At 35.5% G+C, this 204,234-nt stretch overlaps 4 protein-coding genes, 1 non-coding gene and 4 pseudogenes across 6 annotated transcripts; 1 reads left to right on the plus strand and 8 right to left on the minus strand.

Annotated features, from left to right (window-relative positions):
• The first annotated feature begins 1,760 nt into the window (after positions 1-1,760).
• On the plus strand, positions 1,761-19,886 carry LOC132181365 (Galactose oxidase/kelch repeat superfamily protein). The gene is made up of 16 exons (XM_059594559.2): positions 1,761-2,132; positions 2,216-2,313; positions 7,449-7,587; positions 7,694-7,722; positions 7,856-7,952; positions 8,092-8,147; positions 8,275-8,382; positions 8,903-8,959; positions 10,978-11,069; positions 11,195-11,279; positions 14,599-14,751; positions 15,848-15,948; positions 16,258-16,422; positions 16,504-16,616; positions 18,012-18,102; positions 19,617-19,886. The coding sequence occupies exons 1-16, from the start codon at positions 2,071-2,073 to the stop codon at positions 19,674-19,676; spliced, it is 1,506 nt and encodes a 501-aa protein (XP_059450542.1). The 5' UTR covers positions 1,761-2,070; the 3' UTR covers positions 19,677-19,886.
• A 420-nt stretch (positions 19,887-20,306) lies between these two features.
• LOC132167388 (uncharacterized) lies at positions 20,307-22,014 on the minus strand. The gene is made up of 4 exons (XM_059578348.2): positions 21,655-22,014; positions 21,091-21,201; positions 20,721-20,801; positions 20,307-20,548 (listed from the first exon to the last, which is right to left on the minus strand). The coding sequence occupies exons 1-4, from the start codon at positions 21,856-21,858 to the stop codon at positions 20,474-20,476; spliced, it is 471 nt and encodes a 156-aa protein (XP_059434331.1). The 5' UTR covers positions 21,859-22,014; the 3' UTR covers positions 20,307-20,473.
• Positions 22,015-26,403: 4,389 nt separating this feature from the next.
• Positions 26,404-132,579, minus strand: LOC132168108 (uncharacterized). The gene is made up of 8 exons (XM_088513201.1): positions 132,150-132,579; positions 33,747-34,106; positions 30,481-30,974; positions 30,207-30,356; positions 28,677-28,775; positions 28,375-28,422; positions 27,805-28,217; positions 26,404-27,154 (listed from the first exon to the last, which is right to left on the minus strand). Exons 2-8 carry the CDS (start codon positions 34,097-34,099, stop codon positions 26,546-26,548), a joined length of 2,166 nt encoding a protein of 721 aa, XP_088369327.1. The 5' UTR covers positions 34,100-34,106; positions 132,150-132,579; the 3' UTR covers positions 26,404-26,545.
• On the minus strand, positions 65,703-77,237 carry LOC132168195 (uncharacterized). Its single transcript, XR_015911418.1, has 5 exons — positions 76,753-77,237; positions 76,498-76,647; positions 69,001-69,084; positions 67,100-67,515; positions 65,703-66,492 (listed from the first exon to the last, which is right to left on the minus strand). It is a non-coding gene; the product is annotated as an uncharacterized LOC132168195 (transcript).
• Positions 118,888-126,932, minus strand: LOC148587372 (uncharacterized). Its single transcript, XM_088512570.1, has 5 exons — positions 126,591-126,932; positions 125,791-126,298; positions 125,536-125,685; positions 120,154-120,581; positions 118,888-119,481 (listed from the first exon to the last, which is right to left on the minus strand). Exons 1-5 carry the CDS (start codon positions 126,930-126,932, stop codon positions 118,888-118,890), a joined length of 2,022 nt encoding a protein of 673 aa, XP_088368696.1.
• Positions 132,580-142,504: 9,925 nt separating the features above from the next.
• On the minus strand, positions 142,505-146,317 carry LOC148587373 (uncharacterized; annotated as a pseudogene).
• A 6,991-nt stretch (positions 146,318-153,308) lies between these two features.
• On the minus strand, positions 153,309-166,669 carry LOC132171646 (uncharacterized; annotated as a pseudogene). The gene is made up of 6 exons (XR_015911305.1): positions 166,291-166,669; positions 165,528-165,532; positions 159,022-159,532; positions 158,767-158,916; positions 154,575-155,002; positions 153,309-153,902 (listed from the first exon to the last, which is right to left on the minus strand). The product of XR_015911305.1 is annotated as an uncharacterized LOC132171646 (transcript).
• A 16,157-nt stretch (positions 166,670-182,826) lies between these two features.
• LOC148587374 (uncharacterized) lies at positions 182,827-184,346 on the minus strand (annotated as a pseudogene).
• Positions 184,347-184,474: 128 nt separating this feature from the next.
• LOC148587375 (uncharacterized) lies at positions 184,475-188,142 on the minus strand (annotated as a pseudogene).
• Between the last annotated feature and the right edge of the window lie 16,092 nt (positions 188,143-204,234).

Here is a 204,234-nt window from a genome sequence, read left to right on the forward strand (position 1 = left end):
CAAGTATAGTATGGTACGTACCATATCACTTAAATTACTGTTTGTGTTCCGTATGGTTAAAAGTACTATTTGTTAGAAGTACGATAAATGGTGTCATATATGCAGAGGAAGAAGACGTAGCTGGAGTATTGCCAACAAGGAAATGAAATTGTATCAAGAAAGTCTTGTCCAGATTCCAACTCAATGCATGTAAGTAAAATAATGGAAAGTATATATAACTCACAAGATTCGGTGCAGACAACATGGGAAAGAGACGATACATGGAAGATGCGTCGTAGGACTATGACACATGGGGATTTCATTCTCGTTCTAACGAACACGACATGTTCGAACGAGATTTTTCAAGATTTAATTTCAGCCGTCAGTTTTCTCCCGCGCACATATAACACTTAACACATTCAGATTCGTTCTTGTTCAAATGAATTCTAATCACGTTCGAACAAGATGTTGTAGATTTAAAACTTTGAAGAATTAAAACCTAAAATCATAACGTTCTTTAGATCAATTCCTTACGAGCGTCACCATGCTCTATCTACTCACAGCATAAGTTATTCTTAATCTTATTTTTTATTTATTTTCTTCCTTCATATTTTTCTTACTTGGGGTGCTACAAGTGGTGGGGTGTTTCATATTGATTGAGTTTTATTTTTTTCTTTATTTCTTTTAAATAGTTTTTGACAGAAAACGTATATTAACTAATAAGGTTTCTACACCAGTGTTGATAACCATACTTGTTAATAGAATTACTTTTTCTGTTCCAACTTGTTTCATTTCCAGTAATAACTATTTATTTTCCGTGCCAAACTTGGTCTTAGTGACCAAGTTATAGTGACATAGAGATAATTTCATATCCATATCATTGGCATTTGATCTAAGAGGTTTAATGAATAAAGAGTGTGTTTGAATGTGCAATTTTGGAGGATAAAATTGCAATTTTAAACAAAATCTTAAAAATTGTATTATTTGAAAGTGTGTTTATAAAAAATTGGGGTTTGAAAAGTAGAAAAGCTAGTGGTTGCACTACTTTAAAAGCTAAATTGCAATTTTAAAGGTTAAACCAAAATTTTACCAAACACTTAATTTCAAAACTCACTTTTTAAAAATTGTTATTTTTTAATCAAATTTTAAAATGGCAAACCCAAAGTCGGCAAGAAAGAGGGGCAAATAAAATTGAGAAGGGTTAGCGAGTCAAAGAAAAGTGTCCAAAATTCATTCCAAATTGACATTGGAAGAATTTTGGAAAGAATTTTCATTTTAAAATTTAAGAATTTTCATGGAGAAAATACATTTTATCCCCGAACTATCCACCCATTTCCACTTTGACTTCTAATGTTTAAAAAGAGACACTTGACCTCCCTAAACTTTCAAATTGTTGCAATTCGACCATTTGACTTTTTTTTTTTTCCCCAAAATGTCCCCATCCCAAGTTTTTTTTTTTTTTTTTAAAATAAATAAGGGGTGGCTGGCCACCCCAGTTGGGCCAAAGCCACCTCAGACCGAACACTCTTTAATTTTTTAATTTATTTTTTTAACTTGGGATGATAGTATTTTGAGAAAAAAAAAGTTAAAATAGTCGAATTGTAACAATTTAAAAGTTTAGAAGGGGGTCAAGTGTCATTTTTGAAACATTAGCTATCAAAGTGCAAACGTATTGCATTTTTCCCAATTTTCATTTTAAAATTATTACCGCATTACTTTGGAAAGAATTTTGGAGACTTCACTTTTGTCACTCTAGCACTTCTCGATAAAATTATAGAGGAGAAATGAGAGAATTCTCGTGATTACGCAGAAAAGCTCCACAAGTGGACTCTCTCGAATGGGTCCCTGCTCCAACAGGGCTTTTACAGGGTAAGCAGAGGGATGCCCAATTACAAGGATCCTGGTCCAGGTTTATCTGGGTCTGCAGAATTGTGTTTTACAGAGAGATCATCGTTTCATTCACATAATTCGTGCAACGAAACAATTGACAAAACAAAAAGCTCAACTGGGTATCCTATCAAACTCGTAGAGCTTCCTGGTTCTTCGACCTTGAACGACCAGTGAGACATCAAAGCCAGCGAAACACACAAAATGCATTACTGGGTTCGAGCCTCTTCCTCTGATTTCGGTGGCACTCTTCCCCAACCCCGCAGGTATTCTCTGTCTGTCTGTTTGTCTGCGTTTACATGTTTTTCAAGCTTCTTTCTTTATTGGTTGTTGTTCTTGGGATTCTCAGTGGTCACTCAGCGGTCAGCATCGGCAAATCGAAGGTGGTCGTGTTCGGTGGTCTTGTGGACAAGAAGTTTCTCAGCGATCTCGTGGTCTATGATATTGGTACTCTTTCTTTCTCGATGTCTGTGGGCTTGGCTTCCTGTATGATTTTTCTCGGATTGAATTTTGTTCTTATTCCTGATATTAACTTCGTTCTTAGTCTGTTTCCTTCTAATCTGGTTTAAATTCTTTGAATTTAGCTCTCTGGGACTTTGGGTATTTCTAATATTACTGTTTTTTAACATTTTTTTTTTACTGGCCGTTTGGTTCAATGTGGTATGAAATGTACAAATGTTTACTAAAGATGAAATTCATTTTCGGGTTTAAGCCTTACTATACTATCTGGATTTGAAATACTGAGTGTGACGTTATTTCAAGGTCATAAAACAAGTGCTTTGTTGGAGTAAAATTCTCAAAGCTCAATTCATCATGTCTTGTTAAAATTCTTGTAAGGAATTTATAGTAGCAATTGCTTCTTAAATCCTCAGAGCCCAATGCATCCTTATAGAATTGTATTTTACACTTTTATACGCAAGCACTTACCATAAATTTGATATCATTTGTGAGCGACTTGTATATAGTACTTGTGAGTATAATTGCTCGAGAAATTGGTCAAGAAAAGAAAGAAAAATGTTGCTCATGTCTTTTTGCGAAGTTAATTTGTTTTAGCAAATAAGTGCAGTATTTCATTACATCTCACAGAAATGGAAATTATTTGCTTAAGCAATCTTTGGCTGTGCTGAGGAAACTGACAAAACAAGAAGGGAAAAATTTCGCTTATCAAAGAAAGGTGAAAGAACAAAATGGTTTAAGTTATATAATTCATAATATGGCTTGGCTAATTTTTTATATTCTCTTGTTAACTAATTGAACGTACAAAATTGACTTTCAAATTCCCGTTAGATTTTGTTGATCATGAACAATTCCACTTAAGATGGCATCATATGAGTGTATTTCAATTGTAGTTCATGTACGTTATTGTAGTGTTATGGAACTTCTGAAGAGAACTCAATTTCAGTTGTTTAGTCATTTGTTTTCATTCATATAAGGAAGTAAGCACATCATTCTCGGATTTTTTTTTTTTTTTTTTGAAACCAAATGAAAAAAATGAAAATCCTGGACATTTGTTTTGTACTGTAAGCTTGTTCTTGTTACAAGTATGAATAATAAACTTTATCATGTGGTTAGGAACCTCAAGATGTAGTTTAGGCTGTTGTAGATGTACTTTATTTCACATGGACCACTTGCTGCCTTATGTATGTAACAAAGAATGGTGCCCGGAAAATCCCAGTGTACTTTTTCTTTCTTGCTTGTGTTTTTGTGATATTGTTTTTGATAAGTAATCAAAATATCATTAAAATGCGATAAGCGGAACTCAGGTACACATGAAGTATACAAGAGAAACACCTAAGTAGAAGGATAAATAAAAAAAGAAAATCATGAAAACTAAGCAAATTAAGAAAGACAAATGCAACTGTCAAAAGGTAAAGAGTATTGAAGAACAAAATCTTCAGATCCACCACCATCCTCTTGTGGTCCTCGAAGCTTCTATATTTCTTTCACTTCAAAGACACCACAAAAGGCATAAAGACATCATCTTCCACACAATTGCACTTTAAGGGTTGCCAAATAACCCCTTCCAACAAGCAAACAAATCTACTACCTGTCTAGGAATGACCCAAGACAACCCAATATGAATGAATATAGCATTATATAATGCACAAGCAACCTAAAAATGGAGAAGAAGATGAACCACTGACTTCCCGTTTCTCTTACACATATAACACCAATGGACCACAATGACATGTCGCTTCCTAAGGATATTTGTGGTAAGGATCTCCCCTAGGAAAACCGACCAAGCAAAGAAAGCCGCTCTCAAATGAACCTTAATCTGCCAAAATACTCTTCTAAGGAAAGGGAGTGCCATCATTACAAATAAGGACACCGTAGAAAGATCTAGCATCAAACAAACCTCTTTTGAAAGGGGCCCAACAAAGCTTGTCTTCACCTCCTTGTCTCATCCTAAAAGTGTACAAAAATTGAAAAACGAAACAAAGACATCCACCTCCCAATTATGAGCCGCTCTAATAAAGCTTACATTCCACTGATGGGAGCCACTAGAAAGCTCCAAATGAACTGATACGGAAGCATTCTTAATGCAAACAATACTATATATAAAGTCTTTTAAGCACTGTGGTTGGCATTTTCAGGGCTCCCCTAGCTTTATTCTAGCGTGCAAGCTGAGAGCCTTGAAAACGGATCTAAAAAAATGGGATGAAGAGGTTTCCAGTAATGTTGGGAAGTAGAAAAACGATCTATTGGATGGAATCTGTGACCTTGATATTATTGCAGAGAGAAGATCGCTTTTTGATGATGAAAGATAGAGAAAGGAATTAATTTCTAGGGACTTGGAGAAGTTAATTTTTCTAGAAGAACTGGGCTAGATGTAGGAATCAAGGGCACTTTGGTTGAGAGAGGGAACAAGAGCACTAAGTTTTTCCACCGAATGGAAAATTCGAACTGAAGAACCAACATTTTAGATTCTTTAGTTGTTAAGGAGTCCATGTCCTCAAATTCTACAGGAAAAAGGGAGCATATAGTGCAATTTTATAATCAGTTTTATATAGAAAAATTCAGTTTGCAGCCAAAATTGGATGGTCTTTCTTTCAATTCCATTGGCATTGATGAGGTTTTTTGGTTGGTAAGAGCTTTTGAGGAAAGTGAGGTTTTTGAGGTGGTAAGAGCTCTGAATGGAGATAAGGCCCCTAATCCTGATGGTTTCTCCATGGTGTTTTCTCAAACTTGTTGGGAGATCATGAAAGAAGATATCATAGAGGTTTACTAGGATTTTTATTTTTGAGAGAACTTTGAAAAGAGCCTCAATGAAATTTTATTTCCCTTATGCCCAAGAAAACTGGTGCTGTGGAGATTAAGCACTTTCGTCCTATTAGTCTTGTGGGTGGGGTTTATAAAATCATTTCTAAAGTCCTAACTTATAGGCTGAAACGATGTTGGAGAATATTATTTCCAAATCTCAGATTGCATTTATTAGGGTGAGACAAATTTTAGATTCAATTCTGATAGCTAATGAATGTCTTGATAGTCGAATTAGATGAGAGAAATCTGGTGGCTATGTAAATTGGAGTTAGAGAAGGCCTATGAGCATGTTAACTTGGAGTTCCTACTGTATTTGTATTTGTTCATGAGATGTGGCTTTGGGGTGAAATGGAGAGCTTGGATAACTCATTGTCTTTATACGGTGCGTTTCTTCATTCTTATTAATGGATCTCCATCTGGTTTCTTTAGTAGTTCTCGGGGATTGAGAGAGGGAATCCTCTGTTTCCTTTATTGATTGCGGTTTTCATGGATGCTTTGAATAGAATGATGCCTGCTACAGTGGGTAGGGGGCTCTTATAAGGTTTTTTGGTGGGGTTGAAGAATAATGTTGAGCTTCTAGTGTCTCCTCTTATGTTTGTGGATGCTACCTTGATCTTTTGTGAGGCAAATTACGAACATCTTCGTCATCTGCGTTGTATATTTTTATGTTTTGAAGCGGTTTCGGGGTTGAAGATTAACTTATCTAAATCATAGTTAGTTCCCGTTGGTGATGTGGATGATGTAGGAGGTTTGGTTGGTGTCCTTGGTTGTAAGGTGGTCTCTTTGCCGATGAAGTCTTTGGGTATTCCTATGGAAGCTTCTATAAGGCTAAATCTATATGAGATGGTATCACTGAAAAAATAGAACATCGGTAGCCTAGTTGGAAGAGGCTTTATTTGTCTAATGGTGGTAGATTGATTTTGATTAAAATCACTCTCTCCAATTTGCCTACTTATTTTTTGTCCTTATTCCCCATTTGCAAACGTGTGGCTAACTAGATTGAGAAACTTCATAGGGTAATTGGATGGAGTTGGTGAGAATTTTAAGTTCCATTTAGTCAGTTGGTCAAAGATTTGTTCTCTGATGTGTTCTGGTGGTTTGGGGGTTAGAAATCAGATTCAGTTTTATTGCGCTCTTCTGAGGAAATGGTTATAGTGTTACGCTATGAAACTAAAGTCTTTGTGAAGATTGGTGGTGGAAACCCAATATTATAGCATGAAGGGATTTTGGTGTTCCAAGGAGGGGCCCTTTGGAGTAGGAGTGGGTGAGAAGTTTTTTCTAGGTTTGTTAGAAATGAGGTGGGAGATGGGTCTAAGATCAGGTTTTGGCATGATGTGTGGTGTGGGGACCAACCCTTGAAAGCAACTTTTTTGGAATTGTTTAGTATTACAAGTTGTAAGGAGGCGTGGTTGGCAGATCACGTGCAGTTGTCTAATAGAAATCTTCAATGAGATATATAATTTACTAGATAAGTGCATGATTGGGGAGGGGAGCTTGGTCACTTCATTCTTTGATCTTTTGTATTCTATCAGGTTAAGACAATGTGGTGAGGATAAGATCTGCTTGATCCCTTCCAAAAGACGGACGTTTAAAGTAAGATCCTTTTATCATGTGCTGTCCAATCCTGCTGTCTCCTCATTTCCTTGGAAGTACATAAGGAGAGTTAAGGCTCCTTCGAGAGTAGCATTCTTTGTGTGATGGAGGCATTAGGGAAGATCTTAAGCTTGGATAACCTTAGGAAGAGGAACACTTTTGTAGTGGATTGGTGTTGTATGTGCAAGAGGAATGGGGAGACCATAGATCATCTTCTTCTTCATTATGGAGTGACAAGAGAATTATGGGTTTTGACCTTCTTTCTTTTGGGTGTAGAGTGGGTAATGCCTAGAAGAGTGATAGAGTTGTTGGTTAGTTGGAGAGGTCAATTGGGAAGTTGTAACATTGAAGAATCTTGGAGGATGATGCCTTGTGTTTAAGTTGGTGCATTTAGAGAGAGTGGAACACAAGGAGATTTGAAGATTACGAGATTTCGGTGGTATAGCTAAAGACCGTTATGTTCAAAGCTAAATGCTTGGATGGCGGCAGACAATAGTCCTCACTTTTCTAGTTTTATTTAAGTTTTGGACTTATGTTCTTCTTTTTCTCCTTTTAGGGGGTCTCTTTTGTTAGTTCATGTATATTTGGGTTGCGTCTCTTTGCCATTTTCAATGAGATTGAATTACTTATATATAAAAAAAAAAAAATTGTTTTGCCCAATGTGGATGGTGGGGGGGGTGTTTGAACATTGTTCCAGATTCTCAATTGGTGGTTTTTGTTTTATTCAGAGAACAAACTTTGGTTTCAGCCAGAGTGCACCGGAAGTGGGTCTGAGGACCAGGTAGGTCCCAGCTCACGGGCATTCCACGTTGCTGTTGCAATTGATTGTCACATGTTCATCTTTGGGGGCCGATCTGGTAGCAAAAGGTTTGTGCACATATGCAATACTTATGTGTTTTGCTACCCACAAGTTGGGTGTTTTTAGCTCTAAAATCACATAGACATGCTATTGATGTTGGTGTTGGATTTTCAGGTTGGGTGACTTTTGGGTCCTAGATACAGGTGAGCATCTTATATGAATGCTTCAAGTAAGCATAGTGATGACGGATGCGCAGTAAAATTGATATAGTAGGATTAGTGCTTGTTTGACCCCTCTTGACTTGTTGGGGTTTTATGGAACTTATGTTTGTTCCAGATATATGGCAATGGTCTGAGCTCACCAGTTTTGGTGACTTACCTTCCCCACGGGATTTTGCTGCAGCCTCAGCCATTGGAAACCAGAAAATTGTTATGTGAGTATCAAAAGTTCTCTGTGTCATGCTTCATCAAATAGCTAGTGTAGGTTGTAGGTATTTGACTTATCAAAAATCGAAAAAGTGAATGTAGGATTTGTCCACTATCATATATGAAGCAAGATATATTTGAGTGCAGGTATGGTGGCTGGGATGGTAAAAGGTGGTTATCAGATGTGTATGTCATGGACACAAGTAACTTCTGTACTCTCTGGCTTTTCAGTTTTTTTTTTTTTTTTTTTTAACTGTTATAGTTACTGAGAAAATGCTTTATCTTATTGGTGTGAGATTAGATTGTAAAGTGCTTTGCTTTGTGAAACAGTATCACTTGAGTGGATGGAGCTGTCAGTGTCTGGATCATTGCCGCCGCCTAGATGTGGCCATACAGCTACTATGGTGGAGAAAAGATTGCTCGTCTATGGTGGCAGAGGTGACATACGATACTTTGACATCACATATGGATTAGGTTTTATAACTACATCATTATGAAACAGTAAATTTATGATAAAACCAAAATGAAGCAGTTGTTTTCATTTTGTGCAAGATTTGTGTTCAAAACTTACCATATTTTATTTCTAATTAGTTCCATTTATCAACTTTGCCATGACGGATACTTTTCATAAATGTGTTATTAAGGGTGTCGATATATGGTGAATTCATGAATATTGTAAAGAATGGTCAAATTAGTTAAATTTTGATTTTGGGTGTCACTGTCAGCTCTCTCTCTCTCTCTCTTTCTCTCTCTCTCTCTCTCTCTCTCTCTCTCTATATATATATATATATATATATAATTTGTTTTTTGATAAATACTACTGTCAGCTCTATATTCTTATAGCTGATAATTGTGATTTATTCACTTGCTTACTTATCAGAAAAAAAGGTGATTTATTTACTTGTGTTCATTTAAGATGGTTTTTGCTGACATGATTGCTTTTTCTTGCCTTCAACAGGAGGTGGTGGGCCGATTATGGGTGATTTTTGGGCCTTGAAGGGTCTTATTGCAGAAGGTTGATAGTTCCTTCCCATTTTCTCTTCTCCTTTTCCTTTCCTTTCTTAACTTTTCATCATGTGAATGGATGCGAGTGGTGTTGTGGCATGTGTGATGCAGCACAAGACCTGAGAAAAAAAAACTGATCATGTGGTACTGTGGCGGTGCACTCACTCAGTACTGTATCAGCCTAGTTTATTTTAGGTTATTTAGGGGTATCTGAATCTCTTTTTGTTTAGTTTTATTATTGACGATTAGAATTAGTCTAAATCGACGGTCATAATTAGTTGATCCTAGGTTTTGTCTTTATGTAATAGAAGATTACGAAATTATTGTGATGGGTTGACTTTTATGATCAATAATATTGCCTTTGGCTTTTCTAGCTGATTGAAGAACTCTAGGGTTTTGCGTATAAGCACCCTAAAGTGGTATTTTCTTTGTTTCCCTCTTAAGGAACTTAGTCTTTGATGGGAAATGTAAGTGTATCCTTGTCTTCTTGTGCTCTCCACTGCATCAATGTGTCATATCGCTCTTGTTTGCATTGTACTTGGCAAATATCTTTTTTCTTTAGATTAATTGTTTCGCTATGGTTGCATATGTCATTGTTCTTAATAAATTATTCAGCAAGTTCCAGGTTCAAGTGTATAATATCATATAGTTTTTCTTTTAAAAAACATGTGGACATGTTCATTGCTTGTGCAGACACATGCTAAAAGTTTGTGTTGCCCTAATTTCCAGAATCTCTTTCTACCCATTTATAATAGAAGCAGTATAAAGAATCTCAAAACAATCCGGTTGTGTTTAGATGTCCCTTTGAAGTTTGAACTTAAATTGAATGACTTGCCATGAGAAGGTTCTAGAAATCAGGATCTATGGTGAATGACCTATAGATATACGTCCTGTTAGAAATATATATGTAATAGAAGGAAGTAACTTATTTAATTAGATGATGTATCTATTCCTAATTATGAAATGTTTAGCAGTGGAGTTAGCGTTTGATATACCGGGAATTTTTTACCCTATTCTTTATTTTGATTCTATTTTCCATCATAGATAAGTATTTTTTGGTTACTTGAATTTGTCTCAAGTTGATTTAAGATTTATCACGAGTAACTCAAGAATTTTGTAAAAAGAAATTCTGAGTCTCAGAAGCTTGCATATAAATTCACCTCCGGAGTGGGAGGGGATGACCTATCATGAAAAGTGCTGCAACTAAGGTACAAATCCATTATTTTAAATGCAATGATCATCAAGGATTGCAGCTATCATGACATAATGATATGGCAACAGATCATGAGTTCCTCAAAGCAATGTCATATAGAGCTCTGTTGTTAGACTTCCATTTAATGGTAGATGTAGATCCGAATCTACATGATGGACTTGTGCCTTCTAATGCTATTTAGGATGCAATAGCCCTTACACGATATAGCCAAATGCGGCCTTAATTTGGAAGAAATCATGTAGAAGGCAGTGCTTGCAATCTCGGTGCAAAAGGATGCGTTAACTTAATAATTCTCCACTTTAGATGAATGGATGCATTGTTTAGAATTTTTTTTCTGTCTCCTAATAAGTAGTTTTAGGGAGCTGTTCTCTAAATTTACTTTGTTTAGAAGTCCATGTTTATTGGATAATGAGATGTGTGTATTTCTGTCTCTGGAGGAGTTAGAAAGGTGAAAAGGTATACTCAGGTGTTGTCTTGTTCTATTTTATTTTATTTTTTTTCTTTTGAAAAAAAAAGAGAACAAGATGACACCTGAATATATCTCTCCTTTTTGTTCTCATATCTTTCTTTTTTTGCAGTCTGAAATATATTAAAGAACCTTTCCCTGCATTTGCTTTGTTTGAAGTGCGCATGTGCATGTTTGGGGCAATTCTCTTTTGCTTGACTGTTTTTCTTGTTGCTATTTTTTTTATATTTCTCAATCAGCTCAAGAGTGTTGGTTGTCTTTTTCATCCAGAAAACAAATGAGAATGTTTCTATTAGAAGTTCTTTGATTGACTAAGTTGCATTTGTCTTGTCTTTGTTGTGGAAGGAAGAGAATGAAACACCTGGATGGACCCAATTGAAACTTCCAGGTCAAGCTCCTTCTCCCCGCTGTGGTCATACTGTTACCTCTAGCGGACACCATGTAAGGACATCTTCCTCTATTCTCCTTGTTCATTTCTCTTAATGTGTTTTGGTTATTACTATTGTCGGTCTTATTATTATTATGTCAATGCTGAAGCTAACTGCTAAAGCTGTTTGTCTTTGCAGTTGTTATTGTTTGGAGGGCATGGAACCGGTGGTTGGTTGAGTCGTTATGACATTTATTACACTGACTGCGTTGTTTTAGATAGGGGTGAGTGCTTTTCAACTTTGCTTGATGGATTTATAGCAGATGGGTCATTATGATGATAGTGAACCTTTTATATTGTTTATGCTACATACACTCTGACTATTCTATATATTAAGCTCTTAATTGATAGTCATTTGTTGACGTTCGCATGAAAATATAACGTGTACATGTGAGACAACTCCACATAGGGGCTTGGCTCATATTTGTCTCTATTGCCTTGACACAAAAACATAAAAAACATTTGCAAGAATTAAATGATGGTTTCGACATTTGGGGAAGATTTGATGGAGCAGTTTTCTATCTCGTTCTTGTCTTTTGATCTCCTTAGATTCCTCATTTATAGAACAACCTCAAAGTCGACACATTAGATGAATAATGTGGTGGTTAAACCTTAAGACAGAAGAATGCAAAAAAGAATGATGTTTATTGTGTTGGTAGGGACATGTAGAATCTCCCTTTCCACCTCCCCTTGGAGCCAATTACTTATAAAAAAAAAGGTAGGGACATTTATAGAGAGGGAGAGAGAGAGAGAGAGAGAGAGAGAGAGAGAGAGATGTGGATTGGAGTTATGTTGAAGGTGAACCCAGGATGTGAGAGGAAGAGGAGGCCAGAGAAAGGGTGGGCTGTTCCATCTTTCATCAGATTACAAAATATATCCTCACTTTAGCTAAGAAATGAGATAAATTCTTTGACCAAAGAAAAAAAATGGGGAAGGTGCTATGGGAGAGAGGTTGAACTCAAGAAATACAGAAAAAAGATTAACTTTCAAGCCATTGCCAACTCAACTTTGTTTCAGCTATTCTTCTCGAAATTGAGAATTTATCCTTTATTTTTGGTGACTGATGGTCAATAAAATTTCTCTTTGAATGTCTTACTTCAATAAATTAAGAGAAAAATGCAAAATAAATTCTTGTGTTTTACTGAGTTGCAAATAGTTCCTTGGAGTTTAAGAAGGGGCTGAAAACTCATAGGGTAAGCAAAAAACACAAATAGGTCCCTGGATGCATTTTCTGTCAGCAAATTGGACATAATTTGTTAATGTGTCATGTCAACAACAATAATATTGCGACCTGTGTCCTTTAGAATAAAAGGTAAAAAATATAAAAACAAATATAAAAGAAATAGAAAAAGATAAATTTAAAAAATAAAAACAAAAAACAAAAAGAAAAAAATTTAACGGGTGGGTAGGCTGGCGAGAGGGTCTCCATGGAGGAGACATGGAGATCCATAGCTGTGGGTATCCAGAGCCAGGGGTGGGTCAACATACATGGTGACCCATGGCCATGGGTCTCCACAGACCCATCAATGGGTCTCTGGAGATTTTGGTCTTCCGTATTTAGCTTTCCTTTGTAATTGAACAACTTATTTAGCTTCCTTTTGCAAGACCAGTTATTCTATGATTCCACTGAAATAGAGGAGCCCAAGACATGTTATAAACTTGATCATTGTAGTTCCATGTAGTGAGAGGTAATGCCTTTTCAATTTGTAAGAACCAACTCTACTGTAAAAGAATGCCCGAGTTCACAGATGTTAAATCACTAAAAGAAAGGATAGAAATTGGAAATCTCATCATCAGGATGATACTAAACTTGACTTCACAAAAGGAAGTTAAATACGGAGGACCAAAATCTCCACTGACCCACCGGTGGGTGTGGAGACCCACGGCCGTGGGTCACTACGGCTGGGTCTCCTCCATGGAGATCCTCTGGCTGGCTGAATGATCCCTTGAATTTTTTTTTTAATATTTAATATTTTTATATTTCTTTTCTAAAAGGACATGTCACACATTAACGGACTCCGTTCAATTTTTTTTTTCTTTTTTATAAGTAATTTCATATCATTAATAAAGCGTGGATGGGCGCCACCCTAGTACACAAAGAGTATACAAGGAGAACCTCTAATAGGAAGAAGAAGAAAATAAATTTATAAAATCTACAAAAGTAGGAACATCCAAGCTATGATGAGCCGCTATCCATATATCTAACGTGTTAAGCATAAACTTCTGCAACCAGCCTCCATATTTCCTTAGCTAGACCGCACCCAATCAAACCACCCCAACTTGTCAACAAATCTATTACCCATCTTAGCATAAGGATCTAACTCTAGAGTTCGCTTGCGACTTCACAATGAAGCAAAAGGTGATCAACGGACTCCTCACTCTTCTCACACATACAACACCACTCAACCACCGCAACATTCCTATTTTGCAAATTATTATGCGTCAATATTTTCCCTAAGGCTGCTGTCCACACAAAAAACGCCACCCTTGTGCTCGCCAAATACTCTTGCATGGAAACGCAAAACTATCTTGGCCAATTAACACTTTATAGAACGACTTCACCTCAAACTTACCCATCTTAGACGGGCTCCATCCTAACCAATCCCCCGCTCTATGACGTAACTCGAAGAATACAACTGCTCGAAGAAAGATAGTACCAACTCAATATCCCAATCCTGGATTGGTCGCATAAAAAGGATATTCCTCTGAATAACTCCATCTTGACATTGAAAATTATCCGCCACCCATGTGTCTTTGTGCCTAGCAATAGCGCACGAAGTTGGAAAAACTTGCTTTAATGGTCTATCCCCACACCAAATCTCATGCCAAAAAGTTACTTTAGACCCAACCCCCACCCAAAGAGAACTAAGTTGGAAAAACTGTCCCACCCCCTTCTAATATGTTTCCACATGCCCACTCCAAATGCTCCCATAACCTCCTTCGAACACCAATCGTTCAATTTGCTAATGGAAAACACGTCCAGGGGCTTATTTGTGCTTTTTGTTTACCCCAGGGAGATTTTAGTCACTTTTTAAACTCTAGGGAGCTATTTGCAACTTAGTAAAACAACAGAGACTGATTATTTTTTTTCCCCTAAATTAATGGTGGGTGTTGCAAGAGGAAGTCATTAAGGAATATAGCATAAAGGGCATCAAAGCTAGCATCTCTTTTGTCTGGTTAGAGTCTCTATAGCTCTGCAAGTCCACAGGTACAAGGGCTGTTCAAACATATTGTAGCCAAATGTGAAACTTACAGTCGTCTTTGAGGAAGAAACGTATTTTTTACAGTGCTATTGTTAGCATCGGAACTCAAAAACATGAATATGTTAAGAATAGTATTAGATCCATGTTATGCTTGTGAATTTCAAGTATTGATTTTTGCTTTTGTTTTTCTTAAAGAAATAATATAAAGAACATCTGTGGAGCCCAGTTTCAGCATTCCATCAGTGCAATATGGATAGCAGGGGCTGATCCATGCAGTACAAATTACAGCTTTTATATTTGGTTGATCTCTTAGAATTTATATCTTCTTTTTGGCAATTAGTGTCTGCACAGTGGAAGCGGTTACCTACTGGCAATGAACCTCCTCCTGCTCGGGCGTACCACTCTATGACAACAATAGGTTCACGTTATCTGTTATTTGGTGGTTTTGATGGCAAATCGACCTTTGGTGATTTATGGTGGTTGGTTTCAGAAGGTACTGATTTCGCTTCAAAGTAGTTTATTATTCAGTCTTGTGGTTATTGTTTGGTAACCCCTTTGCTTTTCAGAGTTTCACTGGGATATATTCTGAACCCTTAATTTGAATCTTATATGACCTCTATTGACAAGATCTCCTCGATGAAGCATCAGTTTGTCTCCAACATATTTTTTCTTTGAAGCATTTACAGAATGTTGCATTCAATATCATTTCCTCTATAGGTCAAACTTAATGAGGTGGTTATGTGCATTTTCCGTTATAATGATTGACGAGAAGGGATTTTGTTGAATTAATTTCAAAATATGTTATATAAGTGTTTGATTTTTATGAATCTTGATTTATTTCTAACTTTTTAGTTTTTCTTTAAGATTATGAATAGGATTTAGGGTTTTTCAATAATGATATTTCAACTACTTATAAAAAAAAAAAAAGGAATTTAGGGATTTCAGTAATGATGGGCAGGCAGTGTAATCTTCTGCCCTTTTCTGTAACTACCACATGATTGTTGCATGTATTTGTCATTTTCCCTTCTATTTTTAATAGATCAAGCTTTATGATGTGGTTAGGTGTATATTTCCATGGTAAAAACTTAACTAGAAGGGATTTTGGTGAATAATCTCTTGCTCAAATGGTTCCCAATCCCTCTATAAGAATGTTGGAAGGGTGAAAAGTTGTGCGTTTGAGATCCACCAGATGCTTGTAACTTAAAAGAAGGGATTTCGATGAACTAGCTGTGGAAGATGTTGCTCAAGTGTGTGATTTTTGTATGAACGTTGATTATTCCCCAGATTTATGTTCTTATATCATATTTTAGGGTGAAATTAGGTTGTCCATTAATGATGATCAGGCTGCAAATCATCTCGACCTTGTTGCTGGATATCTAAAAGAAGGAAACTTTATAAGCTGATTTGTTGAATTAAGAGAAAGGTTTTAGCAACATGTTTCTGTATGGTGAAAGATAATTCCACCTGACTTTTATGATTTATATCCAAGCACAATGTATTGACTTCTACTTCTGCAGATTCTGTGGAGGCAGAACTGAGACATAAGTTTGAACATTTCCTAAACTGTTGCCAATTCTCTTGTTTTGTAGAGGACCCTATTGCAAAGCGGTTCACTGAATCTCCACCAAACGATCTTCCTGAAAATAAGGATGTCAGAATAGCAAATAATAATGCCCAATCTGCACTCCAGGTATAACTGCTGTTGGTTTTAAGGACACCTAGCTTGTTACATTGAGCTTGTTGACTAGGGAGCTTAAAGCTTCTCCTTACCTGGTATTTGTTTCAATCAGACTAAATCTTTTTGCCAAGATCATAGCGAACATTTAAACCATGTATGTCCAGCAAAGCAGAGGCATGCATCAGATACCAATGTCTGTGATTGACCTGTTTCCTATGTTAGATGCCGAGAGCTCACCCGTAATTATGTTATGACCATTTTTATAGTCTACCTAATTAACTTTCAGACAATCCTCCGATTGATCCTCCATATCTTGGACAGGGAAGCCAAAGGGTACAATCTGCCGTCTCAGAATTACAAAGAAGATTGGAAATTTCAGTTTCGTTCTCTAGTTCTGGGCTTCCAATTGTAGATGAGTTGGAGGACAAAGAATTCCTTGAACTAGCATCAAGTTTGACTGGACAAAGAGTTTCCAGTAATTTACAGGTTTAACACATTGAGGCGAATTTGGTTTACTTTATTACTCATCTCTTAGGCATTTTTAACTGACTTTTCTGTGGAAAAAAGGCAATTGAGACAATTCGTGATCACTGGAAGAAGGCTATACCAAGTTCTATACCACTTAAGGAGCTAGGGCCATTGCTTCGTGACTACCAACGTTTGGTTGCCCATAATCAATTGTAAGAATGAATTCTTGCACCATCACTTGTTTATGTTCATTAAAACCATGGCAGCTTGCAGCAGTTGTTCCTAAAAGTGGACCCAGCTTAACTTCTGGTTTTACCTCTCAGTCCTAGATGATCTTTTAGCTATGCATGCAGAAAGTTTATTTTTTGAAACATTGCATCTGTGTTGTGGCTTTTCTTTTTCACTTTTTTCTTATGCTGTATTTTTATGTTTGGTAGCACTACTAATATCGGAATTATACTATTATCTAATTTCCAAGTCTTTAACCAACTAATCATAGGGTGACTTGACCCAACCTCTCATGGTGGAACTCACTTGCAAGCAACCTGTCTGACAGACCTTTAGAACATTGCTCATAGAAAATCTAAGTGCTAGATATGTTTCTAGTTGAATTTTTGCATTTTCTCAGCTTATCTGAGGGATTATGACTAGAAGAAGGTGGTGAAGCTGTGGAAATAATGGAGTAAAAGCCGAGAATCTGGGACTGTGTTTAATGGAATTTGATCATTGTCCAGTTGATTTCAATCTATTATGTATTTGAACAAAGTGGGGCTGGCTTGTGATATTTTAATTGAATTTTAGTTGGTTTCAGTAGTTTGAATGGGAGCCAAGCCATTTCATAGCATCCCCATTGAAACTAATTAAGTGTCTGGGTGCTCAGTCTATCATATCATTAATAAAACCAGGATAATCTGTATTTTGAAACTAAAACCTTGGTGATTGGGTCGTGCATTTAAGCTAACAGGGTAGCACATCTCTTCATCTTCCCATGTTTTTCTCAGGATGACAAGACTATTTCAGAATTCCTAACATAATATCATCAAGTCACCTTCTTGCGATCCTTAAGGTCCTCTGAAGTTTGACGAGCTAGAGTAATGTTAAAAATTACATTTTTATCTTAAAGTACTCTCCCCATAATCCTAACATGGTAGTCCCAACTAACTCTTGGATCCATCCTTGTTAAAAAAAAAAATTGAAAGGTTAGTTTGAATTGCCACATCAGTAGTGTGAGATAGTTGTGAGATAAAATTGTGATTTTTAACATTATTCTAAGGAAATATAGATATGAGAGCATTCTCTTCTAGACATCCATACTCCGTTGTATTTGGACAAGGATTTGGAACTTGGTTCATGTTTGCACCGTTTTGTCTTGCTCTCAAGTGACTTTTAAGGATTTCAAGTCAATGACCCTCGCCAGATGTATGCTTGTAGTTTTCAAATGCATTTGAATTACTCTTCTTGACTTCTGTACAATCTTTCCAGATGTATGCTTGTAGTTTTCAAATGCAATTTGAGTGCTTCATACCTTTGTTTAGTTGATCTTTGTACTTCCAAAGTTGATCAATTAGTTGTTTTTAAGTTTCTCATTATGATTCTAACAATGACAGGGCTAATGCTGGATCTGATCTGCATTCTGTTGAGTCTGGTTTTCTTGGAAAGGATGCTTATCGGTTTTACCATATAAGAAATCCTTCTCAGGTATGTACCACGCAAGGCCATTAATGCATGTAGGCATTAGAATCTTCTTTCAGTAACGCTTCTGTTGGATGAATAAAAAAGCATTGAATGCCTATTGAGACATTCCCTAATTACATCAAGTGCCCATAGACAGACAAGATACGATTCTAACATTAAGATCTCAGATTTATTAGTTTTCATTTGGTCTTCCGGTAAACCTGGGTCACAGCCTATAAATTATACGAATCAGTATTTGGTATAATTATGGTTGTTTGGCTTTTTAGTGCTTCATTTTATTCTTTACTCAGGATAATTAAGGAAACCCCTGTTGTGGGTTTGGTTTGTTGAATTGAATAATCTTCCTGGCACTGAAATGCCCGGGCCCTTTACATTCATATAGACTTGTGGAGGACTTTTTAGACACATTTCGAATTCAGTATTTGGTAGGAACACAGAGAGCTAGGTGATTGCAAACAGTTTGCACTTGGCTAAGCAAGTTTAGAGCCATGGAAGGGGAGAGATTATAGACAGGTGTTGCCAAATTAGAAAATAATGTGCATATATATATATATATATATATATATATAGAGAGAGAGAGAGAGAGAGAGAGAGAGAGTTCTGCAATAGTTTTGTTGCAGTTGGTTGCTTTTTTGGTGTATGCGTTTTTAGTTGGTGTTGTGAAGTTTTTTTTTTCTGCAGTTGGTTCAGTTTTCTGGACTGTTTCTTGTTTAGGGGTTGTCTTTAGCTTTTGCTGAAGTGTAATTCTTTTTCGAATTCTGCTTGGTTGATATATACAAATTTGCTTATTCATCAAAAGAGAGAGAAACGAGTGGGTGGGGCAGGGAGGGATCAAGTAGTCAACTCATTTCCCTTGAACGGATTCTCATTGTGATGTGTACAAACTACCAAATGGAGATCTTTGGGGACATTGTAATATACATGCTCCCATCTACTCTTACTCTGCAACAAGAAAAGAATTTGGGTGCCTTTGGACACCTGTACAAACTTTTGTAGGGTGTAGGTGAGTTCGGTTCATTTATACATACATATGTAAGTCATTCTATTCTTACATATAACAATTTGATATTTGTTCTCCAAGCATTTTTCTCTAAATGACCCTTTGTAGATTCTACTCATTTGTGACTGGAAACCCATTGTAGACGCTACTCATTTGTGACTGGAAATCTGCATTTATATATGGTGACCTTGCTTCCTGAGTCATGTTTCACAAATCAGAAAAAACATCTCTTAATTTTTGATACATGGTTTGCGTGCTTCATTTGAATTACACCAAACCACTTGAACTTGAATCTACTTATTTGGATCTCAGTAGCTATTCATTTTGGGTGATCCCATCTGCCTATGGTTAAGTTGCATCGAATAATTTACCCCATCAGTGATTGAGACATAACTATCATCTATATCATCCTTCATACTTTGCATTTATTTACTCATGCTTTTAATGCAATGTCACTTCATACTCTTTTCTTCTATTTGCTACTCTTCCCACTGATCACATCTTTGATGATTTTCAGTTGCGTATGGATGATGTCCCAAAGCTACTGGCAGAGTACAAACAACTCCTATCTGATTAAAATAGTATGTGGGGAATCTTCATTTAGAAGGGAAAAGAAAAATGCCTAATGGTTTTCCAGGTTTTCTTTATCTCATGTAAGATGTTACTACCTCAAACCATCAGTCCTTGAACTTGACACATTGGTAAACTAGTACATTGTATACCCGTTTATAATTATGAAATCCTATAAATCTTGCCTTTCCCAGCATGCCATGAAAACGTGCTTTGTGATTTGCTACTGTCTTGGATTGCTTTTAATTACATAATAGCATATTGCCATATCATGACATGAGTCATCCTGGTGCAGATTTATTGGTAGAGGGCTTGTTACTTTTAGTTTGTTGACTGTGAGAGTCATAAAGTCTTTGCATGAATTGTAAATGAGCTTAGCATTTAGCCCTAGCTTCATATACATTTCAGAGCAGAAAGGTTAGTGAAGAGTTATATGTTTTCTCTCGAGTCTGGATTAGCACTCATAATTCATCAGCCATGCATTTAAATCTTCCTTAGCACTCAAAAGAGGTGTAAAATTGATGAATCCATTCTATCCAGCAGCTTGAAAAATAATTACCAACAGAATATGAATTATGGACAACAACCATTTAGCTTTGATAACTGCCTTGATTGGCATAGGCCAATATTTAGAGTGTAAGGCTAATGTGTATCTTCATAAGAAGGTTTTATTATTGAATTGCATGAATGTTTCAGTGGTTATGAGACCCTAGTAGGAGTCTGGTAGGGTAGAGGAGTAGTTGCTTCTTAAATAAGATTAAGTACAAGCTCACAAGCCAAAGCACTTAATTACTATTGAATATCTTATTCTATGGATTCTACATTCTTGCTCAGCTCTTCAAGTTTCTTCATCCTGTGTCTCTCACTCTGAGTCAGCAACTGGAAACAAGATCACAAAGAAGAAAAAAGAAAAAAAGAAAAAAAGAAAGTGAGATGAGTAAAAAAGGGGAGAAAAAGGAAAATTGAGAATTCCTGCTAAGAAGAAAGGCCAAGAGGATCACTATTAAGAATTTCTGTTGTATTTTTGGGAAAAGATAAGTTTGGATCTGACCTCCATTAATGTAGCTATTAGCTGAGTTTTTTCTTTGTTCTTTTCGTTAAAAGCCTCCAGGGCTTCTTTGTATTCCTTCTCCTGTAGCCAGCCAATTCATGGTGATAATTGAATTATATGTTTGAACTTAGGGAAAACAAAAGAAAAGGAAAACAAAGTAAATTAGTCTTGTCTAAGTTATAGAAAAGAAAAAATGAGTGCGAAGTTCAAGTCTGGATGCAAGTATCAAGTATAAGTAATATAATTTAGTAAATTATTAGTGAAAATTAGCTTTTGAATTAGTAAGGGCTAAAAAGAAAAATTAAAGGCTGATTTTGATTGCCAAGTCATTCCAATTGTAGAGTATTGCTCAAAAGCAAAAAGAAAGTACCTTCTTCTGGCAGCTCTGTCCCATTGGCTTTAAATCTCGGTTAGTCAAGTCAATCTTCTTACGTATCGCAGCAACTTCCTTTCTCATAGGATCTCCAAGTACTTCTAGCTCCTAGTAGATTGTATTACTTAAAAAATAAATGAGCAACTTATTTTGGTGAAGAATTAAGAATTTGTTTTGATAGTCTAAAATTCGATTAGCACCCATTAATTGGTTTTTGTATTTGATACTATATAGAATGAGTAATGGTATTTAGTAAACTGTCATATAACTGCTTTAATGATGTGACAGTGAAAATTAGTCTTTAGATCAGTACCTTTTTTTTTTTTAAAAAAAAAAAAAATCAACAGCTGATTTTCACTGCAACGTCGTCTCAATTGTATGGTAGTTATATAGTAGTCTACTAATAACATTATTCATATAAAATTATTTTCTTGAAAGCACAGGCTATAAAATTTGTTTTGCAGATTCAACAAAAGACTAATCAAATTAGGAGGGGGAAAAGAATAAATATGGAAAGTCCATAATTTGCTTTTGGAGTTATCAATAGTGGCAATAACATACTTCCCAAATCTGTGCCAAGCGCCTGGTTTCCTCTTCAGCACGGCCAAGCTGAAGCTCAACTTTCTCCTTCACCTCCATCTTCTTCCTCTCAATTTCTTCCTCTCGAGCTTCGAGTGCAGATATGGCCAACCTGGAGATCTCCCCTTCTTCATTTTCCTCAGTTGATAGCCTCCCACTACTGCCAATGCTCCCAAGGTTCTTCATTTTCTGCGTTGGTTACTGTTTCTGCTCTCTTGCTTTCTCTGCTCCCACCAAAACCCACCTCTCTACCTATATATCTTTTGTACTCCTTTCAAAGGCTCTCCTGGCTTGCTTTTGCTTTAAATCTCTCTCTCTCTCTCTCTCTAAGTCTTGGTGTCACCATTACAAAGGCCTACACAAAAGACAATCCTAGAGTTGGAATTACAAGTCTTGATCGAGGTCTCATGTTGCAAGCTTAAAGAAACTATAAGGAGAAGATTACCCTACTTTTACTTATGCATGGATGTGGAGTGTAAGGTGTTCCTCTTCCTTTGTCTCTTTACCTAAAGTAGTTAAACTGTCAAAATTTGATTTCAGAGGCTACGTGTTATCCAACAATGGTAACGGATTGTGCAAGTAATCTTCTTTGGGTGGTGGCAAGCAACGTTGCTTGAAGCAAGAGGAAGTTTGGCACGTGAAATCACATGGCTAGGGCTCTCTTTTGAACCCACATTTGGTTTAGAAAAATGCTCCAAGAACTTCTAGTATTTATTCCCATCACCAATAAATTTTGAACCCGTTAATCTATATATTTCGTATCAATAGTGATTTTTACCGCCACTTTAGAGCGTAAGCATTTGGATGTGTGTAACATTTTTCTTTCTATCTTTTTTAAAAGCACAAGTAAATTTTGGTAACGAGTTGCATTATCTTCCATAAATTTTGGGTTTGATTCAATTCAACTTGTCTTCTACTCAATGATTGAAAGAATTTATTAGGGGTGTTTAAATGGAGCGGTTATAACCGTCCTGCTAACTGTTAACTGCTAACTGCTAACCGCATAGGGCAGTTGCGGTTAGCGGTAAAGAAAAATAATTAATAACCGCTAATTGCTTACCCTTATATATATATATAACATCCAAAACGACACCGTTTTGGTGTTTAATATCAAAACAACATTGTTTTGGCTGTGTATGATTGTATGTATCATGTATGTGAAATATAATGTGGTATATTGTGATGTTTTGGGCCAAACCTTATTTAAAAATATTGCCTGGCCCAAAAAACAGAAGGTTCTTTTCATTTTTTTGGTAACACTTTGGCCCAAAACATTTAAAATAAGCCCAAAAAATAGGCCCAATGATGGCCAAAAACACTTAAAAGGCCCATATAAAAAAATCGGTTATAAAACTGTCAGTTATTGGTTTGAATAATTGCTAACTGCCGGTTATAAAATAACAGGTAACCGCCTAGGCGATTGCGGTTATTAAAAATTGATAACCGCCCAAGGCAGTTGCGGTTTGCGGTTATCATCAATAACCGCTAACCCTAACCGCCTGTGCAGCCCTAGAATTTACATAGATTAAATATGCAAAAATTTAGACCTATCAATTTTTTTTTTCTCATTAATTTGGAAATTGTAAATTGTCTTGTATTATTATTATTATTTTTTTTGTGAGTAATTGTCATCTATGTTAATCGTTGCATATTTATAATTTCAAGGGTTAATTACTTTTTTAGTACTTAGGTTTTGATGTTTTTATTTTTTTCTACTTAGGTTTTAACTCGTATCACAGATAGTACCTAACATATGGGTAAATTCCAGTTTACTACCTTCATCACCATTTCGTCAGCCAAACTAACGGACTGCAATGGAGGTGGTCTTAAAACTTGTCCTCCCTACAAATGATCATATATGTACTCAATTTGTTACAGAATATTAGATCTGCACGTAGAAGTTTTTCAATTGATTGACAAATAAAGAAAAAAGAAAGAAAAAAAATTTACAAACGATACATGATTAATCAATTACCAGAGTCGAACCAATATGCTTAATACATCACAAGTTTAAGGCTACGTCGGTCACGAAACAACCATTGGATCCAAGGCCCATATAACAACACACACATTTGACTATAAAATAAAGTCTATATAGTAAGCCCATGGCCATTATACTGTATGTACCGGTGTACCATGTCATACAATGCATCTTATCAACAGTTTATTAAGGCAGTTACCGAGTTATTATAAAAAGTAGACATGCTCATATTATGTGCGTGGTCAGTCAACTGACATATCCCACGTTTTTAAGGAAAGTGCTTGTAAGTGGTTACTTACCTCATATGCTCACTTAATCTCTCTGACATCATGAATCCCTGTTATAACGAAACATGATTTGTCGTTATTAGCTATACTAGAGAATTCTACGATGGTCCATCTAGCGAAAAAGAATGCTAAGATTCTTAAGGGGCTAGTGAGCACAAGAGCCGGCCTCTGGTCGAGCGCTCGTTCCTAGGACGAGCGTTCGTCCAGGGGCTATGGTTTAACCAATAATGCTCAAAATGCTTCTAGGCTCCCATCTAAAGCTATAAGTTGGTTCCTTATTCCTAAGCTCTTAACAGGACAAGTAAAACACAAGAATCCAAGAGGCGTTTGAAGCTTTTGAAAACACTTTTCGCGTTTAAGAACTAGATTTCTTTTAAGCACAAAAACATCTCACAAGTGTTTTTTTTTTATGGCATCTTTTGAAAACAATTTCTGAAGCAAGTATTGTTAAACAAGGAAGTGATGCAAAGGCTTGCCATAATACCAAAAGGTTTAAAGCACTAAAAATGAGTAATCATGACTTTAAGGAAATGCTTAGGCTATTGTAAAACCAGAACTTAATAACATAACAACAAGAAGGCGTCGGGATTACACCTCAACAAGTAGGTTTCTCAAGAGTGCTCCCCCCTTCTTCTAAGTCACTCACAAAGGTCACACACTCTCAATTGACAAAGAAGTAGAGTTTTCCCAAGGTTTTAGAGAGCATTTTGAGGTCTGGGTCGAATGGGGTGTGGGGGTATTTATAGGTGAGGGAAGCTAAGGGCAAAATGAGAATTCTACCAGAAAGAGAATTAGCGCCTGTGTGGTCCCCAAGAGCCAGCGCTCATGTATTGTTATAACGAGCCAAAAATGCTTTTCAGGCGTGCGCTCTGGGTATTAACTAAAGGTCTACAAATGGTCAACGAGTGCTCGTGTGTAGTTCAGAGTATGATCTTCACACGGATGGTGTGGGTTGCATATGAGCACTTGATGTGGTCCCCATGGACGAGCGCTCGTCCAGTGATGGTGGATTTGGGATTTAGCTTGCAAGAAGGCCCTAAAGGCTTGAGCCCACTGATGAAGGTTTTTAGGGTTTCTATGTTGGGCCTGTTTTTCCAGAAATCGTCAACTTAAGGTAACACTTTCATAAATATGTGATAATTTATCAGGGTATTGCATCAATGGAGAAGCATATTGAGTAGCCAGGGTGGTCCATACTTGAGGTTTTGCACCAATAGACAGTAGGCACAATTGGAGCAGTGAGGGTTGTAGTGAACCAAACTGAGAATGCATTGATCTTTCCATTCCCAAAGGATATATTCTAGGTTTAAGAAATCAGGAGAACTTTTGTCAGTGGAAGATGAAATGAGCTTGGGTGGGCATGACTCGGAGCCATCAACAATGCCCATCAAGCCATTGGATTTGAGGATGGGCTCAAACTGAAAAACCCATCCAAGGTAATTGCTATCATCAAGCTTGGATTGACAAAGATGCGTGAATTTGGCATTGTGAAGGATGAAGCAGTAGAGTTGCTGGATTGCGTCATGGATGAACTACTGAAAATGGGTGTGACCCATGAGGCTCTAATACTATGAAAGAAAGCAAAGAAAACTTGTCTTTTTGGCGAAATGCCTTCTGCTGCTTTCTCATTGATTATAAATAGGCTAAACAATGAAGAGTTACAAATGTAATCAATTACCAAGTTTAACAAGTTTAACTTGATGATAACTAAGAGAATTAATACAATTATAAAACTTAATATAATAAGAGAACTAATTTAAATGCAAATACAAGAGTTGCATTCGGATGCAAAGCTTAAATCTGTAGATATCTGATTGCAATCAATAACTGAACCCAAAACAGAGTAGCTGAAGGTGCAGCCAACTTGTATTGCTAGGTAGCTGTTACTGATAGCACTTGAGCGCTATAGAGAGTGTACTCGAGCCAACTCGTGTTGCGCAACTATTTGATGTTCCTTAACGTCTTTTTTTAAGTTGATATGAACATATATATGCTATGCAAGCATCAAAGATATAAGCTGTAATATACTCTCTACATGGATTCATTTCATAACCAAGCAGAAAATGAATAAGAGTCCTCTTTAATTTCCAAAGAAGAAAAAAAAAAAAAAAAAAGGTACCACTTTGAAATTATCATCATGTATCTTCCACGCTTAGTAAATTAAATATGCACTAATAAAAAAACATTAAATATGCAAAATTTTGGATCTATCAATTTCATTCATTTTTTTTTTTTTTTTTTTTTTTTTTCTATTACATTTGGATATTGTAAATCGTCAACTATGTTACTTGTTGCATATCCTTAATTTCAATGATAAATATGATTGCTCTTGTAACTTATCCTTCTTTCAAAGACATATATGTGCTCAATGTGTTACAGATGAGATTTGCAGATAGAAGATTCTCAATCGATTGGAAATATAAAGATAAAATAAAAATAAATCAATGAAGCTATACATGACAAGCTAAAATGATCTAAGAAAAAAATGATTAATCAATTACGAGAGCGTAAGACCAATATGCTTAATACATCACAAGTTCAATGATCCCAAATTGTTCATTCTAAACTCATTGAGTGTAGTAACCTAATTATCAAAATAAATTACTTAAAACAAACGTTTCATTTTCCTATTAAAGATACCTGGTCCATATGTTGACTTGAACATGTCAAAAAGAATCGGAAACTGCATAAAACCGAATAGGATGACTGTAACACTAGCGAGGCAAATGACAGGAATAGTCATCCATGACTTTCCAGGTAGCATAATGAAAAGACCAGCACAAAAAGCAATCATCATAGTTGCAATAGAGAAGAAAAGAGTGGAAAGTCCCGTTATCATCTTTGTAGGCAATGAGTGAAGAAAATCTTCTTCTGCATAACGTGACGTAAGGATTCCGAGAAAGACCATTACTGAAGTTGAAGAAGAAAACAGCGATAATGTGTCGGATATGATAAAGACCATAAATAATGTTTTATGTGAGAACATTGGGAATCCTGTATTTTGATCATTACCACCTGGAACAGTGAATGCTACGGTGAACATAATGGTAATAATGAGAGCTCCTACCACTGTACAAGAAGTTGCAGTGTCCTTCATCCATTTCTCTCCGTCCTTCACCATGTTCTTGTGGTTATGGGTAAAAAATTCTCTCGGTGTCATGTTTGTATCATTTTGAATATCATTAATCCAAGGAAGGCAAATTCTCTCCACCTCCTGTATTTATTGACTAAAATCTTAGAAATTAGAAATTGAAACAATATATAGACAATTGAATTCATGCGTCCTTGTATAGCATCTCTTGCTATCCATTCAATTTCTTATTTCTAAATACTAAATGAACTTAAAAAAATGAATTTCGGATTGTTACAACTATGAACTATAACACCTGGTTGAAATCATATACAATTGTAAATCTTTGTTTTAGAAATATGCAAAAAGAAAATAGCAATTTAGTTTATGGCAACAACACTCAACTTCATTCTTGTTTTATGATAAATGTGAAATAATGAGTTTTCACTCTCTAATTGAATACGGTAGTTGAACTTCATTAAGTTAATTCAAGGTCTTTTACAAGATAGCCACCAAATTCTTTATTATCTTTGTGAAACTCTAGTCTTCAAAAGAAGAACTAATATACTATAACAATTCCTAAAGGAACATATCATAATCTATCAAGAGCGTAATTGTCACCAACCCTTGGTAAGGGGATGTACTCTTATAGGTTCAATGCATTAAAAGAGAGATTTGGAATGTGAAAATAAATTTCACGGGCTAGTAATTTCATTTGATCATTTTAATACATTGAAAATCCAACATGTAAGTGTAAGCACATCATAAAATTAATATAGGCTAAGAGATATGACCTTAAACCATTGAAGTTCGCTCTGCATCTTCAAAGCTTCACCCGTAATGCGATCACGTTTCTTGGAAGTTTCTAACATCCCTGCCATGTGCAAGATAGTGCAACTTGATTTATCCACTGCATTTGTAATTGAATTTTTCGAATCAATCCCGTATATAAGGCTGAATATTTTAGGTTGACGATGTAGGATAGCGTAAAAAAATATGTTTCTTCCCATTTCATCAGTGTTATGCAGAAGTTGGTGATCTACTTTAATTATCTCTTCAATAAACTCAACAAGCCCTCCCTTGACGGCTTCGAAGATGGCTCCATTAACATAATCCTCATTCATTTGCTTTACTTGATTGCACATTTGATGTAAAAGTTGACTGCCTCGGTGATGGAGCAATTTCATTTCATATATTTGCTTGATGCCTAAAGTCATCAATAGTCAATACGTTATTAACTCAACTAGATTAAAATAAAATAATAGGTTGATCAGCAAAATGAGAAAAAAGAATTGAGAAGAATCAGAAAGTTTAACAATATTTATAACAAAGATATAAAATTAATTGGATGGATGTATTAATACCCAAGAGCGTAAGGAGATTCGAAGCTAGCTGATGTAATAGGCGTAGCACTGTAAAGTGAAAACAAAACCCACTCACAAGTTAGAAAATTATTCAAACAATTTGAAAATTGATGTATTTGTTAATTAATCAAGTATGCCATTAGAAAATTTACTACAAACTTTGACTAATTGAATGTGATATATATTGAGCTATATATAATAAGGTGTGCTAATGTCCCATGTGCACGTAGACAAAGGCATCCAAAGATTTTCAATTTTGCATATATATATATATATAAATCTTTTAGAGAGGGATAAAATACCTGATCCGCTAATCTTTACTTGATCATTTATATGTTCATTTGGGTTGTGGATCTCTATCTGAACTTCATTGGTGGAATGCGTTGATCGAATGGGTATACCTTTCAACAAAAAGGTCCAATGAATACAATATAGCATTGTCCTACTTAATTTGAACCACAAAGAAACAATACAAATATATATGCAATGCTATATATATTAACTATTTAATTACAATACAAATATGCAATGCTATAAACGGAAGATTCTTTATACATTAACTATTTAATAACAATATTATTCTTTATCTAAGTTGAAGTTTATTTAAAAGCTCTGCTCTCTCTCTGTCTCTCTGTCTCTCTCTCTCTCTCTCTATATATATATATATATATATATATATATATATATATATATATATATATTTCGTTTGAGATAACTCTTTCTTATTGCCAAAAACATTTTTTCACTTTCATTCCTTGTCATACTATTTATTTGTGAGGGACTTGCCCATTTACAATGGAGTAATGCTAGACGTCTTCTTTATGTCTTTCTTGTGCATCTCTAAAACTAATGTGACTTTTAAAAATTTACAATTAGGTCAAAATTCAATAGTGATTTATCATAAATTTAATGATGATTTTAAAAATTACATCATATTTTTAAAGACATGAAGGTACGTATAGCATTACTTTTTACCATTAATATCATTATTTGTTTCTTTACCACAAAAGTAAAAAAGTTCTAGAATTATAACAAAACGGTGTTAGAGCTAGGCCCCTCAAGTCTTTTTCTTTTCAAGCAATTAAAAAGGAAACTCAATTCTTAAAGATATGTGCGACCTATTTTCAATAGAGCAATGCTACAAACTCAAAGCTTATACGATCTTGGTATAACTGGTGCTGATCCTGGAGTGCTCATAAATCATTAGCTTTTATTAAAAAATGCTTATAAATCTAATAATTTATGGGCATTTTAAAGAGTAGTGTTGTCCAAAATTTTTAATGATGGTAGTGCATTAAGTACAATACCCTTCAAAATGCATTAAATGGAGAAAATAGAAGGATTTTGAAAAGGAGAGAATCCTTTTCCCTTGAGGCTTTGGGGGTACCATTTTAATTTATTTTTTTTTTTTACCCAAGTTCTACATGGCACTCCAAAAAAAAAAAGAAAAAAAAAAAAATTTCTTCTCTCCTACTTACGCAACTTACCACTCGGCACCCTAAAAAGAATTTTAGCGGCACCCCCAAGATGAATTGTCTGGCTCTGCCATGGGGGCACTCCATACATCAGGTTATCAACCCAGTTGTACAAGAGTCATGGATATAAAAGTTAGTTTTTAGATTCACTCCTATCAATAACTTGTTAATATTATAAATAGTATATATATGCAGCTTACTCTTTAGTCTAAAACACAAATTTGGAGGGCATGCAACTCATGGGATATTGGACTATGCAAACATGAAAGCATTTAATTTATAGGTGACCATCTGGAAAAAAAAAAAAAAAAAAAAAAAAAAAAGTAAATAAGAAACAGCAATGATATATATACTTACAGGCGTAAATCCATTTTTTCCAAAACACGAGGTTGTTTCCACTCGGGAATGCAGAAGACTTGGAAGCCAATGCGCTCAAAGAGGAGGTATCATACTTGTTTGGAACAATAGCAGAACGTGGGTAATGCTGGAGCAAGTGTAGAGCAACATCTATTGTACGTGTTGTACGGTAGGGAAAAAGTTAATTAAAAAATGGAAAATTGTTCAACATTTCAAAGGATGAGACAAATATATAAGAGAAGAAAAAATAATTAGATTTAGGGAGTAGGATTACCAAAATCAATGAGAAGTATGAGCTGGGTAAGAGCTGTGGAACTGTCCGTGTCGCTGAATGTTTGATATGGAAGAGAGACAGAATAGAGATGGCGAGCCACTTCTATATTCCCATACTCTAAAGCGGCTATTAGTGGAATACGATTTAAACTGTCTTCGATTTTAAGTAGGTTAGTGTTCTTTGTAAGCATGCAATCTACCATCCCAATATTTTCTAGAATAACAGCTTGGGCTAGAGCTGTCACACCATTATCATCTTTTATTTCTAATTCCTCTTCTGACATTAACTCCACTAACTTCTCCACAAATCTCTCACGTCCTGCGAAGACAGCCACGTGAAGAACAGTACGTCCATGGTCTGAAATTTTTGCACTCGTTGCATGTTCGTGACTCTTAAGGAAATTGCTTGCAGCATCCCAGTTACCATTATTGACAGCCGTGCGTAAGGTCTCATAATAAAGGAGGTCGTTGTTTATATTGCTTGCCCCTGTCAAGCTTCCTGTAGAGGTGCAGCAATTTGTTTGTGGGTGTAAGACACGAGCCAAAAATGACGTTAAATAACATTTGGGTTGTCTCGTCCAGTCAAACAATTTGGGAATCTAACTCACAATTTTCCACTCGTGTTAAAGAATGCTAAAAATTGATTTAGGACAAATGTCACGTTTTTAAGTATGTTGATATAAATTTCAATTATAAAGATGGACAGAATCTGAACAGAAACGATATTGATAATACAAAACAATATTTATTATTTCCATTTAATATTTATGGTATTATGAAATTTTTTATGATATCAGAGCTACCGGCTTACGTCAGTGTTCGATCCAAATGGTCCTGTTAAGTCTTTTATACATTTTATTGTATTTCCCCTTTTCACTAGAAAAAAAAATCGTATCTGCACTGCAGCGCCGTGGGAGAATCTTGAGCCCATGATAGTTCTCTTTTTACTGTGATTCCCTTTTTCATGTGTTTAGTCACTGTTTACCATTGTTGTGCATCGTAAATGCAAGATGGTTTTTTTGTTGAAAAAAAGAAAGAAAAAAAACGCTTCCCAGCCGTCTTCCATGGCTGTTTTCAGTGTTAACCAAGGTATCTCTACCGTGAATCATGCAGCAACGGTAATGACATCCAAGGCACTAAATGGTGGAGTAGATGCCGTGAATGATGATGATAATCATGAAGAAACGGCAATGACAGCCAAGGAAATAAATTGTAGAAAAGGAAAGTTTGGCTAAACTTGTCAAAGAAATATCTGGCAGCATATAAAGAAGGAAAACAAGTAGAAAAGGAAGTTAGACAGCAAAAGAAAGAAAAACGAATACAGAAAATAAAATCATGTTTCCTTTGCTGTCTAACTTCCTTTTTTACTTGTTTTCCTTCTTTATATGCTGCCAGATATTTCTTTGACAAGTTTAGCCAAACTTTCCTTTTCTACAATTTATTTCCTTGGCTGTCATTGCCGTTTCTTCATGATTATCATCATCATTCACGGCATCTACTCCACCATTTAGTGCCTTGGATGTCATTACCGTTGCTGCATGATTCACGGTAGAGATACCTTGGTTAACATTCAGGTCCTTCACCAGTTTTCCACCTGCGTCGTCTCTCTCAAAATCCGGCTTCAAACAGCATTTTTTTCCGTCATTCCACACCATTCTCTACCGCGTCCTGCTGCACCCAACCACACTGGTCTCTTCCTTATAGCTCCGCGCAGGTCCTGCCTCACCGCCAATGTGTTTTGATTTGTTTATTAATGCTTTTACTTTATTACTAAAAAGCAAAACCAAAAGGCATTGTCAAGATGTTCTATAACCTATAAGACAAAACAAAGTTTCTTACAGTATCATAATATATTCATGAGAAAATTCCTACGATGCATACTATGGAAATTTAATTTAGTTGACTTGAGTTGACCTAAACCACTTAATAATTAATCCAAAAGATCTAAACCAATAGAAATATCTCACTAATATAAAATTAAGCACACTATCTCCCAAGTCAAAAATTGAATGCAGATCTATACAAAAAAAAAATAATAATAAAAAAAAAATTGAATGCAGAATAATAGTACCATCGAAAGATCAGAAAACAAAAATGCTAAAGAAACATACAATGAAACAAATTAATAGAGAGGCTAAGGGGAAATTTAATTTGCACTCTAGTCTATGCAAATGCACGTGATATGTATCTTCTAATGTAGGTAATAATAATATATATGCGATGTGAAAACTATCACAACTAGGTTGTAAATGAATGTACAGTGCGCTGTTCCCTAACAAGTTCGGGCCTCACTTGGAAGAAGCTCGGCTCAAAATCAGTTTATTTATTAAACGAGGATCGAGATTTAATAGATTTTCATGCTGATTTATTAAACTAGCTAAAAATGTTAAAGCTTAATTAGCTCTACTCAGATTAGGCTCGCATACAAAGCTTGTATAAGTTGAACTAGGCTCCTCTATATTATTATATATATGTTAATCAAAATGTGTTACGTAAATATTGTTGACAAAGTGGCTCGCTTTGTTTCTCTCTCTCAATTTGTCTTCATTCCTCCAGAAGCTTTGACAAAACAAGTTTCTTTTGTCAAAACCTGTGAGCTAAAATGGTGGCCAAGAAGCTTTGACAAAACAAGTTTTTCCAAACTTGTGGGCTTAGAATCGGTGGCTTAGAAACGGTGGCCTTTGGCTATAAATAGCCAAGGGGCCTTATGGCTCAAAACACAACAAGAACTTCTCACAAAGAGAAGAGTAAGGCGAGTGAGGAAAGTGAGAGAACTTTCAAGAAGAGCAAGAAAAACATAGAGTAGTGTTTTTCTAAGAGTGGCAAAACATAGTGGGTGTATTTTTTGAGAGTGTGAGAGATACATTGTGTGCGTGAGATCTGCTGATCCACAATTTTTTTTTTCCTATATAAAAAATTATCAAGGCGAGATCAAGAAGGGGAGGCTCAAGCTAGCGGAACACTACAGCCCTAATTCCAAGTATTTGACATCATGCATAGAGTTTCATTTAAGGTCAATTAGTGTCATTTTCTGGAAGTGGATATCTTCGGTGTGGGTAATATACATGCATGCCATAGTTGTTAAGAAATGATTTGGTATGCTATACATTTCTTCTTTTTCCATCTCAAATAAAGAAAATTGAAATCGGGAAAACAATTATTCCGCACCGTAATCAATATGAGATATAACACTTGAATTGTTCAATTGAGTATGTAAAATAATAAAAAATCAAAAACAGAAAAATTGATTCAAAGAAAATTGAGGACTCATGGCAATTGAAAACTATAGTCTCACCTGGGATGTTTGATGAGTTGTCTGGTCCATACATTCTAGCCAATTCATCCCAGACTTTGTTGGCAGAAATGATTTCCCTAATGCCCGGTAGTATGTCCACCTCACAGGAAATTAGAATTGCATGTAAAGCTGCAGCATTATTCTTTGTCCATGCCTTAAATCCAACTTCGTCATCTTCTGGTTTAGGAGGTTCGGTGGTTGCTTGGACAATGTCCCAAAGATCTTGAGCCAACAAATAATTTTTCATCCAAGCACACCAATTGGCATAATTGTCATTTCTAAGAAGTTCAAGAACAATTGTGCTTGAGAGACTATTTGTTGCCATTCTTAATCTGTCAAATTACTACAAAACATGTTAGGTGAGGCTTGGAAGCGAAATACAGATCATATTGTGTATCTTCGGTTTTCAAAGTAATTTTTTATTTTTTTGCTTTTTATAAAAAAGAAAAAGAAAACGAAAACTGCTTTCAAAATAAAGAAGCAAAATGATACCCCTTTACAAACAGGGCAAGTGCATCACTACTCCCCTAGAAAATGCAATTTATAAATATACCAACTGTACTTACGATACCTATATTCTTAGCTGTATTATTCATATAACTCTTCGAGTAAAACATCATCGTCACTCCAACACAAATTTCTTCCAACAAATTTCCTCCAAATTGATTTGGAGAAAATTTTTTTCAACACACTCTAACAAATGACAAATTTCTCTTTACATGTTTAGATTTCTCCAAAATCAATATTTGGGTTCCTAATTGAGTTAATATTATGGTAATAAATATGAAATGGATCTTTATTTACTTTTGATCCACTGGTGATTTTAAAAGCCACCTATAAGTGTGAAAAAATTGTATAAATAAATAAGAGTAAGTATAGCATTCATCTTCTCTATATATTATATATCCTTCCAACGTCCGGCCATGGTGGAAGCAACAGCAACGCTGCAACTAAGATTTTAGTTTAGAGGGAAGACTTGACTCGTTGGAGAAGGGGGTTATAAGAGTCAAGATGTCTGTCCACTCTCGTTTTGGATTTATGTTTTGTGAAATTTATTATATTAATTCTTGAGTTTTGGATCTTTTTTCAAATTGTTTCATGGGTTTTTATTTTTATTATTATTATTTTTGAATTGTTTATTTTTATTTTTTAAGTCCTTGATTTTGTCTTCCTTCTTCTGTCTAAGGACATGCAGCTCCATGAAATTGAGGCTTAAGGCAAAAAGTTAAAATAAGACATTTTTTATTTTAAAATTATAATATAAATTTTTATATGAAAAACCATTTTTCTTGTTTCTTTTTAGAAGATAGTTGACTAATCAAATTTAAATATACTCTTGTTTTATTAGTATATTATTCTAGCTTCATAATTAATTTGACTGATCCTTTTCCCTTCTAACCTTTCCCCCCTTTCAATTAAAAAAAAAAAAAAATTGACTGATCCATTTTATCAATGCTAACAAGGATTTTATAAATCTAATTAACAACATCATTTTATTTTATTATTTCAATATTGTCTTCTAATTCTTTTTCAAAGATTGATTGTTCAATTATTCATTCTTTAACTCAATTTGATGTAATATTTTGTTTGTTTTTAGTTACAAATTTATCAAAAGTTCCTTTTTGTACGTCATTGAATTAATTTTTTTTCCCTTTTTCTTAAATGTTTCATATCCAAATTTATATTTTCTAAACATATTAAAAATTAGAAAAGTACTTAGAAACAATGAAAATATACGTACTTAATGAAAGTGGGTGTGAGACTAAAAAAGTTTTGTGCTAAAATTTCAGAAACCTCATCACTAGATTCCGCATTATTTTTCGGACAAAAACGATATCGTTTTTAATCATTAATAATTTTTTTTTTTCAACTTTCTATTTCATATATAGATTTGGACGATATTTTTATCAAAGAGGTCGATAGTACTGTGCAGTTCGATCTTGTGTCCCAAAAACTATTTCTTTGAGACATGGATGTGGGAGGATGCTAAAGATTGTTTGAACTAGACTCTAGAGTAATGATATAAGGAGAATTAGAGTCCTCTTAAAGTCATCCCAAATGTGATGTGGCATTTAAAATTACCATTCAATTTGAGATGATTATTATTAAATTTTAATCTATTAATGATTTTAAATGTCACATCACATTTTGAGATGACTCTAAGAGGATTCTAGTCCTCCTTATATCATTACTCCGAAATCCTAATACTAACAAAAGCATATCCTTATTGACTCAAAACACTATTTGATACAACAAATCCAATCTTAAAATAGTGAAAACAAAACTAATCTAAACTAATCTTAAATAAAATCTTATTCCCATTAAATGTAAGTCTACTTTAATACAATGGCTACTTTATCAAATCTATAAGTCTTCCTTAACAAGTCTCCCCTCTTTCGATCCAAGAAATTAAGACTCTCAGATTCATTCAATAGGAAGATAAAAATGTGGATTTTAATTAAACTAATTAAGAAAAAAAAAAAAAAAAAACATATAATGTCATAATTACTTGGAATGAGATGCTCAAACTCAGGACAAAATTAACCACTCATATGAGTTAAAAACAAAATTAACCTCAAAATATCAACTACTCTCTACAAGGCTCACCATACTCTCATACTCTCTACAAGATTTTTTTTTTTTTTTTTTTTTTTTTTTTTTTTAAATGTGGATTTTAATTATTTTCTTCTTACTCTCATAATAATTAAAAATAAAAAATAAACATATAACGTGATAATTATTTGGAAGAAGTACACATACTCTATTTGAATTATAAATCAATTTACAATGTTTCTCTAAACTATGAGTTCAAAAAAGGTCTTCCAAAGCACTAAAAAAATTTCTATATGCACCCCTTTTATCTTATAAAAAAAAAAAAAAAAACAAAAATACGCCTAAAAAAATCTCAAAAAAGACAAAATTAAATTACTCTTGTAATTTTGGGGCCGTGGTTGGGGCCGGCTGGTGACCCTCAGCAGTTGCCTCGAGTTTTTCTGATTTCTTTTAATTTTTTAGAAAAATATATATAAATGTATTTTTGTTATTTTTAGCATTTTGCTTCATATAAATCAGTAAAGTAAAAGTTTATTAAACTTCAGCATACCGACAGTTATGCAAACATAAAATTTGATTGAAAAACAAATAACAAATAATTACTTACAGTGTTGATCCCTCTTAGAGATCACAATTATAATCAGAGTAAGAGTTCCCATCTATCATCTCTGTCGAGGCCTCGTTTTACCTTCAAATTACGGTTGATCCGTCGGATTGAAACCCCCATTAAATTCGGTAACTAAGGACGAGATTACCATAAGCTTTTATGTCCTAAATGTTCTCTTTAATAAGGTCGCTCCCAATTGAATTCTTAGAGAAAGCTGTTCACCGTATAACCTTTACCCGTAAAACTGGAGCAGAGTCTTCCAAAACTGCCTCTTCTAAGTTCCAGCGTGCTTAAAGAAGTAAAGCGTTTTATAACCCAAAAACAATCTTGGACGTCCATTTCTTTAATTCGATCTCTTTCTCTCTCTTTATCATTCTCCACAAACGGTGAGAATAATTAGATTTCCAAACACCATCATTTCAGTTGAATTATTTTTGGTGACTCACCGTCTCCTTTTCCTTAACTAAATCTTGACCGTCCATTTCCTTTTGACCCTTTTTTTTCCTTAATTAAGAATATTTTTTGGAATACTGAAAATTAACATTAAAAAATGTTTTAGTGATATACACAATTCAGTTTTGGTGTTGTGCCAACTTTGTATAATAGTTGATTGAATATATATGGTGTCTCTCAGTAATTAATTCAGAAAGGCAAAGAGGCTGGGGAGACGATTGATGAGCTATTTTCTGAATCGTTTGGTTTTTGTGTGTGGCTTTTTTTTTTTTATTTTTTTTTTATATTTATATTTAGAGAATAAAACTACTTTTTATTCTTAAATAAATAAATAAATACTTCACAATAGATTCTCTTATTTTTTTTATATCAATTAAATACTCTTTTTTCCTCTTATCTTTATTTATTTATTTTTTCTCTTTCTTTTTATTATTACACTATTTTCATGGTGACGCATTAAAGAGAAAGAAAAGAGAATGATTTGTTTATAATTTTTTCTTTTTGGACATGTTCGAACATAAGGCGGGAGATTCGAACTAGTAATCTTCGTTTTATGATGTGTGGTTTTAGTATTTTCTAATGCATTAGGAAACACCGTAGCTACTCCTTAGTGTAGGTTAAATATGTGAATTCTAATATGGGTGTGTTTTTATGCTTTTTTAAAAAAAAGTTTTTAAACAAAAAAATAAATAAATAAAAAAATAAAAAAGCTATAGATTATTTGCTACTAGTGCTCTTGTAGTTAGCATATATTGTTCTCATTAAGGCTTTCCATTATTATATATGCACGCATTATCTCCTTCGCTCCCTTGTATTAATTTCCAAGTTGTCAGAAAGAAATGATTGCACAATATGTTAATGTGATATACAAATGACTACACAATATTCCACCCCACCAAGCATACAAATGGAACCTAACCATACCGACCTTCCAAAAACATGTTTGTTGACTCCATTCTTGACGTTAAAGAAAGAAGCATCATTATGACAGATTAAAAAATAAAGATAAAGTTGGGATTGGGATCAAGGCGTTAAAGTTTAAGCAGATCTGGTGAAAGTGCCTCTGGATTTCGGAAGAACATCTTTCTCCGGTTCATTTTTTACTAAAAAAAATATTTAGTTAATGGTTAGAATCTTTTTAAATAGATCATGGGGCAATAAATAAGACATCTGTCCTATTAATAAAAAAAATAATAAAATATTATATATTATAAAAAAATTATAAAAAATTAAGGGGTAGCTGGCCACTCCCGGACCACCCCAGTTGGGTGACCTCTCCAAGGGGTGGTTGCCAAACAAGTAGTTGCCATTTTTTTTTTTGGTTTTATATATTTATATTTTTTTTTATTAAGAGTAACATTTGTCATTGTTTCATTGGTGCTTACAGGGCATATTAACGGAATTTGTTAAGTATTTTGACCGGGGCGGAGCCACCCCTTGGCCCTTGGGAAAAAGGATCCTCTCCATTTCAAAATTTCTCAATTTCCTCAATTTAGTGTATTTTGAAGAGTAGTATTGTCCAAAATTTTTAATGATGGTAGTGCATTAAATGCAATACCCTTCAAAATGCACTAAATTGAGGAAATTGAGGGATTTTGAAATAGAGAGGATCCTATTCCGGGGGGGCATAGGCTCCCAAGCCATAGGGTGGTCCCTAAATAAAATTTAAATATACCTTTAAAAATTAACTTTTGTCCCTTCCCTCCAAGATTTTTTTTATTTTTAAATTTGGCCCCTCCATGCTAAGCATTTTAGTTCTACCCCTTATCTTTTATACTGTAAGAATTGATTTGTAATTTAGGACAATTACAAAGACTAATTTTACGTTTATCCCATATAAATATGGCAACAGTAAGTATTTATGATACCTATAGACTACTAAAGTATATATGAAAAGTGCTAGAGATACAAAGAGAAGTGTCCAAAATTCATTCCAAACTGATGTGGCAAGAATTTTAAAATGAAAATTCTTTCTAAAATTCTTGCCACTTCAGTTTGGAAAGAATTTTGGACAATTCTCTTTAGCTCTTTATCACTTCTTAAAGTATTTTCATGGGATCCAATTAATAATTGTTGGCCGAGAATTAAGTGGACTTCCTTTTATTCTTTGCTTTATTACTCATATTAAATAGAAGAAAACAAAATTAACAGTGAAATTTTCACTCTTAAAGCAGGCAGACACTTGCCAATTCTTACTCCAGTGATGAACTAACAAACCATATAATGAGACAATCATATGCATGCATCACATCTTCCTTGAGGAAGCTTCACAATTATTTCATCAAATTAAAAGTTAAAACATCATCGGATATTCATGCAAAGGAAAAGGTTGATGCATAAATGAAGCAGTTACTTACAGGTTTAGATGAACTGTCTTCTCAAACCTACGCTTGTAATCCCACAATGCAGTACTGGTTGCCAGTACAAGAAGTTAGTATTTAAAGAAAATTACTTTGTCCTCATTATGAGCAACTTGCTCATATTTATTCAATACGTTAATCTTAAGAGCAACTTGCTCATAATATATAAATATAACATCCTCGGATCCTCTGAACGTCCTGTCACACGTGCCACCGGAAACGGCTACTAAGACTTGAGCGGAACCAAGCCACGTTCTACCTAATTTTGAGTTTGTATTATTAAGAGCAACTTGCTCATAATTATTCATCAGATTAAATGGTGGAAGCAACACATGCCACCGACAAGAGCTAATAAATTTTTTACTTATATTAGAGAAGACTTGAGGGGAACCAAGAGCCACGACGTTGTACCAAACTAAAATTTGACTTTGGCATTATTAAGACCAACTTGCTCGTAATTATTCAGCAGATTAAGAGAGCTTAATTAGAAGAAAATAGAGAAAACGTCATCATCCTTCCTTTGGACGTACGTCTGGCCATGGTGGTAGCAACACTTGTCATCGACAACAGCTAATAAATTTTTGGGTAAACTCTACATACCCTCCTTCAAACTACCACCCAATTGACAATGTTCCCTCAAAACTTTTAATTGTGACAATGTTCTCTCCAAACTACCAAAGCATTGTCAATGTCTCCCCTAAGATTAGCAATAAGACAAAAATATCCCTATAAATTTATTAATAAGACAAAAATACCCTTATAAATTCAAAAAAAAAATTGATTTTTTTAAAAAACGAAAAATTTTAATTAAAAAAAAAACAATTTTTTTTTTAATTTTATTTTTTAAAAAACGGAAATTTTTATTTTTTTTTTAAAAAAAACTATTTTTTATTTAGTTTTAAAAAACAAAAAAATTCATTATATTATTAAACGAATTTTTTTTTTTTTTTAAAAAAAAAACGTAAATTTTTTATTTAAATAAAATTATAAAACAAAAATAAAAAAACGAAAAATTTTGTTAGTTTTAGTTTTAGTTCTTTTTTTTTTTTTTTTTTTTAAGGGTAATTTCATCATTGGGAGAAACATTGACAATTTTTAGTAGTTCGTGGAAATATTGTTACAATTGAAAGTTTGAGAAAAATATTATCAATTAAATGGTAGTTTGAAGAAGTTATGTGAACTTTTTCTTAAATTTTTACTTAATTTAGAGAAGACGAAGTGTTGAGCAAACCAAGCTGGCAGGTACGTTGTAGGAAAAATTAAGATTATATTCTTGAGTTTACTATGATGCGGTTTTAGTGGCAGGTACTAGACACGTATGATCACTACAAAAAAACAATTTTTTTCTGACGTGAGTTTTCTGACGTGTTGGGGTGTTTGACACGTCAGAAATTTTTTCTGACGTGGCGCTTATGACGTGCGTCGATTGTCAGAAGCATAGGTGTCAGGAAAATTTTTTTCCTGACGTGCCAGTGGGTAAAACGTCAGAATTTTCTGACGTTCCACTGTCCCACACGTCAGAAAAATTTTCTGACGTGGTAGTTTTACCACGTCAGAAAATTTCTGACGTGGTAGAACTACCACGTCAGAAAATTTCTGACGTGGTAGTTCTACCACGTCAGAAAATTTCCTGACGTGGTAAAACTGCCACGTCAGAAAATTGATAAATTAAATAAAAAATTAATTTTTCGTTTTTTTAATTTTTTCTGGAATTTCTTTTTTTTTAATTAAATTATTATTATTTTTTTTTTGGGAATTTCTCTGCACGGTAGTGCAGATCTGCCATGGCCACTGCTCCCTCTCTTCTTTTCTCTTCTTTTCTCTCTCTCTCTAGCTAGCTCTCTTCTTTTCTCCATGAGCTCTCCCTTTAATTTTCTCCATTTTCTCACTATCTCCCTCTTCTTTTCGATCTCCATGGTGCAGTTCTGCAGGTTTGAGTTTTTGAAAATATTTTCAAAAACTCAAACCGAAAAAATCTTCAAAAAATTAAAACCAACCATCAAAAAATCAATCTAACAAACCCAAAAAATCTTCTTACCGATCTTCGATCTCCTCTTCTTCTTCTTCTCTTCTCCATTTTTTTTTTTTTTTTCCTTCTTCTTCTTCTTCTCTTCTCCTTTTCTTTTTCTTCTTCTTCTGCTTCGATCTGCTGCAGAAGCATATGCTTCTCAATTTTTTCCCTAGCTTCTCACCTTCTGTTTTTCTTCTTCCTTTAGAGGTGCTGTGCAGTCGGTGCTGTGCAGTCAGACATGCAGGAGAGAGAATGCACATGTGTGGGGAAAATAAATGAAGAGAGAAAAAGTTGAGAGTGGAAATAAAAAGAGGGAAAAAAAAGTTTAAAATCCCGCCTATTTTTTGAGTTTTGTTGGGCCACTTTTGGTGATTTTCTGACGTGCCAGGTGTCGCACGTCAGGAATTTCTGACGTGCCATACATGGCACGTCAGGAATCTACTCAAAAAAATAATAAATAATTATCTATATAAATATATATATATAGCTATATATATATATATATAATTTTGCTGACGTGGCAAACTACCACGTCAGCAAAATTCTGACGTGGCACTGTAGCACGTCAGAATTTTCTGACGTGCTACAGTGCCACGTCAGAATTTTGCTGACGTGGTATATCCACACGTCAGAAAAATTCTGACGTGGCACTGTAGCACGTCAGAAAATTCTGATGTGCTACAGTGCCACGTCAGAATTTTGCTGACGTGGTACATCCACACGTCAGAAAAATTCTGACGTGGTAGGTCTCACCATGTCAGCAATTATATAAATGTTTATCTTTTGAAATCTGAAATATTTTCTTGACGTTCAAATATTTTACACGTCAGAAAAAATTTTTCTGACGTTTTAAATTTTAAATGTCAGAAAATTGCTGACGTGGCAAAAAATATGATACTGTAGCCACGTCAGAAAATGCCTGTTTTTTTGTAGTGGATGCAGTGCCAGAAAAGTTTTATTGGGCCAATCATATCCCTTATAAAATTATATGTGGTTTGATTTAGAAAAGTGTGCATTTCTTTTTCAAGAGAATTAAGGTTAGGGAGCACATATTTGATTTGGTATATGTTGGAAGGATTTTCCCACAAAACCGAAAATGAACCAACAATAGAAAAATCTGGCTTCTCACTGAAGAAGAAGAAGAAAAGTGCCTCACTCCAGCAAAGTATCTCACTCAGGCAATAGATTAGAAAAATATAACTTTCACTCGATTAATAAAAAAATAAGGTTACATCACCTTTTATATATATAAAAGGTGATGTAACCTTATTTTTTTATTAATCGAGTTATATTTTTCTAATCTATTGCCTGAGTGAGATACTTTGCTGGAGTGAGGCACTTTTCTATATATATATATATATATATATATATATAAAAGGTGATACGATGTTTATGAAATGCTGTTTTAACTTTACTCTGGTGCTTATACTTGTAATGTTTAGTTATTGTTTTTTATTTTTATAGTTTAAAGTTTTCTGTTGTATTATTTAGTTTAGAGGAGGTTAAGATTCTTAAGTCTTGCCCTCCTAGACATAGAGCTGAGAGATAAACCATAAAATGGGGTGTATAGACCAACATTTGTGAGGTACTTACATATAAAGCAATTCAAAATATAAAGCAATTTATTTCTATCGTTCCATAGAAGAAAGTACTTACAAAATGAAAAAGCAAATGACACCCTTTTTCAAACTCGGCAATTGCAATATCCCTCAGAAAAAGCAATTTATAAATATCACAATAATAAGTATTTATGATACCCATATCTTAGCTTTTTTGTTTGGAGAAAGTACTAGTTCCATGATTTAAATTTAGGGTTAAATACTAAATTAGTCCATGAGGTTTCACAACTTTATTTTTTGGGTAAAGTTTACATACCCTCTCAAACTACCACCCAATTGACAATGTCCCCTCCAAACTACCAAAATATTGTCAATGTCCCCTCCAAGACTAGCAATAAGACAAAAATGCCCCTATAAATTTCTCAATAAGACAAAAATACCCCTATAAATTCAAAAAAAAAATTGATTTAGAAAAAAAAACGAAAAATTTTAATTTAAAGATAATATTTAAAAAAAAAACAATTTTTTTTAAACAAAAATTTTTAATTTTTTTTTTTAAAACGGAAATTTTTATTTTAAAAAAAAAAAAATTTTATTTAGTTTTTTTTTTTAAAAAAAAAAATTCATTTTATTAAACGAAAATTTTATTTTTTTAAACGTAAATTTTTATTTAAATAAAATTATAAAACAAAATTTTTTTTAAAAAAAAAAAACGAAAATTTTCAATTTATATATATATAAAAAAAAATCGAATTTTTTAAATTTTTTTTCTTATAAAATTGATTTAAAAAAAAAAATTGTCCATCGTTTGGAGATTTTTTTTTTTTTTTAAAAAAAAAATTTACTAAGGGTAATTTCGTCATTGGGGGAACATTGACAATTTTTGGTAGTTTGAGGGGGACATTGTCAATTGAGTGGTAGTTTGAGGGGGTTATGTAGACTTTTCCCTTATTTTTTCCTCTTTGGGGTTTCATTTTTATCACAGGAGGTCCCTGTGCTTTTGATAATAGACCAAGTTAGTCCTCCATCAGTTGACCGTTAGTTAACTTAACAGAATTTCACATGGACCAATCAAATGCTGACACGTGGCACATACTTAATTTTTTTTTTAAAATTAAAAACAAAAATGTATTTTCTAAAAAGAAAAAAGAAAAAAACAAAAAACAAAAAAGATTGGGGGTGGCCGAAACCACCCCTAGTACCCACTAGGGGTGACCCGGCCACCCCCAATACACAAGGGGGTGGCTCGGCCACCCCCATGGCTCCATGGGGCCATTGGGGGTGGTTTCGGCCACCCCCTTGGGCTCCAAGGGGGTGGCTCCTTGGTGCCCAGGCGGTGGCTCGGCCACCCCCAATCTTTTTTTTTTTTTTTTTTTTTTTTTTTTTTTAGAAAATACATTTTTTTTAAAAAAAAAAAAATTACGTGCCACATGTTAACATTTGATTGGTCCACGTGGAATTCCATTAAGTCAACTAACGGTCAACTGACGGAGGACTAACTTGGTCTATTATCAAAACCACATAGATCTCCTGTGATAAAAATGAAACCTCAGTGAAAAAAAAATAAAGCTATGAAACCCAGAGGAATCTGAAGTATTTAACCCTTAAATTTAATTGAAGTTGTTACATCTAATAGTGTATATCAGTACATGATTTTATAATATATATATATATATATATATATATATATATATATAGTGTGTGTGTGTGAACATTAACTTCATATACACTTTTAGATCCACCAACATGTACATTGACTACATACATCACATCTTTCTTGATCAGGAAGCCTCACAATAACTATTATTTGATCAAATTAAAAGTTAAAAGTTGATGCAAATGAGTAGAGCTACCATAAAAATGCTCAGGCTCAGCTTGGGATCTATTCGTTTATTAATCAAATTGTGCTTGAACATATTTTTATACTCATTTATTCAACAAGCTGAACATGCCAAAACTCGACTCGACTCGACTCGGGTTATGTTTGTGAACAAAGCTCATGGAAGCTCGACTTGGCTCGTTGATATATATATATATAATCTTGATGGGCTGAAGACAGATTCACAGAATAAAGGATAAGATTAAATGAGCTCGAGTTTGATTATTTGATAAATGCTTATCGAGTTCAAGCTGAGTTCCAACCCCTTGGGAAAAAAAAAAACGAGCTGAGCTTGTATGCATGGTCAGAAGCTCAAATCGAGCTTGAGCTGATTTTGAACTCATATACAAATTTAATGATCTGAGTTCGAACATGCCAAGCTTGGATTGGATTGGCTCGATTACATCCATAAATGTATCCATTTCATGGTTAAAATTTAATGTTGATGCATCTAACAATATACATGACTTCATATTATTTAGTATTTTTTTTTAAATGTTAAAAGTAATATTTAATTGAAATTGAGGTAAAAGATGGAGTCAATGTTAATTCAAACTCAGGACCTTTGACTCTAATGTCGTGTTAATTCACCACTTAGTATTGTGAGTACACTTGTGAGTGTTGAGTCATACATTGAGAAAATATAAAAAGAAAAAGTAGTTAATATTCCTAAATGGACTTTAGCACATTAACTTAGGCTTTTGAGCTAAAGTGATGTTCAACTATGTATATTAATGTACTATTGGTAAAAACTTCATAACCGCTTTATATCTCAACACTTAACCACAATGCTTAAGCTTATAGAAATAAGTAAATTTAATTATTTAATCAATACTTTAACACATGCCAGCATTAACTTTTTATATTCACCTTTAGATGCACCAATATTGACTACACATGCATCACATCTTTCTAGAGGAAACTTTATGCAAATGAAAACGTTGATGCATAAGTGAAGCAGTTACATATAATAAAGAATCTCGCGTATAGCGCGGGTTATGTGCTAGTATGTATAATGTGAGCAAGTTACAAATATATTATGTATCACTAATTAACTATAGTACAAGTATAGTATATAATTATACTAGAAAAAAAGAAAGAAAAGAAGAAGAAGAAGAAGAAGCTAGTAATATATATATATTAAATGAACGGAGCTCGCGAGCCCTATCGAGTTTTCTCAAGCGAGTCGGGTATGTATCATTTACTAATCGAACGGGTTTCTACAGTAACGAGTGGGTTTGTATAGTATCGAGCTCGAGTTTAGGTCGAGCTAAGCCGTTTGAGTATTAAGCGAGTTGTCGAACGGACTGGTTTATTTACAATCTTATTTGGATGGATTTGAACTTTGAATTCTAGATGATTTTCACTTCACAATTTTGTATTTCATCTCCGATAGCGTTTGTGATCTTCTCTGCCGGTAAACGTAGCCATGTAAATATTGGTGTTATTGTGTGTCTTGGGTTATTTATGACTATTGTAACATTTTGCACTGCAAGAAGACCTATAAGTCACTCTTAACTTTTTTTTATTTTTTATTCTTAATTTTTTGTAAGTAATGAGGATATTATATATATATATATATATATATATATATATATATATATATATATGTCTTTTTTGTTACGGTAAAAGTTAGTACTTTTTCATGAAATAGGATACCAATACTACTAACCAAGCTCTACCCAAGAGAATATAGCTAAAATCGGACCAAGATTTTACGAATAATAAATAAAGGGGATCGAAGCAGAATCTTATTAATTGACACGATCGATTTCAAATATTATTCTACTTGGGCACTGCCTGTGTGTTTTTATTGAGAACAATTAAGACTTAGAATAAATTAAGTTTTTTTTTTTTGCCCTCCAATTAAAAAAAGACATAAGCTTGGAACACCAACAAAATAAATATTAAAATACTAGATTTTTCACTTTTTCATTACTCATCACAAAATCTCTATTCTATGTTCGATCCGCAGCCCTATTTTCTGCCGTACGCCACCACCCAACCGTATGCAAGCATCGCTTCGCTCAAGAATTGGCTCACCCTCCTCTTAATATTTGTTGTGATGGATTTGGTGTGATAGGTTGTTTTTAGCTTAAAGTATTTTGGTGTTATAATCTAATGTGACAGTCTATTTGTAACACCTTATCCCAAATGACACATAATATTATCCGTTTTTAGTTCTTCTAAACCCCTCTTGAGACTCAATGTCCTTGCTGGTGACCCTCATGAGCTTGTGTACGCTCCCCCAATCTTAGGCTGAATTATGGCTATAATACCATATGTAATATCCCACTGTAAATGATATGAGGCATTTTGGGGTAAATACAAGAATAAAACTGTGCGGGCTTGGTTCAAAGTGGACAATATCATATATTTATAGAAAGTGTTACACTATATTATTGGAAGGCAAAAAAAACTTGATTTATATGCCAAGTCGTTATAAAAATTATTCTCATTTAATTATCAATTCCACCACCAAAATATATATCTTACAACAATAAGCCTAAATTTAGAGAGAGAAACCTGGGAAATATGATGAGTCACGTGTTGCACGATCAAATTATTTTACAATAATAATTATGCCTAATGTTAGAGGGAGAGGTATATATCCTTTTCGGGCTTAGAAAGAGAAGGCGGGAGGGAGAGAGTCACCTGAGATAATTGATGAGTTGATTGGCCTGTACATTAAAGCCAATTTATCCCAAATAATTTTGGCAGAATTGATTTCCCTAATCTCCGGTAATATGTCCACCTCATATGAAATTAGAATTGCATGTAAAGCTGCAGCATTATTCTTTGTCCATGCCTTGGAGCCAACTACATCATTATATTGTTTAGGAGGTTCTGTGGTTGCTTGGACAATGTCCCAAAGATCTTGAGCAACAAATAATTTTTCATCCAAGCACTCCAATTCTCATAATTGTTGTTTCTAAGAAGTTTAAGAACAATTGTGCTTGAGACAGTATTTGTTGACATTCTTAATCTGTCAAATTACTACGTACAAAACGTGTTAGGAGATATACAGACCATATATATGGTGTATATATATTTGGTTTTATAAAAAGGAAAAAGAAAAGTGGTTTCAAAATAAAGAAGCAAAATGATAGCCGTTTACAAACAGGGCAACTGCATGCATTAATACTGCTCTAGAAAAAGCAATTTATAAATATCACAATCTTGATTTGATCAAATTAAAAGTTAAAACTTGAATACTTGATGCAAAATGAAAACGTTGATGAATAAATATTAATGAAGCAGTTACTTACAGGTTTAGAAGGACTGTGTTCCCAAACAGGTAGTTACTGCAATTACTACTTGTTGCCAATAGAAAAACTTCAACATTAACAGCAACTTGCTCGTAATTATTCAAATATATTAAGACTCAAGAGCAACTTGCTCATAAACTTGGAATTTGAGCGGAACCAAGCCACGTGGTGCCAAATTTTGACTTTGATCATTATTATTAATTAAGAGCAACTTGCTTATAATTATTCATCAGATCATAAGAGCCCTTAATTAGAAGAAAATAGACTAATTATCAACGTTAACTTTCTCTATGATTCTTTATATATCATATATTCTTCCAACGTCCGGCAATGGTGGAAGCAACACATGCATGTCACCGACAGCAGCAACTAAAATTTTACTTTAGAGAGAAGAGTTGACTCGATCTTTGGGGAAGGAGGTTAAGTAAGGGTCAAGATGTCTCTACTTACTACAGTTGCATGGGTGGGTGGACATCCAATAATTAAAATATTATCTTTTTGTCCGTCTAGCCTCGTTTTTGGATTTATGTTTTGTGAAAATTATTATATTAATTCTTGAGTTTTGGATCTTTTTTCAAATTGTTTCATGAGTTTTTATTTTTATTTTTTAAGTCCTTTAGTTTGTCTTCCTTCTTCTGTCTAATGACAGCTCCATGAAATTGAGGCTTAAGGCAAAAAGTTAAACTAATTAAGACATTTTTATTTTAAAATAAAAACCATTTTTCTCGGTTTTGTTTTTTTTTTTTAAAGATGAAAACTGACTAATCAAATTTAAATATACTTGTTTTGTTAGTATATTATTCTTAATATATAGTTAATTTGACTGATCCATTTCATCGATATATGGTAACATGGATTTTATATATCTAATTAACAATATCATTTTATTTCATTATTTCAATATTTCAATATTGCTCAGTTATATATTCATTTTTTAGCGCAATTGATGTAATATTTTGTTTGTTTTTAGCAACAATTTTATCAAAAGTTCCTTTTTTGTACGTGATTGAATTAATTTTTTTTTTCCCCTTTTTCTTAAATTTTTCGTATCCAAATTTATATTTTCTATCAAACACATTAGAGATTGGAAAAGTAAAACAATGAAAATATACGTAATGAAAGGGGGCGGGAGATTAAAAAAAAATTGTGCAAAAATTTCAGAAACCTCGCCACTAGATCCCTTTGAGACATGGACATGGGCTTAACCGTTTCCTCTAGTGGGAGGATGCTAAAGATTGATCAAACTAATTGTAATTAATCCAAAAATAGGTAGATAAATAACACCTATGTTAGTAGGGTTACTGGCAATCCCTCTAGTACAATTAACTGGTAATTGAATGAGGGGATTGCGCATTAATAATTTAGAGTAGATATAATGCAAAAGGTGAAAATACATGATCTATGATAATCATAACGTGTAAAAGCATTATCATTCATTATTGACTCGAAGCTTCCAATTAAAATTACCAGTCAAACCTGGTACGGTGAAATGCTTGCGTATAAAAGGCCTTTCAAATTTCATTTGCCTATAAATTAAAGGCCCACCAAAGAGCATTTCATATAGGCTGACTGCTCATCTTGTTTTCTTCTTTCTATTAAATGTTTGGCTCTAAAAAATTTGAGATCATTATTTGGTGAGGAATGATGGAAAGGTTGTTCATCCTAGCTTTTGTGTTTGGAAGTGTGTTCATAATGAAAGTAGATGTTATAGTTTAATCATAGGAGGTTGTGGGTCAAAAGACTCAAATCACACCAACTTGAATACTCTGGAGGGCACAAAGCCAACCTTCAATGACAATGTTTTGTGTAATTCTATAGCATTGTGAGATAATTCATTGCTCCATTCTGCCACCAACTTATCTTACAACAATAAGCCTAATGTTTAGAGAGAGAGAGAGAGAGAGAGAGAGAGAGTAACCTGGGATACATGGTGAGGAGTCACTTGTCCCAAACAATTTTGGTGGAACTGAATTCCCTTTAATCTTCGGTAATATGTCCACCTCACATGAAATTAGAATTGCATGTAAAGCTGCAACATTATTCTTTGTCAATGCCTTAAATCCAATTACATCATCTTTTGGTTTAAGAGGTTACATGGACCATGTGGTTGCTTGGACAATGTCCCAAAGATCTTGAGCCAACAAATAATTTTTCATCCAAGCACACCAATTCACATAATTGTCATTTCTAAGAAGTTCAAGAACAATTGTGCTTGAGAGAGTATTTGTTCCCATTCTTAATCTATCAAATTACGAAACATGTTAGGTGAGACTCGGAAGAGATAGATAGACTCTATATATGGTGTGTATTTGGTTTTCAAATATATATATATATATATTTGTTTTTTTATAAAAAATAGAAAGAAAACAAAAAGCACTTTCAAAATAATGACCCAAAATGATACCCGTTTTCAAACAGTGTAACTAGGGTTGGGTTAAACACGCCTGTACCTAAAAAACCTACTCGCCTTCGATCTGCCCCGCATCAAAGTATCTAGATCTCGTTAATTATGAATCGATCACGAGTTATACATTTGACAAAGCGAGCGGACCAGATCAGCATTCAGGAACGTGTTTTTAAAATTTGGTTACCGACCCACCCAGAGCCGGCTTACCCAAAACCCAGTCATATAAAATTCTTATTTTTCCCCCACCCCAAACCGTAAACACTCAATATCAATCTTTAACCTAAACCTAATCGGCGTAATCCCTCTCTTTCCGATCTTTCCTAACCAGGAGTCCAAACTCCATATAGCACAACCCGAATAATTTTTACAATAGTATCTCTGATTATATGAAATGGGTTCTTCATTCTTCAAGATTTCTCAAATTTTCAAGCTTCAACATTTCAACCAGCCATCTCAAATTTTCGAGCTTCAAGATTTCAACAAGTTTAACTCTCTATTTGTAAATTGTAGTGACTATTTCAATTCTCTATCTCTTTCTCTCTCTCTCTGACCTACTCTTCAGTTGATGTTGGTAAGCAACCATCAATAAAAGAGACTCCAAGGATATCCAAAAGGAACAAGAGTTTATTTGGTTTATAGTTGAGGATAACAGGGTATTTCTGACTGCAAATGCGAAGTTCCTAGAAGAGGACTATGTAAACAATCACAAACCAAAGAGCAGGATGGTTCTAGAAGAAATGCAAGAAGCAAGAGAAGGAATATTTAGAAAAATGGTTGAAAATGAGGTAATTGTATCTAATACACCACCAATTACTGCTAGTGAAACACCAAGTACCATTATACCATGTCGTAGTGGGAAAATTGTCAAGGCACCTAACAAATACTTGGGAGAAGCCTTTATGGATGAATCTGATATAACTGAATCTGACCAAATAACCTACAAAGAAGCAATAAATGATGTGGATGCAGACCATTGTGTCAAAGATATGGAAAGTGAGTTGGAGTTAATGTATTCCAAAAAAGTCTAAACTCTTGTAATTCAAGCACCTAATGGCATTAAACCAATTATGAGTCGATGAAGGTTGAAACCTTCAAAGCAAGATTAGGAGGAAAGAAGGAATCGATTATGAAAAATGCTATGCAGGTGTATATCACACAATATGTGGAATTAACAAATAGCAATCTATAAACAATCAATCACCAAAATAATCAAAACAGTAACTCAATCGCACAAAATGATTTTAGTGACGAAGAAAAATTTTTTTAGAAATCGTTCTAAAAATAAAACCTCTTTGGGGCAGCCAAACCCAGAAAATCACTCTAAGAAAATATTCTGAGATTATTGACACGGGGAACACTTACAATGCTTTGCAAATCCTTAGCTCTGTTAGATCGACAAGCGCCCAACTCGTCTCCTTACTCACAATTTTCTTCACACATAATTTTCCTTTATCGGGCCCTTTCGATAGACTTCTCAATGAAGCACACAATTAAAACTAACAAAAACTCTAAGAGGGATGATTTGGCTCACAACATAAACTCTCTCTTAGCACAGCCTCTCACGAACTCTCTAGTGGAAATTTGTCCCTATACATCTATGTAGAGATCTATATATAAAGCCTAAAGACACATAGTCTAGTTAAACCGCAATTACATTGTAAAATAGACCTAGAAGCTACGAGCCATCTGGACGGTAAGTGGGCTCGTCCGGATGGGGCTTGTAATACACGTGAAACTTGGTTTCTCGAACACAGCCGTCCGGACAGGGAGTATGTTCGTCCGGACGGGGTTAGGGCAACATCACTTCATAGCGACTCTTGGTACGGCGCGTTCGGATGGCTTGCAGACGAGACTCTCGAGTTTTCTTGATCATCTATCTCGTCCGAATGCCATACAGACGGGCTTGCAGACGAAGCTCTCAGGTTGAAGAAACTCTTTACTACACTGATGTTCGTCTTGATAGCTATGCATCTCGTCCGGACGCCCACAAATTTTTGACACTTTGAACACCATTTTGATCACTGAATTTTAGCCAACAAATAAAACTTACAAACTCCCCCTTTAGCAATTCGGTGACAAAATCAATAGCAGAGACAACCCATCATCTCCCTAAAAATAACTCCCCTTTTTTGTCACAAATTGACAAAAGGTCTTATGTTTCTTGAAACACTCACAAAATACATCAAATATTTGTGGAATAGGAAAAACATAAACACAACTCATGATGATAGATAGGAAAATGCATAAAGTATAATCCAAGATCATGAAGAACAAAAACTCCCCCTCAATATATGACTCAATATTAACAAGAAAATTTTACGGAAAAGGTTTCTCCCCCTCAAGAGTCAAGTAAACACACATGATGCATACATCAAAAACTCATCAGTCTGAATGGCACCAACTAACTCTTCTATCCTCATGGTTTCAAAATCAGTGCATGACTCAATAGAAGTTACCTTCATTCTGAATCTTTCAGGGAGCGATGTCATAACCTTTCTAATCAGCTTAGTGTCAGAAAACTTTCTTTCCTAAATTTATCATGAAATTTCTAATTTCACTAAGTTTACCTAAAAACTCATTGAATGTCTCATCCTCTAACATTTTAATATCCTCAAACTGAGAAACTAACATTTGAAGTTTATAAGCTTTAACAAGATTAGTTCATTCATAAGTAGTTTCTATGATCTCCCATCCATTTATGGCACTATCAAAATTTGAAATTCTAGAGAATTCAGTTTGTAAAATTGCCAAGCATAGAGCATTCATAACTTTGTCGTTCGCCATATGAGTTTGTTTTTCAACATTAGATCATTCGGTTGTCGGCTTATCTGGAGCTTTAAATCCATATTCAATGATGGACCAAACGTCTATGGATTTTTAGAAAAATCTCATACGAGACTTCCAATAGCCATAATTTGATCCATCAAAATTAGGCACAATGTTAAGGGTTTGAGACATCTTAGACATGAAACAAAGATCACACTTAGGAATTTAATCCTTCACGGAGTGAACCCGCTCTGATACCAATTGAAAAATGCTATGTAGGTGTATCACACAATATGCGGAATTAACAGATAGCAATCTATAAACAATCAATCACCAAAATAATTAAAACAGTAAATCAATCAGACACAATGATTTTGGTGATGAAGAGGAAACCTTTTAGAAATCGTTTTAAAAGTAAAACCTCTTCAGGGCAGCCAAACCTAGGAAATTATTATAAGAAAATATTCCGAGAGTACACACATGGGGAACACTTACAACCCTTTGCAAGTCCTTGGCTCTGTAAGATCGACAAGCCTCCAACTCGTCTCCTTGCTCACAATCTTCTTCACACGTGATTCTCCTTTATCAGACCATTCCTATAGACTTCTCAATGAAGCATACAATTCAAACTAACAAAAACTCTAAGATGGACGATTTAGCTCACAACATAAACTTTCTCTTAGCACAGCCTCTCATGAACTCTCTGGTGAAAATTCGTCTCTATACAGATTTGTAGAGATCAATATATAAACCCTAAAGACCCCTAATCGAGTTAAAACATAATTACATTGTAAAATAGACCTAGAAGATACGGGCCATCCAGATAGGGCTTGGAATACACGGGAAACTTGGTTTCTCGTACATGGCTGTCCGGATGGGGCTAGGGCAACATCGCTTCGTAGCGTCTCTTGGTGCAGCACGTCCAGACAGCTTGTAGACGAGATTGCAAACGAGACTCTCAGGTTTTCTTGATCATCTATCTCGTCCGGACGCCATGCAAACGGGCTTGCAGACGAAGCTCTCGAGTTGAAGAAACACTTTGCGGCACTAATGTCTATCCGGACGGCTATGCATCTCGTCTGGACGCATATGAATTTTTGGCACTTTGAACACCATTTTGATTACCGAATTTTAGCCAACAGATAAAACTTATAGATTATGAGGAAATATTTTCGCCTGTAGCCATGCTTTAGTCCATCCGGATAATCTTAACCATTGCTCATTATAACTATGAGATTTGGCAAATGGACGTCAAGACAGCCTTTCTAAATGGGCAGCTTGACGAATACATCTATATGATGTGGCCAGATGGTTTTATAGCTGAAAGCTAAGGGGATATGGTGTGTAAATTGCAAAGATCCATTTATGGATTTAAGCAAGCATCCCGATCATGGAACCTCAAGTTTGATGAAACAATCAAACAATATGGTTTTGACCAAAACATTGATGGACCATGTGTGTACAAGAAATGCGATGACAATGTTTCCAAGTTCTTTTCTAATTTTTAATATATTATAGAAAATAAATATTTAGATATGAAAAATTTAAGGAAAAGGAGAAAAAAATTAATTCAATAATGTACAGAAAAGGAACTTTTGAAAAAATTGTTGCTAAAAAGTAAAAACAAACAAAATATTACATCAAATTGAGCTAAAGAGTGGTTAATTGATCAATCAATCTTTGGAATGGAACTAGAAGACAATATTGAAATAATAAAACAAAATGATATTGTTAATTGCATTTATAAAATCCTTTTTGAAAAACGCTATGCCAACTCCAAAAACTTGTTTATCACAATTTATGCGGAATTAATATTATGAAACAATAAACAATTAAATCACCAAAAATATATAAAGCAATAAAGAGGCAGACACAGATATTTTGGTTATGAAGAGGAAACCTTTTAGAAACCGATCTAAAAGTAAAACCTCTTCGGTGCAGCCAAACCCAAGAAATCACTATCAAAAGATTATCCAGAGATTACAGACACTAGGAACACTTACAACCCTTTGCAAGACCTTGGCTCTGTAAGATCGACAAGCCTACAACTCGTCTCCTTGCTCACAATCTTCTTCAATGTGATTCTCCTTTATCGGACCCTTCCGATAGACTTCTCAACCGTAAATTTATCAAAGGAATAACTAAAACTCTAAGAGATTCAATTTAACGCTCACCACATATGATCTCTCTTAACACAGCCTCCGACGAACTCTCTAGGGGTGAAAATTCGTACCTCTCTCTTCTATAAGAGATTCAATTTAACGCTCACCACATATGATCTCTCTTAACACAGCCTCCGACGAACTCTCTAGGGGTGAAAATTCGTACCTCTCTCTTCTATAATGATGTATATATACCCTCGACAAAACCCTAGACCTAACCCACTTAAAATCACGTTTTTGGGCTTAAAACTTACGGGATGTCTGGACAGGTTAATGGGTTGTCTGGACAGGGCTTTACGGAGCAGAAATTGAGTTTTTGGAAATGCGGTCCGGACTCGGGGAAGGCATGTCCGGACCCGGCTTGTCCAGTCTTGATCAACAGCTCCGATCGACGGGCGTTTGTGGTCCGATTGAGCTGAAATTTTGCAGGGACGTTCATAACACATGAATCTACATTATGAACGGTGGAGATTGGATTCTAAACATTCTATATCAGTGTTTGAGCCTATGAACAGTAATCTCTGCATTTTGGAACTGAATTAAGCCAACACAAGAACGAACAAACTCCCCCTTTGGCAATTCAGTGATAAAACCAAAATGTCGAGCCAATTCCATCATCTCCCCATATTTACTCCCCCTTTTTGTCATAGAATGACAAAAGGTCTTCATGTTTTCTGAAACACTTCACAAAATATATCAAGGCATATGTGGAACAAAAAGACATAAATAAAACTCATGAAAAAAAAAACTGATGTAGAATGCATGATCACAAAGAAACATCAGCAAAACTCCCCCTCAATGTATGACTCAATTAACAACAAGAAACTGAAAATGCAAAACATGTTTCTCCCCCTCAAAAGTCAAATGAACACACATGATATACACATCAATGACTCATGTATTACACAATGAATATCCCAAACATGCTCAAAATATGCAAAATATACATGAGACTAGAAATGGCAAGAAACTCATATTGCTTAACCCAAGCAAAGAAAAATATTCTACTCAACCCATGCTTGTGTGGTGTGTGTGTAAGCTATCTAAAGAGAAAAATTTTCAACTTGCAAAATGAGGAGAAAGTTTCACCACCATGAGGTTTTGACAAGTATGTCAAATCAAAAGTTAAACTTTATCATACTATGGCCTAGCCACTCTCATCCTATACATTTCTCTTTGAAAAATATTTTGCACAAGTTTGACACAGTGAAATAAATTCCTTTTGGAATATGATCTTTTGATTTTATTTGTTTCACTATTTTGTTTATTTTTCTCTTTGAGAAAGTGTCCTTAAACTTTTGGTGCTTATCACAAAAGAGAAAGCAGGAATTTTTAAACCCTAGGTTCAAGTAGCATATGGTCAATTTGAAGAATATGACTAGTCAAAAACCTCATATGGTTACCTAACAGACCTCACAAATAAAGTGAAACAAAACCTCAATTTAAGCTTAACTGTGCACAAGAGGTAAAGCATAGGCAAAATGTACCACATAAGCTCAGGCTTTAGGTAACCACAAAAACAAGTCCATTGACACAAATTTTCATTTCATGCATATTAAGAATATTTCAAGACGCAGGGAATTAAATTCATAAAAAGCAACATGAGAAATTAATGGACTATCTAGGTGCATAAGACGAAAGAAAGAAAAGAAAACAATCAAAGTAACATATTTTTGTCTTTTTAAAAATTTTCACAAAAGAAATGCACATGAACGAAAACAAATGCAAAACAAACAAAAATGCAATGCAAAACAAAACAACATGCTTGAATTGAGATTACAATAGGCAAGACATGAATGTCCTTTAGCATTAAACTTTCATCACATCTTATAGGTCCCATTACAAAATAATGATTTGGTTTAATAACTACTTCTAGGTCTTCACAAGACATTACACATTCCTAAACATTTGATTAGCAAGTAGACAAAAATCTTGGTGGTCCGCACACAACATCTCATCTATAAGCTTTTCAAAGATCATGATATATGAATTTCTTGAAAAATCCTTTATGAATTTGCCTCAAAACAAGAATCTCAAAACAACCATGTATACACTCTTCATACAAAAAGTGTAACAACAAAAATAATGCAATGCATAAACAATAAAGCAAAAAAAATGCAAAGCAAAGAAAAATAACACGCTCTAGGATATTCAAAAATAAGCAAAACAATCAATCCTAGGCATGTTATTGACTCACCTAACTTTAGGTGAGATCACTACCACTCCCCCTCAATGGGTGAATGGTATAATCCTTCCTAACTTAAACCTTCTTGAAAGAAGGTGTAGAGACGTGAACATTTTCAATCTTGCTTAATCTAGACAAACCTCCCATCATCATTGTGCATAACCCCAAAGGTTCTTTCCTAGAAACAGAATTTTTATTTTTATGCATATGAGGTTTCAATTTAAAACAGTTGGGTCGAATGTGACCAATTTTTCCACAATGATGACAAGTAGGGATAAACCTTTTTGGAGGTAGATTCCTAGGAGGATGGACGACTTTATACTTGGGGTAAGATACACAAGGTTCAATATGAATTTTCTTAACTTTCTTACCTTGTGAGGTCAAGGTAGCTGCTGTTTTTCTTTTAACCAAAGAGTCTTCTACTTTTTTTGATTTAACAAATATTATCTCAGAAGTAAAATCATTGTTAGAAGACAAAGCAACATGACAATCAAAACTTAACTCAGATTTATCACAATCAGAGTTCTGAGTATGCAACATATTCTCAAGGGAATCGCTAGAGAATTTTTTCAATTGAGTTTCTGACTCTTTTAATTTCTTCTCTAACAAATCAACTTTAGAACCTAAAACAAGATTTTCAGATTTTAAAGAATCAATTAAAACATGTGATTCAGACAATTTAGTAACCATAAATTCTTTCACATGTTTAAGATCTTGAAGATCCTCCAAACAATTTGTGTATTAATGTCTCAAAAGAGTGAATTTTTCCAACAAATTGTTGAAGAAGTTTATAAGATCATATGCCCTTTGAGAAGTATTTATAGCAAACAGGAGTCAATAGATCTCACTTAGGAATTTAATCCAAACAGAGTGAACCCGCTCTGATACCAATTGAAAAACGCTATGCCGACTCCAAAAACTTGTTTATCACAATTTATGCGGAATTAATACTATGAAGCAATAAACAATTCAATCACCCAAAATATATAAAACAATAAAGAGGCAGACACAAATATTTTGTTTACAAAGAGGAAACCTTTTAGAAACCAATCTAAAAGTAAAACCTCTCCAGGGCAGCCAAACCTAGGAAATCACTATCAAAAGATTATCCAGAGATTACAGACACTAGGAACACTTACAACCCTTTGCAAGACCTTGGCTCTGTAAGATCGACAAGCCTACAACTCGTTCCTTGTTCACAATCTTCTTCAACGTGATTCTCCTTTACCAGACTCTTCCGATAGACTTCTTAACCGTAGATTTATCAAAGGAATAACTAAAACTCTAAGAGATTCAATTTAACGCTCACCACATATGATCTTTCTTAGCACAGCCTCTGACAAACTCTCTGAGGATGAAAATTCGTACATCTCTCTTCTATAATGATGTATATATACCCCCGACAAAATCCTAGACCTAACCCACTTAAAATCATGTTTTTGGGCCTAAAACTTACGGGATGTCCGGACAGGTTAATGGGCTGTCCGGACAGGGCTTTACAGAGCAGAAATTGAGTTTTTGGAAATGTGGTCCGGACCCGGGGAAAGCATGTCCGGACTCGGCCTGTCCAGTCTTGATCAACAGCTCCGATCGATGGGCGTTTGTGGTCCGATTGAGCTAAAATTTTGCAGGGACATTCATAACACATGAATCTACATTATGAACGGTGGAGATTGGATTCTGAGCATTCTATATCAGTGTTTGAGCCCATAAACAGTAACCTTTGCATTTTGAAACTGAATTAAGCCAATACAAGAACTAACACTTTTGACGATTGATGATCATATTAACTATTGAGAATAATATGGTAACAAAACAAGAATATTTAACTTTGATTAGTAATTTTTCATCTAAAAAAACAAGAAAAATGATTTTTAATATAAAAATTTATTATATTATAGTTTTAAAATAAAAATGTGTTATTTTATCTTTTTACCTTAAGCCTCAATTTTCATGGAGCTGTTTTTGCAGAGAAAAATGAAGGCAAATTAAAAATAAAAAAATAAAAAAAAAATAAAAAAAAATAAATTATTGGACGTCTACCTAGCCAACTGTAAAAAGTACAGGCATCATGACTCCAAATTAATTTGGTACAACGTGCCTTATTTCGGCTCGAAGTGTTCTGTAAAGTAAAATTTTAGTAGCTGTTGTCGGTGGTCACTGCATGCATGTGTTGCCGGACGTTCGAAGATTATATATGAAGAATCAGTGGGAATGCAAAAGTTTACACTATAATATAGTTGACTTATATTTATTAATTCTAAAAATAATCCCGTAGTTCTTCTCTCGTTTCTCAATTCATGTCACGTGAAATTGGGAATGTGATGAATAATTATGAGCAAGTTGCTTCCTACAACGTGGTTTTGTTCCGCTCAAGTCTTCTCTATCGAAAATAAAATTTTAGTAGCAGTTGTCGGTGGCATGTGTTGCTTCCACCATGGCGGGACGTCCGAAGGATGTTATATTTATGAACAAGTTGCTCTTAAAGTCTATTAGAAAAAAAAAAGTTGCTCTTAAAGTCTCTTTTTTCTTTTTCTTTCTGAGATACAACCGAGGAAGAGGGGAGGGGTCAAAGGCAAGTTGCTCTTAAAGTCTTAATTAATGTATCATATCTAACCAATTCTTTAAATATTTGAGTTTTTTAATTACACTGTGAATTTGACCAGTTGGGCTCGAGGTTTGTCTTCTCTAATGCGAAAAAGAGTAACTCTATTGTGTAAATGCAATTAAACGACAAGACAGTAAATACCGATTAAAAAATGTGATATTTATCAATTAGACAAATCCATCTTCCCACCTTCCCAATGCACGTACACTACTACTTCATGCTCAGAATGAAAATATTACATGATATCAAATTGAATGGAAATTTTTTTCTCTAATTCATTTTATATATAAAATTTTCATATATTTATTTAGTTCGTGAAAAATACATAACTTTTTTAATAGAATTTTTTCTAGCTCTTTCAATATTGTTAAAAATAACATGTTCAATTAACATATTCAATGACACCTTATAGTTTTATAGACTAGATTGAAAAAAATTTGTCCAATCTAAATTGAAGTAAAACTTAATACTATATTATAGAGTTTTTAAAATGTTTTTGTTTTTAATTATTAATTTTTACGAAACACTCTTAAAAATTTTACCAAATCAATTCTCAACTTTTCTCAAATGGGACCTCTCCTTTTCTTTTGTAATGCTTTCCAAGGCTCTCTTGGCTTGTTTTTGCTTTAAATCTCGCTCTCTCTCTCTAAATCATGGTGTCACCATTACAAATACCTACAAGCTCTCTTTTGAACTCACATATGGTTTAGAGAAATGCTACGTCAACTTATTAGTGTTTATTCCTAGTAAAAGTTTCTGTTGAATCTTGAACGGGATAATTTATATATTTTACATTAATAATAATTTTCATTGCCTTATCAAGAAGTAAACATTTTGAAAGTATACACTACAAAAAACTTGATGGTTTCTGACGTGGCAAACAGTAACCAAAGTTTAACACGTCAGTAATTATTAATGTGCCAAAAGTGGCACATCAACAAATGTTTTTTTGACGTGTTGAATATGCTACGTCAGGATTTCTTGACTTGTCAATATTTGACATGTCAGGAAATTTAAATTCAATTTAATTTTTAAAAATTTTATTTAAATAACTTAATATTTAAATATTTATTGACGTGCTAAAATTAGACACGTCAAAATTTCTTAACGTGTCATTTTGACACGTCAATGAATTTTTTTTTTTTTTTATATATATATTTTTATATTAGGTTTATTTATATTATATATATTTCATCTAATATTTGTTTTTTATTAGGAAGGATTTTAAATGAAAATGACACTCAAAATCTTTCCAAATCTTTATTAAATAACTCTGTTGCTGCTCTTAGCCTTTCAATCTGGATTTCTTTGATTTATTATTCTCCATGCAGTAATATAGAAATTTAAAAAAATAAAAAATAATTAAAAAAAAAATATTTGTTTTCTGCTCTATTTCTTTTTCTTTTCTTTTTTTCACACAAAAACACTATTTATTTGCAGATAAAACAAAGAAACAAAGAAAATAGTGGGACATTCAACTTTAATTTTCCCTCTTCTTTCCCTCTTTTATTATTTATTCTTTCCCCATATCTTCTTTTATTATTTATTCTTTCCGCTAGATCTTCTTCCTGATCTCTTTTAATTCCAGATCTTCTTTCCCTCTCTCAATCTCCCTCTTCTCTCTGCACGCGCGGCCAGCTCCCTCTTCTCTCTCAATCTCTCTGCACGGCAGCAGAGCTAGAAGAAGAAGAAGAAGAAGAAAAAGAAAAGGAGAAGAGAAGAAGAAGAGAAAATAAGAAGATTTTTTGGGTTTTTGAAGATTTGTTGGGTTTGACATTTGAGTTTTTGATTTTTCAGGTTAATTTTTTTATTTGAGTTTTTGATTTTTTGAAGATTTTTTGGGTTTGGGTTTTTGAAAATGGAGGAAGTTTCTTTGGGCTTCTTGTTGGTGAGCTGTTGAGTAGTGTAACCGGCCCGGTTTTATTTTGATGGGTTTTGATGCTTGGGATGAAATTGGAGCTTTCTTTGGAGATTTGGTGCTGTTTGGGTGTCATGGTTGATGTTTTTGGTTTTTTCGAAGTGAAATCGGTTTCATATTTGTTTGATTGTGTTGATTGGATGGGTGCGAATCACTAATTAAAAAAAGTATGATTCATTTTCTTATATGCCATTTGTCTAAATAGAAAAGACCTATTTAGACGAATCTCTGGTCGCTCTTATCTGGAACAGCCTGCAAAGCAGCCGTGATTGTTTTGTACGTGCTCGATCCATCTTGCGCCACGACAATTCTTGCCATTGTTCTCAAATCTGGATTTTGAAGCAGCTTCCGATCTTTTGAATGCAGCCATTTCGGCTCTCCGTCGTGCTCGTCGGAGAAACTCATTAGCCTCCTTAGCTTCAGAGAGCCCAAGACGCCGGAAATCCATGTGGTTATGGCAAGCCCGTTGCTGGTTGTCTCGGTAGAATTCTTTAGATGATTGGCAATGGCCGCCTTTAATGACATTGTTCCATTTCCGTTCTCAAACCCATCTATGCACGTCTCTTGGTAAGTACCTGTTGGAATATAAATTAAATAATTAATTTTTTTTTTAATTAGGTTAAATTTTTAAAATAAATAGTGATTTATATATTAGCAAGGTTGACATCTCATTTCGAGTTATATATATATATATATATATATATATATATATATATATTAGCAATGACTACTTTTAAGTCATTATTAGTGTCGACTTTAATTAGCACTGGCCGGCACTCATGCACTCATGACCAATAAGGTCAAAGTTAGGAATTTATATTGAACGGGGCAAAGTATGAAGGAGAAATATATAACACAGGAAAAAAAATAGATTTAACGTCTAAATAGGTCTTTTCTTGTTCTGGCTAGATGATGGACAATGCTATGACTCAAATCTTTGTCTTATGTTATTTGTGTGCACACTACAAAATCAAATTTCTAAATAAAAATTAGTGAATATTGCTAAGAAAGATATGCAAACTGCAAGGGGACCGTATAGTCATTGTAGTCATTGCAACCATCCTTTTCTTTCAGATGCGTGAGTATAGTTATTAACTCTTGCTTCATGACTCAGATTTAAAGTCTGAATATCTTGACAACGAGGATACAATCTCAAGTTTTCATCTATAATTTGCAGAAAATCAGCAGTGCATGTACTTGATGCAAAAACAATGTCAACTGATCCTGTTGCAATTGTTGAGTTACCCCACAGAGTTCCGTATGGGCTCCATGCCTTCTTTGTGTCAGAGGTCAGTGTTGCATCAATTGCCTCTTGATTTAATTTCTTTCTTTACATTTCTCTCTGTCACTCTAGAGTTGAAATTAACTTCAGAGCGAATTCCTGAGTTTTGAAAAAAAAAAATGAAGCTTTAGGATAGACAAGAATGAGACCCAAAATATAAAAATCTCCATGCAGCTCATAGAAAGTAGAGTAGAACAGAGGAATGGTTGGAAAATTATAATTAGGAGATGCTCAATAGTGACCACTTTCTATTGAGGGAAGATTGAAAGAGACCTTGCTCAACTGGAGTAGATGGCAAAAACAGAGGTATATCTGGGATTTTTTTTTTTTTTTTTGGGTAAGTAATTGAGATATCATTAAAAGCATGAAGCACCCCCAGATATCATATCTAGGATGTTATGTGGTCAATCACATAGTATTGGATCCAAAGTTGTGATTGTTTCATTGAATTCAGTTCAATCTCAGTTAAAACAGAAACGTTTATTTTGTGGGTTTGGCGTTTTGATCTGTGTTTGATTGTGGAATATGCGTATATTCAGGTATTGGAGCTTGCTGGGAATGATGCTAGGCATATCCAGCTGGCAGTAAGAAACGATGAAGAGCTGAGCAAGCTTTTGGGCTTTGTGACCATTGCCAGTGGTGGAGTCTTGCCCAATATCCACGAGAGTGAGAAAATGGAGAAAAGAAGAGATAGAGATCGAGAGAGTGAGAAAATGGAGACGTACGGTGGTGAAAAGAATTATATATATATATTTTAATTGAAAAATAATTTAAATTAATAAATTTTTTAATTGAAAAAAAAATTCAGAAAAATTAAAAAAAAAAAAGAAAAATTATTTTTTTTAATAATTTTTAAATTACTGACGTGTCAAAATTGACACATCAGGAAATTTTCTGAAGTGCCAAAATTTAACACGTCAGAAAAATTTCTGACGTGTCAGAAAGTGACATGTCAGATAATTTTTCTGACGTGCCAATTTTGACACGTCAGAAAATTCTGACGTGTTACATCTATCACGTCAGAAATTTTTCGTTTCTGACACCCAAAATTTTAACGCCTGACACACGTCAAAAACGCCCCATCAAAAAAATTTTTTGGTGTATCAAACCACCTAACACGTCAGAAAACCCATGTCAACAAAAAATTCTTTTTTTGTAGTGATGTATAGCATTTCTCTCTAATTTATGTGACTGTTAATGTGGGAGAAAACTCCAACTTACCACCAGGGACGGAACCAAACATTTTTATGGGGAGGGGCCAAAACTTCGAAGAAATTTTTTGTCCTTACATTAAAATAGAGACACCAAAGTATGAATAAAAAATATATTAAATTAATATATAAAACATAAAATTAACATTCCTTCAGTGATAACAAAAAAAGAAAAAAAAGAGAGAGATAATGGATTTAAGAGAGTAAAGGGTGTGGATCGTTTTTACATGTGTTGGATCTTTTTTCCCTTCATATTGTGGGACTCCCGTGATAAAATGGATCAGGTTTATCTTCAGTCTGCACGAATCGAACACAGCTAAATACCAAAATATTTCGATAAAACACCTACTAAAACAAGAAAACTTGAGAGCCGCAGGAAGAAGGGAAGAACTGGTAGATTAAATATGCACTAATAAAAAACAGATTAAATATGCAAAAATTTAGATCTATTAATCTCTTTATTTCTTCTTATAAATTGGGATATTGTAAATTGTCATCTTTGTTAATTGTTGCATATGCTTAATTTCAATGATAATTATTACAGTTCTTGCAACTTGTCCTTCTTGCAAAGGTACATATATATATGATATATGTACTAAATTTGTTAAAAATGAGATTTGCAGGTAGAAATTTTTCCATGGGCAGGCAATAGAAAGAAAAAGGAAAAAAAAAAAAAAAAAAATTCTACAAAGGATACATGACTAGCTAATAGATTTATTTATCTCATCACAAAATGTCTAAACCACCAAACAATGAGACCCAACTGCTTAATACATCACAAACTGAATCATCACCAATTGTTCATTGTAAATTCATGTTGTCTTTAGTAACCCAAACTATTAAACAACATGTCTGCATCAAATCTAAAAATAAATTGCTTAAAACAAACGATGAAGATGCCTCGTACCTAGTCGATATGTTGAGATTTGCTTCAACATGTAGACAAGAAGGGGAAATAGCATAGAAGCGAATTGGATGACAGTAACACTAGCAAGGCAAATGACAGGAATGACCATCCATGATTTTTTGGGTACCATAATGAAAAGACCAGCGCAGAAGGCAACCATCATAGTTGCAATAGAGAAGAAAAGAGTGTAATGTCCTATTATCATCTTAAGAGGCAAGGATCGTGAAAAATCGTCTTCCGCATAGCGCGATGTAACCATTCCCAAAAAGATCAATACTGAAGTTGATGCAGAAAAAAAGTGATAATGCATCAAATATGATAAAAGCCGTAAATAACTTTTTATCTGAGAATATTGGAAATCCTGTATTTTGATTGTTACCACCTGGAACAGTAAATGCTGCAGTGAACATAATGGTAATAATCAGAGCTCCTATCACTGTACAAGAAGTTGCAGTGCCCTTCATCCATTTCTCTCCTTCCTTCAACATGTCCTTGTGGTTATGGATAAAAAGTTCTTTGGCTGTCATATTTGTATCATTTCGAATATCGTGAATCCAAGGAAGGCAAACTTTCTCCACATCCTGCATTTATAGACTAGAATCTTAGCAATTAGAAATTGAAGCAATATATTGACAAATGCATCCTTTTTGTGGTATCTCTTACAATCCATTTAAATCTCTTATTTATAAATGACCGCAAAGAAATGGATTTTTAGATTTTAGAACTATGAACCATAGCATCTCGTTGAATCATATATGATTGAAAATACTTGTTTTACAAATATGCAAAAAGAAAATAACAATTTAGTTTATGATAGCAACACCCAACTTCATTCTAGTTTTATGATGAATGTGGAATAATGAGTTTTCATTCTCTAGTTGAATCATGCAATTGAACTTCCATCAAGTCAATTCAAGGCCTTTTAATATATTACAAGTTACCCACCAAATTCTTCACTATTTGTGTGAAAGTTTAGTCTTCAAAAGGAAGACTGACAGACAAGAACAATCCTTAAACGAAGACGTCATAATCTATCAGGAGGGTAGTTTGTCACCAACCCTTGTGGTCTATGAAACTTCACAATTCTCTCCTTTTGATAAGATGATGTCTTATATATTATATGTACGATCCATCCAACTTACAAGTGTAAGCACATAAATTAGAAAAATATAGACTAAGAGATATGACCTTAAACCATCGAAGTTCGCTCTGCATTTTCAAAGCAGCACCTGTAATGCGATCACGTTCAGTGGAATGTTCTAACATTGCTACCATGTGCAAGATAGTGTTACTTGAGCTATCCAGAGCATTTGTAATTAAACTCTTCACATCAAGTCGGTATATAAAGCTAAATATTTTAGCTTGGCGATGTAGGACAGCATAAAAAAATAAGTTTCTTCCCTTTGCATCAGTGGAATAGAGAAGCCGGCCATCTACTTTAACTATCTCATCAATAAACTCAACAACTCCTCCCTTGACGGCTTGGAGGATGGCTTCATTAACACAATCTCTATCCATTTTCCTTACTTCACTGCACATTTGAACTAGAAGTTGTCTGGCTTGGTGATGAAGCAACTTTATTTCATATAAATGTTTCTTGATTCCTAAGACAATAATCATTGCGTCATTAACTCAACTAGATTAAAAGAAAGAATAAATTGATCAGAAAAACAAATTAATGAAGAATACAAAAGTTTAGAAAATTTATCACAAAGATATGAAATTTTTTCAGTGGATGTATTAATGCCCAAGAGCTCAAGGAAATTCAAACCTAACAGCACTTGGACTTACAAAATTAGTACCACAAATTGAAAATCCAAAGTATTTGTCAATCAGATATGCTATTTGAAACTTTGACTTGTTGAAAGTGATATGAACCATGCTTAATGTTTTGGTAGGACGTGCCTTCACGAGCCTTCTTTTTTGCCCCGATGGTTAATAGCAAGTGTTGCCATCCCTAAGGTTAGAGGCTCAAAGGATTAATGAAGAGAGAATTAGTCGTTTTGCAATTACATTACTCCAGAATTGTAGCCGTATCAAAAAAATGCTCCAAATGAAGAGCCCTTAAGGCAGGGCCGCCCAACCACTAGGAGAGTTAGGCGGTTGCTTAGAGCCCCCAATTTAAGAAGTCCCAAATTAAAATTATTCATTAAAAAAAATTCCATAAAAAAAATTAAATCCCTTATTACCCTCCATTTTCTTTAATCAAGGCCTCTAATCATGCTAAATAAGTAATTTAAAAAAGTCCCCAAATTAATGAATCCTAGTAAAACAATTGCCATAAAAAGAAAAAATTCAACACCTAATTGCTGTTTAAATAAAAAATAAATACAAAATTAAACACAGTTAGTATATATGCTTAAATTAAGGCCCCCTACTTAATTTCAAAAATGTATTAATATCATTCGATTTTATAACATTCTGAAATAAATAAGGTTAAAAAATTGATATCAATAAATAAGATAATCAAATAACAATAAAGATATTCTTAAATAAAATACAGTCTTAAACGGGTAGATATTATTTTTTTGTTCTTGTGAAATGACAACCATAACCCTAAAAAATAACTAACTGGAATGGATCAAGTTGGACATGTTTAAAATCAAATGGGAAAAGTAAATAAATAAATGTTGAACATGGAAAGTTTCTAAAATAGTTTATTCAATTACAAACTCCTCTCTTTATAAATTTTCATTTTTCTCTCTATATTCATATTCAAGCTTTATTCAAATTTGAATTTATAAATTGACAATATATACCTGTTACAGTTGCTTCTGCAGAAATAAATTTTTCAAAATTAAAATTGATAAAATCCTACCTAAAATCAACAATGTAACAAGAGAGATTAAATAGATTGGCCATATTATCAATTGAAAAAAAAGATGTTAGAAAATCTTGAATATAAAAACTTAATCAGTAATTTTGCATCCCAAAAAGCGAGATGAATGATTTTTAAATAAAAATATAATTAATATTAAAATAAATATTATATATGGCCCTGCCTTAATTAAGGTGTACACATGCACCCAAATATTTTCATTGTTCCATGATATAAATCCTTAAAAGAGGGAGTTTAGGCGATGACATACCTGATCCGCTCATCTTTACGTGATCACTTTGGTGGATATCTACCTGAATATCATTGGTGGAATCTGTTGATGGAATGGATATACCTATCACCAAAAAAGTCCAATAAATACTATATCTCTTTGTACCAATCGAAATATAATTTTCTTAAAATAAGTTAATATCCATCATATAAATTTTGTTTCCGTTCCAGAAGGATAACTAGTCAAGTGCATCATTGTAACATTTGAATTTCTTGTGTAAAAATATATATACGTTTGTTTTCGGTTTGGTTTCTGTAATTATCATCAATTGTGTTATTATGCATTTGTGTTATATATATAGAAATCATAAAACCAAAAAATGAGTCCTCGCTAGGGTTCCTCTCTAGAGAAACTGCTAGAGTCGAGGGTTTAGTCTCCTGTCGTTGTACGGCGTAGGAGGTTTCGGTGTGGTGATCCGGTGAAAGATTGGGGGCATGGCAGATGAATTGGAGGACCTGTGTGGAAGGATTTCTCTTACTGATGGAGAGAAAATTGGAATACAGGTGGAGGAGGGAGAGATAGCAGCGGAAAGGGAAGCGGGAGGTAAGTGCTTGATTGGCAAGGTGTGGATAGAAAAGTGCATTAATAAGGAGGCATTCCGATCAGTACTATCTACTGTTTGGCGTACTGCAGGAGGTGTAAAGTTCAAAGAATTGCGAGAGACTATCTGGTTGTTTGAGTTCACGGATGAAGGTGAACGGAGGGTGCTCGATGGACGGCCATGGTCGTTTGATGGGCAGATTTTAGTTTTGAATGACTTTGACGGTGGCACTCCACCATCTCAATTGGAGTTCAACCAATCTCCATTTTGGATTCAAGTACATGATATGCTTCTTCTCTGTATGAACAAGAACATAGGCACTAAGATAGGGAGATCATTGGGAGAACTTGAGGATGTTGATGTAGCAGGTGACGAAATGGGTTGGGGAAGTTGTTTGAGATTGCGGGTAACCATTGACATTACAAAGCCCCTTGACCGTGGTAGAGCCCTCAGACTGAATGGGAAATCAAACTGGGTAGAATTCAAATATGAGAAGCTGCCCATGTTTTGTTTCCGCTGTGGCCGGATAGTTCATGGTCCGCGAGGATGCCCGGTTCCTCCTCTGGCCAGTCGTAGTGCGGCAAAGGAGTCCAACAAATGGGGAGTAGGACTTAGAGCCTTGGACCCACGTAGACGAGGAACAAGAGGAAGCTACTCGTTCAGGGAGAAGCCGACCAGAAATCCTCCATCGGAGTCTGACGAAACGGATGGCGGCAGGAACTCAGGGGAGCGCTCTCCTAATATGGAAAATTCTGGATTTTCCAGAAACCCTACTAAGGGTATTAATTCAAAGAAGCCAGCTGGGAACAGAGAAGGCGGGATATGCAACACAAGAAAGGAAGTTGGTAACGGCACAAGGAAAGACTCGACGTCCTCTAAATTGCATGGAATATCCGCAATAAATACTCTGGAATACCAAGCGGCAAATAGGCCACTGGAGACTTCTGGACCGGGTTCAAGCTTGGGCCTTGGGGGCCAGGGACAGTTGGGCCTAATAAACGCATTAGTGGGGGGAGACACGGAAGGTCAGGAAGTCACTAGTATGGAGATTTTACTGCCAGGGGCTGCTGAGCACAGAGGGGAAGAAGGAAAAAACGAGTCCATTGTTTTCAGGCCTGCTCTGAAAACTTGGAAGCGGATGGCCAGAAGCATAACTAATATTCGGGCAACAGCTCAGCCCACTAACAAGGCAAAAAGGGATAGGAGTGATCCCATGGATATGCAAAATTCAGATTCAGGGAGAACGGAGAAACGAAGCAAGAAAGTAACTGTGTCCCAGAGCACATGTATGGTTTCATTGGCGGAGGCTGTTTCACAGCCCCGCCAGGAGCCATGATTCTGCTCAGCTGGAACTGCCAGGGGCTTGGGAACCCCTGGACAGTTCAAGACCTTCGCCTACTGGTGAAGGAGAAGAAGCCCAACATTTTGTTTTTAATGGAAACAAAATGCAGGAAGGGAAAGATGGAAGGAATTAGAGTGAAGCTGGGCTATCGGCACATGTTTGTGGTGGAACCAGTCGGGTTGAGTGGAGGCCTGGCTTTATTCTGGCAAGATGAATACGTTCTGGAAGTCCAAAATTACACCTGTAGACATATTCATGCAATAGTGGCAGATGCTGGCCAGGAAGGGGGCTGGAAACTCACTTGCTTTTACGGGCACCCAGTTGCAGCCAAACGGCATGAGTCATGGGAGCTGCTTGAGCACTTGCTGCATTATCAACCTCAACCTTGGATGTGCATTGGTGACTTCAACAAAATCCTTACACAAGAGGAGAAGACAGGAGCAGCACTAAGGAGGGAGAGTCAAATGGTCCGATTTCGGAATGCATTAGATAGCTGTAGCTTAAAGGATTTGGGTTTTATAGGAGCTCGGTATACATGGACCAACGGACGGCATGACGAGGGGTTTGTTAAGGAGCGACTTGATCGTGCAGTGGCCAATTTGTAATGGTGCGCAGCTTATCGTGAAGTTGCTGTCCAGGTGTTGGCTGCAAGGACATCGGACCACAAGCCTTTACTCATGTCTTTCAGCCATGACAAGTCAAGACACGTGGGGCCTCACAGAAGCTTCAAATTTGAAGCTAAGTGGCAGCTTGATGAGGAGTATGGTGGAGTCGTGGAGGAGGCGTGGCATGAGGAGCACACAGCAAGCCCTGCTATACAAATGGTGCAGAATAAATTGGCCAAGTGTCAGAATGCTCTTAAGCGTTGGAGTGGGGTGAAATTTGGTAATGGGGCCAAAATACTAAAGTCGAAAACAAAGGAGTTAGAGAATTTACAAAGGCATGAAGGACCGGAACATTGGGCAGAAATTTCAAGGCTCAAATCTGATATAGAATTCATTATGGAGCAAGAAGATATACGGTGGACGCAGCGAGCGAAACAAAATTGGTACACATTTGGCGATCGGAACACACCATTTTTTCATGCATGGGCTGATCATCGTAGAAGAATTAACCATATCCGCAGCATTAGAGATGAGGAGGGACGGGAATGGAAGAAGAAGGAGGAAATACCGGAAGTGTTTGAGAGATTCTACCAAAATTTGTTCACGTCTGAAGGCACCTACGGAGCAGAGGAGTGTTTGTCGTCATTGGAACCTCGGGTATCTCCAGAGATGAATGCTGCACTACTAGCAGTGTTCACGCTGGAGGAAATCGACATTGCACTCTCTCAAATGCATCCCCTCAAGTCACCCGGTCCGGACGGCTTTTCGGCTTGTTTTTATCAACGTTCCTGGGACACAGTTCGGATGGAGGTAGGTACTGCGGTTCTTGATTTCTTGAATAATGGCATGTTTGACCCGAACATTAACAATACATATATTGCTCTCATACCCAAGAGCAAAACTCCATCTCGGGTCATTGACTACCGGCCCATAAGTTTGTGCAATGTCTTTTACAAACTTATTGCGAAAGTGCTTGCAAATAGAATGAAGAAAATGTTGAATTCTATCATATCGCCACAACAAAGTGCCTTCCTACCGGGCCGGTTAATCACAGATAATGTCATAGTTGCCTTCGAGGCTCTCCATACTATGAACACTCGGTTTAAAGGTAGAAAAGGGTACATGGCATTAAAACTTGATATGAGTAAAGCGTATGACCGAGTGGAATGGGATTTTTTGGAGTTATTGATGAGGCGGATTGGGTTTGATGAGCGATGGGTAGACCGCATTATGACGTGTGTTCGGACTGTCTCATACTCAATACTTATTAATGGGGTGCCCTATGGAAACATTAGACCTTCCCGAGGTATCCGACAAGGGGACCCGTTGTCCCCATATTTGTTCATCTTATGTGCGGAGGGTCTTAGCACACTCTTACATAAGGCTGACAGGGAAGGCAGAATTACAGGTTTGCCTATTGCCAAAGGAGGTACCAAAATTAGCCACTTATTTTTTGCGGATGACAACTTGCTTTTTTGCAGGGCAAACTTTATAGAATGGTGCAATGTGCAGGAAATTCTTGCTCAATATGAGAGAGCTTCGGGGCAAAAGCTCAACCGAGAGAAGACCTCCATGTTTTTTAGCAAAAATACTCCAGCAGCAGTGAAGCAATTTATTACCTCGACGGCAGGAGTGAGGGCTACTATTAAAGGGAGGATCTGGAGCGAATGCAAGGATGGAAGAAAAATTTTTTATCACAAGCCGGTAAAGAGGTACTCCTTAAGGCCGTGGTTCAGGCTATACCCATATACACCATGAGTGTGTTTCAATTGCCGAAGACCCTATGTAAGGAAATCAATTCTATGATGGCTAAATTTTGGTGGGGTCATAAGCATGATGAAAGTCGCATTACTTGGATGAGTTGGCAACAACTTGGGCGGACTAAGGTGAAAGGTGGCCTAGGCTTCCGAGATTTGGAGTGGTTTAATATGGCGCTTCTCGCAAAACAAGGGTGGAGACTCCTTCAAAATCCAAATGGTCTAGTATCAAAAATTCTCAAAGAAAAATATTATCCACATGGCAATTTTCTGAACGCCCCATTGGGAAGACAACCATCTTATGTGTGGCGGAGCTGTTGGAATGCTAGGAAATTATTATTGGAGGGGCTAGCTTGGAGGGTGGGCGATGGTAGCAACATCAGCATATGGCTAGATAAGTGGGTTCCCACTACAACTGGTGGGTTTCTTCAGTCTCCACCTCGTATTCTAGACAAGGAGGCAAAGGTGAGTGAGCTGATGGATAGGGATGCCAATTGGTGGAACTTGAGTTTAATCAATGACATTTTTTCGGTAGAGGAAGCTGATCTCATTAGTAGTTTGGTAGTGTGTCCTCGGCGAGGGGGTGATAGAAGGGTCTGGAAATATACAAGAAACGGTGAGTATTCGGTTCGAAGCGCATATCATCTTGCACAGGAAAAATATGAAGTGGACAAAGGGGGCTGTTCCAATGGGGATAGATCAAAACTGTTGTGGAAGGCCATCTGGAAAATTGAAGTCCCACGAGCAGTTCAAGTGTTTCTTTGGAAGGCATGCAACAATATCCTGCCTACTAAGAAAAATTTATTTAAGAAGCATATTACCCTCGACCCTCTCTGCCCCATATGTAACCTCGAGGTGGAAACGATTGGGCATACTCTGGAGTTGCCCCTCAGCCAGGGACGTGTGGTCTGATTGCTCTATGAGAATTCAAAAAAGCTCTAGTACAGAAATGGGCTTTATGGATATCATGGAGAATTTGTTGGCAAGGAGCGCTGTTGAGGAGGTACAGCTGATTGCGATTGTAGCGAGGCAAATCTGGTTCCGGAGGAATTCAATGGTCTTTGAGGGTAAATTCAAGAGTCCACAATCAACTCTACGTGCAGCAAAGGACCAACTGGAAGCTCATCTCATAGCGGCTAGGCATGTTGTTAAGCAACGGTCTACTTCAAGCAGGGCAGTTACCGTTCAGTGGCAGAAACCTCCCTTGGGAACTATCAAAGTCAACTGGGATGCCGCTGTCGATAATAAAGGACGAAAGATAGGAATTAGGGTCATTGTGAGAGACCATGAAGGAGAAGCACTTGCCATGCTCTGCGAAACAATGGCTTTCATCAACGATCCAACTATGGCTGAGGGGTTGGCAGCAAGAAGAGGTATTGAACTTAGCCTGCAGCTGGACATACGAAAGATTGTCCTGGAAGGCGATGCGCAACAGATTGTTCAAGCTCTGCAGTCTGATGGGGGAGGTTGGCGACCCTATGGAGTGATTATTGATGACATGAAGCTACTGTTACGAGGTTTCCTGGAATACAAGGTGACTTACATCCCGCGGGAGGCTAATGGAGAAGCTCATAAACTAGCCAAATTAGCTCTGACTCTTGGAGTGGACAAACTCTGGAGAGAAGACTTTCCCCTATAATGCCTTTAGATGTGTAATTTTGACTGACTTTCAGCTTATTAATGAAGATTCGAATACCCATTCAAATATATATATATATATATAGAAATCATGAGTAGTACATTGTATTTATGGATTCCCTTCAATGCTTTTGTATTGGTTTGATCTTTTAGATTTTAAACTTCCCTTCAATAATTTTGCTTCTTTTTTTCTTCTATGCCAATACTTTTGCTTCTTAATTAATGATGAAATTTATTTACTTACAAAAAGAAAATAGGATAAAGTTCTCTTAACCCCCTCAAACTATTACATCAATGACAATCTACCACTCAAACTATCAATTGTGACAATTTACCCCACCAAACTACCAAAATAATGACAATGTACCACTCAATGCTAATAAAATGACTAAATTACCCCTATATAAATTTCAATAAGACAAAAATATCCTTATAAATTTTTAAAAAAATTAATTTTTTTTAAATAAATTCTAATCTAAAAAAAATTGAAAAGAATGTAAAAAACTGGCCACCCCATTTTTGCCATAAGGGTGGCTAGCCACCTCTGGGGTGGTTTCGACTACCCCAGACTGGCCGAAACCACCCCATGGCCCTTGGCCCGCAAGGGCCAAATGAAAATAAAAAAATCTAGATCAGCGAAAGTCACACCTTGAAGATCGGGGAAACTACAACCATCAAATCCAGATCGGGGAAAGTCAGTTCACTCGAGTCCCTGATCCAGTCAAAATGGTAGAAGTCTTTGAAGATGGGTTCTTGAACTACTTCGAGATTACTGACATGGAAAGTCTAAGGGATTTCCCCTTGGTTATCAGAAGAGAAGTCGAGAAGCTGGTGGAACGAAGGTGTAATCCTGATGAAGGAATCTGGATTAAGGTCTGGTCTATGATCCGGAACTGGGATGCAAATGATTTCATGAAGATCACACCTTCTAAACGTCTCGTCCTGCTCAAGCCAAGCAAAAGATGGACTGAAGACTTGTGCTACGGAAATTCCTACCTTGAGCCTACAAACCCTTTGGACTTTGCACAAGACTGGAGAAATTAGGAAATCCAGATGAAAGATCTGGGTTGCTCTTCTGTTAGGGGTGGCCGGTCCACCCCCTGGATGGTGGTGGAACCATCCCTTTTTTGTTTTTAATTTTTGTTATTTATTTATTTATTTTTTTTAATTTTTTATAAATTTTAGTATTTTTGTTTTTGTTTTAGTAAGGGTAATTTCATCATTTTATTAATATTGAGGGTACATTATCATTGTTTTGGTAGTTTATGGGATAAATTGTCGCAATGGATAATTTGAGGGATAGATTGTCATTAGAGGTGGTAGTTTGAAGCGGTTAAGAGGACTTTACCCAAAAAAATAAAAAGTGCAAACTGATAAAGCTATTCGGGTATTCTCAATAACTTGGAACACTATAAATAGTATATATATTTGCCTTTCATTAGCCTAAAAAACAAATTTGGAGGGGAAGTCATGGATTGGACTGTGCAAACATGCAAGCATTTAATTTATAGTTGACACTTCAAAAAAAAACAAAAGAAAAAAGAAAAGGAAAGAGAGAGATAAGTAAATATAAGAAACAGAAATGATACTTACAGGCATAGATCCACTTTTCCCAGAACGAGAGCTGGTTCCCACTGGGGAATGCAGAAGACTTGGAAGCCAATGCTGCCAAAGGGGAGCTCTTATACATGTTTGGAACAATAGCAGAACTTGGGTAACGCTTGAGCAAGTCCAGAGCAACATCTATTGTATTGTTTGGTAGAGACATAATTAATTAACAAATGGAAAATTATTCAATATAATTTCAAAGCATCGGACGAAAGAAGAATGAATAATTAGGGTCCTTACCAAAATTATTGAGAAGTATGAACCGGGTAAGAGCCGTGGAAGCATCAATGTCCCTTAATGTTTGATGATTTTCTAGAGAGACAGAATAGAGATGGCGAGCCACTTCTATATTTCCAAACTCTAGAGCCGTTATAAGTGGAATACGATACTTATTGTCTCGGATGTTAAGTAAGTTAGTGTTCTTTGTAAGCATGCAATCTACCATCCGAATATTTTGTAGAATAACAGCCTGGGCTAGAGCTGTCAAACCAAAATCGTCGCTTGTTTCCAACTCTGCTACCGACAATAACTGCACTAACTTTTCCACAATTTCCATATGTCCCGCAAAGACAGCCACGTGAAGAACTCTACGTCCATTGACTGAAATTCTTGCTCTCTTTGCATCATCTTCTCTCCTAAGGAAATCGCTTGCAGCATCCCAGTCACCACTATTGATCGATAGCCACACGTAAGGGATCATATTCGGGGATTACAGTGCTTACGTCTGAGCATTTGTCCGCTGCATGTAGAGTAAAATGAGTGAGTTCGGGTTTCTGATAGCAACGGTCCATAAATTTGCTTTTATTAATTTTTTTTTTTCAATTTCCCTGTTTTGTCTAGATTTACTATTATTAACTTAGTACATGGAAGGGGCATGTCCTTCCAAGCTAAGTCAGCCAGAATGGAGCATATATAGGAAATTTTATGGTCATTTTTCTTATCTTTATCTTACTATTTATGTTTCAATTAATATTATTTCTTGAGTAATGCTAGAAGTCATTTTTGTGTTAATCTTTTGTCCTTACAAGGATGATGTGGCTTTTAAAATTACCATTAGGCTTGTAATTGATCACTATTAATTTTGGTCAAATAATAATTTTAAAAATTACCTCATTTTTTTAAAGACATAAAAATGACATAATAGGAAGTTTCAAAATTACTCTTCTTTCTTAATCAACAAGAACTTATGCACCATCAAGTTATTTTACAATAATAACCCTGATGTTTGGAGAGAGTGAGAGTCACCTGGGATGTGTGAATTGAGGTGACGTGGGCTGTCTGATGGAGAGTCACGTGGGGTGGAGGGGCTGTCTGATGGAGAGTCACCTTGACCTGGCAGATCTGGTGAGGACTTTGGCCCATACTTTGTAGCTAATGCATCCCAAACAATTCTAGCGGAACTGATTCCCTTAATCTCCAAGAGTATGTCCTCGTCGCATCTACTTTGAATTGCATATAAAGCTGCAGCATTTTTTTTTGTCCAAGCCTTAAATTCGACATCATCTTCTGGTTTAGGAGGTTCGGTGGTTGCTTGGACAATATCCCAAAGATCTTGAGCTAACAAATAGTTTTCCATCAACGCACGCCAAATGTCATAATCGTTGCAACCACTATAGGGGCTTTCTGATAGAATAAGTTTTGTCATCCTTAATCTGTCAGATTACGAAACATTTTATGTTAGGTGAAACTTGGAACAGATATATATGTACAGACCATATGCTATATATATATTTGGTTTACAAAGCAATTTATTTTTTGCGTTCCATAGAAAAAGTTACCCGTTGTAAAACAGGGCAACTGCAGTACTCCTCTAGAAAAGTAATTTATAAATGTCGCAACATTAATAAGTATTTATGATATGTACATCTTAGCTATATGTGTTTCCCACTTTGTATTTATACAATGCTTCTTTCTTTTGAGATTGGATATAAATTTCATACAAATTGGGTTCTAGAAATCATCCTACCCGGTTTCTAAAAATGCCATATGCCTTTATCTTTTTCTTTTTTGCAAGTTCTAATATGTGCAGCTGTGCCAGATCTGTGGAAAACGGTTTGGCAATTAAAGGTTCCAATGCAACAAAGATTTTTTTGTAGAGGGCTTGTAATAATATCCTTCCAACAAAAGATAATTTATTGAAGTGGGGCATAGTCAAGGAGGATCTCTGCATATTTTGCACATATTCTATGGAAGTGTCCATCATCTGTGGATGTGTGGGTGGCATACGGATTTAGGACCAAACTGGAGTCCATACGGACAGATTGTGGACGATGCTAGGGTGCTTTTACGTACGCTGAGGAGCTGGATGGTTCATCATGTAAAGAGGGAAGTGAATTCTAAGGCCCATAGTCTCACTAAGGCTGCACTTATTAATGTTTAAGATCGGATTATAGGTTTCTAAAAAAAAAAAAAAAAAAAGATCCGATTTAGACAGAGGAAACCCGTAATTGTATTTTTGACATTATTACCTTAGAATAATTGCTCTTTCTCTTTAGAGCTTTGTGCTCTAGATGATTTTTCTACATATGGAAGGAATGAAGATGGAATTTTCCAAAAAAAAAAATGCACATATATAGGACACTTAACAAATCCAAAACGATTGAACCATGTAAGACCCAAACCTCGATCCATACACTCATGACAAAACCCATGCCTAATCGGCATAAATACCCTCAACATCTTAAATTTCCTTTCCAACTTAAACAGGCCAGACAAGAAAGAGAAATGATAGTTTTCCAATACTTTTTTTTTTTCTTTTTTTTTTTTTCTAAAAGCTTGGTTTTAAATTACCGTGGCACGTTGTATGTGATCTATTGACTATTATTCTTTATTTAAAGTGATATAACTTGTTCCATCATTTTAGAACTAACTATTTAATTAAAGTGATATAACTTGCTACATCATTAACTATTTAAAGTGATATAACATGCTACATCATTTTATTAAAACAATCATAAAAATTATGCAAACACAAACTTTGATTAAAAAAAAAAAAACAAATAGCAAATAATTACTTGCAGGGTTGGGCGAGCTGTGTTCCAAAACTGTCGCTTGAAAGTCCCAATGTGCAGTAGAGGCGAGCTCACCTGTAGACCAACTTAAAAAGAACTTAAAAAAGAATGGCTGGTTTGAAAGTTAGATATACTATTCCTCACGCTTCACTCCTTCAGGGATTCCCTTCAGACCCTTTCTTCCTCTTTCTTGTTAATTAATTTTTGTCAGCCCTTTTTCGTTATTCCTGTTGAACAGCTAGGGAGGTGTACTATGTAATGAAAATGAAAAAATCTGCAGTAATCAATATCCATTTCCTTCACATCGTTTGATTTTTCCTTATTCAATCTTGAACGTCCATTTCCTTCAGAGTTTAGGCGCTTTCTTCCTGTTATTAAATTTGTGTCACCCACCATGTCCTTTTCCTGTTGAAGCTAGCTAGGGAGGTGTACTATTTTGCAGAGTAGGTGAAGGTACTCAGGAAAGGAAATGATCTTCACATGTAAATGAAAAAAATTGCAGTGATCAACATCCATTTCTATCCCTTACAAAAAAAAAAAAAAAAAAAATCCATTTCCATCACATCTTTTGGTTTTTCGTTATTCAATCTTGAACGTCCATTTCCTTCCCATCCCTTTCTTCCTGGCCTCTTTTCTTTATCCAAAAACTATTGCCTTTCGACTATTTAATTGATAATATTTTTTTAAATTTTTAATTTAAATAATATTTTTTTTAAAACTATTAAAAATTGTTAATGTTATTCTCAATGATAAAAGTATCCTTAACAAAATTAAATTTTAAACTGAATTTTAAAAATAAAAAATAACAAGGGTGTGGAAATTGAAAAAATTTACCTTTTTTTTCGAATTTGTTGGAGTATATTTATCTTAAATATTTTTATTTTTTTACTAGCCAGAAAGACATTATTAATTTTTTTGGTAACTTAGAAAGACATTATTCAAATTAAAAATTCAGAAGATATTATCATTCAAATGATATTACGTGAACTTTTTTCAGAAAGTTTTCATCAAGTTATTAAAGTCACCAACTGTGTCCTTTTTCCTCTTGAAGGGAGGTGTACTATTTTGTAGAGTAGATAAACGTACTCAGGAAAGGAAATGATCTTCACATGTAAATGAAAAAATCTGCAATAATCAATATCCATTTTCATCACTTCGTTTGGTTTTTGGTTATTCAATCTTGAACGTCAATTTCCTTCAATCTCTTTCTTCCTCTTACCATTCTCCGAACAAAAAAAAAAAAAAAAAAAAAGTTTGGACAAAGTCTATATGCTTCTCTGTTCTCTCGAATCTCTTTCTTCCTCTTTCTTTAGGTGGCCAGCCACCTCCTTCTTTTTTCTTATATTTTTATTAATTTCTTTTTAATTTAAAATATATATATATTTTTTTTATTAGTGAAATATGTGTCTTATTTGTGGTCATAAAATTTATGAGAAAAATTCTAACCATAAACTGAATATTCTCCGGTCCATTATGAACCGGAGAGGAACCTGTTCCTTGTTGACAAATGAAGCATTAACTAAGGAGTTAATGCACCTGCTTCTTTTCTTCCTTCAATTAAATGAGCCACCAACTTTCTTCTTCTATAAATGTCCACCGAAATGCTTAACCAAAAGCCATAAAACAAGTCTCCATATCGTTATGCCTTTGCTTGTCTTCTTTTCTCACCAAATCATCCCACTTGCAAAATGCTCCACCTAACCGGATGATTACAACAAAACAAAGCATACAAATTGAGAGAGAACAAAACACATAATCAATATGATTTGGGGGCCATATTTGATTTGTGAAATACAAGGCAATATTCAACAAATCTCCACCTTGACTTATATTTCACCAAAATTCTTAACACAAATTCCATTTAACAAACATGTGCGTCCAAGCCAATATATATGAGCCAAATTCTACACTAACAACTTAGCTAACAACTAACTTCAACTAATCTCAAACTAAACTGCAACTGTACAATAACAAACTTACAAACTGAAAAAGTTCAGTTTAATACATTCATTTACAATTTGTACACGTAACACGCGCATGCAAGCAACTCCCAACTGAGTTGCCTAATACTCTAAAAAAGTGCTAATAATTAGATTTCGAAATAGATAGAGTAATTTTATACATCGTATATTTATCCTCTATCACTCTCAAAGTTGAGGTAACATGATTCCTCATAGTTGAGAATTATGTCACATTAACTTTAAAAGAAAAAAGAAAAATAAAAAGATGATATATCCTATTACTCTTCAAAACACCATTATGCGACTAAATTTTGGTCACCAACCATTTCATTTTCCCTTATTGAATATTAACCGTCCATTTCCTTTACATCATTTTTCCTTATCGAATCTTAACCATCATATCCTCGAGAAACAAATGTCCAATTATTTTATTAAGACTGATCCCTTTAAAAAAGAAAAAACAAATGATCAGATACCCATACCATTTATAGGCAACTACTCTAACACCGCGACTTCAATAATAAATTGATAAGCATGGATGCTCGCATATTTCATGTAACACCCTGAAAAATTAACTCCTCAGTAAGCCTCTCTGTCTAATTCTCACTAAGAATAATACCAATGGACCTGTACTACTTGAAAGAAAATACTGAACAATAAAAACATATGATTTTCTATCATTCTATCAACATTAATCATTACAACCAGAACATCTACTAAGAATTATTACATTAACTAAAATTATACTATACATATCATTGTTATAAATGATCTAAGCTAAACTTTATAACACAAACACGTCTTTAAACTCTAATTCTACAACGTCACCCAAAGGCAATCTAATGAAGCGTGATGTCCTGAGTCACAAAGATAAACATCAAAAAAGAATCAATTCTTTTTTAAAACCTTGAGTTTATCAAAGATTTAAGGAGTTCTTCCCAAAACATAAGAATCTATTTAGGAATTGATGACAAAAGATAGAAGAGACTCAAACTCTAATCTTTCTTATTGAAAACTAATAAATTATAACAAAGCTGGGTTCTGGGGTCTTTAAAACATGTATTTATAGGCCTCGAACTCCTAAGCTTAGTAGTAAAAGGAAATAAGTCGGTTTAACAAAACTGTGTTGGTTGTTCGAATGGAACATCCTCTCATTCGAGCACTCGAAAGATAAAATTAAAGAAAACATAAGTTTTATTCCTCGTTTGGAGGCTCGTTCAGACGGGCTAACGAACAGGTGCTATTGTGACTCCCTTAGAAGGCTCTGTTTGCAACCTCATTTGGACAAGCTGCAAATGGAGACTTCTATGACTCACTGGGATGCTTTATTTGCAACCCCGTTCGGATGGGCTAGAGAACGGAGGCTTCTATGACCCTTTCTTTAACAACTCGTTCAAACGAGCTTGTGATCTCATTCAGACACCCTTGGCTGACATTGTTAACTGAGTAGCCTCAACATTTGCATCTGTCACCATTTTTTCCTCCAACTCCCTAACGCACCTAGCTACTGGGTTCCTTGGCCTCCTAGCTATCTGCTGCTACCTCCACTTTCTTCCTTTGACCACCACGCGCTGGCTCGTGGATCTCATGCGCTAACGCATTTTCATTGAGCTTTCTTTGTATTTTGTTGCTTATTTGTTTTATGGGTTACTGTCTCCCTGCTTTTTTTGTAGTGCGCTTTAGTGGTGGATCCTCTCACTTCTACATTGCTTGTTCAGATTATGACAAAGCATTTTTCAGCTTCAGCCTCTTTTAAGTGGTTGTTGCTGGTTTCAAGTAAGCTCAAATAGGTTTGCCTTAATTTGTACCCATTTGGCTTCTATAACCATGTTGGGCGGCCACTTGAGATCCAAGTTACTCGTTTGACTCAATTCCTACTATTTATAATTATTTCTGCACCGTTTTAAGTTGTTTTGGTTCTGTTGTTGGGTCCTACACCATTTGAGGTCCCATAAAGTGTTTACATAAAAATGATGTGGAAACAGCAATTTGTTGTAGCTTATAAGACACGAATCAAACTTGAAGTTATATACACATTGAAAATCTTATTAAATTTATTCGTGTTTTTCAGATCACATTTGGGTTCGGCAGATAATTAACCTGATTAACATTCGTCTTTGGTTGATCCATTTAATCAGCATATATATATATCGCCTCCTCATTTATAACAAAATTATCTGTTTATACATTTTAACTTTCAAGTTTGAATATTTCGAAGTTTAACATAAATTAAATGAAAGAAGCGGTAACTTCTTAACTTTTTTATTTTTATTTTTTATTGGGGGTGAATACCATTAGAGACGTGCTAGAGAGCGAAAGAAAATTATCCAGAATTTTTTCTAAACTGATGTGGTAGAATTCAGGCACCCCTTGAATTTTCATTTTAAAATTCTGCCACATTAGTTTGGAAAAAATTCTTGACAATTCTCTTTGGTTCTCTAACACTTCTCATACCATTATGATGCACATTAATACTTTAAATCTTTCAATTTAATATTTATGGTTTCTAGCTAATCTCAATCTAGTATCTCATGGAAGTATTTCTAGGATTTAGTAGGTGACGGGTTGTTAGATGGTGAGTTATCTAAGTTAAGTGTTTGTTTTTTTTCCCAATAGGTAACTCAATCGACTCTAGACTACTACTCCTCATGAAGAAAAGGGGGGGAGGGGGGTCAATAGTTAGAATCTTTCTCTTCCCCTTCCTTCTCCTTAAGCGGAAATGTAAGAAGAAAAATGAGAAAACCTTCAATCCGGTCCATCTTTAAAACTCTACTTTTACATCCTCAAATAAAAATTTGAGGCTTCACTTAAAAACACCAAAATACACTAGAGACTAAAACATCATATCATCACTCTTCTCATTTCCTTCTGACCCACCCATAACCCACCCCACCTTTCCTGCCAAATGCCACTGCTGGAATCCATGAAGCCACCTCCAGAATACACCGAAGGCTACCACCGTAATTCGCCAGTTTAAGGTAGAGAGAGAGAGGGAGAGAGAGAGAGAGATTGTTGTATTTTAAAGAGTATTTGTTACAATAGATTGAAGTTGAACTATATATTTTTGAAGACAATATCTTGTATGATTAATACTATCAACAAATCTTATCCTGTATTTGAGTTTGTTTCCGAAAGATTGTCTTCTGGATCTTGGTAAAGATCACTGCCGTTGTTGGTTATTTTACAAAGTGATTTTTTATTTTTGTTTCATTTTCTTTTTTATTTTAGGTATGACACAATTTTAAACACTCTATCCAAATGCATTTTAAAGCAAACTTTTGATCTTCATAAATACATAAAAGAAGAAAATAAGATAACTGTATTTGTAGATGCATGGGTTAATGGAAGTCATAAATAGCCTCTGATTGTAAGAATTTTTGTTTGTCTTTATGACTTTGTAACCTCATAACATGTGGTTATGATTTTTGCAGAACTTTATACTTTGTGTTGTAAGAGCTTTTTGCTCTACTCTGTAAGAGCTTTATGTTCGTGATCTTTAATCAATGAAATCCTCAAATTTTTGTTTAAAGAAAAAAAATGAGAGAGATAAGTAAATAAGTAATTACAGGCGTAGGTCCACTTTTTCCAATGCAGAAGACTTGGAAGCCAATGCGCCCAATGGGGAGGCATCCTACTTGTTTGGAACAAAAGCAGCATACTTGGGTAAAGTTGGAGCAACTGAAGAGCAACATCTATTGTGTTGTATTGTAGAGACAACATTAACTAACAAAAGGAAAATTATTCAATATTTCAAAGCATGCAATCTACCATCCGAGTAATTTGAAGAACAGCTTGGGCTAGAGCTGTCACACCATAATCATTTTTTATTTCTAATTTCTCAAGGTTAGGATGATTTTTTTTTTAAAAAAAAAAATTGTTTAAATTATTTATTTTTATAATTTTTACAGAGATATAAAAGACATTTCATGATATCAGTGAAATAGTCATTTAGCGTACCAAATTAGCTAGCATACTCTTAAGAGAAGTGTTAAAGAGCCAAACAAATAAACCCAGAAAAATTTCCAAATTGACGTGGCAATGATTTTTAAATTTAAAAAAATGCAATTCTCTCTCCTTTGTCTGCCACTCACGGTCTACCACGTCAATTTGAAAATTTTTCAGGGTTCATTTATTTGGTTCCCTAACATTTCTCTACTCTTGAATATGTCATGTCATTTTTTTTTTTTTTTCCCAAGCTCTCGAAGCAAGTCAATTGCCAAGTGGTCTCCTCTCGGATCCCGCTAGGGCTGGGCACGGGTCGGGTCGTGTCGGCTATCGGTTTTTTTCCCGCCCGCCCCGCACCTTGCGGGTTTGGGATTTTCCAACCCGCCACCCGAGCCAAATGACCAAGATCTGCTTGTCGGGTATTTGCGGTGCGGGTTTGCGGGTCGGGTTGGGTTTACTGCGATGCTAAAAGAGGAACTTAAAAAAGAAGAAAAAATGCCAAAACTTGAACAAAAATACAAGAGCAATATCTTCTCCGGGGGAAGAACTCACCGGGAACAACGTCTCCGGTGGCTCAGAAAAGCGGCGTAGGCTGATTCAGATCGAAGAGAAACTGTTTCTCCTTCATTTTCTTCTTTTCCTCCTGCCCAGCCACTACCACGTCTACGTTCTCCATCACGTATCCTTTGAACTCCGACCTCGCTGGGGTCGGACTACCTCCCCCGAGAAAGAAGTCCAACAGTGAGAGTTGATTGTGAGAGGCGATAGTGAGAGAGATGAGAGTCGTAAGTGAGATGAGAGATCGAGAGGCGAGACTCGAGAGTGAGATGGGTCCAATGGGAGATCAAGAGGTGCGATCCGTGCGGTGTAGCTGTGTTGAGAACTTGAGTGCTGGGTGAAAGGGGTAGAAAGGCCGAAATCAAATGGGTCTCTTAAGTCTAGGGTTTTCTTTTTGTGTTTTACGACCTTAAGTGCAGGTAGGAGCGGGTTAGGGCGGGTACCCACATAGGAAATATTAGTAAACCCGAAACCCGCTCTGCCCCTCCTGGGTTGGATATTCCCAACTTGAACCTGCGAAAATAAACACTAAACCCGCACGAAACCCGCCCTACCCTGCACGGGTTGGATATTCTCAACCTAAACCTGCGAAAATAAACACTAAACCCGTACGGGCCGGGGTGGGGCGGGGCGGGACGGGTCGGTTCTGCGGGTTGGGCGAATTTTTACCTAGCCCTAGATCCGGCTTGCATGCGGTAGTGAAAACTAATGCATGCATGCGGTTGCCCAAAACAACAACGTTTTGGGCACTAAAAAGTGGTTTTCTTTGAAAAAATAATAAATAAGTCATTATAAATTATAAATTATAAAAAAGTCAATCATTAAAAAACTAAAAATATTAAAAAATTTAAAAGAAAAACTAAAATGAAAAAAGAAAATATAAAACCCAGAGGGGTGGTCGACCACTCCCAAAGGCCTTGGGATGGTCCGAAAGGCAAATCCCACCAATCATTTTAGCTCCCATTTCTACCGAAGAGTGAACTTTCGTCCCTCCACAATCCCCCAGCTATGGCGAACCGTGATCTCTCCTCACCTCGTGCTCTTCGGGGTGTCCTTAGTGGTGGGGTTTCTGGCGACGAAGGTGGCTCTACAAGGCTGGAAGGACAGGCAGAGCCCCATGCCTAGGTGGAGGTCCAGGATCATGTGGGTAACCAAGATTTGCACCAGGCTTATTCTCTTCTCTTTTGGGTATGTTGGTATTCTGGTTTTTTTTTCTTATTGTTTGGGTTTTGGTTATGCTCTGTTTTTTCGTTTGGTTGGTGGAAAACTGGAGGAAAACACAGAGAATTACCCAAAATTGAGCACTAATTCATTCTTCCTTAACACTGAGAATTACCCAGAAATAAAACAAGAGCAGGAGCCCAAAAAAACTCTCAATCTTTCCAAAACACACTTTCTTTCCATTCCCCGACATTTTCTCAGCAACCAAACAAAATATGCACAAACTCAAGCTAAATCCAGAAAATCAATAGAAAGAAACCTCCAAATTCAATACCCATATGAAATAGGACCCAGAATTTATACCAATTGAAATGGAGTTTGGAGTTTAGAGGCCACCGGCTTCCGACAATAGTTCACCGGAGCACATCTACAAATCCGGCCATTTCCTGCCGGAACGGGGCTGATCACAGCCGCTCAACACTACCCACGGCGCCACCTCTTCCTCTCTCTCTGCCTCTCGGTTCTCTCTCTCTCCGCCTCCTTCTCTCTCTGAATTCTGTCTGGTTCTCCCTCCTTTTTTTTTTTTAGTTTTTTAATTATTATTGTTTTACGATTTTTATGTTTTAATGAATTTTATATTATTTATATTTTAAAGCTAGTTTGTGAGAGTGGAAAACGATACCGTTTTCCTCTCCTCTCATTTCATGTAAAAAGATTAAGCCGGATCCTCTCCTCTCATTTCATTTTTCCTAAGCCCTTTTTTTTTTTTTTTTTTTTTTTTTCTTTTGTTTTGGCAAGTTTGGTACATAGGGCCTTATATTTGTTGGGCCTTTATAAAATGTCCTCACTTGCGAATAGTATTGAGCTGAGCATGCTTTTGTCCAATTCAATACAGATTCTATTAATCTTTTTACACATTTATATTAAATTACAATTATTAAACAGATGGCTCACAGGAATGTTCAAGTCCGAAGCCTAGTAATTAATTGTGTGTGCAGACGCGTTGAGAAGGAGGGACTGTAACCAATCAGAAGACTTCTGGACAAATACCTTAGAGAAATGGATTTGTGTAAACACCAAGTATTTCTTCACTTTTTGTAAACAATTCTACTTAGTGGACAAAAGAACGACAAACAAAAAGCTGGCAAATTATGAGATACCAACTCCTGGACAAATGAAAAGAAGTTAAAAACTTATTAAAAAACATTGAACAAACAAAGCATGACATAAACAACAAAATTCGTACATTTACATCAAGGTGATTTAGGGCCTATTTAAGATTTCGTTTTAATGAGTCTAAAAGTGTTTTTAACACTCAAAAAGTCCATTTGAAGAAAAAAAGTACTCGTTTGGTAAAATAATTAAAAGCGCTTTTAAGGGTTCAAAAAGCCTAAAAATGGCCAAAAAGTACTTTTGGTAAAAGCTTAAAAATAAAACTTTTGCCCAAAAGCTTTTTTTTACTTAAAAATTTTATTTTTAAAATGCAATTCCAAACATGCTCTTACTCAACGTTAAGTTTGCCATTAGAATTAACGTTAAAGGCTTTTAAATGATGTGCCTTAGAATTTTTTTTAGTATGGCGCCCTAATAAGAAAAACAAACAGATTAAACATGCAAAAATTTAGATATACCAATTTCTTCTATTTTCTTTAAAATTTTGATGTCTTCAATGTTAATTGTTGGAGGCAAAAGTCTTTCCATGGGTTGGCAATATAAAGAAAAAGAAAATCTACGAAGGATATATGATAAATCAATTTATTTTATTTCATCATAAAATGTCTAAACCACCCGACAATCAGACCAATATGCTTAATACATCATAAGCTGATCAATGATCACCAATTGTTCATTACAAACTCATAGCGAGGCCAACAGGTGAATAGATCACCATCGGACAAGAAGAAGTATTTGTGAACTAGAGCTCTTATAAGGACTAACAGCATAGAAGCGAAATGGTAGATAGGACCAAGAGCCAAGATAATGACAAGAATGAGTCTCCCTAATTTTGGGGGTAGCATAATGAAAAGAGCAGCACAAAAGGCGATTATCATAGTTGCAATAGAGATGAAAAGAGTGTAACATCCCATTATCATCTTCGTAGGAACCACTTGTAAAAAATCTTCTTCTCTGTGACCCAATGCAAGGATTTGTAGAAAGATCAATACTGAATTTGAGGAATAGAAGAGCGATAATGCATCACATATGATGAAGAGCATAAATAACTTTTCATGTAAGAACATTGGATATCCTGTATTTTGATTGTTACCAACCGGAGTGAACATAATGGTAATAATGAGAGTTCCTACCACTGTAGAAGCAGTTGCCGTGCCTTTCATCCATGTCTCTCCGATCCTTCCTTCATCATGTCCTTGTGGTTATGGATAAAAAGTTCTTTGGCTGTCATATTTGTATCATTTTGAATTTCCTTAATCCAAGGAAGGCAAATGCTCTCCACCTCCTATATTTATTGAAAAAAACCATAGAAATTAGAAATTGAAGCAATATATAGACAAATGAATCCATGCTTCCTTTTGTGGCATCTCTTGCTATCCATTAAATCTCTTATTTCCAGGTAGCATAAAGACCTTAAAGAAATGGATTTCAGATTCTTACAACTATGAACCATGGATTTTTACAACAAGTTTGATCCGTGAAAAGGGAGACATTTGAAAAGGGAAAAGTTTCCTTATTTTATAGGCTAGTAAAATTTCATTTGATTTAAAATACCTTGAAACATTGATCACAAACTTATAAGTGTATCTTCAAAACTTCACCCTTAAGGCAATCACTTAATTTAGTGGATGATTCTAACATCGCTGCCATGTGCAAGATAGTGCTACTTGATTTATCCCGAGCATTTATAATTAAATTTCTCGCATCAAGTTTCCTTATTTTTCGCAAGATACAGTGAAAAATCTCATCATGACGATATAGGACAGCGTAAAACAATATGTTCCTTCCCATTGTATCAGTGGTATACAGAAGATGGTGATCTACTTTAAGTATCTTATCAATAAACTCAAAATTCACTCCCTTGATGGCTTGTAAGATGACTCCATTAACATAATCACCATTCATTTGCTTTACTTGACTGCACATTTCAGGTAGAAGTTGAAGGGCTTATTGATGGAGCTTCTTTAGTTCAACTAAAGTTGTCTTGATTCCTAAGTCAATAATCATTGCATCATTCACTCAACTAGATCAAAAGAAGAATAATAGATTGATGAGAAGAAAAAAAAAAAAACAATTGAAGAAGGATATAAGAAAGATTAATAATATTTATCATTAATATATGAAATTAATCGAGTGAACTAATACCATAGAGCTGAAGGAGTTTCGAATGTTTCTGAAAAAATGGGTAATGAAACCCACTCGCATAAGTAAATTAATAAATTATTACCACGAATTGAAAATTGAAGTATTTGTTAATGAAGTATGCTATTGGAAACTTTGAATGATTGAATGTGATATATATATATACTTGTCTATTATAAAGTGTGCTCATGCGTCATGTACACACGAAGACAAAGGCACCCAAATATTTTCGGTGGTGCATATAAATCCTTAAGAGAGGGAGTTTAGGCGATGACATACCTAATCGGCCGATAATGCCTACTTGATCACTTTGGCGTTCGCTTGGGCTTTGGATTTCTATCTGAATTTCATTGGTGAACTGTGCTGACGGAATGGGTATACCTTTCAACAAAAAAGTCCAATGAATACTATATCTATTTGTCATACTTTAAACCACAAAGAAAACATATATATAAATGTGCAATGTACCCAACAAAATAATATAAATTTCATTGACTAAGTTAAGATCAATCATATAAATTTTGTTTGTTCCACAAAATTATTAATAAATAGAAAAACATATAAAATCAAACAGGAAATTGGTAGAACAACGAAAATTGAAATTTATTAACAAAACTTGAAATTGATCATTTGATTGGATTGGCATGCCCTCCCCATGGTTGGCTACTATATTTATAGCTAGGGGATGTCCGGAGGTTACAATTGTTTATTTTAGGGATATTAGCTAAACTCTTGCTTATGGATGGCGACAACTAGGATCCTGTTGTTCCATGTCCATGCTTGTAATTAGTGGTTTCTAGGATCATGCCTTGGCACTCTTGAACCCTTGAAATCAACCTTGTCCTCCAGTTTGAAAATTGGGGAACAATTCGTGTAGCAAGTGGGCGTCTTACCACATGGTGTCATCCGGAGTAGGTCGGTCCATTGGACCAGCAATTGGGTTAGGTCGTGACTGTCCAACGCCTTAGCAACTATAGGGATGTCATTTGGAGTGTGCCCTTAATTATCTTTGAAAGTTGAGTAATGCTACAAGTCACTATTGTGTCGCTCTTGTGTCACTCTACGAATGATGTACCTCTTAAAATTACTATTAAGCTTGTGATTGATCATTATTGGATTTTGATCAAATGATGATTTTAAAAACCACTTGACAAAAAAGTGACAAAATAGAATATTCTAGAATTACTCTCTAAATTAAAGCTTGCTAACATGTGCATTCAGACATGAACTAATACGAAAAGCTGGATGAACTGAAAGAGTGTGAGGGAAGTTGCAAATCAATGCTAGCTAGGCTTCCTTGCCTGTAAAACCCTAACATGCATTACATAAATTAAGAAATTTTAATTTTAAGGTTAAGGTGGACTTAAAATATTTTATTGTTAAAATTAATTATGATGCATTTTGAAAATAATTTTCTAAGGAATGGATCTGTTTTGGAGGTATTGTAAGTCGAAACGAACGGAGTTCTGAGGTGAGTAAATTAAGCAAGCAAGTAGCAAGACAATATATATACCTCATGTTTAAAATCAATGTTGCAAATTTTTAAAAGATCGAGGAGCTCGATCACAGCCAAAAAAAAAAAAAAAAAAAAAAAAAAAGAAAAAAGAATCATATAAAACTCTAAAAATTCCTGGATTGGAAAAAACAGAAGATGGTCAATTCTCTCATATTCATAAAGTCATAAATTTTTTATTTAAGAAACCTAAAAAAGTTCTAGAAATATAACAAAACGATGTTATCCCTCAAGCAATTAAAAGGAAAACTCAATTCTTAAAGATATCTAGCTAACTTAGAACATTATATACTAAAAGACAAATTTGGATTGTGCGAACACAACAAATAATTAATAAGAAGCAGCAATGATACTTACGGTCGTAAATAAATTTTCCGAAAGTGTTGAGCTGGGTCCCACTCAGGAATGCAGAAGACTTGGAAGCCAATGCGGCCAAAGGGGAACTGTCATACTTGTATGGAACAACAGCAGCACGTGGGCAATGCTGGAGGAAGCGCAGAGCAAGATCTATTGTGTTGTAGGTTAGAGACATAATTAATTAACGAAAGGAAAATTATTCAATACAATTTCAAAGCATCGATCGGACAAAAGAAGAATGAATAATTAGGATCCTTAATTACCAAAATCATTGAGAAGTATGAACTGGGTAAGAACCGTGGAAGCATATGTCGCTTATTAATCTTTGATCATATCTCAGAGAGGCAGAATAGAGATAGCGAGCCACTTTTATATTTCCATACTCTAGAGCCGCTATAAGTGTAATACGATTGGAATTGTCTCGGATGTTAAGTAAGTTAGTGTTCTTTGTAAGCATACAATCTTACATCCCAGTATTATTTTGTTGAACGGCAGCCCAGGCTAGAGCTGTGAAACCTTCAACGTCTTGTATTGCTAAATCCTTCTCCGACAATAACTGTTAGGGATGGACACACCCTTGAATCAATGATTGTGCAAACTCTACAGAATAATAATGAAATGATAAATACAAAAGATCAACATATAGTATTTACGTGGTTCGGTAGTGGGCCTACATCCACGGGACTAACTCCAATCAATCCACTATAAACAATTTGTTACAGTGATGTTTACTGAAGTTATGCAGAACTTGAGTTAATACAGGAGTAAAATAATACAGAAAGAAACAACATCTGTTGAAACTAATATACACTCTCAGTAGTGTATTAAAACACTCTTTTAGGCGATGACATACCCAAATATTTTCAGTACCTACAGCATGTACAATGTCTGGTCATGTGCACACCATGGCATACATAAGACTCCCAACAGCTGAGGACCTCCATTGCTTTCTTCTCTTCCTCTGTATATGGACATGAGTTTCTACTAAGCTTAAAGTGATTAGCAAGTGGCGTGCTAACTGGTTTAGCATTTTTCATGTTGAATCTTTCAAGCACCCGTTCAACATACTTCTCTTGTGACACCCACACATTCTTGCACTACAAAAATTCAATTTTTTGCTGACACAAGTTTCCTGACGTGTTAGATGGTCTAACATATCAGGAAATCCTCCTGACAGGGCATTTTTGACGTATTTCAGGCGTGAAAAATACGGGTGTCAGGAATGGAAAATTCCTGACGTGTTGGATTTAACATGTCAGAATTTTCTGACATGTTAGATTAACACGTCAGAAAATTCTGACGTGTTAAAATTGACACGTTAGAAAAAAATTTCTGATATGTCAAAAAAATTTCTGACGTGTCAAATTTTGACACATCATTAAATATTTTTAATTCAAAAAAAAAATCCATAAAAAATTTAAAAAAAGAATTTTCTTTTTTTTTAATAATTTTTTCTGGATTTTTTTTTTCAATTAAAATTTTTTTATTTTTTAATTCTGGAACAGTACGTTCTTCTCCCCCCAGCTCTCTCCCTGATCTCTTCCTTCCTCCATTTTCACTCTCTCTCTCTCTCTCTCTCTCTCTCGCTTCTTTCCTCCATTTTCACTCTCTTTTATCTCTTCTTTCCTTCATTTTCAAAAACCCAACCCAAAAAATCAAAAACCCAAATCAAAAAATAAACCTTATCCTTCTTTGATCATCTTCTCTTCAAATCAAAAATAAAAAATCTCTCAAATCAAATCAAAATAAATAAAATCAGAGCTTCTTCAAATCAAAAATCTCTCTTCTTCGATCCTCTTCTCTTCTCCTTCTTTTTTTTTTTTTTTTTTTTTTGCTTCTCTTCTTCGATATTCTCTTTTTTCTTTTTTTTTTTCTTCTGCTTCTCTTCTTCGATCTTCTCTTCTCCTTTTGTTTTTTTTCTTCTTGATCTGCTTTTCTTCTAGCAGCCGTGCAGAGAGATTGAGAGAGAAGAGGGAGATTCAGAGAGAGAAAGAAGATTTAGAATTAAATAAGAAAAGTAGATATGGGGAAAGAATAAATAATAAAAGAGAGAAAGAAGAGGAAAAATTAAGTTGAATGTCCCGCTATTTTTTTATTTTTTTTTTCTGACGTGTTAGTTTTAGCACGTCAGAAATTTTTGACGTGTTAGTTTTAACACATCAGTAATTTCTGACGTGCGAAATTAACACGTCAAAAATGTATAATATATTATTTATATATATAATATAAATAAACCTGGAAAAAAAAAAACTGACATGTTAATTTCAGCACGTCAGAAATGGACAATATATATATATGTAGAAACCAGCACGTGCGAAATTTAAATACAATTTTAAATTTTTGTATATATATATATATATATATATATATATATATATATATACAATTTTAAAATTTAAATTGTATTTAAATTTCTTGACGTGTCAAATTTGACACGTCAGGGTTGAATGTGACACGTCAATAAATGTTGACGTGCCATTTTTGACACGTCAAAAAAAAAAAATTGTTGACGTGCCACTTTTGACACGTCAATAATTACTGACGTGGCAAATTTTGGTTACTATTTGCCACGTCAGTAATCATCCTATTTTTTGTAGTGTTGGCTTTTCTGTCACGTATAATTTGCATACCCAAAATCTGTTGAGCTGGCCCTAAGTCCTTTCATGTCAAAGGACTTTAACAGCTCCTTTTTCAAGTTGCTAATCATTTTTGCATCTTGCCCTACTATCAACATATCATCAACGTATAGCAAAAGGAATAATGAAGTTACCTTCACCAAGTGCTCCTTTCCTTTTACTTCAAAACCTTTGGGCTGCGCCATGTAAATCTCTTACTTCAAATCACCTTGAAGGAATGCAATCTTTACATCCAATTGTTCAAGCTCAAGATCCAAGCTAGCTGTCAGACCAAGAATGGCTCTGATAGAACTCATCTTCACAACTAGAGAGAAGATCTCATCAAAGTCAATGCCTTTCTTTTGTGCAAAACCTTTAACTACTAATTGTGCTTTGTGCTTTGCTAGCTTTCCACTGCTATCCCTTTTTAGCTTGAACACCCACTTGTTCTTTAGTGCTTTTCTACCTTTAGGAAGTTCTACCAACTCATAGGTATCAGTTTTCTGTAGAGAATTCATCTCTTCTTGCATGGGTTTTACCCAACATATTTTATCCTTATGAGATTGTACTTCTTGAAAACTCTCTGGCTCCCCCTCTCCAGTAAGCAAAATATATTCTGAAGTAGGATATTTGGATGACGGTCTATGCTCTCTAGTAGATCTTCTAACCTGAGATCTTTAATCTTCTTGATCATGAGGATACTCTCCCTGCTCAGTATCTTCATCATTATCAAGCAACTCTGGCTCATCACTGGGAGTCAATTTTGGTGTAGCATCATGCAGAACTTCCTCGTCTGGTGTATGCTAAGAAGGACAGGAAGATAAATCAACTATATCTTCAATCGCAGCTTTAGACTTCTCAGGCTTATCTACATCACCATAGAATTAGTCTTCATAGAAAACCACATCTCGACTTCTGACAATCTTCCTCTTGATTGGATCTCATAGCCTGAATCCAAATTCTGCATTTCCATAACCCAGAAAAATACAGGGAAGCGCCTTGTCATCAAGCTTCAACCCGTTCTCCTCTGGAACATGTGCAAAAGCCTTGCACCCATATACCTTCAGATGAGAATATGAGACATCTCTTCCACTCCATGCTCTCTCCGGTATGTCAAAACTCAAAGGAACTGAAGGTGAACGGTTGATTAAATGGCAGGCCGTCAGAGTGGCCTCTCCCCAAAATGACTTGTGTAATCCAGCCATTTTGAGCATGCATCTAACTCTTTCTACAATGGTGCGGTTCATCCTCTCCGCAATACCATTGTGTTATGGGGTGCCTGGCATAGTCTTTTCATGCCTTATTCCATGCTCTGAGCAAAAGCTTCTGAATTTCTTCACAGTATATTCTCCTCCGTTGTCAGTATAGAGACACTTCAACTGCTTTCCAGTCTCTCTTTCAACCATGGCATGGAATTGTTGAAAGATATCAAAGACTTGATCTTTTATCTTTAATAGATAGACCCACACTTTCCTTAATGCATCATCAATGAATGTGACAAAATATCTATTGCCACCCAAGGTTGGAACTTCGATAGGTCCACAATTTGAGTAGACCCTCTCCAGAGCAGTAGATTTCTTTTGTGAAGATGTTGCAAAAGAAACTCTATGCTGCTTCCCGAATAAACAATGTTCACATGGATTAAGAGCTTTACCTTTGTCAATAGGAATGAGCGACTTCTTTGCCAAAATCTGCAACCCTTTCTCACTCATGTGACCCAACCTTTTGTGCCATAAATTTGGAGATGAGCTATCTTCCACAGTGAACAACTCATCACGACACACCTTCATATGAGTCTTGTATAATGAACAACAAGACTTGCCTTTAGCCACCACCAAAGATCCTTGGTGAGCTTCCAAATTCCTTTGCCAAAGTAACTTTCATACCTTTCCTTATCAAGAATATTCCTAGATATGAGATTGAGACGTAGGTCGGGAATATGTCGAACATCCTTCAAATCCAATGTACACCCGACATTGGTTTGAACACGAATGTTACCAACCCCAACTATCTTCGAGTTCCTAGTGTTACCCATTCTTACCATGCCAAAGTCACCTGCTTTGTATGATGTGAAGATCTCCTTGTTAGGAGTAGCATGGTAAGAGGCATCGGTGTCTACAACCCACTCCTCATCATTACCCTCAACATGCAAACAATCCCCAGCACCAAAAGATAGAACTACCACATCTTGCCCCGAGCAAGTAGCAGTTGTATTCTTTTCATCATCTTTTCTTTGGTTGTAGTCAGCTTGGTATTGTTCTCGCTTCCAAGCATATCAATTTCTCTTCATATGACCCTCCTTGCTGCAATGATAACATTTTCTTCTTTCAATGGACCTCCCTCTTGACTTTGACCTTCCTTTGGATTTATCACGACTCTTGAAACCTCTGTTTTTGCTTCTGCCCTTGTTCTTTGTGACAAGAGCTTGTGCACTGTCTGTCCCAGCAATCTGTCTTCTGGTTTCTTCATTGAACATGCTGCTTGTGACTTGCTCCATGGTCATCTTGCGATCAGGAGTAGAGTTACTCAAGGACACCACAAAGGTTTTCCAGCTATCTAGTAGAGAGCTCAAGAGCATCAAAGCTTGTAGCTCCTCATCAAGAGACATCTTCAAAGTGGTCAGTTAATTTACGATACTCTAAAAATCATTCAGATGGTCAGAAACTGAAACACCCTCCTTAAACTTCAAGTTAACAAGTTGTCGAATCAAGAAGGCTTTGTTTACGGCTATCTTTCGCTCATATCTTGTTGACAGCTTCTTCCATAATTCACAAGCATTGGTTTCATCAGAAATATGATGGTAGACTTTGTCATCCACCCATTGCCGAATGAAACCAACTACTTGTAAATTTAATTTCTTCCACTCTGCATTTGAAGTCTCCTTTAGCTTGGCTGTGTCACCTTCAATTGGAGCATACATATCTTTATAATAAAGAATGTCCAACATCTTTCCTTTTCAAAGCAGCCAATTGCTACCATTTAGGCTTATCATTTTGCTGCTTGTACCTTCCATTAAAATTGCACAACAATCTTCAAATAAAAAACGTCTCTAAATAGTACCGTATTACTGATGATCTGGCTTTGATACCACTTCTTAGGGATGGACACACCCTTGAATCAATGATTGTGCAAACTCCACAAAATAATAATGGAATGATAAATGTAAGAGATCAACACACAGTATTTACGTGGTTCGGCAGTGGGCTTACATCCACGGGACTAACTTCGATCAATCCACTATAAATAACTTGTTACAGTGGTGTTTACTCAAGTTATACAAAACTTGAGTTAATGCAAGAGTAAAATAATACAGACAGAAACAATTTTTGTTGAAACTAATATACACTCTCAATGGTGTATTAAAACACTCTTTTCTTAACTCTCTTTCTGGAGTATGACTGAAGCTCTCCTCTCCTGGCTTCTCTTCTCATGTCTTGTTGTTGATCATCATCGATCATCATTTGAGGTATAAGGCCCCTTGGCTATTTATAGCCAAAGTTAGAACCATCTAGATGAATGAACAAGGCCTCCAAGTTATAACCATCTCGATGATGAAGACAAATTGAGAACCTTCTAGATGGATGGAGAACTCTCTAGATAAATCTTTGTAGAGAACCTTCTAGATGGATGGAGAACCATCTAGATAAATCTTTGTAAAGAACCTTCTAGATGGATGTATAACTATCTAGATAAATCTTTGTAGAGAACCTTCTAAATGGATTGAGAACCATCTAGATAAATCTTCGTAGAGAACCTTCTAGATGGATGGAGAACCATCTAGATAAATCTTTGTAGGACTTGCTCCATTTTGTTTAATCAAAATCTTATCTTAAGTAGGGAAAAACCTTGTCGGCAGCCAACAATAACTCCACTAACTTCTCCACAATTTTCCTATTTCCTACAAAGACAACCAAGTGAAGAAGAGTAGATCCACAGTCTGTAATTCTTGCAGTCTTTACATGTTCTTGTCTGCTAATGAAATCACTTGCAGCATCCCAGTTACCCTTATTGATAGCCATCCATAAGGGCATTAGACGTGGCTAAAAAGGGATGCCCTAATATGATTGGAACTTGAATCTCCACATTTACCACCGGTTCAATATCTAAGATGATGAAGTCCACAGTGTTGTAGAACTTATCAACTTTGATCAGAACATCTTCAATGATTCCCCTCTGAACCTTCACAGATCTGTCAGCCAACTGAAGTGTAATTGAGGTGGATTTTAGCTCTCTCAATCCCAGCTGAACATATACTGAATATGGCAAGAGATTTACACTAGCCCTCAAATCTAGTAACGTTGTTTCAACTCTGTTGTCACCAATCTTGCAAGCAATGGTGGGACATCCAAGGTCCTTATACTTGATAGGCATCTTGTATTGCAAAATAGAGCTGACTTGCTCAGTTAGGAAAGCTTTCTTGGGGACATTCATCTTCCTCTTGATGGTGACTAAATCCTTTAGAAATTTAGCATAAGAAGGCACTTGCTGGATGGTATATAGGAATGGAATGTTGAACTGCACTTGCTTGGACACTTCCAAAATGTCATCGAACTTTGAGCTTTTCTTTGGCGCCATCAGTCTTTTTGGATACAGAGCTTTGGGAATATACTTTCTGGAGGGATCCTCAACAATCCAAATGGCAGTGTCTGATCCAGCATCTCCTGCAGGCTTGTCTTGGCTTTCCTTCTCGTTTGCAGTCTCAGTGGCCTCTTCAGGCATGACCACTTGATTATCCACTTGTTTGCCTGAACTCAAAGTGGTGATGGCTTGCACATGCTCTTGTCCATGAGTAGAATTGGAGGAATTTCCAATAACGAACTTCCCTTTTGGGTTGGGCACAGGTTGACTTGGGAACTTCCCTCTTTCTCTTTCCCCCACTTGACTGGCTATCTAACCAATTTGCCCTTCCATCTTAGCCATAGCTTGAGTGGTGAAACCTTTTAGCTCTTATGTGTCTCTACTATTGACCATGGTGGAGGTTTTTAGTTCCATCGTGGTATTCTTTAGCTCTTGCACTATTTGGGACAAGTTCACACTGGAATTCTTTAGCTTTTGGATATTCTTGTCAGTTGATTGCACGAATGCTTTCATCATGTCTTCTAATGACGTTTGTGGTGTAGGCTGTGGCACTTGAGTGATGGTTTGATATGCAGGCGGTTGAGCTTGATGAGATGGCCGGAATTGATTTGCTTGAGTGGAGTTACCTCCCTGGTTAAGTGGCTGATTCTGCTTCCAAGAGAAATTTGGGTGATTCCACGACCCTAGATTGTAAGTCTTAGAAAACGGTCCACTCATGGGTTTTCTATATTCATTGAAGGCATTGACTTGCTCAATCGGGTACTCTGTTGATAGAGTTGGGCAGTTTTGAGTGAAGTGCATTGGACTAGTACATAACCCGCATACATCAGCTTGGTAAATATCTGCTGCATTCACTAGTTTCTTTAAGACCATAATATCAAACTGATGCCTGAGAACCTTGAATTCCTCCCTTATGTCAGCATTGTTCTTCACCTCATAAATGGCTCCTATCTTGAGAGCGTAAGGTTGTCTATCCCAACTATTTTGAAAATCCCATTGTTGTGCACGTTCGGACATTTCATCCAAAGTTTTATAGGCCTCATCCCCAGTAAGACTTAAAGAATTCTCTACCATTCATAGTCTCAAGCGAGTTTCGCTCACTTGGCGTCAATCCCCCGTAGAAATATTGAACAATCGTCTCATTCTCAAACCCGTGGGGTGAGCACTTTATAGTAAGCTCTTTAAACTACTCCTAGCTATCGATAAATCTCTCCCCCTCTTTCTGTCTGAATTGGTGATCTGTAGACGAAGATCATTGATTTTGGAAATTGGGAAGAATTTGTGGTAAAACTTGCTCTGCAGCATTTCCCAAGAGGTGATAGATCCAGGTTTGTTGTTGAGTAGCCAGGATTTCACCCTATCATGTAGGGAAAGAGGAAATAACCGAAGACGCACCGATTTTGCCAGGGCATTTTGCGTATTAACAAATTCGCACACTTCCAAGAAGGACCTCACATGAACATATGGATCCTCGTTCTCTAATCCTCTAAATGCAGGAAGGTGACTGATCACACTCGGGTTCAACTCAAAGCGAGTGGCATTAGTAGCTAGCAGCACTATACATGACGGTGTGTTGGTAGTAGTTGGTGCAAACAGCTCTCTAAGGGGTCTGGGTAGATTTCGTTCTCCCATCTTAACAGACTTTTCCAAATCAGACTCGGAACTTTGAGAATTGGTGGGTGAGTTTGGTGGCTGTCTTAGATTCTCTCTCGCCATTCTTTCAATCTTGGGATCAAAAGTACTTAACTCTAGATTTAAAGATCTACGACCGAACATGCAAATAGGAACAAACAAACTAAATGCTGAACTGAATTGAACTAAATTAAATTATACTAAATTAACTAAACACAATTGCAAGCAGAAATTAATGCAAACAGAAACTAAAAACTCACAAAAAAGGACAAAAAAAAATTAGCTAAAATCTATGGAACTACTGCAGTTGCTGCCTTTTACTGTGAGTGCGCTCGATCGCGTTGATGCGCGCTCGATCGTACTTGAGTGAAGATGCGGCAGTTAACGAGCGCAAGTGCGCTTGAGCTTGTTGTCTGGGCCGTGAGTGCACTCGATCGTAGCAGGTCTGCGCTCAATCGCACTAACAGGAGTAGATGTGATCCGGAACTGCAAAACAGAAACTAAAAAAAAAAAAATCTACTCTTTTTTTTTTTTTTTTTTTTTTTAGAAATTGGAATAAAAATTTCAGAAAAATAAAATCTTAATTATAACTAGTAGAAGAATTAAAACTAATTTAGAAATAAATTGGTTTCAAAAATTGAATAATTCCATAGTAAAGGCGCCAAAAACTCTTATGTCATTTTTAATTAACTCGCAAGTGCACGAATCAATTGTAGTCAATAGATTGCAAGTGCGAGGTCGATGCCATAAAGAATTGTATTCTTGAAAGCAATTTTAAATCTAAATTAATTGAACCCTAATCTAGTTCCAAATTTTTTAGAGATTTTTGTTTGAATGAAGCATCAAAAGCCTAAATAATTTAAAGTGATTGTAATTTAAGGACTAAGCACTAGGGTTTCGAAATCCACACTCACAAATTCATAGCAACATAATTTCATGATCTATAATATTTTCCAAAGTTCTCACATATAAATCTTAGGTTTGTTTTACTATTGCTTCAAATAATTAATCGAAATATCCCATGTATCCATTCGTAACCCAAATCACAAAAGAAATCCAATATTCAATCAAATCATTAACTGTATCCGTAAATCACATGAAAATATCCGATTTTTATCAAAACATCAATTGTATCTAGAGAATAAATCACAGGGGAAATCCAATTTTTTAACAAAGAAAACCAGGCAATCAATTGTATTGAATAATCTTAAATCATCAAGTGTATACTTGAATCACAAAAGATATCAAAAAATTATTCAATCCAATTGATTAGAAGTAAAACAATAGGGCAATTAAACCATTAAATTGGGAAACATTACATACATGAAATAAAGTTACTAATCATAAGTCAGGCTTTATCTTCAACCTTAGTTGAAGGTTTAGCCTCTCATGTTATTGAAAGACAAAACAAGATTAATTGAATTCATAATGGAAAATTGAGTACTTACAAATATGGAATCACAAAGTTGAGATCCAAAAGCTTGGAAACCATAAAACTCTCTTCTTTCTCCTCTAAAATTTTGAAATTCACAGCCCCCCTAAGCTAATCTAAAGAGTTTTCTATTTATAGACCTAAAACTAGGTTTACAAGTTGGATTAGAATTAAAACTCCTTGCTAGGTCAGACATTGCACTCGATCGCACAATTATTGCGCTCAATCGCACTCGAGCATGCAGCTTCCCCCAGCCGCACAAACATGTGCACGTGTTAAGTGCCAAAATATTCATATTTTAGCCCTTAAACTTGTATGTGTTAATTCCTTAAGTGTTGTTAAAGTATGCTATTTTAGTTCTTTTATGTGTTTTCCATGCTTTTGTAGGCTTTTGGAAGAAAATGAAGTAAATCTGGAAGATTTGGGCTCAAAGAGAGGAATTGGAAAAAGTTGGAGCCCCTGACAGTGCAATCGAGCACAGGGAACCTGCGATCGAGCACCCTACCAGAGAAGAAAAGCGAGTGTGGCTGATGTGGTAGTTTTGTGACAAAAAATATCAATTATAAAATTACCACTTGCAATAGGATGAATCCTGTAGGATAGGGCTATATTGAAGGTGTCGAACCTCAAGGACTGCAGGGGTTTTATTATCAAAATTCGAAAGATTAAAATTAACTTAATTAAAAGGATAATTGATTTGATTTTCTTTAAAACTAAAGTGCATGAAAATAAAAGAGATTTAAAATAAGAGAGCGTATAGGATATTGACTTTGCCTCTATCCGCACAACAATAGCTAATCATAATTAATTCCAGAAATTCATTCTATGCATGTTATAAATAAACAAGAAACTACCTTATTAAAGAATAAGCATAATCTATCTTCGGTTGGGACGGATCGTCCACCTAACCACTAAGAAGCGGTACGACCCGTCTTCCCTAAGTATAAATTATCAAATTCTTTAACAGGATACATACAATCAGTGAATAAGTATAACCCATCATCAGTTGGCATTGATTGTCTACCTAAATTACGCTAAACTATGGTGTAGTACAATCCGTCTTCCCTAGGCATGGCCTATCAAATCCTATTGATCATATGTCAATTAAACCCATTGTATAACCATCAGTCTCATAATCACAGAAAACAAGAATAATTTGAGATCAACAAAAGTAAAATACTTTCTAAGACGAGAAGAATTTCACAAATATTGATTTTTTGGAATTTAAGAACAATTCCATTTAATAATTAAGAACAGAATCAAAAGGTAGCAATTCTCATAGTTATACAATCAACATGCATAAATTGAGAATCTAGAAATTAAATACAATCAAACCATTGTGCTTGGATAGTGTTACATCAACACCCCATGAAGGAGTTTAGTCGCTCATGATCTTCTAAGCTCCAAAGACAAATTTCTGATTTCTAGCTCTAGGAAGCGGTGTGTCTTTTTCTCAATGCTTAGAGGCCTATTTATAGGGCTTAGGAGAGTCCTAGAAGCCCTAGTAATCCTAGAAATTTCGGAGATTTAAGTCCAAGTCCAATTAGGATAAAGAAAACCTAAGTCCAAATCGGAATAGGATTCGCCCAGAATTGCGTTCTTATATTGCGGGGCTATTTTGGCCTTGCGGTGCTCCGAATTAGGAAAATACTATTTCAAAATAATTTGTATAAATTTGAGTTAGATTTCAAATTCCGCTTGAATCACCTCAATCGGATATTTGAGCTGAAAGTTATGTCCAAAATACTGAGACATATGCAGAATCCAAATTTGAATCCAATCCGATTTTGACTCCAATTTGAGAAATTCCGAATTAATGATTTTCTTTATTTGATTAAACTTAACCACAACACATAGGTCCTCTGTTATGATTGGCTAAGCTTAATCATATCTTCTAGGTCTTCTCAAAGTGTGCTTTTAAGCCCAAAATCAGTGGAATTAATTGCATCTTTCTTTATAACCTGAAAACAATAAAAACAAAACAAAATCAAACAAATAACAACGCTAAGGAATTAACATATGCAAATTAAGGGGCTTGAATGTGCAACATTCGATGCTTATCAGTGGCCATGTGCGATCGTGCACACAACAGAAGAGTCTTGATCGCATACGTGCAATCGAGACACACGGGTTGCGATCGATCGCACTCATATGCAGGTGACACATCAAGAGGCAGCCAGACTGTTGTTCTTTCCATATTAGGGTTTTTCAAGTCCCACTTGTAATAGGACTAAAACTCTACGAATTTCTAGGTTTATTAGTGTAACAAGGACTTTTAAAGCCTATAAATAGACATCTTTGCTTATAGGAAGAAGTGTGGAGAAAGAGGCACAAGTTTTGGAAAAGAACTGAAGGATAGATCAAGAGGAGTTTGGGTTTTTCTCTCTTCCACCATTTATTTTCATTATGTAGTTTATATTTTAATTAGGGCTCGATTGAAGGCCTAATCATGTCTATTTATGATTTCAAAATTGGCGCCTTTGCTACAATTATATTTTGGTGTATTTAACTTGATTAATACATGTTATCTTGTATTCCTCATATGTGTTTGTCTGGCCCACATATGCATGTGATATGAACTAGTTAATTAAATCAATTTGGATGATCGAGTCCTGAGTTTAATAAGAGTAACAAAAGAAATCCACTCCAGGTTCTTGGGTTAATCAACATGGGGAACCGGGAGTAGACACCCATGCCCTAGGCCTCCTCATATGTTTGTCGATTTTCACAGATTTATGTTTTCTTAAATAACAACTTAGTAGACATCCATGCAAGAAAGAAAAGAATTCGAGTAGACACCTATGCTAAATCCTTTAAAAAATAAAAGAATTAGAGTAGACACCCATGCCTAATTCGTTGCTTAGGGAAATTAATAGTTTAAGGAGTAGACACCCATACCCTTAGGTTGGCAAACATTAAATATACCGGTATGATTGGCGTATTGGCATATTGTTATCTTAATTAGTCTGATTAGTGGTGAATATCAAAACCCTAATCCATTTTTAGTTTTAGTTTATCTTTTATTTTATTTCTTTATATTAAATTCAATCGTGACAATTGAATTTTATATGTTTAATTAAATTGAAAATTATTTCCAAACATAATTTACCAATCATCGTGGGAATGATCTCGTATTTGCCTGCTATGTGATAAGTGTTAAAATATTCATATTTTCAGCCCTTAACTTGCATGTTTTAATCCTTTTGTTTTTAGTTAATTAGGCCATTTTAATTTCTTTTTGTGTTTTTGAAGTTTTTACAGGTTTTTGAAAGAAAATGAAGTAAAACTAGGTGATTTGGGCTCAAAGAGAGAAGATGGGAAAAATTGGAACTCCCTGACACTGCGATCAATCGCAGGATACCTGCGATCGAGCGCAGTACCCGAGAGGACATAGCACAAAGCAGGCCAGGAGTGATTGAGCGCATGCCAGAAGAAGGATCGAGCGCACTCGAGTTGCGATCGATCGCACCCGTGCGTAGGAGACACCCCAGGGTGGCGGCTAAGATGTTCCTATTTACATATTAGGGTTTTCTAACTCCCAATTGTAATAGGATTGAAACCCTACGAAATCCCTAGGGTTTACTACTTTTCCAAGGACTTTTAAAGCCTATAAATAGACTCCTAAGCCTTTAGAATAGACAAGCTTGGAAAAAGAGAAGAATAGGAGCTCTCAAGTTCAAGTCTCGGGTTTATTCTTTTCTTTTATGAAGATGTTTAACATCAACTCTACGTGTACCTAATTTATCTAGTAGGGCTAGATTGAAGCCCTAGTTATGTTTAATTAATATTTCAATATTGGCGCCTTTGTGATGATCTTGTTGTGCTATTTAACTTGATTAATACCTGCTTGCATGAATTCCTCATATGTGTATGCCTGATCAACATGTGCATATGGCATGAACTAGTTAGTTAAATCAATTTGGATGACCGAGTCCTGGGTTTAACATAAATGACAAAAGAATCCACACCGCTATTCTTGGGTTAATCAACATGGGGAACCGGGAGTATACACCCATGCCCTAGGCCTCGTGTGTTTGTCGATTTCCATAGAACATATGCTTTTCTAAAGAACAACTTAGTATATACCATGCTAAATCCTTTAGGAAAGAGAAGAGTTAGAGTATACACCCATACCTAACTCGTTACTTAGGGAAATCTATAGCTTAAAGAGTATACACCCATGCCCTTAGGTTGACAAACATTAGATATGCATAACATAATCAAAGCATTGGCATATTGTTTTATTAGTTGAATATAATTAGTGGTGGATATCAAAGCTCTACCTTTTTATCATTATCAACTCAATCAATCTCTGTTTTACTTAAGGAATTTATTTTTAAACGAAAATTCAGCAATCCTCGTGAGAATGATCCTGTACTTGCACCATATACTACTATGTTGACCTTGTGCAATTGCAGGTAAAACATACAATTATTTACCTATTAATTTAGGTATATATTTGCACAACACTATACTATCGTTTGATCTTGTGCACTTGCGAGTAAAATGTATCAAGTATTTGCCTATTAATTGAGGTGGGTATTTGGCACAACAAGTTTTTGGCGCTGTTGCCGGGGATTGTGTCAAATTTTGTTTAGAATTATATTCCTTTAGTTGGTTATCTTAATTCTTTATTTTTTAATTCTGTTTTGAAAAAGTAAAAATATTTTTTTAGTTTTCCAATTACTTCTCTGTTTTTGTTCAATTTCAACTTGTAGCACCCGGCATTCTATTATTGTGATTGAGCGGAGATCAAGTGTGATCGAGCACAGTACAATCGAGCGCACTAACTTGCGATCGAGCGCAGTTCCAGAGGACTTCCACACAGTAGTACTGAAATTGCTGTGACTACAAGGGAAAAATCTTCTTATGTAAGGTCGTCGATCTCAAGCCTCAACCATCTTTCCACTTGATCCAGAAATTGAGTGGACCATTCGACAAGGGCATAGAGACAATTCTGACACAAAAGAAGAAGAAGTTGAGGAAACAATGCAAGAGTTGCCAGAAAATCCACCGCTGCGAAGGCCCATGAAGCAGTCTTTCATCCCAAAGAACCTCAACCAGCCGTCATGCATAGCCTATCAACTGGAGGTAGAAGGCAATTACTACATATCCCCACAAATACTGAATGCCTTGACTCACTTCAGAGGCACAGCTACGGAGGATCCAAACTTGCATCTTAGAGAGTTCTTTGATCTCTGCAAGCTTTAACACGTTCAAGGCCTAAATACGGAGAGGCTCAGGTTAGTCTTATTCCCATTTTCCTTAAAAGACAATGTTAAGTTGTCGTATAATTCTTTGCTTGCACAATCTATTCATACTTAGGAAGAGTTGTCCAGCAAATTCCTAAAGAAGTTCTTCCCCACTCAAAAGACAAGGCAACTTAGAAGGGAGATTCAATCATTCCAACAAAGAGATGGAGATCTGTTCTGTGAAGCGTGGGACCACTTCAATACGCTGCTTCTTAAGTGTCCACATCACAACATGCCTCAAGATGATCAGGTACAAGCTTTTTATGAAGGTTTAAATGATATTAACAAGGTTATTGTTGATTCAGCTTGTGAAGGTGTGCTGATGAAAAGAACAGTGAGGAAGCCATAGAGCTCTTTGAGACATTAAGTAAACACTCCCAACAATTCTCATCCAAAGGGAGGCAAGGAGTAATGAGCAATGGTATGTATGAAGTGAACCTGAGTGGTGGACCCCCAAATCAGATGGCTGTTGTGGAAAGGAAGCTGGTTATGATTGTCGAAGCCATGACTGCTCAAAACACCTCACCTAGTCAACGAGCCGTGCAACCTCAGGTATGTGCTTTGTGTTCTCATTTTGATCACACTACTGAGACTTGCCCCTTGTATTCATTTACAGATCAAGAGCAAGTAAGTTATGTGGGACAGAACAACTATCCTCCCAAGAATAATCCCTACTCCAACACTTATAATCCAGGGTGGGGAAACCACCCAAATTTCTCATGGAGTAACAATCAGAATTCTCTAAACCATCAAGGGCAACAGAGGAACTACCAACAAGCAAGCCAACCAAATTTAGAGGGTATGGTATGCACCTTGGCAACTACGCAACGGGAATTCATGAATGATCAAAGACAAATCAATGCATAAACCAATCAAGAGATACAAAGAACTGAGCAAGCTATGCGAAGATTGGAAGTTCAAATAGGGCAAATGGCTAAAGAGTTGAGTGAAATAAAACAAGGTGAATTCCCATCCCAAACAATACCCAATCCTGGAGCATCTTCTTCAGGACAGAAATAAGAGAATAAGCGGAGAACAACCGTCTGGCTGAAGATGTGAAACTTAGCGCTCATGGGAGGCACCCCATAGTTTATCCTATCATTTTTCAATTTGTTTGTCAATTTATTTCTATGTTTGTCTTTAGTTTTGTTTTTGATCCCTTTTTATTTGTTTTAGTGTTTATTTTGCAGGGACAAGTGTGCCTCAATTCAAGTTCGGGGGTGTGCTGCTATTCCAAACAATTTCGTCCATATCCCTGGAAAATTCTTTCCATGTATACTGTTAAGTGCCAAAATAGTCATATTTTAGCCCTTAAACTTACATGTTTTAGCTCCTTGAGTGTTATTAATTTATGATATTTTAGTTCTTTTATGTGTTTTCCATGCTTTTGTAGGCTTTTCGAAGAAAATGAAGTAAATCTGGAAGATTTGGGCTCAAAGAGAGAAATTGGAAAAAGTTGGAGCCCCTAACAGTGCGTTCGAACGCAGGGAACCTGTGATCGAGTGTACTACCAGAGAAGACAAGCAAGTGCGGCCATGTACGATCGTGCACACAACAGAAGAGTCTAGATCGCAGATGTTCGATCGAGGGCGCACGGGTTGCAATCGATCGCACCCATGAGCAGATGACACATCAAGAGGCGGCCAGACTGTTATTCTTTCCATATTAGGATTTTCCAACTCCCACTTGTAGTAGGAGAAAAACCCTATGAATTTCCTAGGTTTACTAGTGTTGCAAGGACTTCTAAAGCCTATAAATCGACTCTTAGGTTCTAGGAGAGGTGTGGAGAAAGAGGCACAAGCTCTGGAAATGAACTTAAGGCTAGATCAAAAGGAGCATGGATTTTTCTTTTCTTCCACCTTTTATTTTTATCATGTAGTTTATATTTTAATTAGGGCTCGATTGAAGCCCTAGTCATGTCTTTTTAAGATTGCAATATTGGCACCTTTGCTACAATTATATTTTGGTGTATTTAACTTGATTAGTTCCTGTTATCTTGTATTCCTTATATGTATTTGCCTGATCAACATATGCATATGGTATGGATTAGTTAATTAATTAAATCAATTTGGATGATCGAGTCTTGGGTTTAATAAGAGTAACAAAAGAAATCCACACCGGGTTCTTGGGTTAATTAACATGGGGAACTGGAAGTAGACACCCGTGCCTTAGGCCTCATGTGTTTGTCAATTTTCACAGATTTATGCTTTCTTAAAGAATAACTTAGTAGACATTCATGTTAAATCCTTTAAAAAATAAAAGAATTAGAGTAGACATCCATGCCTAATTTGTTGCTTAGGAAAATCAATAGCTTAAGGAGTAGACACCCATACCCTTAGATTGCCAAACATTAAATATACCGGTATGATTGGCGCATTGACATCTTGTTATCTTAATTAGCCTGATTAGCGGTAGATATCAAAACTCTAATATTTTTTTTAGTTTTAGTTTATCTTTTATTATTTCTTTCTTAATTTTGGTGTGTATTTGGCACAACATATACACACATTTGGGACAATGTGTAATTTAAGTTTGGGTGTATGGGAGATAATTTACACACACTTTGTCCCAATTTTATTGTTATGAAAAGAAAACAAAATAATAAAAAAATAAAAAAAGTTTTTTTTTTCCAGTTTTATTTTATGTTTATTTTTGTTGTTGTATATATATTTCACAACAACAAAAATAAACATAAAATAAAACTGGAAAAAAAAAAAAAAAACTTTTTTATTTTTTTATTATTTTGTTATATATATATATATATATATATATATATATATATATATGTTCATGTTTGACTTAAAATTTTGGTTAACTTTAAAAATTATGTTTTGATTTCATTGATGAGTTTAAAATTTTGAACACATGATCTGATAATTGAATTTTTCTGTTTGGTTATTTGTTTAGGACAATTGAGAATTTACATGTTTGATCTGATTTTACACAAGCACATTAGCACATAATTTGTGGGGTATAACATGAAAGTATGATGTGTGTGTTTCTATGTCTTGGGTGAAACTGGATGATTTATTAGATGGATACTTTGACACACACACACACACACACACACACACACATATATATATATATATATATATATATATATATATATGATCATTGATAAACTTTTCACTAAATAATTGGACCTCTTGCCTCAAAGCATTGAGTGTTCACGTCAGAAGGTGAAATTTTCTGATTTGGTTAATGTCATGGTTAATTTGGTTTCGTAGCCTTTTTTACTTGAGTTAGTAAGTCCTAGGGGTGTCTCTACACCAAATGCACTAAAACCATCTGGTTTGGGAGTCATTGACTTAACACTCGGTACATGGGTCAATTAGAAAGTTAGGGGAACCAAACATTGCACAACCTGATGAATTTAAAAAAAAAAAAAAAAAAAAAAAGTTCATTCTAATAGGGATTTCAGGGAACTTTGAGATATAGAGACATTGCACATTGGAAATACTTGGAAGCTTCATATTTATGTGCTAGTTCACTTTACATTGTCTCGAACTTGTGATGCCTTAGCATGTCTTTTGTAAGTAATTGAATTTTGAGATTACAATTCATTGTGAAGATATAGAGTTTATCTTTTTAAGCTTGCTAATGAATGAAAATCATGGACTTGAGTGATACCTTAATTTTTGGGATAACATGAACTCTTGTATGATGTTTGAGGGTAACATTTCTGGAAAACCCTTACGAGACTTCACTCGTCCTCTAGGGAATTCCTATGGGTTTAAAAGGCTTGTTGCATATGCTAAATGCAATCGTACATTCCACGAAAGATGGATTTATCTTTTTGTTTTCTATTTTTCATTTTGCTTTTAGTTGTGTAATGCTAAGGGACTAGCAATATGTAAGTTTGGGGGTGTGTTAAGTGCCAAAATATTCATATTTTAGCCCTTAAACTTATATGTGTTAATTCCTTAAGTGTTGTTAAAGTATTCTATTTTAGTTCTTTTATGAGTTTTCCATGCTTTTGTAGGCTTTTGGGAGAAAGGAAGTAAATTAGGAAGATTTGGGCTCAAAGAGAGGAATTGGGAAAAGTTGGAGCCCCTGACAGTGCGATCGAGTGCAGGGAACTTGCGATCGAGCACACTACCAGAGAAGAAAAGCGAGTGTGGCCATGTGCGATTGTGCGCACAACAGAAGAGTCTTGATAGCAAACGTGCGATCGAGCGCACACAGGTTGCGATGGATTGCACCCGTGCGCAGGTGACACATCAAGAGGCGGCCAGACTGTTGTTCTTTCCATATTTGGGTTGTCTAAGCCCACTTGTAATAGGATTAAAACCCTACGAATTTTCTAGGTTTACTAGTGCAACAAGGACTTCTAAAGCCTATAAATAGACTTCTTAGCTTTTAGGAAAAAGTGTTGAGAAAGAGGCACAAGCTTTGGAAAGGAACTGAATTCTAGATCAAGAGGAGTTTGGGTTTTTCTCTCTTCCACCTTTTATTTTCATTATGTAGTTTATATTTTAATTAGGGCTCAATTGAAGCCTTAATCATGTCTATTTATGATTTCAATATTGACGTCTTTGCTACAATTATATTTTGATGTATTTAACTTGATGAATACCTCTTATCTTGTATTCCTCGTCTATGTTTGTCTGGCCAACATATGCATGTGGTATGAACTAGTTAATTAAATCAATTTAGATGATTGAGTCCTGGGTTTGACAAGAGGAACAAAAAAAATTCACCCCGGGTTCTTGGGTTAATCAACATAGGGAACCGGGAGTAGACACCTATGCCCTAGGCTGTTAAGTGCTAAAATATTCATATTTTTAGCCCTTAACTTACATGTTTTAATCCTTTAGTTTTAGTTAATTTATGTCATTTTAGCTCTTTTATGTGTTTTCCTTGATTTTGTAGGTCATTGGAAGAAAAAGAAGCAATCTCAGAAGTTTTGGACTTAAAAAGAGCTATTTTGGGAAATTGGACGGCTCTGGTAGTGTGATCAACCACAGTGGAGCTGCGATCGAGCGCACTACAGGCGAGGACCACAACACGCAAGGCACCTGCGATCGAGCGCCAGCACAAAGAGGATCGATCGCAGACCTAGGATCGATCGCACACGGGTTGCGATCGAGCGCACCCGTGCGTGATGGGCAACTCAGCTGCCAGCCTTGTTATGGAAAGTGCAACTTTTAGGGTTTTGTAACTTTGTGCGAACTAGGGTTCAAACCCTCCAATTTTTAGGGTTTCTAAAGTATTCCTAAGGCCTATAAATAAACCCTTAAGCCTCTAGAATAGACTCACTTTCCAAGGAGAAGAATTTGAGCTCTTCAAGTTCAAGTTTCGGGTTTATTCATTTCCTTTTTTTTTATTTAATGAAGATGTTTAACATCAAACTTATGCATAACTAATTTATTTAGTAGGGCTAGATTGAAGCCCTAGTTATGTTTAGTTAATATTCAATATTGGCGCCCTTGTGATGATCATGTTGTGATATTTAATTTGATTAATGTCTGCTTTCATGAATTCCTCATATGTGTGTGCTTATTCAACATATGCATGTGGTATGAACTAGTTAGTTAGACCAATTTGAATGACCGAGTCCTGGGTTTAACAAAAGTAACAAAAGAAATCCACACCGGATTCTTGGGTTAATCAACATAGGGAACTTAGAGTATACACCCATGCCCTAGGCCTCATGTGTTTGTCGATTTCCACAGATTCCTGCTTTCTTAAAGAACAACTTAGTATACACCCATGCTAAATCATTTAAGAAAGAAAAGAGTTAGAGTATACAAACATGCCTAACTCGTTGCTTAGGGAAATCTATAGCTTAAGGAGTATACACCCATGCCCTTAGGTTGACAAACATTAGATATACATAACATGATCAAAACATTGGATATTGATATATTATTTAAATATAATTAGTAGTGGATATCAAAGCCCTACCTTTTCATTATTATCAAATCAAAAACCAATCTTTGTTTTACTTTACTTTTGGAATTTATTTTAGACAAAATTTAGCAATCCTCATGGGAATAACCTTGTACTTGCATCATATACTATTATGTTGACCTCGTGCACTTGCGGGTAAAACATACAATTATTTGTCTTTTAATTTAGGTAGATATTTGTAACAACATAGGCCTTATGTGTTTGTCGATTTCCACAAATTTATTGTTTCGTAAAGAATAACTTAACAGACACCCATGCTAAATCCTTTAAGAAAGAAAAGAATTAGAGTAGACACCCATGCCTAATTCATTGCTTAGGAAAATCAAAAGCTTAAGGAGCAGACACCCATACCCTTAGGTTGGCCAACATTAAATATACCGGTATGATTGGCGCATTGGCATATTATTATCTTAATTAGTCTGATTAGTGGTGGGTATCAAAACCCTAATCCCTTTTTAGTTTTAGTTTATCTTTTATTTTATTTATTTATATTAAATTCAATCGTGACAATTGAATTTTATATGTTTAATTAAATAGGAAATTATTTCTAAACATAATTTACCAATCCTCGTGGGAATGATCTCGTATTTGCCTGCTATACTATCATTTGATCTTGTGCATTTGCGAGTAAAACGTATCAAGTATTTGCCTATTAATTTATGTGAGCATTTGGCACAACAACGCAGCTGAGCTTTCCAACAGGCGCATTTGCGCTTGATCTTGAAGTGTTGGGCTCGATCGCTAGTGCGCTCCATCGTAGTATTAAGCTTTCAATCACATGTCCGATGGTAGCTTCTCCAAAATGTGCAACTTTCACATAAATCCCTTAATTCTCCCATAGCAACCTATAAAACACTAAAGACGCATAACTAACCCAGAACATCAAATAATAACACAGCTAAAAGATTAACATAAGTAAATTAAGGGGTCCAAATATGCAATATTTGGCACACATCAAAACCAAACATATTGAAGTTGATTACCATTTTGTTCATGAAAAGGTTCTCAATATATTCTTATCAGATTTATCTCCACTCATGATCAAGTTGCAGATGTGTTTACTAAAGGGCTCTATTCCTCATGGTTCCTTGCTCTTTGGTCCAAGCTGATGTTGCACAGTATATTAGGTTTGAAAGAGCTCGAGTATAAGTCTAAAGCGCTCGAGCGCCGACACGTAGACCCGCAAAGGCTCGAGCACAAGCATTTTGTGCTCCAGCGCCACTTCATAGACAGCCAAAGCCAGTGGCGGTGCAGAAATACAAAATCAATATGGAAAGCCCTTGACAAAAAAAGAAATCTTGAGAATCTTGAGACCTTTGCTGAGAATATCACAAGGATCTTCTCATGACCAAACAGCTCATAGTCAGATCAATTCAAGAAGGAAAGATTCACTAGCCTCTCAAAACTTGTGTAGCAAGCAAGAACCTAATGTAGTAGATGTGTTGTAAATTTGCTATTCTATATGTTTCTTTATTAGGTTAAGGTTGTGTATATAAACACCTTACCTCTGTATTTGTAATTTATCACTTTGAATAATAAAACCTAAATGTTTTGAACATGATTAAAAGTATATCATTACTTACTGTATTTGGGAGAAGTCTGGCAGCTTACTCTTGTCTTCACTCTTTCACCCGATAAAGGAACAGGGGGCTTGGCAGAACCACAAAACTTCTTATATATTTTTTCTTCTTCCTTTTTTACGCTTAACTCAGATTATAGAGCTAGGCAAAAGACAATATAAAGAGAATATAACCATGCAGGTCCAAGTGCTTGTTCTAAGAGCATTCCTAGCAGCCTGATCACCAAAACCATTTTTTGGTTATTTTGGTGAGGCAATTTAACAATAGTGGCTTAAATCTTCATTTTTTAGACTCACCATTTTAACTAAAATAAAATAGTGAGTGAACAATACTCACTATCTTTAGTGAGTACTATTCATTCACATATCGGTTAAACAAATAATTTCTCTCTCTCCCATTTTGCTTTTCATTTCTCTCTGCTTTTTTTTTTTTTTTTTTTTTTTCTTTTTCTTTTCCTTTTCTCTGTAGGCCTCTCTCCCTTCTCTTTCTATCTTAAAATAGACAATTAGGAAAATACAAACATTCAAAAATATAAAAGTTAGAGAAAAAATAAACAAATCTTTGAAAAATAATATTCAAAATTGAATAGTGAAATTGAATTGTTAAAATTGTGAGACTGTTGTAGGTAGTCTAAAAAAGGTGAGTTTTTAAAATAGAGGAAAGTGTACTTTTTAGTTATTTTAGTGAGTAATATTTGGTGAGGCTGCTACGAATGCTATAACAGAATAAGTTGGCATACGTTGAAGCAGTTTCTGGTACGATGAACTCAAGAGAAACCAAGCCTCTAAGCTGTACCTTTCTTATTCACGCTTTCTGTCAGACCTACAAAACTAGAGCACATGTTAAGAGGATGCGCCGGGTGTTGGCCGGCGGTTCCTCCTCCGATGCTTAAGTTAGTGTTTATGTAAAAACTCAGTATATCTCTTAGTCCTCCCTACGTACCTTTGGAGTGAGGTCTTTTATAGTTGATCATGCAGAGGTGGTTATGATGACCGGGCAGAGGATCCGGGATTTGAGCGTAACGGCCGGCAGAGTTAATATTCGTGTCTCTTATCTTTATGATTGGCAAGAGGCCGTTACATATATTGATAGGATTCCGAGGATGGCGCGTATTTGCCAGAAGTCTTTTAAGAGCAAGATCATAACCGTTCCGATGATCTTGCTATGTGTGAGCTGTCCATATAGCCGAGTTGTGTCCTGATTGTGATAGATGCATCTGGATGTTTAAGTGTAAGAGATTCATTGTGATAAAGTAGTCAGTTTCTGGACGTCTGAGAGTGTAAGAAACGACGCCGTATCCATTGTTTTGTGTTGGGTTGCATTCATAAAGCCCATTTGATGTATCGGGCTTTCTTGGGTCGTTGGGCCTTTGACCCGTGGGTTCAAGTGATGGGTTTATGTATAACAACATATGTTTTGTGACGCTAAGTAGATGGACTATGATATTGATAAGTGTGAGTGTCAAGTCTCCTAATGATTTGTTACGAGGTGCAATTTAATTTTATAAGTGATTTTAAGTAATTCAAATTGTAACTTTAATTAGTTTTTTAGGAGTAATGGTGTAAATGTGGGTTTTGTTTTCCTGAGTGGTGATAAATGGTATCAAAGTTAGTAACACCAAAGTGTTGAGGCGCTGCATTATGACGTGAGCTCTGACGAAGATGTCAATAATTTGAATAAAGGAGATTGTGATATCCAATAAAGTTAACTTCACATCTACTGAGAAATTTTAACATGCACTACAAAAAACAAAAAAAACAAAAAATTGCATTTACTGATGGCCAATAAACACTGCTATAATCCCGAAAAACGCCAAGAAATAAATTTTAACATTTTTTTCCTGCAAAATGCAGTGACTTAATAGACCCACGTTAGCATATAAAGTATAAACATTACAAAACGGCCAAATAAATTTTTTTTTAATTATTTAAATTTTGTATTTTTATAATTTTTACAAGAGTATAAGAGACATTTTATGATATCAATGAAATAGTTATTCCACGTACCAAATTAACATACACTTAACTATGTCATGTCTAGGGGTGAAAAGACGATTTGGGTTAGTGGTTATTGGCTAAAACCACTAACCATAACTACTTTCGCTAACCGCCATGCATATACTATGATAATACCCTACTACATACGACATCATTTCTAAAATTTTATATATTTTTATATCTATAAATATAATATATACTATATGCTATACATAAAGGCAGTTAGCGATTTTTTCAAAATCTAAAAACCATAAACCAACTGCCTAGTCAGTTAGCGATTTTTCCTAACTGCCTTCAAAAGCAGTTAGCAGTGTTTTCAAGGCCTAAAACCACTAACCACAACTGCCTAGTCGGTTAGCGATTTTTTCTAACCGCCTTCAAAAGCAGTTAGCAGTTAGCGGTTAGTGCAGTTAGGTGATGGTTATTAACCGCCCGCCTTAGCAAGTCAATTGCCAAGTGACCTCCTCTCATTTTATTTTTCCTAAGCCTTTTCATCTTTTTTTTTTTAAGTTTAGTATATAGGACCTTATATTTTTTGGGGCCTTTATAAATGTCCTCACTTGCCAATACTATTGAGCCGACCATGCTTTTGTCCAATTCAATACAGATTCTATTAATCTTTTTACATTTATTATTAAATTACAATTATTAAACAGGTGGCTCACAGGAGGAATTAGGATCATCTCCAGTTCAAATAGATAATATCCAATTAGATATATTGGGGGTATTTTTGTCATCTCAAAAAGTTAAAAGACAAAAATACTTATCCAATATAGCTAACTAGATATTATCCAATTCAAATGAAATGAAGATGATCATGTTTCGGCTCACAGGTATGTTCAAGTCTGAAGCCTAGTAATTGCATCTGCAGATGAGTTGAGATGGCAGGATTGTAACCAATTAGAAGACTTCTGGAAAATTTATTTTAAAAAAGAGGAGAAGACAGAAAATGAAGTGAAAAGTTACTAATTTTTTTTTTTTTTTTTTTTTGTTTTTATAAATTTTGGACATGTTCACACCAGAGGGAGAATGGGTGATTTAAACTAATAACATCGGTTTTATAGGGTGTAATCCCTACCCGATTAAGCTATTACTTGGGAACATTGAAAAAACATTGAACAAACAAAGCACGACATAAACAACAAAGTCCATTTAATTACAACCAGGTGATTTACTCAACGTTAATTTTGCCATTAGAGTTACGTTAAAGGCTTTTAAATAATGTGACCTTAGAATTTCTTTTAATATGCCCTAAAAAAAAAAAAAACGATTAAACATGCAAAAATTTAGATATACCAATTTCTTCTTTTTTCTTCAAAATTTGGTTATTGTTAATTGTCATCTATGTTAATTGTTGCAGGTAGAAGTCTTTCCAAGTGTTGGCAATATAACGAAAGAGAAAATCTACGAAGGATATATGACTAATCAATTTATTTTATTTCATCATAAAATGTCCAACCCACGAGAGAATCAGACCAATATGCTTAATATATCACAAGCTGAATGATCACCAATTCTTCATTACAAACGACCAAAATTCGTTAATACATCACTACCACGTACCATAAAAAATCCAATCCCGAATGGACCTTATTAGAACTCTTACAAGGGTTGACAACATATAAGCGAATTGGTAGACAGGAATTGTAGCAAGAAAAATGACAGGAATGACCATCCATGAAGTTCGGGGTAGCATAATGAAAAGAGCAGCACAAAAGGCAATCATCATAGTTGCCATAGAGATGAAAAGAGTGTAATATCCTACTAACATCTTTGTAGAAACGTAATTTAAAAAATCTTCTTCAGTATAACGCAATGTAACAATTTCAAGAAAGACCAATACTGAGATTGAGGAACAAAAGAGTGATAATGCATCAGATATGATAAAAACCATAAATGACTTTTTATGTGAAAACATTGGGAACCCAGTATTTTGATTGTTACCTCCTGGAACAGTGATTGCTGCAGTGAACATAATGGTAATAATGAGAGCTCCTACCACTGTAGAAGAAGTTGCAGTGCTCTTCATCCATGTCTCTCCTTCCTTCATTATGTCCTTGTGGTTATGGGTAAAAAGTTCTTTGGCTGTCATCTTTCTATCATTTCGAATTTCCTTAATCCAAGGAAGGCAAATGCTCTCCACGTCCTATATTTATTGAACAAAACCATAGAAATTAGAAATTGAAGCAATATATAGACAAATGAATGCATGCTTCCTTTTGTGGCATCTCTTGCTATCCATTAAATCTCTTATTTTCAGGTAGCAAAATGACCTTAAAGAAATGGATTTTGGATTTTTACAACTATGAACCATAACATAATTGTTGAAATCATATATGATTGAAATCCTTGTTTATAAATACGCAAAAAGAAAGAAACAATTTAGTTTATGGTATCAACACTCAACTTCATTCTAGTTTTATGATCAATATGGAATAATGAGTTTTCACTTTCTAATTCAATGAGGTAGTTCAACTTCATCAAGTTAATTCAAGGCCTTTTAATTTGTTACAAGGTACCCACCCAATTCTTCATGATCTTTGTCAAAGTTAAGTCTTCAAAAAGAGAACTAATTAACAAAGACATCATCATCTATTAGAAGGGTGGCTGTTACCAATCGATCCTTGTCGTCTAATGAAACTTCTTGAAAAGGGGATGTCTTATAGGTTTGATCCATGAAAAGAGAGACATTTGAAAAGAGAAAAATTTCCTTATTTTATAGGCTAGTAAAATTTCATTTGATTTAAAATACCTTGAAACAATGATCAAAAACCTATAAGTGTAAGCACATTAGAAAAATAAGACTAAGAGATATTACCTTAAACCATCTAAGTTCGCTCTGTATCTTCAAAACTTCACGCTTAAGGCAATCACTTTTAGTGGGTGATTCTAACATCGCTGCCATGTGCAAGATAGTGCTACTTGATTTATCCCGAGCATTTATAATTAAATTTCCCGCATCAAGTTTCCTTATTTTTAGCAAGATACGGCGAAAAATCTTATCTTGACGATATAGGACAGCGTAAAACAATATGTTTCTTCCCATTGTATCAGTGGTATATAGAAGATGGTGATCTACTTTAAGTATCTCATCAATAAACTCAAAATTCCCTCCCTTGATGGCTTGTAAGATGACTCCATTAACATAATCACCATTCATTTGCTTTACGTGTATGCACATTTTAGGTAGAAGTTGAAGGGCTTGCTGATGGAGCTTCTTTAGTTCAAGTAAATTTGTCTTGATTCCTATGTCAGTAGTCATTGCATCATTAACTCAACTAGATCAAAAGAAGAATAATAGATTGATGATAAGGGAAAAAAAAAAACACACACAATTGAAGAAAGATATATAATAAATTAAGTTTAATAATGTTTCTCACAAAGATATGAAATTAAATCGACGTGAACTGATGCCATGGTGCTGAAGGATTCTCGAAGGCATCCGACGATATAGGCCTAGCAATGCTGCAAAGTGAAAATGAAACCCACTCGCATAAATAAGTTAGAAAATTATTACCACAAATTGATTTGTTAATGATCAGGTATGCTATTGGAAAGTTTGTCTAATTGAATGTGATATATATACTCGTGTATTATAAGGTGTGCTCATGCATCATGTACACGTAGACAAGGCACCCAAATATTTTTAGTGGTGCATATAAATCCTCAAGAGAGGGAGTTTAGGCGATAACATACCTAATTTGATAATGCTTAGTTGATCACCTTGGTGTTCACGTGGGTTTGGGATGTCTATCCGAATTTCATTGGGGAACTGTGCTGGTGGAATGAATATACCTTTCAACAAAAAAGTCCAATGAATACTATATCTCTTCGTTATACTGTAAACCACAAAGAAAACATACAAATGTGCAATGTACCCAACAAAATATAAATTTCATTGACTAAGTTAATATCCATCATATAAATTTTGTTTGTTCCACAGAATTAATAATCAATAGGAAAACATATAAAATCAAAGAGGAAATTGGTAGAACAACTAAAACTGAAATTGATAAACAAAACTTGAAATTGATTTTGTTGGATTGGCATGCCCTCCCCATGGTTGGTTACTATATATATTTTAGGGATGTTAGCTACAATCTTGCTTATGGTTGGCGACGACGGTGATCCTGTTTTCCGATGTCCTTGATTGCTGTGATCTTGCCTTTGCATGTCCATGCTAGTGGTGAGTGGTTTCTAGGATCATGTCTTGGCACTCTTGAACCCTTGAAATCAACCTTGCCCTCAAGGTGTAAAATTGGGAAACCGTTCGTGTGTGGGGAGTGCGCATCTTACCCCATGGCATCACCCAGAGCAGGGTGCGTTTGGGAGTGCGTTTTTTAAAAAATAATCTGCGATTTTAAACAAAATCGCAACTTTAGGGTGTTTGGGATTGCGATTTTAAAAACACAAATTTTAAAATCGCAAAAAAATCTGCGATTTTCATAAGCTGATTAGAGGGTGCTTATTTGAAAAAGTGCGAATTTAAAACAAAATCACGATTTCTATTAAAAAGATATTTGGCGCAATAGTTACCTTTTTTAGAACGGGAATGAAAAAAATACCAAGAATACCCACCTAAAATATATTAAAACCCTTCTTTTCTCTCTTTTTTTTTTTTTTTTTTTCTTCATTCTCTCTGTCTTGATCATCCTTATTGGTAATTTGGTCATGAAACCGCAATTATATGCTAATGTTATCCAAACACTCAATTGATAAAAAAAATTCTTTTTAGTATGTTTTACCAAACGCCTGTGCGATTTTAAAAAGTAGAGATTTTAAAAACACAATTTTTAAAAACGCAATTATTGAAATCGCACTTCCAAACGGGCCCTAAGGTCACGAAAAAAAACCTAATATTGGTGAGGTGTGAACAGTAGGGCATTTTTGAAAACGTCACAAAATGGTGACCCCCTCTAATTAATGACGTGTTTGTTTATACGACATTAATTTGAAATTTGAAATTTTTCCCTTTTTTTTTGCTCCCTTCTTTCGTCTGTCTCTTTCTTTTTCTTTTCCTATTAATTCACTCTTTCTCCTGGTCTTCAACGGCAAAACAGAGAAAGTGAAATCGTGAGAAGAGAGTTCAAGGGAGAAAGGGAGGGCTGGGCGATAGAGCTCACGGAGAAAAGGAGAGAGGCAAAGGGAGAGAAAGTTACAGAGAGAGAGAGGGAGACGGTGGAATTGAGAATGGGCTAGAGAGGGAGAGAAGAAGCAGGAATGAGGGAGAACGAAGTGGAGAAAAACAGAACGGAGAGGGAGGATGGGCGTGAGAGATAGAATCAAGAGGGAGATTGAGACGAAGAGACAGAGAGAGAACAGAGAAGACGGGATTGAGAAAGAAAGCGGAAGAGGGACGATTTTTCTAACAATAAATGGGTAAGTTTCGAATTATTATTTGATTTTGATTCTTGATCTTGGAATGGGTTTGTGTTTTTGGGTACTCTTGAGGATTTTTGGTTAACTAACGGGTTGAGGTTATGAGTTGTTTCTAGGTTGATTAATGGCTGTAACAGAGTTTAATTATGGGTTCTCCATCTCTTGTTGTTTCGGTTTGGGGTGTTGTTGGAGTTGAATTTTTGGTATAAATCCTGAGTTTTCAAGAGGTTGATTGGTTGAGGTGTTGTTTACTAGTTTGGCCGTGTATGTGGGGTTGAGTTTAGTGAAGCATGTATTGTTTGTTCGGACAGACACTCTTCCCGTTCGAACGGGAATTCTCAGAAATTGCTGCAAACTGTTCTGCCTCTCTATTTTTTTTTTTTTAATTTAAAATTTATTGGAAAACATTTAAATATTTATAATAATAAATATAAGTTTATTATAAAAATTATATATTTGTTATTATAAATATTTTTTTGTAAAAAGTATTTTTTTTATAATTTTTTAAAGGGTAGTGATGTACTACTATTCACACGTCACCAATTGGTGACGCGTAAATAGTAAAAACGTCACTACCCTGTTTTCAATCTTTCCAATTTTTGTCATTTCAAAAACGTCACTAACCTATTAATGACTTTTTTTTTTGGGATAACTTCAGAAAACCCCCCTGAAGTTCCAGCCGATTTGAAAAGACCCCCCTGAATTTCCAAAGCTCTCACTTAGACCCCATGAACTTTGGTTTTCTCTCACTTTGGACCCCTTTAACATTAAACTACGTCGTTTTGGATGTTTTATACCCATTTTACCCTTCCTCAAAACTATGTCGTTTTGTGTTCTAAAATCACAACACATATCCAGCCCAAAACGACGTCGTTTTAAGCATAATTTTTTTTTTTTTAATTAAAAAAAGTAAAATATATATATAATAAAAAATAAAATTTAAAAAAAAAAAAAAAAAAAAAAAAAAAAAAAACGGGGGTGGCTTCAGCCACCCCCTTGGCCAAAATGGGGTGGCCGGACCACCCCATTTTTGGCCAAGGGGGTGGCTACAGCCACCCCCTGGCCGATCTGGGGGTGGTCGAGCCACCCCCATGGCCAAGGGGGTGGTCCGGCCACCCCCTTGGCCCCAAAAAAAAAAAAAAAAAAAAAGGGATGGGGTGTTTTTGGGGGTGGCCGGACCACCCCCAAGGGGCTGGGGTGGTTTCGGCCACCCCATACCGGCCGTATGGGGTGGCCGAAACCACCCCCAGCCCCTTGGAGGTGGTCCGGCCACCCCATATGCACCCCCCCGCCCCCCCGTTTTTTTTTTTTTTTTTTTTTAACCCTTTTGGGGGTGGCCGGACCACCCCCATGGCCAAGGGGGTGGTCCGGCCACCCCCAGACCGTCCAGGGGGTGGCTCTGCCACCCCCTTGGCCAAAAATGGGGTGGTTCGGCCACCCCATTTTGGCCAAGGGGGTGGCTGAAGCCACCCCAGTTTTTTTCTTTTTTTTTTTTTTTTTTTTTTAAATTTTTTTTTTTAAAATTTTTAATTTTTTCTTTTTTTAAAAAAATAAAAATTAATGCCTAAAACGACGTCGTTTTAGGCTGGGTAATTTTAGGACACAAAACGACGTAGTTTTGGGGAAGGGTAAAATGGGTATAAAACATTCAAAACGACGTAGTTTAATGTTAAAGGGGTCCAAAGTGAGAGAAAATGGAAGTTCAGAGGGCTTAAATGAGAGTTTTGGAAATTCAGGGGGGTCTTTTCAAATCGGCTGGAACTTCAGGGGGGTTTTCTGAAGTTATCCCTTTTTTTTTTTTACCCAAAAATGTCATTAATAGGCAAATCACAAAACCCTAAAACAAAACCCTAAAATTTTTGTAGTGGTTGGTCCATTGGACCAACAATTGGGTTCATTAGGCCGTGAATGTCCGATGCCTTACCAACCGTAGGGGTGTCATTTTGAGTGTGCCCTTGTCATCTTAAGGTTGCTACGTTCATTTGAAATTTTTAGATTTATTTTTTTAGAAATTATTTTATATTAATATTTTTATGTTGTTAGTAAAACTTGATTTTTATATGTTAATATGATCAATGAAAATATAAAAAAGAGAAATACTATGGGTACCAAAGTTTTTTGCTAAGAAATATGTATCAAAATCATATATTAACTTATTTATTGGTACTCGTAGCATTTCATTTAAATAATTTTTTTGATCATCTCCAATGAATAAGCTTTACTTTATTTTGTTATACATTTATTGGTAAAAAATTTGGAATCCCTAACATTTCTCTATAAAAAAAAATATTTGTAATTTTTCGTACGCATCAAACACCAAAAAGTGTTTAGAGTTGAAAGCATTTCCTGAAAGTTTATTTTTCTTGAAATATTTTATGTTGAAACAAACGGAGCTTAAGATGACTAAATTAAGCAAGCAAGTAGCAAGACAATATATGCCACATTTTTAAAATCAATGTTGCAAATTTTTAAAAGAGGAGCTCGATCATAGCCAAAAAAAAACAAAAAAAATCATATGAAACTCTAAAAGTTAATGGATAGGAAAAAACAGAAGATGGTCACTTCTCTCATATTCATAAACTCATAAATTTTTTATTTAACAAACCTAAAAAAGTTGTAGAAATATAACAAAACGATGTTATCCCTCCGTCTTTTCTTTTCAAGCAATTAAAAAGGAAACACAATTCTTAAAGATATGTAACTTTAAACTTTATATACTAAAAGACAAATTTGGACTCTGTAAACATGCAAGCATTTAATTTTGAAAAAAACAAAAAAAACGACAAGTAAAAAAGAAACATATATAAATATTTATACTCACTGTCGTAGATCTCTTTTTCCAGACGCCTGAGCGGGGTCCCACTCGGGAATGCAGAAGACTTGGAAACCAATGCGGCCAAAGGGGAACTATCATACTTGTTTGGAACAACAGCAGCACGTGGGCAATGCTGGAGGAAGCGCAGAGCAAGATCTATTGTGTTGTACGGTAGAGACATAATTAATTAACGATAGGAAAATTGTTCAATACAATTTCAAAGCATCGAACAAAACAAGAATGAATAATTAGGATCCTTACCAAAATCATTGAGAAGTATGAACTGGGTAAGAACCGTGGAAGCATCGATGTCGCTTAATCTTTGATTATAATTCAGAGGGGCAGGATAGAGATAGCGAGCCAATTCTATATTTCCATACTCTAGAGCTGCTATAAGCGGAATACGACTGGAATTGTCTCGGATGTCAAGTAAGTTAGTGTTCTTTCTAAGCATGCAATCTAACATCCCAGTATTATTTTGTTGAACGGCAGCCCAGGCTAGAGCTGTGAAACCTTCATCGTCTTGTTTTGCTAATTCCTCCCCCGACAATAAGTCCACTAACTTCTCCACAATTTCACTATTTCCTGCAAAGACAGCCACATGAAGAGCACTAGATCCACGGTCTGTAATTCTTGCAGTCTTTGCTTCTCCATTGTTGTTAAGGAAACCTCTTGCATCATCCCAGTTACCACTATTGATAGCCGTACGTAAGGGCTCATACTGCTCAAGGAGGCCGCTGTTTATTCTGCCTGCCCCTGCCAAGCTTTCCTTTAATTTTATGCAGTAGAAAGTTTTGCAGACTAGCTATAAGGTAAAGGTTTTATAAAAGGGCACATATTTGGCCTTTAATTTTATGTTTCTATTGGGTCCTGGACCAATATTGGAGGCCCCATAAAGTATTTACATAAAAATATGCCTTGGACGTGCGTGGAAACAGCAATTTGTTGTAATATAAGAGACGAAACTCATGACTTAGCAACAAAAAAAAATAATTTGTACCCAAAATGGCTATTCTATTAAAAAAATGAATAATTTGTCCACCACCAAATTATCTTACAACAATAAGCCTAATGTATAGAGAGAGACAGAGAGCATCACCTCTTGATGAGTTGTCTCCATACATTTTAGCCAATTCATCCCAGACTTTTTTGGCAGAAGTGATTTCTCTAATCCCCGGTAGTATGTCCACCTCACATGAAATTAGAATTGCATGTAAAGCTGCAGCATTATTCTTTCTCCATGCCTTAAATCCAACTACATCATCTTCTAGTTTAGGAGGTTCCTTGGTTGATTGGACAATGTCCCAAAGATCTTGAGCCAACAAATAATTTTTCATCCAAGCACACCAATTGGCATAATTGTCATTTCTAAGAAGTTCAAGAACAATTGTGCTTGTTGCCATTCTTAATCTGTCAAATTACTACGAAACATGTTAGGTGAGACTTGGAAGCGAAATACAGACCATATTGTGTATCTTCGGTTTTCCAAGTAATTTTTTATTTTTTTGCTTTTTATAAAAAAGAAAAAGAAAACGAAAAGTGCTTTCAAAATAAAGAAGCAAAATGATACCCCTTTACAAACAGGGCAAGTGCAGTGGGCAACTGCATCACTACTCCCCTAGAAAATGCAATTTATAAATATAACATTTTTTATTTTAAAATTATAATATAATAAATTTTTTTTATTAAAAACCATTTTTCTTGTTTTTTTAGATGACAATTGACTAATCAAATTTAAATATCCTTGTTTTGTTAGTACATTATTCTTAATAGTTAATTTCACTGATCCATTTTATCGATGCTAACAAGGATTTTATAAATCTAATTAACAATATCATTTTATTTTATTTTATTATTTCAATATTGTCTTCTAATTCTATTTCAAAGATTGATTGTTCAATTATTTATTCTTTAGCTCGATTTGATGTAATATTTTGTTTGTTTTTAGCTACAAATTTATCAAAAGTTCCTTTTTGTACGTCATTGAATTTTTTTTTCCCTTTTTCTTAAATGTTTCATATCCAAATTTATATTTTCTATCAAACATATTAAAAATTAGAAAATTACTTAGAAACAATGAAAATATACTTTAATAAAAGGGGGTGGTACATTAAAAAAGTTTTGTGCAAAAAATTTCAAAAACCTCACCACTAGATCCTGCATTATTTTTCGGACAAAGACGACATTGTTTATGTATTAACCTCAACGCTGATAATCAGACTATATGTGTTGATAGTTAGATATCGACGCTCATAGTACTCTTTAATTTTAATTTTTTTTTTTTTAAGCTTACTAAAACCACATATTAGGCTATTAGCCTATTAAATTTTTAAAAAAAAAATTAAAAAAAAAAAAAACAAACCTTATAGTAAAAAATTAATTATTTTTAAATTATTATTAAATTTTTCTATTTTCTACTTCTATTTTTTAATATATATATATATATATATATATATATATATATATATATATAAATTATTTAAGTTTCATATATGGATTTGGATGATATTTTTATCAACCAAAGAGTTGGATACTTTGCAATTCGATCTTGTTTGTCCCAAAACTATAGAGTTCGATTGATCCTAGATAAGATCACTATTTCTTTGACACATGGACGTGGGGTATAACCTTTTTCCCTAGTGGAAGGAAGCCAAAGATTGATCAGACTAATGCACAATGATAGAAAATACAAAATTCATAGAGTTTGATTGATTGTATAACAATCAATCGCACTAATGCACTACGATTGATCATATTTATCTTATCATGATTGATCGGACTAATGCACAAAGATAGATAACACAGAATCCATAGAATTCGATCAATATCATATCACGATCGATCAGATTAATGCATAAGAAAAATACAAAATCTAAAGAGTTCAATCGATCACTTGATCATCTTGATCAATCAGACTAATGCACTAGGATCAAATATCGGACATTCAATCGAACTTTTAATCGTGTCAAGTTCGATCGATCCTAGATAAGATCACAGTTTCTTTGAGATATGAGCGTGAGGCTTAACTTTCCTGTAATAGGAGGATGCTAAAGATTGATCAAACTAATGCATAAGGATAAATAGTACAAAATCCATAGCATTTGATCGATTAATAAATTATATCACAATCGATTGGACTAGTGCATACAAATAATACAAAATTCTAAGAGTTTGATCAATCATTAGATCATATCACGATCAATAATTCTTAGGGTTACATATCAAATACCCCCCTGGAGTTTGATAACTTTATTTTTACCCCCCTGGAGTTTCATTTTTATCACAGGACTCTCCTGGGGTTTTGATAAAGGACCAAGTTAGTTCATCCATTAGTTGACCTTTAGGACTGACACGTGGACCAATCAAATATTAACACGTGGCACCTATTTAATTTTTTTAAAATTAAAAAAAAAATGTTTAAAAAAAAAAAAAAAAAAATAGGGGTGGCTCCCTTGGCCATTTGGCCACCCCCCATGGCCAAAGGGGGTGGCTCGAATGGCCAAGGGAGCCACCCCCAATTTTTTTTCTTTTCTTTTTTTTTTTTTGCCCAAGAGGTTGCCCCATGGCCAAAGGGGGTGGCTAAATGGCCAAGGGAGCCACCCCCAATTTTTTTTCTTTTTTTTTTTTTTTTAAAAAAAAAAAATACTTTTTTAAAATATATATATATATATATATATATATATATATATATTTTTTTTTTAATTTAAACAAAATTAAATAAGTGCCACGTGTCGACATCTGATTGGTCCATGTGTCAGTCCTAATGGTCAACTAACGGATGGACTAACTTGGTCCTTTATCAAAACCCAGGAGGGTCCTGTGATAAAAATGAAACTTCAGGGGGTAAAAATAAAGTTACCAAACCCCCGGGGGTATTTGGTATTTAACCCTAGTTCTTAAAAAAATTACAATATTTTAAATTCTGAGTTCAAAAATTTAAGATTTAAGTTGATATATGATGCCATGCAACACTATGATTGTTATGACAGCATGTGACAGTAAGAAGTAGGTAGAAGCTGAATATTGAAGATGAAAAGTAATTTACGAAACAGATATTAACGGAAACGTAAAATTTGATTAAAAAAAATTAAAAGAAAATAACAAATAATTAGTTACAAGGTTGTCTTCCGACACCGTCGCTTGAAAGTCCCAACAAGGCGCAACAAGTAGCAAGGTTTATTGGTGGATTACATGTGGCGATCCGAGACAAGGTTTCTATGCATCCTGTATTTACTTTAACCGAGGCAATTAGCTAAGCAACCTGAGTCAAGAAGCAACTAGAGAGGCCTAAAGCACCAACTTGGAAGCAATGCGATGAGATCAATGCAGGGTCAGGGAAACAACCTCTAGTCGTGACAGTCACACCAAGTCAACTAGTGACTTCCATGGGAAGAGGAGCCAGCAATAGCTCAAACATACCAAGACAACCAGCCAACAATATGTATGCATGGTCCGGTTCAGAGAAGTGTTTCAAGTGCAACTAACAAGGACATAGTTCACATCAATGTCCTCGAAGGTAGATGGTGAACTTGATCGAAACTGAGCCATAAAAAGGAGTTGAGAATTGAGAGGTTGGAGCAACTGAGGATGATACGCTTGATTATGAGGAAGAGTTGGCTAACGCTGACGAGTGAATCCCACTTTCCCGATCCTTAGTAATTCAATGCTTACTCTTGACCCCGAGGCAAGAGGGTCTATCTCAAAGACATGAGATATTTCGCACTCGTTGCACGATCAATCGAAGGATACGTGACTTGATCGCACGTTGACGGTAGAAGTGAGGAGAATGTAGTGTCTATGGAGATGGTTTCGAAGTTGTGTTTAAAAACCGAGAAGCACCTAACACCATCCAAGATCAAATGGATCAAGCAGGGAACGAAGACACTAATATTCGAGAGATGTCATTTCACATTTTCGATTGGTAAACATTAGACGGATTCAATTTTGTGTAATGCGGTGAAGATGGACACTTGCCACTTAATCATAGAAAGACCTTGGCAGTTTGACTTGGATTCGTAGCACAAGGGAAGAGATAATGTTTACATTATCTTCTGGGATGGTTGGAGGGTAACATTTTGACCCTTACAAGAATTCAAGAATTCTACCAATTATGAAGGTAAATTGGTCTTCCTGTCCACTGGATAAAATTCGTGGAAGAAGTTAAGGAGGCCCAAGACATCGTAGCATTGGTGACAAAGGGAACCATGATTTACTTTTCACAAAAAGTTTCTGAGATAATGCGACCGATGTTAGAAGAATTTCGAGACATCATGGATGTAGAGATGCCCGAGGGACTGCCGCCTATGAGAGATATCTTGCACTATATTGACTTAGTACCAGGAGCAAGTCTCCCGGACCTTACACATTACCGAATGAGCCCAAAGGAGAATTCTATTTGGAAGAACAATTAGAGGGAGAGAGTATGAATACGCAGAATCCATGCGTAGTACCGTCCCTACTAGTACGAAATAAATATGGGAGTTGACGGATGTGCGTGGATAGCCAGGCAATCAACAAGATCACGGTCAAGTATTGGTTTTATATTCCTCAAATAGGTGAAGAATATGGGCTTGTGTTGGCTCTTACTACTCTGGAATTTAACAAGATGGAGACTTGCCACTCAATCTCCATTTTTTTGATAAAATGGATACCGATAGGGCCAAATGCTGACTGGGCGATGGCCTTGCAAAATTGGAATTTTATGGTCACGGGCATTGGAGGAAGGTAGGCCTTTGGGCTCTTGAAACAAGCTAGAGTAGTGATAGAGTAGGGCCTAGATATCAGGCTCCACTTCTTCAAATTGGGCTCCCTTTTCTCCTAAGTGGACTGCAACAGTCACGTAACACTTTATGAAATTTTGTCCCTTCTACCACCTTATCTCTTGGCATTGAAACTACCTGCAAGACTACAGATCTTCATGGAAAATGAAGTTGAACTCATCTGTAACTTACCATTGAGCAGATATAGACAATCAGACAAGCTGATATGGAGAGCCACAACCTCAGGTGTTTTCATTGTGAGAAGTGCTTATCATTTGGAGAAAAGAGAGGAAATCATTAAAACATGGGGAAGGGTCTCTCCACTCAGGGTACACTCCTCTGTGGAAAACGGTTTGGCAATTAAAGGTTCCAATGCAACAAACGTTTTTTTGTGAAGGGCTTATAACAATATCCTTCCAACAAAAGATAATTTATTGAAGCGGGGCATAGTCAAGGAGGATCTCTGCATATTTTGCACATATTCTATGGAAGTGTCCATCATCTGTGGATGTGTGGGTGGCATACGGATTTGGGACCAAACTGAAGTCCATACGGACAGATTGTGGACAATCCTAGGGTGGTCTTACGTATTCTGAGGAGCTGGATGGTTCATCATGTAAAGAGGGAAGTGAATTCTGGGGCCCATAGTCTCATTAAGGCTGCACTAATTAATGTTTAAGATCGGATTTAGGTTTCTAAAAAAAAAATATAAGATCCGATTTAGATAGAGGAAACTCCTAATTGTATTTTTGACATTATTATCTTAGATCAATTGCTCTTATTAAAACAATCATGAAAATTATGCAAACACAAACTTTGATTAAAAAAAAAAAAAAAAACAAATAGCAAATGATTACTTACAGGGTTGGACGAGCTGTGTTCCAAAACTGCAGCTTGAAAGTCTCAATGTGCAGTAGAGGCGAGCTCACCTGTAGACCAACTTAAAAAGAACTTAAAAAAGAATGGCTGGTTTGAAAGTTAGATATACTATTCCTCACGCCTCACTCCTTAAGGGATTCCATTCAGACCCTTTCTTCCTCTTTCCTGTTAATAATTTTTGTCGGTCCTTTTTCGTTTTTCCTCTTGATCAGCTAGGGAAAATGAAAATGAAAAAATCTGCAGTAATCAATATCCATTTCCTTCACATCGTTTGATTTTTCCTTATTCAATCTTGAACGTCCATTTCCTTCCGAGTTTAGGCGCTTTCTTCCTCTTATCATTTCATTCTCCAAAAAAGTTTTCAACGAGTTATTATTGTGTCGCCCACCATGTCCTTTTTTCTGTAGAAGCTAGCTAGGGAGGTGTACTATTTTGCAGAGTAGGTGAAGGTACTCAGGAAAGGAAATGATCTTCACGTGTAAATGAAAAAAATTGCAGTAATCAACATCCATTTCTATCCCTTACAAAAAAAAAAAACATCCATTTCCATCACATCGTTCGGTTTTTCGTTATTCAATCTTGAACGTCCATTTCCTTCCCATCCCTTTCTTCCTGTTTTCTTTATTCAAAAACTATTGCCTTCAAACTACCTAAACCCTAAATTCTAAAATATTCTCTTAAATTTTTAATTCAGATAAATATCTTTTTCAAACTATAAAAAATTATCAGCGTTACTCTCAATGACAAATGTATCAAAAATAACAAAATTTTAATTTTAATTTTGGCTTTTTTTTATTAATAACAAAATTAAATTTTAAACTGAATTTAAAAAATAAAAAATAACAAGGGTGTGGAAATTGAAAAAATTTACTTTTTTTTTTTTTTGAATTTGTTGGAGTATATTTATCTTAAATATTTTTATTTTTTTATTAGCCAAAAAAACATTATTAATTTTTTTGGTAACTTAAAAAGACATTATTTCAATTAAAAATTCAGAAGATATTATCAATCAAACGATATTACGTGAACTTTTTTCAAAAAGTTTTCATCAAGTTATTAAATTTGTCACCAACTATGTCCTTTTTCCTCTTGAAGAGAGGTGTACTGTTTTGTAGATTAGATAAGCGTACGATCAGGAAAGGAAATGATCGTCACATGTAAATGAAAAAATCTTTAATAATCAAATATCCATTTCTATCACTTCGTTTGGTTTTTTTAATATTCAATCTTGAACGTCAATTTCCTTCGATTTCCTTCTTTCTCTTACCATTCTCCGAAAAATAAATAAATAAAAGTTTGGACAAAGTCTACACGCTCCTTGGTCCTCTTAAACTATTAATCAATTGATAATATTTTTTTCAAACTTTTGATAGAAATAATATCTCTCTCAAATTACAAAAAATTATTAATGTCTCACTCAATGACAAAAATACTTCTTAATAAGATTAAATAATTCTTTTTTTTAAAAAAAAAAAAACTAAAATGGATTTATTTTTTAAGAATAAAAAATCAGGGTGTGAAAATTTAATTTAATTTATTATTATTTTTTTTTTGGCTTTTTTCTGAAAGAAAAAAAAATTATTATTATTATTTTTGTTTTTATTTTTCAAATTGAGTATACCTTTTTTATTAAAAATTTTATGGTTATTTTTTTCTTTTTGCTAACTTTTAAAAGACATTGTCAATTTTTTTGCTAGCTTATGGAGGGCACTCTCCTAATTAAAAAATTTTAAAGATGTTATCAATTAAATAATAATTTGAAGATTATATATGGACTTTTCTCAAAAAAATAAAAAAAATCATAAAGTTATGCCCTTTTTGTCACCCACTATGCTCTTTTTGTCACCCAATATCCATTTCCTTCAGATCGTTTGGTTTTTCCTTATTCAATCTTGAACGTCCATTTCCTTCGATCCCTTTCTTCTTCCTCTTATCATTCTCCAAAAACAGTGACACTGAATAGATTCCGAAACACCATCAAGTGACATGGTGAGTCACCAAATCTTGACCGTCTATTTCCTTTGTTCCTTTCCTTTATCTTTTTCTATGTCAAGCTTTGCAATATGTAACAATGGAATGCAAAGAAGAAAGAAGAAGGAAAGCAAACACAAGAACAAGATGAACATGTGCATTGGAAAACAGTGAGATGTAATGAACTTTTTGTATATTCAACTTGATTCTAAGAATGACAAAGTACAATGTTTATATACTTGGTCATAAGCATAACAACCTTTTAATTACTTAACTACAGCTAACTGTTGTGCGGAAGGGTCCAAATTTATAACACAATTAATTCAAACGGAACAAACGTGATATAGTGTTTAAAGAAATATAAACAAAGTGACAACAAGAACACAAAATTTACGTGATTCAGCAACTTACCTACATTTACGATGCAACAGTAGAGAAATAGTCTTTAACCACTCACAAATCCAAATCCAAATCCAAATCCAAAATATACCCAAATGCCCACCCAAATACCCCTACTACATCTTTCCTATCCCTACATTCCAAATGGAGCTACTCACACTCAAGCTCTTCTCCCCCAATTCTTCCAAATGGCCGAATGGCCTCCATATATGACAAAAACTACTTCAATAAATGTGAACACAAAAGTCTCAAATGATGTCTTCCAAATGGCCGAATGGCCTCCATATATGACAAAAACTACTTCAATAAATGTGAACACAAAAGTCTCAAATGGTGGCTCCCTCTTTTGTTGACAAATGAAGCATTAACTAAGGAGTTAATGCACCTGCTTCTTTTCTTCCTTCAATTAAATGAGCCACCAACTTCATTCTTCTATAAATGTCCACCGAAATGCTTAAGCTAATAATTAGATTTCGAAATAGATAGAGTAATTTTATACATCATATATTTATCCTCTATCACTCTCAAAGTTGAGGTAACATGATTCCTCATAGTTGAGAATTATGTCACATTAACTTTAAAAGAAAAAAGAAAAATAAAAAGATGATATATCCTATTACTCTTCAAAACACCATTATGCGACTAAATTTTGGTCACCAACCATTTCATTTTCCCTTATTGAATATTAACCGTCCATTTCCTTTACATCATTTTTCCTTATCGAATCTTAACCATCATATCCTTGAGAAACAAATGTCCAATTATTTTATTAAGACCGATCCCTTTAAAAAAGAAAAAACAAATGATCAGATACCCAAACCATTTATAGGCAACTACTCTAACACCGCGACTTCAATAATAAATTGATAAGCATGGATGCTCGCATATTTCATGTAACACCCTGAAAAATTAACTCCTCAGTAAGCCTCTCTGTCTAATTCTCACTAAGAATAATACCAATGGACCTGTATTACTTGAAAGAAAATACTGAACAATAAAAATATATGATTTTCTATCATTCTATCAACATTAATCATTGCAACCAGAACATCTACTAAGAATTATCACATTAACTAAAATTATACTATACATATCATTGTTATAAAGGATCTAAGCTAAACTTTATAACACAAACATGTCTTTAAACTCTAATTCTACAACGTCACCCAAAGGCAATCTAATGCAGCGTGACGTCCTGAGTCGCAAAGATAAACATCAAAAAAGAATCAATTCTTTTTAAAAACCTTGAGTTTATCAAAGATTTAAGGAGTTTTTCTCAAAACATAAGAATCTATTTAGGAATTGATGACAAAAGATAGAAGAAACTCAAACTCTAATCTTTCTTATTGAAAACTGATAAATTATAACAAAGCTGGGTTCTGGGGTCTTTAAAACATGTATTTATAGGCCTCGAACTCCTAAGCTTAGTAGTAAAAGGAAATAAGTTGGTTTAACAAAACTGTGTTGGTTGTTCGAACGGAACATCATCTCATTTGAACACTCACAAGATAAAATTAAAGAAAACATAAGTTTTATTCCTCGTTTGGAGGCTTGTTCAAACTGGCTAACGAACAGGTGCTATTGTGACTCCCTTGGAAGGCTCTGTTTGCAACCTCATTCGGACAAGCTGCAAATGGAGCCTTCTGTGACTCACTGGGATGCTTCATTTGCCACCCCGTTCGGACGGGCTAGAGAACGGAGGCTTCTATGATCCTTTCTTTAACAACTTGTTCAAACGAGCTTGTGATCTCGTTCAGACACCCTTGGCTGACATGGTTACCTGAGTAGCCTCAACATTTGCATCTGTCACCATTTTTTCCTCCACCTCCTTAAAGCACCTAGCTACTGGGTTCCTTGGCCTCCTAGCTATCTACTGCTACCTCCACTTTCTTCCTTTGACCACCACGCGCTGGCTCGTGGATCTCATGCGCTAACGCATTTTCATTGAGCTTTGTTTGTATTTTATTGATTGTTTGCTTTGTGGGTTACTGTCTCCCTGCTTTTTTTGTAGTGCGCTTTATTGGTTCCTCTCACTTCTACATTGCTTGTTCAAATTATGACAATGCATTTTTCAGCTTCAGCCTCTTTTAAGTGGTTGTTGCTGGTTTCAAGTAAGCTTAAATAGGTTTGCCTTAATTTGTACCCATTTGGCTTCTATAACCATGTTGGGCGGCCCCTTGAGATCCAAGTTACTCGTTTGACTCATTTTCTACTATTTATAATTATTTCTGCACTGTTTTAAGTTGTTTTTGTTCTGTTGTTGGGTCCTACACCATTTGAGGTCCCATAAAGTGTTTACATAAAAATGATGTGGAAACAGCAATTTGTTGAGCTTATAAGACACGAATCAAACTTGAAGTTATATACACATTGAAAATCTTATTAAATGTATTCGTGTTTTTCAGATCACATTTGGGTTCGGCAGATAATTGATTAACATTCGTCTTTGGTTGATCCATTTAATCAGCATATATATATATATCGCCTCCTCATTTATAGCAAAATTATCTGTTTATACATTTTAACTTTCAAGTTTGAATATTTGGAAGTTTAACATGAATTAAATGAAAGAAGCGGTAACTTCTTAACTTTTTTATTTTTATTTTTTATTGGGGGTGAATACCATTAGAGACGTGCTAGAGAGCCAAAGAAAATTGTCCATAATTTTTTTCTAAACTGACGTGGTAGAATTCAGGCACCCCTTGAATTTTCATTTTAAAATTCTGCCACATTAGTTTGGAAAAAATTCTGGACAATTCTCTTTGGTTCTCTAGCACTTCTCATACCATTATGATGCACATTAATACTTTAAATCTTTCAATTTAATATTTATGGTTTCTAGCTAATCTCAATCTAGTATCTCATGGAAGTATTTGTAGGATTTAGTAGGTGACGGGTTGTTAGATGGTGAGTTATCTAAGTTAAGTGTTTGTTTTTTTTTCCAATAGGTAACTCAATCGACTCTAAACTATTACCCCTCATGAAGGAAGGGGGGGGGGGGGGGGGGGGGTCAATAGTTAGAATCTTTCTCTTCCCCTTCCTTCTCCTTATGCGGAAATGTAAGAAGAAAAATGAGAAAACCTTCAATCCGGTCCATCTTTAAAACTCTACTTTTACATCCTCAAATAAAAATTTGAGGCTTCACTTAAAAACACCAAAATACACTAGAGACTAAAACATCATATCATCACTCTTCTCATTTCCTTCTAACCCACCTGTAACCCACCCCACCTTTCCTGCCAAACGCCACTGCTGGAATCCATGGAGCCACCTCCAGAATACACCGAAGGCTACCACCGTAATTCGCCAGTTTAAGGTAGAGAGAGAGAGGGAGAGAGAGAGAGAGATTGTTGTATTTTTAAGAGTATTTGTTACAATAGATTGAAGTTGAACTATACATTTTTTAAGACAATATCTTGTATGATTAATACTATCAACAAATCTTATCCTGTATTTGAGTTTGTTTCCGAAAGATTGTCTTCTGGATCTTGGTAAAGATCACTGCCGTTGGTTATTTTACAAAGTGATTTTTTTTTTTTTTCATTTCTTTTTTATTTTAGGTATGACACACAATTTTAAACACTCTATCCAAATGCAATTTAAAGCAAACTTTTGATCTTCATAAATACATAAAAGAAGAAAATAAGATAACTGTGTTTGTAGATGCATGGATTAACGGCACATTGAAGTCATAAATAACATCTGATTGTAAGAATTTTTGTTTGTTTCTATGACTTTGTAACCTCATAGCATGTGGTTATGATTTTTGCAGAACTTTATACTTTGTGCTGTAAGAGCTTTTTGCTCTGCTCTGTAAGAGCTTTATGTTCGTGATCTTTAATCAATAAAATCCTCAAATATTTGTTTAAAGAAAAAAAATGAGAGAGATAAGTAAATAAGTACTTACAGGCGTAGGTCCACTTTTTCCAATGCAGAAGACTTGGAAGCCAATGCGCCCAATGGGGAGGCATCATACTTGTTTGGAACAAAAGCAACATACTTAGGTAAAGCTGGAGCAACTGAAGAGCAACATCTATTGTGTTGTATTGTAGAGACAACATTAACTAACAAAAGGAAAATTATTCAATATTTCAAAGCATGCAATCTACCATCCGAGTAATTTGAAGAAGAACAGCTTGGGCTAGAGCTGTCACACCATAATCATCTTTTATTTCTAATTTCTCAAGGTTAGGATGATTTTTTAAAAAAACAAAAATTGTTTAAATTATTTATTTTTATAAATTTTACGGAGATATAAAAGACATTTCATGATATCAGTGAAATAGTCATTTAGCGTACCAAATTAGCTAGCATACTCTTAAGAGAATTGTTAAAGAACCAAATAAATAAACCCAGCAAAATTTCCAAATTGACGTGGCAATGATTTTTAAATTAAAAAAAAATGCAATTCTCTCTCCCTTGTCTGCCACTTACGGTCTGCCACGTCAATTTGAAAATTTTTCTGGGTTCATTTATTTGGTTCCCTAACACTTCTCTACTCTTAAATATGTCATGTCATTTATTTTATTTTATTTTTCCAAGCTCTCGAAGCAAGTCAATTGCCAAGTGGTCTCCTCTCGGATCCCGCTAGGGCTGGGCACGGGTTGGGTCGGGTCGGCTATCGGGTTTTTTCCCACCCGCCCCGCACCTTGCGGGTTTGGGATTTTCCAACCCGCCACCCGAGCCCAATGACCAAGATCTGCGCGGGTCGGGTATTTGCGGGTCGGGTTTGGTTTGGTTTACTGCGATGCTAAAAGAGGAACTTAAAAAAGAAGAAAAAATGCCAAAACTTGAACAAAAATACAAGAGCAATATCTTCTCCGGGGGAAGAACTCACCGGGAACCTCGTCTCCGGCGGCTCAGAAAAGCGGCGTAGGCTGATTCAGATCGAAGAGAAACGGTTTCTCCTTCATTTTCTTCTTTTCCTCCTGCCCAGCCACTACCACGTCTGCGTTCTCCATCACGTACCCTTTGAACTCCGACCTCGCCGGGGCCGAACTACCTCCCCCAAGAAAGAAGTCCGACTGTGAGAGCCGACTGTGAGAGGCGACAGTGAGAGAGATGAGAGTCGCGAGTGAGATGAGAGATCGAGAGGCGAGACTCAAGAGTGAGATGGTTCCGATGGGAGATCGAGAGGTGCGATCCGTGCGGTGCAGCAGTGTTGAGAACTTGAGTGCTGGGTGAAAGGGCAGAAAGGCCGAAATCAAATGGGTCTCTTAAGTCTAGGGTTTTCTTTTTGTGTTTTACAACCTTAAGTGCGAGTAGGAGCGGGTCAGGGCGGGTACCCGCATAGGAAATATTAGAAAACCCAAAACCCGCCTTGCCCCGCACGGGTTGGATATTCCCAACTTGAACCCGCGAAAATAAACACTAAACCCGTACGAAACCTACCCTGCCCTGCACGGGTTGGATATTCCCAACCTGAACCCGCGAAAATAAACACTAAACCCGCACGGGCCGGGGTGGGGCGGGGCGGGCCGGGTCGGTTCTGCGGGTTGGGCGAGTTTTTACCTAGTCCTAGATCCGGCTTGCATGCAGTAGTGAAAACTACTGCATGCATGCGGTTGCCCAAAACAGCAACGTTTTGGGCACTAAAAAGTGGTTTTCTTTGAAATAATAATAAATAAATCATTAAAAGTTATAAATTATAAAAAAATCAATCATTAAAAAACTAAAAATATTGAAAAAATTTAAAAGAAAAAAAAAAAAAAAAAACTAAAATGAAAAAAGAAAATATAAAACCCAGAGGGGTGGCTAAATGGGGTGGCAGGCCACCCCATTTGGGCACCCCATGGCCATTGGGGGTGGTCGACCACCCCCAAAGGCCTTGGGATGGTCCCAAAGGCAAATCCCACCAATCATTTTAGCTCCCATTTCTACCGAAGAGTGAACTTTCGTCCCTCCGCAATCCCCCAGCTATGGCGGACCGTGATCTCTCCTCACCTCGTGCTCTTTGGGGTGTCCTTAGTGGTGGGGTTTCTGGCGACGAAGGTGGCTCTACAAGGCTGGAAGGACAGGCAGAGCCCCATGCCTAGCTGGAGGTCCAGGATCATGTGGGTAACCAGGATTTGCACCAGGCTTATTCTCTTCTCTTTTGGGTATGTTGGTATTCTAGGTTTTTTTTCTTATCGTTTGGGTTTTGGTTACGCTCTGTTTTTTCGTTTGGTTGGTGGAAAACTGGAGGAAAACACAGGGAATTACCCAAAATTGAGCACTAATTCATTCTTCCTTAACACTGAGAATTACCCAGAAATAAAACAAGAGCAGGAGCCCAATAAAACTCTCAATCTTTCCAAAACACACTTTCTTTCCATTCCCCAACATTTTCTCAGCAACCAAACAAAATATCCACAAACTCAAGCTAAATCCAGAAAATCAATAGAAAGAAACCCCCAAATTCAATACCCATATGAAATAGGACCCATAATTTATATCAATTGAAATGGAGTTTGGAGTTTAGAGGCCACCGGCTTCCGGCAATAGTTCACCGGAGCACACCTACAAATCCGGCCATTTCCTGCCGGAACGGGGCTGATCATAGCCGCTCAACACTGCCCACGGCGCCACCTCTTCCTCTCTCTCTGCCTCTCGGTTCTCTCTCTCTCCGCCTCCTTCTCTCTCTGAAATCTGTCTGGTTCTCCCTTCCTTTTTTTATTTATTTTTTTCAGTTTTTTATTTTTTATTTTTTAGTTTTTTAATTATTATTGTTTTACGATTTTTAAGTTTTAATGAATTTTATATTATTTATATTTTAAAGCTAGTTTGTGAGAGTGGAAAACGGTACCGTTTTAGTGGAAAACGGTACCGTTTTCCTCTCCTCTCATTTCATTTCATTTTTCCTCTCATTTCATGTAAAAAGATTAAGCTGGATCCTCTCCTCTCATTTCATTTTTCCTAAGCCCTTTCTTTTTTCTTGTTTTTTGGGCAAGTTTGGTATATAGGGCCTTATATTTGTTGGGCCTTTATAAAATGTCCTCACTTGCCAATACTATTGAGCTGAGCATGCTTTTGTCCAATTCAATACAGATTCTATTAATCTTTTTACACATTTATATTAAATTACAATTATTAAAGAGATGGCTCACAGGAATGTTCAAGTCCGAAGCCTAGTAATTAATTGTGTGTGCAGACGCGTTGAGAAGGAGGGACTGTAACCAATCAGAAGACTTCTGGACAAATACCTTAGAGAAATGGATTTGTGTAAACACCAAGTATTTCTTCACATTTTGTAAACAATTCTACTTAGTGGACAAAAGAAAGACAAACAAAAAGCTGGCAAATTATGAGATACCAACTCCTGGACAAATGAAAAGAAGTTAAAAACTTATTAAAAAACCTTGAACAAACAAAGCATGACATAAACAACAAAATTCGTACATTTACAACAAGGTGATTTAGGGCCTATTTAAGATTTCGTTTTAATGAGTCTAAAAGTACTTTTAACACTCAAAAAGTCAATTTGAAAAAAAAAAGCACTTGTTTGGTAAAATAATTAAAAGCACTTTTAAGGGTCTAAAAAGCCTTAAAAATGGCCAAAAAGTACTTTTTGCAAAAACTTAAAAATAAAACTTTTGCCCAAAAGCTTTTTTTTGCTTAAAAATTTTATTTTTAAAACGCAATTCCAAACATGTTCTTACCCAACGTTAAGTTTGCCATTAGAATTAACGTTAAAGGCTTTTAAATGATGTGCCTTAGATTTTTTTTTAGTATGGCGCCCTAATAAGAAAAACAAACAGATTAAACATGCAAAAATTTAGATATACCAATTTCTTCTATTTTCTTTAAAATTTTGATGTCTTCAATGTTAATTGTTGGAGGTAAAAGTCTTTCCATGGGTTGGCAATATAAAGAAAAAGAAAATCTACGAAGGATATATGATAAATCAATTTATTTTATTTCATCATAAAATGTGTAAACCACCCGACAATCAGACCAATATGCTTAATACATCATAAGCTGATCAATGATCACCAATTGTTCATTACAAACTCATAGCGAGGCCAACAGGTGAATAGATCACCATCGGACAAGAAGAAGTATTTGTGAACTAGAGCTCTTATAAGGACTAACAGCATAGAAGCGAAATGGTAGATAGGACCAAGAGCCAAGATAATGACAAGAATGAGTCTCCCTAATTTTGGGGGTAGCATAATGAAAAGAGCAGCACAAAAGGCGATTATCATAGTTGCAATAGAGATGAAAAGAGTGTAATATCCCATTATCATCTTCGTAGGAACCACTTGTAAAAAATCTTCTTCTCTGTGACCCAATGTAAGGATTTGTAGAAAGATCAATACTGAATTTGAGGAATAGAAAAGCGATAATGCATCACATATGATAAAGACCATAAATAACTTTTCATGTAAGAACATTGGATATCCTGTATTTTGATTGTTACAAACCGGAGTGAATATAATGGTAATAATGAGAGTTCCTACCACTGTAGAAGCAGTTGCCGTGCCTTTCATCCATGTCTCTCCGATCCTTCCTTCATCATGTCCTTGTGGTTATGGATAAAAAGTTCTTTGGCTGTCATATTTGTATCATTTTGAATTTCCTTAATCCAAGGAAGGCAAATGCTCTCCACCTCCTATATTTATTGAAAAAAACCATAGAAATTAGAAATTGAAGCAATATATAGACAAATGAATCCATGCTTCCTTTTGTGGCATCTCTTGCTATCCATTAAATCTCTTATTTCCAGGTAGCATAAAGACCTTAAAGAAATGGATTTCAGATTCTTACAACTATGAACCATGGATTTTTACAACAAGTTTGATCCGTGAAAAGGGAGACATTTGAAAAGGGAAAAGTTTCCTTATTTTATAGGCTAGTAAAATTTCATTTGATTTAAAATACCTTGAAACATTGATCACAAACCTATAAGTGTATCTTCAAAACTTCACCCTTAAGGCAATCACTTAATTTAGTGGATGATTCTAACATCGCTGCCATGTGCAAGATAGTGCTACTTGATTTATCCCGAGCATTTATAATTAAATTTCTCGCATCAAGTTTCCTTATTTTTCGCAAGATACAGTGAAAAATCTCATCATGACGATATAGGACAGCGTAAAACAATATGTTCCTTCCCATTGTATCAGTGGTATACAGAAGATGGTGATCTACTTTAAGTATCTTATCAATAAACTCAAAATTCACTCCCTTGATGGCTTGTAAGATGACTCCATTAACATAATTATCACCATTCATTTGCTTTACTTGACTGTACATTTCAGGTAGAAGTTGAAGGGCTTATTGATGGAGCTTCTTTAGTTCAACTAAAGTTGTCTTGATTCCTAAGTCAATAATCATTGCATCATTCACTCAACTAGATCAAAAGAAGAATAATAGATTGATGAGAAGAAAAAAAAAAAAAAAAACAATTGAAGAAGGATATAAGAAAGATTAATAATATTTATCATTAATATATGAAATTAATCGAGTGAACTAATACCATAGAGCTGAAGGAGTTTCGAATGTTTCTGAAAAAATGGGTAATGAAACCCACTCGCATAAGTAAATTAATAAATTATTACCACGAATTGAAAATTGAAGTATTTGTTAATCAAGTATGCTATTGGAAACTTTGAATGATTGAATGTGATATATATATACTTGTCTATTATAAGGTGTGCTCATGCGTCATGTACACACGAAGACAAAGGCACCCAAATATTTTCAGTGGTGCATATAAATCCTTAAGAGAGGGAGTTTAGGCGATGACATACCTAATCGGCTGATAATGCCTACTTGATCACTTTGGCGTTCGCTTGGGCTTTGGATTTCTATCTGAATTTCATTGGTGAACTGTGCTGACGGAATGGGTATACCTTTCAACAAAAAAGTCAAATGAATACTATATCTATTTGTCATACTTTAAACCACAAAGAAAACATATATATAAATGTGCAATGTACCCAACAAAATAATATAGATTTCATTGACCAAGTTAATATCAATCATATAAATTTTGTTTGTTCCACAAAATTAATAATCAATAGAAAAACATATAAAATCAAACAGGAAATTGGTAGAACAACGAAAATTGAAATTTATTAACAAACCTTGAAATTGATCATTTGATTGGATTGGCATGCCCTCCCCATGGTTGGCTACTATATTTATAGCTAGGGGATGTCCGGAGGTTACAATTGTTTATTTTAGGGATATTAGCTAAACTCTTGCTTATGGATGGCGACAACTAGGATCCTGTTTTTCCATGTCCATGCTTGTAATTAGTGGTTTCTAGGATCATGCCTTGGCACTCTTGAACCCTTGAAATCAACCTTGTCCTCCAGTTTGAAAATTGGGGAACAATTCGTGTAGCAAGTGGGCGTCTTACCACATGGTGTCATCCGGAGTAGGTCGGTCCATTGGACCAGCAATTGGGTTAGGTCGTGACTGTCCAACGCCTTAGCAACTATAGGGATGTCATTTGGAGTGTGCCCTTAATTATCTTTGAAAGTTGAGTAATGCTACAAGTCACTATTGTGTCGCTCTTGTGTCACTCCACGAATGATGTACCTTTTAAAATTACCATTAAGTTTGTGATTGATCATTATTGGATTTTGATAAAATGATGATCTTAAAAACCACTTGACAAAAAAGTGACAAAATAGAATACTCTAGAATTACTCTCTAATTAATTAAAGCTTGCTAACGTGTGCATTCAGACATGAACTAACACGAAAAGCTGGATGAACTGAAAGAGTGTTAGGGAAGTTGCAAATCAATGCTAGCTAGGCTTCCTTGCCTGTAAAACCCTAACATGCATTACATAAATTAAGAAATTTTAATTTTAAGGTTAAGGTGGACTTAAAATATTTTATTGTTAAAATTAATTATGATGCATTTTGAAAATAATTTTCTAAGGAATGAATCTGTTTTGGAGGTATTGTAAGTCGAAACGAACGGAGTTCTGAGGTGAGTAAATTAAGCAAGCAAGTAGCAAGACAATATATATACCACATGTTTAAAATCAATGTTGCAAATTTTTAAAAGATCGAGGAGCTCGATCACAGCCAAAAAAAGAAAAAAAAAAAAAAAAAAAAAAGAATCATATGAAACTCTAAAAAATCATGGATTGGAAAAAATAGAAGATGGTCAATTCTCTCATATTCATAAAGTCATAAATTTTTTATTTAAGAAACCTAAAAAAGTTCTAGAAATATAACAAAACGATGTTATCCCTCAAGCAATTAAAAGGAAAACTCAATTCTTAAAGATATCTAGCTAACTTAGAACATTATATACTAAAAGACAAATTTGGATTGTGCGAACACAACAAATAATTAATAAGAAGCAGCAATGATACTTACGGTCGTAAATAAATTTTCCGAAAGTGTTGAGCTGGGTCCCACTCAGGAATGCAGAAGACTTGCAAGCCAATGCGGCCAAAGGGGAACTGTCATACTTGTATGGAACAACAGCAGCACGTGGGCAATGCTGGAGGAAGCGCAGAGCAAGATCTATTGTGTTGTAGGTTAGAGACATAATTAATTAACGAAAGGAAAATTATTCAATACAATTTCAAAGCATCGATCGGACAAAAGAAGAATGAATAATTAGGATCCTTAATTACCAAAATCATTGAGAAGTATGAACTGGGTAAGAACCGTGGAAGCATCGATGTCGCTTATTAATCTTTGATCATATCTCAGAGAGGCAGAATAGAGATAGCGAGCCACTTTTATATTTCCATACTCTAAAGCCGCTCTAAGTGTAATACGATTGGAATTGTCTCGGATGTTAAGTAAGTTATTGTTCTTTGTAAGCATGCAATCTTACATCCCAGTATTATGCCACTTTTATATTTCCATACATCCCAGTATTATGCCATTGTTCAAAAGAGAAAAAGAAATATGCCATTGTTGTTTATTCTAATATGAATTTCAGTAAATTTTGAGATATGGAGACATTATACATTTGAAAGATTTGGAAGCCTCATAATTTTGTGCTAGTTCACCTTACACTGTTTTCAAACTTGTGATGTTTTAGCATGTCCTTTGTAAGTAATTGAACTTTGAAATTCCAATTCATTGTGAAAATGGAGTTCATCTTTTTAAGCTTGCTAATGAATGACAATCATGATCTTGAAGTGATGCTTTAATTTTTGGAATAACATGAACTGTCCATGATATTTGTGGGTAACATTTTTGGAAAACCCTCACGAGACTTCACTCGTCCTCTAGGAAATTTCTAGGGGTTTACAAGGCTTGTTGCATACGCTAAATGCAATCGTACATCCCACGAAAGATGATTTATCTTTTTGTTTTTTGTTTTTTGTTTTTTATTTTGGTTTTTGTTTTGTATTGCTAAGGGACTAGCAATATGTAAGTTTGGGGGTGTGCTAAGTGCTAAAATATTCATATTTTTAGCCCTTAACTTACATGTTTTAATCCTTTAGTTTTAGTTAATTTATGTCATTTTAGCTCTTTTATGTGTTTTCCTTGATTTTGTAGGTCATTGGAAGAAAAATAAGCAATCTCAGAAGTTTTAGACTTAAAAAGAGCTATTTTGGAAAATTGGAAGGCTCTCGTAGTGTGATCAATCACAGGGGAGCTGCGATCGAGCGCATTACAGGCGAGGACCACAACGCGCAAGGCACCTGCGATCGAGCGCCAGCACAAAGAGGATCGATCGCACACGGGTCGCGATCGAGCTCACCCGTGCGTGATGGGCAACTCAGCCGCCAGCCTTGTTATGGAAAGTGCAACTTTGAGGGTTTTGTAACTTTGTGCGAACTAGGGTTCAAACCCTCCAATTTTTAGGGTTTCTAGAGTATTCCTAAGGCCTATAAATAGACCCTTAAGCCTCTAGAATAGACACACTTTCTAAGGAGAAGAATTTGAGCTCTTCAAGTTCAAGTTTCGGGTTTATTCATTTCCTTTCTTTTATTTTATGAAGATGTTTAACATCAAACTTATGTATAACTAATTTATTTAGTAGGGCTAGATTGAAGCCCTAGTTATGTTTAGTTAATATTCAATATTGGCGCCTTTGTGATGATCATGTTGTGATATTTAATTTGATTAATGCCTGCTTTCATGAATTCCTCATATGTGTGTGCCTGTTCAACATATGCATGTGGTATGAACTAGTTAGTTAAACCAATTTGGATGATCGAGTCCTAAGTTTAACAAAAGTAACAAAAGAAATCCACACCGGGTTCTTGGGTTAATCAACATGGGGACTTGGAGTATACACCCATGCCCTAGGCCTCATGTGTTTGTCGATTTCCACAGATTCGTGCTTTCTTAAAGAACAACTTAGTATACACCCATACTAAATCCTTTAAGAAAGAAAAGAGTTAGAGTATACATACATGCCTAACTCGTTGCTTAGGAAAATCTATAGCTTAAGGAGTATACACCCATGCCCTTAGGTTGACAAACATTAGATATACTTAACATGATCAAAACATTGGATATTGATATATTATTTAAATATAATTAGTGGTGGATATCAAAGCCCTACCTTTTCATTATTATCAAATAAAAAACCAATCTTTGTTTTACTTTACTTTTGGAATTTATTTTAGACAAAATTTAGCAATCCTCGTGGGAATAACCCTGTACTTGCATCATATACTATTATGTTGACCTCGTGCACTTGCGGGTAAAACATATAATTATTTGTCTATTAATTTATGTAGATATTTGTAACAACATAGGCCTCATGTATTTGTCTATTTCCACAGATTTATGCTTTCTTAAAGAACAACTTAATAGACACCCATGCTAAATCCTTTAAGAAAGAAAAAAATTAAAGTAGACACCCATGCCTAATTCGTTGCTTAGGAAAATCAATAGCTTAAGGAGTAGACACTCATACCCTTAGGTTGGCAAACATTAAATATACCGGTATGATTGGCGCATTGGCATATTATTATCTTAATTAGTCTGATTAGTGGTGGATATCAAAACCCTAATCCCTTTTTAGTTTTAGTTTATCTTTTATTTTATTTATTTATATTAAATTCAATCGTGACAATTGAATTTTATATGTTTAATTAAATAGGAAATTACTTCTAAACATAATTTACTAATCCTCGTGGGAATGATCTCGTATTTGCCTGCTATACTATCATTTGATCTTGTGCATTTGCGAGTAAAACGTACCAAGTATTTGCCTATTAATTTATGTGAGCATTTGGCACAACAACGCAGCTAAGCTTTCCAACGGGCGCATTTGCGCTTGATCTTGAGGTGTTGGGCTCGATCGCTAGTGTGCTCCATCGTAGTATTCAACTTTCAATCGCATGTCCTATGGTAGCTTCTCCAAAATGTGCAACTTTCACATAAATCCCTTAATTCTCCCATAGCAACCTATAAAACACTAAAGACACATAACTAACCCAGAACATCAGATAATAACACAGCTAAAGGATTAACATAAGTAAATTAAGGGGTCCAAATATGCAATATTTGGCACACATCAGAACCAAACATATTGAAGTTGATTACCATTTTGTTCATGAAAAGGATCTCAATATATTCTTATCAAATTTATCTCCACTCATGATCAAGTTGCAGATGTGTTTACTAAAGAGCTCTATTCCTCATGGTTCCTTGCTCTTTGGTCCAAGCTGATGTTGTACAGTATATCATGTTTGAAAGAGCTCGAGTTTAAGTCTAAAGCACTCGAGCGCCGACACGTAGACCCGCAAAGGCTCGAGCACAAGCATTTTGTGCTCCAGCGCCACTTCATAGACAGCCAAAGCCAGTGGCGGTGCAGAAATACAAAATCAATATGGAAAGCCCTTGACAAAGAAAGAAATCTTGAGAATCTTGAGATCTCTGCTGAGAATATCACAAGGATCTTCTCGTGACCATACAGCTCATAGTCAGATCAATTCAAGAAGGAAAGATTCACTAGCCTCTCAAAACTTGTGCAGCAAGCAAGAACCTAATGTAGTAGATGTGTTGTAAATTTGCTATTCTATACGTTTCTTTATTAGGTTAAGGTTGTGTATATAAACACCTTACCTCTGTATTTGTAATTTATCACTTTGATTAATAAAACCTAAATTTTTTGAACATGATTAAAAGTATATCATTACTTACTGTATTTGGGAGAGGTCTAGCAGCTTACTCTTGTCTTCACTCTTTCACCTAATAAAGGAACAGGGGGCTTGGCAGAACCACAAAACTTCTTATATATTTTTTCTTCTTCCTTTTTTACGCTTAACTCAGATTACAGAGCTAGGCAAAAGACAATATAAAGTGAATATAACCATGCGGGTCCAAGTGCTTGTTCTAAGAGCATTCTTAGCAGCCTCACCAAAACCATTTTTTGGTTATTTTGGTGAGGCAATTTAACAAAAGTGGCTTAGATCTTCATTTTTCAAACTCACCATTTTAACTAAAATAAAATAGTGAGTAAACAATACTCACTATCTTTAGTGAGAACTGTTCACTCACCTATCGGTTAAACAAATAATTTCTCTCTCTCCCATTTTGCTTTTCATTTCTCTCAGCTTTTTTTTTTTTTTTTTTTTTCTTTTCCTTTTCTCTGCAGGCCTCTCTCCCTTCTCTTTCTATTTTCTCTCACCCATTTTGCATTTAGCGTCATTTCTCTCCACCATTTCGCCCCCACAAACCCACTTCCTCCTTCACAATTTGGGTGGCTTTCTCCATAAGAAAACCAACCAAGAAATTACCGGAAAATTACAAATTTTTTAAAATACTAAATAAGACAAATATTCTTAAAATAGACAATTAGGAAAATACAAACATTCAAAAATATAAAAGTTAGAGAAAAAATAAACAAATCTTTGAAAAATAATATTCAAAATTGAATAGTGAAATTGAATTGTTGTGAGACTGTTGTAGGTGGTCTAAAAAAGGTGAGTTTTTAAAATAGAGGAAAGTGTACTTTTTAGTTATTTTAGTGAGTAATATTTGGTGAGACTGCTACGAATGCTATAACAGAATAAGTTGGCATATGTTGAAGCAGTTTCTGGTACGATGAACTCAAGAGAAACCAAGCCTCTAAGCTGTACCTTTCTTGTTCACGCTTTCTGTCAGACCTACAAAACTAGAGCACACGTTAAGAGGATGCGCCGGGTGTTGGCCGACGGTTCCTCCTTCGATGCTTAAGTCAGTGTTTATGTAAAAACTCAGTATATCTCTTAGTCCTCCCTACGTACCTTTGGAGTGAGGTCTTTTATAGTTGATCATGCGGAGGTGGTTATGATGACCGGGCAGAGGATCCGGGATTTGGGCGTAACGGCCGGCAGAGTTAATATTCGTGTCTCTTATCTTTATGATTGGCAAGAGCCCGTTACATATATTGATAGGATTCCGAGGATGGCACATATTTGCCAGAAGTCTTTTAAGAGCAGGATCATAACCGTTCCGATGATCTTGCTATGTGTGAGCTGTCCATATTGTGTCCTGATTGTGATAGATGCATCTGGATGTTTAAGCGTAGGAGATTTATTGTGATAAAGTAGTCAGTTTCTGGACGTCTGAGAGTGTAAGAAACGACGCCGTATCCATTGTTTTGTCCTGGGTTGCATTTATAGAGCCCATCTGATGTATCGGGCTTTCTTGGGTCGTTTGGCCTTTGACCCGTGGGTTCAAGTGATGGGTTTATGTGTAACAACATATGTTTTGTGATGCTAAGTAGATGGACTATGATATTGATAAGTGTGAGTGTCAAGTCTCCTAATGATTTGTTACGAGGTGCAATTTAATTTTATAAGTGATTTTAAGTAATTCAAATTGTAACTTTAATTAGTTTTTTAGGAGTAATGGTGTAAATGTGGGTTTTGTTTCCCTGAGTGGTGATAAATGGTATCAAAGTTAGTAACACCAAAGTGTTGAGGCGCTGCATTATGACGTGAGCTCTGACGAAGATGTCAATAATTTGAATAAAGGAGATTGTGACATCCAATAAAGTTAACTTCACATCTACTGAGTGAATTTTAAAGGTGTTACATGCACTACAAAAAACAAAAAAAAAAAAATTGCATTTACTGATGGCCAATGAACACTGCTATAATCCCCAAAAACGCCAAGAAATAAATTTTAACATTTTTTTCCTGCAAAATGCAGTGACTTAATAGACCCACGTTAGCATATAAAGTACAAACATTACAAAACGGCCAAATTAATTTTTTTTTTTAATTATTTAAATTTTGTATTTTTATAATTTTTACAAGAGTATAAGCGACATTTTATGATATCAATGAAATAGTTATTCCACGTACCAAATTAACATACACTTAACTATGTCATGTCTAGGGGTGAAAAAACGGTTATGGTTAATGGTTATTGGCTAAAACCACTAACCATAACCACTTTCGCTAACCGCCATGCATGTACTATGATAATACCCTACTACATACGACATCATTTCTAAAATTTTATATATTTTTATATCTATAAATATAATATATACTATATGCTATACATAAAGGCAGTTAGCGATTTTTTCAAAATCTAAAAACCACAAACCAACTGCCTAGTCAGTTAGCGGTTTTTCCTAACTGCCTTCAAAAGCAGTTAGCAGTGTTTTCAAGGCCTAAAACCGCTAACCGCAACTGCCTAGTCGGTTAGCGATTTTTCCTAACTGCCTTCAAAAGCAGTTAGTAGTTAGCAGTTAGTGCAGTTAGGTGATGGTTATTAACCGCCCGCCTTAGCAAGTCAATTGCCAAGTGGTCTCCTCTCATTTTATTTTTCCTAAGCCTTTTCATCTTTTTTTTTTTTTTTTTTCAAGTTTAGTATATAGGACCTTATATTTTTTGGGGCCTTTATAAATGTCCTCACTTGCCAATACTATTGAGCCGACCATGCTTTTGTCCAATTCAATACAGATTCTATTAATCTTTTTACATTTATTATTAAATTACAATTATTAAAGGGGTGGCTCACAGGAGGAATTAGAATCATCTCCAGTTCAAATGGATAATATCCAGTTAGATATATTGGGGGTATTTTTGTCATTTCAAAAAGTTAAAAGACAAAAATACTTATCCAATATAACTAACTAGATATTATCCAATTCAAATGAAATGAAGATGATCATGTTTCGGCTCACAAGTATGTTCAAGTCTGAAGCCTAGTAATTGCATGTGCAGATGAGTTGAGACGGCGGGCTTGTAACCAATTAGAAGACTTCTGGAAAATTTATTTTAAAAAAGAGGAGAAGACAGAAAAAGAAGTGAAAAGTTATTATTTTTTTTTTCTTTTTTTTTTGACATGTCCACACCAGAGGAAGAATGGGTGATTCAAACTAATAACATCGGCTTTATGGGGTGTAGTCTCCAGCCGATTGAGCTATTACTTGGGAACATTGAAAAAACATTGAAAAAACATTGAACAAACGTACAAAGCATGACATAAACAACAAAATTCGTCCATTTAATTACAACCAGGTGATTTACTCAACGTTAATTTTGCCATTAGAGTTACGTTAAAGGCTTTTAAATAATGTGACCTTAGAATTTCTTTTAATATGCCCTAAAAAAAAAAAAAACGATTAAACATGCAAAAATTTAGATATACCAATTTCTTCTTTTTTCTTCAAAATTTGGTTATTGTTAATTGTCATCTATGTTAATTGTTGCAGGTAGAAGTCTTTCCAAGTGTTGGCAATATAACGAAAGAGAAAATCTACGAAGGATATATGACTAATCAATTTATTTTATTTCATCATAAAATGTCCAACCCACGAGAGAATCAGACCAATATGCTTAATATATCACAAGCTGAATGATCACCAATTCTTCATTACAAACGACCAAAATTCGTTAATACATCACTACCACGTACCATAAAAAATCCAATCCCGAATGGACCTTATTAGAACTCTTACAAGGGTTGACAACATATAAGCGAATTGGTAGACAGGAATTGTAGCAAGAAAAATGACAGGAATGACCATCCATGAAGTTCGGGGTAGCATAATGAAAAGAGCAGCACAAAAGGCAATCATCATAGTTGCCATAGAGATGAAAAGAGTGTAATATCCTACTAACATCTTTGTAGAAACGTAATTTAAAAAATCTTCTTCAGTATAACGCAATGTAACAATTTCAAGAAAGACCAATACTGAGATTGAGGAACAAAAGAGTGATAATGCATCAGATATGATAAAAACCATAAATGACTTTTTATGTGAAAACATTGGGAACCCAGTATTTTGATTGTTACCTCCTGGAACAGTGATTGCTGCAGTGAACATAATGGTAATAATGAGAGCTCCTACCACTGTAGAAGAAGTTGCAGTGCTCTTCATCCATGTCTCTCCTTCCTTCATTATGTCCTTGTGGTTATGGGTAAAAAGTTCTTTGGCTGTCATCTTTCTATCATTTCGAATTTCCTTAATCCAAGGAAGGCAAATGCTCTCCACGTCCTATATTTATTGAACAAAACCATAGAAATTAGAAATTGAAGCAATATATAGACAAATGAATGCATGCTTCCTTTTGTGGCATCTCTTGCTATCCATTAAATCTCTTATTTTCAGGTAGCAAAATGACCTTAAAGAAATGGATTTTGGATTTTTACAACTATGAACCATAACATAATTGTTGAAATCATATATGATTGAAATCCTTGTTTATAAATACGCAAAAAGAAAGAAACAATTTAGTTTATGGTATCAACACTCAACTTCATTCTAGTTTTATGATCAATATGGAATAATGAGTTTTCACTTTCTAATTCAATGAGGTAGTTCAACTTCATCAAGTTAATTCAAGGCCTTTTAATTTGTTACAAGGTACCCACCCAATTCTTCATGATCTTTGTCAAAGTTAAGTCTTCAAAAAGAGAACTAATTAACAAAGACATCATCATCTATTAGAAGGGTGGCTGTTACCAATCGATCCTTGTCGTCTAATGAAACTTCTTGAAAAGGGGATGTCTTATAGGTTTGATCCATGAAAAGAGAGACATTTGAAAAGAGAAAAATTTCCTTATTTTATAGGCTAGTAAAATTTCATTTGATTTAAAATACCTTGAAACAATGATCAAAAACCTATAAGTGTAAGCACATTAGAAAAATAAGACTAAGAGATATTACCTTAAACCATCTAAGTTCGCTCTGTATCTTCAAAACTTCACGCTTAAGGCAATCACTTTTAGTGGGTGATTCTAACATCGCTGCCATGTGCAAGATAGTGCTACTTGATTTATCCCGAGCATTTATAATTAAATTTCCCGCATCAAGTTTCCTTATTTTTAGCAAGATACGGCGAAAAATCTTATCTTGACGATATAGGACAGCGTAAAACAATATGTTTCTTCCCATTGTATCAGTGGTATATAGAAGATGGTGATCTACTTTAAGTATCTCATCAATAAACTCAAAATTCCCTCCCTTGATGGCTTGTAAGATGACTCCATTAACATAATCACCATTCATTTGCTTTACGTGTATGCACATTTTAGGTAGAAGTTGAAGGGCTTGCTGATGGAGCTTCTTTAGTTCAAGTAAATTTGTCTTGATTCCTATGTCAGTAGTCATTGCATCATTAACTCAACTAGATCAAAAGAAGAATAATAGATTGATGATAAGGGAAAAAAAAAAAACACACACAATTGAAGAAAGATATATAATAAATTAAGTTTAATAATGTTTCTCACAAAGATATGAAATTAAATCGACGTGAACTGATACCATGGTGCTGAAGGATTCTCGAAGGCATCCGACGATATAGGCCTAGCAATGCTGCAAAGTGAAAATGAAACCCACTCGCATAAATAAGTTAGAAAATTATTACCACAAATTGATTTGTTAATGATCAGGTATGCTATTGGAAAGTTTGTCTAATTGAATGTGATATATATACTCGTGTATTATAAGGTGTGCTCATGCATCATGTACACGTAGACAAGGCACCCAAATATTTTTAGTGGTGCATATAAATCCTCAAGAGAGGGAGTTTAGGCGATAACATACCTAATTTGATAATGCTTAGTTGATCACCTTGGTGTTCACGTGGGTTTGGGATGTCTATCCGAATTTCATTGGGGAACTGTGCTGGTGGAATGAATATACCTTTCAACAAAAAAGTCCAATGAATACTATATCTCTTCGTTATACTGTAAACCACAAAGAAAACATACAAATGTGCAATGTACCCAACAAAATATAAATTTCATTGACTAAGTTAATATCCATCATATAAATTTTGTTTGTTCCACAGAATTAATAATCAATAGGAAAACATATAAAATCAAAGAGGAAATTGGTAGAACAACTAAAACTGAAATTGATAAACAAAACTTGAAATTGATTTTGTTGGATTGGCATGCCCTCCCCATGGTTGGTTACTATATATATTTTAGGGATGTTAGCTACAATCTTGCTTATGGTTGGCGACGACGGTGATCCTGTTTTCCGATGTCCTTGATTGCTGTGATCTTGCCTTTGCATGTCCATGCTAGTGGTGAGTGGTTTCTAGGATCATGTCTTGGCACTCTTGAACCCTTGAAATCAACCTTGCCCTCAAGGTGTAAAATTGGGAAACCGTTCGTGTGTGGGGAGTGAGCATCTTACCCTATGGCATCACCCAGAGTAGGGTGCGTTTGGGAGTGCGTTTTTAAAAAAATAATCTGCGATTTTAAACAAAATCGCAACTTTAGGGTGTTTGGGATTGCGATTTTAAAAACACAAATTTTAAAATCGCAAAAAAATCTGCGATTTCCATAAGCTGATTAGAGGGTGCTTATTTGAAAAAGTGCGAATTTAAAACAAAATCACGATTTCTATTAAAAAGATATTTGGCGCAATAGTTACCTTTTTTAGAACGGGAATGAAAAAAATACCAAGAATACCCACCTAAAATATATTAAAACCCTTCTTTTCTCTCTTTTTTTTTTTTTTTTCTTCATTCTCTCTGTCTTGATCATCCTTATTGGTAATTTGGTCATGAAACCGCAATTATATGCTAATGTTATCAAAACACTCAATTGATAAAAAAAGTACTTTTTAGTATGTTTTACCAAACGCCTGTGCGATTTTAAAAACACAATTTTTAAAAACGCAATTATTGAAATCGCACTCCCAAACGGGCCCTAAAGTCACGAAAAAAAACCTAATATTGGTGAGGTGTGAACAGTAGGGCATTTTTGAAAACGTCACAAAATGGTGACCCCCTCTAATTAATGACGTGTTTGTTTATACGACATTAATTTGAAATTTGAAATTTTTCCCTTTTTTCTTGCTCCCTTCTTTCGTCTGTCTCTTTCTTTTTCTTTTCCTATTAATTCACTCTTTCTCCTGGTCTTCAACGGCAAAACAGAGAAAGTGAAATCGTGAGAAGAGAGTTCAAGGGAGAAAGGGAGGGCTGGGCGATAGAGCTCACGGAGAAAAGGAGAGAGGCAAAGGGAGAGAAAGTTACAGAGAGAGAGAGGGAGACGGTGGAATTGAGAATGGGTTAGAGAGGGAGAGAAGAAGCAGGAATGAGGGAGAACGAAGTGGAGAAAAACAGAACGGAGAGGGAGGATGGGCGTGAGAGATAGAATCAAGAGGGAGATTGAGACGAAGAGACAGAGAGAGAACAGAGAAGACGGGATTGAGAAAGAAAGCGGAAGAGGGACGATTTTTCTAACAATAAATGGGTAAGTTTCGAATTATTATTTGATTTTGATTCTTGATCTTGGAATGGGTTTGTGTTTTTGGGTACTCTTGAGGATTTTTGGTTAACTAACGGGTTGAGGTTATGAGTTGTTTCTAGGTTGATTAATGGCTGTAACAGAGTTTAATTATGGGTTCTCCATCTCTTGTTGTTTCGGTTTGGGGTGTTGTTGGAGTTGAATTTTTGGTATAAATCCTGAGTTTTCAAGAGGTTGATTGGTTGAGGTGTTGTTTACTAGTTTGGCCGTGTATGTGGGGTTGAGTTTAGTGAAGCATGTATTGTTTGTTCGGACAGACACTCTTCCCGTTCGAACGGGAATTCTCAGAAATTGCTGCAAACTGTTCTGCCTCTCTATTTTTTTTTTTTAATTTAAAATTTATTGGAAAACATTTAAATATTTATAATAATAAATATAAGTTTATTATAAAAATTATATATTTGTTATTATAAATATTTTTTTGTAAAAATTATTTTTTTATAATTTTTTAAAGGGTAGTGATGTGCTACTATTCACACATCACCAATTGGTGACGCGTAAATAGTAAAAACGTCACTACCCTGTTTTCAATCTTTCCAATTTTTGTCATTTCAAAAACGTCACTAACCTATTAATGACTTTTTTTTTTTTTACCCAAAAATGTCATTAATAGGCAAATCACAAAACCCTAAAACAAAACCCTAAAATTTTTGTAGTGGTTGGTCCATTGGACCAACAATTGGGTTCATTAGGCCGTGAATGTCCGATGCCTTACCAACCGTAGGGGTGTCATTTTGAGTGTGCCCTTGTCATCTTAAGGTTGCTACGTTCATTTGAAATTTTTAGATTTATTTTTTTAGAAATTATTTTATATTAATATTTTTATGTTGTTAGTAAAAATTGATTTTTATATGTTAATATGATCAATGAAAATATAAAAAAGAGAAATACTATGGGTACCAAATTTTTTGCTAAGAAATATGTATCAAAATCATATATTAACTTATTTATTGGTACTCGTAGCATTTCATTTAAATAATTTTTTTGATCATCTCCAATGAATAAGCTCTACTTTATTTTGTTATACATTTATTGGTAAAAGATTTGGAATCCCTAACATTTCTCTATAAAAAAAATATTTGTAATTTTTCGTACGCGTCAAACACCAAAAGGTGTTTAGAGCTGAAAGCATTTCCTGAAAGTTTATTTTCCTTAAAATATTTTACGTTGAAACAAACGGAGCTTAAGATGACTAAATTAAGCATGCAAGTAGCAAGACAATATATGCCACATTTTTAAAATCAATGTTGCAAATTTTTAAAAGAGGAGCTCGATCACAGCAAAAAAAACAAAAAAAATCATATGAAACTCTAAAAGTTAATGGATAGGAAAAAACAGAAGATGGTCACTTCTCTCATATTCATAAACTCATAAATTTTTTATTTAACAAACCTAAAAAAAGTTGTAGAAATATAACAAAACGATGTTATCCCTCCGTCTTTTCTTTTCAAGCAATTAAAAAGGAAACACAATTCTTAAAGATATCTAACTTAAAACATTATATACTAAAAGACAAAGACGGACTGTGCAAACATGCAAGCGTTTAATTTGTAGGTGACACATGAAAAACAACAAGAAACATAAATGATACTCACTGTCGTAGATCTCTTTTTCCAGACGGCTGAGCGGGGTCCTACTCGGGAATGCAGAAGACTTGGAAGCCAATGCGGCCAAAGGGGAACTATCATACTTGTTTGGAACAACAGCAGCACGTGGGCAATGCTGGAGGAAGCGCAGAGCAAGATCTATTGTGTTGTACGGTAGAGACATAATTAATTAACGATAGGAAAATTATTCAATACAATTTCAAAGCATCGAACAAAACAAGAATGAATAATTAGGATCCTTACCAAAATCATTGAGAAGTATGAACTGGGTAAGAACCGTGGAAGCATCGATGTCGCTTAATCTTTGATTATAATTCAGAGAGGCAGAATAGAGACAGCGAGCCAATTCTATATTTCCATACTCTAGAGCCGCTAAAAGCGGAATACGATTGGAATTGTCTCGGATGTCAAGTAAGTTAGTGTTCTTTCTAAGCATGCAATCTAACATCCCAGTATTATTTTGTTGAACGGCGGCCCAGGCTAGAGCTGTGAAACCTTCATCGTCTTGTATTGCTAATTCCTCCTCCGACAATAACTCCACTAACTTCTCCACAATTTCCCTATTTCCCGCGAAGACAGCCACGTGAAGAACAGTAGATCCACGGTCTGTAATTGTTGCACTCTTTGCATCTTCATTGTCACTAAGAAAATCGTTTGCAGCATCCCAGTTACCATTATTGATAGCCCTACGTAAGGGCTCGAACTGATCAAGGAGGTCGTTGTTTATTCTGCCTGCCCCTGCCAAGCCATGCATGTAGAGTAAAATGAGTGAGTCCGGGTTTCTGATACCAACAGTCCATGAATTTTTATTTTTTCAATTTCCCTGTTTTGTCAAGCTTTAGTATTCTCATTAAGTAATTAGTACCTGGAAGGAGTCTTTATCCAATTAATTTGTATTGTAGTAGAAAGTTTTGCAGACTATAAGGCTTTAATTATAAAAGGGCACATATTCTGCCTTTTGTGTTTCAAGTGGAATAGAAAAGTAGCGCCGCACAGTGAGCACGACCTGCACTGTGACCGCCGAAATCGATTTCGTACTATTCTACTTTGGCACTGCCCTTCTGTGTTTCTATTATGTATAATATACAAGTTATTGGAAGGAAGGGTTGACGGTTTACGAAAGCTCCGCATCTTGGGGGGCGATTTTTTTCTTTCTAGTTTTTCACGAAAACTAGAGAAGGAGTTGATTGTACTTCAAATCTGAAAGGGTTGTGAAGGTTGTAAACGGTGATCTAGGGAAGCAGAGGTGGTGCTGGTTGGTATAAGCATGGCGGGAGATCTCTCAAAACTTTGGGAAAATTTTTCGCTTACTGAAGAAGAAAATGTAGATTTTGTAGTGCAGGAGGAAATTATTGAAGATATTGCATTGAAAGGGAAGTCATGTTTAGTGGGGAAACTGATTGCGGAACGTGTTATTGGTAAGAATACAATCAGAGGCAAGTTGATCCAATGGTGGAAACCCACTGGGTCACTTTCGTTCAAGGTACTGGGTGCCAATTTATTTCTGATGGAATTTGAGTATGCATGGGATAAGTCGAGGGTGCTTGAAGGTCGACCATGGGTCTTTGAAGGAATCTTTTTTCTATAGAAGATTTTGATGGGCTTACACCGCCGACTCAGATGGATTTTGAGTCGGCTGCTTTTTGGGTTCGAATGTTTGATCTTCCATTGGCGTGCATGGGGAGAGAGTTTGGATACAAATTGGGAGGGACTGTGGGGGAAGTAGAAGAAGTGGACACGAATGAAGATGGAGAGGGCTGGGGGGAATACCTACGGGTCCGTATTAGGATTAATTTACTCAAACCTCTGGCTAGGGGCAGAAGGCTTAGAATTAAGGATCATTCTTCTTGGATTTATTTTGAGTATGAGAGGCTCCCTCACTTTTGTTTTAGTTGTGGGCTAATACGGCATGGTGGGAATGGGTGTCTGGTAGGTGGTGCGAGGAGAATGCATGGAGGCGGAAAAACTAACGATTATGGGCCATGGCTACGTGTTTCTTCGACGAAAAGGTGGGAAGAGAGGGGAGGGGAGGCTGCTGAGGGTGACCGGAGGAGCCAAGGGGAACATACGCGTAGCCGGAGGGCGAACGGCGAAAGCTGGAGGAGGGATACGAGTGCCAGGAATGATTCTCAGAGAGATTCAGGGGACGGTTCCCACAATTCGGGGAACTATTCAAATCGTGGTGTAGTGCAAAGCGATTTTCTTACTCATGCAGAAGTTATTCCCTCTCACGTTATTGGCAAGTCCTTGCATGGCCCGGTTACTGAGGAGGGTAAGCTAAATGAGGAAGGGAAAGATGAAAAGGGGGGAGTTTTTGAGAAACAAGAAATTATGAAGGTTCAAGTGACAGATGGCAGTAAATGGGTCAAGGTGGATTATGCGCAGGAACCCAAGTCTGCTGAGGTGATTTTGAAACAGTGTCCACGTGCCAATCACGGTGGACAGGAATATACGGATGCTTCACACATGGCAAGGGGGAATTTTCAAGCTGTTGGCATTGTTATAGGTGTTCTTCCGCTTCCTGTTATTGATGACCACAAGAAAGATGAGGTGTTTCACATGAAGGAACTCAAGACTGCTGAGGTGATTTTATCACCGTGTCCACGTGCTTATCAAGGTGATCAGGAACATACAGATGTGCTACACCTGTCAAGGGGGAAGATTCAAGCTATTGGTGATACTGCTGTTACTTTGAAAAAGGAGATGCAGGTTCAAGCAGGGGATTCTCAAAAACCAAAAGCAAAATCAACTTTTAAAAGAAGAAGAGACAAAGTTGGTGTGGGGGTGGAGCAAGGTGAGAAAGGTTCATTTTGTCTACTTGGGCGTAGGAAGGCAGAAGTGGTTTTAGGCATTGGAGGGGAGGCGGATCACAGTAAGAAAGGGAAATGGGTGGCTAGGGGAGATAATGCAGGGAAAGCTAATGTGGCGGAGGCTGTCTTACAGCCCTGCCAATCACAATGATTATCCTCAGTTGGAATTGTCGAGGGCTTGGGAACCCTGGGACAGTTCGGGATCTTTGCCGGTTGGTAAAGGAAAAGCGACCCAATATGGTTTTTCTTATGGAAACCATTTTACCATCCCAAAAGCTTGAAAAATTCGTCTACGAATGGACTTTAGTAATGTTTTTGGGGTGGACTGTGTGGGAAGGAGTGGGGGTTTGGCTCTTTTATGGAATGCAGAGAGTTTTGTTGAGATACAAAATTTTAGTAGGCGTCATATCAACGCCTTAGTGCGGAATGAAGTCAATGGTCCTTGCTGGAAATTCACAGGTTTTTATGGTAATCCTGATGTCGGCAAACACCATGAGTCGTGGAGTCTTTTAAGACATATTAGCTCTCTCTCTCCCCAGCCGTGGGTTTGTATGGGTGACTTTAACGAGATAACGGAGGCTTCGGAGAAATATGGTTTGATAAGGCGACCACGATGGCAGATGGAGAATTTCACCAAGACGTTGGAGGCATGTCATCTTTATGATTTGGGCTACACGGGAGCAAAGTTTACATGGTGTAATAGGAGGGAGGGTGATGGTTTTGTGAAGGAGAGACTAGATCGGGTGATGGCAACTCATGATTGGTGTGTTATGAATCTTGATTTCCAGGTTGAGGTGCTAGCTGCACGTAGTTCGGATCACGCCCCTCTTGTTTTTTATGTTGGTCCTAAGCTGGTGCGTCCTCGGGGGAATAGGTGTGCTTTCCGTTTTGAGGCAGGCTGGGCAAAAAATGAAAAGGCACGTATAGTTATTAAACTAGTGTGGAGGGCAAGAGAACCGATTGTAGGTGCTTGGCATAAGGTGAGAAGAAAGTTAACAAAAAGTAAAACAGGTCTTCTTCATTGGAAAAAGATTGATGTAAATCCATCAGAGGAGGCCATCAAATTGAAAACTATTGAGTTACAGAGTCTTCAAGAAGTGGTGGGACCAATGGATATGGTGAGAATAAAGGACCTTCAGAATGATGTTAACAAAGCTATGGAAGTGGATGAAGCTAAATGGAGACAGAGGGCCAAGGAGCATTGGCTGAAATCGGGTGACAAAAATACAAAATTTTTTCATGCTTGTGCGACACAACGTCAACGCATGAATAAAATTACAAATATTCTTGATGAGGAAGGGGTAAGCCGTGATACACCAAAGGCTCTTGAGGAAGCATTTGTCAATTATTATACCCATTTATTTACGTCCTCTAGACCTACGGGAATGGAGGAATATTTGCGGGTACTTCCGAGGAGGGTGTCGGCAGAAATGAACTCTCTTCTTACTCGTGATCTTGAGATTGAAGAAATTACTATAGCAGTTCAGCAAATGGCTCCTATGAAGGCGCCGGGTCCTGATGGTTTTCCCACAAGTTTTTACCAAGATAATTGGGAGGAAGTGAAGGGTGAGGTATGTGCTGCGATTTCTAGTTTTTTCAATATGGGTAGTTTTGATAATGCTGTTAATAGGACTCATATTGCTTTGATTCCTAAAATACATTGTCCCACTAAGGTCACAGAGTTTAGACCTATAAGCCTTTGTAATGTGTTGTATAAGATATTAGCAAAGGTACTAGCCAATCGTTTGAAGACAATTTTACCTATCTTATATCCAAAAATCAGAGTGCTTTCGTTCCGAGGCGACTGATCTTTGATAATGTCTTGGTTGCCTATGAGGCTTTGCACACTATGAATTCGAGGATGTGGGGAAAGGTGGGATACATGGCTTTGAAGCTCGATATAAGCAAAGCCTATGACAGGGTGGAATGGGTATTTCTTGAGGGTGTAATGAAGAAATTGGGTTTTGATTTGAAGTGGATTAAATGGATAATGCAATGTATCACGACAGTTCAATATTCAGTTATGGTGAATGGGGTTCCAACTGGGGATATACGGCCAACAAGAGGGATAAGACAAGGAGATCCTCTCTCTCCTTACTTGTTTCTCCTCTGTGCGGAGGTGTTGAGTGCTCACTTACAAAATGCGGACAGATTGGGGTTGCTTAGTGGGGTGCCCACGTCTTTGAGGGGGCCTCGAATAAATCATCTGTTTTTCGCGGACGACAGTTTGATTTTCTGCAAAGCCCAAGAGTATGACTGGAATAGGTTGACAGTGATTTTGGATGGATACGAGCAAGCTTCGGGGCAAAAGTTGAACAAGGAGAAAACTTCTATTTTCTTTAGCCGAAATACCCTTCCGATAGCTAAGGAGGTTATTCTTAGTCTTTCAGGGATTCCGGTTACACAGCGATATGATAAGTACTTGGGTTTGCCTTCTCTTGTTGGACGGTCGCGTATCCGTGAGTTCACTAATATTACGGATAGAGTTAAAAAAAAGATGAATGATTGGAAGGTTAAATTTGTGTCCCAAGCTGGTAAGGAAGTGATGATTAAGGCGGTGATTCAAGCCATTCCAACATATAGTATGAGTATTTTTCTGTTGCCAAAAGAATTATGCAGGTCTTTAAATTCTCTTATGCAAAAATTCTGGTGGGGACATAAGGAGAATGACAAAAAGATCGCTTGGATGTGTTGGGAAAAAATGGGAATTCCAAAAGCAAAAGGTGGTATGGGTTTTCGGGACCTGGTTTCTTTTAACAAAGCGCTTCTTGCCAAGCAATGTTGGAAATTGATACAAGATCCTGATAGCTTAGCAGGGAGAATAATCAAAGCGAAATACTATCCAAGGGGGTCGTTGTTGGAAGCAAATCTTGGAAGTCGTCCTTCTTATGCCTGGAGGAGCATTATGGTGTCAAGGGATTTACTAAAAGATGGTTTGTTTTGGCGAGTGGGAAATGGAGACAAAGTGCACATATGGGGGGATAAGTGGATACCCATGGCCACCTCTTACAAAGTTCAATCCCCTTGTAGAGTGTTGGAGAGGACAGCTACTGTTAGAGAATTAATTGATGTGGACACGAGGAGCTGGAATGTTCAATTGGTAAGGGAGATTTTCCTTGATTATGAAGCTAAGATCATTTGTAATATACCTCTTAGCCGATATAGTCAAGAGGACCAGCTGATATGGAGAGGTACATCGTCGGGTATGTTTACCGTTAGGAGTGCCTATCACATGGACATGGAGAGGAAGGCAATGGGGAAAGGTGAGGTTTCTTCAATCAGCATTGAAAAACCGGTTTGGAAGACAATTTGGAATATGAGGGTCCCCAATTCAACTAGAGTTTTCTTGTGGAGAGTTTGTAAAAATATTTTACCTACCAGGGAAAATCTTTTGGGGAGAGGAATTATTAAGGATGCTTCTTGTTTGTTCTGTTTGAGGAGCACGGAAACAGCTATGCATGTGCTATGGGAATGTCCGTCAGCCATGGACGTTTGGGGAGTGAGTGAGAAATGTTTTCAGAAAAGCTGTGGGGGTGGTGACAATTTCCAAAGTTTTTTTGAAATAATGCTTAACAGATGCAAGATTGAGGAGATGGAATTATTTGCGGTGGTGGCTAAGAGCTTATGGACTCGTCGCAATCAGGTGCTGCATGGGGGAGGATTTACACATCCTAATTGTGTTGCTCATGAGGCGGTGGTGTCTTTACAACAATACAAGCAAGCACAAGGAAATTTTATTCATGAAGGTGGGGAATTGCAACAGGTGAAATGGAGATCTCCTAGGTTTGGCAGGTTTAAGGCCAATTGGGATGTGGCAGTCAATTCCAGATTGAAGACCATTGGTGTTGGAGTTTTGGTGAGGGATCATTTGGGTGGAGTTTATGCGGCTCTTAGCCGAAAAGTACAGTCGCAGCAAGAACCGGTGGTGGCAGAAGCTATGGGTGCTTTAATGGCAACAGAATTTTGTAGGGATTTGGGTTTACAGGATATTGAGCTTGAAGGCGATTCACTTCTTGTGGTAAATGCCATTAAAGATTCTAGTATTCAATGGAGTTCTTATGGTCACAGAGTGGGGGATGCAAGAGTTGTTCTCAACAATATGAGGAGTTGGTTTGTTGGTCATGTAAAACGAGAGGCCAATATGGGGCACATTTGTTGGCCAAAGAAGCTGGGAAGCACGATGTCGAGCAGATATGGAAGGAAGAAGTTCCACTTTGTATTTATGATATTGTTACTCTAGAGCATTGTGCTCTTTCAATTTAGAGCTTTAGGGCTCTAGTTTGTCTTATCTTTTGATGAATGAATAGAAGAAGTTTTTATCTCAAAAAAAAAAAAAATATACAAGTTATTGGGTCCGGCATATATGGACCATTTGAGGTCCCATTAAGTATTTACATAAAAATATTCCATGAACGTACGTGGAAACAGCAATTTGTTGTAATATAAGATACGAATCTGACTTACCTACCAAATAAATAAATAAATAAATTACGAATCTAACTTGAAGTTATTATTATTATTATTATTATTATTTGGCAAAAATCTAGCTTGAAGTTATATTGATAAGGTTAACTGTATTGGGTTTGATCTCATTTGTTAAGTCATCCATCTTTAGAGTATGTTTAGTACCCAAAATGGCTATTCCATTAAAAAAATGAATAATTTGTCCACCACCAAATTATCTTACACCAATAAGCCTAACGTTGAGAGAGAGAGAGAGCATCACCTGGTCCATACATTCTAGCCAATTCATCCCAGACATTTTTGGCGGAAGTGATTTTCCTAATCCCCGGTAGTATGTCCACCTCACATGAAATTAGAATTGCATGTAAAGCTGCAACATTATTCTTTCTCCATGCCTTAAATCCAACTACATCATCTTCTAGTTTAGGAGGTTCCGTGGTTGATTGGACAATGTCTCAAAGATCTTGAGCCAACAAATAATTTTTCATCCAAGCACACCAATTGGCATAATTGTCATTTCTAAGAAGTTCAAGAACAATTGTGCTTGAGAGACTATTTGTTGCCATTCTTAATCTGTCAAATTACTACGAAACATGTTAGGTGAGACTTGGAAGCAAAATACAGACCATATTGTGTATCTTCGGTTTTCAAAGTAATTTTTTATTTTTTTGCTTTTTATAAAAAAGAAAAAGAAAACGAAAAGTGCTTTCAAAATAAAGAAGCAAAATCATGATACCCCTTTACAAACAGGGCAAGTGCAGTGGGCAAGTGCAGTGGGCAACTGCATCACTACTCCCCTAGAAAATGCAATTTATAAATATAACATTTTTTATTTTAAAATTATAATATAATAAATTTTTTTTATTAAAAACCATTTTTCTTGTTTTTTTAGATGACAATTGACTAATCAAATTTAAATATACTTGTTTTGTTAGTACATTATTCTTAATAGTTAATTTCACTGATCCATTTTATCGATGCTAACAAGGATTTTATAAATCTAATTAACAATATCATTTTATTTTATTATTTCAATATTGTCTTCTAATTCTATTTCAAAGATTGATTGTTCAATTATTTATTCTTTAGCCCGATTTGATGTAATATTTTGTTTGTTTTTAGCTACAAATTTATCAAAAGTTCCTTTTTCTACGTCATTGAATTTTTTTTTTCCCTTTTTCTTAAATGTTTCATATCCAAATTTATATTTTCTATCAAACATATTAAAAATTAGAAAATTACTTAGAAACAATGAAAATATACTTTAATAAAAGGGGGTGGTACATTAAAAAAGTTTTGTGCAAAAAATTTCAAAAACCTCACCACTAGATCCTACATTATTTTTCAGACAAAGACGACATCGTTTATGTATTAACCTCAACACTGATAATCAGACTATATGTGTTGATAGTTAGATGTCGACGCTCATAGTACTCTTTAATTTTAATTTTTTTTTTTTTTTTAAGCTTACTAAAACCACATATTAGGCTATTAGCCTATTAATTTTTTTTTTTTTAAAAAAAAACAAACCTCATAGTAAAAAATTAATTATTTTTAAATTATTATTAAATTTTTCTATTTTCTACTTCTATTTTTTAATATATATAAATTATTTAAGTTTCATATATGGATTTGGATGATATTTTTATCAACCAAAGAGTTGGATACTTTGCAATTCGATCTTGTTTGTCCCAAAACTATAGAGTTCGATTGATCCTAGATAAGATCACTATTTCTTCGACACATGGACGTGGGGTATAACCTTTTTCCCTAGTGGAAGGAAGCCAAAGATTGATCGGACTAATGCACAATGATAGAAAATAAAAAATTCATAGAGTTTGATTGGTTGTATAACAATCGATCGCACTAATGCACTAAGATTGATCATATTGATCTTATCATGATTGATTGGACTAATGCACAAAGATAGATAACACAGAATCCATAGAATTCGATCAATATCATATCACAATCGATCGGACTAATGCATAAGAAAAATACAAAATCTAAAGAGTACAATCGATCATTTGATCATCTTGATCAATCCGACTAATGCACTAGGATCAAATATCGGACATTCAATCGAACTTTTAATCGTGTCAAGTTCGATCGATCCTAGATAAGATCACAGTTTCTTTGAGATATGAGCGGGAGGCTTAACTTTCCTGTAATAGGAGGATGCTAAAGATTGATCAAACTAATGCATAAGGATAAATAATACAAAATCCATAGCATTTGATCGATTAATAAATTATATAACAATCGATTGGACTAGTGCATACAAATAATACAAAATTCTATGAGTTTGATCAATCATTAGATCATATCACGATCAATAGTTCTTAGGGTTAAATACCAAATACCCCCTAGGGTTTGGTAACTTTATTTTTACCTCCTTGGGGTTTCATTTTTATCACAGGACCCCTTGGGGTTTTGATAAAGGACCAAGTTAGTCCATCCGTTAGTTGACCTTTAGGACTAACACGTGGACCAATCAGATGTTGACACGTGGCACCTATTTAATTTTTTTTTAAATTAAAAAAAAAAATGTTTTTTTTTTTAAATATACATTTTTTTTAATTTTAAAAAAAAATTAAATAGGTGCCACGTGTCAACATCTGATTGGTCCATGTGTCAGTCCTAACGGTCAACTAACGGATGGACTAACTTGGTCCTTTATCTAAACCCCAGGAGAGTCCTGTGATAAAAATGAAACCCCAGGGGGGTAAAAATAAAGTTACCAAACCCCAGGGGGGTATTTGGTATTTAACCCTAGTTCTTAAAAAAATTACAATATTTTAAATTATGAGTTCAAAAATTTAAGATTTAAGTTGATATATGATGCCATGCAACACTATGATTGTTATGACAGCATGTGACAGTAAGAAGTAAGTAGAAGTTAAATATTGAAGATGAAAAGTAATTTAGGAAACAGATATTAACGGAAACGTAAAATTTGATTAAAAAAAAATTAAAAGAAAATAACTAATAATTAGTTACAAGGTTGTCTTCCAACACCGTCGCTTGAAAGTCCCAACAAGGCTCAACAAGTAGCAAGGTTTATTGGTGGATTACATGTGGCGATCCGAGACAAGGTTTCTATGCATCCTGTATTTACTTTAACCGAGGCATTTAGCTAAGCAGCCTGAGTCAAGAAGCAACTAGAGAGGCCTAAAGCACCAACCTGGAAGCAATGCGATGAGACCGATGCAGGGTCGGGGAAACAACCTCTAGTCCTGACAGTCACACCAAGTCAACTAGTGACTTCCATGGAAAGAGGAGCCAGCAATAGCTCAAACATACCAATACAACCAGCCAACAATATGTATGCATGGTCCGGTCCAGAGAAGTGTTTCAAGTGCAACTAACAGGGACATAGTTCACATCAATGTCCTCGAAGGTAGATGGTGAACTTGATCGAAACTGAGCCATAAAAAGGAGTTGAGAATTGAGAGGTTGGAGCAACTGAGGATGATACACTTGATTATGAGGAAGAGTTGGCTAACGCTGACAAGTGAATCCCACTTTCCCGATCCTTAGTAATTCAATGCTTACTCTTGACCCCGAGGCAAGAGGGTCTATCTCAAAGACATGAGATATTTCGCACTCGTTGCACGATCAATCGAAGGATACGTGACTTGATCACGCGTTGACGGTAGAAGTGAGGAGAATGTAGTGTCTATGGAGATGGTTTCGAAGTTGGGTTTAAAAATCGAGAAGCACCTAACACCATACAAGATCAAATGGATCAAGCAGGGAACGAAGACACTAATATTCGAAAGATGTCATTTCACATTTTCGATTGGTAAACATTAGACGGATTCAATTTTGTGTAATGCGGTGAAGATGGACACTTGCCACTTAATCTTAGAAAGACCTTGGCAGTTTGACTTGGATTCGCAGCACAAGGGAAGAGATAATGTTTACCTTATCTTCTGGGATTGTCAGAGGGTAACATTTTGACCCTTACAAGAATTCAAGAATTCTACCAGTTCTGAAGGTAAATTGGTCTTCCTGTCCACTGGATAAAATTCATGGAAGAAGTTAAAGAGGCCTGAGACATCGTAGCATTGGTGATAAAAGGAACCATGATTTGCTTTTCGCAAGAAGTTTCTGAGACAATGCAACCGATGTTAGAAGAATTTCGAGACATCATGGATGTAGAGATGCCTGAGGGACTGCCGCCTATGAGAGATATCTTGCACTATATTGACTTAGTTCCAGGAGCAAGTCTCCAGAACCTTACACATTACCGAATGAGCCAAAAAGAGAATTCTATGAAGAACAATTAGAGGGAGAGAGTATGAATACGCAGAATCCATGCGTAGTACCGTCCCTACTAGTACGAAATAAATATGGGAGTTGGCGGATGTGAGTGGATAGCCAGGCAATCAACAAGATCACAGTCAAGTATCGGTTTTATATTCCTCAGATAGGTGAAGAATATGGGCTTGTGTTGGCTCTTACTACTCTGGAATTTAACAAGATGGAGACTTGCCACTCAATCTCCATTTTTTTGATAAAATGGATACCGATAGGGCCAAATGCTGACTGGGCGATGGCCTTGCAAAATTGGAATTTTATGGTCACGGGCATTGGAGGAAGGTAGGCCTTTGGGCTCTTGAAACAAGCTAGAGTAGTGATAGAGTAGGGCCTAGATATCAGGCTCCACTTCTTCAAATTGGGCTCCCTTTTCTCCTAAGTGGACTGCAGCAGTCACGTAACACTTTATGAAATTTTGTCCCTTCTACCACCTTATCTCTTGGCATTGAAACTACCTGCAAGACTACAGATCTTCATGGAAAATGAAGTTGAACTCATCTGTAACTTACCATTGAGCAGATATAGACAATCAGACAAGCTGATATGGAGAGCCACAACCTCAGGTGTTTTCGTTGTGAGAAGTGCTTATCATTTGGAGAAAGAGAGAAAATCATTAAAACATGGCCCATGCAACAAACGTGGAAAACGGTTTGGCAATTAAAGGTTCCAATACAACAAACGTTTTTTTGTGAAGGGCTTATAACAATATCCTTCCAATAAAAGATAATTTATTGAAGCGGGGCATAGTCAAGGAGGATCTCTGCATATTTTGCACATATTCTATGGAAGTGTCCATCATCTGTGGATGTGTGGGTGGCATACGGATTTGGGACTAAACTGGAGTCCATACGGACAGATTGTGGACAAAATAGGGTGGTCTTACGTACGCTGAGGAGCTGGATGGTCCATCATGTAAAGAGGGAAGTGAATTCTTAGGCCCATATTCTCACTAAGGCTGCACTTATTAATGTTTAAGATCGGATTTAGGTTTCTAAAAAAAAAAAAGATCCGATTTAGATAGAGGAAACTCCTAATTGTATTTTTAACATTACTGCATTAGATCAATTGCTTTAGAGCTTTATGCTCTAGATGATTTTTCTATATATGGAAGGAATGAAGATGGAATTTTCCAAAAAAGAAAGCACATATATAGGACACTTAACAAATCCAAAACGATTGAACCATTTAAGACCCAAACCTCGATCCATACACTCACAAAACCCATGACTAAGCGGCATAAATACTCTCAGCATCTTAAATTTCCTTTTCAACTTAAACAGGCCAGACAAGAAAGAGAAATGATAGTTGTTCAATACTTTTTTTTTTTTTTCTAAAAGCTTCGTTTCAAATTATCGTGGGTATGTGATCTAACTATTGCTCTTTCTTTAAAGTGATATAACATGCTACATCATTTTATCAAAACAATCATAAAAATTATGCAAACACAAACTTTGATTAAAAAAAAAAAAAACAAATAGCAAATAATTACTTACAGGGTTGGACGAGCTGTGTTCCAAAACTGCCGCTTGAAAGTCCCAATGTGCAGTAGAGGCGAGCTCACCTGTAGACCAACTTAAAAAGAACTTAAAAAAGAATGGCTGGTTTGAAAGTTAGATATACTATTCCTCACGCCTCACTCCTTCAGGGATTCCGTTCAGTCCCTTTCCAAACTGTTAATTAATTTTTGTCAGTCCTTTTTCGTTTTTCCTGTTGATCAGCTAGGGAAAATGAAAATGAAAAAATATGCAGTAATCAATATCCATTTCCTTCACATCGTTTGATTTTTCCTTATTCAATCTTGAACGTCCATTTCCTTCAGAGTTTAGGCGCTTTCCTCCTCTTATCATTTCATTCTCCAAAAAAGTTTTCAACGAGTTATTATTGTGTCGCCCACCATGTCCTTTTTTCTGTAGAAGCCAGCTAGGGAGGTGTACTATTTTGCAGAGTAGGTGAAGGTACTCAGGAAAGGAAATGATCTTCACATGTAAATGAAAAAAATTGCAGTAATCAACGTCCATTTCTATCCCTTTCCCAAACAAAAAAAAAAAAAAAAAACATCCATTTCCATCACATCGTTTGGTTTTTCGTTATTCAATCTTGAACGTCCATCTCCTTCCCATCCCTTTCTTCCTCTTTTCTTTATCCAAAAATTATTGCCTTCAATTTACTATTTAATTGAAAATATTCTCTCAAAGTTTTAATTCAGATAATATCTTTCTCAAATTATCAAAAATGGTTAGTATCACTCTCAATGACGAAGACATCCTTAACAAAATTAAATTTTAAACTGAATTTAAAAAATAAAAAATAACAAGGGTGGTGAAATTGAAAAAATTTACTCTTTTTTTTTTTTCGAATTTGTTAGAGTATATTTATCTTAAATATTTTTACTTTTTTACTAGCCAGAAAGACATTAAATTTTTTGATAACTTAGAAAGACATTATTTCAATTAAAAATTCAGAAGATATTATCAATCAAATGATATTACGTGAACTTTTTTCAAAAAGTTTTCATCAAGTTATTAAATTTGTCACCAAGTATGTCCTTCTTCCTAATTAAAAATTTTTAAAGAACAGTGACACTGATTAGATTCCGAAACAACATCAAGTGACATGGTGAGTCACCAAATCTTGACCGTCCATATCCTTTGTTCCTTTCTTTTTTCTTTCTCTATGTCAAGCTTTGCAATATGTAACAATGGAATGCAAAGAAGAAAGAAGAAGGAAAGCAAACACAAGAACAAGATGAACATGTGGATTGGAAAACAGAGAGATTGAATGAACTTTTTGTATATTCAACTTGATTCTAAGAATAATGAAGTACAATGTTTATATACTTGGTTATAAGCATAACAACCTTTTAATTAACTACTTAACTGCAGATAACAACTTAGCTAACAACTAACTTCAACTAATCTCCAACTAAACTGCAACTATACAATAACAAACTTACAAACGGAAAAAGTTCAGTTTAATACATTCATTTACAATTTGTGCACATAACATGTGCATGCAAGCAACTCCCAACTGAGTTGCCTGATACTCTAAAAAAGTGCTAATAATTAGATTTCCAAATAGATAGAGTAATTCTATACATCATATATTTATCCTCTATCACTTTCAAAGTTGAGGTAACATGATTCCTCATAATTGAGAATTATGTCACATTAACTTTAAAAGAAAAAAGAAAAATAAAAAGATGATATATACTATTACTCTTCAAAACACCATTATGCGACTAAATTTTGGTCACCAACCATTTCATTTTCTCAATATTACCGTCCATTTCCTTTACATCATTTTTCCTTATCGAATCTTAACCATCATATCCTTGAGAAACAAATGTCCAATTATTTTATTAAGACCGATCCCTTTAAAAAAGAAAAAATAAATGATCAGATACCCAGACCGTTTATAGGCAACTACTCTAACACCCCGACTTCAATAATAAATTGATAAGCATGGATACTCTCATATTTCATGTAACACCCCGAAAAATTAATTGCTAATTAACTCCTCAGTAAGCCTCTCCGGCTAATTCTCACAAAGAATAATACCAATAGACCTGTACTACTTGAAACAAAATACTGAACAGTAAAAATATATGATTTTCTATATATCATTCTATCAACATTAATCATTACAACCAGAACATTTACTAAGAATTATCACATTAACTAAAATTATACTATGCATATCATTGTTATAAAGGGTCTAAGCTAAACTTTATAACACAAACATGTCTTTAAACTCTAATTCTATAACATCACCCAAAGGCAATCTAATGCAGCGTGACGTCGTGAGTCGCAAAGATAAATAGCAAGAAAGAATCAATTTTTTTTGAAAACCTTGAGTTTATCAAAGATTTAAGGAGTTCTTCTCAAAACATAAGAATCTATTTAGGAATTGATGACAAAAGATAGAAGAAACTCAAACTCTAATCTTTCTTATTGAGAACTGATAAATTATAACAAAGCTGGGTTCTGGGGTCTTTAAAACATATATTTATAGGCCTCAAACTTCTAAGCTTAGTAGTAAAAGGAAATAAGTTGGTTTAACAAAACTGCGTTGGTCATTCGAACGAACGCTCGAAAGATAAAATTAAAGAAAACATAAGTTTTATTCCTCATTTGGAGGCCCGTTCAAACGGGCTAACGAACGGGTGCTACTGTGACTCCCTTGGAAGGCTCTGTTTGCAACCTCATTCGAACAAGCTAGCAAATGGAGCCTTCTGTGCCTCCACTGGGATGCTCCATTTGCAACCTCGTTCGGACGGGCAAGAGAACGAAGGCTTCTATGACCCTTTCTTTAACAACTCGTTCAAATGAGCTTGTGATCTTGTTCAGACGCCCTTGGCTGACATGGTTCCTTGAATAGCCTCAACATTTGCATCTGTCACCATTTTTTCCCCCACCTCCCTATAACGCGCCTAGCCACTGGATAACCTGGCCTCCTAGCTATCTGCTGCTGCCTCCACTTTCTTCCTTTGACCACCACGCGCTAGCTCGTGGATCTCATGCGCTAATGCATTTTCATTGAACTTTCTTTATATTTTGATGCTTGTTTGTTTTGTGGGTTACTGTCTCTTTACTTTTTTTTGTAGTGCACTTTAGTGGTGGATTATCTCACTTCTACATTGCTTGTTCAGATTATGACAATGCATTTTTTAGCTTCAGCCTCTTTAAGTGGTTGTTGCTGGTTTCAAGTAAGCTCAAATAAGTTTGCCTTAATTTGTGCCCCCTTTGGCTTCTATAACCACGTTGGGCGGCCCCTTGAGGACCAAGTACTTGTTTGACTAATTTTCTACCATTTATAATTATTTTTGCACTGTTTTAATTTGTTTTGGTTCTGTTGTTGGGTCCTATACCATTTGAGGTCCCATAAAGTGTTTGCATAAAAATGATGTGGAAACAGCAATTTGTTGTAGCTTATAAGACACGAATCAAACTTGAAGTTATATACACATTGAAAATCTTATTAAATGTATTCCTGTTTTTCAGATCACATTTGGGTTCGGATTGACTTCTCTAACTCACAATTGGCCGATAATTAACCTGATTAACATTCGTCTTTGGTTGATCCATTTAATAAGCACATATATATATCTATAGCCTCCTCATTTATAACAAAATTATCTGTTTATACATTTTAACTTTCAAGTGGGAGTTAAACTCTCCAAATAAACATTAAATATTTGGAAGTTTAACATGAATGAAATGAAAGCAGCGGTAACTTTTTACCATTTTTATTGGGGGTGAATACCATTATAGACGTGCTAGAGAGCCAAAGAGAATTGTCCAGAATTTTTTTCTAAATTGACGTGGTAGAATTCAGGCACCCCTTGAATTTTCATTTGAAAATTCTGCCACATTAGTTTGGAAAAAATTCTGGACAATTCTCTTTGACTCTCTAGCACTTCTTATACCATTATGATGCACATTAATACTTTAAATCTTTCAATTTAATATTTATGGTTTCTAGCTAATCTCAATCTAGTATCTCATGGAAGTATTTCTAGGATTTAATAGGTGACGGGTTGTTAGATGGTGAGTTATCTAAGTTAAGTGTTTGGTTTTTTTCCCAATAGGTAGCTCAATCGACTCTAGACTACTACCCCTCATAAAGGGAGAGTTACTAGTTAGAATCTTTCTCTTCCCTTTCCTTCTCCTCATGCGGAAATGTAAGAAGAAAAATGAGAAAACCTTCAATCCGGTCCATCTTTAAAACTCTACTTTTACAGCTTCAAATAAAAATTTGACATCTCGCTTAAAAACACCAAAATACACTAGAGACTAAAACATCATATCATCACTCTTCTCATTTCCTTCTAACCCACCCGTAAACCACCCCACCTTTCCTGCCAAACGCCACCGCTAGAATCCATGGAGCCACCTCCGAAAAACACCGAAGGCTACCACCGTAATTCACCAGTTTAAGGTAGAGGAGAGAGAGATTGTTGTATTTTTAAGAGTATTTGTTACAATAGATTGAAGTTGAACTATACATTTTTTAATACAATATCTTCTATGATTAATACCATCAACAAATCTTATCCTGTATTTGAGTTTGTTGCGAAAAGATTGTCTTCTGGTTCTTGGTAAAGATCACTGCGGTTGGTGGTTATTTTCCAAAGTGATTTTTTTTTTTTGACAAAGTGAATTTTTTTTTTTTTCATTTTCTTTTTTATTTTAGGTATGACACACGATTTTAAACACTCTATCCAAATGCAATATTTTAAAGCAAACTTTTGATCTTCATAAATACATAAAAGTAGAAAATGAGATAACTGTATTAATTTGTACATGGGTTAGCGGAACATTAAAGTCATAGATAACATTTGATTTTAAGAATTTTTGTTTGTCACTATGACTTTGTAACCTCATAGCATGTGATTATGATTTGTAAGAGCTTTTTGCTCTGCTTTACCTATAAGAGATTTATGCTCGTGATCTTTAATCAATGAAATCCTCATATATTCGTTAAATAAATAAATAAATGAGAGAGATAAGTAAATAAGTACTTACAGGCGTAGGTCTACTTTTTCCAATGCAGTAGACTTGGAAGCCAATGCGCCCAATGGAGAGGCATCATACTTTATTTATTTATTTATTTTTTATTTTTTTAAAAAAAAAAAAACAAAAAGCTGGAGCAACTGAAGATCAACATCTATTGTGTACGTTGTATTGTACAGACAACATTAACTAACAAAAGGAAAATTATTCAATATTTCAAAGCATGCAATCTACCATCCGAGTAATTTGAAGAAGAACAGCTTGGGCTAGAGCTGTCAAACCATAATCATCTTTTATTTCTAATTTCTAAAGGTTAAGATGATTTTTTTTTTTTTAAAAAAAAATATTTAAATTATTTATTTTTATAAATTTTACGGAGATATAAAAGACATTTCACGATATCAGTGAAATAGTCATTTAGCGTACCAAATTAGCTATAATACTGTTAAGAAAAGCACTAGAGAGCAAAACAAATGAACTTAAAAAAATTTCCAAACAGACGTGGTAAGAGTTTTTAAATTAAAAAAAATGCAATTTTCTCTTCCTTGTCTGCTACTCACGGCCTGCATCAGTTTGAAATTTTTTTTTGGTTCATTTGTTTAGCTCCCTAGCACTTCTCTACTCTTAAATATGTCATGTCAATTTTTTTTTTTTTTTAAGCTCTCGTAGCAAATCAATTGCCAAGTGGTCTCCTCTCATTTCATTTTCCTAAGCCCTTTCATTTTTTTTTTTTTTTTGGGGCAAGTTTAGTATATAGGGCCTTATATTTGTTGGGCCTTTATAAAATGTCCTCACTTGCCAATACTATTGAGCTGAGGATGCTTTTGTCCAATTCAATACAGATTCTATTAATCTTTTTACACATTTATATTAAATTACAATTATTAAAGAGATGGCTCACAGGAATGTTCAAGTCCGAAGCCTAGTAATTAATTGTGTGTGCAGACGCGTTGAGAAGGAGGGACTGTAACCAATCAGAAGACTTCTGGACAAATACCTTAGAGAAATGGATTTGTGTAAACACCAAGTATTTCTTCACTTTTTGTAAACAATTCTACTTAGTGAACAAAAGAATGACAAACAAAAAGCTGGCAAATTATGAGATACCAACTCCTGGACAAATGAAAAGAAGTTAAAAACTTATTAAAAAACATTGAACAAACAAAGCATGACATGAACAACAAAATTCGTACAATTTCAAAGGGTCTGTTTGGAATTGCGTTTAAGAATTCTAAAAATGTTTTTAACATTCAAAACATTATTTTGAAGAAAAAAAGTATTCGTTTGGTAAAAAAATTAAAAGCGTTTTTAAGAGTTCAAAAAGCCTAAAAATGGCCAAAAACTACTTTTAGCAAAAGCTTAAAAATGAAACTTTTGCCCAAAAACTCTTTTTAACTTAAAAAATTTATCTTTAAAATGCAATTACAAACAGGCTCTTACTCAACGTTAAGTTTGCCATTAGAGTTAACGTTAAAGGCTTTTAAATGATGTGCCTTAGAATTGTTTTTAGTATGCCCTAATAAGAAAAACAAACAGATTAAACACGCAAAAATTTAGATATACCAATTTCTTCTATTTTCTTTAAAATTTTTATGTCTTCAATGTCTTCAATGTTAATTGTTGGAGGTAAAAGTCTTTCCATGGGTTGGCAATATAAAGAAAAAGAAAATCTACGAAGGATATATGACAAATCAATTTATTTTATTTCATCATAAAATGTCTAAACCACCCGACAATCAGACCAATATGCTTAATTAATACATCATAAGCTGATCAATGATCACCAATTGTTCATTACAAACTCATAGCGAGGCCAACAGAGTGAATAGATCACCATCGGACAAGAAGTATTTGTGAAATAGAGCTCTTATAAGGACTAATAGCATAGAAGCGAAATGGTAGATAGGACCAAGATGGTGACTAGAGCTCTAGATAGGACTAGAGCTCCTATAAGGACTAATTTCTTCTATAACTAGGGCCATTTTCGCCAGATTATGCGCAGCTGCATTCACGTTCCTCCTAAGATGGTGAGCCTCCCAGTGTGGCATCTCTTGAAGGAGAGTTTTGGCATCGTTTATGAGGTGTCCATAAATCTGTGAATTTTAGATTACTTATACCACTCTCTTTTTTAAAAAAAATATGGAACTTTCATTGATGAAATTTCACGAGTATAAAACTCTTCCATCACTGAGTACACAGCTTTAAAAAATCATAGCCAAAAGTTATGAAGGTTATGAAGTCATAAAAATGACTTCAAGCTTCCGCTAACCCATATACAATTACATTTAAGGAATAGATTTGCTTCGTGCAGACTAGATCTAAGACATGGGTAGCCCAATACCAAAAAGAAAAAAAAAAAAAAAAAAAAACTAAAAATTCGGCCATAAGAGTTAAGCCCCCGCGCCGATCTACTTCATCCTTAACCCGAAAGTGAGGACAAACAAAAAATAAAAAACAAAATACAAAAACCCCACAAGCAATAGCGGAGAAGCACGGCATCGTAGACATTCCTTTGGAAGACAAGCCTTAGCCGAAGAAGATGATCAGATCTAAGGTTGAAGAGATACATTTGGATTTACAAACTAGATCTAAAACAACCCCCCAGAAATGGAGATCGGAGGAGCCTACAGAAAGACACCGAGCACTACTACCGTGAAAAGGGAGAAGGGAAGATCTAGATGTAGATCTTTCCTCCTCTTGAAATTCTTCTTAGTGTTGTCTAGAAGAAAAGAGAGAGAAATTCTAGAGAGAAGATAGAGCCTACTTACCACTCTCAAAATAGCATAAAATGTCTTGTTTTTTTGTTATATATTTTACATAAATGTTAATTGAAAAATGAAAAACATAATTTATATTCACACTTCAAATGATCAAACTCCTATTTTAAAGATCAAATTATTATTTTATCAAATGTTTAAATGTATTTTAAAAAGTTGCCTTAAATTGTTGGGTTCGTTTTGTAAATCTTCTATGTTTTTTTATTTTTTATTTTTTATTTTTACTTTTATTGAAATATAAATAAAATATAAAAAGAGAAATAAAATAGAACGGAAGTAGAGAGATACGTATGTGTTCTATCCGTAAAAATGCGAGTAGAGCTACTCATAAAATTGTTCGGGCTCGGCTTGGGATCAATTCGTTTATTAATCAAATAGTGCTTGGACATATTTTTATGCTTGTTTATTAAACAAGCTAAACATGCCAAAACCCGGCTCAATTTGGGTTATGTTCGTGAATAAAGCTCATGGAAGCTCAAATCGGCTTGTTGATATATATATAATCTTGATGGGCTGAAGACAGATTCACTGAATAAAGGATAAGTGTAAACCAGCTCAAGTTTGATTTTTTGACAAACGCTTATCGAGTTCAAGCCGACTTCCAACCCCATGAGAAAAAAATGAGCTGAGTCGAAAAATCCCCTTGAGAATGTGTGCGACGTCAGAAGCTCGAATCGACCTTGATCCGATTTTGAACTCATATACAAATTTAACGACCTAAGTTCAAACATGCCAAGCTTGGCTTGGATCAGCTCGATTACATCCCTAAAAGTATCAATTTCTTAGTCAAATTTTAATGGTGATGTATCTAACAATATACCAAATTTCATATTATTTAATTTTTATTTTTATTTTTTTGTAATTTATTTATTTATTTTTGAATGTTAAAATTAATATTGAATTGAAATGTAGGTAAATGATGGAATCAAGGTTCAAACTGATCAGGACCTTTGACTCTAATGTCATATTAAATCATTACTTATCTCAAAAGCTTAAACTTGTAAGAAGAAGTAAATTCAATCATTTAATCAAGGGTTAAATACAAAATAGGTACCTGTTATTTGCACCAAAATCAAATAGGCACCTGGGTTTTCAAAAATATCGCAAATAGTACGTGTGGTATGCAAAAAAACTCGGTATCTCTGTTAACATTCTGCTAGATTTTTTAGCGGAATGCCACGTCACCCTTACATGTGGGCGCTACATGGCGTGGTACCTGAACTTTTGGGTGCCACGTCATTTTTTTTTTAAAAAAAAAAAACCCAAAATTAAAAAATTGAAAAAAAAAAAAGAAAAAAAAAAAAGAAAGGACCGGGGTGGCCAAACCACCTCGTAGGGGGTGGCCGACCACCCCCAGATGGCCAGTCTGGGGGAGGCCGAACCACCCCCATGGCCTAAGGGGGTGGTTCAGCCACCTTCTTGGGTCAAACCCTCAAAAAACAATTTGAGGGTTTGGCCCTAGGGGGTTGGCCGAACCACCCCCTTATGTCATGGCTGAACCACCCCCAGGCAAAATGGGGTGACCGGCCACCCCCTATGGGATGGTTCGGCCACCCCTGTCCTTTCTTATTATTATTATTATTATTATTATTATTATTTTGGTTTTTTGTTTTCAATTTTTTTAATTTTGGGATTTTTTTTTTTTTAAATGACGCGGCGCCCAAAAACCTAGGTACCACGCCATGTGGCACCTACGTGTAAGGGTGACGTGACATTCCATTAAAAAATCTATCGAAATGTTTAATAGATGTATTAGGTGAGTTTTTTTGCATACTACAAGTACCATTTGCGATATTTTTAAAAACTCAAGTACCTATTTAATTTTGGTGCAAACTACAAATACTTGTTTTGCATTTAACCCTTTAATCAAAATATATACTTTAACACGTGCCAACATTTACTCTTTATATACCCCTTTAGATGTACCAACACTACACTAACTACATTAACTACATCCATCACACATCTTTCTTGAGGAAACTTGATGCATAAGTGAGGCAAGCAGTTACTTACAGGCTTAGGCGGATTGTCTTAATTCCCAACCCAACGCATGTTACTCCCAACTTTACAATACTGGTTGCCAATAGACAAACTTCAATATTTAAAGAATGGCATGAGAGTTCCTTGGAGTTATTATTAAGAGCACTTGCTCATACATAAATATAACATTCTTGAGAGTTATTCCAACTACATGCCACCCACAAAGGCTACTAAAACAGTTACTTTAGAAAAAAACTGCCAAGTTGTACCAAAATATTTTTTAGTTTGGCATAATTAAGAGCAACTTTCTCATAATTATTCTTCAGATTAGGATCTCTCATTCTTTATATATCTCATCCTTCCAACCTCTGGCCATCCGTCGTGGAAGCAACTCATTCCACCGACAACAGCTACTTAATTACAATTAATTTTTTCTTACTTTAATTAGAGAAAGACTTGGCCGGAACTAAGCTGCAGGCACCTTTAGTAGCCCAAAAAACTAGGATTATATTCTTGATGTTGTGCAAGAAAAGTTTTATTTTGCTCATTCATATCGATCTCTTATAAATATCATATGATGAGCAAGTTGGAAGGTCCCCAACACGTACGACAGGTTAAGCCTCTTGGGCACTTGGATTAAAAGTCAAAACAAGAAATTCTGATCTCCAACATGAAGAGTAGTGTATCTATTACGTAGCGGAATAACCTAGGGATCACCTCAAGTATACACAGCTAGTCAAAACTATTTCTCAACTCTTAAGACAAATAGAATTCATTTTTACAGATTGACAAGCAAACTTTTGAAAGAAAAAAAGACATGATATTCTTTTTCATTTTGAACTGCAAACGTGGGTGGCTGTGACCTTTCTTTCTAATTTTCGCTTTTTACTTTTCAAATCTTAAACGCTCCGTCCTCCGTCTGAACCCATCCCAAAATCTAACTCTCCATCACAAATTATCTTTATTAATTAATATTCAGGGTATTATATGACAGTATAAATAAAAATGAAAAATAAATTATACAAATTAAGGATATATGATTAATCAATTTATTTTATTTGATCATAAATGGTCTAAACCACCACGGAGTTAGACCAATATGCTTAATACATCCCGAGCTCAATGCTCACAAATTGTCTTTAATAAGCAAAATATTGAACAACACGTATCAAAATAAATTGCTTAAAACAAATGTTTCATTTCCCTACCAAACAGAGTCAGTCCATACGTTGATAGTTGACTTCAACATATCGAGAAGAAGGGGAATCTGCATATAACCGAATTGGATGACAGTAACACTAGCGCGACAAATGCCAAGAATGACTACCCATGATTTTCTGGGTAGCGTAATGTAAAGACCAACACAAAAAGTGATCATCATAGTTGCAATAGACTAGAAAAGAGTAGAAAGTCCTATTATCATTTTTGTAGGCAACGATTGGAGAAAATCTTCTCCTGCATAACGCGAAGTAAGGATTGATTGAAAGAACAATACTGAAGTTGACGAAGAAATGAGTGACAACGCATCCAATATGATAAAGACCGTAAATAAATTTTCATTTGAGAACATTGGAAACCCTGTGTTTTGATTGTTACCACCTGGAACAGTAAATGCTACGGTAAACATAATAGTAATAATGAGAGCTAAGTTCTTTGGCAGTCAGATTTGTATCATTTGTCAAATTGTCCATACAAGAAAAGCGAATTCTCTCCGCCTCCTGCATTGATTGACTAAAGTCTTAGAAATTAAAAATTGAAATAATATATAGACAAATGAGTTTATATAGTATAGAAATTTAAAATTTGTTGCATCTCTTGCGATCCACTAAATTTCTTATTTCTAAATATTAAATGACCTTAGAGAAGTGGACTTTGGAGTTTTACAACTATGAACCATAACACCTTGTTGAAATCATATCCGATCAGAAAAAGAAAATAACAATTTAGTTTATGGCAGCAACACTCAACTTCAATATAGTTTTATTATCAATGTGAAATAATGCATTTTCACTCTCTAATTGACTCAGGTAGTTAAATGTCATCAAGTTAATTTAAGGCCTTTTAATCTGTTACAATATGTACCCACCGAATTCTTCACTATCTTTGGAAGACTAAATTTAGTCTTCCAAAGGAGAACCAACAGACAACAACAATTCTTAAAGAAAGACATGCATCATAATCTATCCGGAGGGTATACATAGTAACTGTCACCAACCCTTGATTAGGGGTTATACTACTAAATAAAATGAAAAAGAAGCTATTTTAATTATGTCAAGATCGTATTTTATTGTATTTAATAGTGTACATAATGTTAGGTCATTTAAAATTTTGAAATAATGTGGCAACATATTTACTATACCGCATCGTTTACACCATTAAATTTATGAAATTTAAACTTGACCATAAAATATATTCCATCCATTTTGCTTGAAATAAAGAAGATCCATACCCAAATTGGAATTACAGTCCTCCTTGTGTCCTATTAAATATAATGTGACTTTTAAAATCACCATTGAATTTTAAATAACTTCATAGGCTAGTGATTTTCTTTGATTTAAAATAACATGAAACATCCAACTCGTAAGTGTAAGCAATTTAGAAAAATATAGAATTAAAGATATGACCTTAAACCATTGAAGTTCGCTCTGCATCTTCAAGGCTTCGCCTGGAATGCGATCGCATGTAGTGGAAGGTTCTAACATCGCTGTCATGTGCAAGAGAGTGTTACCTAATATGTCCTCAGCACTAACTTGTGAAATCCAATTGTTCTTAACGATCCCGTATATAAGGCCATAAACTTTAGGTTGACGATATAGGACAGCGTGAAAAATTATTCCTCTTCCCAGTTCATCACTGACAGACCCAAGGGTGTCAGCTACTTTAAGTATCTCATCAATAGACAAAGGGCACCAAAAGATTTTCAGTGTCGCATATAAATCCTAAAGAAAGGGAGTTTAGGCGATAACATACCTGATCTGCTAATCTTTACTTGATCAATATTTCGGTGTTGATTCGGGTTGTCGATCTCTATCTGAATTTCATTGGAGAAATGTGCCGATCGAATGGGTATGCCTTTCAGCAAAAAAGTCCAATGAATACTAATATATCTTTGTCATACTTTAAACCACAAAGGAAACATACAAAAGCAATATAATATACCAAACGAAATATTTTAAAACATTATCAATATCACCCCGTGATAAAATTATCCTTCGTAAAAGAAAAACAAAAAATATTAAAACTTCTAGAAAAAACCATATATATATATATATATATATATATATATATATATGCAGGAAACTCAGTTCTTAAAGATATGCGGCACCTATACTCGAAAACTTAGAACATAATAAATGGTATATATATTTCTATTATGCAGCTTACTCACTAGCTTAAAAAACAAATGCGAGAGAGAGAAAATAAATATGAAACGGAAATGAAACTTACAGGCGTAGATCCAACTTTTCCACAACACGAGTTGGTTCCCACTCGGGAATGCAGAAGGGTTCAAAGCAAATGCCTTCAAAGCTGAGATACCATACCTGTTTGGAACAATAGCAGAAGCTGGACAACGGCGGTGCAAGTTTAGAGCAAGATCTATTGGTAGAGACATAATTAATTAACAAAAGGGAAATGATTCAATATTCCAAAACATTAGTCAAAACAAGATAAAATAATTAGATCCAACGTCCTTACCAAAATTGTTTCGATATATGAAATTGAAAAGAGCCGTGGAAGCATCGATGTCGCTTAATGTTTGATGTGGCAGAGAGACACAATAGAGATGGCAGCCCAATTTAAATTTCCATTCTGTAGAGCAGTTACAAGTGGAATAGAATCCCAACGGGTTGGGATGTTGAGTAAGTTAGTGTTCTTTCTAAACATGCAATCTAGCATCCGAGTATTTTGTAGAATAACAGCCAGGCCAGGGCTAGAGCTGTAAAACCATTTTTGTCTTGTATTGCTAAATCCTCTGCAGACATAAACACCACTAACTTCTCCACGATTTCCGTACGTTTTGCAAGAACAGCCACGTGAAGAACAGTACCTCCTTCTATTGAAATTATTGCACTCTTTGCATCTTCGTGGAGGCTAAGGAAATGGTTTGCAGCATCCCAGTCACCACGAGAGATAGCCATACGCAAGGGCATATACCGATAAAAGAGCTCCCCTGCCAAGTTTACCGTAGAGTAAAATGATTGACTCCGGGTTTCTCAGAGCAACAGTACCGTCCATATATTTTAGGATTGGCCTAATTGCTGATTAGGTCAGTCTTTTTTCTTCAGAATTCACTTTGTCAGTTTCAGAAGTTTATTTTTTTTTTTTTTTTGCAGCTGTATTTATAATTCAATTTACTTAATGAGTTTGAGATGTTTGCTTTATTTATATATATATATATATATATATAAAGCATGCAGTCCCATCAGCACATCAATTGACCCATGATGTATGATTAATAGTAATAAAATTGAAAATTCTCATTTCGTAAGTCGAAATCTCACCCTAATACATGCCTAATCATTTTGGAGATTTCCTTGAGACTATTGAACTACCACTAGTACTAATGGTTCTTTCAATTTTATTTATAATTCAATTCAATTGCTTTTGTAATTCAATACACTTATCTAGTTTAACAAGAACTTGATTAAAGCCCCTAAAACTATTGGTTAATTAGTTTAACGAGAACTTGATTAATCTATACCATGAAATCGTTTCTCTCCATTTTGATTTCACTTGAAATGGAGATGGTAATGTTCCATCTATTCATAAGTTATAAGATGACATAAGATGTTTGTTAAATAGGGCTGTATGTGTTGTTTCACATAAGTTTTTGGATAAAAAGTAATCTTATAAGTCTATGCTTTTCTAAACCAAAGCAAATATCCAACATAAGTTGAGAAGATTGAAAAGAATCTTGTCTCTAATATAAAGACATAAGTTAAGTGTTTGGTGAATATTTTGTGTTTTAAGTAGATGTACATACTATGGAAACTTAATTTAGTTGACTTGAGTTGACCTAAACTACTTAATCCAAAATATCTAAACCAATACAAGTCTCTCACTAATGTCATAGAACACTATCTCACAAGTCAATAATTGAACGCAGAATAATAGTATTGGAAGATCAGAAAACAAAAATGATAAAGAAACATACAAATAAACAAATAAAGAGGCTAAGAGGGAATTTTGCACTATATATATATATATATATATATAGAGAAAATTACAGTTTACCCCCTCAAAGTTGACAGCGTTTTTCAATTCGAACACCAAAGTTTCAATTTTTGCAATCCACCCCCCCAAAGTTCCAAATTTTTGCAATTTAACCAATTTTATCCAAAACTTCCCATATTGCCCCTAATTTTTATTTTTTTATTTTTTATAAAAAAAAATTAAAAAAAATTCATGGTGGCCGTAGCCACCCCTTTGGTCATCTGGTCATTTTTGCAACTCCAAATTTGTTTTTGTTTTCATAAAAAATTAAAAAATTAAAAAAAAAAATTAAGGGCAATATGAGAATTTTGGGATGATATTGGTCGAATTGAAAAAAATTGAAACTTTAGGGGGTGGGATTGCAAAAATTGAAACTTTGGAGGCGGAATTGCAAATCGCTGACAACTTTGAGGGGGTAAACTGTAATTTTCCCATATATATATATATATATATATATATATATATGCGCATATATTTTTATAGATTTTCAGGCTCATTTATTAAATTAGCTAAACATGTTTTAATGGTATCTCCAATATGAATTGTTTGGCTCTGCCACTGTTTATATATATGTTAATCAAAATGTGTTATATAAATATAATTATATCTATTAATTATCAGAATAAGTATATATTAATGTCATAATTAATATCTTTCATTGATTAATATATAGCATATTATAAATTTTTAGAATATTAATATATTATAAGTATATATTTACAATTAGTTTAGCTGAATCCCAAGTATTCTTACCGAATCCCAAGAGAAAGCAAGAGACTTGAGATCGAGTGTCCTTTTAAGGTCAAATAGTGTCATTTTATGGCGCCATTAAGTTTGGAAAGCTAGGGAATATATATGCATGCCACAGCTGTGAATAGACTAAAATGATCAAACTTTAAGAAAATTGAGGAGTCATGGCTATTGAAAAATATAGTCTCACCTGGGATGTTTGATGAGGAGTCACCTGGGATGCTTGATGAGTCTTCTGGTTCGTACATTGAAGCCAATTTATCCCAAACATTTTTGGCGGAAGTGATTTCCCTAATCTCGGATAGTATGTCCACCTCACATGAAATTAGAATTGCATGTAAAGCTGCAGCATTATTCTTTGTCCATGCCTTAAATCCAACTACATCATTCTCTAGTTTAGGACGTTCGGTGGTTGCTTGGACAATGTCCCAAAGATGTATCTTGAGCCAACAAATAATTTTTCATCCAAGCACACCAATTCGCATAATTGTCATTTCTAAGAAGTTCAAGAACAATTGTGCTTGAGAGACTATTTGTTTTTTTTTTGTTGTTTTTTGTTTTTTTTTTTTTTTTTTTGAAGAATAATCTTATTCAAATAAATTTGAGGTTACAAAAACATCTAGAGCCAAGCTCTAAAGACATCAAGGAGCATAGGACTCTAAACAACAAGAGCAGATTGCTCTAAAGTAACTACATCATGAATAACTTCTGGGATCTCTTCCATCCAAATTTTAGAAATACCACCATTCCCAGCAACTTTTGCCAAACCGTGAACTACCCCATTAGCTTCCCTTCTTACATGATCCACTTTCCAATTTTTGAATTCCAGCAAAATAGTATGGATATCTTCTATGATTTGGCAAAAACAACACCATGGTGATCCCCTGTTTATTGCTTGTACAACAACTTTTGAATCTCCTTCTAGACAAATATTCTGTAAACCCAAATCACGGCAGAATTCCAAGGCACAACGGGCTCCCATAGCCTCCCCAACAGTGGAATATGGACAACCCTCAATATATTGACATGAAGCTACACAAACTTGCCCCATGAAGTCCCTGACAATAATCCCCACGCCCAGCCTCTTAGAACCAGCTTTCACAACCACGTCCCAGTTGGTCTTAAACATGTTGTATTCTGGCGCTTTCCAATAGATATGCGACGCAGTTGCAAGATTTCGGTCAGCACCCATATCCTCGTCTTTCTCCGTAATTTTTTCCCATAAATTCCACTGTGACTCCACCGCCTTTATTAGTGCACAGGGATGTTGGAAACTACCTCCATGAGTGATTTCATTTTTTCTTTTCCAGATCCCGCGCGCCGTAATAGCAAAAATCGCTAACTCCTCTGTATTGCATCTACTGGACATAAAATCAAAAATGTCAAAAAAATCTTCAGCATGGCAGACACTTTTTTGGAGCACCCTTTCACTGATACACCACACATCTCTAGCGGCTGGGCAATGCCATAAAGCATGGCCAACTGTTTCGACTTCAGTGGTACATAAAATGCAGTTTGACTCTTCCAGAACACCTCTATGCCTTAAATTCTCTTTTGTTGGGAGAATATTATTGCATGCTCTCTAGATGAACAACTTCGTCGCATTTGGCACCCGCAGCTCCCATATGGTTTACAGATTGCATTTTTAGCTGATTGTTTGCTACCACCACCACTAGATTCAGCTTTTCGGTCCAGTTCCAAATAGTAAGCACTTTTTACCGAAAATTCACCAGAACTCGTATGCTTCTAGATCATCCGATCTTGTTTTTGATATCTACTCACAGGGAGTCCACTGATCAGAACTGCTTCTTCTTTCCAAAAAATTTCTCGAATGAGAGAGAGATTCCATTGTGAAGAAGTTGGGTCAATCAATTCACACACCTTTGCATCCCTTGATAGAATCCGACATGGAGATTGTATGGAGTAGGATGATGGCCTTGGGATCCATTTATCCCCCCAAATTGACACGGACCTACCATCCCCAATCCGCCAAATCAACCCCGCAAAAAATAAATCTTTTGCCGAAAGAATGCTCCTCCATGCCAATGACGGACGACTCCCCTCTTTTTCCTCCCGTAATGAGCCCCTTGGAAAATATTTAGCCTTAATAATTTGTGAGGCCAAACTTTCCGATTGATTAACCAATTGCCAACATTGTTTGGCTAGAAGTGCTTTATTAAACACATGAAGGTCTCGGAAGCCCAACCCTCCTTGAGATTTTGCACGCCCCATCTTCTCCTAACTCATCCAGTGTATTTTTTTCTCCTTCTCCTTATGCCCCCACCAGAATTTCTGCATAATAACATTAATCTCTTTGCACAGAGTTTTTGGGAGCAAGAAAATGCTCATACTATACGTAGGGATGGCTTGAACCACAGCTTTTAACAGTACCTCTTTCCCTGCTGGTGATAGTAATTTGGGCTTCCAATCCGATACCTTCTTTCTTACCCTTTCTGTAAGGTTCTAAAATTCACGAATTCGAGACTTCCCCACTAAAGTTGGAAGCCCCAAATACTTGTTGTATCTCTGTGTAGCAGGGACCCCCGACAACCGAAGAATAAGAGCCTTCACTTCTGGCCGGGTATTACGACTAAAGAAAATGGATGTTTTTTCTCTGTTTAGCCGTTGTCCCGACACTTGTTCATATCCTTCTAAAATGACTGTTAGTCGCTGCCAATCTTGTGCCGTGGCCTTGCAAAACAACAGGCTGTCGTCCGCAAAAAACAAATGATTTAGGCGTGGACCCCTGGGCGATGTTGGAACACCTCGGAGGCTCCCAGAAAGTTCGGCATGCCTTAGTTTGGAACTCAACGCCTCAACACATAAAATAAATAGATACGGAGACAGGGGGTCTCCTTGCCGAATGCCCCTTGATGGCTTAATACTACCTCAGGGCTCCCATTAATAATAATGGAATACCGAACGGAAGAAATGCACTTCATAACCCAGTTTATCCATTGCTCGCCAAACCCCATTTTTTCCATGACCCTCTCCAAAAATTCCCACTCCACACGATCGTAAGCCTTGCTCATATCTAATTTGAGAGCCATGTATCCCACCTTACCCCACATTCTGGAATGCATAGAGTGCATGGTTTCATAGGCCGCCAACACGTTTTCGTAATGAGCCTCCCTAGAATAAGCGCGCTTTGGTTGGGAGATGTAATGTTAGGTAAAATCATCTTCAACCTGTTGGCCATAATCTTGGAAATAATTTTATATAACACATTACATAAACTGATTGGCCGAAATTCTGAGACCTTGGATGGGTTATCTTTTTTTTTGGTATTAATGCAATATGGGTCAAATTTACATCATCATTTAGACACCCAAAACTGAAAAAAATTTTGATGACAGAACATACCTCCTCTCCAATAGTGGTCCAGTTGTCGTGGTAAAAACACGTAGGCAATCCGTCCGGCCCTGGTGCTTTCTGAGCTCCCATATTTGTAATGGCATTGTTTATTTCCTCCATAGTGACCTCCCTCATCAATTGCTCATTCATAGAAGGAGTAATTCTGCTTTCCAGGCCATCAAGACACTCCCTTATACCATACGGATGTGAGGTTGAAAAAATTCTCTGGTAGTAATTGGTGAAGGCACTTGTAATTTGTTCAGGCGATGAACATAACTCTCCCTCCTCATTTTCAATACATAAAATCTGATTCATTCGACGTCGCTGTTGTACACTAGCATGGAGAATTTTTGTATTTTTGTCCCCATTCTTAAGCCAATGTTCCTTTGCTCTTTGTCGCCAATGCATGTCCTCCTTCTCAATTAAATCATTCACCTCCTGCTGCAGGATATTTATTTTTTCCCCATCCGGTTGTGCCTCTTCCATCTGCAGGATCTTCAATTGTTCCGTCTTCTGCTCAATTATTTTTGCATCCGTCCATTTTTCTTTAACCTGTCACCTCGTAATCTCCTTTTTGCATTTCTCAAACTTTGCCTTCAAGGAATGCCACGGGCTAGCCACCAATATTTTTTCCTTCCATACCTTTTTTATCACCTGTTTGTGGGGTAATTGCTGTCCCCACCCAGCTTCATAAAAGAAGCGTTTTTTTCCTCCTACCTGGGCCACAACGTGAGCCCTTTAGCTGTACATGCAGGGGTGCATGATCCGAGCTTCTATTTGCCAAAATCTCTACTTTGTAATCCTGGTGTAAATTCATCCAAGCTTGGTTCGCCATGGCTCTGTCTAAACGTTCCATAATTAAATTGCCATCCTCCCTCTTATTGCTCCATGTATATTTAGGGCCCAAGAAACCCATGTTATGGAGCTGGCATTTCTCCAAGGTTTCCTGAAAATCCCGTATTTGTCTCCTAGGCCCTTTTTTTGCGCCAAACTTCTCCGAATCTGCCAGGATTTCATTGAAATCCCCTACACACATCCATGCATTAAGAGACAAAGAATAAAGATGCATGAGGAGATTCCATGATTCTATTCGGTTCGCCACTTTCGGGTTGCCATAGAAGCCGGTTAATGTCCACGGTTGTGCACCTTCTTTCACTCTTACCGTAGCATTAATATGCCTCCGGCTATAATTTTGTATTTCTACCACATCATCGTTATTCCAAAACAAAGCCAATCCCCCGCTCTTTCCCACACTATCTACCACAAAAACACTCCCAAAGCCAAGTTGATACTTTAGCCTTTCCACCCTAGGAGCTTTAAGTTTGGTTTCTATGAGGAAAACCAAACTGGGTCTCTTTTCCCTTACCAAGCGGCAAAGGTCACGAACTATCCGGGGGTTCCCAAGCCCCCGGTAGTTCCAACTTAAGAGACTCATGGTGCTTGGCGGGGCTAGTCCCCAGCCACCGCCAAATGAGCCCTATGGACCCGTTCTCTTTCCTCTGTCTTCTTCCCTTTTTTCCCTTCTTTTTTCTTATTTTCTGTGTCCCCTGCCTCCTCTTTCCCAAAACCAGCTTCTCCACACCACCCTCAGCGACGCCCCTCGTCACCTCACGTGCCTTCTTTTTCCATTTGCGAATAGACCCAGATAGCATAACTTCCTGGACCCTTAATTTGCTTGGCCCAAGAATCTCCCTTGTTAATGGGCTAGCATCCTTTTCCTCATCTGACGTGGCATCATGGTTATTAAAACCATGATTATCGTGAGTTTGTTGCAGCTCCCTCAATTCCTGCATGTTTTGCGCCCCAAGTCGATGCCTATCACCACAATTATTCCCTTCCATTCCTACCTTCTTTCCATTTTGGGAGATTTCAATACGCCCCATTAATTTTCCTTGATCACCTCCACTTTCCACCTTAGACATCTCTCCCATCAATGTGTCATATTCCCCACAAGGAAATCCACCCGTAGCAGCAGCCGTTTCTTTTTTGGAATTTATGGAAATTCCATCTTTGTCAACCATCGGATCTTTCCTTGTTTGGTGACCGTTACTTTCCGAGTTTGTCCTCATCGCCGGCCGGACTTTTACAGACCTCGTTTCTGATGCCGAGCTATGGAAGAAGTCTTCTTCATTCTTAATCTTCTTAATTTGTCAAATTATGAAACATGTTAGGTGAGACTTGGAAGCGATATACAGACCATATCTTTGGTTTTCAAAGCAATTTATTTTTTTGTGTTTTATTAAAAAAGAAAAAGAGAAGTGCTTTGAAAATAAAGAAGCAAAATGATAACCCGTTTTCAAACAGGGCAACTGCATTACTACTCCCCTATATTCTTAGCTTTATTACTCTTAAAGCAGGCAGACAGTTGGAGTAAAACACGGATGCGCAATCGCACACATGCATCACATCTTTGTTGAGGAAACCTCAAAATAACTATGATTTGATCAAATTAGGAGTTAAAACTTCACACAAAATGAAAACGTTGATGCAAAAAAAGAAGCAGTAATTACTTACTGGGTTAGAAGGACTGTCTTCCCAAGCCGACGTACGCTTGTAAGTCTAACTTTGCAATACTGGTTGCCAGACAAACTTCAATATTTAAAGAAATGGTGAGATACCCACGCAGCCAAGGAAACGAATCAATTTCAAATAAAGAGTATTCTGTTATTAGTGTATTTATGAGGGGTAAAATGGTTATTTTATTATTCCACCATTTTACCCCTCCTAATTCCTAAATACACTTGCTCCATCTTCCTTCCGACCGCCACTACAAAAAAACAATTTTTTTTTCACTGGAGTTTTTTGACGTGTCAAGGTGTGTGATATGTCAGAAAATTTTTCTGACGTGGCGTTTTTGACGCACGTTGATTGTCAGAAACATATGTGACAGGAAAGTTTTTTTCCTGACGTGCCAGTGGGTAGAACGTCAAAAAATTCTGACGTTACTGTCTCACACGTCAGAAAATTTTCTGATGTGGTAGTTCTAACGCGCATCAGAAAATTGAAAAATTAAATAAAAAATTAATTTTTTTTTTTATTTTTTCTAGAATTTTTTTTTTCAATTAAAAAATTGATTAATTTAAATTACTTTTCAATTAATTTTTTTTTTTTTGGAATTCTTCTGCACGGCAGCTCCCTCACGCTGCCCTGCAGATATGTATTTCTCGATCTGCACCATGGTGCAGAGATCTCAATTTTCTCTCTCTCTTCTTTTCTCCAGCTCTCATTTTTCTCTCTCTCTCTCTTCTAATCTTCTTATCTTCTCTTCTAGCTTCTTCCTCTTCTTCTTCTGATCTTCCCCTTTCTTTCTTTTTCTTCTTCTTCTTCTTCTCTTCTCCCTTACTTTTTCTTCTTCTCTTCTCCTTTTCTTTTTCTTCTCCTTCTTCTGCTTTAATTTCTTCGATCTGCCGTGGAGAGAAGGGAGATTGAGAGAGGAGAGAGAGAGAGTGTGGGAAAAATAAATGAGAAGGGAAGAATAAAAGAGGAAAAAAGTTGAGGAAAAATAAGAAGAGGGAAAAATTTCAAAATTTCGGCCATTTTTTTTTTCTGAAGCGCTATATTTATCACGTCAGAAAATTCTGACGTGCTATATTTAGCACTTCTGACGTGGCATTTTTTGCCACGTCAAAAAATGCTGACGTAGCAAAAATTATGTACTATTTGCCACGTCAGAAAATAGCAATTTTTTTGTTGCGCGCAATGCCTTTGAATTACTTTGTCCTTATTAATAGCATTCATAATTATTCAAAGGGGATTTTTTTTAAAAAAAAACGGAAATATAAAGATTTCATTGATTAAAGATCACGAGCATAAAGTTCTTACAGATCATAGCAAAAAGCTCTTATAGCACAAAATATATAACTTTGCAAAATCATAGCCACATGCTATGAGGTTACAAAATCATAGATACAAATAAAAATTCTTACAATCAAGTACTATCTATGACTTCAATCTTCCGCTAACATATGTACAAATACAGTTAAAGAGCAGAACTTCTCTGAACAGACTAGATCTAAGACATGGGTAGCCAAATTTCCTAACAAAATTTATTTAAACTGGCCATGAGAGATAACCCCTCACACTGAACTATCTTAAGAAATAACTTATCACACTTAATTATTTCTCCTCACTCATAAGGGCAAATCTAGAGAGAAGAAACCTCTTATTCAAAACAAAAAAAGCAAACAAACAATTAGTAAGTAGCAGCAGCGGCCGAAGAGGAGATAAATGGCACAATATGGTTAGAAGGTGGACAGAAGCATAGCGGAGAGACCGAAGTTGCTGATATGGTCGGAGAACACCTACAAACATAAAAACAAAAGAAAAAGAAAAAAACAGAAGAGGAGGGAGAGGGTAGGAGCAGGGAGTAGAAAGAGAAGGGTAGAGGAGGAGGGAGCAGATCTGCTCCCTCCTACTCTCAAATCTGTTTTTTGAGGAGAAAGCCCGAGATATGGCTTCTCTTCTAGTGTCTTCTTAGTCCTAGATAGATATTATTTAAAAAAACAAATAAAAAAAGAAAGTAACCTTTATTTTTTTCACTTGATTTTTAGAAAATAATATTCACATAGAACTAAAAAAACATCAAGAGAATACAAGAAAAAACAGTTAGCATTTCCCTTATTCAAATATATTAAGACTTAAGAGCAACTTGCTCATAAATATAACATCCTTTGAAAGTTGGAACGCCCTTCCTTGGTGGAAGCAACACTACATGTCACCGAATTTAAGCGGAACCAAGCCACGCTGTACCAAATTTTACTTTGTCATTATTATTAAGAGCAACTTGCTTATAATTATTCATCAGAATAAGAGCCCTTAATTAGAAGAAAATAGACTAATTAACGGTAAATTTCTCTATGATTCTTTATATATCCTTCCAACGCCCGGCCATGGTGGAAGCAACACGTGCATGCCACCGACAACAGCAACTAAAATTTTACTTGAGAGAGAAGACTTGACTCTTTGTCTGTGGACTCTGGATTTGGCTTACATGCTGTTATTTTAATAACAGCATGTATGCTGTAGTTGAATCAATGGTCAAGATTGAATTTCTCAAAATCTCTTTTCATTTTCTCTCTCCTATTAAATGCTTCTAAAAGTAAGTCAACTTTAAAATTTAATCTTGACCGTTGATTCAACTACAGCATACATGCTGTTATTAAAATAACAGCATGTAAGCCAGATCCGTGGACTCTGTACTTACTACAGTTGGGTACGTAGACATCCAATAAAATATTATCTTTTTGTCTGTCTAGCCACGTTTTTGGATTTATGTTTTGTGAAAATTATTATACTAATTCTTTAGTTTTTTTCAAATTGTTTCATGAGTTTTTATTTTTATTTTTTAACTCGAGTTTGTCTTCCTTCTTCTTCTGTCTAATGAAATTGAGGCTTAAGGCAAAAAGTTAAAATAAGACATTTTTATTTTAAAATCATAATATATTAATTATATTAAAAACCATTTTTCTTGTTTTTTAAGATGAAAATTGACGAATCAAATTTAAATATACCTGTTATTCTTAATAGTTAATTTGACTGATCCATTTCATCGATGGTAACATGGATTTTATAAATCTAATTAACAATATCATTTTATTTCATTATTTCAATATTGTTCAATTATTCATTCTTTAGCGCAATTTGATGTAATATTTTGTTTGTTTTTAGCAACAAATTTATCAAAAGCTCCTTTTTTTGTACGTGATTCATGAACCTTTTTTTTTTTTTTTTTTTTTTTTGCCCTTTTGCTTAAATTTTTCGTATCCAAATTTATATTTTCTATCAAACATATTAAAAATTGGAAAAGTGAAACAATGAAAATATACTTTAATGAAAGTTGGGGGTGGGAGACTAAAAAAGCTTTGTGCGAAAATTTCAAAAACCTCGCCGCTAGATCGATCCCGCATTATTTTTCGAACAAAAACGACATCATTTTTATAGCAGACTCGATGTTGATGATCAGACTATCAGTGTCGAAAGTTATTGTTGATCTTACGAAAAACCATATAAGCCTGTTAATTTTTTTTTTTTTTTAAAAAAAAAAAATTAATTATTTTCAATTGTTAGTAAATTTTTATATTTTATATTTTATATTTTTGATTTTTTTAATATATATACCACATTTTATAAATATATATTTTTATCAACCAAAGAGTTCGATAGTGTTAAGTTTGATCTTGTTTGTCTCAAAATTAATAGAGTTGGATCCATCATATATAAGATCATTATTTCTTTGAGACATGGACATGGGGCTTAACCTCACCCTCTAGTGGGAGGATACTAGAGATTGATCAAACTAATTGCAATTTATCCAAAAATAGGTAGATAAATAACACTTATTTTGGTAGGGTTACTTGCAATCCCTCCAATACAATTAATTGATAATTGAATGAGGGGATCGCCCATTAACAATTCCGAGTAGATATGATGCAAAAGGTGAAAAATACATGATTTGTGATAATCATAAGGTGTATAAGCATTATCATACATTATTGACTCGAAGCTTCCAATTAAAATTACCAGTCAGACCTGGTACGGTAAAATGCTTGCGTATAAAATGTCTGTCAGATTTCAATTGTCGTTAGTTTACTTTGTAAGCTAGTATTTTTGCCTATAATAGGCCCACCAAATAGCATTTTATATAGACTAATTGCTCATCTTGTTTTCTTCTTTCTGTTGAGAATAATGTTGTATATTGAATCACACAGAATAATGTACATAAGGGGTATATATATACAAGCTAGTAATACAGATACTACATATCTCTAACCCATGTAGGACTCTCTAACCCATGTGGCACAATACTACATATAATCTAACAGCCCCCCTCAAACTCAAGGTGAAATACGAGAGACCAACTTGAATTTGGAAACAAGATCATGAAAACGTCCAGGAGGATGTGACTTTATAAAGATGTCCGCAAGCTGATCATGAGACGTAACTGGATGAAGCTGTAGTGAGGCCTGAAGAATATGATGACAGACAAAATGACAAACAATCTCAATATGCTTGGTCCGTTCATGAAAAACATCATTATGATCAAGCAGTTTGAGTAGCACTCCTATTGTCATAATATACAGAAGTAGAAGAAGAAAAGAGACACCCATACAATGTAACTACCATTGCAACCAAAGAAGCTCCAAGGTAGTGTCAGCTAAAGCACGCTATTTTGCCTTAGTGCTAGATCGAGCAACAACAGTTTGTTTCCTACTTCATCAAAAGATAAGAGAGGTGCCAAGTAGAAACCAATAACTCGTGGTAGAATGACGATCTGTTGGATCACCAGCCCAATCAGCATCGGTATATGCATGCGGTTGAAGAGGAGACTGAGAGGAGAAATAGAGCCCATAAAATAATGTCCCCTTTAGGTAGAGAAGGAAGCGAAGGACAACTAAGAAATGAGTGAAGCGCGGAGCAGCCATAAACTGACTCACCTGATGGACAGCATACGAGATATCGGGCTGAGTGACAGTAAGGTAGACAAGACTGCCAACCAAATGCCAATACAAAGTAAAATCACAAAGAGGCTCGCCATCATAAGGTGTAAGACAAGCATTAAGCTCAGTTGGTGTGTCAACAATCTTACTATCTATGAGATTGGCCTGGGAAAGCAGATTAGAGATATACTTGGCATGTGTCAAATAATAACCACCAGAAGAAGAGAAAATCTCAAGATCAAGAAAATAGCTGAGAGGGCCAAGGTCTTTCATCTCAAAGTGCTGACTGAGAAACTATTTAAGCTCTTGAATACCACTAGTATCATCTCCAATGATGATCATGCCACAAACCATGCACGAGGAGCATGCTTAAGTCCATATAAAGCTTGGCGGAGACGACAAACCATGTTTGTAGGATGAGATAGTCCAGGAGGTGGGTGCATATAGACTTCTTCACTTAGATTGCCATTAAAGAAGCATTTTTGACATCCATTTGAAAAAGTGACCAATGGCGAGAGGCCGCAACAGCTAGCAAATCATGCACAGAAGATAGGCGAGCAATTGGAGCAAAAGTCTCCTCATTGTCCACACCATACTTGTACCGCCCCGGAATTTTCAAAATATTTAAATAGATTATTTTGATGATGATGTTATTTTGATATTCATTTTAGCCTATGATTTTAATTCTTGGGAAATTTATGATATTACAGAGAGTGGTAATTAGAGAATGGTAATTGGTGAAATAATATGATAGTAAAATGGAAGGTAGAATAGTCAATGGTAGGTATAATAGTATTAGTAGGAGGGTAAAATTGTAGATGGATAAAGGAAGGTATAATAGTGTTGGTAGATGGAATGGTAAAATGAGGCTAGAATTGTAGATGGATAAATGTAGGTATAATAGTGTTGGTAGATGGAATGGTAAAATGAGGCTAGAATTGTAGATGGATAAATGTAGGTATAATAGTGTTGGTAGATGAAATGATAAAATGAGGCTAGAATAGTAGATGGATAAATGTAGGTATAATAGTGTTGGTAGATGGAATAGTAGAATGGAAGGTAGAATAGTACTTGGTTTTTCCTATAAATAGAGTTCTTCCCCTTCACAAATTTCACCACTCCTCTCCCTTCTCTTTCACATATTCTTTCTTCTTCCGTTTTCTACTCGGTCTTTCTTCTTTCTCTAAGTGTTTACACGAAACAGAGAGAAAAAGGGCGAGACAAAGCATTGCAAGAAAGAAAGAACACGAGAGAGAACAGACTCGAGAAATTAGTTTCAAAAGATATACTAGTGGTGTTAGTCAGATTAGAGCAACTAGATTCTTCAGACCACTTTTTAGCTTCAGTCTAGAAGTAAGTAAATTCACTACCCCTTCTAAAATTACTTCATGTCATGCTATTTATTCATTCTTGTATCAAACTATAAATGATTATTTTATTTACCTGTCATGGAGATATGTTGCATGCATGAAGGATTTCTAAAAGAATTATTTAGAAAGTTTCTATTTCTTTAAATGATTTCTAAGTACACAAGTTTATATTTGGAAAAGTTTCCATTTTTTAGAAAAGAAAGTTGAGAAATAATGATGATTATAAGAAAGAAGAATGATGATAAACCCTCCTACATGTTGCCCTAAGATGCATCAAAAGAAGTACAAAGAAAAGTACAAGAAATGAGTTAAATGTTTATGAAATGAAGGCAGATATATGGAGGAGAGTATTTTTGGCCCCAAGATAAGATGAGATGAGTTCGGTACCGATACTAGGATGGAGGCGAAACCACTGAAGGAGGCTATGCCAGAAGGTGGTATTCCATCAACAGACCGTTGAATGCACCAAGAGAAAGAGTTAATTGACGGTCGGACATGGCTGAGGCCTCAGTTCAGTGCCATGGTCACAGGACCCGCAACCCTCGTACACAGGGGTAACAGTGTACGCGGGCCCTAATATGAGAAAATGATAATATAATTTCAACAATGATATACTATGATGATTTACAATGATGATTTACAATGATGATTTATAAAGATAATTTATGACGATGATTTATTACTAGAGGTAATAGTATGTATATGCTACGGGAGATGCAACCGTACATACATGTATTATTATGGCTAAATGTATATTTATTTGTGAAAACGATTTTTAAAACTGAGAACAAGGAGTAAAACTATTTATGGTTGTGGATTTTACTTGCTGGGCCCCTTTGGGCTCATTCAGTTTTATTTATTGTTTTCAGATAGAAAGAATGCTGGAATAGGAGGCCGGAATGGGGGCGGGAATAATTATTAACTTTTAAGTCTTTTCATATCAGTTATTGTAATAATATGATATTCCGCAACTAAAGTTTAATGTTTCCTAATTTCGCTTGTAATAAAATCTCTTGAAGAATGTTTTATACATTGATCGTATCCTTTAAAATTAAGTACTCTGATAGACCTTATAGATCTTTGCAAAGACTTTTGTTGAGTAAGAAGAAAAGTGACAAACTCTGCCTTAACGGGTTGGGGATGTTACAATACTCCTGAGTAAAACCTCTGGCCACAAGTCGAGCCTTGTACTTGTCAATAGTACCATCGGAATAAGTCTTAATTTTATAAACCCACTTGCTCCCAACCACAGACTTTCCATGAGGCAAGTCAACCAAATCCCATGTCTCATTCTTGTGTAAAGCATCAAGTTCATCTTTCATCGTAGCCTGCCAAAAAGGGTTAGTGGAAGCCTCACGATAGGAGTGAGGCTCATGCAAAGTAGCTAAGGCACGAAAGCAATGAAAATTCTGGAGATGGGATGGGAGAGATCTTACTCAGGTGGATCAACGAAGGTCTGGAGGTGGAGTGTGAGCAAGATCCTCATATGGAACAGGCCTTGAAGACATAGGCGGAGCGGCATTGTGAGCATCAGATAAGGGTTGTTCGAGTGAGGGAGACTTTGGCAAGACATTAGATGAGGGTTGTTCGAGCGAGGGAGACTTTGGCAAGACAGACTCTGCCAAGACATTACTGGTGGGAGTAGGAAAAAGAGGAGTCTCAAGAAGTGTGGTAAAAGGAGGAAAATATGGCATGCTGAATTTTTCAACTTCGTGGAATAGCCGATGCTCCCAAAAAACTACATGACGGGAATTGCGAAGACAACGAGACACAAGATCATAACACCTATAGCCTTTTTGTTCCACTCCATATCCAAGAAAATAATACAACCGAGAACGAGACTCGTGTTTTGTGCGCTTATGAGGTTGGAGTAAAAGAAAGCAAATAGAACCAAAGATAGTCTTTTGATCGTGTAAACAGCCGTGAAAGTGGCTTCACCCCATAAAGGGGTAGGAACACAAGAGGAAAGCACCAGAGCTTGAACATTGTCTAAAATGTGCCTAAGTTTATGTTCAGCTCAACGATTTTGTTGTGAGGTGCCTGGACACGACAAGTGAGCAGTAGTACCATAGTGTTTGAAGATGGCTTGAAAATCATGTTGAGTATATTCTAAAGCATTATTAGAGCAAAAAGCTTTGATGCGCTTTGAAAACTAGGTTTCAATCATTTTGGTAAAATTGCGATAATATATCCAATAATTTAGAATGAGATTTCATTAAAAACACCCAGGTGTAACGGGAAAAGACATCACAAAAATGACAAAATAACGAAAGCCACTAATACTAGCAATAGGAGATGGTCCTCAAACACCAGAATGAATTAAATCAAAAGAAGCATCTGCATTAGACTCACTATTAAACGAAAAAGCTAGTTGTTTCCCATGTTGACACGAAATACAATCAAAATGACTATTGGACACTGAACCTAACGACCCCTCTGAAGCTAAAAGTTGTCCCCAAGACGCAGATGAATGACCAAGACGCGAAGAGGCAACAAGAAAGACGCTGGAGACGGGGAGGTGTAAGGATGAGAGTTTGAACTTATGCCCAACTCTACGTCCGGTACCAAGGGTCTGACTTGTATGAGGATCCTGCACATTCACACCAAAGTAGTCAAAGACAAGTCTATATCCAAGTTCCCACAGTTGCTTAACATAATGAAGATTATAGATAATTTTGGCGCATGAAAAACTTCAAAAATAGAAAGAGAAGGGGTATTGATGGTGCCTATATTTTTAACAATCATACTCGAGCCATCGGCTGTGCGAATGGATGAGGAATGGGGTGAAGGTGCAGATGTGGTGAAGGAAGTGGGGGAAGGTGTCATGTGATTGCAACAAGTGGAATCGAAAAGCCAAAAGGGAGAATTACCTAGCAAGACTAAGAGGACAAAGGAAGATGCATTACCAGAACGAGATAGGATGACCTAATTAACTATTGCCTCAAAGTCAGTTGTAGATAAGGTGACAGTGGATCCTAATGACTCGCCATAGGTAGCAACTGAAGCAGCTAGAGATGAAATAGCTGCAAAGGAAGCACTCTTAGGATGAGCAACTGCTGCAGTGGGAGCATTAGATCCTCCCTTATGCAAACATTTTTCAATAGCGTGCCCTCGACGTTTGCAATAGTAAAAATAATTGTTGTCATGAGGCTTAGAAGGGAGTCAAGGAGCACTAAAATTTTCAAAGCGCTCTAGCTGAATAGAGGAAGAACCGGATAATGGAATAGCTAACACTGGATGACTATGTTGAGAGTGCATGTTTTGCAGTCTACTCTCTACACAGACAAGTTTGAAGATGGCCTTGTCCAAAGTAGGAAGAGACGAGCGATGTAAAAGTTGCACACGAACAGGCTCAAAATTATCACGTAAGGCCATAAGAAATTGATGAAGGCGATGCCATTTTGGTGGGTATTTGGCACAAAAACTTGTTGTACCAAATACCCACCTAAATTAATAGGTAAATACGTGGTACGTTTTACTCGCAAGTACACAAGATCAAACGATAGTATAACAGGCAAATACGAGATCATTCCCACAATGATTGGTAGATTATGTTTAGAAGTAATTTCCTATTTAATTAAACAAATAAAATTCAATTGTCACGATTGAATTTAATATAAAGAAATAAAATAAAAGAACAACTAAAACTAAAAAGGATTAGGGTTTTGATATCCACCACTAATCAGAATAATTAAAATAACAATATGCCAATGCACCAATTATACCGGTATATCTAATGTTTGCCAACCTAAGGGCATGGGTGTCTACTCCTTAAGCTATTGATTTCCCTAAGCAATGAATTAGGCATGGGTGTCTACTCTAATTCTTTTCTTTCTTAAAGGATTTAGTATGGGTGTCTACTAAGTTGTTCTTTAAGAAAGCATAAATCTGTGAAAATCGACAAACACACGAGGCCTAGGGTATGGGTGTCTACTCCCGGTTCCCCATGTTGATTAACCCAAGAATCCGATGTGGATATCTTTTGTTACTATTAGTAGGACTCGGTCATTCAAATTGATTTAATTAACTAGTTCATACCATATGCATATGTTGGCCAAACAAACACATATGAGGAATACAAAATAACATGTATTAATCAAGTTAAATACACTAAAATATAATTGTAGCAAAGGCAACAATATTGCAATCATAAATAGACATGATTAGGGCTTCAATCTAGCCCTAATTAAAAATATAAACTACATAATGAAAATAAAAGGTGGAAGAGAAGAAAACTCAAACTCCTTTTGATTTAGCCTTTAGTTCATTTCTAGAGCTTGTGCCTCTTTTCTCCACACCTTTCCTAAAGGCTAAGAGGTCTATTTATAGGCTTTAGAAGTCTTTGTTACACAAGTAAACCTAGGAAATTCGTAAGGTTTTACTCCTATTACAAGTGGGAGTTGGAAAACCTTAATATGGAAATTCTAACAGCTTGGCCGCACTCTTGATGTGTCACCTGCGCACTG

Source organism: Corylus avellana, chromosome 2 (assembly GCF_965113065.1).
Source record: "Corylus avellana chromosome 2, dhCorAvel1.hap1.2, whole genome shotgun sequence".
Classification (NCBI taxonomy): Eukaryota; Viridiplantae; Streptophyta; class Magnoliopsida; order Fagales; family Betulaceae; genus Corylus; species Corylus avellana.

Coding starts and splice junctions, on each gene's coding strand:
- LOC132167388 (XM_059578348.2), bottom strand. CDS start 21,858: ATGAAGAACCTTGGGAGCATTGGCAGTAGTGGGAGGCTATCAACTGAG. Junction 21,202..21,654: donor GCTTGGCACAGATTTGGGAA/GTATGTTATTGC, acceptor ACAATCTACTAG/GAGCTAGAAGTACTTGGAGA. Junction 20,549..20,720: donor TAATAGCTACATTAATGGAG/GTCAGATCCAAA, acceptor TCTTGTTTCCAG/TTGCTGACTCAGAGTGAGAG.
- LOC132181365 (XM_059594559.2), top strand. CDS start 2,071: ATGCATTACTGGGTTCGAGCCTCTTCCTCTGATTTCGGTGGCACTCTT. Junction 7,953..8,091: donor GGAAACCAGAAAATTGTTAT/GTGAGTATCAAA, acceptor ATTTGAGTGCAG/GTATGGTGGCTGGGATGGTA. Junction 16,423..16,503: donor GAGTTTCCAGTAATTTACAG/GTTTAACACATT, acceptor TGTGGAAAAAAG/GCAATTGAGACAATTCGTGA.
- LOC132168108 (XM_088513201.1), bottom strand. CDS start 34,099: ATGGCAACAAATAGTCTCTCAAGCACAATTGTTCTTGAACTTCTTAGA. Junction 30,357..30,480: donor CATACTTCTCATTGATTTTG/GTAATCCTACTC, acceptor CACGTACAATAG/ATGTTGCTCTACACTTGCTC. Junction 27,155..27,804: donor GCGAACTTCAATGGTTTAAG/GTCATATCTCTT, acceptor CAATAAATACAG/GAGGTGGAGAGAATTTGCCT.
- LOC148587372 (XM_088512570.1), bottom strand. CDS start 126,932: ATGGCAACAAGCACAATTGTTCTTGAACTTCTTAGAAATGACAATTAT. Junction 125,686..125,790: donor CATACTTCTCAATGATTTTG/GTAAGGATCCTA, acceptor ACAACACAATAG/ATCTTGCTCTGCGCTTCCTC. Junction 120,582..125,535: donor GGAAAAAGAGATCTACGACA/GTGAGTATAAAT, acceptor CTACTGACATAG/GAATCAAGACAAATTTACTT.